The following is a 246,844-nucleotide window of genomic DNA, read 5'->3' on the forward strand; positions in this document are numbered from 1 at the left end:
TCCCCACAGCCCCTCCTTAGTGTTAGCAGAGGGCACTTCGTGGGAGCCAAGCATTAGCTTTAGTAAGAGGCTGGCTGGGACGTCCTCCCTTGTTAAAACCCCGCAGAAAGATTATAGTGTTTCGCGTAAGCTGCAATGCGGGGAGACTGCCGCTTCCCACCCCGAACCCCTCTTCTGCGCCTAGGCGAGCGCTAGAGGGCGCTGTTGTCGAGCCAGCCGTGTCTATGGCGGGCGGCCAACGTCGCGGATCCCGACGGCTAAAGGAGCATCTCTGAATTGGAAAAGAAACCGTGAGCTTCCGCCTGCTGCAAAGGAAGAATAATATCATGGGAACCTTGCAAAGGGGGTAGGAGACGCTCTCAGAAAAGCAGCCATCTGCCCCACACTCTGTGGCCAAAAGGGGCAGGCTCTCCAACATTTCTCCAATGAAAATAGGGACGTCCCATTCCATAATGATAATTTTGCTTAGAGAGAGAGGGGGGGAGGGAGGGAGAGTATGAGATTTCTTAATTTACAAAAATACATGCATTGTCTCTTTTTTCAAGTTGCGTTTTTTAAAGATCAGTTTCATTTGTTGTGAGTTACAATGTTAGGTTAGGAAGAAAAGAGGGGGAGGGGGTAATTTTACTATTTATACCCCAAACATCCTACTGGATTGCGCCAGCCACTCCGAGTGGCTTCCAACATATATATATATATATATATATATATATATATATATATATATGAAAACATTAAACATTTTTTTAAAAAACCTCCCCTATACAGGATTGCCTTCAGATGACTCTGGGGTTGGATAACTCCATACCCTCCAACATTTCTCCAATGAAAATAGGGACATCCTACCATACCCTCCAGCAATTCCCCAATGAGACGACTTAAAGAAAAGTGGGACATTCTGGGATCAAATATCATAAACCAGGATGGCTTCTGTAAATTTGGGACTGCCCCTGGAAAATAGGACACGTGGAGGGTCTGCTATTGTTGTGGTTTTCCAAACAGCTTATGGAGAATTCTAATGGTCTTGACTTTCCCATTCAGCTTCCTTTTTTGCTAAACCCCTCATTTTTGTCTAGCCAAATGTGACTGTTATACTTCCTTGGCAATTGTCCCCTTATGTATGCATTGAGTTGAACAACACGTGCATGTAACACCAGATCCTGGGCACCACTTATGGCCCAAAATTGCCTCCCCTCTGGTTGGATCCTAGGGCAGAGTCATTTAGGGTAGAAATTTTACTTCTGTGCATGCCTGGAACACACATCTTCCCAGTCTCATTCCCTCCCAACATTTCTCCAACAAAAATAGGGATGTCCTATTAGATGATGATGATGGGCAGGCTGGGTCAATCTCTTATATACCTTGAGTCTGTACTCTGAACAGTGACACCAGGGACCCAGAAGGTGCAGGGCTTGTCAGTCCAGCACAGCACAGTCTCATCAGGGCTGACCTTAAGGCAATTGGAGCAATTTGGCCAATTTGGGCCCCGCAGGCTGCTCCTAAGGGGGCCCCCTGCACCAGGGCAATCTAGATGAATTTTATTTATATCTGTAAGATTTTGCAGACTTTGGCTCTGAACTGGGGTCCAACCAAAAAATAATTCAAGTAGCGCCCCACTGCTTCAAATTGGGCCCAACTGGCTAGCTCTGAGTCTAATAGTTGCTGGGCCTGAGTTGCCCTGCCCTCGCATGAAGTCTTGGGTTTACAATTTTGGGAGAGGGGAGACTGCAGCACCGGGGAGAGGGCAGGCTGGTGAGGCCCCCTAGACTTAGAGGCCCAAGTTCCCCTGCCCTCGCATGAAGTCTTGGGTTTGCAGTCTTGGGAGAGGGGAGACTGCCCGTTGGGGAGCGGGAGGGCTGGCGAGGCCCCCTAGATTTACAGGCCCTAGGCTTTAGAGATGGTTGGATAGTGTTCTCGAAGCTACCAGCATGAGTTTGACCAAACTGCGGGAGGCAGTGGAAGACAGAAGTGCCTGGCGTGCTCTGGTCCAGGGGGTCACGAAAAGTCGGACACAACTGAACGACTAAACAACAACAACAAGGCTTTAGCCTACTTAGCTATACATAAATCTGGCACTGGTCGTGGGGGCACTATGGAGGGTCCCTTGCCTGGAGCCAACACCGTGCTGTATAAATTGTGGGATGTAACATAAGCAGGTCAAGTACAACACTTCCTGTTTGCCCTGTTAACGGAGAAATCTTTTTTTAAAAAAATAATATTTATTAAAGTTTCAACAATTACAGAAAGAAAAAATAAACATACCACACTAAACAAAAACAAAACAACACACCACAATATAAAAAAGAGGAAGGAAAAAAACCAAAAAAACAGAGAAATAAAGCCCATTAAACGAAAACAAAAACGCAAAAAAGAAAATGCATCAGATCTCCTCATTACCATTCTTTCATTAGCTTATTTCCTTGACCTCCTCACACCTCACTTTTTTGTATTCTAGGTCTATTATCTATTTCAGCAAATCCTTTCCCTCTTTTAAAATTTTTGTCCTGTAAATTGTCTTGATATAATGTAGCTTTACTTTTCCTCCTTTCACCAATTAACAGTCAGTTATTCCCAAATCCTTTATATCCTTCCTGCTAAAACCATATAATATTGTTCCAACATCCTTCTAACAGATATTAATTTTACAGTGTTTCTGTAAATAGTATTTAAATTTCCTCCAATCTTCCTCCACCGACTCTTCTCCCTGGTCTCGGATTCTGCCAGTCATTTCCACCAGTTCCTGTTAACGGAGAAATCTGAGGGCTCCCTTGGACAAAAAAAAAACAAGGACACTAGCCAGAAATACCAGAGCAAAACAGCAGCCAGTAGGCTTGGTCTTTATTGAAGACTGTCGCGACAGGACTTCCACCTGCCACCAGGTGAAACAAAATGGTAGCCCAGAACAAAAGAAGACCCCAACTTTTATTAGTTACTAATCCCCCAAGCTACACCCCTAGAACTACATCACAACTACATCATGACTACATCATTGACACATCACAAAAAGGAGGGGTTGAGGGAGGAGTTGTGGCAGTAACCTGAGTATCTTGGCACCTGGCTGGTTCCTCCTTTCCCCCTCCCCATGAGTACATTCCAGAGGACAAAGGGGAGTTGGCAGTTTCCTGCCCCCCAGAGGGAAGATCTGATCATTGTCCTTTGTTCCGGTCTGTGTTGAATCCACTCCCATATGCAAGTCCTTTGTGACTTTGATGGTCTTCTGTTTGGGACCATCAAGGTTGTCATGCCAACTGGGTAGGGCTCCTGAGTACGTGTTGGTACGCTTAAGGGATTATGGCCATCCTGTATCAAACCATCCCTCTTTGTTAGTTCATGGAGCAAAATAAAAGTGGATCGGTGTAAATCCGATGTACGGTTGATTTACTATGAATTTATAACAGAAACGTCACGTATGTCATGTGTGAGTGTGTGTGTCGTGTTTGTACAAACTGAATGATTTGGGGGGCGGGGTTCCTGCAACAGCCCAGAGTGGACACGTGGGGGTGGGAGTGTTACTCTAGCCAGGATCTTCCTGCCCCTGCGTGTGACCAGGTAGGTGGGCGTGACACTGGGAGACCCCATAAGAGGGGCTGGTCATGCAGCAATCTCTCTCCTTTGACTCTTCTTTTCTTGAGGCCATTCTCGCTTTATACTGATGTATTTTGCTGTCTGCTGACTCTCAGCCACCAGGACATGGCCTCATTTCCATATGGGATGAATTCAAACCCTCTTCTGTGAAATAAATAAATTAAGGTCTTATAATAAAGGTTCATAAATGTACCAAGCAAACACGTACATAGGTATATAGGCCACATGTCTGAAGCTGCACAGGAGAGCAGCTATGGAGCCATTTTGACTCCCAAACTGACCAGGTGTTTTCTCTGCAAGATCAAATGGAGGAGCCTCCCCATTGCCTTTTCCTTCACAAATCCTGTCTTAAGGGTATGTCTGTGTAGGAATAGGCTGAGCCTGTGATCTGGCTCAGGAACTAAGTACTTATCATTACAAAAGACTGGCCAGGCTCCCTAGGGTATCAATCCAGTAAGCATTAACAGGTAACTTGCCAGACAGGAGGTAAACAACCCACTCTGATTTCTGCCTTAGCCTACCCTTCCTGTGATGTAGGTATGATGTACCTGGGGGTGGTGGTCTTGAGCTACACCCCTTCTGTGATGTAGGTATGATGTTTCTGGGGGTGGTCTTTGACTCCAAGGTGGGCAATTGAAAATGTTTATATAAGGGCGGACACACACAGAGCCTAGGACTTGCCGATCAGAAGGTTGGCGGTTCGAATCCCCATGACGGGGTAGGCTCCCGTTGCTCAGTCCCAGGTCCTGCCAACCTAGCAGTTCGAAAGCACCTCAAAGTGCAAGTAGATAAATAGGTATCGCTCCGGCGGGAAGGTAAACGGCGTTTCCGTGCGCTGCTCTGGTTCACCAGAAGCGGCTTAGTCATGCTGGCCACATGACCCAGAAGCTGTACGCCGGCTCCCTCGGCCAATAAAGCGAGATGAGCACCGCAGCCCCAGAGTCGGCCACGACTGGACCTAATGGTCAGGGGTCCCTTTACCTTTATATAAGGGCGGACACATCTTGGTTCTGGGTCCTCCTCCTCCTCCTGTGTGTGAAGGGGGCACCCTGTTGCAACAGTTGAATAAAGATCAGGCTTACGAGCTGCTTTGCTTCTCAATATTCTCTGGTTGGCCTTTTTTTTCCTTCTTCCGACCGATGGAGAACCTACAAAGGACTCTATTAGGGCTCTTGTGTCCCCCATAAGGGAATAAGGGCAGATTTTCGTTTATTACATCTGTAACTCTAAGCCAGGCATGGCCAAACCTGGCCCTCCAGCTGTTTGGGGACTACAACTCCCATCATCCCTAGCTAACAGGAGCGGTGGTCAGGGTTGATGGGAATTGTAGTCCCAAAACAGCTGGAGGGCCAAGTTTGGCCATACCTGCTGTAAGCTAAAGCCTGCCTTCAGGGATCCGAATGTGAACTGAATGTGAATAAACTTCTTATTACTTTTAAAAGAAGCTTCTTGTGTCTTTATTCTTTTTTTTTTTAGGAGGGATAAAAGGGGACTTACCAGGAACACAAAGCCAGTTTGAATTCTTAAGTAAAGAGATTCAAATGAATCTACCAACTAGCTTCCTATTTATTGGGGAATGCACTCTGCTGCTGACTCACAAGCACAAGTTAGGATGGATATTATTAAATCAATATATCCTCTCCTAGTATCTGCAACATTCCCACATAGAGAGAACTCTGCTTTTATGTAAGCTACTTTATAAAGGATGACTGTTGGAAAAGGCTTTGTGATGGATGAAATGGCCTTGACTGCCACCTCCTGGGCATAGGTTTTTAAAAAAGGTAAAGGACCCCTGGACGGTTAAGTCCAGTCAAAGGCTGGGGTGCAGTGCTCATTTCGCTTCTCAGGCTGAGGGAGCCGGCGTTTGTCCGCAGACAGCTTTCCGGGTCATGTGGCCAGCATGACTAAACTGCTTCTGGAGCAACAGGACACCATAACAGAAACCAGAGCGCACAGAAACGCCATTTACCTTCCCACCGCAGCTGTACTTATTTATCTACTTGCACTGGCATGCTTCCAAACTGCTAGGTTGGCAAGAGCTGGGACAGAGCAACAAGGATTAGAACTGCTAAACTTCTGATTGGCAAGCCCGAGAGGCTCAGTGGTTTAGACTGCAGCGCCACCCACATCCTGGACCTAGTGCTGCATAACACTGCAGCTAGTCGTGTAAGTGGAGAATCAGTATTCTAGGTGGGCCTTGGGTTCTCCAGGTCATACCCCTATGGGGGGGGGCGGTAAAAATGCCAGGGATGATTCAAACCTTTATACATGCAAGAATTCCTAAGCTAGTCTTTGTTGAAGCTACAGCGTTGATCAAGACATAATAATAATAATAATAATAATAATAATAATAATAATAATATATTTATATCCTGCCGATCTGACTGGGTTTCCCCAGCCATACTGGGCGGCTTCCAACAGAATATTAAAATACAGTAGTCTATTAAACATTAAAAGTTTCCCTAAACAGGGCTGCCTTCAGATGTCTTCTAAAAGTCTGGTAGTTGTTTTTCTCTTTGACATCTGGTGGGCGGGCGTTCCACAGGGTGGGTGCTACTACCGAGAAGGCCCTCTGCCTGGTTCCCTGTAACTTGGCTTCTCACAGCGAGGGAACCACCAGAAGGCCCTTGGTGCTGGACCTCAGTGTCCAGGCAGAACGATGGAGGTGGAGACACTCCTTCAGGTATACTGGACCAAGGCCGTTTAGGGCTTTAAATGTCAGTACCAACACTTTGATTTGTGCTTGGAAATGTACTGGGAGCCAGTGTAGGTCGTTCAAGACCAGTGTTATGTGGTCTCGGTGGCTATTCCCAGTCACCAGTCTAGCTGCCGCATTCTGGATTAGTTGTAGTTTCTGGGTCACCTTCAAAGGTAGCCTCACATAGAGCGCATTGCAGTAGTCCAAGTGAGAGATAACTGTGTGAAGACCCGGTGTGTCACCTTGGAAGGCTTCTTTTCTGGAGCATGGGTTCAAGATGCACAATAGAGACTGGCACAATTCATCACACCCATGGGCTGCTATCTAGTCCTACAAATGTATGTGAGAGTGAACAATGCAACCTGAAGAGGCCTTCAGTGGCTCTCAAAGGACTAGGAGGCACTAAGGTAGGAAATTTAAGGACTCTGGGGCCACAAATCATGTTTTCCTTGCTCTTTCCCATGCTGTTTTGCCAAAGGCAAATTGATAATAATAATAATAATAATTTTTTTAGACCCTGCCCATCTGGCTGAGTTTCCCCAGCCACTCTGGGCGGCTCCCAATCAAGTGTTAAAAACAGTACAGCGTTAAATATTAAAAACTTCCCTGGACAGGGGTGCCTTCAGATATCTTTTAAAGATAGGATAGCTGCTTATTTCCTTCACATCTGAAGGGAGGGTGTTCCACAGGGTGGGCGCCACTACTGAGAAGGCCCTCTGCCTGGTTCCCTGTAACCTCACTTCTTGCAATGAGGGAACTGCCAGAAGGCCCTCGGCGCTGGATCTCAGTGTCCGGGCTGAACAATGGGGGTGGAGACGCTCCTTCAGGTATACAGGACCGAGGCCGTTTAGGGCTTTAAAGGTCAGCACCAACACTTTGAATTGTGCTCGGAAACGTACTGGGAGCCAATGTAGGCCTTTCAAGACTGGTGTTATGTGGTCTCGGCGGCCGCCCCCAGTCACCAGTCTAGCTGCCGCATTCTGGATTAATTGCAGTTTCCGGGTCACCTTCAAAGGTAGCCCCACGTAGAGCACATTGCAGTAGTGGATTCAGTAACTCTGATGCAAAGGTAGACCACCAGTGGAGGAGGAAGGCTGAATTTTATTGGGCAAAATGACTTCACACACACAAGTGTACAGAACACTTCCAAGGATCAAACAACAATTCTTCCTTTGCACAAGGACTCAACACAATAATGCCCAGCCCTCCGCTGCAAGAGAATAGACAGGCAAACAACAAACAAACCTTAACACAGAATACTAACCAACCAACCAACAACCCCTCAGTGCCGGATTACCAAATGGGCAGAGTAAGAACCCACACCTCTTAGGGTTCCCGCGACAATGGGTCAAAATAAATATTGATTTGTTTTGTGTAATAACATTGGTTTATTAAAATTGTTGGCTGGTAAAATCCAAAACGTATTAGGAGATAATTTGCGAGGGGGGTCCTGAGATTTTGATTGCCTATGGGCCTCCACGGGGTTTACGACTGGTGACTGGAAGTGGCCGCCGGGATCATATAACACCGGTCCTGAAAGAACTACATTGGCTCCCAGTATGTTTCCAAGCACAAGTTGAAGTGTTGCTGCTGAACTTTAACGCCCTAAATGGCCTTGGCCCAGTGTACCTGAAGGAGTGTCTCCATCGTTCAGCCTGGACACTGAGATCCAACTCCGAGGGTCTTCTGCTGGTTCCCTCGCTGTGAGAAGTGAAATTTCAGGGAACCAGACAGAGGGCCTTCTCGGTAGTGGCGCCCCCCCTGTGGAACGCCCTCCCTTCAGATGTCAAGGAAATAAATAATTACACAACTTTTAGAAGGCATCTGAAGGCAGCCCTGTTTACGGAAGTTTTTAATGCCTGATGTTTTTACAGTGGTACCTCAGGTTACAAACGCTTCGGGTTACAGACTCCGCTAACCCAGAAGTAATACCTCAGGTTAAGAACTTTACCTCAGGATGAGAACAGAAATTGTGCAGCGCCAGCAGGAGACCCCATTAGCTAAGTGGTACCTCAGGTTAAGAACACTTTCAGGTTAAGAATGGACCTCTGGAACGAATTAAGTTCTTAAACTGAGGTACCACTGTATTATGTTTTTAGATATTCTGCAAGCCACCCAGAGCGGCTGGGGAAACCAGGGTTGCGGCTAAATGACTCTGCTACTTCCAACCAGGCTTGATGGCTTGGGCGTCCCATGATCCAAGGCAGCAAAGCCGTCAACCCACAGTTGGGCCATCTCCAAGAATAGGAGTGCTCCTGCAAGCACTTAAGTCAGACTTAAATGAAGGGTTAATTGTGCAAGCCCACCTACACCTCCTCGAATGGTCACGCTGGAGATCTCGGGGGGGGGGGCTGGTTCCTGTGCCCCCCCATTGTGCGCCTAGGCCACACACACCCCTCCATTCTACTTCACTGGTGGCAGGAGAGGATGGCAAGTGTGGCAGGAAGATGCAAGGGCAAAGAAACATTTAAAACACTTCTTTTGTGGTTTTATATTTTGATTTTGTTCTGTGAACCACCCTGAGACCTCCAGGTATGGGGCAGTATATAAATTCAATTAACAATAATAACAACAACAATAATAATAATAATAAACATTTCGGTGTAGTATAGGATAGGATAGTATTTTTAAAAAAGTTGTGTTATAAATCAAACACGGCTAGTTTTTTCCTTCAAGGGAGCAGAAAATACTTTTTATGTATGCAACAACTGTGCAGATGCTTTCCGCCCAGAGGTAGAACTGAAGGAAGATGAAAGTTCCAACCAGAGAAGAATGAATGTACAAGGTGATGGACTATGCTGAAATGGCAAAACTGACTGGGAGATTTAGAAACCAGGAAGACAAGGAATTTAATAAAGAATTGGGGGGGATTATAGATTACCTAGCAGAACACTGTAAACATTTCAAAATGTTAGCAGGATCGATAGAACACTTGCAATGTAATAATTATAAGGTTAAAATAAGATAGAAACAAAATTTGGATAAATGTCATAAGATGCAGTAGGGAAAAAATTGCAATGGAAACCATGAGGGGACGGAAGGAGGTCCAAGGATTTCAGGAATCCTATATATATATATCTATGGATGCGGGTGGCGCTGTGGGTTAAACCACAGAGCCTAGGACTTGCCGATCAGAAGGTTGGCGGTTCAAATCCCTGCGACGGGGTGAGCTCAAAGCACGTCAAAGTGCAAGTAGATAAATAGGTACTGCTCCGGCGGGAAGGTAAACGGCGTTTCCGTGCGCTGCTCTGGTTCGCCAAAAGTGGCTTAGTCATGCTGGCCACATGACCTGGAAGCTGTACGCCGGCTCCCTCGGCCAATAAAGCAAGATGAGCGGCACAACCCCAGAGTCGGCCATGACTGGACCTAATGGTCAGGGGTCCCTTTACCTTATATATATATATATGTTTGTGTGTGTGTGTGTGTATAAAATTGATTACATTTGAATGGAAATGGCATTTGTAAAAACGGGTGGGTTAAAAAAATGAGTTGTTTCCTTTCCCCCACCCCCATGTTATTTCTTTAGCAATAAATTAATAAATAATATTTATAATATTTATAATATTATAAATAATATTTATAATATTTATAATATTATAAAAAATATTTATAATAAATAAATAATAATAAATAAAGAAAAAAAATCTATTTTTTTATTCTGAAAGTGCGGCGCACAGGGGAAAAAAGTTTGAGAAGCGCTGCTCCGATACCTCACTAGCCTCTTCCCACCCATCTTTGTGTGTGTGTCTTTCGTTGGAGCGCACCAGCAGGGCTTTCCCTCTGGAATGTGCAGCGCCGGCATTTCCGAAGCAGGAATCGCGGAAAACTGTCGCTCGCCAGCTGCTCCCAACCCGGCTGATTCCTCCTTCGTTGTTCTTCTTGGGCTCCTCCCTCAATTACCTCATTCATCACCCCTTCCGGATCTCCATCCCCCGTAGCTGCCCTATGGGCGTAGCCAGGATTTTTGTCGGGGGGAGGGCAGGTCCTTTGTTGGGGGGGAGAAAGCTTTTTGCTAGGAGAAGGCAGAACTTCAGCTGTGTGGTTTTACTGATTTTTATTGATTATTTGGGGGGGGGCAGATGCACCTCCCGACCCCCCCCCTTGGTTACGCCCATGCGCTGCCCCCCACCCCACATCCCGCACGCATCACTACCAATGGGGCGCAGCAGGAAATAGATACCGGCGGGAAGAGCGAGGGCGCAACGCGCATTTTGCGCAACTTGCGCAGGGGCGGGTCGCTTTTTGTCCAACACATTTAATTGCCTGCCGGAAGAATAACGGTCTGTTAAGCCCCACGAATATCCCTCTTGTTAGGTTGGAATTGAGTTTCAAAATAAACAGGCTTCCACTTTTTGAACAACTATATGGTGGGGGGGGGGGTTGCCTACTTAAAGTAAGGCTGTCACACGTCCGGATCGCCCCGGACATTACGGGGGGGGGGATTGACCGGGGGGGTGGGGATCTCTAAAAAGCGCATCTTTGTCCTGGATCTTTGACAAATCGCGGGGTTTTTAAAGTGCTTTGGTAAGAAAAAGCTCGACGGTTTTGGGGGCGTCCTGGTTTTTACTTTTTTGAAATATGGCAAACCTACTTGAATGAAACATTTGGAGTGGGGGGGGGACCAGGTAAGCCCCGCCTCACATCCTCGATCACGTGGCACGGTGCACGCACACTATTTGAATGGCAATGTCCATCAACTCTTAGGGGCCGAGGGGATTTCGGACCCACTTCAATAAAATATTTAAGGGGCTTAGGCCCCCCACCCCAGTTTATAGGCATTGCCATTCAAATGGTGTGCATGCACCATGCCACGTGATCGATGTCTTATTTTATTCAAGTTGGCACCCCTGCCATCAATTGGGGGGGGGCTCAGATATTTTGTTGGAGGGCCAAATTTTTGGTGGGGGGCACAGAACCTTAGTTAAGTATTTTTATTGATCTATAAAGGGGGCAGCTGCTCTCCCCTTGGCTACGCCCTTAGCTCCTATGAATTCCTCTGTGAAAAACGGGGTCCTTGTCCTCCCCCCCCCCCGCTCCATTCATGGCGGTAGCCGCTTCTCCCCTCCTCATTCGCTGACCCGCCCGCCTTCCCCTTTCGGAAAATTCGAACCCACCAATCAGGGGCCGGTGAAGGGGCGGGGCAGGGCGCCTCCTTCTCCCTCCGCCAAGCCCCGCCCCTGCCCTATAAAAGGCCCCGCCCCAACCCGTCCCGCAGTTCGGACGAAGTTTTGGCTCACCGGCGGCTCCCTCAACGGGTCGACTAGTGAGGAAGACTCGGTTCCTCCTTCTCCCGCTTCGTTGCTTTTTTGCTTCCTTGCAGTCGAGGAAACATGGTAAGTAGCGAGGAGGAGGAGGAGGAGGCGGCTTGGAGACAAAGGTTTCCCCGGGGTTCGTGCCTGGGGACCAGGAAAGCGAGGCTGGGTGGGGGGCAGCGGTGCCAACTTGGCCCCACAAGCGTGGGTGCCCATGCGACGTGCATGGCCCTGGCACCCAGAGGAGTGGGTGCTCTCCACGGGGAATTTTGTGGGTGCTCGGGCATCCAGGGCCATGGGGTGTGGGGCGAGGGAGCTGCGCCCTGTGGGTGTCGGTAGCCAGCTCGGGGCTCCCGGGACGCGGGTGTCGAGGAGCGGATGGGGGCCAAAAGGCGCTGGCGAGGCAGCGATGCCTTCTTCTCCCTCGTTGTCCCTGGAGGAGCTCCATCCCGGTGGGGAGCGCCACCCCCCGGCTGCCGGGAAGAGCGTTTCCGCGTGTAGGAAATCGCGCCGCGGAGACACGTGTCCGCTTGGCTGCGTGTGCGCACATCCGGAGGAGCGTTGCCCGAGTCGTTTCCGCGCAATGGGTTGGGGGAGCGAAGGGAGCGATTGGCCTGAAGCTTGCGCGCACGCGGTGGGACGCCCAGCTTCCTTGGTGTAGGAAAATCCCCTAAATGGCCTTACTCGTCTCTTTAACCTTTAACGCGCCATTTAGAAGCATAAGTTGCCTCATTTGCCCGGGTTCTGATAATTTTTTTTGCGGGGGGGGGTGCGGTTGGGATTCAATTGCATCTCTACGGGGCTTGTTAAGATCAGTGCAGGAAGCGGGTTCTGGGGTGCGTTGCTTAGTCCAGTCGCTACCAAACTAGGCGATGAGAATATCTGAATAGTCTGTGCGCCTCGATTTACCCTTTCTGGGAAATGGGCCTATGGAACACAAGGTCATTTGCCAAAAATCCTCCGGAAGCGTGCTTCCGGAACCTTAAGCAGCAGGATGTGGCCGCTTAAGCCCCGCATGGCAGCCTCTTCCACACCCATGTGCGTAGCGGGGGGGGGGGTAGGTGAGGGCAGCTGCCCGCCCCCCAGATCAAGTAAAACAATAGAAATACTTAAGTGACGAATCACGTAGGTTTTGTCCCCCTGACAAAAGGCCTGCTTCCCCCGCCCCACAAAATTCCTGGTTACGCCCATGTCCAGAACTTTTTTTCTTGCTTCCTTAACTACGTGTTGAGTCACTTCTTCCAAGCAGAGTTGGAAAGCCGAGAGTCCAAGGCGAGCAGCCCGCCAGAGAGAACGCGCGGGAAGAGCCTTGTTGAATAACCAGCTTGTTGCGTCATTTCCCCGGGCGGTTGAACGCAGAACCTTGTGCGCTTCATTTGCCTGTTGGCAAAACAAGGAAACGCTGCAAACCAATCCTGCCCCCCACCCCTCATGCAAGAAAAAATAAACACACACTCTTGTCCCCAAATGCCCATTGCAAATCAGCCAGGCTAAGCGGCTTAGGTTGCGCTTAAGAGGCATCCTTAGGCAAGGTAATCCTTTTTGGGGTTGGGTCCCATCTTGAAAGCAAAAGTGACCAAGTTTGAACTTGCCAGCTGCAAAGCTTGGCTCTGGCAAATAGCTACTGCATAGACGGGGCATTATGTGGCATTGCATAATGTCCAGCTACCAGCAGGCAGGGCAAAATGGCTTAAAAGTTGCTGGAAAGCAAGGCTTGTTCAGCCAAAGTGAGTTAGGAGGGACAGATCTTCAAAAGGCATAACAGCTTCATTTTGTGGCTCAGTTGAAATACAAAGATGCAGTTCCAGCATCAGTTGTTTTTATATTAAGAGCTTACTCAAAACCGAGCTGTTGAGTAGACTCTTAATTTTTTGTGTTAAATCTGAGTAACTGGAGCCTGGAAACAAAACTGGATTTTTTTCAAATCTGAATAACTGGAGGAAATTAAGGGTGTATCCTTACACCAGATATCATGAAAAAGATACCTCCGCCTGTTGGCAGTGGAGTCTGATCCCCAGGGCAAATGGTGCATTGCCCCCCCAGCCCCAAGTCTCCCACCTTGCAGTTGATCCAAGGAGTGGCACTGCCTCTCACCTGCCTACTATCCATGTTGCCTTTGTAGAACACTTATGGGGAACAGAAACAAAACTAGAATCATCTTGCTCTGGTTTGCTTTTGTTTGCCTCCCTGTCTTGCACGCTGCCTGTTGGTAAACCTGGAGCCCTGTGCAAAATCATTCTCTGTGCCCCACAACTTGTCGGAGAGACACGTTAACCCCCTTTGGAACCCTGATCCTAGTGTTGTGGGTTCCAGAAACTGAGGCTGGCTAATAATGCAAACCAAATCGGCTCCTTGCTCTCCCCCTTGTGGGAAGGATAATGGGGCTCAGTTGCCTAGCACTCAATTGCCTGTGTTGGCGAGGCCTTGGGCCTCTTCTGCCTAGCTCTTCGCTGGCAGCAACTAGCTAAAACAAGCCAAATCCTGTTGGGAGTTCAAAAGAGCTGGCTCTGAAACATCAACTCATTAGCATCTGGATGAGCTATCCGAAGAAGCAAGCATGAGCAGGCTAGGAACCTTGTCTCTCTTAAACTCCAGCACTCCTATAATCTCCAGGCCTTAGTTCTTTTGACCAATGGAACAACTTTGAGCACAGTGCCTGTAGTCATGGGTGTTTGGGGTGGGGGCAGTTGCTCCCCCCCATTAGGACCCATAATCCCCTGATTCTCCTATCAAAAAGCAAGTTATATTTGCTAGGGCTGCTTTGTCCTGGATAGTTCAGAAATTTCAGTCGTTTTCAAAAAAAACAACACTCAACAACTTTCAGGGTGTGCTGGTTTTTACTCTTGAAATATGGCAACTCTGTATTTGCTGCGTTTGTGTAACCTAAAGCATGAGGCAAAATGTGATACTATACAGATTTTATAGTCCTGGGGGATACATTGTGCTGCTGCAGCAGACACAATGACTCAACAGGCACCGGGTTGTTTGAGTCACACCCAAAGCCTGCAGTGCCGATTAGGAATGAGTAACAGTGTCTTGCATACAATTGGTGCTTCAGGGTTGAGTTAGTGTTGTCGTGTAGGGAATCGGTTGGTCCTATTGCACACCCTTGGCCAAGCTCATCTGGCTAGTCCGAGGTAGGACCTCTTTCCTACCCAGGGGACAAGACTACTACCTCACACTTCAGTCTGTCTCTCCTGCTCGTTTATCTCACTGTCTGCATGTTCAAGTAGGTTTATGAAGCTTAAGAAGGGACAATATTGTTGCGGTTCTATATAACGCTTCAGGCTTCCAAATACTGGGAGTTCACTTGTGGAAAATACAGTGGTACCTTGGGTTAAATACGATTCAGGTTACAGACTCCACTAACCCAGAAATAGTGCCTCGGGTTAAGAACTTTGCTTCAGGATGAGAACACAAATCGTGCTCCGGCGGCACGGCAACAGCGGGAGGCCCCATTAGCTAAAGTGGTGCTTCAGGTTAAGAACAGTTTCAGGTTTCAAGAATGGACCTCCAGAACGAATTAAGTACTTAACCCGATGTACCACTGTACAAATAAACTGCAATGACTACTGTCCCTGTTGTTGTTGTTGTTGTTGTTGTTGTTTTGTTATTCCCCACCCATCTGCTAGGTTTTCCCAGCCACTGTGGGCAGCTTCCAGCACATATGAAAACATAATGAAATGTCAACCATTAAAAACTTCCCTAAACAGGACTGCCTTCAGATGTCTTCTAAAAGTCAGATAGTTGTTTGTTTGACATTTGATGGGAGGGTGTTCCACAGGGCGGGCACCACCACCAAGAAGGCCCTCTGCCTGGTTCCCTGTAACCTCACTTCTCGCATGGAGGGAACTGCCAGAAGGCCCTTGGTGCTGGACCTCATTGTCCGGGCTGAACGATGGGGGTGCAGACGCTGTTTCAGGTATACTGGGCCAAAGCCTTTAGGGCTTTAAAAGTCACCAACACTTTGAACTGGGAGCCAGTGAAGATCCTTCAGGGCCTGTGTTTTTAGGGGTGAGAGACTCAGGGCACTCAGGAACCCCCAAAAAAGCTCAACAACTGTGGGCAATGGGAGTAGATCGCAGTCTCTAGAGAATTGGATATGCCTGTACTAGGTGCCATCTATATAACATTTTCATAGAATTTTCTCTTAAACCATAACATACTGTAAATTTTATATCCGTATTCCATAATTATTCCCGTGCTTCCATTTCTACATTATGACAAATACCTATTGCCCAGTTTATGTTTTGTCTCTCATTCCAACATCTTGTACATTTTAGACATCACAAAGGCCTGCCCTTTCTAAAGGAAAAATGAGGTATCCCATTCTGTAGGTGCTGACGTCTCGTTTAAGAGTTCCCTTCTCTTCAGATAGGATGATGGGGGAGAATTAGTTTTCACCAACAGTTTCTGGGTAAAAGCTGTTGGCTTCCAAAGCTGTCACAAGCCACTTTCTCCTTATCAATCATCAAAAAATGGATTAAAGTCACAACAGACTGGCATGTGGACAACTTTAAATGACTCCCCAGTATTATCAGCTTAGCTTTAAGAAAGTGAGTGAATTTTCCACATGTCTTATTTCCTAGGCAATGGATTTTGTTTGCATTCCGGTTTCTGGGTCTTTGGCATACGGTGTTCTAAAAATCTGTGGTTAAAGCACAATTTCTAGAAACACACTTTGAATTCTGCAAGTTTGAGGCCACAGAAGTGGGGCAGGATGGGGGATGGCTTATTCTGAGCGGTCCCATGGCAGCTCTGCCTTGGAGATGATGATATTGCATTGTGGGCAATTCATTAGCTGCTTACTTCCTAGTAGATTAGGAAAAGTTAAAGGACCCCTGGATGGTTAAGTCCAGTCAAAGGTGACTATGGGGTTCCAGAGCTCATCTCGCTTTCAGGCCGGGAGAGCCAGCTATTGTCCACAGACAGCTTTCTGCGTCATGTGGCAGCATGACCAAACCACTTCTGGAGCAACAGGACACCAGAGCGCATGGAAATGCTGTTTACCTCCCCGCTACAGCGGTACCTATTTATCTACTTGCACTGGTGTTCTTTCAAACTGCTAGGTTGGCAGGAGGTGGGACCGAGTAACAAGAGATCGCCCCGTCACCGGGATTTGAACCCCTAACTTCTGATCGGCAAGCCCAAGCGGCTCAGTGGTTTAGACTGCGGCACCACTACCGACTAGTACGTCTTAGTCAGTGTGTGCATGCACAAACTGCTCTAGATATATCACTTCATTCCTTTCTGCAGTTCTGAAGGCAGGCTCTAAACTCACACTTAAGACGCAGCGGTAAGAATGGGGGATTTAAAAATAACATTGGACAGGGGAGTTCCAGGTCTCTGGGGTGTGTGTCTGCATTGAAGAAGGATGTATGCATTCATTTTAACTGCTTCTCTTTGCAGCGTGAGTGCATCTCCATCCATGTTGGCCAAGCCGGAGTCCAGATTGGCAATGCCTGCTGGGAGCTCTACTGTCTGGAGCATGGCATCCAGCCTGATGGGCAGATGCCCAGTGACAAGACCATTGGGGGAGGAGACGACTCCTTCAACACTTTCTTCAGTGAGACGGGAGCTGGAAAGCATGTGCCCAGGGCTGTCTTTGTGGACTTGGAACCAACTGTGATTGGTGAGCAAACAAGGCACTTCTAATAGCTTTCTAGCTATGTTTTGTGTCTACAGGAGGGATGCCAGAGGTCTTGATGCTTCCACTTGCTTCTCTCCACAGATGAGGTGCGCACTGGCACCTACCGCCAGCTCTTCCACCCCGAGCAGCTCATCACTGGCAAGGAGGATGCTGCCAACAATTACGCCAGGGGCCACTACACCATTGGCAAGGAGATCATTGACCTGGTCCTTGACAGGATACGGAAGCTGGTGAGTTGACGTCTGCAGTCTGCGAGACTGGGGGAAGGGGCTTCTAAACACAACAGGAAAGATGTTTCACAAAAACACCCGTTATAAATGGGGGAAGGACATTTCTTTAATATGTTCCTTCTTGTTTCCTCTGTTCCGGCTGTGAGCATGGTTGTAGCAAGAAAAAGCACTGCCCGTGTTAACAGGGAAAGGCCAGCTTTTCATAAATAGACAAAACCCTTTAAAAAAAGGATAAATGTGGACCCTCCAAAATTGAGAATTGAACACTGAGTGTGCTTGGAGTCCATAGAATTCTATGTGCTAGGAGGAGAAAATATAAAACCAAAGGGGAGAGGGGAATGGAATGGCAAAGGGGGGGGGATCCTGACACCCCTCCCACTCCTCCCACTGCAACATTTTGTTGCAGGTTTTGCTTTATGTCCAAGCTGTGTTAAACTTTTGAGCAGGTCCTCCCTGCCTGTACTGTTTGTGCAAGTCTGCCGTTTTCCTTCACCCTCTTAAAGGCAAGAATAAATTGCATACTCAGTTGTACACTGCTGCTAATTAATACTTCACATGCACTGTATCCTGCTTTCCCCCAAAGAGCTTAGGATAGCAGAGGTAGTAGTGTGATCATGCAATAATTTGTGCAGTCATTTTGATCTGTCTTCCATAGCCAAAGGCTGGGGCAGGAGTAGCATAGGCATAAATTTAGCAGGACCAGTTGGTCTAAGAAGGGGCATTTAATGGTTGAGTTGTCCTCCATATAAGGTCTAGCCCTTGAATTTAACAGGCCATAGTTGTCTGGAAGCTACAGGGACATAGTATTAAGCGAGGCTCAGTGTTTCTTCCCCCCTCTCCTTCATCCCATGCTGCACTGCCTAGGAGCCTTCTGCGGAAAGGTGGTCTTCACAGGATCTTCTAAAGACAAAGGAAAGGATGCTTGAGATAGACTTAAAAAACCCCAACTCCAAATCTGAATGTGCAGTGCTTCTCCTCCCCTGCCTGCCCTCATACAGCCTCAGAAGGCAAATTCTTTGATCTTGGCAGGCAAGAGAGGAATGTCACTCTACAGCTGCCAAAATTGGGCTTGCAGGAAAAACCTGGAGTGGATTTTTGTGAGAGGAAGCCCTTGGTCTCTAGTCCTAGACTGCATTTGGGAATGCTTTTCCCCATCGCTACATGCACAATATTCCAAGCAAAGGTGCGCATCTTATTTTGGGGGGTGGGGTGGGGGTGGCCACACAAATTGGAGTCTTTTCTTTTTTGCGGCTTAATCTCAAGTTTTTGGTTCTTTTTGCCTGTATGAAGCTGTGCTTCTGTTTTCTCTGCTTCTCCTGGAGCTTGGTGGCAGCTCTTCAATGAGCCTTTGTTCCGTTTCACTTGCAGGTGGGATCTCCCACACACCGACTCCATGAATAGCAAAGGAATAATATCCAAAATAGTACTAAGTAACCCCTAGCTCAAGCAGAACACTTTCACAATGAGACTTCCCTCCCCTTTTCACCCCAGAAACTGTTCCGGGGGTTCCTCAAGCCACCTGGATCGTATTTTGGGGTGCGCGTGGGGGGAAGGGGCGAGTTCCATTGTGCAAGCCAAAGTTTTTCAGCTCGCATAATTATTTACTTGGATGCCACCCAAAGAAAGGATTGCTTGGTTAGAAAAGCAGAAATAGAGCTTTGTGTAAAGTGGAAGAGTTCTCTCTATAGCTCTAGTCATGGGAAAATAAAATTCCTAGGCTGAGAATGTGCTCACAGGAACCTTGTTATTTAAATTCTAATCTTTCAGCCTATGGAAATAAAACAAGCACAGAGAGTTGTGGGGGTGGGGAATTGTACAGTTTAAGGAAGCCAGGAGTGGCATTGTTGAGTTTCTGAAGATAAAAGCTCTTGGGCTTATCTGTATGGGAGACTGTTAGCTCTGCTCTTTATCTTTAGCAAGAGTTGAAGAGGTAGGATTGTACAGGCTGTAGTTTCTCATAAATATTTGGAGGGGAAACTGCTCTGCGTATGCTGATAGGCACCCTGTTCCTTTAAGGCTAAAGAACAATAACTGAGTAAAAATGCATGCAGTCAAGCTGTTAATCTGCTTGTCGTATTGAGGTGAGGGGCTGGTAACATGCTTTTATAGGCAATCATAAGCATAGTTGCCCTTTCCCAGGAAGTTGGAGATTGCTGAGACTCATTGATCTCTAGCTCTAAAATGGGGCTTCATGATTTAATAATAATAATAATTTTTATTTATACCCTGCCCTCTCCAGCCATTGCCGGGCTCAGGGGGGCTAACAAGCTATAATAAAAACAAGTTGAACAAATACAACTTAAAAACAAAATTAAAATACAACATTAAAATATTAAAATGCAGCCTCACCACAGGAGGAAAGGAAAAGAAAAAAAGGGGGGGGGAGGGAATCAAATTGGCTCCAAGCCAAAGGCCAGGAAGAACAACTCTGTCTTACAGGCCCTGCAGAAAGAAATCAGATCCTGCAGGGCCCTGGTCTCATGAGGCAGAGCGTTCCACCAGGCCGGAGCCAGTGTTGAAAAGGCCCTGGCTCTGGTTGAAGCTAATTTAACTTCCTTAGGGCCCAGGACTTCTAGGGTGTTGCTATTTATGGACCTTGAGGCTCTCCGTGGGGCGGTCCCATAGGTACGAGGGTCCTGGTGCCTTATATAAACCGCAGCTTGAAGAATTATTATCATTCACATGCTTCATGGCTTACCTCGTGGCTTCAGTGGTCTTCTCCTGTAAAATGAGCATTGTTCAGAGGGAGACTTTGATTAATACCATTCCTTACTTCAGTGTTTCCCAACCTTGTGCCTCCAGCTGTTTTTGAACTACAACTCCCATCATCCCTGACTAGCAAGACCACTGGCAAGGGATGATGGGAATTGTAGTCTGAAAACAGCTGGAGGCACAAGGTTGGGAAACACTGCCTTACTTCATGGGTAAGGAAGCTTTGGCCTTCTGGAAATGGTTAAGCAAAAATGTCCCTGTCATCCCAGACCATGAGCTATTTTAATTTGAGTCCAGCAATGTATGTAAGCCATGGGTTCCCATCCATGCCTTATGCAGATGGACCCAATGGGGTGCAAAAGATAATTTGTTTCAGCCCCTGTGTCCCAATTTTGGATGTTGCTCAGGTTGGTAACTCCCAAGTTGAACAAAAGAGAGGAAGGAGATTGATCATACAAGGTCTGTCTGTCCTTGATGTGTGGCCGTGGTGCAGTGCTCAGGCAACAACTCACGGGCAGTTATGTTGAAGGGTAAGCCTTGTGGGTGGGAAGGAGATAATCTTAAAGAATAGTCTCCTTGTGTTGTGATCCTAAATTATTGAATTAGTGTTAGGATCAAATAAGCAAAGGTCCATGGGGCACTACACTGAGATTATCTTCTGCTACAACAGAGTTACCGTAGCTAGCATTGTGACCTCCGGACGTTGTTAGACTACAATCCCCATCATTGCTTACCACCTCACAAGGCGGTGAGTGCCAAGACTGCTTGGGTTGATGGGAGATAGACCCCACAGCCTTTGGAGGACACTAGGTTGGCTACCGGGGGAATATGCCATCTTCAAGGAAATTGGATTTTGCTCTCTCCACACCCCCAGTAGCAGAGGAGGCGGTGTGATCATGCAATGATTTCTGCGGTCAGATTGATCTGTCCTCCAAAGCTAAGAGCTGGGGCAGGAGTAGCATAGGCATTAATTTACCAGGACCAGTTGGTCTAAGAAGGGGAGCTTAATGGTTGAGATGTTCTCAGTATAAGATCTAGCCCTTGAATTACAGACCATAGTTGTCTGGAAGCTACAGGGACATAGTATTAACTGAGGCTCAGTGTCTCTGTCCCCCTCTCCTTTATCCCATTCAGAAGTCTCTGCTGCACTGCCTAGGAGCCTTCTGCAGAGACTGCCTTCTGCTGTATGATCTTGTGAAAAGCAGACTCTTACTCTCTCCAACCCGCCAGTAGCCTCCATATTAAGTGACTAAGCAGGCTTTTCAGCAAGACCTTGTCAGGACTTGTGAGAATCTTTTAAAACCTCTCTCTTTCCAACAGGCCGACCAATGCACAGGTCTCCAGGGCTTCCTGGTCTTCCACAGCTTTGGTGGGGGCACCGGCTCTGGGTTCACCTCCTTGCTGATGGAGCGCCTGTCCGTTGACTACGGCAAGAAGTCCAAGCTAGAGTTCTCCATCTACCCAGCTCCCCAAGTCTCCACAGCTGTCGTCGAGCCCTACAACTCCATCCTGACCACCCACACCACCCTGGAGCACTCCGACTGCGCCTTCATGGTAGACAATGAGGCCATCTATGACATTTGCCGCAGGAACCTGGACATTGAGCGTCCCACTTACACCAATCTCAACCGCCTTATCAGCCAGATTGTGTCCTCCATCACGGCCTCCCTGCGATTTGACGGTGCCCTGAATGTAGACCTGACAGAATTCCAGACCAATCTGGTGCCCTATCCCCGAATCCACTTCCCCCTGGCCACCTACGCCCCGGTCATCTCAGCTGAGAAAGCTTACCATGAACAGCTGACGGTAGCAGAGATCACCAATGCTTGCTTTGAGCCGGCCAACCAATTGGTGAAATGTGACCCTCGTCATGGTAAATACATGGCCTGCTGCCTGTTGTACCGTGGGGACGTCGTCCCCAAAGACGTCAATGCTGCTATTGCCACCATCAAGACCAAACGTAGCATCCAGTTTGTGGACTGGTGCCCCACCGGTTTCAAGGTTGGTATCAACTACCAGCCCCCCACGGTGGTCCCCGGGGGCGACCTGGCCAAAGTGCAGCGTGCCGTCTGCATGCTGAGCAACACCACAGCCATTGCTGAGGCCTGGGCTCGCCTGGACCACAAGTTTGACCTGATGTATGCCAAGCGTGCCTTTGTCCACTGGTACGTTGGGGAAGGGATGGAGGAAGGCGAGTTCTCGGAGGCCCGGGAGGACATGGCTGCCCTAGAGAAGGATTACGAGGAGGTTGGGGCAGACAGTGCCGATGGGGATGACGAGGGCGAAGAATACTGATTTCTGTTTGTATCCATTTGTTTTCTACTTCTCGCTCCTGTCTCCTTCTGGATGCCTTCTGCTGCCCATTGTGTTAGACTCATTAAACAAAATGTTTAGCTGAAAGCAGTCTTGTTCCTTTCTTTATAGAACAAACCCTGCCCTGTCCTTCTGAGTTGTTCAGCACTGGAAGCCATGTGCCTGCAACCCTGTTGCTGAGGAACATGAGCAAGAAAGGGCTATTATGCCCCTGTCCCTGTTTGTGGGCTTCCCGTCAGTGTCTGGCTGGCTACAATGGGAACAGGCAGGCACATTTGGAATTCAAAGTCCCATGGGTGTCGGTCAACAACTGGGTGTGCTGGTGGTGGAGAGGGCGTAACACAAGATGGCTGCCTTGGCAGTATGGCTTAACAAAATAGCTGCCACATCTAGAAGAGCAGAAAATGGGGTGCATGCCTGCACCACTTTATATGCCCCTGTCACCCAGAGAACAAGGATGGCATCCTATATCAGTCCCTGCCAGACTCCGTCCCAGAGACAAGTTACTTGCACTTCTCTTGTTGTTATTTGTTGAATTTATATAACACCCTATACCTGGAAGTCTCAGGGCAGTTCACATAAAAAGATCACAGTATATAAAATAAAAATAAAAGCAATAGCCCAATAATAAAGGTAAAGGGACCCCTGACCATTAGGTCCAGTTGCGGACGACTCTGGGGTTGCAGCGCTCATCTCGCTTTACTGGCCGAGGGAGCCGGCATACAGCTTCTGGGTCATGTGGCCAGAATGACTAAGCCGCTTCTGGCAAACCAGAGCAGTGTGCGGAAACACTGTTTACCTTCCCACCAGAGCGGTACCTATTTATACACTTGCACTTTGACGTGCTTTCGAACTGCTAGGTTGGCAGCAGCAGGGACCAAGCAACGGGAGCTCACCCCATTGCCCTTTTGATCAGCAAGCCCTAGGCTCTGTGGTTTAACCCACAGTGCCACTTGCGTCCCATTTGTTCCTTAGTGCCATACAATTGCACTAATCAGATTCATTCTGTTTGTTAGGTTACTTTATACCTAGCCCAGTCAATAATCAAGTTGCATTTTATGCTAGCTCCAGCTTCTAGGGGGCAGCCCCACATAGGGTGTATTGCAGAAATCCAATATACAGTGGTGCCCCGCAAGACGAATGCCTCGCAAGACGAAAAACCCGCTAGACGAAAGGGTTTTCTGTTTTTCGAGGCGCTTCGCAAGACGAATTTCCCTATGGGCTTGCTTCGCAAGACGAAAACGTCTTGCGAGTTTTTCCCCTCCCCCCCCCCTTTTTCTAAGCTGCTAATAGCCGCTAAGCCGCTAATAGGGATGCTTCACAAGATGAAAAAACTGCAAGATGAAGAGACTCGCGGAACGAATTATTTTCGTCTTGCAAGGCACCACTGTAGAGGCTACAATAGTCGACAATCTATCTCAGTCCATGAATGGCTGTATTGCTGTCTTGCCAGTCAGACCTGGGAACACGACTTCCTCTTATATAAAGGTTTTATGAACCATATTCTACAGAATTTGTATAGAGTTTGGGAGAAAACAAAAAATCTGGAAAGGAAAACACCATTATGGCTATCTGCTATTAAGGCTATTACAATTAAGAGAGTTAATATGGATAGTGGGCAACTTACAGGGAATTGCTATATTTTACAGAGGGGGAACCTAAACTGAAATCAATGGAAAGTGTAAGAAGCCATTTCATAGACTGGCTACAATATCATCAGTTACATGAAATGTTTAAAATATTTTTTATTTTATTTTTTTTGGACCAAAGCTCACAATTTGAAAAAGAACTTCTGCAAAAGAAACTTTTATCTAAAATGTACAATCTGTTCTTAGATTGGGAAACAAGAAACAAGCTTGTCAAAGCCTCTATGAAACATTGGGCAATAGATACAGGACATAATATAGATTTTAATCTCTGGGGGAAACTTTGGAAAATCCGCCTGAAGTTTACAGTATGTTATTCCTTGGAAGGAGAACTACCTGAAAATGATATACAGATGGTATCTAACTCCCGAGTAGACTTGCTAAGATCTATAAAACTGACTGATGCGTGCTGGAGATGCAATGAGACTGAGGGTACATTCTATCATACGTGGTAGACCTGTAAAAGAGAACAGTGGTACCTCCAGTTGCGAACTTAATCTGTTCCGGAGGTCCGTTCGTACAGTGGTGCCCCGCAAGACGAATGCCTCGCTAAACGAAAAACCCGCAAGACGAAAGGGTTTTCCGATTTTTTAGCGGCTTCGCAAGACGAATTTCCCTATGGGCTTGCTTCACAAGACGAAAGCCCATAGGGAAATCTCCGGGGACAGCGGAGAAGCGCAGCGCGTCTTCTCCTCTGTTCCCGGACCTGTCCTGAAGGCTTGCGGTGAGAGGTCCGGGAACAGAGGAGAAGGCGCGCAGCGCCTCTCCTCTGTTCCCGGGGCTTGCAGTGGGAGGAGGGTTTTTCTTCCCCACCGCCAACATTCAGAAGGCTGTACTGAAGGCTGGTGGTGGGAGGAAAAGCCCTTCTCCCCCGCCAGCCTTCAGAAGAGTTCCCCGCAGGGCTCTCCAAGCTGCGGATAGCAGCCTGCTGCCCCTATCCGCAGCTTGGAGAGCCCTGCGGGGAAGTCCTGCAGGGCTCCCCAAGCTGCAGATGTCTGCCCCGCGCAAGGGGCGCTCTGCTTCAGAGCGCGGGGCAGCAGGCTGCTATCCGCAGCTTGGAGAGCCCTGCGGGGAAGTCCTGCAGGGCTCCCCAAGCTGCGAATGTCTGCCCCGCGCGAGGGGCGCTCGCGCGGGGCAGCAGGCTGCTATCCGCAGCTTGGAGAGCCCTGCGGGGAAGTCCTGCAGGGCTCCCCAAGCTGCAGATGTCTGCCCCGCGCAAGGGGCGCTCTGCTTAAGAGCGCCCCTCACGCGGGGCAGCAGGCTGCTATCCGCAGCTTGGAGAGCCCTGCGGGGAAGTCCTGCAGGGCTCCCCAAGCTGCAAATGTCTGCCCCGCACGAGGGGCGCTCTGCTTCAGAGCGTCCCTCGCACCGGGCAGCAGGCTGCTATCCGCAGCCTAGGCAGCCCTGCAGGAACTCTTCTGAAGGCTGGCGGCGGGAGAAGGGCTTCCCCCCCCCCAGCCTTCAGTCCTTCTCCCCCCCCCCCCAGCCTTCAGAAGAGGTCCGGGGACAGACTGTCCCCGGACCTGGTCTGAAGGCGGTCTCCCTAGGAACGCATTAATTGATTTTCAATGCATTCCTATGGGAAACCGTGCTTCGCAAGACGAAAAACTCGCAAGAAGAAAAAACTTGTGGAACGAATTAATTTCGTCTTGCGAGGCACCACTGTAACTGGAAACCGCTCATAACATGAGGTGCGCTTTTCCTAATGGCGCCTCCCGCTGCTGTTGCGCCGCCGGAGTGCAATTTCCGCTCACATCCCGGGGCAAAGTTCGCAAGAAGGGGCATCTACTTCCGGGTTAGTGGAGTACGTAACCCAAAGAATTCATAAGGGGGACAGTTCGCAACATGAGGTATCACTGTATTGGGAAATAATTCATAGCTAACTGAAAAAAAATGTTTAAAAGTACCTTTCCAAAAAAAACCAAACAACACCAGAGTGCTTTTCGTTGGGGATAATTCAGATGGAAATTCCCATGTGTCAAAAAAGGTTATTTATGTATGCCACTACTGCGGCCCGTGGTTTGTTATCCCTAAAAATGAAAAACGAGCAAAGTCCCAACTAAAGACTTTAAGCTGATAGGTCTGCAAGCTGCACCTATTCCAACATATAGAATAAGAGAACCAGAAGAACATATGTTTAAAGAAAATTGGAAAATATTTATTGAATATATGGGGGGAAATTGTGTACATATGAAAACTCTGGCAGCAATAAGATAAATTCAACAGTGTAAATAAGTTTTGATGGATGCAATAATGGAATACTGAATGGTTTAGTTTATATAAAATATGCAGGGATTTATGTTACGTAAAATGAACCACAGAAAGAGAAGAAGGGAAGTCACTGTTGTTTAAATGAATACAGTGGTATTTCTGGTTATGAACTTAATTCGTTCCGGAGGTCTGTTCTTAACCTGAAACTGTTCTTAACATGAGGTACCACTTTAGCTAATGGGGCCTCCTGCTGCCGCTGCGCGATTTCTGTTCTCATCCTGAGGTAAAGTTCTTAACCCAAGGTACTACTTCCGGGTTAGCAGAGTTTGTAACCCGAAGTGTTTGTAACCTGAGGCGCCACTGTATTCTAAAATGTAAAACAGAAAATTTAATAAACAATTATGGGGGTGGGGAAGGAAAAGGCCTTCCTCGCCCCTGAGGTCATCTAGGAGCACCCTCAGCCTGTGAACCTGTTCGGTCAGAGGGAGTAGCATGTCGCTCAAAGCAGCCCGTGGACCAAATGATCCAAACTGGCTAACTGCCCACCCACAGCGCTTCCACCTTGGCAGGATTCAGACCCTGTTGCTGGCGATCACGCAGCCCACCTCTGAGTCTAGGCACTGGTCCAGACCTCGCATGACCTCTCTTGATTCGGATGTGGCAAAGAAATTTATTCCTACTCCTTATTTACTTGCCCCTGTGATTGAGTTTGTTGGATCGTTAAACCTCCTATTTGTGGCCAAACGTTTTCAAATTGATTTACTAAAAAAAAAAAAAAAAAAAAAAAAAGTCAATTAAGATTACAGGAATTCATTCATTTCCTGCCCAACCCCTACATCCCCCACCCCAAATCTCCCACCCTTCCTTCCTTAACTTCCCCCCTTCTCCAGTGACACAATGCTTTTGCACTGGTAGTTATGCCCTCCCCTTGTTTGCCTCAAGTTTCTCCTGATTCAGCCTTGTGTCAATGTTCTGCTCTCACTACTTCTTCTCCAGTGTTTTCCAATAACTCGTCATCCTCGCCTTCTCCATCTAACTCAGGCTTCCTCAACCTCGGCCCTCCAGATGTTTTGAGACTACAATTCCCATCCTCCCTGACCACTGGTCCTGTTAGCTAGGGATCATGGGAGTTGTAGGCCAAAAACATATGGAGGGCCAAGGTTGAGGAAGTCTGCATTAGGCATTTGTAGTTTGCTTAGCATTTCCACACTCAAACCCTGAAATAATTGGATCTGATCTCTGCCATAGTGTACACATCCCATCTGACACACATTGTTTAAAATGGTATCTTTTGTCCAGCTACAGATGAACGGTTCATTTGCATTTATTGGACAAACCTGGAATACTTTAGTCGAAAGCAGTGTCCTGGTGGAAATCTGCTAAATGTCAAGGAAAATCGACCTATGGCAACTGATATCAGCAGTGTTATTTTTGCCAATTTTCCTTAAAAAATAGCTTTTAAATTTTTAAAACATTTTTAAAACAATAAATTTTATTTTTGAATTTTCTATTTTACATTATCAAACAAATTAAATACATAGACATATAATCCCTTTTGACTTCCTCCCCCCCAATGTGGACTTTAATATAATGATTTCCCCCTCTGCACCTCTTTTATAATTCCATTCTCATAAATCCTTTGTCAATCCATAGTTCAAATTTTTACTACAAGTTTTATGTCAATCCTACCAATGTACGTAATTGTACAAATGTGATCAGTGGTTGGCCTCCACCTTTCGTCCATGCCTTCATTCCTCAAATTCCCTCCATGAGAAAGTTAGGCTAAGGATCAGCCCTACATCTCCCAGTGAAGACAGAGGCAAGTTATCCGTTCAGCCCAGGGCTGGTCCAATACTTTTTGGCACCTGAGCCCCACCCCAGCCAGGGAAGAAAGAGCGTGTGAAGTGCTACATCAGGAACATGGAAGGAATAAATATATCCACCAGAAAGAGGAGGAGACTAGCAGCATCAATGTTTTAAGCATAATCTTCAAATTCTTCAGGAAAAACCTGTATTGCATCCCTTCCAACATTTATCTGATTAAAATAAAATGTCCTATTCCTCCATAATAATCATTTTATTACTTGCACCCCTCCCATCTGACTGTGCTGCCCCAACATATGTTATATATATATATATATATATATATATAAAGTTAAATATATATTATATATATTTAACATATATAAAGCATAATTAAACATTAAACATTAAAAAACTTCCCTATACAGGGCTGCTTTCAGATGTTTTCTAAAGGTTGTATAGTTATTTATCTCCTTGGCTCAGGGGTCGCATAACTCCATACCCTCTAATCTTTATCTGATGCAAATAGGGATGTCCTAAAACCACAGAGCCTAGGGCTTGCCAATCAGGAGGTCAGTGGTTCAAATCCCCGCGATGGGGTGAGCTCCCGTTGTTCGGTCCCTGCTCCTGCCAACCTAGCAGTTCGAAAGCACGTCAAAGTGCAAGTAGATAAATAGGTACCGCTCCAGCGGGAAGGTAAACGGCGTTTCCGTGCGCTGCTCTGGTTCACCAGAAGTGGCTTAGTCATGCTGGCCACATGACCCAGAAGATGTATGCTGGCTCCCTTGGCCAGTAAAGCGAGATGAGCACCGCAACCCCAGAGTCGGCCACGACTGGACTTAACGGTCAGGGGTCCTTTACCTTTAAGGAAAAGTGAGACATTCCAGGATCAAATCAGAAACCACTTCTGTAAATTCACAACTATCCCTGGAAAATAGAGACACATGGAGGGTCTGCTAATGTTATGGTTTTCCAAACAGCTTATGGAGAAATCTAATGCTCTTGATTTCCCCATTCAGCTTCCTTTTTACTAAACCCCTCATTTTTGTCTAGTCAAATGTGATTTTTATACTTCCTGGGCAATTATCCCCTCATGTATACATTGAGTTGAACAACACTTGCATCCCACTGACTGCATCCTAGGGTAGAGTCATTTAGGGTAGAAATTTTACTTCTTTGTCATGCCTGGAACACACATCTACCCAATCTCATAGCCTCCAACATTTCTCTCATGAAAATCAGGACGTCCTCTTCAATAATAATAATAATAATAATAATAATAATACCTAACCCATTTGACTGGGTTGCCCCAGCCACTCTGGGCGCCTTCTAACATATATATATAAACTTTAAACAATAAAGTATAGTTACTGATCTCCTTGGCTTGGGGGTCGCATAACTCCATACACTCCAACATTTCTCTAATGAAAATAGGGACGTCTTAAGGAAAAGCGGGACATTCCAGGACCAAATCAGAAACCAGGACGGCTTCTGTAAATCCAGGATTGTCCCTGGAAAATAGGCTCTGCAGTCTATGTAAAGGAAGGGAAGATGGATGTAAGAAGGAGCAAGCAAAGAGGCAGCTGTTAAAAATATAATCTAACCAGACATAGCCAACCCCACATATGGCTAACTGGAGTCCGTCCAATGATGCTTTTGTATTTATGCAGATACAGCTGCAGCAGAAGCTGAAGGAGGCAGCAGTCATTAATGTAATCCATTCAGATTCACCCTTGCTGGAGTATCCTGCTGTCTGGAAGAAACCATTTGGCAGGAGCTTGCTTTCTCATGCAGAGGCGGCTAAATTCCGAGTTGCAGACTTAGCAACCTGCACCCATCCATTTATTCCACTGCTTGTTGGGGCTAGAACAAGCGCTGCAAAGGACAGACTGGAAGCTTACTGGCAAAGGACAAAAATAAAGCAGAACTGTTTTGACACTCAGGAGTCCTGCAGGCCTCATTCCTAACCTACAAACTCATTGATGTACTTTTGTAGCAATACAGAAAAGACTGCTGTACAATCTACAGAGCAGCAGTGTACAGCTCCAAAAGCATATTTTGGAAATGCAGGTTTTAATTCCAGCTCGATCACGGCATGTAATAAACACTTGTACTTTCTCATTCTAATATGCAACTTCTGTATGTAGTTAGTCATCAGCTTCTGAGACAGCCTTCAGAACCGATCTCAGCACATCTTCTTTGCTCCATTTCCCCACTTTTTCTAGAGTCACCTTTTACCCATTTTTATTTGATTCGTTTTTCTATTTTTTTAATTTTTTTTTATAAACTTTTTATTGCATTTTCAATTTACAAGATCAGAAATATAGAGACTTAGAAAAGAAAAAAAGAAAGAACAAACAAAAAAAAAACAGAAAAAGAAATAATCCAACTTTCAAATACATTTTTACATTACTAACTGGACTTCCCCACATCTCCCTCACCCTGCGTTCTTTACAATAAAACATATCAGCAAATTATTACCTTATTTCGTACCTTATTTATATCTTTCAAAATATTATACTTCTAAATCTAAAGTTCCTTTTATCAACCATTTATACCTTAAAATGATACATAAAAAGAAAAAAAAACTTTAAATTTCAGCTTTTTCTTACTTATAACTTAGTCTTTTGTTTTCTCAGTCTAGTTGCAGGAGCTAGAGTTTCCAAATCATGCAGGTTCTTAACATTCATACAACTTATAATGTTTTTGTAAATAGTCCTTAAATTTTTTCCAGTCCTCTTCCATTGTTTCTTCTCCCAAATCTCGGATTCTGCCCGTCATTTCAGCCAGTTCCATATAGTCCATCAATTGCGTCTGCCACTCTTCCAGCGTGGGGAGATCTTGTATCTTCCAATATTTTGCTATGAGTATTCTTGCTGCTGTAGTTGCATACATAAAAAAAGTTCTATCCTTCTTTAACACCTTTTGGTCCACAATGCCCAGGAGGAAGGCCTCTGGTTTCTTAGGAAAGGTGTACCTAAACACCTTTTTTAACTCATTATAGATCATTTCCCAGTAGGCCTTCACTTTTGGACAAGTCCACCAAAGGTGAAAGAATGTCCCTTCAGCCCCCTTACATTTCCAACATTTATTATCAGACCGATGATATATTTTGGCAAGTTTAACTGGGGTCATGTACCACCTATATATCATTTTCATAATATTTTCCTTCAGGGCATTACATGCCGTGAATTTCATTCCAGTGGTCCATAACCTTTCCCAGTCTTCAAACATAATGTTGTATCCAATATCTTGAGCCCATTTTATCATGGCTGATTTGACTGTCTCATCCTGAGTGTTCCATTTAAGCAGCAAGTTATACATTCTCGAGAGTACCTTGGTCTTAGGTTCTAACAGTTCTGTCTCTAATTTCGATTTTTCCACCTGGAATCCAATTTTTTTATCCAACTTAAAAACCTCTTGAATTTGGGCATAATGAAACCAGTCTTGCACCCTATTCTTTAATTTTTCAAAGCTCTGCAGCCTCTAGTTGTCTCCATTTTTTTCTATTATTTCCCAGTATTTCGGCCATCCGGCCTCCATATTGGGTCTTTTTCGAACCTTGGCCTCCACTGGTGATAACCATCTCGGGGTCTTACCTTCTAATAAGTCTTTATTTTTTGTCCAGACCATAAATATAGCTTTCCTGACAATATGGCTTTTAAACATTTTATGAACCTTTACCTTGTCGTACCATAAATATGCATGCCATCCAAAAGCGTTATTATACCCTTCCAGATCTAGGACATCAGTGTTCTCAAGAAGTAACCAATCTTTCATCCAGCAGAAAGCCGCAGCTTCATAATATAACCTTAAATCTGGCAGGGCAAACCCCCCCCTCTCTTTTGCATCAGTTAGTATTTTAAATTTTATTCGGGGCTTTCTGCCCTGCCAGACAAACCTAGAAATATCCTTCTGCCACTTCCCAAAACATTCCACTCTGTCCACGATCTGTAGGGTCTGAAACAAAAATAACATCTTCGGCCAAAAATAACATCTTTCTAGGGTGGCTGGTGTCTTTATAGCAACAGGGCATAGCCCGGGAGTTAAATGCTAGCGACTGAGATTTATCTCCCATCTACTCACCAAGATTAAGTTCTGTATCTTGTAGCCCTGGCAGGGCTTACTTTGCCAACAGAAAGAGCTTGTGTACAGCTTTATTACCTCCACTGAACGAAACAGGCATGCAAAATAAAACCCATGTGCTACTGTAGTGGGAGGGGAGATGGCATGTTGCCCATGCACCTCCTTATGAAACAGCCAGGGCCGTCTTACCCATAGGCGCTAGGGGTGCATGACACCCAGGTGCCAGGCTCCCAGGGGAGTAACCAAACAAACCCCTGTGTTGCAAAGAGAACGTCAGCAATGTCTAGGGAACACGATGACCATATAGATATGTAATAGACAATCTTTACAGAATTGCTTCAAACCGTAACAAGTACAAAATGAAATCTTTAGTCTCAAAGTCTCTGAAAATCTTTAAATGAAGCGAGGTGCCAAACTTTGTATGATGAAAGACAAGCTGTGAAGTTTTGTGTATTCAGCAATTATGATGTCCAACACTGAACAGTGATTCCGGATATTGACTACTGTTTCGTAGAATTCTTCATCAGCATGGTTGGAGGATATAGAATTCCTTTATAAACTGAAAATAAAATTTTACAGATGACCATATTTGCTCCAGTGTGCTCCAGTGGTGAAATGTTAGAACCATCAAAAAGGTGGTCAAAATATCACAAACCTTACCACCACCCAAATGCTGCAAAACCGGTGTATCTAGATATAATGAGATTCAAATTTGCCCTTTCACAGAGAGTTGTAGCGCCTCCCTCCAATTTAATAAAGATTGCAGTGAAGGCCAAGCAATCTGTTTGCAGACCTTCTGGTGCATTTCGTTACAAAGGCAACGCTTACAAATCCATAAAGCCACATAATGTAAAGAAAGGTCAAGAATATCTATGGGGCTTGTTGCATTGGGGGTGGTCAATCTTAGTAACCAGTCAAAAGTTAAGGAGAACATGGACTAAGGTCAAAGGTCCATCCTATTTCTCTTTGCTAGTCAATATACAGTGGGACGCGGGTGGCGCTATGGGTTAAACCACAGAGCCTAGGACTTGCCAATCATAAGGTCGGCAGTTCAAATCCCCGCGACGGGGTGAGCTCCCGTTGCTTGGTCCCTGCTTCTGCCAACATAGCAGTTCGAAAGCATGTCAAAGTGCAAGTAGATGAATAGGTACAGCTCCAGCGGGAAAGTAAACGGCGTTTCCGTGCGCTGTTCTGGTTTGCCAGAAGCGGCTTAGTCATGCTGGCCACATGACCCGGAAGCTGTACACCGGCTCCCTTGGCCAATAAAGCGAGATGAGCACTGCAACCCCAGAGTCGGTCATGACTGGACCTAATGGTCAGAGGTCCCTTTACGTTTACCTTTATACAGTGGTACCTCGAGTTAAGAATGTAATTTGTTCCGGAGGTCCGTTCTTAACCTGAAACTGTTCTTAACTTGAAGCACCACTTTAGCTAATGGGGCCTCCTGCTGCCGCCGCCTGATTTCTGTTCTCATCCTGAAGCAAAGTTCTTAATCTGAGGTAATATTTCTGGGTTAGCAGAGTCTGTAACCTGGGGCGTCTGTAACCTGAGGTACCACTGTAATTTCTTTGATACCATTTTAAAGATGTTACTTTGGAGCAGGCCAGAGGAATCTTGTTGATGGAATGGCCAAGTTTCTCAGTATCAAATCCATAAGCAGGAAAGTGGAGTCATATGCCCCAGCAGGAGAAAAGATTTTACAACAGAATTGCTAAAGTGCTGCAAATATATAGGTCAGTGCCCTTGCATGCTTCAGTGCACAGCAAATGCCTGTGTTGTCCTGGTGCAAAGACATTCAAGCTTTGCCAACCCTAAGAGCCTGGCCAGTCCAGCTCCACTCATTCACAAAGCATGTTCTCAGCTGAAATCATCTATAGCAGGACCGAGTCCTACAAACCCTTTATGCAACTCTAAAGGACAGGGCACAGACACATGGTCTCCAATGCTGAATCTTGGACCCAGGTCTACAACTCAGAAGGACAGGGCACGGTTTGTTCTATAAAGAAAGAAACAAGACTGCTTTCAACCAAATGTTTCTTTTTAATGAGTCTAACACAATGGGCAGCAGAAGGCATCCAGAAGGAGACAGGAGCGAGAAGTAGAAAACAAACGGATACAAACAGAAATCAGTATTCTTCGCCCTCGTCATCCCCATCGGCACTGTCTGCCCCAACCTCCTCGTAATCCTTCTCTAGGGCAGCCATGTCCTCCCGGGCCTCCGAGAACTCGCCTTCCTCCATCCCTTCCCCAACGTACCAGTGGACAAAGGCACGCTTGGCATACATCAGGTCAAACTTGTGGTCCAGGCGAGCCCAGGCCTCAGCAATGGCTGTGGTGTTGCTCAGCATGCAGACGGCACGCTGCACTTTGGCCAGGTCGCCCCCGGGGACCACCGTGGGGGGCTGGTAGTTGATACCAACCTTGAAACCAGTGGGGCACCAGTCCACAAACTGGATGCTACGTTTGGTCTTGATGGTGGCAATAGCAGCATTGACGTCTTTGGGGACGACGTCCCCACGGTACAACAGGCAGCAGGCCATGTATTTACCATGACGTGGGTCACATTTCACCATCTGGTTGGCCGGCTCAAAGCAAGCGTTGGTGATCTCTGCTACTGTCAGCTGTTCATGGTAAGCTTTCTCAGCTGAGATGACTGGGGCGTAGGTGGCCAGGGGGAAGTGGATTCGGGGATAGGGCACCAGATTGGTCTGGAATTCTGTGAGGTCTACATTCAGGGCCCCGTCAAATCGCAGGGAGGCCGTGATGGAGGACACAATCTGGCTGATAAGGCGGTTGAGGTTGGTGTAAGTGGGACGCTCAATGTCCAGGTTCCTGCGGCAAATGTCATAGATGGCCTCATTGTCTACCATGAAGGCGCAGTCGGAGTGCTCCAGGGTGGTGTGGGTGGTCAGGATGGAGTTGTAGGGCTCGACGACAGCTGTGGAGACTTGGGGAGCTGGGTAGATGGAGAACTCTAGCTTGGACTTCTTGCCATAGTCAACAGACAGGCGCTCCATCAGCAAGGAGGTGAACCCAGAGCCAGTGCCCCCACCAAAGCTGTGGAAGACCAGGAAGCCCTGGAGACCTGTGCACTGGTCGGCCTGTTGGAACGAGAGAGGTTTAAAAGACCCCAGCTCAAAAGTTTAATTCAGCTTTAACATAAAGTGAAACCTGCAACAAAACATTGCAGTGGGAGGAGTGGGGGGGGGTGTTTCAGGATCCCCCTTTGCTATTCCATTCCTCTCTCCCCTCTGATTTTGCATTTTCTCCTCATTCTAGCATCTAGAATTCTATGGACTCTCAGTCCTCACTTATTGTGCTGTTTTTATGACATTAACTGCTCTGAGCCCGGCCTCAGCCAGGGAGGGTGGGATACAAATAAATTATTATTATTATTATTATTATTATTATTATTATTATTATTAGTTTTGGAGGGTCCCCATTTGTTCTTCTTTTAAAGGATTTTGTCTATTCCCGCAAAGCTGGCTCTTGACACGGGCAGTGCTTTTTCTTGCTACAACCATGCTCACAGAGGAAACGAGAAGGAACATATTAAAGAAATGTCCTTTCTCCATTTATAATGGGTGTTTTTGTGAAATGTCTTTCCTGTTGTGTTTAGTAGCCCCTGAATACTTCCTTCCCCCAGTCCCACGGGCAGCAGACATCTACTCACCAGCTTCCGTATTCTGTCAAGGACCAGGTCAATGATCTCCTTGCCGATGGTGTAGTGGCCCCTGGCATAATTGTTGGCAGCATCCTCCTTGCCAGTGATGAGTTGCTCAGGGTGGAAGAGCTGGCGGTAGGTGCCAGTGCGCACCTCATCTGTGGAGAGAAGTGATCCCGAGTGAAATGGTATTTAAGACCATCTGCCCTTGGGGAATCATATTTGTTGTACACCAGGACAAATACATGCCTAAGGCTTCTGAGGAGATTTGGGCGGCATGCCCACCATATAGGTAAAGCACATGACTTCTCCCAAGGAATCCTGGGAACTGTAGTTTGTCAAGGGTGCTGGGGATGTTGGCTCAGTGAGGGGGAAACTACAGCTGCTATGATTCTTGTGGGTGGGGAAGAGAATGGGCTTTAAATACATGGTAATTTAAATGTCTCCACCCCTATCGTTCAGCCCAGACACTGAGGTCCAGCTCCGAGGGCCTTCTGGCAGTTCCCTGCCTGCGAGATGTGAGGTTACAGGGAACCAGGCAGAGGGCCTTCTCAGTAGTGGCACCCGCCCTGTGGAATGTCCTCCCATCAGATGCCAAGGAAATAAACAACTATCTGACTTTTAGAAGAAGACATCTGAAGGCAGCCCTGTTTAGGGAAGTTTAGGGAAGTTTTTAATGTTTGATCTTTCATTGTGTTTTCAATATCAGAGTGGCTGGGGAGGCCCGACTAGATGGGCGGGGTATAAGTAATATTATATTATATTATATTATATTATATTATATTATATTATATTATATTATATTATATTATATTATATTATAATTATTATTATTATTATTATTATTAGACATCCCTATTTTCGAATCCTCGCGACGGGGTGAGCTCCCATTGCTTGGTCCCTGCTCCTGCCAACCTAGCAGTTCGAAGTGTCAAACTGCAAGTAGATAAATAGGTACCACTCTGGCAAGAAGGTAAATGGCATTTCCCGGCGCTGCTCTGGTTCACCAGAAGCGGCTTAGTCATGCTGGCCACATGACCCAGAAGCTGTCTGCGGACAAACACTGGCTCCCTCGGCCAATAAAGCGAGATGAGCACTGCAACCCCAGAGTCAGTTGCGACCGGACCTAATGGTCAGGGGTCCCTTTACCTTTTTACCTTTATTTTCACTGGAGAAATGTTGGAGGGTATGTAAGCTACAGCCCCACCTGTAGCCTGTCTTGTTTGTATGCTCACCAATCACAGTTGGCTCCAAGTCTATGAAAACGGCCCTGGGCACATGCTTTCCAGCTCCCGTCTCACTGAAGAAAGTGTTGAAGGAGTCGTCTCCTCCCCCAATGGTCTTGTCACTGGGCATCTGCCCATCAGGCTGGATGCCATGCTCAAGACAGTAGAGCTCCCAGCAGGCATTGCCAATCTGGACTCCGGCTTGGCCAACGTGGACAGAGATGCACTCGCGCTGTGAAAAGAAGCAGCTATAGTAGTAGCTCCAGCAGAAATACAGCTCTCAGGGAGGTTTCGGCTGAAGGACCGGTCACCACTTGACAATTTCCCCACGTGTCAATCAATTACCACCTGTTCCCATGCAAATTCAAGTTTGTGAAATTAAGCGTGACCTGTTCTTAGAAAACATTAACCATTCCCCCCTCCCCTCCGTGGGCAAGGTACGCTTCAGCAGCTTAAACTCATGTGCAAGTCAACCTGTAACTACTTATCCACTAATTCACAGGGTGACTTTGGGCCGCTAATTGCAGCAGCCTCGTTTATCTTCTACTTCAGAAGTGGAGGCGTTTGACTTGCCTCCAGAACTGCAGAGATGAAAGAGCAGTTCTCACAAAGGCACTAGCCACTGTTTCTGAGCAAATCTTTGCCAGTTAGCTGCTTAGTTGGGCTGCCATCTTTCTAAAAGTAAAAACCAGGACATCCCAAAGGTTGTTGAGTTTTGAGTTTTTTTTACAAAAACACCAACAGTCTTGCCTAAGATCCAGGACAAAGCGCCGACCGACATCAATTCCCCCGCCCCCAACATCAATTCCATCTTTGAAATCCCAATAATGTTACAAGTGTAAAATACATTGCAAGTGTCAGGTCTTTTGCTACTTGTAATGTGGCAGATATTACGGACAAAATGGAGAGATAGAAAATATGGATTATGAAATAATATGCAGTTGAAAAGGTTAACAATTGGACCCATGGAGGGGAAGGTGGAAAATTCTAAATATGGATATGTATTTTATATTGTTATAATTCTATATTTGTAAAACCAAATAAACTTTATTTCAATAAAAGAAGTCCTGATAATGTCCTGGTTACTAACAGGCTGTTGTGTAATTTCCATGCAACAGAACAGTCCATTCATAAACCCCTATCATTAAGGAAGTCTTCTTGCCCCTTTAGAATTGAAATGCATGTTATTAGAAACTGTATGCTTACTGATGACTTGTAGAATATTCTGAAGACTCGACAGCACGAAAGCAAAGGCAGCCACAATTCATTGACTTAGAAACAGGATATGTGAAAAATACACTCCTCTTTTAATAAGTGAGATGTTGATATTTGGAGTTCTTTTCAGTAGGGTTGCCATATTTCAAAAAAGAGCTTTTTCTTTCTTTCTTTTTTGGAAACCCCCAAAGCTGTTGAGCTTTCCCCCCCAAGATCCAGGACAAAGCACCACATCTCGGAAATTCTCCCTAGAAATATGGCAGCCCTATTTTCAGAAGAGTTAAGTTCTCACTTTATGCTTCTGTTTGACCATTGGTAACAGATACATGTCTTGTAACAGCTTTTTCAGCTAACGGCATCTGCCCATCTGAAGAGAACTCAAAATGGAATTCCTGCAGCTTCAGCTGATATGCCTTGCCTTTCACCTTTGAAACAGGAAGACTTTCCCATCTCCACAAACATTCCAGATTAGAATGTTGCCCCTTTCTTGGTGCCTGAATAGCAGTCTACTGGATGAGCAATATTAGCAGTGCTCATTCCAAGTACAGTGGTACCTCGGGTTACATATGCTTCAGGTTACATACGCTTCAGGTTACAGACTCCGCTAACCCAGAAATAGTACCTCAGGTTAAGAACTTTGCTTCAGGATGAGAACAGAAATTGTGTTACGGTGGCATGGCGGCAGCAGGAGGCCCCATTAGCTAAAGTAGTGCTTCAGGTTAAGAACAGTTTCAGGTTAAGAACGGACCTCTGGAATGAATTAAGTACTTAACCCAAGGTAACACTGTATTCTTTAATCCTCAAATCTGGAGTTCTTCACCATACAGACTCGTGGTATAACTAGTCAGAGGAATTGGTTAGGGTGAATTTCATTTCTGAAGGCCATTTTGAAGACATTAATCCTACTTAGAGGTTTAAATGGGCAGCAGAACTTCAATGAGCTCAGCAGTTTGTAAAAAAATTTTTTAGCAAAATGTATCTACTACTTGACTTTTAAAAGAAACACATCAAATTGGTTCATAGAACCTCAAAGCAGTTTACACAGCTGGCCTTTGTGTTTAGGGGTAAGTATGCCCCAATTAATCCTTTGGACCCCATATGACTAGCATCCACAGTCTATATTTGGTCTTTCAAGGGAAAGGTACAAACCTCAAGACAACCAGCAGTAAAGTTTTTGCAACAGATTGTTTAAAAGAAAAAGAACTTATCAGAGGCATTCTGTGCTTTTGCTGAAGACAAGAATTTCAAGGCTATACTAACCCTTATCCTGGAATCCTTCTCGCTTAATAATCCCATGTAAATATGCACAAGATGGCAGTTTTAACTCCAGAGGAATGCAGTGGACGTCACTCAAGGAGACATTAAGTAGGATTGTGTAGCCAGTGTGAGAAACAAAATGGATAGGTCAAAGGAAATTCAACTATGGTAGCAATTTGTGAATTGTTCATGCAAAGCAGAACATGCTTTGCATTCTGTCCTTGTTTGAAGACAATGTGCCTCTATTTCCCGGCCTTAAAAGCTTAGAAGGTTCATAAGTAACGTTCTAGCCCATGGGTAGGCAAACTAAGGCCCGGGGGCCGGATCCAGCCCAATCACCTTCTAAATCTGGCCTGCGGATGGTCCGGGAATCAGCGTGTTTTTACATGAGTAGAATGTGTGCTTTTATTTAAAATGCATCTCTGGGTTATTTGTGGGGCATAGGAATTTGTTCTTTTCTCCCCAAAAATATAGTCCAGCCCCCCCCCCACAAGGTCTGAGGGACAGTGGACTGGCCCCCTGCTGAAGAAGTTTGCTAGCCCCTGTTCTAGCCAGTACAGTGGTACCTCAGGTTAGGTACTTAATTCGTTCCAGAGGTCCATTCTTAACCTGAAACTGTTCTTAACCTGAAGCACCACTTTAGCTAATGGGGCCTCCCGCTGTTGCCGCACCGCCGGAGCATGATTTCTGTTCTCATCCTGAAGCAAAGTTCTTAACCTGAGGTACTATTTCTGGGTTAGCGGAGTCTGTAACCTGAAGCGTATGTAACCTGAGGTACCACTGTAATGCATATGGAGAGTCTGTACTTATTGAAGGTACTCTGTCCATTATAATCTGTCTCCCTGCCTGATATTCTTCAACTAGGCTGGTGCTGCTTAAGGAGGAACAAGATGTTTGCATTTATATATCAAACTTCCATGTAGTAGGCATTTCCTTGTAGAAAAGACTGGTCAAGTGAACAAGCAGTGCCTGGAAGCATGAAACCTAATACAGTGGTACCTCAGTTGATGAACTTAATCTGTTCTGGAAGTCCATTCATAAACCAAAGTGTTCTTAAACCGAGGTGAGCTTTCCCTACTGAGGCATCCCGCCACCGGTGCCCTTCCACCGTTTGGCTTCCATGGCAAAGTTTGCTAACCAGAACACCTACAGTGGTACCTTGGGTTACAGACACCTCAGGTTACAAACACTTCCGGTTGCAGATTCTGCTAACCCGGAAGTAGTACCTCAGGTTAAGAATTTTGCTTCAGGATAAGAACAGAAATCGAGCAGCGGCGGCAGGCCCCATTAGCTAAAGTGGTAGCTCAGGTTAAGAACGGTTTTAGGTTAAGAACAGACCTCCAGAACGAATTAAGTTCATAACCAGAGGTACCACTGTACTTCCGGTTTTGCAGAGATCGTTTACCCAATAGTTCGTGAACAGGGCTGTTCGTAGACCGAGGTACCGCTGTATACAGTTGCAACAGTCTTGCCCCTTCTTAGACACCACTACTCGAATATGCAGACACAGAGATGAATGAACAAGTGACTGTCCTGATCAAAGAGTACACTGGAGTGTCTCCAGATAGAATTATGTTTACAAGACTCCTATGGTCCCTTTAAGTGTATTGTCAGGGGTAGGCCTAAGTTCCAGCCCTTCTGCACTGCCCCCCCCATCTTCTGCCCCTTCCCCAACCTGTCTAAAATCTTAATTTTAAACTGTTTGGACTTTGAGACTGCTGGGCATGCTTCACAGCACCATGCAGTAACCTGTGATCTTAATTTGCCCCCAAACAAAAACTTGCATCTATTTATGAATAACAATTGGCATGTGCAATTGCAAGCAAATTTATGCCTTGGGATTTGCCCTGAATCTCTCAGGGCAATGCCCTAGTCCTTCATATATCTCAGCTGCTAGTTGTTGGAAGTCCATTGTTCACATATTTTACATGGGCAGCTTTGAAATCTCATTACTTGTTCGGATCATTCATGTACATCCCTAGAGTAGCGAAGTGTTTGCAGCTCAACAAAAGGCCAGGCTAAGTTGTTGCTATGTCACTGAACATCCCAGGCATTTGGAAACTATGGCTGGGTAGGTCTCAGCAATGGTTAAAAGTGCAGACCCCTTAATACAGAGGAGTCCCTAGCAGAAACAGCCGTGGAGATAGTTGTTTAACTAGTCCTATAATAAGATAAGAGGGACGCAGGTGGAGCTGTGGGTTAAACCACAGAGCCTGGGACTTGCCGATCAGAAGGTCAGCGGTTTGAATCCCCGCAACGGGGTGAGCTCCCGTTGCTCGGTCCCTGCTCCTGCCAACCTAGCAGTTCGAAAGCACGTCAAAGTGCAAGTAGATAAATAGGTACCACTCCAGCGGGAAGGTAAACGGCATTTCCGTGCGCTGCTCTGGTTCGCCAGAAGCGGCTTAGTCATGCTGGCCACATGACCCGGAAGCTGTACGCCGGCTCCCTCGGCCAGTAAAGCCAGATGAGCACCGCAACCTCAGGGTCGTCCATGACTGGACCTAATGGTCAGGGGTCCCTTTACCTTTACAATAAGATAAGAAGCCAAAGATAAAATGGCTTCTAGCATAGTAATGGGGGCACACACAAAAAAACACTAACAAGGGGATGTGGCTGCAGGTCATTAGTCGGCAATGGAGATTTGGAATCTGGTGATTTTTGGAAACCAGCGTGGACCGCGGAGAGGAAGATGAGGAGCAAATTGTACTCTGTTTTGGACTAGCTCACCAGACCTTAAGAGCTCCAATTTCCAAGACTCATTTCCTCAAGTGCAGCACCAGGAAGTCTCTTTAGACATTCCTACAGTGCTTGAAGGGACGCAGGTGGCGCTGTGCTCTAAACCACAGAGCCTAGGACTTGCCGATCAGAAGGTCAGCGGTTCGAATCCCTGCGACGGGGTGAGCTCCCATTGCTCGGTCCCTGCTCCTGCCAACCTAGCAGTTCGAAAGCATGTCAAAGTGCAAGTAGATAAATAGGTACCACTCCGGCGGGAAGGTAAACGGCGTTTCCATGCGCTGCTCTGGTTCGCCAGAAGCAGCTTAGTCATGCTGGCCACATGACTTGGAAGCTGTCTGCGGACAAACACCGGATCCCTCGGCCAGTAAAGCAAGATGAGTGCCGCAACCTCAGAGTCGTCTGCAACTGGACTTAACGGTCAGGGGCCCTTTACCTATACCTTTACCTTTACCTTTACAGTGCTTGAATAGTCTAGTCCTGTGGTAGCATATTACACTGATCCTGGTCCGACTGCACTGGCTACCAATGAGATTCTGGGCCCAATTCAAAGTGCTGGTTTCGACCTATAAAGCCTTAAATGGCTCAGGACCACAATACCTCAAGGCCCGCCTCTTTCCATATGAACCTACCTGGACCTGAGATCATCTTCTGAGGCCCTTCTTTGTATGCCTCCTCGAGAGATCTAGAGCAGGGGTCAGCAAACTTTTTCAGCAGGGGGCCGGTCCACTGTCCCTCAGACCTTGTGGGGGACCAGACTATATTTTGAGGGGGGGGGGAGAACAAATTCCTATTCCCCCACAAATAACCCAGAGATGCATTTTAAATAAAAGGACACATTCTACTAATGTAAAAACACACTGATTTCCAGACCATCCGCAGGCCGGATTGAGAAGGTGACTGGGCCGGATCCAGCCCCTGGGCCTTAGTTTGCCTACCCATGATCTAGAGCAGCAATTCTCAACCTGCAGGTCCCCAGATGTTGTTGGACTACAACTCCCATCATCCCTGAACTCTGGCCTTGTTAGCTAGGCGTGATGGGAGTTGTAGTTCAAAAACATCTGGGCACCCACAGGTTGAGAACTGCTGATCTAGAGGGTGGCAACACAAGAACAGACCTTCTCCGCAGTGGCTCCCCATTTGTGGAATGCTCTCCCCAGGGAAGTTCACCTGGCACCTTCATAAAACGTTCCTTTTTAACCAGGCCTTTGATTTATTTGATTGACATCCTTTGCCCTTTTAAAATGTGGGTTTTTGGGTGGGAGGGGGTTATTGGGTTGTTATTTTTATTTTGATTATATATTCTGTGGTTTTACATTTTTTATTTTGTTCTGTGAACTGCCCTGAGACCTCCGTGTATACGGCGGTATATAAATTCAATAAATAAATAAATACCTAACATATCCCAATATCACTGGAGTGCAACTCCCATCCATGATGAATGGCCTTGCTGGCTGGAGCTGATGGAAACAGGTGAGTCACCCAGTAACCCATCTGGACTCCAAAATACACTTTATTGGATATTTGTATATTTCTTTTTCTTTATTAAATTCATATACTGCCCTTCATCTGAAGATCACAGGGCAGTTTACAGCAGAAAGATACAAAAGGAAAACACAAAATACATATAAATGACAAAAAAAACCTCCTAAAACGACACTTGGTTGTGTTTAGTCTAATTTCACAGAAAGAGAAATTTTCCCATCATATCTGGACAAACAATTAATTACAGACTATTTAAATGTAATAACTGAGTTGAAACAGCAAAGAGATAGTGGGAAATCAATAAAACTAATAAGGGACTCAAACTAATATGAAGGTAATTTCTTCTTTTAATTTTGTGTATGGATTATTCAAGTTATGGTTTGTACTCCTTAAATAATGTTGTTGACAAAGATTTTTCTGTCTTGTTTTCCCCCGTTTTTTCTGTTCGCAAGCTGAGTTTTTTAAATCTTTTTTCAATGTTTCGCATTATATCCTTTTGTGTTGCTATCTTACGTATCTTTTATTTACTGTTTTTTGTAAACTTTGGAAATGTATTGAAATAAAAAATTAAAAATAAACAAATGACCAAAAAAAACCAATAACACCCACTCACAAACAAATGCTATAATTTATTTATTACATTAATGGCTATCCCTGCCATCAACTATATTCTAAGATTAACTGTGTTACATTTATGGCACCTTCAATTTGAGCCTGTTCTGCTTCCATTCTTTTAATAATATGCACAGGGAGATGCCCGACTGTAACAGCCACAATGCAGGCCCTCTGCTCAGAGCTCTTCCCTTGATAAAAAAAGAAAAAAGGCAAGGCCTGAATATTATAGGGGAGCTCGAGTTCAAGGGAGTCGTGGTTCCTAGTCTGTAATGCTTGCTTCCTCAGGAGTGCCCATCTTCTAATCTAGATGCTAATGGGTAGATGTTTCGAAACCAACTATTTTGAATTCCTGACTAGATTAGGCTTGCTGTAGCTGGTTGTTTGCAGTGGAGGCAGTATTCAGCAACAGCTGAAAACAGAAGAGAAGGCTACCCACACGACAGATCCAAAGCAGGGTGGGGCTTACCTGCCCCCACCCCGAATATTTTATTGAAGTTGGCATCCCTGCTTCAGACGTATATAAACTTTATGAAGTAAATAAATAACTACTTGCTGAGCAGCCTCATACATTTTTTATTGACGCTGCAACTGCATCTTGAGTGCTTTTCGATTATAAAAATTCTACCTTCCATTGTCCTTACTTGACTCTGGCTGTACGTGCCACATCTTCCAGCACATGTTAAAAGAAGTTTCGTCCTTTTCACCAGCAGCTGGGCATCATGCAATGCCGCAGAAAGCCCCTTAGAATAATAATTTATTATTTGTACCCCACCCATCTGGCTGGGTTTCCCCAGCCACTCTGGGCGGCTTCCAACAAAGATTAAAAATACATCAAAATGTCACACATTAAAAACTTCCCTGAAGTTTTCTAAATGCCAGGTAGTTGTTTATCTCTTTGACATATGATAGGAGGGCGTTCCACAGGGTGGGCGCCACTACCGAGAAGGCCCTCTGCCTGGTTTCCTGTAGCTTTGCTTCTCACAGTGAGGGAACCGCCAGAAGGCCCTCAGTGCTGGACCTCAGTGTCCGGGCTGTACGAAGGGGGTGGAGACGCTCCTTCAGGTATACTGGGCTGAGGCCGTTTAGGGCATCTCTTTGCAAGAGCAGCTGGCAAGTCCAAACTTGGCCACTTTCGCTTTCAAGATGCTACCCAAGCTCAAAGGAGCTTGCCTTTTAAGTCTTACCCAAACAGCTTAGGCTGGCACTTTTGCAATGGGCATTTGGAAACAGAGCGGTTTTTAGAGAGCTGTGATTTGGAGAAGCTCTCTGGTTAACAGCACTTCCTTCTTTTAACCAATAGCCAAAATAAGCAAGCACAAGTTTGGTTCTTCGACAGGCCTCTTCCACCACATTCTCGGCACCCTGCTTGTGTAGATCTTTTGAACCCTGATGCGTTAAGCGTCTTAGCATGCCGTGTCCAAAGTCAAGAAGGGAGATGGTGCCAGGAAGCTGTCATTCTGAGCTTAAGAGGGTCACGTCCTGCCGCTGAGCATTGCAAATGCAAGATAACCGCACAGTCTGGAGGATTTGGGAAAGAGCTTATTTGCAGATCCACGGAGACCCATTTCTCAGAATGAGTAAAGGAAGGCTTCTAGCAACCCCTCCCTGTTTCTCGCACATACTATTATCCTCCTGGGCCTGTCTTGTTGCTCCTTGACTACCCATGAATCCTGCTTCTGGCTTATCTCCTACCAGGCTCTACAGAGCTGCAAGAGAGCAACAAATACACTCCAAGCCCTCTCCCCCAGGATTATCAGTATCCAGCGCCTGACTCAGGCAGAGAAGGCACCTCATGTCAGCTAAATCGAGATTCAGAAAAGTTCCCCAGAGCCGGGTTCGCCCATTGGGTGGGAGTGGATGTCTATTATTATTATTATTATTATTATTATTATTATTATTATTATAATACATGAGGAAGCTGGGAACAGAGCTGCGCATCCTGCCCACATACCTAAACCTCAGAGCATTATTTTGCTCACCCCACCCCTGGCCTGCGGGAAAGAGCCTGGATGCGGCTCCTCAAGACATCAGCCCAGCAGACACGTGTCTGCGCGTTACGAGTAGCACGTCCTGCACGCAAGTGCTCTTCCCTCGATTTTTTTTTTTTTGCTTCCCTAAGCGCTGCGCCCCATCGCAGGAGTCAGAGAAACGCTCCAGCGCAGCCGATGCCCAGGAAAGACTAGCCAGGGGCCATCTCCCGAGTGGAAGGGAAGGGCGACTCGACGCCACCCCACCCCATGCACACGAGATCTCAACCTGGCGCCCTTCAGCCGCACCCATGACCGGCTTACCTGCTACACACGTGTTCCGGGAGACCCAGCTGGCTGCCAACACGCGCAGGACACGGTGCCAACGCCCTGGAGTGCCCGAGCACCCACAAAATTCCCCACGAAGGGGCCAGGCACCCACAAACTTCGGGGCCAGGGCTGTGCACGCTGCATGGCACCCACGGGCCCAGCTGACACTCCCGGGACACAGTCCTGCGCGCCTTCCCAAGACCCACGAGGAAACACGCATGGCGCTTTAACCAGCCTTGTTTTCCCTTTCCCAAGGCACCAAAATCCCCAGAACCGAAGCCGAGGTGAGGCTACAGGAGCATCCGACCCACGACTTACCATGTTTCCCGGCAGGCAGGATAGAGACCAAACAGATAAAGGAGAAAGAGAAGGCTGAGAAACGGGATGAGCTCCGCCTTTCTCACGAATCGACCCGTTCAGGGAGTCGCCAGTGAGCAAAAACTTCTTCCCAACTTTAGCACTTGGGCGGGGGCGGGGGCTTTTACTTTTATAAGGCGTGAGTGACGTAGGCAACGGGGGCGGGGCTTCGTGGCTGGAACAGAAGGGGAGAGAGGGAGGCGCACCGCCCCCGCTCTGACCCCTGATTGGCACAACGAGCGAGCGCAGAAGTCGAACCCAGAGCTTGACCCGAGCTAAAGGCTTTCCACCTCCACGAAACAGAGTTGGGGTGCCAACATGAATAAAATATGCGGGGGGGGGCAAGCAGGTAAGCCCCGCCCCGCGCAATCGATCACAAGACACAAACACACACCCAATGGCAATGCTCACCAACTATTTTTTTGGGGGGGGGTGTCAGCCCCCTCAAATATTTTATATGGGGTGGGCGGGGGAGGACCACAGCCCCACGCTTCCCATGCCTGCAAATGAAAGCATGTCTTACTTGAAAGTTAATTCCATCTTAAATAACAGGACTTATTCTTATCTGAGCCAGCTCTTCCTGCCTGTGGTTCTGGAGGGATGCGTTGGGCCATGACTGAAGTATTGGACTGAGCACAAAGACTTGATTGTCGTCCTGTACTTCCCACAGATCTTCCTACTATTATCATAAAGGTAAAGGGACCCCTGACCATTAGGTCCAGTCGTGGCCGACTCTGGGGTTGCGGCGCTCATCTCGCTTTATTGGCCGAGGGAGCCGGCGTACAGCTTCTGGGTCATGTGGCCAACATGACTAAGCCACTTCTGGCGAGCCAGAGCAGCACACGGAAACGCCGTTTACCTTCCCGCCGGAGTGGTACCTATTTATCTACTTTCACTTTGACGTGCTTTCGAACTGCTAGGTTGGCAGGAGCAGGGACCAAGCAATGGGAGCTCACCCCGTTGCGAGGATTTGAACCGCCGACCTTCTGATTGGCAAGCCCACAGCATGTCTTACTTGAAAGTTAATTCCATCTTAAATAACAGGACTTATTCTTATCTAAGAAAGCTCTTCCTGCCTGTGATTCTTGAGGGATGTGTTGGGCCATGGCTGAAGTATTGGGCTGAGCACAAAGACTTGATTGTTTTTATGTCCTTCCCCCAGATCTTCCTACTGTTATATCCAATTCTGCAGTCTTGTGAGAAATCTTGCAAGCTGATTCTCTCCATGCAAGGGCTCCCAGCCCTGCTTTAGGCTGATTTAATGTTGATAGCTGTTACCTGACCTAGGGGGGTCTCACTGCAATTAAAGCAACCTGCCATCTTCATTCCCCCACAGCACTCCTGGATGGTTATGCCCTGAGGCTATGTGCCAGTTGTCATTCATGTTCATAAATAAATAACCATTGTTCCCTGGGCAACAGGGATTTTTTTTCCCCTGTGGCTTTTTCCAGATCAACATTTGCGCCTTTGGGCAAGTCTTCTTGAGTGACACACACATACAATCAAATCAGTTGATAGCTGAAAGCAAGGCAGCAATCTGTGCTGCAGATCTGGAAGCTATTTCAGGGACTCTCTGAAATTGCAGGTTGTTAAACTAAACTCTGAGTGCAAAAGGAGCAGGGTGGAGGAGGAGGAGGAATCGCTCCTAAAAAAACGGTCCAGATTTGATCAGTGTCTGGATGAGACGCTGCCTGGAAGCGCCTTTTATGATGCATTGACCTTCCTAAACATAAGTGTTTCAGGCAGAGTAATAAATCTCTGTGCAAGTAACCAGGAAGTAAGGACTACTGAAATCACTGGAAACGTGTGTAAGAAAAAAGTGTTCCCTGCATGTAGATTATCACATGCGTATACATGCTGCAGGCGGGAAGTGTGGAGGAAACCCATGTCCTGGCATGTCCTATGAACATGGATCTGGCTTTGAATCAGACTTTACCACATCTAGCAAGACTTAATGGTTGACTTGTGACACTATTGTTGTGATGGGGAATTGGCATAGGGGAATCTGTAGATGGAGTGGATGGTTACTCAGCCACCCTCCCATTCTCCCTTACAATTTATCCCAGTTGCCCCCTCCCTTCCTTTCAACTAGTTCAGAGATTGGAAATAATCCACTGCTGGAAGGAGACGTCAACCAGAGAGTATCCAATCCCCCCACGCCTATTTATTCTCTGCTGCATCTCCATATAACACCAGTCCTGAAAGTTCTTCATTGGCTCCCAGTACGTTTCCTAGCACAATTCAAAGTGATGGTGCTGACCTTTAAAGCCCTAAACGGCCTCGACCCAGTATACCTGAAGGAGCGTCTCCACCCCCATCATCCTGCCTGGGCACTGAGGTCCAGCGCTGAGGGCTTTCTGGTGGTTCCCTCGCTGCGAGAAGTGAGGTTGCAGGGAACCAGGCAGAGGGCCTTTTTGGTAGTGGTGTCTGCCCTGTGGATGTCAGAACCGGCCCCTGGGCCTTAGTTTGCCTACCCATGCTCTAGCCACAAATTTTGTATCCCATGGGCCTAGCTCTGTTTCTGGGTGGAAGCTTTCTTTTTGTTTTTAAAAAACAATTGGTTGGCTGTCCTCTTTGTAAGACCTTGGGAATTCCTGGGACTGGATGCTAACTGAAGTTTGTTGCATTAATAAGTCTGTTGCCTTATGTTGCGGTTTACAACATAATCTAGTGTGGTGCAATGTGGTCTAGATGCAGCTATGCTATAAAAATCTAATATACCTTCTCACGAAACAATTAAAATCTAACCTAGGGCAGGGGGAGGTAGTGTGCCTGAAAGGTGCTGCTTGCTCTGATGCTTATTTAGTACTCGGAGCAGAAATAGCAGAGAAAATAGATGTACAGGGATTTGATACGTTTGATTCTGGAGCAGGCATTAGATGTCTTTCAAAACATATTAGCTGTGGCATCTGCAAGAAAATGTTGCAGTATTCCAGCCAGCCATGCCTCTTTCAGAACACTCCATTCCATTCTCATCCCTTCCAAGTCAACCAGGGCTCAGTTTACACAACATATTCTTTGAGCTGTATTGGAATTTCCCACCCCTGTTAGAATTACCGGTATTTTTGGACAGGTTCCCCTGCTTCAAACCTTGGGATTCCCCCAACCAGGGATCTTTCTCTTGTGCACGAATGGTGCCTTATAGCTACATCATGAATTCACTTATAAATGGCAGATACTTTTGAATACCAAATGCTGGGGGCAAGAAACAGGCTGGGGGGTGTGTGCTGTTACATTCATATATTATATTATATTAAATTATTTATATATATTGTGGATTTTATGTTGATCTTGTTCTGTGAATAGCCCTGAGACCTCTGGGTATAGGGCGGTATATAAATTCAGTAAATAATAATAATACCCAGTTCATCAACTTCTTCCAAGCATCAGGCTGAGCACTGTTGGAAAGTCAATAATACAGCAAGTGGACTTCTGGTCTGATCTATCAAGGCTTTCTTTCTGTAAAAATTCAAGGAGCAATTACCCAAAGTGGTTGCTTTACGAGAAGGAAGCCAATTCTTACATTGCACTCATATTCAATATGAATTATGTCCAGAAGTAGACACACTGAAATTAATAGACATGACAAAGTTAATTTCAGTGGGTCTCTGCCCTAGTAAAACTTAGTTTTATACAACCCTCGGAAAGAGCTAGAACATGGGTAGGCAAACTAAGGCCCGGGGGCCGGATCCGGCCCAATCGCCAGTGTGGTGTAGTGGTTAAGAGCGGTAGTCTCATAATCTGGTGAACCGGGTTCGCGTCTCCGCTCCTCCACATGCAGCTGCTGGGTGACCTTGGGCCAGTCACACTTCTTTGAAGTCTCTCAGCCCCACTCACCTCACAGAGTGTTTGTTGTGGGGGAGGAAGGGAAAGGAGAATGTTAGCCGCTTTGAGACTCCTTAAAGGTAGTGAAAGGCGGGATATCAAATCCAAACTCCTCCTCTTCTTCTTCTAAATCCGGCCCGCTGATGGTCTGGAAATCAGCGTGTTTTTACACGAGTAGAACGTGTCCTTTTACAGTGGTACCTTGGGTTACATACGCTTCAGGTTACATATGCTTCAGGTTACAGACTCTGTTAATCCAGAAATACCGCATTTTTCGCTCTATAAGACGCACCAGACCACAAGACTCACCTAGTTTTTGGAGGAGGAAAACAAGAAAAAAAATATTCTGAATCTCAGAAGCCAGAACAGCAAGAGGGATTGCTGCGCAGTGAAAGCAGCGATCCCTCTTGCTGTTCTGGCTTCTGTGATAGCTGCGCAGCCTGCATTCACTCCATAAGATGCACACACATTTCCCCTTACTTTTTAGGAGGGAAAAAGTGAGTCTTATAGAACTTTGCTTCAGGATGAGAACAGAAATCATGCTCTGGCGGGGCAGCGGCAGCAGGAGGCCTCATTAGCTAAAGTGGTGCTTCAGGTTAAGAGCAGTTTCAGGTTAAAAACGGACCTCTGGAACAAATTAAGTACTTAATCCGAGGTACCACGGTATATAAAATGCATCTCTGGGTTATTTGTGGGGCATAAGAATTTATTCCCCCCCCCCAACAAAAAATATAGTCTGGCCCCTCACAAGGTCTGAGGGACAGTGGACCGGCCCCCTGCTGAAAAAGTTTGCTGACCCCAAGCTAGAATCTCAGCATAGCTTTTCCCTTCATAGACTTCTCTGGGCATGCAAAGCCTTCTCTCTCTCTCTGAACTGCTCTAACTAGTTATCTCCAGTCACATTTCATTGACTGCATTCCTTCCCTGTCCTCAGCCACCCACACCGTGCTCAGGCATAGGGCCAGGGATGGTGATTTCTTGTGCCAGCTCTATTCTACCCAGCAGGAGAGGCCTGGGGTGAACTGTACAAGGCAGCTGAGAAACCCATTCAGGGGAAAAGCTTTTTCTCTCATCCATCTAAGCCAAATATGTATTTTCCCTGCAGTTCATAACAGAACACACACAGAGCAGCTTTGGAAAAACCAAAGGATTGCAGCGTGTCCCCACCCACCCAACATCCTTTTTAAATGACTCGTTAAACAGAAGGGGCCAAACCACATCTTTGCATGTCCCATATGCTTTGTTACTGGTCCCATTATTCCCACCCAGCCCCCCTTACCCATTTGCCCTTGTATACACACTGCTAGCAACTAGGCTTAATGATCTTTGGCCAGCGTTTCAAGCCAACCGTGAGAAAGGACTGCCACATAACCACTGAGGGTTTTATGCACTCCCAGGGGTTTGCTCTATCGTGGGAAGAGCGAGGACAAAGGTTTGCCCCGGAGCTGGCAGCAAAACAAGCCAAGCAACCAGGAAAGAGATGTTCTGTTCGTTCACCATGGCCCCATGCCTTTGGTTGGGGGAGATAAAACTCATTGGCAGAGGCCTCATACCTGATCAGACTAGTGGCCCATCTAGCACAATAATTGGCAGTGGACCTATGGGCTTTCAAGCCAACGTATTTCCCATCAGTGTTAGAAACTCAGATATATAAGCTTGGCGCCAAATGGCTGCTTAAACCAGGGTTAAAGGTAAAGGTAAAGGGACCCCTGACCGTTAGGTCCAGTCGTGACCGACTCTGGGGTTGCGGTGCTCATCTCGCTTTATTGGCCGAGGGAGCTTCCAGGTCATGTGGGCAGCATGACTAAGCTGCTTCTGGCGAACCAGAGCAGCGCACGGAAACGCCGTTTACCTTCCCGCCAGAGTGGTACCTATTTATCTACTTGCACTTTGACGTGCTTTCGAATTGCTAGGTGCGCAGGAGCTGGGACCAAGCAACGGGAGCTCACCCTGTCGCGGGGATTCGAACCACTGACCTTCTGATTGGCAAGCCCTAGGCTCTGTGGTTTAACCCACAGTGCCACCCACGTCCCCAAACCAGGGTTACAGTAACCAAAACTATGGTTACCAGATTTTTTTCAATGAATCCGGGGACACTGTTTTTTGTTGTTGTTGTTTGTTTGTTTTGGAAGCTGAGTACCAACAGGGAGTCTGTAGTGGGGCTGTTGAGGCAAAAGACCCTAAATGTGCAGAGTTTTTTAAAAAACTGGGCAACAGCGTGCCACCTGGCCGTGCCTCCCGAGCCTTCCCTGATCTTCTTCCCCCTTCCCCCTTTGTTTTGACAGATCAGGGGAGGCTCAGGAGTCACAGGTGGGCGGCCGTTGCCCAGGAGGGGCCAGTCCAGTTGGCTCTGGCTGGCTTCAGGAGCTGCTCGCTGCCGCAGTGCAGGAAAAATGGCGGGCGCCACAGCAGCGAGCAGCTCCTGAAGCCAGCCAGAGCCAACTGCACTACCAGGCTGGCTCCGGGCTGCTGCTGCTGCTGCTGCCACATTTCCTGGGGACAGATTTACAAATCGGGGGACATTCCAGGGACAGAATTTGTCTGGGGGCTGTCCCCAGGAACCGGGGACGTCTGGTAACCCTAACCAAAACTGAATGTCTGGTGGCCATTTTGGGGTAAGACCAGTGGCGTAGCGTGGGGGGTGTAGGGGGGGCCGGCCGAACCGGGCGCAACATCGGGGGGGGGGCGCTAATCTAGTGGAAGAGACTCAAGTGCTAAAATCCACGGGTTAGGGGGCGCAAATTACTTGCCTTGCCCCGGGTGCTGACAACCCACGCTACGCCACAGGGTAAGACAGCTCTAAAGGCTTATTTTTTCAAATGATGGACTGTCTCTGATTATCAGTTAAACATCTGGCTAGTTCAAATGACAACCTTGAGCTAGGTGAAGAGCTTTGAGAACTTGAAGAAGAGAAGTCACTTGATCCAGGGAGAGTCCTACCTCTTTTTTTTAATGGTGACATGGACCATTCATAACGTAAGAGTACTCTTCACCACTGTTAGCAGGGCAGCAGGGTGGAATAAGTGAAGACAAGCCACAACAATTAACTATAATGCTGTTCACAGCTCCTGCTTCGACTGCACAAAAAAAGCATTTTGGTTCCTGAAATTCATTTCTGTTGTGCAGATACAATATAGCTGGTAGAATTCTACAGGATGGGGTATTAGTGTGTGAAAACAGTCGAGATCCAAGGATCCCTAGGAATTTACCTCCAGATGGTGGAGACATCAGGTGCCATCCTGGTGCCTGGGCATCTTGACTTGGTAATCAGTGGCCAATAGTCAGGTGCCTGGCTGTTTTTGAACACTGTTTCCTATCATCTGTTGCTTGATATTATATAAACTAGAAATGCCATGGCTTCAATCTGGGACATACTACTTACAAAGCATATGCCGTAGCAGTGAGCTATCACTTTTAATCAATACCAGTACAGTGGTACCTCAGGTTATATACGCTTCAGGTTACAGACTCCGCTAACCCAGAAATATTACCTCAGGTTAAGAACTTTGCTTCAGGATGAGAACAGAAATCGTGCTCCTGCGCGGCGGCAGCGGGAGGCCCCATTAGCTAAAGTGGTGCTTCAGGTTAAGAACAGTTTCAGGTTAAGAATGGACCTCCGGAATGAATTAAGTACTTAACCCGAGGTACCACTGTAGCTCCTATTCATGATTGTTAAAAGAGACCAGTCATGCAGTTGAATGCAGCACTGGAGACCGACCTTCTTCTCTTGTTCCGGGGCTCAGTTTGGGGACCCTTGAGGAACATCCACTTTTTCTCTCCTATTCCCATGATTTAGTCCTGAGGACTAATATTACTGGTCAGCTCATGAGTCCTACTCACCATAAAGGTAAAGGAACCTCTGACCATTAGGTCCAGCCGTGACCGAGTCTGGGGTTGCGGCGCTCATCTCGCTCTGTAGGCTGAGGGAGCCGGTGTACAGCTTCTGGGTCACGTGGCCAGCAAGACTAAGCCGCTTCTGGCTAACCAGAGCAGCGCACGGAAACGCCATTTACCTTCCTGCTGTAGCGGTACCTATTTATCTACTTGCACTTTGACGTGCTTTCAAACTGCTAGATTGGCAGGAGCAGGGACCAAACAACAGGAGCTCAGCCCGTCACAGGGATTCGAACCGCCGACCTTCTGATGGGCAAGTCCTAGGCTCTGTGGTTTAACCCACAGCACCACATGCGTCCCTTCCTACTCACCATAGTTATAAACAATTAGATGGTCCTTTGTATAAGGGTGTGCATGCTAATGACCCAAATCCTGACAGACCTACTTTGGCTCCCAGTACATTTCCAAGCACAATTCAAAGTGTTGGTGTTCACCTTTAAAGCCCTAAATGGCCTCGTGGCCCAGTATACCTGAAGGTGCATCTCCACCCCCATCGTTCAGCCTGGACACTAAGGCAGGAGCAGTCCGAGGCGGGGTGGGAGGCGGTCCGTCCCGGGTGCCATTCCAAAGGGAGGGTGACAAGATGCCGACCCCTGATAGGCAGCACCCCCCCCCCCCGGGACCAGTGCCAAGGGAAAATAACTGAAGGAAGGGGCTGTCATTGATTCAAGGTGGGTGAATTCTTTCACACACACCCCAAGAAGACATTTCCTGAATTTAATAATAATAACATTTAACAGGAAATCTGCCATGAAATGCAACAATATGCATGGTTTGATTCAGGTCCTATGACTTTCATCAGCGTAAACTGGTGTTGCCCTTTTCTTTGGCAGAGAGATAAATCACACACTGTGGTGGATTTGCAAATGAGGAAGTCCACCCTGCACAGCAGGGACTTCGGAATAAAAATAAATGTTGAAGCAAAACAGGAATCAAGCCTCACAAACATGGGCAGGGAGCAAATGAGAAAGTCCCTCAGTGAGGGAGGTGAATGCCAATGATTTACTAGGGATTTCTCCCCAAAAAGACTACAGTGAGAATCTGATGTTCCATTCTAACTAGGGTTGTCCATCGTGCTGGGAATGTCTAAAAATAGGCAAGGTCTGTTAACATTCTCTGCATGGGTATGTGAGTCTGCATATTTTATTCCCTTGATTTAATGGCATTTTTCCGACCAGCTAAAGAAAAGATAACTCTGAATAGATATGTGTGAATTTCCCAGTGCTGTTTTTCCAAATTCCAAGGCAAGCTGAATTGAGATAGGGGGGTGAAACCTCATGCTGTCTGTGCCCACGATGTGGAGCTTGGGCAATGATCCAATAGTGTCCTCCGAGGTCCTGTTGATTTATGATGAATGTTTGGGCCCAGAATGCCAACAGACAAGCTATGTTGCTTTGCTTTCTCGTGGCAAGCCTATGATTCTTCCCCAGCTTGACTCTCTCTCGGTTTCCCTGGGACGCAGAAGGAATTTATGGATGTTGAAAATCATCTCCCATGACTCTGGGTGCCAGAGGGCAATGCTTTGCTCTGAGAAAGACTGGAAGGGCGTTTTTTTCTGCCCATACCATACAGGAGCAGCGGGTTGGATTTCCATTGGGTTTTAGAAATTACAAATTATGCTCTAAGCCAGGGATGGGAAACTGTGACCCTCCAATACAGTGGTACCTCACGTTACATATGCGTCAGGTTACAGACGCTTCAAGTTACAGACTCCACTATCCCAGAAATAATAATAAGAACTTTGCTTCAGGATGAGAACAGAAATCACACATTGGTGGTGCAGCAGCAACGGGAGGCCCCTAAAGTGGTCATAGGCGCCGACTCCATGGGGCCTGAGGGGGCCCGAGCCCCCTCAAGAATTCGTTTGGGGGGGCTCTGCCCCCCCAATAATTTAAGAAAATTATTAGTTATATTATGCTTTGTAAAATCACAAAATTATGTTGGTATTTTTTATTTTCCTTGTTTGACGATAGTTACCTTTTAAAATACATTCAGTAATGAGTTAAAACAAAGCCACTCCCGATCTAGAGAGGGGGTGGGGTTGCGGGCTCTCGACCCATCAACAATCTCGCGGGGCTGGCGTCAGCCCCGCGAGAAGCGGGGATTCCCCCTAGCTCATTAATATTCACCGCCCACGGCGGCAGCCAATCGGCTGCCGCAAAGGGCGGGCCCTCACAGGTTCACTTAAGGTCGGGGCAGCCCGGGGTTCGCCCCTTTCGTTCCCCCAGCAGCAGCGGTTTGGAGGTCTTGGGCCCCCCCAATATTTTTTATAAGTCGGTATGGGCCCCCGCCCCCCCAATATTTTTTATAAGTCAGCGCCCCTGAAAGTGGTACCTCAGGTTAAGGACAGTTTCAGGTTAAGAACAGACCTCCAGAATGAATTAAGTACATAACCAGAGGTACCACTGTACAGTGCTGGACTCCAACTCCCATCAGCCCCAGGCAGCAGGGTCAACAATGAGGAATGATAGGGATGACCAACCTTTTTTGGTGCACATTTTGAATTTTGAAACAGTACGGTGGATGCCAAGTCCCAAATAGCTGCCATAGGGGCATGGCACAACACAAAATTAGAGAGGGTGAAGTCATTGTTCCCCACCTCCGCCTGCCTGCCAATAGCCTCATACTTATGGGGGGAAGTCATCAATACCCTGCTGGTCCTGATTGTGAAGACTATACAATATTAATTTTGCCACCACCCCAGTCCACACACAATGATGCTGTCTAAGGACAACAGGGAATATTCTCTAGGACCAGCAAAAATATACAAGGTCAACACACCTCTCTCTCTCTCTCTCTCTCTCTCTCTCACACACACACACACACACACACACACACTTCACATATAAGGTAAAGGTGAAGGACCCCTGAATGGCTAAGTCCAGTCAAAGGCCACTATAGGGTTGCAGGGCTCGTCTCGCTTTCAGGCCGAGGGAGCTGGCATTTGCCCACAGACAGCTTTCCGGGTCATATGGCCAGCATGACTAACCCGCTTCTGGCACAATGGAACACCATGACGGAAACCAGAGCTGATGGAAACACCACAGGGGGACGTATTTATCTACTCACAGTGGTGTGTTTTCAAACTGCTAGGTTGGCAGGAGCTGGGTCAGAGCCAAGGGAGAACACTCCATCACAGGGATTCGAACCACCAACCTTCCCACCGGCAAGCCCAAGAGGTTCAGTGATTTAGACCACAGCGCCACCTGGATCTCTCACATATGACACACAAACATCCCTGTCTCTCTGCCCAAGGGCATTTCTCTCAGTCTCCCACAGAGCATGCTTCAGCACCTACACATTCAGAAAGAACCTCCATTGATGAAGGAAGTGCATGCCATTTCCCCTCAATTGAAAAAAACCAACGAATCCAATTTCCCTCCTCATTAAAAAACCAACAACAACCTGAGGGCCACCCATTGGGTGCCCCTGGGCACCAAGTTGATGAACCCTGCATCAAAAGAACACCCCCCCCCATGTCCATCCTGGAATGTTTCCAAGGGCTATTCCCTCCGCAAAGTATAATTTGGAGGGCAGAATCTGTTGTATGTGAGAGAGAGAGAGAGAGAGAGAGAGATGAAAAGCCTCATCGCTGCAACAAATTTATTATTGGCAAAGCCAAAGGATGACACCCTAAGCTAACTTTTCAGAGGAATCAGTGGCACTTCCAAGTAAGCACAGTTAGGATCAGATTGTTTTGTGCTAAGGCCTCACACTGAAAAAATAATTTGCTTTATCAGTGATAACAGTGATATCAGTTATCTTTGTGGCTGTTGCTTCCAGTTGCTTCCAGAAGGTGGTGCCACAACAAAAAAATTATCCTACTCGCAGGCCTCCGGAAGCACAGTGGTGCACAAACTGCAAAGACAAGGCATTCTATTTTCATCCCTTTTTGCAACGTGGCAACGTTAAAAAACAAAAACACAACCTTCCGCTTTCCCCTAAGATGAAACAGGCTCGGAAAGGCAGAAGGCCAGATTAGTGGACAACTAGCTTTTATGCTTAGCTGCTGCTGTGCATGTCTCTTTCCTTTGAGTAGACACAAATTCCCTCCTGCTCATAGCTGTACCTGGGCAAGCTGCTGGAATTTTTTCATTCCTATACTCCTCAGCGCAAGGCAGGGAAATTTATCCCCATCGTGCAATAAGCCGGCCGCCGGTTTCAGGGACAGAAAGTGGCTCAGCCCCTCTGCCATCGCATGAAACATCCAGCAACCGCCGTGGTCCCTCAATTTCCTCTGCTGCCCATAATCCCAATCCCCGACACACAGCAGCCACTATGCTGCAGTACAGACCCCCTGGCACCCCATAGACACCCACCCGGTGGCTCCCTATCCTACTGCTCACTGGGAATCTCACCAGAGTTGTCTAAGGTTCTGGACTGCAGCATCCCTGGCCTGAGGGTTAACCTGGATCTACAGTTCTAAAGTTTTAATGTTTTTATGTTGTATTTTAATCTTGTTTTTTAAGCTGTATTTTATATTTGGTGTTAGCCACCCTGAGCCCAGTCTTAGCTGGGGGGGGGGGTATAAATAATAATAATAATTATTACTACTACTACTACTACTACTACAGTGGTACCTCGGGTTTCATACGCTTCAGGTTACATACGCTTCAGGTTACAGACTAACCCAGAAATAGTGCTTCAGGTTAAGAACTTTGCTTCAGGATGAGAACAGAAATTGGGCTCCGACGGCGCAGCAGCAGCAGGAGGCTCCATTAGCTAAAGTGGTGCTTCAGGTTAAGAACAGTTTCAGGTTAAGAACAAACCTCCAGAACGAATTAAGTACTTAACCCGAGGTACCACTGTACTACTACTGGGACATAGGGGCCCTTGAAACAAAATCTAAAGAGGAGTTATTATTCCTGTGCGTATAATCTAGGGGTGTGTGCAAATCCTAACTGGTGGGTCAGAAAGCTTGCGACAGGGTGGAAAGAGGCAAGACAAGATGATGGGCAGCAGATTGGGGGCTGGCTTCCGGTCCTGTTTAGGGTTGACATTTCAAAATCACTTGCATGACACAGGGAGCTCTTTTAGCATGTAGAAGCTGGACAGACAGGATTTTGATCCATTATTGCATTTCATTAGCAGCTTCTCCTATGATTATGTCAGTTTTTTAAAAAAACATGTGATGTGGGTATGCCTATAAATCCTAGGGTGTGTTAGCTTGAGCTATTTTGCCACAGTGGGACATTTTTACACATCTTGTAGTGATGGAGGGCTTACATTTCCCCCTAAAGGGTTATTCTGATTCTGTTGGGTTTTCTTTTTTCAATACAAGTGAAGGGAGTAGAAATTCACTTCCACGGAATGGGGTGGGGCGGAGTCTGTAATTCAGTTTCCCAAGAGTCTGGAGTGGAAAGTGGGTGGCTGTGATTCTACTACAGTGATACCTATGGTTACATACTTAATTCGTTCCGGAGGTCCGTTCTTAACCTGAAACTGTTCTTAACCTGAAGCACCACTTTAGCTGATGGGGCCTCCTGCTGCTGCCGCACTGCCAGAGCACGATTTCTGTTCTCATCCTGAAGCAAAGTTCTTAACCTGAAGCACTATTTCTGGGTTAGCGGAGTCTGTAACCTGAAGCATATGTAACCTGAAGTGTATGCAACCCAAAGTACCACTGTAGGTCGTAGGGCTTTTCTCCTAGCCTGGAATCCCTGGATTTCTGTAGCCCAAGCACTGACAGAGGAAGGGGATGTGGTGGGTGTTGTGCGCCCTGGGTGTCATCCCTGGGGGGGGGTGACATTGCCCCCCCAGCCCCCCCCGGGATGCTCGCCCTGCCCTGCTCCAAGTGCCAGAGCAGCTAGCTCCGCCTCTGAGCCCAAGGCAATTTGGAATTGGCTGGCCCTGGTTTGGTACAGTAGAAAAGTAACTGTGGACCTGTCCACATTTGAGCATTATTTAACTGTTAGTCCATTTTTCTCTCATTTGTAGTCCACACCTGCACTTACCGGTACTTGAACTGAGGTACAGTGGTACCTCGGGTTAAGTACTTAATTCATTCCAGAGGTCCGTACTTAACCTGAAACTGTTCTTAACCTGAAGCACCACTTTAGCTAATGGGGCCTCCTGCTGCTGCTGTGCCACCACTGCACAATTTCTGTTCTCATCCTGAAGCAAAGTTCTTAACCTGAAGCACTATTTCTGGGTTAGCGGACTCTGTAACCTGAAGCGTGTGTAACCTGAAGCGTATGTAACCTGAAGCGTATGTAACCTGAGGTACCACTGTATGAGGAGCAACTTTTGTCTTTCCCATTCATACCAGTAAATGTCCCCTTTTTATTTGTTCCTGCCTCATGATTTGTTGATTCTATTAGGAAAATTAAGTACTGTGCACTTTGACTGTTGAGTGTGTATTTTTTAAATGCCCACCCAGTGTGTGCAAAAGCACCTAGTTAGGCAATTGTAAATTTGCTTGTGTGTTTTTCTGATTTTGTAAAACCCAGTACGTTTGCTCAAGATTTGGACCGTAAGCCACCCCAGCCCTAAACACATCTATGTGTATAGCTCTCCCCTTGGAGGTCATGGATCATAAGCACGTAATCATTTTCAGGATTCAGATTAATGCTATTTTTAAAAGAAGTATCAATAGCAGCAATGTGGGAAAACAATGTTCTGAGGGTCAGACTACAATGGAACATTGGAAATCCTGTGGTTGGAAAGTCAATGCAATATTCTTCAAAAATAGCAGCCACGGAGTGGGGTCTTGATTTGGATGTGGGGGGGCCAACTCGCACTGTTCCCCCACAATGCTGTCGTTGTGACCCAAATTGTTCATTCATTCATTCAGCCTTTATTGGCATAGTGCAAATTGTACCTGCCTCTCGAAGCTGCTATTAATTTTAAAAAAGAAAACAGGAAAGCAACATGGGCAAAAAAAAAATCGTGCTGATATGTTTGCTCCTTCAGGGATAGTGGCAACTAAAGGGGGTCGTGAATTAAAGTGGAAAGCAGAGGTTAAGCCTTCTGCAAACACACACAAAGAGAGAGGGAGGGAGACTCCATTTAAATTGTCCCTCCAGTAGATGCTTTTTCCCAAAAGGAGCTTCACACTGGGTGTTTTGATCCTGGAACTCCCAACCTAATGTGCATCTTTGCCCTGAAAAACTAACCAAGACCTATTGTACACTACTACATTTTTAAAATGTTATTTTATTTGCTCTTTTTCTGTCCCAGCCCCCCGGCTGCCAACATCTCCCCCTCCTTATGCCACTGCAGCGCGGCCTATCCATCGTCTTTATAAGGAAGAATTTGAGCTGCTGCTGCCGCCGCCGCCACCAGAGATCTGTGAGGAATGGATACTGTAAGGGAGTGGACTCAGTTAGTGTATAAGGATGTGTGCAATGATGATGCGTTATCTGTGGAATGGAATTAGAACTATCTGGCTGTGGCGCTGGAGGACAGGAGGAAAGCCAGATCAAGCAAACAGCCCATGTCAGTGGCTCACGATATTTGGAGCCGGGTTTTCGACAGAAGATTTGGAACAGGTGGTAACATTCTAAAGGCAGAGGGCAGTTCATGTTGCGAAGTTTGTGTCACGTTAACTCTGTGTAATTAAATGATTAGTGAGCAAAAGGGTTGTGGGGTTTGTTTGTTTGTTTGTTTGTTTGTTTGTTTGTTTGTTTTGCAATCTTTTGAAGCTTGTGTTGTTGTTTAGTCGTTTAGTCGTGTCCGACTCTTCGTGACCCCATGGACCAGAGCACGCCAGGCACTCCTGTCTTCCACTGCCTCCCGCAGTTTGGTCAGACTCATGTTTGTAGCTTCAAGAACACTGTCCAACCATCTCGTCCTCTGTCGTCCCCTTCTCCTTGTGCCCTCCATCTTTCCCAACATCAGGGTCTTTTCCAGGGAGTCGTCTCTTCTCATGAGGTGGCCAAAGTATTGGAGTCTCAGCTTCACGATCTGTCCTTCCAGTGAGCACTCAGGGCTGATTTCCTTAAGAATGGATGCGTTTGATCTTCTTGCAGTCCATGGGACTCGCAAGAGTCTCCTCCAGCACCATAATTCAAAAGCATCCATTCTTCGGCGATCAGCCTTCTTGATGGTCCAGCTCTCACTTCCATACATCACTACTGGGAAAACCATGGCTTTAACTATACGGACCTTTGTTGGCAAGGTGATGTCTCTGCTTTTTAAGATGCTGTCTAGGTTTGCCATCGCCTTTCTCCCAAGGAGCAGGCGTCTTTTAATTTTGTGACTGCTGTCACCATCTGCAGTGATCATGGAGCCCAAGAAAGTAAAATCTCTCACTGCCTCCATTTTTTCCCCTTCTATTTGCCAGGAGGTGATGGGCCCAGTAGCCATGATCTTCGTTTTTTTGATGTTGAGCTTCAGACCATATTTTGCGCTCTCCTCTTTCACCCTCATTAAAAGGTTCTTTAATTCCTCTTCACTTTCTGCCATCAAGGTTGTGTCATCTGCATATCTGAGGTTGTTGATATTTCTTCCGGCGATCTTAATTCCGGCTTGGGATTCATCCAGCCCAGCCCTTCACATGATGAATTCTGCATATAAGTTAAATAAGCAGGGAGACAATATACAGCCTTGCCGTACTCCTTTCCCAATTTTGAACCAATCAGTTGTTCCATATCCAGTTCTAACTGTAGCTTCTTGTCCCACATAGAGATTTCTCAGGAGACAGATGAGGTGATCAGGCACTCCCATTTCTTTAAGAACTTGCCATAGTTTGCTGTGGTCGACACAGTCAAAGGCTTTTGCATAGTCAATGAAGCAGAAGTAGATGTCTTCCTGGAACTCTCCAGCTTTCTCCATAATCCAGCGCATGTTTGCAATTTGGTCTCTGGTTCCTCTGCCCCTTCGAAATCCAGCTTGCACTTCTGGGAGTTCTCGGTCCACATACTGCTTAAGCCTGCCTTGTAGAATTTTAAGCATAACCTTGCTAGCGTGTGAAATGAGTGCAATTGTGCGGTAGTTGGAGCATTCTTTGGCACTGCCCTTCTTTGGGATTGGGATGTAGACTGATCTTCTCCAATCCTCTGGCCACTGCTGAGTTTTCCAAATTTGCTGGCATATTGAGTGTAGCACCTTAACAGCATCATCTTTTAAAATTTTAAATAGTTCAGCTGGAATATCGTCACTTCCACTGGCCTTGTTATTAGCAGTGCTTTCTAAGGCCCATTTGACTTCACTTTCCAGGATGTCTGGCTCAAGGTCAGCAACCACACTACCTGGGGTGTACGAGACATCCATTTCTTTCTGGTATAGTTCCTCTGTGTATTCTTGCCACCTCTTCTTGATGTCTTCTGCTTCTGTTAGGTCCTTTCCACTTTTGTCTTTTATTATGGTAATCTTTGTACGAAATGTTCCTTTCATATCTTCAATTTTCTTGAACAGATCTCTGGTTTTTCCCATTCTATTGTTTTCCTCTGTTTCTTTGCATTGCTCATTTAAGAAGGCCTTCTTGTCTCTCCTTGCTATTTTTTGGAAATCTGCATTCAATTTCCTGTATCTTTCATTATCTCCCTCGCATTTTGCTTGCCTTCTCTCTCCAGCTATTTGTAAGGCCTCGTTGGACAGCCACTTTGCTTTCTTGCATTTCCTTTTCATTGGGATGGTTTTAGTTGCTGCCTCCTGTATAATGTTACGAGCCTCCATCCATAGTTCTTCAGGCACTCTGTCCACCAAATCTAAATCCTTAAACCTGTTCCTCACTTCCACTGTGTATTCATAAGGGATTTGACTTAGATTGTATCTTACCGGCCCAGTGGTTTTTCCTACTTTCTTCAGTTTAAGCTTGAATTTTGCTATAAGAAGCTGATGATCTGAGCCACAGTCAGCTCCAGGTCTTGTTTTTGCTGACTGTATAGAGCTTTTCCATCTTTGGCTGCAGAGAATATAGTCAATCTGATTTCGATGCTGCCCATGTGGTGATGTCCATGTGTAGAGTCGTCTCTTGTGTTGTTGGAAAAGAGTGTTTGTGATGACCAGCTTGTTCTCTTGGCATAACTCTATTAGCCTTTGCCCTGCTTCGTTTTGAACCCCAAGGCCAAACTTGCCAGTTGTTCCTTTTATCTCTTGACTCCCTACTTTAGCATTCCAATCCCCTATAATGAGAAGAACATCCTTCTTTGGTGTCATTTCTATAAGGTGTTGTAAGTCTTCATAGAATTGGTCAATTTCAGTTTCTTCAGCACCGGTGGTTGGTGCATAAACTTGGATTACTGTTATGTTAAAAGGTCTGACTTGGATTCGTATCGAGATCATTCTATCATTTTTGTGATTGCATCCCAGTACAGCTTTTGCCACTCTTTTGTTGACTATGAGGGCCACTCCATTTCTTTTATGGGATTCTTGCCCACAGTAGTAGATATGATGGTCATCCGAACTGAATTCGCCCATTCCCATCCATTTTAGTTCACTGATGCCCAGGATGTCAATATTTATTCTTGCCATCTCATTTTTGACCACATCCAACTTACCAAGGTTCATGGTTCTTACATTCCAGGTTTCTATGCAATACTTTTCTTTACAGCATTGGACTTTCCTTTCGCTTCCAGGAATATCTGCAACTGAGCGTCCTTTCGGCTTTGGCCCAGCCGCTTCATCAGCTCTGAATCTACTTGTACTTGTCCTTCGCTCTTCCCCAGTAGCATGTTGGACGCCTTCCGACCTGAGGGGCTCATCTTCCAGCGTCATAACTTTTATATGCCTGTTGTCTTTGTCCATGGAGTTTTCTTGGCAGGGATACTGGAGTGGCTTGCCGGTTCCTGCTCCAGGTGGATCACGTTTGGTCAAAACTCTCCGCTATGACCTGTCCATCTTGGGTGGCCCTGCACGGCATAGCTCATAGCTTCTCTGAGTTATTCAAGCCCCTTCGCCACGGCAAGGCAGTAATCCATGAAGGAGCTTAAACATGGACATATGCCCTGTGCTGAGTGACCTGTCTGCCTACCAGGCTATTGGTGCCTGTGTAGGTTATACAGACTCCTGGGGGTCCACAGACCCCCAATTGTGAACCACTGGTTTAATAGATTTAAAGCGGGGCGCGGGTGGAGCTGTGGTCTAAACCACTGAGCCTCTTGGGCTTGCCGATCGGAAGGTTGGCAGTTTGAATCCCTGCAATGGAGTGAGCTCCTATTGCTCTGTCCCAGCAAGTGCAAGTAGATAAATAGGTACCACTGCGGTACCAGTGCAAGTAGATAAATAGGTACCACTGCGGCGGGAAGGTAAATGGCATTTCCGCGCGCTTTGGCTTCTGCCACAGTGTCCCATTGTGCCAGAAGCAGTTTAGTCATGCTGGCCGCAGGACCTGGAAAGCTGTCTGCAGACAAACGCCGGCTCCCTCGGCCTGAAAGCGAGATGAGCGCCGCAACCCCATAGTCGCCTTTGACTGGACTTAACCATCCAGGGGTCCTTTACCTACCTAATAGATTTAAGGTCACAAAGCATGTGGATCAGCTTTGGGGTAAGTATAAAGCAACTGCTCAGTTTGTCTAGAGCAGTGCTTAAATGAACAGCTATAGCCCAGCCCAAAACACTTTGGTGCCTGAGGTCAAGGATTGTAGCCTCCCCAACCTCCCCAGTTCCATCTGGCAGGGACACTTGCATCTTACATCAACCCTGGGGATGGGGCAACTGCATCCTTTGCAGTGCCTTGGGCCAAGAAAGAATGGTTGGCAAGGAGCTGCCCACCCAGAGACCTTAGCATAGGACTCTTTCAGCAGCTGTTGAATTTCGCCTCATAGCAGGACCTGGCCAGAGAGGGGAGAGGAACTGGAGGGACCAAATGCAGAATAATAAATAATAATAAAATTTTTTATTTATATCCAGCCCTCCCCAGCCGAAGCCGGGCTCAGAGCGGCTAACAACAGTAAAATGATAAAACATTCTAAAATCATTTCATTATAAAATTAATTCCAGTCAGATTAATGGCAACCATTGGGCTAGAGTTCTGTGACGATTGCCAAAGGAGGGAGCCAGGCTGTGCCCTGGCCAGCTCTGTCTTGTAGACCCTGCGGAAAGATGTCAAGTCCCGCAGGGCCCTAGTCTCTTGTGACAGAGCGTTCCACCAGATCGGAGCCACAGCTGAAAAAGCCCAGTAGAATATTGGTTAAACCACAGAGCCTAGGACTTGCCGATCAGAAGGTCAGCGGTGCAAATCCCTGCGACGGGGTGAGCTCCCGTTGCTCGGTCCCTGCTCCTTCCAACCTAGCAGTTCAAAAGCACATCAAAGTGCTAGTAGATAAATAGGTACTGCTCCAGCGGGAAGGTAAACGGCATTTCAGTGCACTGCTCTGGTTCTCCAGAAGCAGCTTAGTCATGCTGGCCACATGACCTGGAAGCTGTACGCCGGCTCCCTCGGCCAATAGAGCAAGATGAGCGCCGCAACCCCAGAGTCGGTCACGACTGGACCTAATGGTCAGGGGTCCCTTTACCTTTACCTTAGAATATTGGTGGTGGTGTAGAGCAGTAGCAAAGTGGGAGCCACGTGTTGGAAAGCCCTGCGTTCTAATCTGTCCTTGGATGTCAAACCTATGGGGCAATTTTTAAACAAGCCGCTGAGATTCTCAGCCTCAGCTCCTTTCCCAGTTGCAATCTGGTGGCAAATAATGCCAATCAAATTTCACAGGGCTGTTCTAAGAATTGCTGAGGTTTTGCTCTAAATGGGCATTATATATAAAGGCTAAGCATCACCATCCTTAGCAGACGTGGTCTCTTCTATAGGGGTGCAGTTACCAAAATCTGTGCGCTAGCTAAAGCAATCTCAGGAATGTAGGCCAGCATTAGGGTGAAGCCTGTTTACATTAAATGCAGTATCTGGACATCTACTGAGCAGAGAGTCTCCTTAACCCCATGTCATGTCAGTCAACAAATTCTGCTTGCCACTTTTGGGCTTTCTGCAAGAAAAGAAAATCCAAATTAGGAGCAGAGCACGAACACTTCCATCACATTTATTGATCACCAGTTGCCAAAGATCATCCAGAAAACGGACAGTCCACAGTAGGGATGAACAAATGGGAAATCCCACCATGTTCCTAAAGTATCTTCTTGTCTCTTGGAACAAATGGTCACCTCCCTCTCCCCCCCTTTCCCTTCTGGTTGCTGTCTGCAGAGGGACAAATGTTGCCTCTCCACCAAAGCCACCGACCAGATGCGTCTCCTGGGCATGACAGCTGCAGCTTGCATGGGAAAACTAAAATGGAGGAACAGGCAAACCATAGTCGGGCTGTGAGCGGCTTTTGTTTAGGGGTTGGGGTGGGTTGTACGATGGAGGTGTCTCCCACAGTTGACATGGGCGTAGCTAGAATTTATGTTGGGGAGGGCAGGCTTTATGTTTGGGGGGGGGAGGACACATAACATCTGTTAAAAAATATTTATTTACTTGATGCGTTTTTTTTCATTTTACTTTATTGATTTGCTTTATACATTTTTACTTGATGTATTTTTTGACTATCGATTTACTCGATGCCTTTTTATTTGATATATTTTATTGATTCACTGCCACTGCCACCCCTTGCCTACGCCCATCATGAAGGCTGGGGACGTGCTTTCATTTTTCCGCATTTATATGTCACCCTTCAGACTCAGTCACGAAGGAGCAAGCAAGCAATACATGCCGAGAATCCGGCTGCTCAAAGGTGCCAAGTCCCTGGGACCCTGGCATAGCTGTCAACTTTCCCCTTTTTTTAATGGAAATTCCCTTATTCCGAATAGGATTCCTCGCAAGAAAAGGGAAAAGTTGACAGCTATGGGCCCTGGGTGCCCGAGCACCCATAAAATTCCCCAGGGGCCAGGCACCCACAAATTTCGGTGCCAGGGGCGTGCACGCCGCGTGGCACCCACGGTCGCCATGCCCAGCCGGCACCCCTGCGGCTGATATTTCTCCTTCCGATCGCAGATATTTAGGGGCGTGGAAAGGATGCGCGCTAGCCAGCCTCGGCTCCCAGCGAGCTTGCTGGGCTTTGCCGCATTGCAGTCCCCGCCTCCCCTCCCCGCCACGCGTGTCCGCGCAGCCACCGCGGCACAAAGAGCGCGCCTCGCCCGCGCTGGGCGGCAGGAGGAGGCGGGTGCTGCCGCTGCCGCCGCCGCCGCCGCTCCTCCTCCGCAGCCAAGCAGGCGCAAAGCTTCCCAGCCAACGCCCTGCCTCTCGCACTGCGGACGGAAAGGGGCGCTAGCGAGCAGCCGCCGGGGAGAGACAAAGAGCCGCCAGGGAGTGGGCGGGGTCAGAGATGGGGAGAAAGTGCGGGGGGGGGGAGGCGCGTCCTCCGACGCGCCGTCGAGGTTACTGGGCTTCCAAAGCAGGGGCGTCACCGCTTTCTGCAGCAGCATGGACATAGCCATTTTTATATATATTTTTGCAGGGCCACCACCAAAGGAGTTCGTCTCTTTGGAGGGCGGACGAGGGTGTGGGCCAGCCCCCTTGTGCTAAAGTTGTGGTTTTAACTTGGGTGGGTGTTGTTTATTTGGGGTGGGTTTGTTCTTAATGAGTTATATGTCAGTTTGCATTTTGCATTTGCTTTTTTTTTCTTTTTAAAGGAATATTTATTAGCATTTCAAAAGTAGTACAAAAACAGAAAAGAACAAAAAATACAAAAATACAGAACTAAAAACAATTAAAAACACATAAAATTTCAATTGCTTATTTTCTTTTGACTTATTTCCCAGACCTCCTCACACCAATTCCAATTCAAGTTATTAGCTCAGCAAATCCTCACCATTAATTATAACTTATTTCTCAACCTCTTTTCCCCCCCATATTCTCTTAAACATTTGCTTTTTTATATATAACGCTGATTAATACTCTACAGCCCTTTAAAAATACAGTGGAACCTCAGGTTGCGAACATGAGCCGTGCAGGAGGCACGTTCGCAACCCGCACTGTTCAGAACCTGCAGCGCCACATCTGCGCATGCGCAGGTCGCAATTCAGCGCTTCTGCGCATGCGCAAAACGTGATTTAGTGCTTCTGCGCATGTGCAAAACGTGATTTGATGCTTCTGCGCATGCACAAGCGCCGAAACCCAGAAGTAACCAGTTCCGGTACTTCCGGGTTCAACCCAAAATTCCGTAACCTGAAGCATCTGTAACCCGAGGTATCATTGTACATAGCAAACTGAGGTTCTTCCCTGTCCCCTCAAATCCTGGCTATGCCCATGGCTTGCTTCTGAGTAAGCATGCTACAGATTCTGCTGTTACAGAACCCCATCTGTGCTCATCTGTAGCTCTACTTTACTGCCAGTCTTCTGCTCTCTGAGGTTTGGATGGTATTTTATTTGTTTTTATTGGCAGGGCCTCTGACGTCATCTGGGAAGTCACGTCCGAACCCAGCGTTGTGGGTGCTTAAGCACCCAGAAAAAATTCTGGGGATAATTCAGAGGGAAATTCCCAGGTGTCAAAAGACTATATATGCTGCTACTACTGCAGCCTGTGTTTTGTTAGCCCAAAAATGGAAAACGAGTGAGGCCCCAACCAAAGAAGAATGGCAACTTAAACTGATGGAGTACGTGCAGTGGTACCTTGGTTTTCAAATGCCTTGGTACTCAAACAACTTGGAACGCAAACACTGCAAACCCAGAAGTAAGTGTTCCGGTTTGCGAATGTTTTTCGGTAGCTGAATGTGCTCCGTTTTGAGTGTTACGCTTCTGATTTGAGTGCCACACTTCTGTTTTGAGTGTTACGCTGAGGTCTGTCTGTCTTTGCAATTTATTTTGCGTTTTTGTTTTTGTGGCTCTGTGTGGAATCCAGTTCAGGTGCTGATCAATTATGTGACTGCAATACATTGTTTATTGCTTTCATTTTATGGATCAATGCCCTTGTTTGATTGCAAAATTCATGTTAAATTGCTGTTTTAGGGGTTGTTTTTAAAAGTCTGGAACAGACTAATCCATTTTGCATCACCTTCTATGGGAAAGCACACGTTGTTTTTGAATGCTTTGGTTTTCGAACGGACTTGCGGAACGGATTCAGTTTGAGAACCAAGGTGCCACTGTATAGAATAAGAGAACAAGAAGAATATACATTTAAAGAAGATGGGGAAATGTTTACTGAGATGGAGGTCATTTTCCAAGGCTGCATGAAGCCACCTTGCTTGCCTCTCTTGTGGCTAGCCATTGTGGTACCTTGCAAATGTTTGGTGGGCTCCAGTCTCCTCAATGCTTAGGGATGGTGGGAGTTGTAGCACAGAAACATCTGGAGGACTTCAGGTTGCCCACCCCCTACCCTTAGATCTTCCAGGGTGTTGAATCCAAACGGAATGGGTGTGTCCATAAATCCACTGCAGGATGTAGTGTTTTTTCTTTTTTTTCACATACCCAGTCTGATTTTGAGCCAAATCAAGAAACTTCCAGGAATTCCCAGGCCTGAGTGACTCCCAGCACGATTCTTCCCACGATCTTCCTCTTTATAATCAAGTAAGCCACCCTGGGCTCCTTGGGAGGGTATGTGGAATAAACATGTAATTAAGAAATAGAACGGGACACCACAGCACACCTCTGTATGGTGTTTAAACTGCAGTCATCAGAACCCCACGTACTTCGGAGTAAGCCCCACCAAATTCAGTCGTAGTCATGCTTAAGATTGTGTTGTAAGGCTGCAGTCCTGTTCATGATTTCTTGGGTGAAAGGCAGTGGAACCCAGTAGGGCTTACTACTGAGTGTACTTGCATGGACCACTTATAAATGCTACCTCCAACTCCTCTAAAGATTCTATCAATGGCGTCTCCGAATAATTTTGCACATCACTTGGCAAGACAGACGAATTAATGCCAGGGTACTGGAAGCAAAGATCACCAGTGTCGAAGCAATGATTCTTCGACATCAACTTTGTTGGACTGGTCATGTTGTGCAGGTGCCTGATTATTGTCTTCAAAAGCAAAAGAGGTTTAAAGACTCTCTCAAGGCAAATCTTTTAAAATGTAGTACAGTGGTACCTGTCCGGTTGTAAACCAAAACAGGTTGTAACCCAAGGCACGCTTTTGCCAATTTTTGGTTGTAATAAAAAAATGGGTTGTAATAAAAAAAATGGTTTGTAATCCAAAAAAAGGGACATGCACTTCCGGGTTTGACGTGGTTGTAATCCAAAATGGTTGTAATCCAAAGCGGTTGCAAACCAAGGTACCACTGTATAAACACTGACAACTGGGAACACTGGCCTGTGAGTGCTCCAATTGGAGAACAGCCTCTACCAAAGGTGTTACGGGGTTTGAAGACTCTCAAACTCAGGACAAAAGGGAGAAATGCGCTAAGAGGAAGGCACGTTTGGCAAACCCTCACCGTAATCATCTCCTGCCCGGAAACCTATATCCCCACTGTGAAAGGATGTGTGGATCCAGAATTGGCCTCCACAGTCACTTACAGACTCACTGTTGAGACCGTGTTTATGGAAGACAATCTGACTCGGCTACGAGTGATTGCCAAAGACAAGCTGTAAGACCTTTGCTATGTATGGAATCCCGGTGAAACTATGGGACACACATTCATAGGATCGGAGTTGGAAGGGACCCTGAGGATCATCTAGTCCAACCCCCTGCAATGCAGGAATATGCAGCTGTCCCTTACAAGGATCGAACCTGCAACCTTGGCCCCTGAGCACCCTTGGTTCTGATAGTCAGAGGCTTTGAAAGTGGCTTTTCCTGTGCTAACAGTGTTCTTCTGCCTGTGAGTGAGAAAGATTCATAAAGGATGCTGAGTCCATGATCAAAATACGATAGCTACTGGGGGGACAAGAAGCACAGGAGTGCAAATGTTTACAAGTGGTGATGATTTTTCAGGTTTCGTTTCCATCCAGAGCCCTCTTAATTGTACTTCCCCACAAACCTTGAAGTGGCAACAGGGCCTTGGTGTGGAAAGGAATACAGTGGTACCTCAGGTTACATACGCTTCAGGTTACATATGCTTCAGGTTACAGACTCCGCTAACCCAGAAATAGTGCTTCAGGTTAAGAACTTTGCTTCAGGATGAGAACAGAAATTGGGCTCCGGCGGCGCGGCAGCAACAGGAGGCCCCCATTAGCTAAAGTGGTGCTTCAGGTTAAGAACAGTTTCAGGTTAAGTATGGACCTCCGGAACGAATTAAGTACTTAACCTGAGGTACCACTGTACAGTCGTACCTCAGAAGTCAAACAGAATCCGTTCCGGAATTCCTTTCGACTTTCAAAATGTTCAACTTCCAAAGTGCAGCTTCTGGTTAGCTGCAGGAATCTCCTGCAGCCAATCGGAAGCAGCGGAAGCCCCTTTGGACGTTTGGCTTCCAAAAGAATGTTTGAAAACCAGAACGCTCACTTCCAGTTTTTGATCATCCAGGAGCCAGAATGTTCAACTCCCAAGGCGTTCGGGAGCCGAGGTATGACTGTACTGACTTTCCATAGACAAGGTGCTGACTATGCACATGCCTGCTCTTTTCAAATTAACTAAAATCTCTAGGAAAGGTGCTGAATTCAACAGCGCAGCAGGGGAAGGAAGTAACAGAGAGAGAGAGAGAGAGAGAGAGAATGGCAGGAAGGGCAGAGGGGTCTTTGTTTCTTTGTTCTACAGCTGCCTTGCCTGATGTGATTCCTGTGCAAAGCACATGTTGGATGATGCACTCAGTGGCGTAGCGTGGGGGGTGCAAGGGGTGCCAGCCGCACCGGGCGCAACATTTTTGGGGGCGCACTCGGAGCTCTCTGCCCCTACCTGGTCCTGGCTCACTCTCTCTCTCACAGTGCTGGCTGTGCGAATCTGATCCGAGCTGCCGGGTCGCCGCCCACTGTGGAGGGGGAGGGTGCCAGGCGTGCATTGCGGAGCGGAGAGAGAGCGAGGGAGGGACTATCTGGGGGAGGGAAAATGCAGCGGCCGCCCAGCGCAGAGCTGAGCGCAGGAGAGAACTACATCCGACCAGCCCAGTTTTGGAGGGAAGGTGTTAGTTGCGGCGGAGCCCTGGCGCCCCGGGAGGCTGGCCGGGCCGGTAATGGGGCTGGCCGGTGGCGCCGCTGCCATCCTGCGGACAAAAGGGCTGCCGCCCCCGGCCGAGCCCCCCCCCCCCGCGAAACCAGGAGCAGCTCTCTGGTGCTCGAGGGCTTCGCAGGCCCTTCATCTCCCCTCCATTGGCGCCTCAGCCCCCAGCCCTGCCTGCGCGGCTCCTGCGTCTGGGGGCGCGCTCGCGCGGATGGGGTGCCGCTCCCCGCTTGCAAATGGTGCCCGTAAAGTCACATCAGAGACGCCCCCGGGACCCAGTTGCTGCCTTCTTCCCCGCCATGTGATTAAGCCTCGCACTACTTTGTGGCAGTGGTGTAGCGTGGGGGGTGCAGGGGGGGCCGGCCGCACCGGCCGCAACATCTGGGGGTTAGGGTTAGGGGGCGCAAATCCACGGGTTAGGGGGCGCAAATTACTTGCCTTGCCCCGGGTGCTGACAACCCACGCTACGCCACTGGATGCACTGCTTGCTTCATAAAAGCTTTTTTTTTAAAAAAAAGTACTTTAGGAGAAAAAAGCTGACCCTTTAAACCTGTGTTTGCACAGGCTCAAAAAATCACGGATTCCTATTCTACCTGCTTGCAAAACACTCTTGAATAATCTGCCTGATAGAGCTCACACAGGCCTCTGCTGTTCGTGCAAAACAATAACCTATACAGTTACAGATAGGTAGCCGTGTTGGTCTGCCATGGTCAAAAGTCGTCAACAGGCTCATCGCAGCTATCTGCCAATCACCCATTCCCACCACCCTTCTGAGTAATACCCCTCCCCACCTTCTCACTATATAGAAAGGTCCGGTGACTTCTGTTTCAGTGTATCTGAAGAAGTGTGCATGCACACGAAAGCTCATACCTAGAACTAACTCAGTTGGTCTTTAAGGTGCTACTGGAAGGAATTTTTTTATTTTGTAATAACCTATACAGTAACTGGCATAGGTAAAAGGTTAAAGGACCCCTGGACTGTTAAGTCCAGTCAAAGGCGACTATGGGGTTGCGGCGCTCAACTCGCTTTCAGGCCGAGGGAGCCGGCGTTTGTCCGCAGACAGTTTTCCGGGTCATGTGGCCAGCAGTGCCGTAGGAAGGGGGGTGCGGTGGGTGTGGTCCGCCTAGGGTGTCATCACTGAGGAGGGTGACCACGGGGCCTGGCCTGCAGCGTACCCGAGGCACACGTGTCTCTTGGGGAGTGACAAAGTGACTGGGGCACCTGCAGGCACTGTGCTGCCCGAAACAGCAACATGGGGTTGCAGACTCTCTGGAGGTTCTGTACAGCATGCGCTGCCCCGGTTTGCCCCGCCCTGTGGGCACCTTGTCCTGCCCCCAGGTGCAGGGCATTTGCGCTGCCCCGGGCACCTGAGCAGCTAGCTACGCCACTGGTGGCCAGCATGACTAAACTGCTTCTGGTGCAAAGGGACACCGTGACGGAAACCAGAGTGCACGGAAATGCTATTTACCTTCCTGCCACAGCCCTACCTATTTATCTACTTGCACTGGTGTGCTTTTGAACTGCTAGGTTGGCAGAAACAGGGACAGAGCAACGGGAGCTCACCCAGTCGCAGGGATTCGAACCACCGACCTTAGTAACTGGCATATATGCTACCTAGAGGTAGAGTTCAATTTCCACTTGGTTGATGCCTGCCTCAAGGTCATTGGTTAGGGTACAGTGTACCCCTGTTATAGGGTGGAGAGCGTCTGCTTCTCAGGTTCTGACTGATCACAATAACTGGAATCTAGAAAGAATTCCCTCTGACCCTGAATAGATTGACTGGTGACCTCCCCACCCTGCCTCCCCCAAACACTCAGTGCTTGGAATTGTCTTCCCTTGCAGTGTTTGACTTGTCTCAGCTTGCATGGGTTGTCTGGAAGCAATTTGCTTTGCAAACACCTACTAATCAAGCCTTCAGACTGGTTTATTTCCATGTGCTTTGGTGCACGGTTACAGTGTGCTGAATGGATTGGGTTTATTGTATGTGTATCTCTGCCTTTCTCCAAAGAACTGATGTATAAATGGGGGTTTGGCTTTTGCTGCCCTACCCCCCATGGGACTCTGAGTCCCCTAAGTCCATGATCGGTCAGAGAAGAATGGATGGAGGCAGGATCCAATGGAAAGCAACACAGATATTTATTTTTCATTTGCAACAGAGTTCCCTCCCCTTCTTCCAAGAAGGGAGAGACCCAGAACAAAAGTGTGTAGGAAACTTTAAAGACTTTTGACCCCCTTAGCCAAAGACTGCCCCAGAATGATCATAGGAGGTGGTCTACAGCAGAAATCCTGTCTGCCAGGATAACTGATAATGGTTGCTGATATCATTAGCTGGGCAGCCTGGCCATTCTTTTGTGGTGGTTAATACTTTTGTTCCTGAATCCATGTCACAGGCTCACACTGTTCCAGGGGTCAGCAAACTTTTTCAGTCGTGGGCCTGTCCACCGTCCCTCAGACCATGTGGTGGGCCGGATTATATTTTGATGAAAAAAATTAATGCATTCCTATGCTCCACAAATAACCCAGAGATGCATTTTAAATAAAAGGACACATTCTACTCATGTAAAAACATGCTGATTCCCAGGCCGTCTGTGGGACGGATTGAGAAGGTGATTAGGCCGGATCCGGCCCCCGGGACTTAGGTTGCCTACCCCTGCCCCATTCATACACAAATATACCCTTAAGGCAAGATTTGTAAGTGAAAAGACAATTGGAAGGCTTTCCCCATTTGTCTCCCTTAGCACAGAGGAATATTTTGAGCTCGTTGGGAGAGTCAAAATGGCTTCAGGATTGCTCTCCTGTACTATTTCAAACTGTGGAGACACGGGTGGCACTGTGCTCTAAACCACAGAGCCTAGGGCCTGCCGATCAGAAGGTTGGCGGTTCGAATCCCCGCGACGAGGTGAGCTCCCGTTGCTTGGTCCCTGCTCCTGCCAACCTAGCAGTTCAAAAGCACATCAAAGTGCAAGTAGATAAATAGGTACCGCTCCGGCAGGAAGGCAAATGGCATTTCCGTGCACTGCTCTGGTTACGCCAGAAGCAGCTTAGTCATGCTGGCCACATGATCCGGAAAAAATGTCTGCGGACAAACGCCGGCTCCCTCGGCCTATAGGGCAAGATGAGCGCTGCAACCCCAGAGTCGTCCGCGACTGGACTTAACGGTCAGGGGTCCCTTTACCTTTACCTTTACAGTGCTTGAATAGTCTAGTCCTGTGGTAACATATTACACCGATCCTGGTCGGACTGCACAGTCAGGGGTACCTTTACCTTTACTATTTCAGACACGTGGTTTATATATTTAGATATGTGAGCATTTATGAATACAGTGGTGCCCCGCTAGACGAATGCCTCGCAAGACGGAAAACCCGCTAGACGAAAGGGTTTTCCGTTTTGGAGGCACTTCGCAAAACAAATTTCCCTATGGGCTTGCTTCGCAAGACGAAAATGTCTTGCGAGTTCCTGCGTGTTTTTTTTCCTCCCCCCCCCTTTTTCTAAGCTGCTAAGCCGCTTATCAGCTGATCCGTTAAGCCGCTAAGCCACTAAAAGCCGCTAAGCCGCTAATAGCGCTAATCCACTAAGCCGTCAATGGGCTTGCTTGACAAGACGAAAAAACCGCTAGACGAAGAGACTCGCGGAACGGATTAATTTCGTCTTGCAAGGCACCACTGTATTCTACATTTGAGACCTTAAAATTCTTATAACAGTTGTAAGCAGAAGGTGTGGGTTGGTTGAGGGCAGAGATCTGGGAGTAGGTGGGGCAGGGCCTCAAATGGACCAGCCACCACAAACTAGGAGAGAGACCAGCTCAGGATTCATTGCTGTTAAAGCCACCTCCTGCTTTACCTCTCGGTCCATATGCTTGTGTCTCCTCCTCTGCTTTTAGGCTCCTCCTCTTCACATCCTCCTCACCCTCTGGTTGGGAGCATGCATAAGGCACAACTAGGCTTGGTCCGTCTGTCTCACCTTCCAAGCAGAGCAGCGGAGTGTGGCGGCCCATCTGCCGCGGCTGTCACTCAACTCGCATGCATATTTCATGGGATCTAAAAGGCTCGATTCTTTCCGCCGAGATCAATCAGTGCACATCGCAAACCCCCCAACCGCAGCAAAAGCAAGCAGCTGCAGCGGCACAAAGGCATCTCTTTCCCCGTCTATGAAGGCTTTCCCGCTGAAGACGTGCTTCCTCTCATGGCAGTGCCTGAGCTGCATCCTCTTTGTTTTATCCTGTGGCCCTGCATAATTGACTGGGCTTGAAAGACAGGCAGGCTTCATAAAAAAACAAAAACAAAAGCACCAGCAGATTATCTAAACAGGGCAGGATGGAGCCCACCAGCCATAGCCCTTGAAGACATTCGCAGATTCTGTTTTTGAATTTTACTTTCTTTCCTCTGGTGTTCTTTTAAGGGACTCATCACCCTGGGAATGAAATGCACTTTAAGAACTATTTTCTCCCATTTCTATCCCTATCTTGTGTTCCCCATTATTAAAATCATCCAAGGAGACCCTTCTTTGGGTTCCCCTGAATAGGGTTTTTGTTAAGGGGTGGTCCGGAGCCTCAGAGAGCCAGTGTGGTGTAGTGGTTAAGAGAGGTAGTCTCGTAATCTGGGGAACCGGGTTTGTGTCTCCGCTCCTCCACATGCAGCTGCTGGGTGACCTTGGGCCAGTCACACTTCTTTGAAGTCTCTCAGCCCCACTCACCTCACAGAGTGTTTGTTGTGGGGGAGGAAGGGAAAGGAGAATGTTAGCCACTTTGACACTCCTTAAAGGGAGTGAAAAGCGGGATATCAAATCCAAACTCCTCCTCCTCTTCTTCTTCTTCTTCTTCTTCTTCTTCTTGTTCTTCAGATCTTTTGCATCAGACCCAGTGCTTCCCAAACTTGAGTCTCCATCTGCTTTGGGACTCATCTTCCCTGACCACTGGTCTTGCTAGCCAGGGATGATGGGAGTTGTAGTCCAAAAACGGTAGGATGTAAAATGCGTACAGTGCTACCTCTGGATATGAACGGGATCCATTCTGGAGCCCTGTTCGCATCCTGAAGAGAACGCAATCCGCGTCTGCGCATGTGTGATTTGCCGCTTTCACACATGCGCGTAACATCATTTTGACTGTCTGCGCATGTGCGAGTGGCGAAACCCAGAAGTAACGCATTCTGTTACTTCCGGGTCGCCATGGAGCGCAATCCGAAAGCACTCAACCTGAAGCAACTTCAACCTGAGGTATGACTGTATTTTAAATTGTAAAACAGAAAATTTAATAAGAATTACACACAGAGAGAAAGCATATTTGGCAAGCCTTTACTTGCCAAATCAGTGTTTTCCAAATGTGGGTCTCCAGCTGTTTTTTGGGGACTACAATTCCCATCATCCCTCATCACTGGTCCTGCTAGCTAGGGATGATGGGAGCTGTAGTCCAAAAACAGCTGGAGACCCAACACTGATCTAAATGCACTGGTAGGCTTTAATGCAGGAGTGGGGGCCCTGTGGCCCTGTAGGTGTTAAAAGGTAAAGGTACCCCTGCCCGTACGGGCCAGTCTTGACAGACTCTAGGGTTGTGCGCTCATCTCACTCTAGAGGCCGGGAGCCAGCCCTGTCCGCAGACACTTCCGTCACGTGGCCAGCGTGTCGAAGCTGCTCCGGCGAACCGGCACCAGAACAGCACACAGAACGCCATTTACCTTCCCGCTAGAAAGCGGTACCTATTTATCTACTTGCACTTAAGGGTGCTTTCGAACTGCTAGGTGGGCAGGAGCTGGGACCGAACGACGGGAGCTCACCCCACTGCGGGGATTCGAACCGCCGACCATGCAATCGGCAAGTCCTAGGCACTGAGGTTTTACCCACAGCACCACCCACAACAACTCCCATTATCCTTGAGCTATTGGCCATGCTGCCTGAGGCTGATGGGAGTTGCAGTCCAGCAGCATCTGGAGGGCCATTGGTTCCTCACCTGTGTTATCAATAAATACTTACTGGGATAAGGATTAGAATGGCTTTTTCGGCTGAGATTTGCGCATCGCCTTGCAGGTGCTTGGAATCTTTGCATGGGAGGGAGCCTGGAAGTGCAACAACCCAGAGCTAACAGCTGAGAAATCTGGTTGCTCTGTGTTCATCTGGTTCTGGGAATACAAAGCCTGAGGAAATGCTGCTGTCAAGGCAGCTGTTGCTGAATGATGTTTCACTGTTGAGGGAGATGGGCAGATGACACACAGTCTCAAAAGAAGAAGGTACAGTGGTGCCTCGCAAGACGAAAATAATTCGTTCCGCGAGTTGCTTCGTCTTGCGATTTTTTCGTCGATTTCCCCCCCGGGTATTAACAGTTTTACGAAAAAGGAAGCAAACTCGCAAGACGTTTTTGTCTTGCGAAGCAAGCCCATAGGGAAATTCATCTTGCGAAGCACCTCGAAAAACAGAAAACCCTTTCATCTAGCGAGTTTTTCATCTTGCGAGGCATTCGTCTTGCGGGGCACCACTGTACAGGTAGTTTTAATATACCCTTTTCCTCTCCTAAGTTCATTCACCCTAAAAACTGCTGCTGGCAAGTGGGCTTCAGGGATCCTTACACTGCAGAATACAGTGGTACCTTGTTTCTCAAACTTAGCACATAAAATGAAAGCAATAATCAATGTACTGTACATAAATAGAACAGTATTGTAGATGATCAAAATTAAAAAACAAAAAATTTCTTACCTGCACTGATGATAGCCATTGTTTGGATGGGGGGCTTTTATCCATTTCCGCAGTCAATCAATCAATCAATCAGTCAGTAGCTGAACTGGGTTCCACACACTCACAAAAACAAATGAACCGAAAAAGCCTCAAAAACAAAAGCACCAAACTTAATCCATCCTGGAAGTCCATTTGACTTCCGAAATGTTCAAAAACCAAGGCACAGCTTCTGATTAGTGCAGGCGCCCCAGAAACAATAACCGACAGCCGCATCGGGTGTTTGGCTTCCAAAAAACATTCAAAAACCAGAACGCTTACTTCCAGGTTTTCAGCGTTTGGGAACCAAGGCGTTTGAGTACCTAGGTACCACCGTACATGGCAGAATATATTTTTTTCATACTGTGGGAGTGCTCAGAGAGGAAAGGTAACCTATAGGGATATTAATGCATGGGCAGTGAAAGCTGGTCAAACTTAAAAAGCGACAGCTTACTGGCACTACCCATGTCCTTAGTTTTGCCTTTTATTTGCGGCTCCCTTAACTTCACTGCTAACCGCTCAGACACCATTTACATCTAGGGGGCAAGTCCAGCAGCACAGACCTATTCCTCCGTCCGTGTTTGGACTGCTGTACTTCAGGAGGGCTACTTCAGGAGGGCTACTGAATCTCTTCACTAACTGATGTAGTGTCAGGTCATATTATCGGTTAATGCTCATGACCCCCGTTGATAAGGTAAAGGTAAAAGGACCCCTGACCATTAGGTCCAGTTGTGACCGACTCTGGGGTTGTGGCGCTCATCTCGCTTTATTGGCTGAGGGAGCCGGTGTACAGCTTCCGGGTCGTGGCCAGCATGACTAAGCCACTTCTGGCGAACCAGAGCAGCGCACGGAAACGCCGTTTACCTTCACGCCAGAGTGGTACCTATTTATCTACTTGCACTTTGACGTGCTTTCGAACTGCTAGGTTGGCAGGAGGAGGGACCGAGCAACGGGAACTCACCCCGTGGCGGGGATTCGAACTGCGGACCTTCTGATCGGCAAGCCCTAGGCTCTGTGTTTTAACCCACAGCGCCACCCGCGTCCCATAGATGAGTTGATGAGGACAAAACTGGTGTCCTGCTCTGCAATTTCGTGTCCTTGCTGTTAACACTGAGCCATAGCTGCTAGGAGCCATACAGCCATTGATTATTTGTCTGGGGGGGGGGGAGAACAGTGGAGTCAAGTCAGGGGCAGCACATCCCGTTTCTCTGCTTGAGGAGAAATGGGTCATGCCGCCTTGCCCTGTCTCTGCCATCACCACTGCCATCACACACCCTGCCATGTCTGCCGCTGCCTTCAGTGCAAGATCATGCCGATTTTGGGCAAGATCTCGCCCCTAATGGATGTGATCTTGCCCCAAATCGGCACCAATGGCAGCAGTGCTTCTCTGCCACTGGCAGAGATGGTGGAACAAGCTGGGAATCTAGGGAATGCCGCCTGGAGGGGCTTGTGCCGCTTGAGGCAGCAGCCTCACCTTGCCTAATGACTGGGCCGGCTCTGAGTCAAGTCTGACTGGAGACATCGCCTCCAGATCTCTAATGGGTAGCTCACCTGCCCTTTCCATCATGGTCTATTGCCCTAACACAGATGGGGAGCTACAGGGTTCCTATGCTAAGGTTACCAGATTTTTTTCAATGAATCCGGGCACACTTTAAAGACATACAGACATGCAGACATACTACACGTTCAGGATGTTGATGCTGCAGCAATGGATGGTGGTGGGAGAGGGGCAGCCACCGCCTTGACCTCAACTGCCACTTTCCCCCTTCCTCCGAGACTTCATCTCCTTTCTCCATGAGCCTGGGCAGCCCCTGAATTGTTGGTTCTTCAGTGGTCGTGGTGGTGGGGAAGTGGTGTGCGGTGGGTCAGGCATGGAAGAAGAAGAAGAAGGAGGAGAAGGAGAAGGAGAAGGAGGAGGAGGAGGAGGAGGAGAAGGAGGAGGAGGAGGAGGAGGAGAAGGAGGAGGAGGAGGAGGAGGAGGAGGAGGAGGAGGAGGAGGAGGAGAAGAAGAAGAAGAAGAAGAAGAAGAAGAAGAAGAAGAAGAAGAAGAAGAAGAAGCATATTATTTATACTCCGCCCATCTGACTGAGTTTCCCCAGCCACTCTGGGTGGCTCCCAATCAAGTGTTAAAAACAATACAGCAATAAATATTAAAAACTTCCCTAAACAGGGCTGCCTTCAGATGTCTTTTAAGGATAAGATAGCTGCTTATTTCCTTCACATCTGAAGGGAGGGCGTTCCACAGGGTGGGCGCCATTACTGAGAAGGCCCTCTGTCTGGGGAAGGTGGAGAAGGAGAGCCGAGAGCGGCGGTGGCAGCGGCGAGGCTCAGGCAGTGTGATGCCTCCCTTTCCATCGGAGCAGCCCTAATCCCATTCCTACTTGCGTGGGAAGGGGGGCTTCCCGTTGCCTAACAGAGATCCCTGCCCCTTCCTGCTTGCACGCAAGCTCTGATAGGCAGCGTGAAGCCTCCCTTCACAGCTTAGTTGCTGGGGTCAGGGAAGGTGGAGGCAGCCCAAAAGCTGCATCTTAGAGCCCCTGCTCCACCATCACTTGGGGACTTCTGAGCAGCTCCTGAAGCCAGCCAGAGCCAACTGCTCTGGGCTGCTGAGACTGCCGCTGCTGCGTTTCCCGCAGACATTAGATGAAATCCGGGGACATTCCAGGAATGGAATTTGCCCGGGGACTTATTCGCAAATCCGGTGACTCCAAAGGGAGCTTTGGACAGAATGCCTTGTGAAATATACTCAGAGTCGCAAAGTGATTTCATGCTCTTTATTCAGCTCATAGCGGTGAGGAGGAATGAATGAATGTCCCCTCAAAGTATCTGCTTTATATACATTATTTACACAATGGGCTGCACATGATTGGCTAATTCTGGAATTCTACTGTAAGCCAATCAGGTTGTGGATTCACTTATATCTGGAGCATGATTGGGTGGTTCCTGCCAACCAATCATACTGCTGCATTGTTCTAGGACCAATCAGACTGCTGCATTCTGAATCCTATTGTTCTAGGACCAATCAGACTGCTGCAATTTGGATCCTATTGTTCTAAGACCAATCAGACTGCTGCAGTTTGGATCCTATTCAACTCAGTACATAACACCTTGTTTGTTTTCTTAATGACTGTTGGGGGGATAAGTGGCTCCCAACAGTCCTGCATGCTTTCTTTTGAGTGATTCTTTATCTCTTTCTGGCTTTAGCCCTCTCCCTCTCTGATGTCTGAAACAGCATGGAGGGACGGCCATGACAACAGTTGCTTGGGAGAGTTGCTATCAACAGTAAACAAAAAGGCAGAAAGGAAGCTGCTTATCCTAAGAGATTTGGGGGGGATCTGAGGTCAGGGGGCCATGGCATTCCCCCCCTTTAAGAGGCCATGCTGCAGACACAATGTACATTTAAAGCACATGGTTTCCCCCCCAAAAATCCAGGGAGCTGCGGATTCCTCCTCATGGAGCTACAATTCACCCTTAGCAAACTACAGTTCCCAGGATTACAGTCGTACCTTGGAAGTCAAACAGAATCCGTTCCAGAAGTCCATTCGACTTTCAAAACATTCGGAAACCAAAGCGTGCTTCCTGCAGCCAATCATGAAGCTGCAGAAGCCCCGTTGGACGTTCAGCTTCCAAAAATATTTCGCAAACTGGAACAGTCACTTCCGTGTTTGCGGCAATTGGGAGCCAAAATGTTTGAGAACTAAGCTTTTTTGAAAACCAAGCTACAACTGTATTTGGGGGAAGCCATGAGCTTTAAATGTCTGGTGTGCTCACAGGCCCTGTGTACCTTCAGTTTCCTGTCTGGGTCACTGGGTAAGCTGTGTATCTTCTTTTTAGGGATACCTTTGTTATATATGGACTAAATGACCCTTGGGGTTCCTTTCAGCTCTGCAATTCTGTGATTTTATGATTCTAATCAGCAGCCTATACATAACTTAGTCATTATCAGAAGTGTGTCACTCCCTTTCCCTTTCCCTTTCCTAGGTTACTCTATAGTCATCTGGTGAGGATGGTTAAGACTCAGTTGGTTAGAGTGTGGCGCTAATAACACCCAGGATGCAGGTTTAATCCCCGTACGGGACAGCTGCATATTCCTGCATTGCAGGGGGTTGAGCTTGATGATCCTGAGGGTCCCTTCCAACTCTGCAATTCTATTTTTTATTTTTTATTTTTTATGATATTTTATTAAGTTTTATCAAAGAAAAAAATTACATAAAGAAAAACGCAGAACATATAAACATTCAAAAGACATCAGAATACAAAAAAACAAGCAATTAACATATAAGGGGGGGGAAAAACAAGAGAAAAAGGAAAAGATAAGACACTAAAAAAAGATTCAAAAAGTTAAAAATAAAAATCCCTCTCTTTAATTTCTTACAATTCATGAACTTATTTTCTTGACTTCCTCACACCCCCCTTTCTTGTATTCCAATTTGAAATTAATTAGCAAATTCCTTCTTGTTAATTTTATCCTTGATTATCTTTCTTCACATATTGTTTGTTCCTAATTTTCCTCTAATATCTATCCCTTCTTTCATATTCTTATTTTACCTTTTTTACTAGAACCCATTCATTTCATTTCAATGTCATCAACATTCAAAAATTTTACAATGTTTTTGTAAGTAGATTTTAAATTTCTTCCAATCTTCTTCCAACAACTCTTCTCCCTGATCTCGGATTCTGCCCGTCATTTCTGCCATTTCCATATAGTCCATTACTTGCATCTGCCATTCTTCCAAGGTGGGTAAGTCCTGTGTCTTCCAATGCTTTGCGATGAGTATTCTTGCTGCTGCTCCAACTCTGCAATTCTACAATTCCATGATTCAAATGACCACGTGGGGCTTGCAAAGATCTCCGTGCTGTGCTTGATCAGCAGGCTTGAAGACACACCCCAACAGCCACAGTCACTTAGGACGTCATAAATAGTCGTTTCTGTATGATGGGCAATAAACCTATCTCAAGATTTCGCCCTCTACAGCTGGCGTTGTCTACTCAATTGTCTTCACAATGGCAAACAAGATCTGGATTATACTAGAGATAAGAGGCATCTGCCCAGGATTCAGTTGGTCCCTGGCTACTTTCATACATTCCATTGCTCGAAAAATCATGGAGACAAGGACTTTATGATGGTAGAAGACCAAGTTCAGTTAGAGGACAAATAACAGTCTGGTTCTGCACCGCATGAAAATGCCAACCATATCATCTGATTTCAAAATGGAACGCATTGCATTTTCAACAATTTGCATGGGTTTGGGGTAATGGCATTCCATTTAAACAGGCTTGAACGTTGGGTCTCCCCGCCTCCCTTTTGCCATGTGCCTTCAGTGACTAATGGTAACCTGAGCCATGGAAATAGTATTATGGTCTGGTTTTTATACATTCAAGTTTTGCTGAGTTACTTGCTATTTTCATGCTGATGTTTTGGGTGGAATTGTGAAATCAATGTTTTAAATAGTTTGGATTTATTTTTTTTTTATTTGCTGTGTTTGGCTGTGTCTTCTGTGAACCACGTTGTGATGACTCTTTTATGTAAAAGAGGTTTATAAATCTGTTAGACTTTTTTTTAAGGGCTGCCACGTGGATATCGAGGATGGGTTCACAGACACTATACAATTTAATCAAGTGGTATACTACCTTAATAAAAACCTATGCATCAACTGAATGACTGTTTGAGAAAAAGGACGCCATTGTCAAACAAGGCCAGATGGTGAGGGTCTTCTGATAAGAACTAGATTCGACCCAAAATTCATGTTTCTGCTCCAAAGTGAGTATTTCCCCGTTTATAACCGTTTGGCTGTTCGTGCCAAGTAACTAGGTGAGCTTAAATTGCATTTAAAGGCTGGTGTCGTTGCTATTGAAACATGAGCCTTGGTGCCAGCATTGCTTTTGCAATCCATTGTTTGGATTCAAAAGCTGAGCAAAATTGAATGGCGTAAGATGCAACTGCTTTCTGTATTTACACTGCAATCATGCACAACACATATATTTGTATAGCACTCCACTTTAATACCCAATATAATTATTTTTGTGTGTGTTGGACCACAAACTACACGTTAGCTAAATGTATATTCTTGTGACATGATGTTCCTCAGCGCAGAGAATCCAGCATCCACAAACAGCTCTACAAGACTTGTTTCTGGTTCACAGAAGCTGCTGCGCATTCTTTCTGACTGCATTGATCATCCTGACAAATAGATTAATGCCTATGTCAAGATTAGTGCCACTGGTCTGATTGAAAATCAACATATTCTCCAGCACTGGTTGGCTTGGGGGTTTGAAATAGCAAAGATTCTCTATGACTTTCAATATCTGGATACATCTAGCGCAGAGGACACAAAGCACAATGAGCACAGTGTGTTTCCAAAACTGAATATCCGCTATAGCATTTTGGTAGTGGGGGCTTCATCTGAAAAGCTGAAAAGCTATTTTCTATATAATTGATCATTCTTGGAAAATGTAACTACTGTTGTCTATGCTCTGGTAACCTCAAGGCTAGATTACTGCAATGCGTTATACGTAGGGCCGCCTCTGAAGATGGTTCGGAAACTTCAGCTGATGCAGAATTCAATGGCCAGGTTGCTCACCAGAGCAAGACAGTTTGAGCATATTACACCCATCCTGGTCCAACTGCACTGGCTGCCAGGTCCAATTCAAAGTGATGGTTTTGACCTATAAAGCCTTAAATGGCTCAGGACCACAATACCTCAAGGACCGCCTCTTTCCATATGAACCTACCCGGACCCTGAGATCCCCTTCTGAGGCCCTTCTTCATGTGCCTCCTCCTTGAGAGGTCCGGAGGGTGGCAACACGAGAACGGGCCTTCTCTGTAGTGGCCCCCTGTCTGTGGAATGCTCTCCTCAGGGAAGTTTGCCTGGTGCCTTTGTAGCACCCTGCTTGTGGTTAACGCTTAGCTGGAATGAAATATTCAACGCAGCAATAGAGAAATTAAAATAATAATTTATTTGTCAGACAAATAAATGAGAGGCTCAGTGGTACGTGGTTACCAAGCTCTGGCCTGGCCTCCTGCCATTCTGGCCAGCACTTATATTCCCTTAATCCAGCCCCCTTTGCTCCTCCTGTGGCTGCCTCTGTCCAATCAGCCTGGTTGAAATTCCTATTGGCTGTTTGGTAGAACCAATCACAAAAGATACACCCACAAAAGATACACCCACTTCCTTGCCCTTATAAGGGAGACAAAGAGCTATATATATGACATATAAGTAATAATATATCTTACATGGAATCTTAATTACCAGCTCACCTCTTGCCCTCCTTGCCCTATTGCCTTCTAAAACAAATGGTTAATCTTACATTTTTATGTTCAACAGATGTCAAGGATCTTGAGTTTCACATCAACATTGAAAGATTTCCTTCATTTAAGGTTTCTAAACAAATGCCTGACAACTATATATCAAGACTGCTTGGATGGCGTCTTCTGTCTGGCAGGGGGGCTAGGCTCATTTGCCCCTCTGGTCTCCTATTGCAATATGACTCTATGAAATAAGAATCTAGCATTTCTTAAATCCTTTGCATAATTACATTTAAGCCAATATATTTAAGCTAATATATTTCATACATTTATCATAGGTAGCCTCTTAAAAGAATAAAGCTTTTCAAAGTAAAAAGGAAGAAACTCAGTAAAACACAGCTTTTAAAAGAAGCCTCTTCAGTTTACACTTCCCCCTTTCACTCTCCTTTCCAGCCAGCTGCTTTCCCAACATTTATTGCCTTTTAACTCCCTCAGTTTAAGAAAGAATGGCTTTAGAAAAAGACTTCCCCAAAAATGCTCTCTTTCTTTCTGCCAGCTAAATGTTTTTCCCCATTTGCCTCTGGCCTTTGAAAATACAACTCAAGGTTTAAGAGAGGCCCCATGGTATCATGTTACTATTTGCCCATTCCTAATGGTGTTTTCTCAGCCTGCAAGGGCAGTGTATGTAATTTCCCCTTTTTATGACTTTGAGAATTGTTTTTCTACTATAAATCAATGGGGCCCCCTTGTCTTAGGAGAATGGCCAAGGTTTTCTCTGCCTGGCATGAAACATTTGAAAATCTAAGCCCATTTAATTTAGGAACCTGATCAAGATATAAGCCAATATAAGTCTTGATTAAAAATGCAGTCTATATTCAGATGCCACACCTTCATAATACACCTTTAGGTCCCAGGCAAAAATGTTCCTTTTTAACCAGGCCTTTGGTTGAACTGTAAAAATGTAGCGCTCTTTTCAGGGGGGGGGGTGTTATTGGGTTGTTGTTTTTATTCTGATTATATATGTTGTGATCTTTTCTGTGAACTGCCCTGAGACCTCCAGGTATAGGGCAGTATATTATTATTATTATTATTATTATTAATAATAATAATAATAATAATAATAATAATAATAATAATAATTTCATTTTATCGTCACAACGACCCTGCGAGGTATGTTAGTCTGAGAGAAAGGACTGGCCCAAGGTTAGCCAGTAAGCTTCATGACTGCTTGGGGACTTGAACCCTAGTCTCCTAGTCCAGCACTCAAACCATTACAGGAAACTCTGGTATTCCATTTATTTATTTATTTATTAAATAAATATTTTTATTAGCAACTTCAACATAACAAATTATCAAACCATATAATCATATACATTATTTTTTCCCCCTCAGAGAGAAGAGCTGAGGGAAGTCTCTGGTTGGGGGGGGGGAGGGAGGGAATGAAGGGTGTGGGGGGAAAGGGGGGGAAAATAATGTGATATTCTATTTCTTACTACAAGTATTAAGAGTATTACATTAGGATTACACACTTGATATCTCAAAAAATGATTAGAGCCTCCATTTTGCAAAACGCCAAATGAAGCCCGATTGCATTTGGCCCTGCTGAAAAATTAGAGCCACATTTGACGTTTCTGATTCTATGTCAGCCATCCTTGTCAAATCGTACGCTTACAGGCCAGTTATTGCATAATGTGGATCTTGCAAATTGCGGCCTAGAGTTTCCCTTTGACAGTAGGCTTCATCTCCTTCATTTTATCCCAACCCTCTTTTTTTCTTTGCAGTCAAAATGCCAAACCAAACGATGAAGCGCAGCGTGTCACAAATTCTGGCAACTATACAGTCATACCTCATGTTACGTTTGCTTTAGGTTGAGCGTTTTCAGGTTGCGTCCCGCGGCGACCCGGAAGTACCAGAAAAGGTTACTTCCGGGTTTTGTCGCTCGCGCATGCGCAGACACGCAAAATGACGTCACGCACATGCGCAGAAGCGGCGAATCGCGATCCGCACACGCGCAGACGTGGGTTGTGTTCTTTTCAGGTTGCAAACAGGCCTCCGGAACGGATCCCGTTCGCAACCAGAGGTACCACTGTAGTTTGTTAAGGGTGCTGGGTTTTGTAGCTCTTTGGTGGGTGAACTACATTTCCCAGGATTCTTGCGGGAGGGGTGATTTAAAATGTGCTTTAGGTATACAGTGGTACCTCGGGTTACAAAAACACTTCAGGTTACAGACTCTGCTAACCCGGAAGTAGTACCTCGGATTCAGGATGAGAACAGAAATCGTGCGGCGGCAGCCGGAGGCCCCATTAGCTAAAGTGGTACCTCAGGTTAAGAATGGTTTCAGGTTAAGAATGGACCTCCTCAACGAATTAAGTTCCTAACCAGAGGTATCACTGTACGGTGTCTGTACGCAATGTCTGGTGTCAGAGAGAGTGGGTGGCCAAGACACAGGAGATTCCTAGCAACCAAAAAGTAGACAAGGCAACTGTCCGTTGTGTGGTTCCTGCTCCCCGTCTCCCGGCCACTGCTGTCGCGCACATTCAAGGCACAGCACGGCGACTCCCAAAGGCACAGCTCAGATGACTTGCAAGGTGAAAAAGGGGATACCAAATGCCACCAGGGTTCCTGTTCCATCTCCTAGCAACCGAACAGCTCGTTGCCTAGCAGCGCAAGGGGCCATCTTACATACATAATTAGGCTGCAAGCATCTCCCAGCATCTTGCTTGCCCTGGGGATGTGAAGGCATTGATTTTTATTCTCAAGCAAGCGAGGCCTGCTCCTCCCGAGAGCAGCCTATTGATCATCCCTGCTGCATTTGGAAGAGACCTTTTTTTAGTTTTGCTGTTACCAGCAACCATACTCAGCATCCTGTGTAGTACGAATTGCTAGCTAAAAGCTTGCTAAGTTTGCTAGGGGAAAGGAAGAAAAGCTTCCAAACCTCCCCTCAGCTCTTTGTCTGCTCATTGCCCAGAAAGCTGTTACGGAGCAAGGGTTCAGAGCTAACCTATTATTATTATTATTATTATTATTATTATTATTATTATTAAAGGTAAAGGGACCCCTGACCATTAGGTCCAGTCGTGACCGACTCTGGGGTTGTGGCGCTCATCTCGCTTTATTGGCCGAGGGAGCCGATGTACAGCTTCCAGGTCATGTGGCCAGCATGACTAAGCCGCTTCTGGCGAGCCAGAGCAGCGCATGGAAACGCCGTTTACCTTCCCGCTGGAGCAGTACCTATTTATCTACTTGCACTTTGACGTGCTTTCGAACTGCTTGGTTGGCAGGAGCAGGGACCAAGCAATGGGAGCTCACCCCATCGTGGGGATTCGAACTGCTGACCTTCTGATCGACACGTCCTAGGCTCTGTGGTTTAATCCACAGTGCCACCCGTGTCCCAGTATGTTTGTTTGTTTGTTTGTTTGTTTGTTTGTTTGTTTGTTTGTTTGTTTATACATACCCCACCCACTATGGGCAGCTCCCAACACAATCAAAAGCACAATAAAAATCAAACATTAAAAACTTCCCTAAACAGAAAATAAAACAATACCCCTCCTCCCACAACGCATTTAAAAGAGTATCGGATGTTAATCAGCTTTAAAAAAAGGTAAAAAGGTAAAGGACCCCTGGACAGTTAAGTCCAGTCAAAGGCAACTATGGGGTTGCGGCGCTCATCTCGCTTTGAGGCTGAGGGAACTGGTGTTTGTCCACAGACAGCTTTCTGGGTCATGTGGACAGCATGACTAAACCGCTTCTGGTGCAATGGGACACCATGATGGAAACCAGAGTGCATGGAAACACTGTTTACCTTCCCGTCGCAGTGGTACCTATTTATCTACTTGCACTGGTGTGCTTTTGAACTGCTAGGTTGGCAGGCGCTGGGACCCAGCAACGGGAGCTCACCCCGTCGCGGGTATTCGAACTGCCGACCTTCCGATGGGCAAGCCCTAGCCTCAGTGGTTTAGAGCACAGCGCCACCCGCGTCCCTAGGGTACTGCTTATTTTGTCTAAATACTTTAATAAGTCTGTTGTGACTTTCCTCAACATCACTACTCTTGTAAAATATGATGTGTTGATCATTTCAAATCATAATATGCATTACTTTGCTAGTATGTACACCACATTTTTTACTCACCTGATTCCCCCCCCCCCCCCGACCAAACTGCAGCCTTTTCAGTCAGTTCTGTAGGATTTTCAAATCCTTGCACTTTGTGCGTCTGTTTGTGGTAAAATCTGTGTGTTTCACAAATCTGAAGGAAAAATGAGCATGAAGTCACCGAATATCAGCACAGTGAGTGGCACAACTATGCTAGCAAATTCACAGCACACATGGCAAATTATAAGCTACCAATTGGTCAATTGGATTTTAAGTGGAACTGAAGGCAGCCACAGACCCCTGCACAGTTGGGGGGCAGCTGTAGTTTGGGAATTGGCACCAAAGCCTAGTAGGACCTGGGATTGACCTCCTTTTGGCTTCTATTTCCGGGAGTACCGCTGTGACCTATGTTGATCCTAAGTAGGGATGAGCTTCTCAAGCTCATATTTGACCATATGGTTGAGAGATATTTGGCCCTCCGGGTGGGGGCAGCAACAAGAGAAGAACTGAGAGGGCTGGGCGCACCTGGCTTGGGGTCCCAGCTGGAACGGAGTCCCGGAATCAATCCACAAATGAAACGGGCAGGATCTATTCTGCAGAAGGGTATTTTTTTGCTTCCAAGCAGCAAAGGACGAAAAAGCGCAGTCCGAATGAACCAAGCAGGAAAACTCCTGGAAACAAAGAGAGGTGAGTTCTTAGGAAGCAGCTGTCTGCTTTGTTCTGCCTCTCACTGGAGCCGCTGGGATCTCAGCTGCGCTAGAAAGATGGGCTGGCATTGGTGACTGTCTCTCAAAAGCAAACAATGACACAAGGGCTTCCTCCATGGTTACCTGCTAATTTGATGTGAGTGTACTCTGGCCGTCACCTCCTGGGAAATGCGATTGTCCACAAGGACACCCCATTAGCCTCCAAATCTGATGAACTAGATGGAGAGCTTTTTGTTGTTGTTTAGTCATTTAGTCGTATCCGACTCTTCGTGACCCCATGGACCAGAGCACGCCAGGCACTCCTGTCTTCCACTGCCTCCCACAGTTTGGTCAAACTCATGTTTGTATCTTTGCTAACACCGTCCAACCATCTCGTCCTCTGTCGTCCCCTTCTCCTTGTGCCCTCCATCTTTCCCAGCATCAGGGTCTTTTCCAGGGAGTCTTTTCTTCTCATGAGGTGGCCAAAGTATTGGAGCCTCAGCTTCAGGATCTGTCCTTCCAGTGAGCACTCAGGGCTGATTTCCTTAAGAATGGAGAGGTTTGATCTTCTTGCAGTCCATGGGACTCTCTAGAGTCTCCTCCAGCACCGTAATTCAAAAGCATAAATTCTTCAGCGATCAGTCTTCTTTATGGTCCACCTCTCACTTCCATACATCACTACTGGAGAGCTTATGCTACAATAAATGTGGTAGGCTATCAAGTGCTATAAGACTCTCCTTTGTTGCCTCTCCTTGCTGATAAGCTTCATGCGCAGAGTTTGAGTGGCTGGCTGAAACAAACAGGCCAACAGAGGGTTGAGGCATGCAGGCTGCACATGGGAGGAATAATATAAATAATAAATAATAATAATTTTCTATTTATACCCCGCCCTTCCCAGTTCAGAAAACCAGGCTCAGGGTGGCTAACAACAAATTTAAAACACTTAATTGATGCAACAAAAAACAGCATAAAATACAGTATAAAATGGGAATAACAATAAATTCAAAATTCAAAAATCAATTTAGGGGGAAAATCCACCCAATAAACTTTAGATGATCACCAGGGCTAGCTGGCTAAATTAGTCCTATTTGGGCCAGCGGGGAGACCAGGGGAGAATTAGCTGTGGGATCTTCATAAAAAGGGAAGAGGGAGGGAAGGAAGGGGAATAAAAGATCAGGCTAAGTTCAAATTGAAAGCCAGGTGGAATAGCTCTGTCTTACAGGCCCTGCAGATGGAAGTTAAAACCTGCAGGGCCCTGGTCTCATGGGACAGAGCATTCCACCAGGTCGAAGCCATCACTGAGAAGGCCCTGGCCCTGGTGGAGGATAATCTGACTTCCTTAGGGCCCGGGATCTCTAAACTATGATTATTCATGGACCTTAAGGTCCTTTGCAGGGCATACCAGGAGTGGTGGTCTGGTAAAACAGCATTTGACATTGTCCTCTGACCAGGGTTTTCTGCTGCTCCATTGGGACTTGCTCCAATGATGTGAGGGAAAGGAAGGAACATGGCACATCAGGTATGGCTCGGCTGTCACTTCCTAAGCCCAATTACAGGCTTCCTTTGTTTATTAAAATCTTGAGAAGTGCCCATTGTGGAGAGATCGTACAGAGCATGCCAAAGCAGATCATAGGAGCATCTTGCTCAGTATTGTGTACACTGACTTGGAGGATATTTCTAGAGTTCATTGGTGGTGTTCAACACCAATCCTGCTCAGAGTAGACCCCTTGAAATTAATGGCAAAGGGAAAGGACCCCTGGATGGTTAAGTCCAGTCAAAGGCGACCATGGGGTTGCGGCACTCATCTCGCTTTTCAGGCCGAGGGAGACGGCATTTGTCCACAGACAGCTTTCTGGGTCATGTGGCCAGCATGACTAAACCACTTCCGGCGCAACGGGACACCGTGACGAAATCCAGAGTGCAAGGAAACACCGTTTACCTTCCCGCCGCAGTGGTACCTATTCATCTATTTGCACTGGCGTGCTTTTGAACTGCTAGGTTGGCAGAAGCTGGGACAGAGCAACGGGAGCTCACTCCGTCGCACGGATTCGAACCGCTGACCTTCCGGTCGGCAAGCCCAAGAAGCTCAGTGGTTTAGACCACAGCACCACCTGCTTTACCTTTCCCTGAAATTAATGACCCTGACTTTGAGTTGTACTTATTTGAATACCACCATAAATTTTCCCCCATTCCTACCTGGAGGGGCCAGGGATTGAACCTGGGTCATTCTGAAAGCAAAGCAGATTCTCTTGTCACTGATCTACAGCAGCACTTTGGTGCCCCATCTCTATTTTCTATTCCATTGACCTGCTCTTTATTTCCAAGGAAGTGCCAGGGGTTGGTTTTAGAGAGCTCTATTTTTCAGGCTCTGAAGCACACTGCCAGGGGGAACTCATCTGAGCTGTTGAGTAAGAAACTTGCCTCAGTCAGCTGAGTCAGAAAGCTGAGATCAAAAGAAGTGTTGTAAGAAGACAAGCATATAAAGGCTATGAAGTAATGGGAAATGTTTTCCTTGCTAAATTTTTGTCTCCCAGAAAGCTTTTTTTAGAGAAATCCAGGAGCCTTGTTTTCTTCAGTTGCAACTCTACTGGTGTCATGTAACCGCTAGGCCAGCCCATAATATTTAAGCGGGTTGGACTAGATAAGTGGTTCCCAACCTTTTTTTGGCCATGCTCCACCTAAGCATCTTTAAAATCCTGATGTAACAAACCCCCCCCCCATGACATATAGTAATTTTTATTATTCAAAAAGTGAACTCCTATTCACCTGGTGGAAGCCTAAAAGGCCATTCATTTTTTTTTTTTATAAATATTTATTAAGGTTTTTAAATATAAATGCACACATAATAAACAATCTTATGTCTTTCACAACAATTTCATCACTTCTTTGGGCTCCCTCACGTCTCCCGCTCCCATTTACATCGTTAAAAAAATTTTTCCAAACAAATTATCAACTTGTTTACAATCTCATGTCCACTCATTCACATATAATCTAGCGCTTCTTCCAAAAAATTTTATATTTTCTTTAGTCTCACTTATCATCAAATTTAAATCTAGTTTAGTGGTACTCTGGTTTCACCTCAGATTGTATAAATCTTTCGCCTTTTACTAAAAGGCCATTCAGGGTTAATAACTTATTCTCAAATTGCCCCCCTTAAAAATCAAATCACCCCCTTTAAAAATCAAATTGCCCCCCTGTGGGGAACCACAAGCCTAGATAGTCGGCCAGTGTGGTGTAGTGGTTAAGAGCAGTGGACTCATAATCTGGTGAACTGGGTTTGATTCCCCGCTCCTCCACATGCAGCTGCTGGGTGACCTTGGGCTAGTCACTCTTCTCTGAAGTCTCTCAGCCTCACTCACCTCACAGAGTGTTTGTTGTGGGGGAGGAAGGGAAAGGAGAATGTTAGCCGCTTTGAGACTCCTTCAGGTAGTGATAAAGCGGGATATCAAATCCAAACTCTTCTTGTTGTTGTTCTTTGGGTCTCTTCCAGCTCTACAATTTTTGTTGTTTTTTTTAGTGTCCAAAGTGGAACAGCAAATGTGCTCCTCCCCTCCCCCTGTTGAGGTACATGAGACCCAAGTCTGGCCAAGTTATTTTGACACTTGAGGCAGACACCCAAAATCAGCTGCTGCCTCACTCTGTCTAATGGCTGGGCCGGGGCTTCTCCTCCAACATCTGTGGCCGCAGGATGGGACTCCTAAACTTGAGATTCATCTGCCACTGTGATTGGTGCAAGTACAGTGGTACCTTGGTTCTCAAACTTAATCCGTTCGGGAGTCTGTTCGACTCCCAAAACTGTTCAAAATCCAAGGTGCGGCTTCTGATTGGCTGCAGGAGCTTCCTGCACCCAAGCGGAAGCCACGTCAGATATTCGGCTTCCAAAAAACGTTCGCAAACCGGAACACTTACTTCTGGGTTTGAGGCATCTGGGAGCCAATTTGTTCAGAAGCCAAGCCATTCGAGAACGAAGATACCACTGTACGTTCATCATTTGTGAGCGTTTGGATCGTCTCCTTAGTAAAGCCACAGCAGTTAGTGTCATCAGGCAAATGATAATAACAATTAAAGCCACTAATGAGATTAAAAAAAAAAAAAAACAGTTTGTAAGTAGACCAGGGAAATAAAACCCCAATTGAACAAGAATCATTTCCTGTGTAGTAGCATTTTTGGCTAGCGTTCAACTGGATCCCATTTCAAGCCTGGTTCCTATTGTCACAAATGCACTGAAAAGCCATTGCACAAACCAAAGTAAAATGACCCTGAGAACTAGACCATACAGAGAATTGAGTTTCTTGGCATCACCTTCCCCCCATGAGGCAAGGAATAGGCACAAAATAGCCCTGCTCAGAAAGCACTGATCATCATCCAGGAAGAGAGATACAGTATTGCAAGTGAGCAATATGTGTCTCAATGAACCGCAGGGGAAGGCAAACGTAGCACTTTGCTGTGCCTGGCTAAAGCTGAGCTCAGAATCTTCTTATATACTGCATGGAAAGCATTCTACTTGTTCGCCAGTGAAGCTGAAATGTGCCTATCTCAATTATTCCCAGATGCAAACCCCCTAGATTTACTAATGTAAATAAATCATACAGAACCCCACAATCATGCCCCCCCTCCCATCCTTTTCCATTTAGCCTGTTTCATTTATTAGTTAGTTGGAAGTTCTTAGCAGGGGGCAGCTTGGCTGGAGTAAAATATTGATGCTCACTTGGCACCAGCCAACAGCCCACTATTGCTAATGAAGTCTCTGTAGGTAGACTTGCTTTGTTACTAAACCTCATCAACGTCTTTAAAAAATAAATACAGTCATACCTCGGGATGAATACGCTTCAGGTTAAGCATTTTCAGGTTGCGGTCCGCAGCGACCCGGAAGTAACGGAATGTGTTACTTCTGGGTTTCGCCGTTCACACATGCGCAGATGCTCAAAATGACATAATGCGCATGCGCGAAGCGGCGAAACGCAAACCGTGCATGCACAGTCTCAGTCACGTGTTACGTTCACTTCAGGATGCGAACGGGGCTCCGGAACAGATCCGATCGCATCCAGAGGTACCACTGTAAATAAATTGCATTATTATTTGCTCGTGAACTTCTTAAAACATGTTAGGAAATAGTTGGGCTTTTCTTATTCTTATTATTATTATTATTATTAAGAAACCCCAGCAAACTGATAATATTTCTTTTTCTTTTTTATGACTGCTATGTTTTAGCATCTCTGGAACACTTGTCTGCGCTGCAAGTTAGCTCACACCTTTTTCATTTGAGATAGGCTTCTTTCACTTATCATCATCATTTTTTATTTGTATACCGTCTTTCTATCTTACAATACCCAAGGCAGTTTACAAGCTGAAGAATCAAAGAATGTACACTTTATAACAATCTAATCCAATACAAAAATGTGACAATAAAACGTAACTTTAAAATAAGCAATTTATAGCAAATAAAGTAATATTCATAGAATATTAAATATCAACATATAAAAATTAAACAGAAATCCACTCTTAACAACAATAATACAGTCATACCTCAGGTTAAAGTCGCTTCAGGTTGAGCGTTTTCAGGTTACGCTCCGCGGAGACCCAGAAGTAACAGAACGCGTTACTTCCGGGTTCGCCACTTGCGCATGCACAGATGCTCAAAATGACTCATGCGCATGTGCAGAAGCAGCGAATTGCGGCCCACACAAGTGCAGACACGGGTTGCGTTCTGCTCAGGATGTGAACAGGGCTCCGGAATGGATCCCGTTCGCATCCAGAGGTACCACTGTAAATAAATTCTAAGCTATAATCAAGAAAAGGGCAAGTCACAGTGCATAAAATAATAGAATATAAACTGAGAAGCAGAGACTGGAGAGGGGGGCAAGGCAGATGGAAGAAGGCCTTGCCTGATGAAATCTCTCCCCTCCCCTTTCACTTACTAAACATTAGCACAATCTCCATTTCTTTTTTAAAAAAGAGAGCTTTCCTAGTCCTCATGGAACAAGAAAAACTCCAAAAGGAGGAAATGCAATAATGATGTTCCTGTGCTCTGTATTAGGGCTTTACCATATTCTAGTGACAAAGCTAAAACTACCCTTTCCTTGTTTGTTTGCTATAATATACTTTGCTATTTCAGTGTCCCATTAATCCCAGATTTATGCCTGCAGTCTAGATTTTTTAAATAAATAAAGCAAAAGGAGTCAGCTCCATCATTTGGAGCAATTACAGAAGGTGGTTATAGAACTATTTATGACGTCTGTGCCTTTCTTAAAGTGACATTAGGTTCCAGCTTTTGTTGGGGGCAGGGCTCCCCTGTGCCTTTAAAAACAACGCGGCAGCTAGAAATCCAGTCTGCTTCCCTATCACAGCATCTTCATGATTACAATAAATGAATGAATAATTCTCCCTAAGCGCACTCCTGCAGGCTGTGCCACTGCTAAAAGCACAGGACCACTCCCAGGAGAAACGGTGGCAACCTAATGGAAATGAATTAGCTACCGGCTTTCAAGAACCGCTAAAAGAAAATGATCTGCTTATAGATCCGAAACCGCGGAATACCAAGCTGTAGGGCTGAAGTTTGGGGCAGCGTAAAACGCATCGTCCACGCTCAGGAAACCCAGCCATTGATCTGAGGGCCAGCTAGCAAGTGTGCATTAAAATTTGTCTCCACAGGAGCTACTGCTTATTCCATCAAAATATTTATTGTCAGAAGGAAGCTATATCTGGGGAGGCGGGGTGGGGAGATGGTTGCTGGTCAGTGTCCGGGAATCAGGGCTGCCAGTCAAAGGTTTCAATCAAACGGGCATGGTTCTGAAATAAAGGAAGATCTGGGCATCCGCTGGGGAGGTCGAGGGGGCGCAATCCAACCAGCTTTTTTTTGGTGGGGGAAGCACATTTATATAACATAGAAAATGCGTAAAAGATGCGGGATCTTGGCGTGAAGAGGGCGAGGAGATACAACGTGGGTTTTCATCTGACTCCACCTGCAAGCAGCTGTCTCTCTCTCTCTCTCATATCCGCGCGCCCTTCCCCGCCACCCGCCGTCTATCTTGCCAGACGAGCAAGGGAGGAGGGAGGGGATGGACGACAAGCGGCTGAAGAGCCGGGAAAGATCGTTAACTGCGAGCCCTTGTCAGGCATGGTCCAGATCGACGGAGAATGCGACGGTTCCTCCTCCCTCCCCCCCTCCCCGTCGCTTCTTCCCCAGACAAAAAGCCGCACCCAGCCTTGGGGCGTTGGAACAAATGCTCCGAGGGCCTTCCCTACAGGAGGGCGCGCACACCCACCCGCCTTCCTTCGCCCTTCTTGGCTGCAGAAAGGAAGCTGGGAGCGGTTTGCTGGGAGCAGGAGTTGGAGAGAAGGAAGGCGGCACTTTTATTGCGCTTAAGGCTTTGCCGCCTGACCTAGGCGCCCCTGCTTAAGCTCTGGGTTTCTCTCTCCTTCCTTTCCCATTTACAAAAAAAATCCCAGTTTATCATTTTTTTGTCCCCACCGGGCCCAACCTCAGCCCCTTTCTTTTCAAGCTCTGGGTTCAGATTTTCCCCTCCACCGCATCCCCTTGCTAAGAAAAAAACCTCCATCCCGGAAGCCGCCTGCGGCGCTTTCTCCTTGGCGAGGGCTCCCCCACCACCCACGCGCGTCTCGCTCTTGCGTAGACTGGGAGGAACAGGGACCCGATCCCAGACTTATTTCCACGTCAGCCGCAGATTCCCATTGGGCGCTGCGTCCCTCTCGCCAGCTCGCTGCGTAATTTGCCCAGGGCATCTGTGTGACAGGGCAGGTTTGCAACCAAAGACGCTTTTACAGCAGGTCTGCCGCGTAAGGCAACAGCCGAATGCACAATTGGGCGTAGAGAGCCCTCTTCTGCAGCTTTTTCCTTGAATGCATAATTCTGCTGACCCCTAACTTTTTTTGCCTGCTCGTCAGCACCGCTGTGGCCCCACTAAGTCCCAAGTTTCCTCCATCTTAATTACATCTAATAAAAGATTTTTAAAAATATATTAAATCTTCTGTGCTCATGAAATGAAAGCAATCGCTAGTTGCCCAGACCTCTATTTCCCAAAAAATAAAATAAAAAATACAGTACTTTTTTTTCTTTTCAAATTATGGGAATCTCAGCCCAGCGACCTGGTGCTGTTGCCCTTGATTTTGCAGAAATGCGCATCCCGTGGCAACATTATTTCTTTGCATGTGAATGCACGATTGACATTTTGGGCTGCACCGTCCTGAGCGGGGAGAGGGCAGTACTTTAATGTTTAAAATCATGCAAAATTCAGATGCTCCTCTGGTACTGCCCCGCCCCGCCTCGCGCGCTATGGCGCATGGAAGAGAGTAACTGTTCTTCTGTTTGGTCTCTTTGTCTGGAGGATGCGAGGCGACTTTGGATGCTGAGGAGAGGCGGGGTGTGGGGAGAGATTACCTCATCCTATGCGCCCTGAGCCAATGGCTTTTCTCCTCCCCTGGTTTCTCCAGGCAGATTGGGGGGGTCTCGACCAACCGCAAAAAGCCTTCGCCCGTCCCCATGGTGACGAGGTTGTATATAGGGAGCCGCGTTGCCCTGTGTGCTACAGGTTCTCTTACATCGACCTCCTAAGAGTCGCGCTGTAAGAAAGCAAAAACCCTCCTCGGCTCCCGTTTGATTTCTCGAAGCTCGGCAACCAAGAGGCAGATATGGTAAGCGCCAGCGCCTCTCGGCTGGGGGGGGGGGTTCAGAGGAGGAGGGGGGTGAGACAAAGCACAAGCAATCCTGGCAGCATTTCTCCTGGCCCGCCCCAAGCCAATTCTGCTTTCTTCCCCATCTTTCTCTTGGCTCTTCTGGGCATGCTTTGTCTCTGCGCCTCTGCGGGGGCTCTTTTTCTTCCATCGGCTCGCTGCTGCTTCTGCTGCCGAGCTGTGGAAATGCAGAGAGGCTGCTGGTTCCTCCTTCTCCCTTCCTCTCTGCAAAAAAAGGGGGAAAATGGACGAGCTGTTGTTCTCCAAGGCGGCAGCAGTACATCTGCGAAGCCTGATGCAATGGCTTCCCCTTAGCTGGGAAAGGCGAGGCAAGGGTGGCTTCCTGCCTGCGTAGCGCTGGCTGCGGCTTGCGTCTCCATCTCCAGCCCTTCCCAGCTGCGGGTGCGCATAGGAGGGAGGAGGAGGAGGAGGAGGAGGCAGTGTCAGCGGGGAAGCAGCGGTACCAGCCCCAAGCAAGCCTGTGCTTTAACCCGAATGCAGGGGCGCAAATAGAGCCATTTGCAATTCAAAGCTGCTCTCCTGACTCGGAAGGAAGTGGGGTGGAAGTCGAGGGGGGGTGTTATTTCACAGGATGTAAACCTGATTAGACTTGGGGTTATCAGTGATTATAAAATTAAAACCCCTTTAAAAAAAAGAATCCAAACATACTAAATGCAGCGGCGTAGCACGGGTTGCAGGCGCTTAGGGGTAGGGCACGTGTTGCGCCCCCTGATGGACTGGGCTGCTGGGGTGGGTGGGAGGGCGCGCCTGCCCACTAGACCAACCCGCCTGCCGCCACGCCTCAGCTGCGTTGCGGGGGCACCTGATTGCGCCCCTTCAAAAATGTGGGGCCACGGACCACCCCCCCCCTCGCCCGCCCACGCTACGCCTCTGCAAATGTTATGGGGTTGAAGCTTCAGGATTCCACACCCCCCCTTGGAAGTAAACGTGTTTCAGCAGTAGCAAACAAAAGCAATAGGTTTCCGTCTGAAACAAAATACTCAGTATGATTGATTTCTGCGCCACTAGCGATTCCGCAAAGGGACAAAAGGTAGCACCAGTGCAGCAGTGGTGGGGGCGGGGGGGGGCGGCTTATACCGAAGCTTTTTTGTCTTCTGCAGCAATCCTGCGCTCTAGGAGGCAATGCTTTTAGAGGCAGGGGAGCTTGCTTCTGAGCAGGAAGGCATGCGTAGGCTGGAAGAAAAAAATCGCCACCAGTTCAGGAGTTGTCAGCTCTGCCGATTTCTTGTGCGCAGAGGGGATCATCTTGGCAGAAGCCACGCCTTTGCATCGCTCCAAGAGATTCCGCATAAAGAGCAGCATTGTTAAGCGAGGAATCTGTGTTAAGGATGGGGAGCAGCCGGGAAGAGGGGGTGGGGGAGGGCAGGGCTGGGGACCCACCGAGAATCACGTCGGTTTAAGTGGCAGCTCCTTCCCTCTCCCCCCTCCCCCTCCCCCTCCCAGCCCACAGATTGGTCTGAAGGCAGAAGGCGATGGCTGAGACAGCAGACAAAGAGCGTGGCTCCTCTGGCAGATGTGACCAGAATAATTATTGAGAGACAATAATGTTGCAAGGCGGCTTAACTGCACTGGTTGCCGTTTTCGAAAAGCACCCTCGCCGTTGTGGTGTTGCAGATAGCTTCCGTCTACACATTTCCTGCTCTGGAACGATTCTTTAGCTGCCCCTGAAACTTTCCCAATATAATAAAAAGATACTGTACTGGGACTTTAAAAAACAACAACACACGCATCCTCAATTTTCATGGGAAGAACAGACAGCAACATGCCCTCCTTGGCAAGAGATAGGAGGTTTGTCTTCTGGTCCAGACACCCCCATTGATTTATTTCATTCCCAAGCATGTTCTCAGCCGGGGTCAGAGAAGGGAAAATTGGCAAAACGGTATAATGAGATCATGCTGGAAATAGACTCGGCTGTGTTAATCCATCACAGAACGCAGGCTCCAGCAGTCAGCGTGGGTGTAGTCAGCAAAAATAATTGACTAGAATGGGTGTACCTAATGCAGAAGAATACCCAGTATTCCTGGACAGGGTGTGGCATTTCTTGGTGTTCCCTATGGACTGAGGAATAAATCACCTCAAATGACTAAATGTCCCTGACAGCAGTGGAGACAATACGTGGGATTGGGCACATTGTGCTTGCAAAGTGGAGGGAGGAAAAGACTGACGATAAACCCAAGGATTCAAAGGACTTGGGTCTTCTGAAAATTCAGGCATTCGCTATGTGCCATGTAAGGTTGAGCATTCTTGGATAATACGTCTCCAAATCTCCATGAGCAACAAAGTTGGATAGTGAATTCACTGGGATTCATAGCATCCAAGGAACAATAGGCTGGGTGTGGCACCCTTGCCTCATTAACAGGTGTGCTACTAGAGCATTTAAATTTCACTGGATTCTCTTCAAGGGGGTTAAGGTGGCTCTCTCACACTGTTTTTTAGTTCCCATTTGAACAAGGGTTTTTGAACAACGGGCTAGCATCTGCTGCACAATTTTTGGCTTTTGTATATATAAATAACTTTTATTAAATTTTCTATTGTACACTTTAAAATACTCATTTAAACATCCTTAAAATATCAGTGACTTCCCTTCTTCTCTTCCCATGGTTCATTTTGCATATCAAAAACCCCTGCATATTTTACAAAAACTAAACCATTCAGTATTCCATTATTGCATCCATCAAAACTTATTTACACTGTTGAATTTATCTTAATGCTTCCAACGTTTTCAAATGCACACAATTTCCCCCCCATGTTTTCAATAAACATTTTCCAATCTTCTCTAAACGTATGTTCTTCTTGTTCTCTTTATCTGTGTGTTAAGACTGCAAGCTGCCCATACTCAGCTCAAGCTGCCATTCTTCTTTATCACAATTATTGGCTCTGTCATTCGCTGACCTTTGCTTTTCACCTTGTACGCATCTCCCACAAAACTGGTTGCCTGTGTTTCTTCTATCGATGCCCAGTTGACAGGACTGAGGTAGCAATTACAGGTGTAGCTTATGAGCAGAATCCTAAATAGCAGGATTCTTACAAGAGCACCCAAAAGCAAATCCCAATTAATACATATATGTGCTTCTTCTTCACCTTCAGCGTGAGTGCATCTCCATCCACGTTGGCCAAGCCGGAGTCCAGATTGGCAATGCCTGCTGGGAGCTCTACTGTCTTGAGCATGGCATCCAGCCTGATGGGCAGATGCCCAGTGACAAGACCATTGGGGGAGGAGACGACTCCTTCAACACTTTCTTCAGTGAGACGGGAGCTGGAAAGCATGTGCCCAGGGCCGTCTTTGTGGACTTGGAACCAACTGTGATTGGTGAGCAAACAAGGCACTTCTAATAGCTTTCTAGCTATGTTTGTGTCTACAGGAGGGATGCCAGAGGTCTTGATGCTTCCACTTGCTTCTCTCCGCAGATGAGGTGCGCACTGGCACCTACCGCCAGCTCTTCCACCCTGAGCAGCTCATCACTGGCAAGGAGGATGCTGCCAACAATTATGCCAGGGGCCACTACACCATTGGCAAGGAGATCATTGACCTGGTCCTCGACAGGATACGGAAGCTGGTAAACATGTTTTGTCTGATGGAAGATTTGTGAAGGATAGAAAACGGTGCAACATGATCGTATGTTGCTGTTTTGTTTACGGCCATATAACAAATATCAATAGTTAAAGGAAGATCATTGTTGATATTAGCTACTAGGTTAGTATTGAAATTGCAGATATACATTAATTATAGACCTTATTCTAATGTTAGGGATTGCAAAGTTAGCTTGACATTGGAGTTACATTGAAGATCAAGCTAACCTACTTGAAGAGAATATGTATACCACAAATCATCCTAATAAGTTTATGGGGAAATGGATGTTTCTTGTAATGCTTTTGAACAGGAACTAAACTATTATTATTTTTAAATTCCATTTTGCAAAATTCTAAATATGCTCACTGGCCCAAAAAGCTTGGTGACACAGAATGTCATGAACTTGATTAATACACGTTCACTTTAAGAAGCTACATAAGTAGACAGTCCTTTCTCATCTAAACAGAATGGAGAGAGAAAATATTTTTTTTATTTACATTAGCATCAATTTATCCCAACAGGCCGATCAATGCACAGGTCTCCAGGGCTTCCTGGTCTTCCACAGCTTTGGTGGGGGCACCGGCTCTGGGTTCACCTCCTTGCTGATGGAGCGCCTGTCTGTTGACTACGGCAAGAAGTCCAAGCTAGAGTTCTCCATCTACCCAGCTCCCCAAGTCTCCACAGCTGTCGTCGAGCCCTACAACTCCATCCTGACCACCCACACCACCCTGGAGCACTCCGACTGCGCCTTCATGGTAGACAACGAGGCCATCTATGACATTTGCCGCAGGAATCTTGACATTGAGCGCCCCACTTACACCAACCTGAACAGGTTGATAGGTCAGATTGTGTCCTCCATCACAGCCTCCCTGCGATTTGATGGTGCCCTGAATGTAGATCTGACAGAATTCCAAACCAATCTGGTGCCCTATCCCCGAATCCACTTCCCCCTGGCCACCTACGCCCCAGTCATCTCAGCTGAGAAAGCTTACCATGAACAGCTTTCTGTAGCAGAGATCACCAACGCTTGCTTTGAGCCAGCCAACCAGATGGTGAAATGTGACCCTCGTCACGGTAAATACATGGCCTGCTGCCTGTTGTACCGTGGGGACGTTGTTCCCAAAGATGTCAACGCTGCTATTGCCACCATCAAGACCAAACGTACCATCCAGTTTGTGGACTGGTGCCCCACCGGTTTCAAAGTTGGCATCAACTACCAGCCCCCCACGGTGGTCCCCGGGGGCGACCTGGCCAAAGTGCAGCGTGCCGTCTGCATGCTGAGCAACACCACAGCCATTGCTGAGGCCTGGGCTCGCCTGGACCACAAGTTTGACCTGATGTATGCCAAGCGTGCCTTTGTCCACTGGTACGTTGGGGAAGGGATGGAGGAAGGCGAGTTCTCAGAGGCCCGGGAGGACATGGCTGCCCTAGAGAAGGATTACGAAGAAGTGGGTGTGGATTCTGTCGAAGGGGAGGGTGAAGAGGAAGGAGAGGAATACTAAAGCAAAATGTCACAATGGTGCTGCTCTTACAGGGAAATTAAAGCTATTTAACAACATTCAAGTTTTGGTCTGATCAGTTAATTTATGTAGCCGTGTTCAGAAACCTTTGTTTGCCCTACAATAACTGATCTGTGCTCTAAAACATGAAGGTTTTTATTACAAGCCCAAGCCATTTAATGTTGTGGGTTTGAGAATAAAAGGCATTCCCTGTCCTAGAAGATTTGTGTCTTTGTCTTTATTCTTAACACATGCAATATTTATTTATTGAAAAATATATTATATTGGGCATTGATTGGGGGCACATTCCTATCCAGTGGTACCTCGGTTTTCAAATGTAATCTGTTCTGGAAGACCATTCGACTTCCGAAATGTTCAAAAACCAAAGCATTTACTTATGGAAAACTCAATACGGAATCCGGGTGGCACGTTCGACTTCCGAAAAGTGTTCGAAAACTGAAGCAGTTACTTCTGGGTTTTCAGCATTCTAAAACAGAAATGTTCAACTTCCGAGACTTTTGAAAACCGAGGTGCCACTGTATTTGCAATATACTAGCCCTGGGTGTACTCTACAATTTCGCTGGCCTAAAGGCTGCTTTGTCCAATGAATGATGAGCCCGGGAGCAGAGAGGGAGAGACCCATGGTTTGAAACCACCAGAATTGCACACAGGAAAAGCAAACTTGCCTTAGTCCTTGTCACTTCAAACAACACAGCTTTCTAGCTTTGCTTCTTCACTGCCTCACCCCCTGCCTGTTTCTGCCACACGTGTATCAAAGGTATCCAACATGGTGCTCACTGCATATATTACCGATTACAATTCCCATAAGCCAGGGTCTCCAGCTGTTTTTGGACTACACATCCCATCATCCCTGACCACAGGCCCTGCTAGCTAGAGATATAATGGGAGTTGCAGTCCAACAACAGCTGGAGACCCAAGTTTGCGAAGCCCTGCTGTAAGCCTTGATCATTGGTTATTCTGGCTGGGACTGATGGGAGACAAACAATAGCTGGCAAGTACTATGTTTGCTGGGACATGGGTGGCGCTGTGGGTTAAACCACAGAACCTAGGACTTGCTGATCAGAAGGTCGGCAGTTCGAATCCCTGCGATGGGGTGAGCTCCCGTTGTTCGGTCCCTGCTCCTGCCAACCTAGCAGTTCGAAAGTACGTCAAAGTGCAAGTAGATAAATAGGTACCACTCCAGCAGGAAGGTAAATAGCGGTTCCGTGCGCTGCTCTGGTTTGCCAGAAGCGGCTTAGTCATGCTGGCCACATGACCCAGAAGCTGTACGCCAGCTCCCTCGGCCAATAAAGCAACCCCAGAGTCGGTCACAACTGGACCCAATGGTCAGGGGTCCCTTTACCCTTTACCTTACTATGTTCGCTACCCCTGAATAGCAGCTTCTGCAACTTGGACATACTACAGCGGTATGTAAAGTCAGGGGACCAGAAAAACCCCCATATTCTACCACCAGCCCATAATTTGAGCACTGCTAGTGCAGGGGAATGATCCAAAGTTTTTCTTACAGCCAAAAGGTAAAGGTAAAGGGACCCCTGACCATTAGGTCCAGTCGTGACCGACTCAGCCAAAGCTTAGCTTAATTTATTTTATTAAGATGTGTTTAGGATGGCTTTCATCCTACTATCATTCAGGGTGCTCAACCTCAGAAGGCTACCGCAAAGCACTTGCAGTTTATCTCCCATGTAGTCACAGATGCAAACACAGACGATTCCTATCTGGGGGTGTTTTTACTTTTAAAGGTTATTTGCCTAGCTACAATTCTGGAAAATGCTCACCCTGGTGTGTAATTCCCATTGAATTCAGTGGGCCTTCCTTCCCACTGGACATGTATGGGATTGTAATGTATTCTGCATTTTAAAACAAACAAACAAACAAACAAACAAACAAACCCTACCATTTCTGATCCTCTGACACAGAAGGGAACAAATGTTTTAAATAAATAATGAAAAGGAAGTAAGAAGCAGAGTGAAATTGGAGATGGGGAAAGCTGAGAAGCGTGAGCATGCCATGAGAGAATAAACTCACACGTGCTGTGAAAATGTCCAGCCCAAAGATCTACACCAAGTCAACATGCCTCAAATAAAAAGAAGAGATGTCAAAAAGAGGAAAAGTGTTTTCAGTATAATACTACTACTACTACTACTACTAATAATAATAATAATTTGTTATTGTTATTATTTATACCCCACCCATTGCACTCTGGGCAGCTCCCAACAGAATATTTAAAACATGATAAAACATCAAACATTAAAAACTTCCCTAAACAGGGCTGCCTTTTATTTCTTTTTCAAAAACAATAATTACAAGAGAGTGTTTTTTTTTTAAGCATGCTATAAGTTAAAGTTAGGGATATTATATGATACTTCCAAATAGCAAACTTACCCCCATTAGCTTTGGTGAGATGGTTTTATTTGTGGCAGATAAATACTTCATTATTTGCTCTCAGGCGTGTGTAGATTCCTAGCATGTTTTCCAAAAAGTATTGTAAAATGATGCTAGCGTAGACTGCTATTGCTACACATTTCAACACATTTATTCACGTAGAGATGGCTTTAAATGCAATGCCATGCTTAGGGACATATGAAGCTGCCTAACACCAAGTCATATAACCTACACTGGCTGGCAGCAACTTCTCCAGGGTTTCAGACAGGAGGTTTTCCAGCCTTACCTGCAGATTGTGGGACGCGGGTGGTGCTGTGGGTTAAACCACAGAGCCTAGGACTTGCCGATCAGAAGGTCAGCGGTTCGAATCCCCGCAACGGGGTGAGCTCCCGTTGCTCGGTCCCTGCTCCTGCCAACCTAGCAGTTCCAAAGCACATCAAAATGCAAGTAGATAAATAGGAAGGTACACGGCGTTTCCGTGCGCTGCTCTGGTTCGCCAGAAGCGGCTTAGTCATGCAGGCCACATGACCCAAAAGCTGTACGCCAACTCCCTCGGCCAATAAAGCAAGATGATCGCCACAACCCCAGGGTCGGCCACGACTGGACCTAATGGTCAGGGGTCCCTTTACCTTTACCTACAGGTGGTGGGATTTGAACCTGGGACCTTTAGCATGTAAGGCATGTGTTCTGCTACTAAGCTATGGCCCTTCCCAACCCCACATGTCACAAGCAGACTGGGATAATGGGGCTGTGCTAAAAATCCTTGAGCTTATGTGGAACGTTTTTAAACAATGATGTGACCATGCTCATTATTGCTATTAACTTTGGTTGATGAAGTGACGTCACTCACTGGAGATGACCATATGACAGTTCTGCCTTTTGCATGGGTAAATACAAATATTACCCCCAAACTAGTATCAAATCACACCATTTTTATTTATTTATTTTTTGAGACGGAGGATTGCTAATTCTTTGTGAACAGATGGGCACAATGTAAATAAATATAATAATACTGGCCTGTCCTTACAGTGATGTTGCAATGATATATATGAAGTGCTTTGAGCATTCAAGAGAAAAGACAATATAAATGAGTATATTGGGGGATGCCGCCCAATTCTCAGAAGACTTGTGTTTAGCAGTATATGGAAACACGGCTGCTGGGACTGCGGTGCTGAATCGGTGGAGACAGTGAACAGGGAAGAAGCTCAGCATGTTGGCGAGAAAGGCTTTTATGTATCTAGCAAGCCATGCTGTAGCATCCATTCAGGAGCAGAGGACTACAAGTGTTTAATAAAGGGACTATTGTTACGTTATATATACAGTATATGCTCATTTTACAGGACCACATTCTTTCTTTGTTTATAAGCATGTATATATCCAAAGCAGCATAGACTTGGTCTCTCAAGTGCCCAAGTCTGTCCTCTTTGGTGCATATCAGTTTACCATACACAGTATTTTATTTGGACCCTGATTCAGTGATGTGGAAAGCAACCAAATTAGGCTTGGACCATTGTGGAGGCTGCTTGCTTCACCGCAGATCTAAATCAGAACCTCACTTGGGGGGAAGAACCTGAATTTTCTTGTCTTGCCGTTCACTGTTATAGGGAAATTTAAAACTGGCTGCAACTCCTTTACCTTTTGATAGGACTGGATGAAATTTGCAAACTCTTTTGCAGATAAAGCCCACTCAGTTTAAAACAAATAGGTTCGAGTGTTGGGGTGTTTTGGGTGTCTTTAACATTTTTATTTACCATATTGGCCTGAATATAAGCCGCACCCGAATATAAGTTGCACCTTTAAAATTGGGGGGGGGGGAGAGAGAGAAATACTTGAATATAAGCTGCTCCATTCCTCTTGCCATGCTCCTGGTGCTGTTTGCCCCACGCTCCTGGCTGCATATCATAAGGTCGTGAATATAAGTCGCACTTTAACTTTTCATGGTCAGAATTTGGAGGGAAAGTGAGGCTTATATTCAGGCCAATACGGTATTTATTTTAAAGGCAATGTCTATAACAGAAGCCGGTAATATTTGCAAGCATGAATGAATACTGGAGTGAGTAGTGATGTCAGCAAGTCTTGGTAAGCAAATCTTGGTAAGGATCTAGATAAGATTTTAGTCTGATCTGGAAGGGTTCTTCTTATGCCTTTGTATTTTCCAGTTACCAAGGAACTATCACAAAGGGCAAATAAACAAAGCAAAGGTACTATTTTCCTGCAGCATGTCTTGCTACTAGATTCTGAAATGGACACAAACTCCAGACTCTTAACAGTGAGTCATACAGCCTTAACTGAGTCTTCCTAGTCCCTCTCAAGAACCAGAGAAACTTATGTTTGAGGTGATAGTATTACCAACAACATGTGATGATGCTAATATTTCTTTGACATTTCATTAGACTGGGAACATCTGGAGAGGAGAAAGGAACCGTCTTCAAATCCAAAGCACTCCAGTTCTTTTCCTTCATTAGACATTTGGCATCACATGTCAGGATGAGTAATCCTAGTTTCTTCCTTCTCTTTAGGAAGATTTCTTTCCTACCTAAAGGCAGTGGTAGCATACACAGTAGGCACCCGAAACATGCAGAATTTGTGAGAAGTGTGCAGGCTGCAGGCAGGAAGTAGAAAAAAAATGAGAATTACTTCCTGCCTTCTTTGTGCCTGTAGTTTGCACCAATTCCAACTACTCCCATTTCTAGTGGAGGTTCAGCACAAAGGAATAGCCGAATGCAAAATCCAGTTGGGTTGGAGGACAGAATTCCTCTCCTATTGTAGATATTAATATTGCACAGCATGAAGCAATTGGATGCATAAAAACCATCTCCTTTGGAAATAAAAATTGTCCAGACCCATAAATATTATTCAAAGCTTTTCTAACCAGAACGTCTTCAAAACAGGTACAAAACAATCAATGATACATCCAGAAAGTTGTATAAAGCATATGCATATAGGTGATTCCTATAACATAATTACAATTAGAGTAAAAATTCAAAGGTCTGTCTCTTCCATAGCTTGCATTAGCCTGCCTTCAGCCTAAGGCTATGCAGCTCCTGGAGAGACTAATTTATCACATCTTTCTCTCACTGTGCCTGGGAAGAAATGGCCAAGAGGCAACACCCTTCAAGATGGAGATTTGCAGTCGAATCCCTTTCAAATGATCTAAGGTTAAACATCCATGTGAAAGCTAGCAGAGAACATCAACAGTTAACTATCAGCTCAATTAGAAGCTTAGAGAGCTTCAGTACGCTGCAATGGAATTTTCCAATGTTAAACCCTGTCAGCAATACACATGCAGACATTCTCCATTTCAGGTGCAATTAAACAATTATACATAACATGCCCTCCCCACTCCACCATAGGAGCCAACTTCTAGGGGCAAAGGTCCCTTCGCCTCCCCCAATAAATTGAGCCCCCCCCCCCGTTAATGAGCACTGCTGTTCAAATGATGTGTGTGTGTCGCATCATGTGATCAATCATGTGGGGTAGGGCTTACCTGGGCCCCCTCAACATTTTATTAAAGTTGTCATCCCTGCACCCCAGCAAAGGGGGACTGGGGGAAGCTATAAAACATTTAGTATGTGAGAATTGTCCCAGGCGAGCAAAGAGAGAGCAGGGATGGAGAAAATGAGATTAAAAAGGACACCCTCATTAAAGACCGCAATTGTACTTAATGAGGTTGCAATAGTAGGTTGTACAGTGGTACCTCTGGTTGCGAACGGGATCCGTTTCGGAGGCCCGTTCGCAACATGAAAAGAGTGCAACCTGCAGTGGCACGTCTGCATATGCGCAGGTTGCGATTCACCACTTCTGAGCATGACGTCATTTTGTGCGCATGCCGAGCAGCGAAACCTGGAAGTAACCCTTTCCGGTACTTCCGGGTCGCCACAGGACATAACTTGAAATAACGTAACATGAAGCGGACGTAACATGAGGTATGACTGTATGGGCAATGTATCCGGAAGATAAATTGTATATCGAGGAGTTTATGATCTAACACGGTTGCCCTTCCTGCCTCTGTTCCTTCCTCTTCTTATCTCTTGTTAAGATCTTTGATGGAATGAGAACAGCCTTTAATGTCCTAAGAAACTGGGAGGAAGTGATAGTGCTAGGCAGTAGAGGAGAAAGGTGGGGGTGGTCCGCCCCTTGTGTCATCCCCGATGGGGGTGACATCGCCCTGGGAAGCTCCCTGCCACTGGCACACACCCCTGGTACACGTGTCCCCCCCTGCCCCCGTAGGCTGCTTCGGGTGCTGTGGCAGCTAACTCCGCCTCTGGTGCTAGGTCTTTGATGATGGACACTGTTTTGATAAAGTGAAGCATTGGGAGGGGGTAGCTAATGAATAATCTGCACATAGCCAGCTGGGCAAGCCACACAGGCTAGTTATCTATACAGTGGCGTAGCGTGGGGGTGCAGGGGGGGCCGGCCGCACCGGGCGCAACATCTGGGGTTAGGGCAAATCCACGGGTTAGGGGGCACAAATCCACGGGTTAGGGGGCGCAAATTACTTGCCTTGCCCCGGGTGCTGACAACCCACGCTACGCCACTGTATCTATAAATCGGACATTTTTGGGCAGAGTTTTTAGGACAGGCTCGGGCACAGACTGACAGCCATGGGGCCATGAACACTGAGGCTACCTGGGGGAGTCACTTCGCCGCTTCTTGAGGGTTTCCAAGTGGTAGATCGAAGTGCTTGCTTGGTGTGTATATAGTGCTTGCTGCTTAGAATAAAATCCTTATTAATATAAATCTTGTGAGGCGGATAGAGAGTAAATAAGAATCTGTAAGAAAGGATGTTAATCGTGAAAGCCGATGTAGGGAAAGGAAGGAAGTCCGGGCGCGATAATGTGCATGGTAAATAAGTAGACACAAAAATGTTGAATGTAAGAGTATATTCTTTATTTGTTTTTGTTTTGGAAAATTAAAATCTTTAATCTTCTCACTCACTTGCATCTTGTATTACTTGTGAATCTCATTTCAAAAGAACCACCTTGCATTTGGCCAGACAGAGGTGGGGATGTTTCACAGAGCAGAAAGGCGTCGGATCTGCATTGCGCAGGGGAGTGCAGTGAACAGGGGCAGAGATGCCACATGGTTGCTGGGTAAGAAGACAGGTCTCTTCCATTCTGCCTGCACACACAGACCGTGGAGCCGGCACACAAGGCAAAATATGGTGTTGCAAGGAGGTTCGCCTTGTTTCCCTCCCATCCTTCCTTCCCTGCCCTCCCCGATTTTACAAAAATGTAAATCCAGCTTCATACAATTGACATCCAGTACCCACAGCCGGGAGACCAATCTCTGAAACTTCCCTTCATTCAGTCCCTTCTCCAGCCTTATACAGGGCAGCAGAGGAGCCTTTGCTTGCGTATTTGCATCTTCGCAGCCTTTGCTGCTTCTGCCCAAGGGCAGGAGAGCAGAGCCAGTCCCAGTGTCTCGCAGTCTGCAGCAAACCCCAGAGATATTAATATCGTCGTGGCTGCCGCAGTTTTCCTCTGCAGGATGAAGCTGCAGCCACGCAGCGCACCGCTCAGCGTCAGCTCACCCCCACTCTGCAGTTCTGTCATTATTTATGGCATCCGGGACATTCCTCACTCATGCTCTGCATTTGGCTCCCCATCCTCTTGTTGTTCCAGAGCCCTTTTAATCCCCTTGCACATGGCCGTGTTGTTTTTGCTTTTCCGAACGATCATCTCTATCTAGGACAAAGACTGGGGCTGAGTCTTTCTGATTCTTTTTTCATTAAGGAAGGCTTATCAACCTATGATGACGCTACGACAGGTTGGGCTAAGGTCAAAATAAAATCAAAATGCAACTGCGCTGGCCTTCCTTGAATTCCAGGCCTGTCTTATAAATCACTCAGCAGATCCAGCTACAAGGGGAATGGGGGAAGATACACATATTGTATCTCAGCCAGAAAGCATGCGAGTTGTTTGACCACCAAATATGCTGAGAAGCTCCTGCAGCTGCCGGCCATTTGTCTTGCAGACCCACCCACCCAATTCCAGCAGGATAGAGATCATTCTGAAGTCGGTTTTTCATTTTAACGCCACAAGCGATATTTTGCACCGTGCATTTCAATGCTATTTTAAACAATGCGACGATGGAATTGCCCCAAAGAATATAAGCCCTGTGTTAAAAACAGAGACCTGCTGGAGAAAGTGTGGTTTGGGGAAGATTTGCTGAAGATATGGCAAAATGCAGCCCCATTTCTCTGCTTCGATTTTCGAGGGGGGAGGGAGCTGTGTACAGCTTTTAAGAACGCATGTATCTGCGCACACGATTCTACTGGAGGCCTGCAACTGTTGTGTCCCAGACAGACGGCTTAGATAACACATTATAATCCAAAAGCGCCACTGTATCCCTATGGGGGACAATAGGATGTGAATAAAAGGGACAGTGGCGCCATTCGAATGGCCTCATGTCCCCCCCCCCCTGCATTTCCTCCTACAGAATGACTCTTTGATCCTCTACCCAAAGCAAAGATTGTTGAAGGATCAGGGCTCTCTTATCTCCCTAGAGGAGGAGGGGGGGGGAGGAGGACTGTTTTGTTACATCACTCTATGAACAGTTGTTGTTTTTAAATAAATAAATAAAATACCCTGTGATCGGGAAGTCTAGCCTCATGGCATCAAGAGTTTTCGATGCAAGGAATTCAGCTGGGTGCTATCCAAGAAGCTTCAAGCCTGTCCCCCCAAAAATGAAGGATTCGCCCTCGTCGGAGAACAGGAAGACTGGATCCCGGGAGCCCACACACCTCGCCGCCTCCCTCTCTTCCCCCAAAACCCATCTTCCCAGCGAAAAGGGGGACATTGGTTTCAGCCAATCACGGATTGTGAGCTCACAGACGGACGTGCCCGGCTGCCCAATGACAACCGCGCAAGCAGAAGGATTATCCTAAATGCATGGCCAGCCCTGGGAGGGAGATGTGCGATAAAAGCAGCCGGGCGGCCCCTCCTTCTCCCATTCGGTTACTTACATCGACTCTTAGCTTGTCGGGAGAAGTAACATCCCTGCTTTCTGTCCCTTCTTTCCTTCTCCTGCTTCCTGAAGCCCTTCCTCGTCGATATCATGGTGAGTGAGGCGAGGCAGGAGGAGGAGAAGGAAGCCGGAGTGGGGTTTTTTTTGGGGGGGGGGAGAGAAGGGGGTGCTTATTATTTTTGCAAAGGAGTAGATCCCAGGGTGGGGCGCCCCTCCGATGTCCAGGGAAGCGTGGGGCGAAGGGATCGGGGCGGGAGAGGGAGAATCCGGGGACCGGATTGGATTCCCCACTAGGAAAGCCACCGGCGATGATGGCTGGCTTAAGGCTGGAGCGCGCGCGCGCGCAAGGATTACGGGATCCACCGCTTGGAGGGTCGGGGGGGGGCTGGGGAGGAGGTTTTACCTTAAGGAACATAAGCATCGAGAAACTGGGGGGGGGGGGGCCAAGGGACAGGCAGCTGGCCCATAGTGGCTCGGGAGAGGATGTGATGTGTCTCCTGGCGGAGAAATCCGATTTGGATCCTGGAAAGGGCACATCTGAAATAATAACAAAAGCGCGAGGCGCTCGGTAAAGAGGGGGCTGGAAAAGGATCGTGGCAGGAGCCGGGCCCGCCTTGGATCTCGGGAGGGAAGGTGGTGAGGTTTTCTTGGGGGGGGGCGCTGGAGAGCCGGGGGGGGGCGCAGAGAAGGTTCTAGACTGGGTGGCCAGGAGCTGGTGGTGGGCCTGGAGGAGGGCGATGATGGAGAAGGGGGGGGTGGGATCTCAAAAGACGGAGGTGCTATGGGGGGGGGGCTTTATTTCTTGCCCTGCACGGTTCCCCCCCCTCCCTCAATTTCACCCTCCAGCCAGGTGGGTTCGGCTGAGTTGACGGAGACACACGATGCGAAGCCGGGTCAATCCTCGGCTCTGATCCGAGCCGTTCACTACCGCCTCCGGATTAATGGCAGGATTGGAAGTGTGTGTGTGTGTGTGTGATCGTGATCGTAGCATTTAGGTCGGAGGCAGCCCTGCTGCTGAATTGCAATTGCGGGAGCCTAGAATGCATCAGGTCGGCACCGACTAGATGGGCCATGGGGCGAATCCAGGAAGGGCTTTTTTTCCCATCTGGAGGTGGGAATGCAAGAAGGTTCCCCCCCCCCCGCCACCACTGCAAGATAGATGCCAACTTCTTAATAGGATCTGAAGGCTCTGCATATCCTAAAAGCCCTTAACATATAGTCCCCGTTATCTATTGGAATAGACATTTTTGCTGATGCCACTGGGGGGAAAACTACTGGGGCCAAGGCTTGCCTCCCAATTATTATTATTATTATTATTATTATGAATTGCAAGCCTTGTCACCCGAGATGCGTGGGAGGGATTTTGCTAATTTCAGTGGGTTATTCGGATTTTTATTATTTTATTTCCACGGTGACGGTGATGGGGAGAGGTTGAAAAGGGGCATGGAGCCCCCCCCTTGGCTCCTCCCCCTGCGCGCCTGCCGTTAACATTTTCCCGCGCTGCGAGGCTGGAGGAGGGGGCGGCTGTTTGCCTTGGGCGGGCGGAAGGGGCGCTGAGCCCGCGCCACGAGGTCTGCTTCCGCTCCAGCAACAGCAAAGATGCAGCAGCTGCTTATACTTCCCTTCCCCCATCGGCGAAGCAGTGCGCACATAACATATTCTGTTTCGGCACAAGGGGAGGTTGTTGCTCAGTCGAGGGTGGGGAAAAAGCTCACCAGGTTTTCCTGAAAGTAGCCCAAGAATTTTGGGGTCAACCACTTTTGGAGTGTCCTGGTTTTTACTTTTTTTGTGAAATATGGCAACCTTATCCCCTGCTTGCTTCTGCAAATCTCCCTCTCCCCCACCTCAACCTTTTGGAAACGTTGCAGAACATTAGGATTCAGAGCTGTATCTTTGCTATGTGACACCCTCCCCCTTTTTATTATTATTTCTCAGGATGGGCATAACAAAATCCCTAGTAATAAGGTGCAGTGTGAATTGGAAAGGAGACCTATAGAAAGGTCAATTTAATATTCCTCCTTACAAAACTTCTTGTAGTCCTACTAGCATAATTTGTTGGTTACAATTGCTTGTAGTTCATATGCTTCTTCCAATCTTCTGTAAAACTCTGGTCCCGCAGGTTACGAAGTGCTACAAAGTAGATAAAGAATAGAGATATTGGTTATGTGTTTTAAATGTAACAGGGAAAATAAGAAACATATACCAAGAGATTAGATTGGAAAATTTTCAGACAGGACTGATGGAAGTCCAAAAAGTTGAATAAGATGTAAAAATATGTTTAATTACTGTTGAAAATGGTATGCTAAAAAACTAATAAAATTATATATATATGAAAGGTCAATTAAATAGGTAACTGGGTGGCTGGAGTTCTGCTTTTACTCAGTAACGCGTATCCAGGCTGGTAGGTCATTGAGTTGGAAGGGGACCACAAGGGTCATCTATCCCAACGCCCTGCGATGCAGGAATCTCAGCTAAAGCATCCATGGCAGGTGCCCGTCCAACCTCTGCTTTAAGACTTCCAAGGAAAGGGAATCTTGCTGAGCCCTGGGATGCTTGAGGAAAGCCGTGGCCAAAGCAGGCCGCTGAAACCAAGGGTTAGCATGACATAAGGGGCTGTCCTGAATAATGGGGTTTAAATTTGGGGTTCCTGGGGCACACTCTGCTACTGCCTAATTTGTCCTGCTTAGAATGTAAAGGTAAAAGGACCCCTGACCATTACGTCCAGTCGTGGCCGACTTTGGGGTTGTGGTGCTCATCTTGCTTTACTGGCCAAGGGAGCCGGCGTACAGCTTCCGGGTCATGTGGCCAGCATGACTAAGCCGCTTCTGGCGAACCAGAGCAGCGCACGGAAATGCCATTTACCTTCCCGCCGGAGTGGTACCTATTTATCTACTTGCACTGGTGTGCTTTTGAACTGCTAGGTTGGCAGGAGCAGGGACCGAGCAACGGGAGCTCACCCCATTGCGGGGATTCGAACCGCCGACCTTCTGATCAGCAAGCCCAAGAGGCTCAGTGGTTTAACCCACAGCGCCACCTGCATCCCTGCTTAGAGGAAGATTCGAAAGGCATGCTTCAAAGCAAGTGGCACCCTGGGGTGTGTGGTCTGTGCCTGATGAGCACAAGTGGATTGCAGAAGGCATCTGACAAGAATCTACATCTAGGCTTGAGATAATCCTCGCAGCAGGCCGCCAGCAGGTGCTGCACAGAGTAAATTGATTCTCGAAGGGTGGGGCTAGCGGTTTCCAGTCTCTGCTTTACACATGGGGAAGAAGCCGATTCCATCAGCTTTTTGCCTTCCGAGTCAGCTGACGGCAAGTGGCGTGACCTGCTGGTTGCTGACTGCAGAGAGTACAGTCACAGCTTTGTGCTGAACAGCTTATTCATGCTGGTTTTTTTTATAGACGGCAGAATTCCCCTCTGTGATTAAGTCTGTCTCAGTGCGGGAACTTCATTAGGCCTGTAGATGAAAGCTAATGTTTGTTAAAAAATGCCTCTTTCAATATGGTGAGCTAGGCCTCGCCAGCTGAACTGTAGCAATCTTAACTGGGGCACGACATTGCTCCTGTTACCACTAAATTCGTGCAATTCTTTTCTTTTTGATCCATTATACAGTGGTACCTCGGGTTACAAACGCTTCAGGTTACAGACTCCGTTAACCCAGAAATATTGCTTCAGGTTAAGAACTTTGCTTCAGGATGAGAACAGAAATCGTGCGGCGGCAGGAGGCCCCATTAGCTAAAGTGGTGCTTCGGGTTAAGTACGGACCTCCAGAACGAATTAAGTACTTAACCCAAGGTACCACTGTATAAAGCACAAGGTTTCCTTCGCAAAAGTCTGAGGGAGGGGCCGCACATTGTTTGAAATTCCCATTGATTTGGGTGTGTTTTTCCTGGGCATGGTCGGCCAATTGGTGTTAAAGAAGGATAGAACTTTCTTTATGTACGCCACAACAGCAGCAAGAATACTTATTGCAAAGTACTGGAAGACACAAGATCTACCCACCCGGGAAGAATGGCAGATGAAGGTGATGGACTATATGGAACTGGCAGAAATGACTGGCAGAATCCGAGACCAAGGAGAAGAGTTGGTGGAAGAAGATTGGAAGAAATTTAAAGTTTATTTACAGAAACATTGTAAAATTAAGGAATGTTAGAAGGATGTTGGAATGAAGTTATGTGGTTTTAGCAGAAATAATATAAAGGATTAAGTAAAAATGGATAGTTAATTGGTGAAAGAAGAGAGTGTAAAATTACAGTATGTTAAGATAAATTATTAGGATAAAAACAAAGATGGAAAGGATTTGCTGAAATACCTTATTGAACTAGAATATAAAAAAGGGAGGTGTGAGGAGGTCAAGGAAACAAGCAAATGAAAAATAAGTTATGGGAAGGTTTGACTTGTTTTTTTCTTTTTCTTTTTTCTTAATTGTTTGTATTTTTCTGGGTGTGTTTTTTTCTGCTTGTCTGTATTCATGTGATGTATTGTTTTGTTTTTTCTTGCTTAATTTAGTGTTTTCTTTTTGTAATATTTAAAATTGGAATAAATATATATATATTTTTAAAAAAAGATTTGGGTGTGTTTTGCGACAGGGAATTTCGTTAGCGTGAGCGGCTTCTGAGCTCTGGGCGCAGTACTGCGCCTGAGATTTCAGATTAAAACTGCAGAGCATAAGGAAAGGAGGACCTTTTTCTGCCTCTCTGCTTCCAGCTGCTCTCTGAAGACTGGAGAAGAGAGAGGGGAACGACTAGACCAGGCATGTCCTACAGGTAGATAGTGATCTACTGGTAGATCACTGGCTCCCCCCAAAAAGCTCAACAAGTTTGGCTCCCCCCCCCCAAAAAGTTGTTTTTTAATGTAACATTTAAAACATTTAAATTGCCCTGCACCCCCAAAAACTGGGGCTTTCATCATCTCTAAAAGGCTCAACAACTTTGACCTGAACCCCCCAAAAGAGGGTACCGTATTTTTCGCTCTATAAGACGCACCAGACCACAAGACGCACCTAGTTTTGGAGGAGGAAAACAAGAAAAAAAAAATTCTGAATCTCAGAAGCCAGAACAGCAAGAGGGATCGATCCGCTGCACAGTGAAAGCAGCGATCCCTCTTGCTGTTCTGGCTTCTGGGTTAGCTGTGCAGCCTTCATTCGCTCCATAAGACGCACACACGTTTCCCCTTACTTTTTAGGAGGGAAAAAGTGAGTCTTATAGAGCAAAAAATATGGTATATCACTGCCAGTCTAACTGTGAGTAGATCAGTCTCTTTGGGGCTTGGCCACCCATGGACTAGACCACGTGAAAAATAAACTTAAGATTTTAGCTGCATTTTCAGCTTTGTATTCTTGTTATATAAAAAAGCACGCCTAGACATTCCGTTGTTGCGCTAATAATAATAATAAAATACTTTATTATTTATATCCTACCCATCTGGCTGGGTTTCCCCAACTACTCTGGGCAGCTTACAGTCTAGGTTTAAGATGCCATTTAGCTTCTAACTTTCCTATCTCAGTTTCTAATACTGGGACCACATAATCTTTAATGCAAAGAGCCATAGAAAAATACAAAAGCAATAAGGACACCTGCTCAGCGCGTAACAGTCCCCAGTGTGGTTCAATAAACTGTGAAGCGAAATGCAAAATGGGTCATGTTTTAGGACTGCTTGGAACATTTCTTCTAATATGAATCATCAAAACTTTATTACATTTCTCACATGTTACTCTCAAAACTAGTTGGGAACTGTATCTATCGTACAGCTGATCCTGATACATTGTGTTAATACAATCAAAGAACTGCACCCAGCAAGGGCCTTTTCAATGGAAAAGGACATTTAGGGTGGGGCCTCCTTGTAAGGGGAACTCCCAACACAGGTGTGTCTGGCCTCTAGTTTGAGGTGGTTTGTTCAGACGCCATCTTTTTTTGGCAGGTATTTGTGGGAAGGAGAGACCTGATCGCTGCTGCTATTAGCAACGTTGTCTTTAAATAATTGAGTTGTTTGAATGTGTTTCTGTTTTATAATGTATCTCACCTAGTGAACTGCTCTGAGACCTTTGGGTGAAGGGTGGTATAGAAACTCAGTCAGTGATCTGCTTAGCTTGTGCAAAGGGTTGTATATAAATCTGTGCAAATGGTTGTATATAAATAACAAACAAAACAAACCTGCTAAATTTGTTCATCAGCTATCCCTCTCTCTCTCTCTCTCTCTCCTTGTTGCAGCGTGAGTGCATCTCTATCCACGTTGGCCAAGCCGGAGTCCAGATTGGCAATGCCTGCTGGGAGCTCTACTGTCTTGAGCATGGCATCCAGCCTGATGGGCAGATGCCCAGTGACAAGACCATTGGGGGAGGAGACGACTCCTTCAACACTTTCTTCAGTGAGACGGGAGCTGGAAAGCATGTGCCCAGGGCCGTCTTTGTGGACTTGGAACCAACTGTGATTGGTGAGCAAACAAGGCACTTCTAATAGCTTTCTAGCTATGTTTTGTATCTACAGGAGGGATGCCAGAGGTCTTGATGCTTCCACTTGCTTCTCTCCGCAGATGAGGTGCGCACTGGCACCTACCGCCAGCTCTTCCACCCCGAGCAGCTCATCACTGGCAAGGAGGATGCTGCCAACAATTATGCCAGGGGCCACTACACCATTGGCAAGGAGATCATTGACCTGGTCCTTGACAGGATACGCAAGCTGGTAAATAACTTGCAGACAGGTTTTAATGAGGACCTGGGTGAGCTTAGTAGGATAAAGCATTTGAGGGCACCATTGGAATGATCTCAGGCAGGCAAGCAAGCCCCGATAAGAATTAAGGAGTCTCTGGCAGTTTTGCGGTATGTTTATTTACAATTAACTTTCGCAGGAAGGAGGATGCCAAAGTCCAGCCCATCCTCTCTTTTACTTCCGTTGCTTTATAACCCTTTCAGCTCTTCTGGGTTGAGGAGAAGGTGGGTGAACTCCCCCCCTCATCAAACGAAAATCATTCTAAGCGCTGCCTACCTCCTGGTTGCATTGCAACTCTCTCAATGTCATCTATCTCCTCCCCTCCCTCTGCCTGCGAGCTCTCTGAGACTGCTGCTCTATCTGAGTCTGGGAACTCTTGATGAAGGGGGCTGAATTAACCCACTCTTGCTCTGTCTGTGGCTGGCTGCAATCCCTCGTCTCCAGAGTCAGACTCTGGCTCCCTGTGTACTGACATTCCTCCATCTCCAGTGTCAGACTTCCCAGGCGTTCGATTCAGCCACATCCCTGACAACCAGCATGGTGAGAAGAACCCTTTCTGGGTGAGGTTTTAGAAGCTGATTATCTCCAGACTGGAGGATATGCAAGGGGAAGGGAATTGTGTGGCCTGAAAGCAGTGATGAAAGGCCATGGATGAGTGGACAGTTCAGCACTAAAGGGTCGGTTTCCCCTAACAAACCCCATTGGTGGAAGTCCTCTGCAAGGTTTCCCACTTGTGGAAAGGGGATTCCCGGCTCTCCTCAATCCTTGCAACCACCAAAATTAACTCGTGTGAGGTTAGGAGAACTCCCAGAACAGTGCATGGTTAAAGGTAAAGGACCCCTGGATGGTTAGGTCCAGTCAAAGGTGACTATGGGGATGTGGTGCTCATCTTGCTTTTCAGGCTGAGGGAGCTGGTGTTTGTCCACGGACAGCTTTCCAGGTCATGTGGCCAGCGTATGGAAATGCCGTTTACCTTCCCGTCACAGCAGTACCTATTTATCTACTTGCACTGGTGTGCTTTTGAACTACTGGGTAGCAAGAAGCTGGAACAGAGCAACAGGAGCTCGGCCCGTTGTGCAGATTCGAACCACTGAGCTTTCTGATCGGCAAGCCCAAGAGGCTCAGTGGTTTCGAACCGCTGACCTTTCTGATCAGCAAGCCCAAGAGGCTCAGTGGGTCCTTTACCTTTTACCTTTACCTCCTTCCCTTGCTTACCTGGCTTTGCAAAGGTAGTGCAAGGGCTGGGGGGGGGGTAATGTTGCCAAGGGCTGCCAAAAAAGGCATTGAAGCAATGTGTTGGACCCCCCTTCAGAGAACAAGGAGTGAGCCTTTTCTCATACCCAAATTCAGCTACAGATTGGGATTTGTTTTGGATTTTCATAGCCACAGTGCTTTTTTCTGGGGGGATGCAGGGTATACATACCCCTAAGCATTTTGTGAATCTCAGTACTTTTGTTGATTTACTGTATTTGGTATGACTTGGATTTGTGACACTTCAGGTTACAGACTCCGCTAACACAGAAATAGTACCTCGGGTTAAGAACTTTGCTTCAGGATGAGAACAGAAATCGCACCGCAGCCGCGGTGGGAGGCCCCATTAGCTAAAGTGGTGCTTCAGGTTAAGAACAGTTTCAGGTTAAGAACAGACCTCCAGAACAAATTAAATATGTAACCAGAGGTACCACTGTATTTAAAACCAGCATCCTTTCAAAACTGCTGCTTCTGCTGTGGCATAACATGCCTAGAGAAGCACAACTGGAGTTTGGTGTTAGTATTGGGATCCAAAACAGTCTTGAAGAGATCAGTGTACGAGGCTGTTAATTTGTTAAGTAGGGCCAGGAGTCAATTTAGTTGCTGAATGTTTATCCTGTCTGTTAAATTATGTGATAGGGCTTTTCAGCAAAGGTGTGGAAAGCCTTGCAATAGACAAGAGTGTTCAGAATTTTTTAAAAATCGGCACTAAATATTGTGTGGTTACTTCTAACAGGCCGACCAGTGCACAGGTCTCCAGGGCTTCCTGGTCTTCCACAGCTTTGGTGGGGGCACCGGTTCTGGGTTCACCTCCTTGCTGATGGAGCGCCTGTCTGTTGACTACGGCAAAAAGTCCAAGCTAGAGTTCTCCATCTACCCAGCTCCCCAAGTCTCCACAGCTGTCGTCGAGCCCTACAACTCCATCCTGACCACCCACACCACCCTGGAGCACTCCGACTGCGCCTTCATGGTAGACAACGAGGCCATCTATGACATTTGCCGCAGGAACCTGGACATCGAGCGCCCCACTTACACCAACCTCAACCGCCTTATCAGCCAGATTGTGTCCTCCATCACGGCCTCCCTGCGATTTGACGGTGCCCTGAATGTAGACCTGACAGAATTCCAGACCAATCTGGTGCCCTATCCCCGAATCCACTTCCCCCTGGCCACCTACGCCCCAGTCATCTCAGCTGAGAAAGCTTACCATGAACAGCTTTCTGTAGCCGAGATCACCAACGCTTGCTTTGAGCCAGCCAACCAGATGGTGAAATGTGACCCTCGTCACGGTAAATACATGGCCTGCTGCCTGTTGTACCGTGGGGACGTCGTCCCCAAAGACGTCAACGCTGCTATTGCCACCATCAAGACCAAACGTAGCATCCAGTTTGTGGACTGGTGCCCCACCGGTTTCAAGGTTGGTATCAACTACCAGCCCCCCACGGTGGTCCCTGGGGGCGACCTGGCCAAAGTGCAGCGTGCCGTCTGCATGCTGAGCAACACCACAGCCATTGCTGAGGCCTGGGCTCGCCTGGACCACAAGTTTGACCTGATGTATGCCAAGCGTGCCTTTGTCCACTGGTACGTTGGGGAAGGGATGGAGGAAGGCGAGTTCTCGGAGGCCCGGGAGGACATGGCTGCCCTAGAGAAGGATTACGAAGAAGTGGGTGTGGATTCCATTGAAGGAGAAGGGGAGGAGGAAGGAGAGGAATATTAAGCCTGTTCTCCATCACTTCTGCTGCATGGCTCATCTCCACAGTTTTTTCAGCTTACCACACTTAGCATACCTGTTAACTGGGGGAGTGTTGTCTATGAAAAAGTGCAGCAGTCTTCACTAGGTTATCTCTCCATTCCACTATGTGATTATGTCAATTTTCCATGTCTTTTAAAGTATCATCATGTCTGTGAAATAAATGCTTTAAAAGGATCTGGGTATGCATCATTGAATTATTAGTATTCTCTTAACACCAAGGGTTAAGAGACCGAATGGACCGAAAGTGATGGAAATGCTACTGGCATTAGTTCTTGCCTGCTACACCATTCAGCACTTTCACTCTCTTTAGAAACTGGTAGGACAGAAAACAATCTCTTTAACTGATGTCAATAGCCATTAATATATAAGCTAATATGCAAACTTGTACAGTATATAGCTTATTTACTGTTCCTTTGATGTCTGGACTTTTAAGTACAAGTACACGATATATTCATTTATTAGACTCCTTAGTTTTTACAAACAGATCATTAAGTAACTTGCACCATATTTACAAACAAAAGAACATAGCGACACATTAACAGAAAAATACTGTACGTGCAATTCATGAAAAACGTTGGAAGGAAAAAGCAGCTGCACAAAGCTTTGGCAGCACACGAACTGCAAAACCATCATAGTCTATCAAAAACCTGCAGATGTTTGCCCATAACTTTGCAGCTATGTGGTTTTTTTTTAAAAAAATCTGTCCCAATTTGATTTACTGAAACTGGCTTGAGAAAAGGGAGAGAAAGAGAAAGTAAATGTCTGCTCATAAATAAGTCCCATTGAGTTAAATGAGGGTAACTCCGAGGTAAATGGGTATAAAGCAGGGGTCAGCAACCTTTTTCAGCCGCCAGTCCACCATCCCTCAGACCATGTGGTGGGCTGGACTATATTTTTTGGGGGGAAAGCAATGAATTTCTATGCCCCACAAGTAACCCAGAAATGCATTTTAAATAAAAGCACACATTCTACTCGTGTAAAAGCACCAAGCAGGCCCCACAAATAAAACGGAGATGCATTTTAAATGAAAGAACACATTCTACTCATGTAAAAACGCTTATTCGCAGGCCGGATTTAGAAGGCAATTGGGCCAGATCCGGCCCCCGGGCCTTAGGTTGCCTACCCCTGGTATAAGGATTGCAGCCATAGGATGAGTAAGTGCAAATGTGCCGTCACAACCTCCCACTGAAAGCAGTAGGAGGAATGTGGCCCCCTTTTCCGTTGTAGCTAAGCGATAACTAGCAGTCTTGTACCTGGAAACACTTGGGAATTCTAAGCATCCAAAAAAACTTGCACTTTTTAAATCAGTGGTTAAAATTGGTGAAGGATGTAGTCTGCCATCTTGATTAAAATGGTGTCCAATTGTATCCAAACACTGACAAAAAACCTACCGTATTTTTCGCTCTATAAGACTCACCAGACCACAAGACGCACCTAGTTTTTGGAGGAGGAAAACAAGAAAAAAAAAATTCTGAATCTCAGAAGCCAGAACAGCAAGAGGGATCGCTGCGCAGTGAAAGCAGCAATCCCTCTTGCTGTTCTGGCTTCTGGGATAGCTGTGCAGCCTGCATTCACTCCATAAGACGCACACACATTTCCCCTTACTTTTTAGGAGGGAAAAAGTCTTATAGAGCAAAAAATACGGTACTCCTTGATCATGCAAAATTTGTTATGATATCCGAATGCATAGCAAACAGATAATACACCCCCCCCCCGCTAAAAAAAAATATAGTAGACACATAACACCAGTCTTGAAAGACCTACATTGGCTCCCAGCAGAAGAAGAAGGAGAAGAGTTTGGATTTGATATCCCACCTTTCACTCCCTTTAAGGAGTCTCAAAGCGGCTAACGTTCTCCTTTCCCTTCCTCCCCCACAACAAACACCCTGTGAGGTGAGTGGGGCTGAGAGACTTCAAAGAAGTGTGACTGGCCCAAGGTCACCCAGCAGCTGCATGTGGAGGAGCAGAGACACGAACCCAGTTCCCCAGATTACGAGTCTACCTCTTTCAACCACTACACCAGTGTTTTTCAACCACTGTTCCGCGGCACACTAGTGTGCCGCGAGATGTTGCCTGGTGTGCCGTGGGAAAAATTGAAAAATTCAAAAGATTTAAAAATAAAGTATTTTATAATTTTTCATATTTCTGTTTACTTACTATTTCATAATCAAGTAATTATAAAATACTTTCTTTGTGTTTATTTGATTCCTATTCAAGAGAATTACTTTATATATGGTCAATATAGACACAGAATTAAATTTTTTAACATTTTCTAATGGTGGTATGCCTCGTGATTTTTTTCATGAAACAAGTGTGCCTTTGCCCAAAAAAGGTTGAAAAACACTGCACTACACCACACTGGCTCCCAGTATGTGTCCGAGCACAATTTAAAGTGTTGGTGCTGACCTTTAAAACCTAAACTGCCTTGGCCCAATATACCTGAAGGAGCATCTCCACCCTCATCGTTCAGCCCAGACACTGAGGTCTAGCTCCTAGGGCCTTCTGGTGGTTCCCTCACTGTGAGAAGCGAAGTTACAGGGAACCAGGAAGAGGGCCTTCTCGGTAGTGGCGCCCACCCTGTGGAACGCCCTCCCAACAGATGCCAAGGAAATAAACAACTCTCTGACTTTTTGAAGGCAACGTCTGATGATTTATTGTATTTTTTATATTTTGTTGGAAGCTACGCAGAGTGGCTGGGGAAACCCAGCCAGATGGGTGGGGTATAAATTATAATTATAATTATAATATTGACCAATAATGTCCTGGTGACGGATAATGCCACTTTAAAAAAATGATAATCTTGGTTGTATTGTTGGAGATTTATTAAAAGCATGTCAGCCCACACAGCCTGATTCTTCTTTGTCCACTGATACTCTCAACCTGTGCTACTTTTACATCAGCTAGAGGTGCAGTGTGGTGTAGTGGTTAAGAGCGGTAGTCTCGTAATCTGGTGAACCGGGTTCGAGTCTCCGCTCCTCCACACGCAACTGCTGGGTGACCTTGGGCCAGTCACACTTCTCTGAAGTCTCTCAGCCCCACTCACCTCACAGAGTGTCTGTTGTGGGGGAGGAAGGGAAAGGAGAATGTTAGCCGCTTTGAGACTCCTAAAGGGGAGTGAAAGGCGGGATATCAAATCCAAACTCTTCCTCTTCTTCTTCTTCAGTGTAAATACTAGATGGGGATGATTATGGTGATGCATTGGGCTGATAGATGGGGGCTTGCATGCTGCTCTTTTGGAGCTGGCGCAAAGGGGCCCTGGCGACACAGTACAGTCAGCGTACATTACAGTTGATGCAACAAAGCTCCTTTGTGCATTGAGGGGATAAAAAATTAATCTGGCCACCTGACAGAGCAATCAGATTACTATTTTATTGAATGCCCAGCTGTAATGTGCATGAAACTTGCCCCATGGCAAGGCTCAGTTTTCACTTGCATACTCTTCCCTTGTGATAAATGACTGAGAACTATTGTGGGAGACTTTTGATCATTAGCTGTCTTAAACGCAGCCTGTCTCTCATCTGATTGTATTGCCCTCCATTTCCAGTTGCATTAGGATGGGTTTTTGCAAGTTCGCCTACTACTCTGAGCACCATAGTTTTGGCTATGCCTCTCAGATTGCCTTCCATTTTGTGCTGCGCGTAGTGGTGCCTAGGCAGATGTACTAAAACCTACAGTAAAGGTAAAGGGACCCCTGACCATTAGGTTCAGTTGCGGACGACTCTGGGGTTGCAGCGCTCATCTCGCTTTACTGGCCGAGGGAGCCGGCATACAGCTTCCAGGTCATGTGGCCCGCATGACTAAGCCACTTCTGGTAAACCAGAGCAGTGCATGGAAACGGCACACACATAATATTTTACTACTAATACATTCTGCGACAGTGAGCACATAAACATTTTACTGCCGAACTGCATAATCTCAGCGAAGTGTTAATTGCATACATGCAATTGGAGATTGCACGTCTTCCTCTGTATTGTGGGAGCGGATATGGCTCAGACACACTGTCGGCACCTGGTGCCCTCCAACAGTGGGTGGTGCTGTGGTCTAAACCACTGAGCCTCTTGGGGCTTGCTGATCAGGTCAGTGGTTCAAATCCCCGTGATGGGGTGAGCTCCTGTTGCTCTGTCCCAGCTTCTGTCAACCTAGCAGTTCGAAAGCACACCAGCGCAAGTAGATAAATAGGTACCGCTGTAGCGGGAAGGTAAATAGCATTTCCATGTGCTCTGGTTTCTGTCACGGTGTTCCGTTGTACCAGAAGCGGTTTAGTCCTGCTGGCCACATGACCCAGAAAGCTGTCTGTGGACAAACGCCGGCTCCCTCAGCCTGAAAGCAAGATGAGCGCTGCAACCCCATAGTCGCCTTTGACTGGACTTAACTGTCCAGGGGTTCTTTACCTTTTACCTTACACACCGACAGTTGCCAGGGCTCAGCAGTCCTGCTGGAACCCATTGGGCACTAACACCTATCCTCATCCCCAGCTGTGGACTTAATGTGCCCCAGAGTTATGCTGGTGTGGGGCACCTCAGGTCACTGTGGGCAATGGAAGTCCACCGGAGGACACTTGGCTGAGGAGCTACTTAAACCTGCAGCTGGCCCAAATGCGTCTCTCATGTATAACAGGGAAACTTATGGATGCCCTGTCTGCCCCTGTATCTCTGCCACTGCCTCAAGTGGCAAAATGGGACTTGCTAGCCCAGGCATTGAGGGGAAGACTGGCAGCCTGCTGGACACACAAAGATGTTGAAAGAGATTGAGGAAGATGTGTGTTTGCCTATGCAGGAGAGCTGGCACTGGAAGGGATAAATAATAATGATATAATAATAATTTATTATATCTACCCAGCACATCTGGCCACTCTGGCAGCTCCCAACAGAATATTAAAAACACAATATAATATCAAAAATTAAAACTTCCCTAAACAGGGCTGCCTTCAGACATATTCTAGAAGTCAGATAGTTGTTTATTTCCTTGACATCTGGTGGGAGGGCGTTCCACAGGGTGGGTGCCACTACCAAGAAGGCCCTCTGCCTGGTTCCCTGTAGCTTAGCTTCTCGCAGTGAGGGAACCGCCAGAAGGCCCTCAGAGCTGGACCTCAGTGAGCAATGGGGGTGGAGACGCTCCTTCAGGTATACTGGACTGAGGCCATTTAGGGATTTAAAGGTCAGCACCAACACTTCGAATTGTGCTCGGAAACGTACTGGGAGCCGGTGTAGGTCTTTCAGGGCCAGTGTACTATGGTCTCGGGGGCCACTCCCAGTCACCAGTCTAGCTGCCACATTCTGGATTAATTGGCAGTAAAGGACCTACAAGCCAGCTCTGGGAGAGGTATGGAACTTAATGAACAGAAGAAGAAAAACTTGTTGAAAGCAGGACATGAGCACATAAGCACTCGATTCCTATCTTTCCCCGTGATGAGGTATTATAGCATAGCATAGCACTGTAGAGTTGGAAGGGACGCTGAGGATCATCTAGTCCAACCCCCTGCAATGCAGGAATATGCAGCTGGTCCATACAGGGATCGAACCTGCAACCTTGAGTGTTATCAGCACCATGGTCTAACCAACTGAGCTATCCAGGCTCATTAAGCCGCTCTGAGAATTGTAGCTTTGTGAGGTCAATAGGGGCCTCCCTAACAATGCTCAGCACTCTTAACAAACCACAGCTCTCATAATTATTGGGCATTTGTGTGCCATGACTGTTTAGAGTGGTACCGTTTTGCTTCAAATAGATGGTGCCAATGTGGCATAGATGTCTTTTGAGAGGGATACCATGTCGTGCACCTTCTCAGAAGATAACCTCCCTGGTTGTTTTTCTAATTCTTGCAAGGCCTCTAGATGGTGCTATATGCATATGGTTATTTCCGGGGTGCGCATGAGAGCAGGCCTGAACTTAATGCATAGTAAAATTTAGAAATTGGTCACAATGAGTAGCTGTAATGAGAACAATAAACCGGGATGCTGCATGTTTTTATAGGTCACGCTGGGCAGTGAACTCTCGACAGTGTAATAAAGCACAGAATCTTAATTGTGATGCAAACCCTTATTTAGTGGTTTTGATTATATGGTGTGGCGTCTCAGGCTAAGCGCATGGCAGTGAGTCAGGTGCCTCAATTACTCTGTGCAGAGAGACATAAGGCTTGTCTCATCCACTGCTGCGTCTAGATTTTGTGGGGGGCCTGAGCAAGAACCCCTTAGTAGGCTCTTCTCTTCCTCATTGCCTATTGTGAACGGAGAAATCTGAGAGCTCCCTTGGACAAAAAACAAGGACACCCGCCAGGAATACCAAAACAGCAGCCAGTAGGCTTGGTCTTTATTGAAGACTCTCGCGACAGGACTCCCACCTGCCACAAGGTGGAACAAGATGGAAGCCCCGAACTAAAGAGCCCCCAAACTTTTATTAGCTGCTAACCCCCATGTTACACCCCCCCAAACTACATCACTCATACATCACGGTTACATCATGAAAGGGGAGGTTTGGTGGCAGTAATATGAGCATCCTGGACCCTGCCCCATGGTTCTCCTTGCCCTCCACCAAACACCCATCAAGTGTAACAAAAGAGATATTTACATTTCCCTATTTCCCAGGCAAGTTAATCACACCCTTTTGTCTTCAGCTGGGTTTGTTATTTCTGGAATGGCTACCTGTCTGGCACTCAGGTATCAGGATGCCAGGGATTATCACTCAGGCAGAGGGGCTGCTCAGTAGCTGAGCTCACATGTCGTTATGAATTTCTGAAGTTTTCCCTGTGAGCCAGTAAACATTTATCAGTGAAATGTCACATTTGGTATCGTGCAGCAAAGGCCCTTTGGACAGACAGGAAGAAACTGTGATGAAGTGTTTTGTGGGGACAAATCACCAAAGTCACAAAAGCGATTTGTGCTGATTTTGGTAGTGGGCTGCATGTGCATGACATCTGCTGGAGGGGCAACCCACCCCCCAACCTATACATAAATTCCTGCAACACTATCAACCCAATGTTTACATCTGACTGGTGGGAGAACGCAAGGCAAGTGAAAGAGGCCCCTGTGACGACTCCTCACTCTTGTTACTGCTTGCCTTTTCAGAGGACATCGAGGGAAGCCCATGGCTCTGGAGTTGGCAGCCCCATGGATCCACATGAGCCCAAAATGCCTACCTTGGATGCTGGTCCTGACTCTGCCACATGGCAAGATGCTACAACCAGCTGTCCACACTGTGAAACGCACCACAGGCAGGTGTTGAGAGTTTAATGGCACTTCCAGGTGTCTTTTATTGCATAATCACAATTGTGCACAATCCCACTTCAAATATTTCAATATTTATATGTGGTTTTGAGATTTTCAGATTTAAAAAAAAAATGCTTGACATTTTCAGTGGGAGGGCTGCTGTGCCCCAAGTAGGACATTGTCCCAGCATCTGCACCAACCAGCAAGAAAACAAACATGTCTCTCTGGAATCAGTCTCTATAGCCACAACAGGCGCTGTAACTCTCCAATAGTTTGACTTCCCTCCCAATGGCGCACTCTTCCATTGTCAACGAAGGGGTTGGACTGGGTGACTCTCAGGGTCCCTTCCAACTCTACAATTCTGTGAGTCTAAGTTATGTTGGACATTTTATGCCCTTTAAGAACAAACGTATGGAGGGGTGTGGGTGTTAATGCTGTGTGTTTGTGCATGTGTATGTGCAAACATGTGTGGGGTGCGTGCATCTCCACCCCCATCGTTCAGCCCGGACACTGAGGTCCAGCTCCGAGGGCCTTCTGGTGGTTCCCTCACTGCGAGAAGTGAGGTTACAGGGAACCAGGCAAAGGGCCTTCTCGGTAGTAGCGCCTGCCCTGTGGAACACCCTCCGATGTCAAGGAAATTAACAACTGTCTGACTTTTAAAAGACATCTGAAGGCAGCCCAGTTTAGGGAAGTTTTTAATGTTTTATGTTTTATCGTGTTTTCAATACTGTATTCTGTTGAGAGCCACTCAGAGGCTGGGGAAACCCTGCCAGATGTTGTTGTTGTTGTTGTTGTTGTTGTTGTGTGTGTGCACCAAACTGTGTCTTGTTACTCTAGTTCTCAGACAGGGAGAGTCACACTGAGAACAGAACTGTGCGAACTGCATGGGATAACATTTAGTGCTTTTCCAACCAGCAGTTCAACAGCTCCAGAGAGCACAAATAAACTTTATCGAGTGAACTGACCCAGATCTTTAGCAGATGGACTAAATGCTCCAGATTAAATCTAACAGCTGCAGCATCTGAGCTCCCAGCAGATTTTGGGTACAGCACGGTACTGATAACACCAAAGGTTGCAGGTTCAATCCCCATATGGGACAGCTACATATTCCTGCATCTAGTTTGGACTAGATGATCCTTTATATATATATAATTTTTATTAATTTTTCTATTTTAAAATACTCATTTTACATCCTTAAGATATCAATGACTTCCCTTCTTCTCCTTACATGGTTCATTTCACGTATCATAAATCCCAGCACATTTTACAAAAACTATACCATTATTGCATCCATCAAAAGTTGTTTACACTGTTGAATCTATCTTAATGCTGCCAGCGTTTTCAGCTGTATGCAATTATTTCCCACAGATGATCCTCAGGGTCCATGATCTTCTAGAAACTTTCCCTCGAACTTCAAAAGAGCCCCCCTGTCTCAACGAGGGTGCCGCACCGGCGCAGAGAAAGGAATAAATAAATGTAAAGGCAAAGGGACCCCTGACCTTTAGGTCCAGTCGCGGACGCCTTTGGGGTTGCGGCGCTCACAGGCGGGGGTGGGCGTGGCTACCTGCGCAATAATGGACGTTCCGCTCGGCCTACCAGGTTGAGCCGCTGCCTGCGGAGTCAGCCAATGAAAACGAGCCCTTCTCCAGCCAATCGGCGCGTTTCCGTCGAAGGGGAGCTGGCGTCGTCAGACTGCCTCTTTCCTTTGGTGCGAGAGTGGCGTCGTTGGCTGGCGGGTGGGGGGGCCGTGTCTCTTTAAGAATGGAACGCGGAGCTCCGCGGGCTGCGGCCGAGGGAACATTGTGACGTCGCCGCGCCATTGTGACGTCGAAAGGGACCCCCCACCCCCCAAATAAGAGCCGCCTGCGAAGTCGGAGGAGGAGGAGGAGGAGGAAAGCGGACGGAGCTCTCTCCCTTCTCCATTGTGGCTCCCGCCCTGGGGCGCCTCTGGGATTCCCGCGCGCTGCTTCCCCCGGCTCCCGCGACAGCCCTTCTCGCCTTCAGCCATGCTGACCAGAGCATGGACTCCGCGGAAGGCGATGTGCTGTCGACGCGGGAGCAGCTCTTCCACGAGCGGGTCCGGGAGTGCCTCGTGAGTAGACGGCCGGCGGTGCGGGGATGTTCCCGGGACGGCAAATGGGGGGTGGGGTGGGGGTGGGGGGAGTTGGCTTTGGGTCACAGAAGAGGAAGCGACTTGCCCCCCCCCCTCCAGCCTGCACCCCCGACCCCCCGTTCTCGGGTGGCCGCGCGTCCGGAATTTCCCGGACACACAAACGGCACGGGTTGGGTGTCCGGGGAAATCCGGGCGCGTGGCCACCCACGTCGGCAGTGCCGATTTCCGCTTAACATGGCTAGAACTTGGTCGTAAATAAATAGCTCAGCAACTTTTCTGTCCGCCGATTTTCAGCCTTTGAAATATGGGAAGCCTAGACCTGGGATGGGGGGGGGGGTCCAGCAGCGCTTACTTCCCGTGTAGGGCCGGTTGGGATGGTACCGATCCGGTTGGGATGGTACCGTAGGCTGCCTGACACAGAAGCTGTGAAGGGGGCATTTGCTGGCAAGGCGGAAAAGCCCACGATTTTCAGGTAGGAGAGAGCAACAAGTTCCGTCAGGCCTCCTCTGCGGTGAAACGTCTCTCCAACACAGAGGATTGTGTTGTCATAACCTGGTAGTTGAGAAGGCAGGTTGAGAAATTGAGGTCGGGCATGTCACTTGCAGAGTTTTGCTCACTTAGTGAGAGAATAAGCAGTGAGTCAACTTATTTACGGCGGCTGAGACAACCGGAATCTTCTCCCCCCCCCTCCCCCGGTTTGTTTTTATCTATGTTTCTCGTGGAGTTCTTAACTTCGCAACGACATAATCTGTACTTATGCAGTAATTAAAAGACTAAATGAATGTCGTTGCACAAAGTTGTTCCTTTTATTTGAGTGACTTATTTGTGTGTGCCCCCTCCCATTTATAGTTGTTGTTGTTTCGTCGTTTAGTCGTGTCTGACTCTTCGTGACCCCATGGACTAGAGCAGTGTTTTTCAACCTTTTTTGGGCAAAGGCACACTTGTTTCATGAAAAAAATCACGAGGCACACCACCATTAGAAAATGTTAAAAAATTTAATTCTGTGTCTATATTGACCATATATAAAGTAATTCTCTTGAATAGGAATCAAATAAACACAAAGAAAGTATTTTATAATTACTTGATTATGAAATAGTAAGTAAACAGAAATATGAAAAATTATAAAATACTTTATTTTTAAATCTTTTGAATTTTTCAATTTTTCCCACGGCACACCAGGCAACATCTCGCGGCACACTAGTGTGCCGCGGAACAGTGGTTGAAAAACACTGGACTAGAGCACGCCAGGCACCCCTGTCTTCCACTGCCTCCCGCAGTTTGGTCAAACTCATGCTGGTAGCTTCAAGAACACTGTCCAACCGTCTTGTCCTGTTGTCCCCTTCTCCTTGTGCCCTCCATCTTTCCCAACATCAGGGTCTTTTCCAGGGAGTCTTCTCTTCTCATAAGGTGGCCAAAGTATTGGAGCCTCAGCTTCACGATCTGTCCTTCCAGTGAGCACTCAGGGCTGATTTCCTTCAGAATGGAGAGGTTTGATCTTCTTGCAGTCCATGGGACTCTCAAGAGTCTCTTCCAGCACCATAATTCAAAAGCATCAATTCTTCAGCGATCAGCCTTCTTTATGGTCCAGCTCTCACTTCCATACATCACTACTGGGAAAACCATAGCTTTAACTATATGGACCCATTTATAGAGCTGCCCTCATTACAGGAGTTCTTGGGACAACTGCTATATATAGAATAACAGAATTGTGGAGTTGAAAGGGACCACAAAGGTGATCTAGGTCATCCCCCAGCAATGCAAAAACATTTTGCCCATCCTCTACTGATTGAGTCTGCTGAAGCCCACTGAGTGACCTTGGCCCAGTCACTTTCTCTCAGCCTAACCTACCTCACAGGGTTGTTGTGAGGATAAAAAGGAGAGGGGGAGATGCGTTGTATACCACCTTTTGCTGCTCGGAGGAAAGATGGGATATAAATATAACAATGGCTAATCATTAAATACTGACCTGACCAAGGCAGCCCAGCGAGTTTCACAACCCAGTGGATATTGGAGCCCTAGTCTTCTTGCCCATATAGTATTTCCCATATAGTATTTCTCTAGAACCATTGGTGTACACTGTGCTTTTCTGGTGAGCAAAAGCAGGCTGGACTCTGCTTTGAGAAGCCTAGAGTCTAGCTCATGGGTAGGCAAACTACGGCCCAGGGGCCGAATCCGGCCCAATCACCTTTTAAATCCTGCCCACAGACAGTCCAGGAATCAGCGTGTTTTTAAATGAGTAGAATGTGTCCTTTTATTTAAAATGCATCTCTGGGTTATTTGTGGGGCATAGGAATTAGTTCATTATTTTTTTCAAAATATAGTCCGGCCCCCCACAAGGTCTGAGGGACAGTGGACCGGCCCCCTGCTGTAAACGTTTGCTGACCCCTGGTCTAAGCTGCTGAATGCTTTTGTTTTGCATTCTCGAACAGCATGTTTGGCACGGGTGAGTTGTGGGGTGTATGTGTGTGCCTAGATAGCTGAAATAAGAAGCATTCATGGCTGTGGGTCTTCCTCATCAAGAGAAGTCTGGTGTCATGGGCTGGCTGAGTCAGGGCTGGGCAGGCCAGACCATCTGTAATGTTCAAATACTTATTCCAAGCTGGTTCATGAAAGCAGAAGGTTGCATGTTTGTGTTCATTTCTGGAGGATTAATGTTTGTGAGCATTTGATTTGCCCTTGATGATGCAGCAGGTGGTCTAGTGCAGGAATAAGGAAACTATTCCCATTCCAATCAGCCCTAGCCAGCGATGATGGGAGCTGTAGTTCCATAAAATGAAAGGCTGCTGTTTCCCCATCTCTGGGCTTGAGGCTTCAAAATTATATTAACTGCTTGTGCCTCCCTGTTCAAACAGCATCTTCTCTGACTGGGTAACCTTGAGGCATCTTAGTCCCACCTTCAAGCTTTTCTGGAAATTGGAATAATCGTGGCTTGCTTCACAATAGAGTATGTGACAGCAAACATCTTGCCTGTGTTGTCCTTTGGTGAACTGGTGGCTTGGCCTTTGTGCAAATAAAATTGGCATTTCCAGATCGCAGGCTGAGTACAGTACTTCTCACTGTACCTTTTCAAAACAGAATTGGGAGTCATGTTTTTGTGTCTCCCTGCTTCGCCTCCTGATGCCTGTCTTCTTCTTCCACATACTGTGTGACCTCCTTAAGAGTGTTTCCTAACAGGGGAGGAAGGAGGAAGAGAGAGGAGAAACTGTCCTTAACATAATGTCCCAATTCTGATGCCATTTTAAAGGTGTGTGGGAGAAACTCAAGGGTGTGACCTGGCCAGGATGCCAACCTCTAAGAAATGCATGCAGATGGCTATCTGTGCCTGTGAAGGACTGGCATATGTGTCCCTGTTTTGCTGTTAAGTTGTATGTTTGGGAGGCAAAGGTTGCTTAGCCAAACAAGCCTCAAAGGTGTTCAGAACTGTTCTCAGCCATACTGACACTTGCTTTCAGGAGCTTTCTCTTTTCTGTGAGCTGTACATTCGAATGAGCGTTTGTTGTCTTGGTGTATTTCTGAAGTTCAGAAGATCAGGATATGAATGAAAGACCATTTGGGAACGCCATGCACACTGCTCTCAGTGTCCATAAAGAAGGGCAAGATACAGCTGTAAAAAATCTGCCAATGGATTAGTAATTTGACAGTGTTCTTTTACATAAACTCTGTATATGTCCCATTCTCTGATAAATTTTTCATCTGCAGCGTCTCTTAACCTGATAGTCTCACCAGTTCAGCGTATTCCCTTAATTGGTTTTGCCAATCTAGTTTAGATGGTATATCCTATCCTTCCCCGTCTTTTGCAATTAAAATTCTGGCTGCTACAGTGGCTTACATAAAGATTCTCCTGAACTTTTTTTTGAATTTCATGACCCATAATTCCTAGCAGGAAGGCTTCAGGGATTTTTCGGGAAAGAGCATGTAAAAATTTTCTTAAGCTTGTTGCAAATCATTTGCCCAAACTGTCTAATCTTTTTACAGTTCCACCACATGTGAATCCATGTGCCTTCAGCCTCCCTGCATTTCTAACATACGCTTGTCCTGGATGTAAATATTTTAGCTAACTTAACCGGTGTCAAATGCCACCTGTAAAGCATTTTTATGCAATTCTCTTTTAAATTGTAGCAAACTTGATGTCTTCCCTCCAGAGTCATGAAACACACCTCTTATCATGCCTTTCCCGCCTTACTTAGAAGCTGCCAGTCTTGCAAGCCTTCCTCATGGGAGACTTGCACCAACCCCTTCAACTTGTGGATTCCCCTTTCCTGAATCTTTTCTAGCTCTATAATGAGCAGAACTTTCCCTAAAGCTATGCTGCTTTCACCATGGGGGGAGTAGCCTGTGCTAGACCTCCATTAGAAACTCTCCTGGACTTTCTTTCTCTCCCTCTCTCTCTCTCTCTCTCTTTCTCTCTCTCTCTTATTTATTTGGTTTTCAAATTAAAATTTTTACAATCACAAACATACAACATAAAGACAAGATTCCAAAGAATCCCTTCTCCCCTTTTGGGTCCTATTATTACCGTATTTTTCGCCCTATAGGACGCACTTTTTCCCCTCCAAAAATGAAGGGGAAATGTATGTGCGTCCTATGGGGCGAATGCAGGCTTTCGCTGAAGCCTGGAGAGCGAGAGGGGTTGGTGCGCACCGACCCCTCTCGCTCTCCAGGCTTCAGAAAGCTATCCTCAAGCTTTGGGAGCCCGGCAGGATTTCCTGCTGGGCTCCCAAGGCTTGCGGACAGCAGCCTGTTCTGGGGGCTGGGGTCAGGGGAAGCTCGGGCTTCCCCCGCCCCAGCCCCGTGGCTACGGGGGGGGGGGAATAATTTTTCCCCCTTTATTCCCCCCCCAAAAAAACTAGGTGTGCCCTATGGGCCGGTGCGCCCTATAGGGCGAAAAATACGGTAATTCTTTCCTCTTGCATCTTTTATAATACAGTGGAACCTTGGTTCCAGAGCGCCGAAAACCTGGAAGTGAATCCTTCCTGTTTCAAACGTTTTTTCGAACCCGAATGTGCGACGTGGCTTCTGCTGAGTGCAAGAAGCTCTTGCAGCCAACGGGAAGCTGCGCCTCAGTTTCTGAATGTTTCAGAAGCCAAACAGGCTTACGGAACGGATTTTGTTTGAGGACCGAGGTTCCACTATAATCCAAATTGTATACATCTCCATTATATCCAAAATTCACCGTTCAACTGCAAGTGTTATTCAAATCCTACTGACGATTTTCACTGTTTACAATGGTTTTTTAAGGTAATGGCCTTTCTCTCTCTTTGTCCCCCGCTCTTCCCCAGATTCAAGACTCTGCTGTGTCACACAGGGAAGCTTCTGGAATGCTTGCTAAGAGTTCCATTTTGGCACCTGATGCACAAGCAGCTCAGTTTCCGAGTGCTGGGTGGGATGTTTGTTATTTTTTTTGAACGGCAGCATTTGCAAGAGTTGCATCTCTATTTGTGGCCCTGTCTCTGCCCAGAGACAGCTCCGCATGCAGCTTATGCATGATATGAGGAGGTTGGCAAGCCGAGAGATTCCTGGCATCCCTCCCTCTCTGGTGCAGCGAGTTCAGCTTCCCAACGTGGCTTTGTGTGCTAAAGGTTAGTCCGAAGTCCCATCTGCGGACTCTGGAGCGTTAGCAGGGATTTGGAGTTCTGTAACAGCTTCAGTAATCTGCTTAGCCAGGATAATACTGGGGAGTTGCGTAATACGAGTGTATAGCTCTAGAGCATGGGTCGGCAAACTAAGGCCTGGGGGCCAGATCTGGCCTAATCGCCTTCTCAATCCAGCCCACAGACGGTCCAGGAATCAGCATGATTTTACTTGAGTAGAATGTGTCCTTTTATTTAAAATGCATCTCTGGGTTATTTGTGGGGCCTGCCTGGTGTTTTGACATGAGTAGAATGTGTGCTTTTATTTAAAATGCATCTCTGGGTTATTTGTGGGGCATAGGAATTTGTTCATTTTTATTTTTTCCCAAAATATAGTCCGCGTCCGCCCCCCACAAGGTCTGAGGGACGGTGGACCGGTCCCCTGCTGAAAAGGTTTGCTGACCCCTGCTCTAGAGGGCCGTGTTGGCAGAAGACGCGACCTTTAAACGTGTGTGTTTTCACTTGGGAGGAGCCGGTGTTGAGCCACGGGGATGTGTTGACAAGCATGCCCAAGGAATTTAGTCCAGGGTTAGGCAACATAATTCCCTTTCCTTTCTTGCTGGACTACAACTCCCATAATTCCTGACCAGTGACTTATGCCAGCTGGATCTGATGGGAATTGTAGTTGAGCAACATCAGTGCTTTTAAATTTGCCAGGCGACAGGCAGATTTTGTATCTGGCTATTGGCCGCTTGCGACCAAGTGAAGATGCCCAGGGGCCAGGATGACGCCCGACATCTCCACCAGCTAGAGCTGCAGGCCTGGAGAACTGGTTTTCAAATGTTCTTTTGGAAGCCGAACGTCCGACCGGGCTTTTGCGGCTTCCTATTGGCTGCAGGAGCTTCCTGCAGCCAATCAGAAGCCATGCTTTGGAAGTCAAACATTTCGGAAGTCAAACAGACTTCCCCAGTGGATTTTGTTTGACTTCCAAGGTACGACTGTACTACCGAAAGAATACTTTATGTACTATTGGTGGGAATTTCCTCTAGGTTCTACTCATAGAGTAGACCCGTTTAAATTGATGTATATCACGATGTTAGGCACATTAATTGTCATGGGTCTACTCTAAGTAAAAGTTAGTTGAATGCTATCTTTTCTCTGCTCCGCTCCCCCTGGGTTAACAAAAAAAAAGGGGAGACATAACACTGTGAAACCTTCCCTCCAACCTTTTGATGAGCAAGAATTCTGTGCCTTTTCTCCTACAGCCCTGATTAATCCTTTCAACAGCAGCTTCCAGATTCAGCAGCAGATGGAACCTTTTGTAAGAACAGCAAAGAGTAATTTTTTTAATGGACCGTGGAATTTGGTGTTTGTGCAAGACAGCCTCCAACATTGATTTTAAATGATGGATTTTGACAGCAGATTCCAGTAAGCCTTTTAACAAGCAAAAACCAGAAACCTCTGCGTTAGGACAGTCAGTTCAAGGGTGTCCCAAGCATTTTATAGTTGATATAATCCTGTTTCATAGGCCTCCATTCTTCCAGTTGTCAATCTATTGCTCACCCAGCAGAGCCCTAAAAAATTTTCTAGAGGGCTCAAGCTAATGTACCTCTGGGGTGTCTTTCAGTAGTTACTGTATACCAAAGCCATGCCCATTTATGCCATTCACATACCCTCCAACATTTCTCCGGTGAAAATAGGGACACCCCATTCCATAATGATAATTTTACTATTTATACCCCACCCATCTGACAGGGTTGCCCCAGCCACTCAGGGCAGCTTCCAACATATATAAAAATATAATAAAACATTACACATTAAAAATCTTCCCTCCACCGGCTGCCTTCAGATGTCTTCTAAAGGTTATATACTCATCTCCTTGACATCTGATGGGAGGGTCTTCCACAGGGTGGAACAATGGGGCGCAGTTACTCCATTCAGGACCAGGGAGTCCCCCACACCTGCCCACCCTCTGTCCCCCAGAAACAATATTTCTACCTTGTTAGAATTCAAATCTCAATCCATTAGCTGCCACCCATCCTCCAACTGCCTCCAGACAGGGTTCGAAATTAGCAGGGCGCCAGGCACCTGAAAATTCTCCATTTGCGAGCACCTCAAATGCCATTTTTTTGCACCTGGCTGACACTCATAGATTACTGAAATGTATTTGCTTTGAAGCCTCAAAAGTATATGTTGAGGATAGACAATACATCTAGGAGTTTAACAATAAAGTGTAGAGTGTTTTGAAAACTGAAGTAGATACAGTGGTACCTCAGGTTACATACACTTCAGGTTACATACGCTTCAGGTTTCATACTCCGCTAACCCAGAAATATTACCTTGGGTTAAGAACTTTGCTTCAGGATGAGAACAGAAATCGTGCGGCGGCGGCAGCGGGAGGCCCCATTAGCTAAAGTGGTGCTTCAGGTTAAGAACAGTTTCAGGTTAAGAACAGACTTCCAGAACGAATTAAGTTCTTAACCCGAGGTACCCCTGTACCAATATTTTTATTGTAAACACAAAATTAAACATGTATTAACATTTTCTGCTAAACCTGTGGTATTAACGTGTCATTTATGTGAATTGCGTATTAGTTCAAAATAATAAAAAGTGTTGCTGACCCGCCACCGTGGCAACTAGACATTCTGTTTTGGTGCCCATAACCCAAGTCCCAGAAGCCATTTGGCTCCTAGCTTTTCTATCCCAGTTTCTAACACTGCCTCCAGACCCAGGGGGTCAGCAAACTTTTTCAGCAGGGGGCCGGTCCACTGTCCCTCAGACCTTGTGGGGGGCTGGACTATATTTTGAAAGGAAAAAAAAAAGAACGAATTCCTATGCCCCACAAAAAACCCAGAGATGCATTTTAAATAAAAGCACACATTCTACTCATGTAAACACACCAAGCACGTCCCACAAATAAGCCAGAGATGCATTTTAAATAAAAGCACACATTCTACTCATGTAAAAACACGCTGATTCCCGGACTGTCTGTGGACCGGATTGAGAAGGCGATTAGGCCGGATCCGGCCCCTGGGCCTTAGTTTTTTTTTTTTTTAAATAATTTTTATTAATTTTACAACATAAACAAAAAACAAACAAACATAACGCGACTTCCCCAAACCTCCCCTTCACTCAAAACAAAATAAAAAAATTCCTTCCAGTAGCACCTTAAAGACCAACTGAGTTAGTTCTAGGTATGAGCTTTCGTGTGCATGCACACTTCTTCAGATACACTGTATCTTTTCAGTGTATCTGAAGAAGTGTGCATGCACACGAAAGCTCATACCTAGAACTAACTCAGTTGGTCTTTAAGGTGCTACTGGAAGGAATTTTTTTATTTTGTTTTGACCATGGCAGACCAACACGGCTACCTATCTGTAACTCCCCTTCACTGCATCCTTATTTTAAAATTTTTTAGCAATCCTTCATCCGTTTTTATATTTAATTCTCTTTAGAGCTTTTTTCTAAATTTCAATTTTTACAGCTGTAATTCTTTATATCTAATCCCTTGACATCTTAACATTCCGAAATTTTGCAACAATTTTTAAGATAGATTTTGAATTTTTTCCAGTCTTCTTCCACTGTCTCTCTCTTCTGGTCACGGATTCTGCCGGTCATCTCTGCCAGTCCCATAAATTCAGTCACCTTGGTCTGCCATTCTTCCAGAGTAGGTACTTCTTTAGTCTTCCAATACTTCGCCAAAAGAATTCTTGCTGCTGTTGTTGCGTACATAAAAAATGTTCTATCTTTCTTTGGAACCGTTTGGCCCACCATGCCCAAGAGAAAAGCCTCTGGTTTCTTTATAAATGTCCACTTAAGGATTTTCTTAATTTCATTATAGATCATTTCCCAGCCCCTGGGCCTTAGTTTGCCTACCCATCCTCCAGACGCTCACACAGCATTGGTCCCTGAAACAAAGAATTGTGTTATTCTTTTTGCCATCTGTAACTGAACTCCAGGCCTTGTTGCGCTCTGAGGTAAACCTTTGTGGGCTTGCTGCTGCATAGCACATTTCTCCCCCAGCCAAAATAGATCAGCATTTGCAGTCATCAATGCCAGGCACCTGGGCTCATTGATATTATGAAAATGGTCTGTGGTGAGATCTGTGTGATAGGCATAGCCTGTGTTGAGATTCCCAGCATAGTTGGTTTTGCACTTTGGAACGGGCCTTTTGAGAGTACAAGCAGTTTGTGGCTCGCAGAAAAGCTGACTTGGTAGATGCTCTGGCTGCCACTGCCACTCCCAAATAAATGCTGCACATGGAGTCCTTCTGCCGGAATAGTTGGATGTGGCAGCCAGCTTAAAGGATGGGCAAATGGGCAGGCTATGCACTTTATCCCCTAACTTGGCAGTCTTTGTGGGGGAATGGAACTGATAACAGGAAAACTCACTTCCTGTTAAATACCATATTCATCCAGAGCTTCAAAAGCCAAAGTGTTATTCCTTTGTTATTCCTGTCAAGGACAGCCTTGATAGCTTTTCTTCCTAGTGTCGAATTCTTCACGATGCCTCTTTGCACTTATATGCTCTACCCTCATAGCACCTTGCTTGAGTCACCGGTGTGTGTTCTGCTCTACTTATTGAGAGAAGCCGGTAACCTGCTGCTTTCTTGGTTTGAAATGTAATGTCATTGGGTGCCTCAGTCTCAAACAGGGCTGTGTACAATCTACAGTTCCACAATGGCACCAAGTTTGTTAATCGTGACAATTTGTTTTCTGGTTTGCAGAGATCGGCATCTTAAACCATCTCTGCTCTTAATTTTAATCTCTCTCTCTTGTTAAAAGCAAGCTTCTACCTAGCCTCTATTGCTGTACAAGCTGGTTTAGAAAATGCCTGATAGTCTTGGAACGCAAGTGGGGTGCTGAGCTGGAGTCATGCACATGCATTTTGCTTTTTAGTGCTTCTGTGAAGACAATAAACCTTTTTCCTGATGATCAAGGTGCATTTTGCAGAGACAAAAGAACTATTGAGACCAGCATGGTCTTCCCAAATATCTCCGATTATAATGCGTTCACATTTCCCCCTTCCAGCTTTCAGGCATCTGAAAGATTAATTCTGTATTTAAAAAAGGTAAAGGTAAAGGACCCCTGACAGTTAAGTCCAGTCGCAAATGACTCTGGGGTTGCAGCACTCATCTCGCTTTACAGGCCAAGGGAGCTGACGTTTGACCGCAGACAGTTTTTCTGGGTCATGTGGCCACCATGACTAAGCTGCTTCTGGTGAAACCAGAGCAGTGCATGGAAACGCCATTTACCTTCCCGCCACAGCAATACCTATTTATCTACTTGCACTTTGACGTACTTTCGAACTGCTAGGTTGGCAGGAGCTGGGACCGAGCAACGGGCGCTCACCCCATTGCGGGGATTCGAACAGCCGACTTTCCAATCGGCAAGCCCTAGGCTCAGTGGTTTAGACCACAGCGCCACCCGCGTCTCAATTCTGCATTTAGTTTTGTGCAAATACCATCTGAAGCAATAGTCTCCATTTGAGGGAGAGCACAGGTATTTGGGTATCACCTGAGAAACCGGGAGAGGCAGTTGGTTGCTAAGACCTGTTTTTCCCTCCCACACTCAGATTCTGAACAGTTGTCCTGGTTTTTTTTTTTTATCTTCCCTCCCTCCACCTATCCACATCAACAGGCCATATCTCCTGAGCCAAACTCCTTGCTTCAGCAGAGACAGCGTGGAACTCCAAACCTGAACTTTCAGCTTCTGATTACTTGCGTGTTCTTGCGTCAGCGAACATCTTACTGCATACAAATATGCAGAGCAATAAAAAAAAAATTGCATGCCAAGATAATCTCCAGTGGTTCTGAAAGAAGTTCAGAAATCTCATGCCAGAAGTCAATGCTGATAGGCATGTTTATTGGAAGGTTTAGTGTTCCAGGTCATAGCTGGTTCCTGGCTGGCTTGGACTCTTGTCTGTGTGTATGTGTGTAAGCAATGCTGGCTGGCCAACTGACCTTTTGTTGCCCTACCAAATCAAGTCTTCCAGGTCTTCTGTGCTTCTTTGTCTTCCTTCCGAGTCAGCTCCACCTCAGCAATTCAGTGGGGAAATCAACCCTCTAATAGGTTAATGTAACTAGGACTGCCCTACGTCCAGAATTTTCTGGATGCACCTGGGATTCCTCCTTCGGAAACAGCATCTAGGTGAAATTTCCAAAAAATCAGAAAAAATGTCTGGGATAACCCAGGTGTATGGCAACCCGTGTAGTTTTCTTGGCAAATTTCCTTAAAAATAGCTCAAAAACAGTTCAACAACTGTATCCGGATTTCCATTTTTTGAAATATGGCAGCCCTAATAATGTAGAGATCCTCTTATTATCTAGACACTGGTCTGTGTCTTGTTCCTAACCTCTCCCTCAAATACAGGAGTAGAAATCTGGGGCTCTCCAGATTTTTCTTTTTCTCAACTACAGTTCCCATCATCCTTTACCGTTGGCCGTGACAACTGGAGCTGATGGGAATTGGAGTCTGAGAAGCTTTGGGGAGCCACAAAGTTTCCCTACCCCTGGAGGCAGGCTCTTCAGCAGTCTTCCGATAGTTATTGGCTAGCACCTTGCATACATTATTTTTAAAAGGAGGGTAGTGTTGCATTAAAACATTAGAAACTGTGCGTCTCAGAAAGTTTTTGCAACAATTTTTTTCCGTAGGAGTGAAATTGTGTAGAGGTGAACGTTTTATCACAGCTTCATCTTGGCTTCAGTTGGGGTAGGGCTGTGGGGTAGGCCATACAATGTTTTCCTTATGCGTTCCCAGTAGAAGTCAGTACGTTTCTGAGCACAATTCAAAGTGTTGGTGCCGACATTTAAAGCCCAGTATACCTGAAGGAGTGTCTCCACCCCCATCATTCAGCCCAGACACTGAGATCCAGCGCCGAGGGCCTTCTGGCAGTTCCCTCACTGCAAGAAGCAAAGCTACAGGGAAACCAGGCAGAGTGCCTTCTAGGTAGTGGCACCCACCCTGTGGAACTCCCTCCCATCCAATATCAAAGAGATAAACTACCTGACATTTAGAAGGTATCTGAAGGCAGCCCTGTTTAGGGAAGTTTTTAATGTGTGACATTTTAATGTATTTTTAATCTTTGTTGGAAACCTCCCAGAGTGGCTGGGGAAACGCAGCCAGATGGGTAAGGTACAAATAATAAATTATTTTTGCATTCGGAAACGTTAACTTCAGGGCATCTTTTAGAAGTTTCTAAACAAAACCACTCCAACCTGTCCTGCTGCATAGCTCTCAGGTGTGCCACTTCCCAGGCAGGAGAGTCTACCCTTAGAATATAATAATAATTATCAAAGCTCAAGGATGCCCTTTTGGTGTGAGTTGACTGTTTGGCACTTCCTTTTAAAAGCATAAGCCCCGGGAGAGACCAAACTCTTAAACACAACATTCTGGTCTCTGCAAACACCACCCCACCCAAGCTTTCATTGTCCAAATGTTTCCAAGCTCCTGAAACACTGAGGGCTGGAAACATGGCTTTTATGTTTTCTTTTTTATAACCCTACAAAGCAAGCTGAGCTGCCACACTTGAGTTCTTTGAAGCTGCTCCCTCTGTGGTTTATTATTTTGGTCCTCCGGGGGTCTGATGCAAGTCTAGAGAATTTATTTTGTTTTGTTTTGCTGCGAGGGTTACAGCGTTTAGTTGACAGGCTTATTGGTATGGGACGTTGGGTTTCCCAAAGGCATTTGGAGAGGTGCTGTGTGTGTGTGTGTGTGTGTGTGTGTGTGTGTGTTGGTGAGTGGGGTCTGCAACAAAAAGTTGCAGTGTGGAATTGCTCCTGTTCAGGTTTCCAGCCATGCCGTTCCATTTTCCTACTCCCACCCCAACAACAATTAGTATCCCATGTCTATTCAGCACACACAGTGGGATGCTTTCTGTCACACACCCCTGCCGGCTTTTTCACAAGACTTTTTAAATACAGTGGAACCTTGGTTCTCAAACTTAATCTGTTCCGGAAGTCCCTTCCAAAACCAAGGCGCGCTTTCCCATAGAAAGTAATGCAAAACGGATTAATCTGTTCCAGACTTTGAAAAACAACACCTTAAACAGCAATTTAACATAAATTTTACTATCTAACAAGACCATTGAACCATAAAATGAAAACAATAATCAGTGTACTGTACTATAAAATAAAGAAGACAGTATTGTAGATGATGAAAATTAAAATTATTATTTTTTCTTACCTGCACTGATGATAGTCGTTTGGATGAGGGAGCTTTTATCTATTTCCGCAGTCACACAATCAATCAATCAATCAATCAATCAATCAATCAGTAGCTGAACTGGGTTCCCCACAGTCACAAAAACAAATTAACCAAAAAAGCCTCAAAAAAAAAAAAAAACCAACCGCAAAATAAATAGCAAAAACAAAAGAGGCAAACTTAATCCATTCTGGATGTCTGTTTGACTTCCGAAATGTTCGAAAACCAAGGCACAGCTTCTGATTGGTGCAGATGCCCTGGAAACAATAGCCGACAGCCGCATCGGATGTTCAGCTTCCAAAAAACGTTTGAAAACCAGAACACTTCCAGGTTTTTAGTGTTTGGGAACCATGTTGTTTGAGAACCAAGGTACCACTGTACTTCTGTAAACCTTGAAGTGCCCCCCCCCCCCCCGCATTTTGGCTACATAAGAAGTGGCACTCAAAGAATTGTTTCTGTTTTAGTATATATGTTGCTCCACAATTGGTAGGGGTACAAGGGGCTCTGTCTGGGAACCTGGTTTGAGGTAGTGGGTTTATTGCCAGCCAGATGGGCGGGGTATATCTGTTTCTAGTAATCTTCCCTCCAGAAGAGGCCAAACCCAGCCCTGCCCTTGAAATTTCTTGCTGCTGTGAAGAGTGACGCAAATTCAGTATTGTGTATTTTTGTGGGTCATAATTTGGGGAGCCAATTTGGGATTAAAAAGCAGGGTGTGAACATGCACTCTTTTGCAGCTCAAGCTCTCTTATTGGGGTAAGGTTCTGGAACTATCAGCCTTGGGTTGAAATGGTTCTTCCTGACCAAAGCCCCAAAGCAGAATCTAAAATGTGGAACTGCAAGCCTCATTCTCAGAAAACCGTGTCTTTCCCTGGGGCAGAAGTAACCAATACGTTGCTCGCCTTTCCAGCTGTTTTGTACTACAACTCCCATCAGCCGGCATGGTCAAGGGTTGGGGGTGATGGGAGTTGTAGTCCAATATCACCTGCAGTTTGGCTACTTCTACTCAAGGGCCTTGTTTGAGTGGTGTTGTACGCCCTCTTTGAACACTGAGGAAAACATCCTTGACTTTTGCTCGTTGAGAGAAGTACCACATAAGAAGGTTTGCTTAGCATTTCGTCCCAGTGATTTTGCTGCCTGCTTTTCTCTGCGGCTTCCCCCTTCCTCTTTGGAATAAAGAGAAAGGAATGCTCCCTTTTCCAGGAGATGAGGACATCCTGTCTTTGTTCTGGTAACATACTGTTGTAAATAAAAATATGCCCCTTTCCCTTATGGGGTATCCAAGAGCCCATATAGAGTCCTTACATAGGTTCCTTATTGGTAGGAGAAAATAACAGAGGCCAACCAGAGAATATTGAGAAGCAAAGCAGCTAGTAAGCTTGTTCTTTATTGATCTGTTGCAACAGGGTGCTCCCCTCACATGCAGGAGAGGAAGAGGACCCCCAAAATTGCTGTGCAAGGGCTTATAAGACTTTTGAAATTCCCATCCTGTAGATCAAGACCACCCCCAGAAACATTATGCATTCATCACAGAAGGGGTGTAACCTAAGACCACCCCTCAGATAAGGTGATCTAAAACAGGATATTTGCATGTTGTTTTCTCCTGTCGCTTTGTTTATTTCCTGTCTGGCAGGTTACTTGATTGGATTTCTTGGGGAGCCTGGGCAGTCTTTTGTAATGATAAGGCTCACACCCTTATTCAAACACAGATTAAGACAGGATTTGTGAAGGAAGAGACAATGGGGAGGTTTTTCCATTTTGACCATGCAGAGAAACATTTGCTCAGTTTAGGAATCAAAATGGTTCCAGGTTGGCTTTCCTGTGCTGATCTATGTACGTGTGGTTATGAACGTTGCCATATATCTAAGACCATAAAATTCCTATCACAATACATTACATGACCAAATGGTCCAGGACTAGGGATCTGTATTAGCCTTAAAGCAGCCCTGCTCTGGGTTTTGGTGAACTGATACAGGCCAAAGTGGGATGAAGCTGAAGAGTCATGGGCACAGTCCCATGTGTGAACAGGGGCTCCTCACCTTTCTTCGACGCCCTCCACTCCTCCTCAAAAGCTTCTCCTAAACGTCAGGAGGGACATTCTGGTGTAGCACCCGAAGGACTGCCCCCCATAAGGAAAAACTAGCTGCCGCCATGCTAGTACAAGAACAGTAACACTCCCAGTATGTTTGAGCACAATTCAAAGTGTTGGTACTGATCTTTAAAGCTCTAAACAGCTTCGGCCCAGTATACCTGAAGGAGCGTCTCCACCCCCTTCATTCTACCGCCTCCTGGCGGTTCCCTCCCTGCGAGGAGTGAGGTTGCAGGGAACCAGGCAGAGGGCCTTCTCGGTAGTGGCACCCGCCCTGTGGAATGCCCTCCCAGCAGATGTCAAGGAAATAAACAACTATTTGACTTTTAAAAGACGTCTGAACGCAGCCCTGTTTAGGATAGTTTTTAAAGTTTGATGTTTTATCGTGTTTTTAATATTCTGTTGGGAGCTGCCCCGAGTGGCTGGGGAAACCCAGCCAGATGGGCGGGGTGTAAATAATAAAACTATTATTATTATTAATTATTTGCGTGCACACATGTGCTTCTTTGGATCATGGTCTGCACTCTTAATGCGCACTGTTTCCTAGTGCTTGCCCCCTCCTCATGGATTGGGAACCTGTAGCTCTTGGTTGCCACATCATGGAGTGTTTAGTGTTTATAGAAATGGGATTTTGAGATGTATGCCTCAGAGAAAATGACGCTTGAAACACACCCGGCATGCATTTGAACAGCATAGCCGGAATGTCCTCTTCCGGCCCTTCATCATGTGCCAGATGAAACATGAATGTTTCCTTTGCATGTGACCTCTATGTGTTAGACTTGTGAGAACATAGCTCTGTATTAGTGATTTATTGCTCATTCCCAAACCTGGCAGGAAGAGGTTAATGTGGGGTGTTTTCCAGGGTTTGTGGAACGTACAGAACGGTAATCTCTTCAGAGCCAGCCCTAGCTTGTTTACATAGCCACATTAGTGCATGGAATGTGGACTCTTCCCAAGGTTCAGTGATAGAAACTCAGATACAGTGGTACCTTGGTTCTCAAACTTAATCCGTTCCAGAAGTCTGTTCCAAAACCAAAACGTTCCAAAACCAAGGCACGCTTTCCCATAGAAAGTAATGCAAAATGGATTAATCCACTCTAGACTTTTAAAAACAACCTCTAAAACAGCAGTTTAACACGAATTTTACTATCTAACGAGACCATTGATCCATAAAATGAAAACAATAATAAAATAAATAAATAGGACAGTATTGTAGATGATAAAAATGAAAATTACTATTTTTTCTTACCTGCACTGTTGATAGTCATTGTTTGGATGGCGGGCTTTTATTCATTTCTGCAGTCACACAATCAATCGGTCAGTAGCTGAACTGGGTTCCCCACAGTCACAAAACCAAATGAACTGAAAAAGCCTCAAAAACAAAACCACAAAATAAATAGCAAAAACGAAAGCTGCACACTTAATCCATTTCAGAAGTCCGTTTGACTTCCAAAATGTTCAAAAATGCAGCTTCTGTTTCGTGCAGGTGCCCCAGAAACAATAGCCGACAGTTGCATCAGACATTCGGCTTCCAAAAAATGTTCAAAAACCAGAACACACTTCTGGGTTTTTGGCGTTTGAGAACCAAAATACCTCTGTATACTGTATTAGCTAGGCACTAAATGCCTCCTTCAACCAAGATTACAGTTGCCATTTTGGAGCCAGACAGCTCGAAAGTCTTTTTTTCCAATACCACCCCTTGGTTCCTGAAATTGGTTCTGATTGTGCAGATGAAATATCGCAGATAGAATTCTGAAGGACATGTTGCTAGTTTGTGAAAGCGGGCGAGATCCAAGGATCCCGAGGCATGATCCTCCCGATGGTGGAGACATCGAGCACCAACCTGACACACGGGCATATTCACTTGGTCGCAAGTGTCCGATAGCTAGGTGCAAACGCCTGGTGAATTTCGAATGCTGTTCGCCTCAGATGTCAAAATGCCTTGGACCAGTCCTGGTGGTGTTTAATAGTGCATGAAGCATTGGTTATGAACCTTTATAATTTTCTCTTTCACCATTTCCAATTGCTTGTGTATTTTCTTGTGCACTCATTTTGAAAGGTGCTATTTTTGTGCATGCCTTGATCTTTGCCTTTTTGCTGTGGTTGTCTCGATAACCCTTCACAGCTGTGCAAATAGAAGTGATGTCAGTGTCGGACCTCCAGCCACTCACAGTTAACTTATGGAGAAGCTTGGTGAGACATTCAGTGAGTCATTTATTAGACAGTGTGTCCCTGCTCAAATTTCTAGTATGTGACTGCTGTAGGCAAGTAGTACTGCAGGTTTTCTGGAAGCCGATCAATGCCATCTTGCTATAAAACCAATAAAATATTCTAAGGAAGGATTTAAAAGCCCTGCAAAGTATTTGATCTTTATGGTCTGCTGACCAAATAAAAGGAGCTGGTTATGAACCAAGGGTGGCTGAATTCACACAGCAAGCTATATATGTTTTCTAAAATAGATAAAAATAGCTGTTAGCAAGAGCTTAGCTCCTCTAGAAACAGCAACTGTGACCTAAATCGAAAAGAATGTTCTGATAGGGTTAGGTTGTCCAAAACATCTGGAGGGCACCAGGTTGGGGAAAGATGCTTTGACATCTGGCCTGTACCCTACAGCTCCCTTTCCCTTATGGGGTATTCCGGAGCCCGTATAGAGTCCTTAAGTGGGTTCCCTATTGGTAGGAGAAAAATAACAGGCCAACCAGAGTATATTGAGAAGCAAAGCGGCTAGTAAGCCTGATCTTTATTAAAGGAACTGGTGCAACAGGGTCCCAACTCACCACACACAGGAGGGAGGAGAACCCTGAACAATGGTGCGCAAGCCCCTAGATAGACTTTTGAAATTGACCACCGGGTAGCCCAAGTCCACCCCCGTGAAACATCATACATACATCACAGAAGGAGGCGGTTCACGGCAGAAATCCTGCCTGCTAGGATACCTGATAATGGTCACTGATTGCTTTACCTGGGCAGCCTGGCCATTTTTTTGTGATGGTTAATACTTTAGTTCCTGAGTCCAGGTCACAGGCTCACCCTATTCATACACGAATACCCGTTACCTATTCTATATTTGAGACCTCAAAATTCTTATAACAAATCCTTGCTCTCAAGACTCTTTTCCCCTTTGCCTCACTCCCATTTACCGTGGCAACCTTCCAAACCCCCAGTCTCTGTTCACACCTCGGGGTGTGTGACAAGGGCGAAGGACTGTTCTCTTGCATTGCCAATAGCCCTCAATGGCCCTGTATTTGGAGAAAAAAGCTTGAAAACCACTGGTTTAGATGGGTTGCAGGTATCCTATCGCAGAAATCCACCAGTCCCTTGAAATCCATTCATGTGATGCTGTTGCTTTGGGGGAGATGGGCTGTGCGTCTTTCGACGACAGTGGAGGAAGGTGTTTTGGGGTGATGGAGAGACACTGCCTTCTAACTAGCATCTCACCAGCGTTTCCTTGTCCTCCTGCAGATCTGTGCCCTTCTCTTTGCCAGCCTCTACATCCTGTGCTACTTCATCCTAACTCGCTTCAAAAGGCACACAGACTTCACAACAGGTAAGGTGGGGGCAGGAACTTGGGTGAACAGAATCTAACCCCCTGTGTTCATGTCTTGCTCAAAGTTTAGGTTTTTAATAAAGGGTGGCTTGGATTCCTTAGGAAGGCATGGGAAGCAACGTTTGTTCTCTGCCAGGAGATGCCAGCCCAGCTAAGTGTGACTGTGGTCCTACGTGCATCCAATGTTTGCACATGTTTGGGAGGACATCTCTGCTACAGCAGTGCTCTAAGCTTTTGTGTGTCTAGGGTTTTTATGCTTGATAGGGCCTGGTGATATCTGGTTTTATTTACTTTTAAAAATATTTTTTATTAGATTTTCTACAAACAACAAAGAATAAAAATAAACAACAACAACAACATACCGTATTTTTCGCTCTATAGGGCGCACCGGACCATAGGGCACACCTCGTTTTTTGGGAGGGGAAATAAAGGGGGGGGAATTATTCCCCCCCGCAGCCCCAAAGAGCAAAGAAGCCAAGACAGCCAGCGGGATCCATCCCGCTGGCTGTCTTGGCTTCCTCTTTAGCCACACACAACCTCTCCAGCTGGGAGAGGCTGCGCGCGGCTTTGGCAGAAGCCAAGACAGCTAGCGGGATGAGCGCAACCTCGCTTTCGCTCCCGGAGCTTGCCGGGCTGAGGGCGGGGGAAGCCCAAGCTTTCCCCAACCCCAGCCACCAGAATGGGTCTGGGAGCAAAGGCGAGGTTGCGCAGAACCTCGCCTTCGCTCCCGGAGCTTGCCAGAAGCTCTGCCTGAAGAGGAAGCCAGAGCTCTAAACTTTGAGCAAGCCAGAGCTCTGCCTGAAGCCCGGGGGTGCACAGTGCAGCGCTCCCCGGGCTTCGGGCTGCAGGCTGCTATCCGCAAGCCTTGGGAGCCCGGCGGGAGTTCCCGCCGGGCTCCGAAGGCTTGCGGATAGCTTCCTGAAGCCTGGAGAGCGAGAGGGGTCAGTGCACACTGACCCCTCCTGCTCTCCAGGCTTCAGTGAAAGCCTGCATTTGCTCCATAGGACGCACACACATTTCCCCTTCATTTTTGGAGGGAAAAAAGTGCGTCGTATAGAGCGAAAAATACGGTATACAAAAGCAGCATCAAATCCATGAAATAGGATTCTTTGAATCCTTTGACTTCCTTCTACTCCCTTAGATTTTCTTTTTCAGCTGCATATCATTATTGCTCCAAGCCTCTTTTCCTCCAAATTTTCCTACACTATCTCTACAATTACAAGTGATCTTAAAAACCCTGCCAATGTATTAACCTGCTTACAATACTTTTGCAAAATACATAATAAACATTTCCCAATGTATATTCGGGGATATCTGGTTTTCAGCATTGTGCTATATCACCAGTTTTAAAGTTGTCCAAATATAAACAAGTTAACTTACTAAACCTCACCGTAATTTAATAATTATCGGTCTCTGTATTTCTAATAGTGTAACCAAATCAGTAATTTTTGATGTAACTGTAAAAACTACTCTGAAAATTTATTATTCCAACCTTCAACTGGTTGTAAATGTGAAGATTATACCAGCAAGAATGGGTCTTTCTGTAAAAAGAGAGAGATTTAAATCAAGTCTTACTGACTAGTGATTTAAATCGTTATTTAAATCGATTTGATTTAAATCAAATCCACCCTGTGTGAAACTATGGAAGACATTGTGCCCCTTCTTCCCTAGCTAGGTCACTCTAGGGAGGGGCTATTCCCCGGTGTCTGACATCTTTGCAGCAGCTTTCATATATATATATATTTGCAGCTAAACCCTGTGGAAAAGGCCTTTTCCTTCACGCTTTGGTTGTTTACACTGTGGTTAGCCTAGTTGTCCCGGGAGTGTTTGGCCTAGGCAACATGGGAACATGGGGAGTACAGTTATTCAAGAACCATTTCCCATCGCTTCAAATGAGCACTGGAACTGAATTTTGTGCGATCTGATGCTGGAGTTGACTTGCTAGGCACAGGGTCCATTACGAGACCAGGAAGAAGCCATGCGCAGCCCCAGGTTGCGGAGGTTTTGCGCTTGGTTTCCGTGCCAACCCAAGGGTTATTTCCCAGAATGCTCAGTTCCAGCAAAGGAGTAGTTAAGAGGAATCCTGCTGGCCCATAGAACTAAAGGTGGTGGAGTATTGTATTTTTCGCTCTATAAGACACACTTTCCCCTCCTAAAAAGTAAGGGGAAATGTGTGTGCGTCTTATGGAGCGAATGCAGGCGGGAGGCTCTGCTCAGCTCTCCCTTTAAAGAGCCACATGGAGCGTGTGGCTTTTCCCCGAGGAGGGAGAAGGGCTGCTTGGGGGAAAGCCCCGAAGAGCCGCACACACACTCCGCACGCTCTTTAAAGGGAGCGCAGCTCTTGGGGGAGCCTTAGCCATACACAGCCTCTCCCGGGCAGGGGCATGAAGGCTCCCCCTGCCTGGGAGAGGCTGTATGTGGCTGTCCCATAAGCCAGGACAGCAAGCGGGATCGCTGCGCACACATATCAAAGAGCCGGCAAGGGAGCAGTTAACAAAGGAGGAATTCAAGACGGGGCCTTCTCTGTGGTGGCACCTCAGTTCTGGAATCCCTAGCCCTGGTTATCTTTGGAGGGGCAGGGAGTAAACCCTTTTTATTTTGTTGAGCCTCCAGTAGTGTTGAATTAGAATATGGAAGCTTTACTTTTTTTCAACCCTGTTTTTAGTCTTAGTTCTTAAATCTTTCTTTTGCATGATTCCATAACTTTATAAATTTGTTTAATTTGATTTTGGTGTAGCAGCAAGAGTGTCATCCCAGCAGCTGGGAGGCCAGGGTTCAACAAAATAAGAACATTTTACTGCCTTGGGTCAGTCACAGCCTCATAGCCTAACCTACGTCGGAGGGTTGGTGCTGGGACAAAATGGGGGGGGGGGACACGAAATGTGTGTGCCACTTTGAGCTCCTTGGAGAGAAGGTGGGATATAAATTTAATAAATAAATAAATTTGTTGTTCGTTACTGTAAAACATCTTGGGGGTGGGGCAGAACGTGATCTAGAAGTGCTCAAATAAAACAGTAATTGGTGTTTATAGAACAGTGTCTGAGGAGGGGAGAGAAATAGCTTGGCAGAGGATGGAGATAATTCCTGCCTTCAGAATTGCCTGTCCCCTCTCCCCCTTCCCTTAACTCCCCCCCCCCCTTTACCCTCTCTCCCCCCCCCCCCCGTTCCCACAGAATATAGTCTGCTACTTGCCGGGCGTTTTGCCAGTCCCAAAATGGCAATTAAGCAAAACTTCATCACAATGCATCTGGGTTACAGGCTGCCGGACCCAGGAAAGAATGGATTAGTTCCGTTTCTCTATAGGGAACTAAGTCTTTTCAGACAATGTGTGCCTTGTATTCCGAATACCAAGGAGACCAGCTGCGCTCCGAAGGGCTTAACATGGCCGCAGAATGGGGAGAGAAGGGGGTTGCCGTTCCATTAAAGCAGCTAGAATGTTTGGAGCATCTATGTAGGGTTTTGTTTTTGGTTTTTTTAAAGCTGCATTATTAATGGTAATTCATTCCTGCCAAGCAAGCAGGGCAAATATTCATCTTCTTTTTGAAATCATTTTTATTTGATTTTACAAATATAAATTAATTACAATAACAGTTACATACCCATAAAGTGAGATTGAATCTCGAGACTGCCCCCCCATACCTTCCATGGGTCCTGTTGTCAACATTTCCAACTGCATCTTGTTTCGTAGCCTATGTTTTGTATCTATCCATATCGTCCGCGCCATTTGTTACATTACAAGTGAGATTAAAATCCTGCTAATGTTTCCATCTGCTTACAGTGGTCTCCTAAATAAATTAGTCATACTTCAGGTTGAGCATTTTCGTGTTGCGCTCTGCGGTGACCTGGAAGTAAAGGAACGCGTTACTTTCTGGTTTTGCCGCTCGCGCATGTGCAGATGCTCAAAATGACACGCATGCACGGAAGCAGAAAATCACGACCCGCAGATGCGTTGCGTTCGCTTCAGGATGCAAATGGGGCCCCGGAACAGATCCCATTCACATCCAGAGGTACCACTGTATAAAATTTTCCCATCCTTTCTCTAATTTCTTGTATTCTTGGTCTCTGAGTTTCCCGGTCAGTTTTGCCATTTCGGCGTAGTCTAATAGCTTAATTTGCCATTCCTCTCTGGTAGGGACTCTTTCTTCTTTCCATCTCTGGGCTAGTAGCATCCGTGCTGCTGTTGTCCCATAAACAGTTCAAATATTCTACAGTGGTGCCTCGCAAGACGAAATTAATCCGTTCCGCGAGTCTCTTCGTCTTGTGTTTTTTTCGTCTTGCGAAGCACGGCTATTAGCGGCTTAGCGGCTATTAACGGCTTAGCAGCTTAGCGGCTATTAACGGCTTAGCGGCTTTAAGAAAAAGGAAAAAAACTCGCAAGAACTCACAAGACGTTTCGTCTTGCGAAGCAAGCCCATAGGGAAACTCGTCTAGCGAAGCGACGCAAAAACCAAAAAACCCTTTCGTCTAGCGAGTTTTTCGTTTTGCGAGGCATTCGTCTTGCGGGGCACCACTGTAAACCAGACTCTCTCTTTTTGGGTAACTCCTCCTCTCTAGCCTGATTTCACAGAATCATAGAATTGTAGAGTTAGAAGGGACCACAAATCCAACCCATTGCAATGCAGGAATCCTTTTGCCCAATGTGGGCTTGAATCCACAACCCTGAGATGTAAGAATCTCATGCTCTACCGACTGAGCCATCCCAGGGTTCTGTTGCTAATACACTGGACGCTTGGGTTGCAAACGTGATCCGTGCGGGAGGCAGGTTTGCAAGCGACAGCGTCACAACCTGCGGCGGCGCATCTGCGCGGGTTGTGATCCAGCACTTCTGCGCATGCGCAAAGCACGATTTAGTGCTTCTGCACATGTGAAACCCAGAAGTAACCCGTTCCAGTACTTTCTAGTTTCAGCGCATCCATAACCCGAAAACGCAGAACCTGAAGTGTCTGTAACCCGAGGTATGACTATACTGGGGATTCTACACACACAAACAGACACACTTTTGTTTCAGTCTGCTTTTGCTATTGCTTTTAAAAGTTATTACGACCTGCCCTGGGACTTTGCAGTGAAGGGCAGGTACTAAATCAAACTACCGTATTTTTTGCCCCATAGGACGCACCGGCCCATAGGACGCACCAGGTTCTTTTGGGGGGAAATAAAGAAAAAAAAAATTATTTCCCCCCCCCAGGCGCTTGTGGGGCAGGCAGCGGGGAGAAGTGCTCTTCTCCCCGCCGCCCACCTGCAGATATGGTCCGGGGACAGCGGGAGGACGCGCTGCGCCTCCCAGCTGTCCCCGGAGCTTGCGGAGCAGGCGGCTGGGAGAAGCACGCGTCTCCCCGCCGTCAGCCTCCAAACCACATCGGGAGACAGCAGGATGGCGGCGTTCCACCTCCCCGCTGTCCCCCGACCTTGTGGGACTGGCGCTGCGGCTCTCCTGAAGCCTGGAGAGCAAGAGGGGTCGGTGCGCACCCACCGCTCTTGCTCTCCAGGCTTCAGCGAAAGCCTGCATTCGCCCCAAATGCACACGCATTTCCCCTTCATTTTTGGAGGGGAAAAAGTGCGTCCTATAGGGCGAAAAATACGGTAATCACCCTCATCTTCCATAGGATTGATGTCTTTAATGTTAGCGTCGTTGTGAACCCATCTACGTTGCTGAATTTAGCAGACAGTAAAAGGCAACTCTTTGTCCCTAGGTGGCACGCAGGAGGCTTGAAATTCACCCTTGGCGCACAGAAATCCAGAGAGACCTTTGTCCCAGCTGCCCTGTGACAGGTCCTTGTTTGGAACTGGATGTACAGTGTTTGCTTTTGTCACTTCCCAGTCCAGCTCTGAAGCTGCTAAAACACCCTTTCCTCTGCCTCTCCCTAACATGGTGAGCCTCCTCCAGGTGTTTTAGCCTCTCAGCTCCCCAACAGCCTCAGCTAACATGACTGATGGTCAGATGATGGGAACTGGAGTCTGACAACATCTGCAGGGCAGCAGGTTGGGAAAGGCTATAGCCCATGTATTTTAATTTTAATTTTATAAATGTTATACTGCCCTATACCTGTAGATCTCAGGGTGGTTTACGACACAGAACCACCATATAAAAAAGACAAAACACATCATCAAAACAAAAACAAAGGCAACCACATAATCTCTCCTTCCTTCCACATTTTAATACAGTGGTACCTCGGGTTAAGTACTTAATTCGTTCTGGAGATCCATTCTTAACCTGAAACTGTTCTTAACCTGAAGCACCACTTTAGACTGTTCTCATACTAAAGAAAAGTTCTTAACCCGAGGTAATATTTCTGGGTTAGTGGAGTCTGTAACCTGAAGCGTATGTAACCTGAAGCGTATGTAATCCGAGGTACCACAGTACTACAGTCATACCTTGGTTGTCGAATGGAATCTGTACCGGAAGTCTGTTTGATTTCTGAAAACATTTGACAACCAAGGCGCGGCTTCCGATTGGCTTCAGGAGCTTCCTGCATGCAATCGGAAGCCGTGTTAGATGTTCGGGTTCCAAACAACGTTTGCAAACTCACTTCTGGGTTTGCGGCATTCGGGAGCCAAAACATTTGAGTCGAGTTGCAAGGCATTCAACTTCCAAGGTAAGACTGTACATTAGATGTCAGTCCGTCAAAGGCCTAGTTAAAGATGTTTTTGAAATAGAAGACCTGATCTAGCAGGAAGATTAATAAGACCAGGGCTGGGCTGGAGCTCACATCCCCACTCCGCTGTGCAACAAACTGGGCCTGTCAGCGTTTTGGGGCGCGATCAACTTTGCAGAATAAAAAGGGGCAGGGAAGAGAGTGGTGTCTGCCGCCCTGAGCTCCTTAGGAGGAAAATTGGACATGAATGTAATAAGTAACGATGTTCCTTCTTTCTTAGTTGATGAAGATGCTGCTGTCAACAGAATTGCGTAAGTTCTTTTCCTCATTATTCCTGGTACTTAAAACTTCTGGCATCCTTTTTTTCCGTCCCTCCCACCCTCCTGCTTTACCTCCCCTGCCCCTCGTATATACGTTTAAAAAATGTTTTAAGCATAATCTGTAAATAGCTGAACAAGAAATGACAATTAACGCTGCAATCCACACTTGCCTGGAAATACCGTATTTTTCGCTCTATAAGACGCACTTTTCCCCCTCCAAAAATTAAGGGGAAATGTGTGTGCGTCCTATGGAGTGAATGCAGGCTCCTTGGCTTCAGCGATAGCAACGCAAAGCCTCCGAAGCACAGAGGGGAGCGCTCCCTCCGCGCTCTGGAGGCTTCGCGTTGCTTTCGCTGAAGCCTGGAAAACGAGAGGGGTCAGTGCGCACCAACTCCTCTCCCTCTCCAGGCTGCGCTCCAGAGGCTTCGGGTTCCTTTTGCTGAAGTCAAGAGAGCAAGACTCTCCTGGCTTCAGCAGAGAGGGAGAGCTGCGCAGCGCCCCTTCAGCGAAGTGGGAGGAGAAATGGAAGGGGCTCCGTTTCTCCTGCCGCTTCACTGAAGGGGCGCTGAGCAGAGAAGGGGAGAATTTTTTTTTCTTGTTCTCCCCCTCTAAAACAAGGTGTGTCCTATAGTCAGGTGCGTCCTATACAGTGAAAAATACGGTAAGTCCCGTTGAATTCAGCCGTGCTTACTTCGGAGGAAACATGCAAAGGACTGCACTGCTCATTACTTGTGGAATTTGTCGGCTGAAAAACGGAACAGCATCCTTCAATTTCATGCATTTTGGGGGGATACTTTTAAAAAAGGGTGTACTGGAGGCATTATCAGCCAGATAAGACAATTACGCATTTTCTGTGACCATTGTTAAAATGCAGGTTCTTTTTAGTTCTCTCGTATCTGTATGTGTATTATGGTCACCAGTTGAACTTTAATGTCTGAGATGGGCAGTATCCACTTGATGTGTCGTGTCAGCACCAGGATTCCTGCTTGCACAACAGAACGTCTCTTCCCAAACAGCCACTAAATCTCTTCCAGGGGTTCCCCCAACCCTCCAGATCAGATTTGGGGAGGGTCCAGGGAGTTGGAAAGGGGAAGCTTTACTGTACAAGTGGAAATTCTTCTGCTTACAGGATGCGTTAGATTCTGCCTTATGTCTCACCTACATTTAAGGAGATGATTCACAAGATACATTTCTATATGGGTAAAAAGGCACTTAACATAGCTCTCCTCTCTCTAATTTTTATTAAATTTTCTGTTTAACAATTTAGAATACTCATTTAAACAACCTTAAAATAACAATGACTTCCCTTTGTCTCTGTGTTTTATTATTTGTTATTCCAAATCCGAAAAAGAATTACAAACTTCAAATTCAAAATCCATATTTGTTTTGTAACATAAGCCTATTACATAGTTGACTAAATTAAAATATACCTAATTGCTGTAGACTTCCCTTTGCTGTATATAAATACAACACAATTAGAGATATTATATTAGAAATTTTTATAAATTCTCCTATATCCCCCACTCCCCTTCACCCATGTGTGATCTCAATTTATTTATTTTTACTTCTTCCATTTTGTTGTGTTGTTGTAATTTAATAATTATTCAATTGATTCTTTTATTATTCCCTTGCTTACCCCTGCATGTTTTACACATTATCTATTAATATTCCAGTTCCGGAACCGTATTTTTCATGTATTCCTTCACTCCATCCCACTCTTTAATTATTCTCTTATTTGACTTCCCTTCTTCTCTTTCCATGGTTCATTTTGCATAACATAAATCCCTGCATGTTTTACATCAACTAAACCATCCAGTGTTCCATTATTACATCCATCAAAACTTCTTTATGCTGTTGAATTAAGTTAACATGTCTCCTTAAACTCATATACAGTTGTCAACAGACTCCCAAAAGTAGTCAAGGAAAGCTGTAGCCATTCTGCGGTCATTAGACACCTTGGGCTGTATTTTATTTTGTTTTATGCATACATACATACATAGACACTTTTGCAATAGCTGTTCCACAGTATGTATTTTTTAAATATTGGGGCTTCTCTATCTGTGGCGCATCTTTCGCCTCCTGCTGCTCACCTTCATTCCTGGTGCGGAAGAAATGTTATCGGCTTGAAAGGGAGCAGTGGGTGGGTGTCAGTCGTGAGACAGGGGTTTTAATCCCCTTTCCTTTGCTCCCCAGACTCTGGCTGTGTACCTTCACCTTGGCAGTATCACTAGGAGCTGTGCTCCTGCTTCCCTTCTCCATCATCAGCAACGAAGTTCTGCTTACCTTCCCGCAAAACTACTACATCCAGTGGCTCAATGGGTCCCTCATCCACGGTGAGCTCTATGCTGTGGCTTGTACATTCGACCGCCTGGGTCTTCAGTGCGCTGCTCTATGGGAAGAGAGAGCAACTAGGGGAGTCAGAGAGAGCAGTTGTGTGGCATTGCCTCTTCAGCAATAGCCAGGGATATTATTTGCTGAATACTTCCCATTACACTGAAAACTACTATGGCTTCCAGGGCATTAATTGGGTTTCTGAGTACCCCAGCCGTGAGACTCCTCGGTGGGGAGGCTTTAGTTCAGCTCAAACAAGTTTTAAGAAGCAAGTTACCTTTTCTTTATTTCTGGCAGGGTTTCCCAAATTTCGGTCTCCAGCTGTTGTTGCTGCTTTGGACTACAATTCCCATCATCCCTGACCAGTGGTCTTGCTAGCTATGCTAGCTAGCCTGTCCCTAAAAAAAACACAGCTGGAGACCCAATCTTGGGAAATGCCGATAATATAATAATATTATTAATAATATAATAATGGCTTAATAATATATTATTATTAACAATTAATATAATTATATTAATAATATAATTATATTAATAATTAATAATATAATAATGGCTTAATAAATAATAATGGCTCGGTTTCCCCAGCAACTCTGGGCGGCTTTCAACAGAATATTAAAATACAATAATCTATTAAACATTAAAAGCTTCCCTAAATAGGGCTGCCTTCGGATGTCTTCTAAAAGTCTGGTAGTTGTTGTTCTCTTTGACATCTGGTGGGAAGGGCGTTCCACAGGGTGGGTGCCACTACCGAGAAGGCCCTCTGCCTGGTTCCCTGTAACTTGGCTTCTCGTAGTGAGGGAACCGCCAGAAGGCCCTCGGCACTGGACCTCAGTGTCCGGACAAAACGATGGGGGTGGAGACGCTTCTTCAGTTATACAGTTGTATCCCACCATTCCAGCAAGGAAGTTCCCCCCCTCCCCATTTATATTCTCACAACAACCTTGTGAGGTAGGTTAGGCTGAGGATTGGGAGCGGGGCATCCAACGCTGGTCAGATAAGAAGGAAGGAAAGCTTGAACTGCATATCCATAGAGATTTGCCGTTGCTTAAACCAGGCCTTCTCTCTCGTTCCCACCAGGGCTCTGGAACCTCGTCTTCCTCTTCTCCAACCTCTCCCTCGTCTTCCTCATGCCCTTTGCCTACTTCTTCACCGAATCCGAAGGTTTTGCAGGATCAAAGAAGGTACCAGCTGCCCCTCTGCTCTCCACCCTTCCTCCTCCCCCAGATTCAAAGCCAGCAATTGATCCTTTTTTCCCTGTCGCCTCCCCTTTTATCCAGGGGATCATGGCTCGGGTCTATGAGACATTTGTGGTCCTCCTGCTGCTGACCCTGTTGGTGCTGGGAATGGTCTGGGTCGCATCTGCCATTCTGGACAACAACGCAGCCAGCAGGGAGAGTCTCTATGGTGAGTTTGTGTCCCTCAGTTCCCTTTCCGCTTTTCCCAAGGTTTGTGTCCGAAAGCAAGGAAGGGAGACTGGAACCCATCTGTGTGCAAGGCTCAGTCAATATTGCCGGCTAGACTTGCATCAGATTGAACTCTCGGCGACCTGGTCTGCATAATGCCAGCAGTAACTGGAAGTAGTATGGTCAGATATATATTTTTTTGGGGGGTGGGAGCCTTTTTGACCAGATGGGCCAGATCTTTCTCTTCCACCCCAGTGAATTTATTTATTTTTACTTTGTTTTCGTACTTCACCCTCTTAATCTATTACAATATTTGTTAAGAATTGATTCCAAATATCATTGAACTTGTCCATGGCAAGTCTTCATTTATATGCAAGTTGTTCGTATGTTGCAAGTTTGTGTAAGTTCAATCATAGAAGGGAGCCACATTTTTATTTTTCCAATTCACCAGGATCAGTCTTTTTGCTGTGGTAAGGGCACGGAGATTCCACTCATCTTGTCCTTTTGTAAGGTTCCATGTGATGGGTATATAATTAAAGAGGATATTTTGCTCTGTCAATGTAAGGTTGTTCTGTACAGTTCTGGTGATGGTTTCAGTTACCTTCTGCCAAAAATCTTTCAATATTTGACAATGAAAAAAACATATGTTTTAGAGAAACATTGTCTTTATTGCAACTCTGATGGTTAGATATGGGGCGCGGGTGGCGCTGTGGGTTAAACCACAGAGCCTAGGACTTGCCGATCAGAAGGTCAGCGGTTTGAATCCCTGCGACAGGGTGAGCTCCCGTTGCTCGGTCCCTGCTCCTGCCAAGCTAGCAGTTCGAAAACACATCAAAGTGCAAGTAGATAAATAGATACCACTCCGGTGGGAAGGTAAACGGTGTTTCCGTGCACTGCTCTGGTTCGCCAGAAGCGGCTTAGTCATGCTGGCCACATGACCCGGAAGCTGTACGCCGGCTCCCTCGGCCAATAAAGCCAGGAGCGCCGCTATTATTATTGTTATTGTTATTGTTATTGTTATTGTTATTGTTATTGTTATTATTTATTACTGCTCCGGTGAGCATCCTGGCCACTGAATTCTGCACCGGCTGAAGTTTCACCAGCTGTTAGGTGTTGGGCAGGTGGGGCAAATGGCCTTGTCTGCGAGCTGGAGGCTCCCCATTCCAGCACTGCCCTAGGTGGCCTGTTTTATTTGCCCGAACCGCACACTGACTGCCTTTCTTTCTGCAGACCTATGGGAATACTACCTCCCCTACCTCTACTCGTGCATCTCCCTGTTTGGTGTGCTGCTGCTCTTGTGTAAGTCGTTTGGTTTTTTAAAAATGCATCATTATTATTGCTACTATTGGGATGCTGCTGGGAGGAAGGAGAACTCAGTGCCTGGAGCGCAGATCTGATCCGGACATTAGAGAGGGGTCCTAAATGCCTGGGGTTGAATTGCCAGCTCCACAGGGTCTGCTGGATAAACAATGTATTCTGAGCTTTGTTTGCATTTTTTAGAAAGGGGGGGGTGTAGGTGATGTTTTGTAAGGAGAGGGAAGATAGCTGCTTTACCACTGAGCTATCTTTGCTGCATGCAGAAGATCCCAGGTTTAATACCCAAAATCTCCAGGTAGGACTGGGTGAGCACCTGTCTGAAACCCTAGAGCCATCCCCCTATACCTGTCCTGTATAATACAGGATTGTCCCGTATTTCAGTGTAAAATGGCACAGCTTGTATTGATACAGTTTTGTCCTGTATTTCAGTACTTTAATTCTTTTTATACTTTTCAAATTTATATGTTTCATTAGTTCTACAATCAATTTAACATTTCAAAATTTGACTTCCTTCCCCTGCGGTTCCTTGAATTTATTTTTTAATACCTTCTGCATATCCAAGTTAATTTAACCTCATTTAATTATCTACTGTAAATATATACTGCAGGTTATTATAATAACCCTGCTAATGTTTTTATCTGTTTACAATTTATTTGTAAATAGTCAATAAACCATTTCCATTCTTTTATTTGTAAAAAGTTTGTTATCTTGATTTCGTATTCTTCCGGTAAGTTTCGCCATTTCTGCATATTCCATAAGTTTTTGTATCCATTCTTCCTTTACTTGGACTTCTGCTTCTTTCCGCTTTTGGGATCTTGCTGATGTTGTAGCATACATAAATAAATTTCTATACAATTTAGGTAGTTCTGTCCTTATAATTCCCAATAGAAAAGCTCCTGGGGTTTTTTAAATAAAAGTTATTTTGAACATCCTTTTCAATTCATTATATATCATCTCTCTCTCTCTCTCTCTCTCTCTCTCTCTCTCTCTCTCTCTTTCTCTCTCTGCCAAGTTAGGCCCCCCCCCCCCCCCCGCAAATGTATATGTTTGAAAAAGGGTGTGTAAAAGGTCATATAGTTAAGCTCTGGGTAGTCAAGCACAGACACGTCTACAAATTCATGCGTATGTGTGTGTGCACATGTGTGTGTGACAAATTCCAGAGGGGGAATCTTGTTAGGCTGCAGTAGATTGTAATGGATTGCTTTGAAGTCATTTCAGCACCAGATTTTTTTTGGGGGGGGGGAATCACCCCCTAACTGCCCCGGCCCACCCTGTCCTGTATTTTGTCAGAACATAGGTGGCAATTCTTGACCCAGGCTACCTTTTTTTTAATTTTTTTGCATGTGTATCTCTCTGCATATGAAACAGAGGGATAGAAATGCTTGCCGAATAGCTTTGTGGCGGAAGTAGGAAGTGACTATTTTCCCCTGAGCAAAATTCTTGCTCTCTGGCTTTGGGTGTTGTCCTGATTGGGGAAAAACAGTGCTTCTTCTTCTTCTTTTTTTTTTTTTTAAGAAGAAAAAAATGTTGATTACTCACCATGAAGTTGTTACGGTCAGTGCCACACTTTTAACATTCGGGGCACTGAGTACCCTTGAGTACCTGCAGCAACAACAACAACAACAACAACAAAGCACTGGGAGAATCTATATTCCAAAGAGGGTCTTATAATCTCCCTTGGCTTTCTGCTGGAGGGTGTGCCTCGCAGCTCATAGAGTGTTTCTGAAGCTTCCTGGAGTTTGTTCTTCGTTGGTTCCAAACAAAACAAAACAAAGAACCTAATAAATGTTAGACAGGGATGACGGCATCTCTGCAAAGAGCCCCAAACCAGAGATTTTGTTGCACTGCGGGATGAGGCAACTTTTAAATACAGGTTTTTTGAGGCCAGCTAGATCCCCAGAGTTGCAACAGTTTCCAAGAGATGTTCTGTGTGTGTCTGACCCTGTGGAGGCCTGTTTCCCCCCTCTTTGAGCCTTGCCAGTCCTTGAGCTTGGAGAATGGTGCCACCTCCTGGTTTACAACTCTTTTTCTTCTTCTTTCTCTCCCTCCACAGTGTGCACCCCCTTTGGCCTGTCACGGATGTTCACCGTCACAGGGACACTGCTGGTGAAGCCCAGGGTAAGAGCAGGAGAGGCTTTTTGGACTTGCCAAGCCTAATAGAAGGGATGTGGGTGGCGCTGTGGTCTAAACCACTGAGCCTCTTAGGCTTGCCGATCAGAAGCTCGGCGGTTCGAATCCCCTCGAGGGGTGAGCTCCCATTGCTCTGTCCCAGTTTCTGCCAACCTAGCAGTTTGAAAGCACGCCAGTGCAAGTAGATAAATAGGTACCACTGCGGTGGGAAGGTAAATGGCGTTTCTGTGCGCTCTGGTTTCCATCACTGTGTTCTGTTGCACCAGAAGCGGTTTAGTCATGCTGGCTACATGACCCAGAAAGCTGTCTGTGGACAAACACCGGTTCCCTCAGCCTGAAAGCGAGATGAACGCTGCAACCCCATAGTCGCCTTTGACTGGACTTAACCATCCAGGGTTCCTTTACCTTTTACCTTTACCTTTTAGTACTACAGAGAAGAGGGGAATGATCAACAAAGCAACCTGGTTGCTTGTCAGCAAATGTATTTAGTTGGGAGTGGGAAACAGAATGAGCAGCAGCAGCAGCATAGACGACACTGTTTAGATCAGGGATTGGGGAGTCTTGGGTCCAGAGTCTGAAAGCTGCTCTCCAGGCCCTCCTTCTGAGCCTTAGGGAGCTCTGTGCAGGCCATGCCCCTCACAGACCCTGCTCTGCCCCCTCCTCAGGTGCTTTTACCTGCCTAGAATGTGTCCTTAACACCTCTGCCTAGCCTGGGTGGCACGTGTGTGTGTGTGTTTGTGTGTGTGTCTCGGCCCAGTATACCTGAAGGAGTGTCTCCACCCCCATCGCTCACTGAGGTCCAGCTCTGAGGGCCTTCTGGTGGTTCTCTCACTGTGAGAAGTGAGGTTACAGGGAACCAGGCAGAGGGCCTTCTTGGTAGTGGCAGTTGCCCTGTGGAACGCCCTCCCATCAGATGTTAAGGAAATAAACAACTACCTGACTTTTAGAAGACACCTGAAGGCAGCCCTGTTTAGGGAAGTTTTTAATGTTTTATCGTGTTTTTAGTATTCTGTTGGGAGCCACCCAGAGTGGCTGGAGAAACCCAGCCAGATGGGCGGGGTATAAATTAAAACTATTAAATTGTTATTATGTGTGTGTGTAAATCAGATTTTTTTGCATGGCTAGAACCATGCAAAACCAGCTCTGTAAAGAGTAAGGCCCATGTCTTTCATCCAGCGGGTGGGGTTGTTAATGGTCTTGATTGCCTCGTTTCTCTCACGTACGTTTTCCTCTTTCTCTGTAGCTGCTGGAGGATTTAGACGAGCAACTGAACTGTACAGGATTTGAGGAAGCTGCCATTTCGCGTAAGATCCACTCTGGTAAGTGTCCAGCCAAGATGGTACAAAGCTGGCCGGAAATGGCTGATTTGGCACCTGATTTGGTTAATGCCCTGAAAGTAAGGCTGCTAGATGTGGGTATGGTGGCTGATAGAGGTGGTTCTTTCTCTGAGTATTGGTGTAGATATTATCTAAATATATATACATATTTAATTGTCTTTGCATTGCACAGGGAAAACCTCCTGCTGGCTCAACTTTGATATGGAAGTGCTGAGGCAACAATACCTAGCAATTCACGCGCACAGGATAACGCTGGGTAAGAGCAAAGCAGGGCAAAGGCAGGAGCTCTGTATCTTAACTATGCCCCATGTATCTAATTTATCACTGGACAGTTGTGGGATATGGGCTCAAGCATCCTTAGATTGTTGTCCGCATTATTAAACTTACCACCATGATTCCTATCACCCAGTCTCTGTATGTAGTTTGCAGTTTAAAAAAACAAATCCAGTTTTGCACCAAGGAAGAATGGAGTGGTGGCTGGATTGATTATGCAGATCAAGCAAATCCACGTTAGCATACCTTTAAAGCTACCCATCCCAGCCCGAATAGGGACACGGTGGCGCTGTGGGTTAAACCACAGAGCCTAGTGCTTGCCGATCAGAAGGTTGGTGGTTCGAATCCCCGCGACGGGGTGAGCTCCCGTTGCTCGGTCCCTGCTCCTGCAAACCTAGCAGTTCGAAAGCATGTCAAAGTGCAAGTAGATAAATAGGTACCGCTCCGGCGGGAAGGTACACAGCATTTCTGTGTGCTGCTCTGGTTCGCCAGAAGCGGCTTAGTCCTGCTGGCCACATGACCGGAAGCTGTACGCCGGCTCCCTCGGCCAATAAAGTGAGATGAGCACCGCAACCCCAGAGTCAGTCACGACTGGACCTAATGGTCAGGGGTCCCTTTACCTTTACCTTTATCCCAGCCCTAGGATGTTCTGCATTTAATTACCCGTATGAAGTGGGTCAGAGAATTTGGCTGGGGCAATGTCTAGCCATTCAACTCCCCATTTTGTGTTTTGTTTTCACAGAAACACGCCGCAAAGCCTCTGCTTGGCAAAGGAACTTGGGATACCCACTGGCCATGCTTTCTTTGCTATCTCTAACGGTAAATGTCGCGTCTGAAATTGGGGTTGGCAAGCCTGGGTTTTTGTTTTTGTTTTTAAAAAAGCCTTTAAATGCCAGCATCATAGCCGATCGCTATCTCTTGAGGCAGAAAAAATGAATGTCAGAAAGCAGCAGCCTTCGCTTTGCGATCTCTGTTTGCTGCCAAGCAGCCCCTTGCGCGTTGCAGAGGATTCTGGGAACGCATTCAACAACAGTCTGCCATTTTGGACTGGCCTGAAGGGCCAAGCCAACAAAATGGCGATTGCCTGACACAGCGTGATTGGTGCTGCAGCCCAAGTGGCGGCTGGGCAAAGGCCCCCACCTGCTTTGCACCTCTCCAGGGAAGGAAATGGTGTCCCACTGGGCGGTCCTGTGCCACCAAGGTGCTCTGGTTGCCCCAGGTCCATGGTAGCCAGGCCCATGCAGAGGTTACATTTGCCCTGGGCCTCAGAGGGCTAAGCTTGCCAGGGGGCGCTACTATGGGCCTGTCGGACTTACACTGTTTCAGTTTATAACTTTATTCTAACAAGACTCCCAGCCCCAGGCCTCAGTCAAGCTCCACACAGGCCTGGCCAGGCCTACTCCCAGTCTTCTCCCCTCTCTTCTTGGAGAGTTTATCTGGGGTGGGAATTTCTGTGCCATCCCACTTGGTCTCTGAGGCTGGGAAGAAGGCCCGTAGCTTGACAGGCAGCGGTGGTTCCCTCACGTCTGTGAGCGAAAGCGCCAAACCCGTTTCCTAGAGGCTTGGCAATGGGTGGAATGGAGTCTGTGTCTCTCTTGCTATAGGAAGCCAAGCTTTTTGTTTACTGATTCTGCAGGCAAATACGTGTATGTCCCAGAAAGGATACTGTCCTTTCTCTGTACTTTTGGTGGCTTCCTCGTATTTATGGGAAGCTCCTTGCTTAGACAATATGTGTTAAAAGATGCCTGGAAGGGAGCACTAGGGCATTTCTGTATGTTGTGCTGTCCTTTTTCAAAGGCCCAAACCAGGGCTGCCTACCAGTTCTGAAGGCTAGGCTCTGGCCTCCCTGTTGGAGGCAGTCTGCCTCTGAATACCTACTGCTGGAAGCTGCAGGAGGGAAGAGTGCTGCTGCACTCAGGTCCTACTTGCAGGCTCCCTGTATGTATTTGGTTGGTCACTTTGAGAGCAGAATGCTGGACTCGTTGGGCCACTGCTCCATTAGGCTCTTCTTAGGTTCTTATGCTGGTGCTATATTGATAGAGACACAGGGGGCGCTGTGGTCTAAACCACTGAGCCTCTTGGGCTTGCTGATCGGAAGGTCGGCGGTTCAAATCCCCATGACGGGGTGAGCTCTGTCCCAGCTCCTGCCAACATAGCAGTTCAAAAGCACACCAGTGCAAGTAGATAAATAGGTACCGCTCCTGTGGGAAGGTAAATGGTGTTTCTGTGTGCTCTGGTTTCCATCATGGTGTTCCGTTGCACCAGAAATGGTTTAGTCATGCTGGCCACATGACCCAGAAAGCTGTCTGTGGACAAACGCCGGCTCCCTCGGCCTGAAAGCGAGATGAGCGCTGCAACCCCATAGTTGCCTTTGGCTGGACTTAACCATTCAAGGGTCCTTTACCTTTACCTTATATTGATATCTTCCCCCTTCCTGCTATCTTTTCCAGGGCATCTCTGTTCTGGTTGTCTGTTTTCATGTCTTGGAGCTGCTGTTGGATGATGCGGCCATGCCTCGAGGGATCCAGGTGAGAGAAATGACCCTTTTCCCAGAGTCTCCTAAGCCATCATTTGTACTGGAGCTTTCTCCAGCTGCTTCATGGCTCAGGCTTCTTGTCTCACCCTGCTGAGTTGCTTAATTTCTCTGAGCTACTATTTCGCTTGCAAGACATAGATTAAATTCAAATGTTCAAGAGGCTTAACCATTGAAATGCCTACCTTTCATGCGTCTAGACCAGTGTTCAAAACTCCCATTGTTCCAGGCGCATTTTGCCACAGGGAATTTCATTAGCACAAGCAGTTTCTGAGCTCTGGGCACAGTACTGCGCCTGAGATTTCAGATTAAAACTGCAGAGTGGAAGGAAAGGAGGACCTTTTTCTGCCTCCCCACTTCCAGCTACTCTCCAAAGACTGGAGAAGGGACCCTCTTAAGGATATTAGGGGGGTGGGCAGGGGAAGGACTGGACCATGTGAAAAATGAACATAAGATTTTAGCTGCAGTTCATTCATTTTCAGCTTCGTATTCTTGTTATAAAAAAACACACCCAGACATTCCTTTGTTGCACCCATAACCTCGGTTTAAGGTGCCATTTAGCTCCTAGCTTTCGTATCTCACTTTCTAACACTGGTCTAGACTGATGGGTACACTGCACCAAGATGAGTCTAACTTGCAGAAAGCATATTGCTTTCTTCAGCTCCTCCCTCCCCGAAGGAACCTAATCGCACATTTCTCATTTTGTCTCTCCCTTCCCAGGATGCACCATTGGGAAAAGTTTCTTTTTCTGTCTTTGGCTCTTTTGGGGCAGCCATGCAAGTGATCCTCATATTGTATCCTTTGCAGTTTGTCCGTTTTGGAACTTCCCTCCTGCACCGTTACTTTGCGATACGAAGATTGCCAGGCAGGTTTCACTGTCAAAAAAGTTGCTTCTCCATTGCAGGTTTCTCTTAACCTTCTCCTTGTCAGCCAAAACGTGTGACTCTTTCCTAAGGTTCATCTGCCCTGGCTTGTCCTACTTCTTCATCATCAAGCAGCACTACTTTAGCTACCTGCCGTGATCGTCAGACTCTGGCAGGGCAAGATCCTCCTTGCTCTGAAGACTCATTGCTTGAACATCATAGTAGCATTTCTGTTCTGAGCCTTACTTCTGTGGAAAGGGGGGAAGCGAAAGGTTTCTTTTAAAGAAGTTTCTCTGTGAAGTGAGGGACATGAGGCAGGAGTTGATAATGCAGGTGAGCTGTGCACAGGTGAGCTGAAAGCGAGCTGCTGGCCAGCCCTGTGGAGACTCCTTTTATTGACACAAATATGCAAACCAGGCAGATACATTTTGGGCTGTGACCTTTACACATCTTCTGGTCCCGAGATTGTGGGGTGGTATAAAGTTATTTTGGCACCTGTTTCCACCGCGTCATTTCCCCCTTGCACAGTGTATGATGAAGGAGACAGAAGGTCTCAGAGACAAAGGTCACAGACAGGACACCGCAGACTATTGAGACCGCAAAAGGTTAGACAAAGGGAACGATTTTCAGACAGCTGTGGCTTGTCTTGGGGGGGGGGGTGCCCCACACCTCAAGGTCACGCGTGCAGGCAGACTGTGGCAGCCTGCGGGTGGGGAGTGTGCTCCCTCCGGACCCCACTCCGCAATCATCCCTACACTCTGTGCATGATTTGTGTGTGCGCACACATGCTTCTCTTCGGAAGCTTCCCAGCCTGTCCTTGGTGATGACAATTTCTCCATCAGTCTTCCTTAACCCTCTGCTGTATTAGCTACCTAATGATTTCCTCCGTGGTGGGATTCTACAGCTCCCCACTGTTTACCAAACTGCTGCCTGAGCAACATGACACAGCCATGACCAAGGTACTGTATATATCTGGCTGTTTTGTTTTGTTTTGTTTTGTTTTGTTTAAATCGACACCACTGTCGCTGGTGAAATCCCTGAGCCGCTTGGCTGGAAAAAGACAGAAAGACAAAAACCGTTATATTTCATCTGCTGAGAAAGGGAGGATCATTTACAGCATGGGTAGGCAAATTAAGGCCCAGTCGCCTTCTAAATCTGGCCCGCGGACAGTCCAGGAATCAGCGTGTTTTTACATGAGTAGAATGTGTGCTTTTATTTAAAATGCATCTTTGGGTTATTTGTGGGGCATAGGAATTCGTTCATTATTTTTTTTCAAAATATAGTCCAGCCCCCCACAAGGTCTGAGGGACAGTGGACTGGCCCCCTGCTGAAAAAGTTTGCTGACCCCTGATTTATAGCATGTTAATGGGAGCTCCTGATCTGAAAGCAGGAGTGGGGCCGGGAAATCTCAAAGAAATTGGGAGTCAGAGAGGCTGCTAGCGAGTAGGACTTGGTGGGTTTTTTTAATGGTTCGTTCTCTGCCTTTATTTTGTTAAAAAAATATTTTCACAAAGTAATAATTATAAATAAATAAGAATAAAACTGTGCACCCCACCACCAAGACCATTCCATTGTAACTACCCAACCTCCCAAAATTTCAACACCTACCTCTTGTAATGGTTTGACCCTTTCCATTTTAACAGTACTAATTCTACAAACACCCTCAAAATCATATTCCCTGCATATTCCCAGTCTTACCTTAATGGCACATGTTAATTTATCATTAATAGCTATATCCCACACCTCTTTATACCATTCTTCTATTTTATATTCTGCTTGCCCCTTCCACTTCCTAGCTATCGTAATTCGTGCAGCTGTCAATAAATTTGTGAGCAAGTCCTTCATAGCCTGTGAAACTCCCACCCCTTATAAATTGATAATAATGCTACCTCTGGACTTTTGGTCAGCTTTCACCCAGTGATTTCTGCTGTCTCCTTAAACACCCTTTGCCAGGAAAATGGTACATATTTACACCCCCACCACATGTGAACATAATTCCCTGTTTCCTGGCATCCCCTCCAGCATAACACTGAATATTCCTTGTTTATTTGATTTAATCTGACTACGAGTAGGACTTGCGAACTGCAGAGAGGCAGTGGGGGGCTGAGTGAGTTATAGCTTGCACCCGTAAGAGCTAAGGCACAGAGCCTCCTCTTTGAGGGGTGGGGAATAATTGTGGCTATGATGCTACCGCCTTGCTAGTCTGCAGTCAAAAGTCATGTGGGTTTCTATGTCATTGGAATGGATGCTGGGAGCTCAGGATTGTTTACTCTGATTGGCAGACGGCTCTCCAGAATTCCAGGAGATGCCATGATTTGAACCTGGGAACTTCTCTCTGCGTGTTCTGTCTCTGAGCTATGTTTATTTCAAGATGCTTTTCCTTGCAGATAATCGGGAACTGTGTCTCGTTGTTGGTGTTGAGCTCTGCCCTCCCAGTTTTGTCTCGGACTTTGGGTGAGTTTTGCCTACTTCACTCTGTCCTCCTCATCTTTTTCAGAGTGCATCAGTAAAATTCAGACTTACTGTTGAAAAACTCCCGTGTAGGCAGGGCTGTGTGTTTTCAAAACAAAAACACCCAGCTCAAGCAAACCCCCCTCTTCTTTGAGTTTGATAGCAATACGGGCTACACATACAGTGGTACCTTGGTTCTCAAACTTAATCCATTCTGGAAATCCGTTCCAAAACCAAAGCGTTCCAAAACCAAGGCGCACTTTCCCATACAAAGTAATGCAAAATGAATTAATCCGTTCCAGACTTTTAAAAACAACCCCTAAAACAGCAATCTAACGTGAATTTTACTATTTAACGAGACCATTGTTCCATAAAATGAAAGCGATAAACCATGTACTACAGTCACAGTCAATCAACCAATCAGTAGCTGAAATGAGTTCCACACAGTCACAAAAAGGAAACGGAAAAGCCGGGGAAAAAACAAAGAACGCAAAATAAATAGCAAAAACAGACCTCAGCGTAACACTCAAAATGGAAGTGTGGCACTCAAATCGGAAGCGGAACACTTACTTCTGGGTTTGCAGTGTTTGGGTTCCAAGGTGTTTGAGAACCAGGGTACCACTGTATTTGTGTATTCATTTCCTTTATTTGCACTATTTTGCTTCCACTGATCCTCTGGGTGGAGGCAAAAAGTTATTAGAGTGTCTAAGGCCTGTCCCCTGCAAAGGTTATGTAGCTTCAAAAGAGGGTAGTGTACTGCCCCTCATGTTTATTTGCAGAATCATTATTGACTAGAACAGTGTTTCCTTCTTGGACCCAGAAGAGGGCAGAATAGGGCACGCTTATACTCAATCTACTGACGTGTGCAAGGGCCAGGAACGGAAACCCCGTGCAAAATGGTCGCCCTCTGTATAATGTTCAGAAAACTCTTGCAAGGAGCATAAATCGGTAGATAGCACAATGAATCACAGATCTTTAAAATATTGCAGATGACCTTGAAGATTCAAATGTGTGCTGCATGGCCAGCATTATTATTATTATTATTATTATTATTATTATTATTTCTTTCTCTCCATCTCAGGAATCACGAGGTTTGACCTGCTTGGCGACTTTGGGAGGTTTAACTGGCTAGGAAACTTCTACATTGTCTTTCTCTACAACATGCTCTTTGCTGGCCTCACGACTCTTTGCCTGGTGAAAAAATTCACCTGGGCTGTGCAAGCTGAACTCATCAGGGCATTTGGTAAGTGCTGGTGTTTTCCCCCCCTTCAAGCTCTCCTCTGTCTATTTGTTACAGCGATATTGGGAAAGAGAACTGTTAAGTAGTCTGATCAGCAACAAAGGGACCACCTTGTCCTGGGTAGAAGGGGAAAGAGCATAAGATGTGGTCCCATTAGGGCTGCGGCTTCCTTCTGTGGAGGTTGACTATGACCTAGTTTACATGTCATGCTAAGCTAAACCATGGCTTGGTGCAAACGCATGGGCTTGAGAAGAGCCACTTGCTCTTCTCCAGTCATACTGCTTTGCTGTGCTATGGCTTGGCTTAGCACATCATCTGAACCCGGCTTGGTAAGTTCAGCTCTCTCCAAGCTAACCATGAGCTGGAACCAAGGTTTTCCCCTGTGGTTTATCTGGGGCAGCTAAACTACCAGCCTTGGTTTGGCCAAGATGCTAGGCCGTAATTTGGCTTACCTGATTCACGAACCAGGCCAAAGTGTGGTGGGCCCTGGGGGTTTCTTAGAGCATTCTGAATCTACCTAGGGTTGTCGGTTCACAGCCCGGAAAACTTTTCTGTGTATGGAACAACCGTTCTGCATGTGAGGACCCCGCCCCACCCCACCCCAGTTCATTTCCTGTCTGGGCTGGCTCGCTGTGCGTGTTCATTTTATTTACTATTCTTATCAGCCCCTTTCCAGCCACACGCTCAGAAAGGCTTGCAACAAATACAGTGGTACCTTAGAGAGCCAGTGTGGTGTAGTGGTTAAGAGCAGTAGTCACGTAATCTGGGGAACCGGGTTCGTGTCTCCGCTCCTCCACATGCAGCTGCTGGGTGACCTTGGGCTAGTCACACTTCTCTGAAGTCTCTCAGCCCCACTCACCTCACAGAGTGTTTGTTGTGGGGGAGGAAGGGAAAGGAGAATGTTAGCCGCTTTGAGACTCCTGAAGGGGGAGTGAAAGGCGGGATATCAAATCCAAACTCTTCTTGGTTCTCCAACTTAATCCGTTCCGGAAGTCCGTTTCAAAACCAAGGCGTGCTTTCCCATGGAAAGTAATGCAAAACATTATTTTTGTTTTCTGTTATGTGAATGACGTCATGATGATAAAAATATGTAAAATTCCATAGAAATTGTTTTTTTTTAAAGGAAAGTAATGCAAAACAGATTAGTCCATTCCAGACTTTTAAAAACAACCCCTAAAACAGCAATTTAACATGAATTTTGCTATCTAACGATACCATGGATCCATAAAATGAAAGCAATAATCAATGTACTGTAGTATAAAATAAAGAAGACAGTATTGTAGATGATAAAAAAATAAATTCTTACCTGCACTGATGATAGCCATTGTTTGGATGGGGGGCTTTTATCCATTTCTGCAGTCACACAATCAATCAAACATTAGCTGAAATGGGTTCCACACAGTACAAAAACAAATGAACTGAAAAAGCCTCCAAAACAAAAATGCAAAATAAATAGCAAAAACAAAAGCGGCAAAATTAATCCGTTCTGGAAGTCCGTTTGACTTCCACAATGTTAAAAAACCAAGGCGCAGCTTCTGATTGGTGCAGGCTCACCAGAAACAATAACCGACAGCTGCATCGGATGTTCAGCTTCCGAAAAACGTTTGAAAACTGGAACACTTACTTCTGGGTTTTTGGTGTTTGGGAACCAAGGCGTTTGAAAACCAAAGTATCACTGTAATGAAATTCCAACGATGGAACAACTTGTTCAGTTGGTCTTCCTGCCTGGGTATTGGGATGAGAGACTGCAGGTTTTGGCCTTTAATCTCCTCCTTCTCCTCTCTTTCTCTCCAGGCCTCCACAAACTGCCTCTACCTGTGACTCGATCCCAGCAGCCATGCAAGCTCAGCTAGGATCAGTGTTGGTGCCTGAGCCAAGCCTGGCAAGGCCGCCCACCTTGCCCGTGAGCCACAGCCGGGACATCCTTACCTTGACATCGTGATTGTTGCTTGTCTTCTGAGCCATCGGACTGCAGCAGACGAGGGTGGGGCAGACAGCTTCCTTTGCCCTGCCTTCATTTTGACCAATGACTTGTTGGAAAGGAGGGAAGGTGGCGTTTTCAGCCTCCCCTCCCCATTTCCCAGAAGCCCGAGGAGGGCAATAGACTCGAACCACTCTTGCGACCTCGCTGTCTGCTCTGAGGTCCCCGTTCCTATCAGCCGAGGGAACATCTCAGTAGTTCACACTGTGACTTCGGAACTGGGGCGGTGTGAATAGGTTGTGGAGAAAGAGGCCTTGGACTGTCTTAGAGAGAGATTGATGTAGAATTGGCCCCGGGGCATTGTTAGGGAGCAACATGGGAGAGACAGGCTGCGGGGGGGGGGAGTCTCTTGCCCCCGCAGGGGTGCTGCAGATTCCTGCTCTAGCTCCCTCTCTTCCTTGTTTACATTTGACATCGTCTTAAACCTCATGCCTATGTTGGCCTCTCACTAGACCGTAGGGCCGAAAACCTTTCCAGTTAGGAATTCTGAGCCAGTTCTGTGTAGTAGATCGAACTCCGTTCCATTGTTTACATACCTCACTCAAGTGCAATATAAGCTGGCGCTATTGAGCCATTTATCCATGGCTTTCTGTTCAGCAGCCATCTCTGTGAGAAACTATTTTGTGTGTGTGTGTGTGTGTGTGTGTGTGCTTTGTGTTCTTTAAAATTTGCCCCGCAACATGTAAGCTTCCCGTGTCCCTAACGCTGGGTGTCGTCTCAAAGTAATGGTGGACACATCTAATCAGTTTCCGCTCCGTTTCCCCCCAAAATAGAAACTGTGTATGGGGAAGCAGGCCACAGAGAGTGCCCTTGCCTAGCAAGAAGGGATAACTTGCCACAATGGCCACCCTTCCAACTCTTGGGCCGTTGAGAGGCGTTTGCAGAGTTTGACATTTTCTGAAATTAAGAACAGACCTCAAGAACACGGATGCAGCTCTTTTCTTGCCCTGTGGCCCCCATGCCTTGCTTCATGCAATCAAATCCCCTTCAAGGGCAAACTGCACAGCCTGTATAACTTGCTTTGCTCTCCACACTCTACCACTGTTTCCCAAACTTGGGTCTCCAGCTGTTTTTGGACTACACCTCCCATCATCCCTAGCTAGCAGGAACAGTTCAAGAACAGCTGGAGAACGGACACCACATTGACTACTTCTGCTCTAGATACTCCCAGCTTGTAGGAAGATCTGTTATTTGGGTGGGTGGCTTGGAAGGTGAATCTGTTCAATATGGAGGTGTATTTTTAAAAATCTGGGGAATGGCAGAAGCATGTTAGAACACGGTTAATGTGGAAGAATGGTGCAGTGGTAAACAGCCCCCTGACCCCTCTACTATGAGTGCATCATTTGGGCATCTCTTAGTGTTTGGATGCCAGATTGTGTTCTCCAGTTTGTCAGGACTCTGTACCCAGTGCTGGATAGGAATTATATGAGAAAGTTGAATCCTGTATTTTAATTCTCTATTAATGTGGAAGCTCTGTCTATAACCCAGTTTGAGCCTAAAGGGCAGAGAGGTATCAAATTTACCAGCCCAGATGTGAGCGGCCATTTTACAGTTGTGTCTTTTGAGTTTTATGGTAGGAGTTGCTGTGTGTGTGTGTGTGTGTGTGTGTGTGTCTTTTTCCTCCCTGTCTTTGTGGCACCGTTGTTTTGCAGTGTGTATCTATGTGTGCCAGGCAAGACCACAACTGCCTATGCCCCATGTTTGCAGAAAATGCAGAAGTTTGCTTTGAGGCACGTGAGTGCCCCTTGCGGGCAGTTTTGAAGAAGGACAGACTGCTGCGCTCTTGTTATTGTGGCAACCATAATCTCCATAAATTTCACAGCCGGAGCTGAACATAGGAGGCCGCACACAAAAGTCCTGCATTCTTACCACAGATCAGACTTTGATTGGGAGGGGAAGGTTGTGTGAGAATTAATTATTTTGTTGCAGGAACATATTGTGGCATTGCAGGCCCCGCTTCAGAGGGGCCCAACCGAAATGGAGACTTGTGACCCCTGCCTGCCTTTGTTGCTTCATGTAGTGACTGTCTGATCTCAGTACTATACTGTCCATGGGGCTCGTATCCATGTAAGCAATAAATTGCCTAGTCCTCTTTTATCTCCCCTCTTCTCTCTGGATCCTTATTTTGTGTTGTGGGAGGCTCTGAAAAAAAGGGTGGTTTCTGTCCTGACACGGTAGAGAGAAAACTTTCCAGCTAGCTGTGTCTCCTGAGCATTTATTTATGTTACTCAATGAATGTTTCATAGAGAGAGCCTCAGATTACCTTTCTGAGCCTCTGTAATCCTGTTCATTTGAATATTGGGTCATTATTTAATGGGGAAGTGAGGCATTTGCCATGCAAATGAGCACCCTGGATTTTGTGGTTTGTCATACCGCAAATGAGTTAAAGCAAGGACTGTTTTGAGTCACACACAACAGCCAATCCAGATTATATAAGGCAAGGTGATTTTTCTGCGTCTTTAGCTAGCTACTCCCATTGCAAATTAGTATTTAAAACAACAACAACAACAACAACACCTTAAAAGAGAGCAAACATCTTACCTATACCTATCACTATGGTTCTGTACTGGAGTTAAAAGTCTTGTCTTGTTGTAAACTGGCATGGAGAAATTGTTGGATGTCAGCTCCCATCATCCCTGACAATAGACTTGATTGACAATTGTCAATCAGCTTGGGGCTGATGGGAGTTGTTGTCCAACAACATCAGGAGGCCTCCACACTGACTACCCCTGCCTCAGTATTTCAGCTGGTGGGTTGAGACCAACACACTGCTCATGCCCCATTTTCTTTTTGTCTAGAGGGGCTGGGCTTCGACTGGGAGCACCCCAGTGCAAAAGAGGAGAATGGCTCTGTTATATCTCATAGGGTGGGGTCATCTTGCTTGTGACTGGCGTGGGAGCCCTGATCTTTTTGGTACTGGCTCATTTTGGACAGGTGAGAAACATGGCCTCGCCCCCTCATGTTACACAATTCCCATCATCCCTGACTGTCGGCCATCTTGACTTTGGCTGATGGGAGGTAGGAGTCCAACAGAGGACTTATGGGACTGCATTTTATGTCTCCCTGTTCTAAGAGAAAAGAAGAAAGAGAAATGCTTTCGCAAGTCCTCTCTTTAAACTGGGCCCCATGGTGCAGGTTGGGATTAAAGGTGGGTTTAAGCTTCCAGAAAACTGCTCCCTTTCTCTTATGGGTTATTCCAGAGTCCATACAGAGTCCTTAAGTGGGTTCCTTATTGGTAGGAGAAAAATAACAGGCCAACCAGAGTATATTGAGAAGCAAAGCGGCTAGTAAGCCTGATCTTTATTAAAGGAACTGCTGCAACAGGGTCCCCACTCACCACACGCAGGAGGGAGTAGAACCTACAACAATGGTGCGCAAGCCCCTATAAAGACATTTGAAATTGCCCACCCTGTAGCCCAAGACCATCACCCCTAAAACATCATAGATACATCACAGAAGGAGGTGGTCTCCAGCAGAAATTTGAGTGTTGCTTCTCTCCTGTCTGCTAGGATACCTAATAATGCCTCACTTGATTGCATTTTCTGGGTAGCTGGGCCATTCCTTGGAGATGGTAAATACTTTAGTTTCTGAATCTCTTACACATATTTATAGTTCGCTCAGCTTAACAGATAACTGGCCAGACTGTATTTGCAGGGATGTGTAAGCCACTACAGTCCAAAGACAATTGGAAAGGTTTTCCCATTTCCTTCCTCCTTGCAGAGAAATATTTGAGGTCAATTTGGGAAAGTCAAAATGGCTTCAGGATTGCTCTCCTGTACTATTTCAGACACGTGGTTTATATACTTATGTATGTGTTTGCCTTGTACGTTTATGAACATATATTTTATATTTGAGACCTTAGAATTCTTATAACAGGAGGTTGCACAATTGCTCATGTATCCTGAGCCTGAAATGAAGCTCATTAAATATGTTTGACCTCCATATTTTGCGGCAAGCCCCCTGCACCACAGCTACTTGGTTGGCATGACCTGTGCGCTGCACAGAGAGGGGTGTTCTTATAGAGACGCCTTGTCTGCTCTGAAGCCGTTGTCTTCCTGATCCCTCTCGCATGGCACTCTTGTACCTAAGGCTACGGTTTACCTGCACAGGCCATGAAGGTTTTTGTGAGAAGTTGAGGAGCTGACTTGGTAGAGGAAATAATTAAAGCAACCGACCACCGGCTACTCTTGATCATAGCTGTCAAGCTTCCCTTTTTTTGCGGGAAATTCCCTTATTCCAGCACCGTTTCTTGCTTCCCGCTGCTATATCCCAGATTGTTAGATATCCCGTAGACTGTCCCTGGGACAGGTGAGGCTGCTGATTCCTTATTTTCACGGCTGCTGATCCCTTATTTTCAAATCTGAAAGTTGACAGCTATGCTCTTGATTGGAACAGGTGATGATCGCTGCCCGACACATTGCTTTTCCACCACCCTCAATGTGGCACTGTCATGCATCACGTTAGTGATGAAAGGGAGCAGCAATTCTTCTGTGCATCCTTATGTGAATTCACTGCAAGAAGAGTGGTCTACATATAACACAAATTCACAATGCGCACTGAAAGAACTGGTAGCACAATGGATTATGTAAAAGGTAAAGGATCCCTGGACGATTAAGTCAAGTCAAAGGCGACTATGGAGTTGCGGCGCTCGTCTCGCTTTCAGGCTGAGGGAGCAGGCATTCACCCACAGACAGCATGTAGCCAGCATCACTAAACCACTTCTGGAGCAACGGGACACCATGACGGAAACCAGAGTGCACGGAAGCAGCATTTACCTTCCTGCCACAGTGGTACCTATTTATCTACTTGTGCTGGTGTGCTTTCGAACTGCTCGGTTGGCAGCAGCTAGTACAGAGCAGCAGGAGATCACCCCGTGGCGGGGATTTGAACCACCGACCTTCTGATCAGCAAGCCCAAGAGGCTCAGTGGTTTAGACCACAGCGCCACCTGTGTCCCTGTACCTCTCCTGCAATGCCACATTATTAACCTTAAAGGTGGGGCCTGGGTTATGCTTCACACACGCCTGGGTAAACTTGTGGTGTTTTGTGTTTGTTTTGGCTCTTAGCCATGCAGTACTGGAGAAGGTGTCCCCCCCCCCCTTTTAATGTTTTCTGGTTGCCTGCCCACTGTTGCAGGAGAAAATAATAATCACAATCCAACTCTTCATAAGAAGTGCAGTTTTTTCGAAGGGGGGAAGCTAGTTCTCGTCCTTTATGCTTAGCTGGAAGGTAAGTGGAAAGGCAGGCCTTGGTTGGATTCGGGCTGGGGTGTGTGTGTGAGAGAGCCTTTTGCTCTGCCATCACATCAGCTCCACCCGACGTGGTGAGCGCATGCAATAGAAGTGTGGGGCTGGCAATGGGAAAGGGGTCTCAGGAAGGCAGGAAGATGGGCATTTTGCCTGCAGAGAATGAACAGGTTTTGCATTTTGACCTTGTTTGGTTTGTTTCCATGTATCCGGGCATGCAGGAAACTGACTTGAGAGGGCAGGAAGTGAAGCCATGACTACCCCAGATTGCTCTTGGCTGCGTACACTGACCCAGTGACCTAGACCTGCTCTCCGCCAGCCTTCCTCTTGTGAGGGAGGAAATGTGGTTCTTGGAAAGTCGGCTGAAGACTTGGCGTGAGGGGGCAGGACAGAAAACTGGTTGAAAATAAGAGGAGGTGGATTGTCCAATATGGCCAAAGATAGGAATGGTAGTGGCTTCTTTCCTGGGCCTCTAGAAACACCCCCTGTCAGGGGTGCCAACTTGAATAAAATATTTGGGGGGGCAGGTAAGCCCTGCCCCACATAATCACAAGATGCAGTGAGCACAGACCATAGGGACTGAGGAGTCTTCGACCCCCCAATAAAATATTTGAGCCCCCCAAGTTAATGGCCATTGTCATTCAGAGAGAGAGAGAGAGAGAGAGAGCCATGTCATGTGATCAATTATGTGGGGTGGGGTTTCCCCCCAATATTTTATTCAAGTTGGCACCCCAGACACACACCATTTGAATGACAATGCCCATTAACTTTGGGGGGCCTGGTCCCTCAAATATTTTATTGGGGGGTACTGAAGAGACCACAGCCCCTAGGAGTTGGCTTCTCTGCCCAAACCTTCCAAGTGTCCCTGTTTTCCAGGGACATCCCCGATTTAGAGAAGCCGTCCCGGTTTCTGATTTTATCCCAGAATGTCCCGCTTTTAGGACATCCCTATTTTCATATATACATACACACATTTTAATTAATTTTTTAAACATATCTGTTCCAACAGCCATATAGCACAACTTCTCATATCATACAATATTTTTGACTTCCGTCAACTCCTCTGATGATTTTCCGTTTTTATCACTTATTCTGCATTTCTTACTTTCTGTATTACATATAATTAACTAATAGTTCTCTTCATAGTCTTTTTTGCAATATTTCAACCAATCCACCTTACAAAACTTCTTGCAGTCCTACTAGCCTAATCTGTTCATCACAGTTACTTTTCAAATAGTTCATATATTTACTCCAGTCTTCTAAGAATCTCTGATCCCGCCGGTTTCGAATCCTTCCTATTAACTTATCTCATTCTGCGTAGTCCGTCAACTTCAGCCTCCATTTCCCCCTATGTTCATGGTAGAAATGTCGGAGGGTATGGACTGGGACGTCCCCATTTCCATGGGGGAAATGCCGGAGGGTATGGACTGGGACGTCCCCATTTCCATGGGGGAAATGTCGGAAGATATGGAATGGGACGTCTCCATTTCCATGGGGGAAATGCCGGAAGATATGGAATGGGACGTCCCCATTTCCATGGGGGAAATGCCGGAGGATATGGAATGGGACGTCCCCATTTCCATGGGGGAAATGTCGGAAGATATGGAATGGGACGTCCCCATTTCCATAGGGGAAATGTCGGAGGATATGGAATGGGACGTCTCCATTTCCCCACCGCCCTCTGTTATTAGCAGGGAGCGCTGAGGGAGATGGGAGCCTCCCGCCTGCCCCGACGCCGTCTCGGCAGCAGAGGGCTCCCCCGAGCCGGCCTAGGAGGCCCTCGCTGCCCGAGCCGGGATGGCGCTGCGCCGTCGAGGGCACTCGATCGGAGGCGCTGCGAGCCCCTCGAGCGGGAGTCCGCCCTAGGCGGGCAGCGGGTGTCTGCAGGGCGCGCCTCCCTCGGGGCCCAGGGCGGCACCAGGAGGGATGGCGCTGGTACAGCTGCTGGCGGGGGCCGGGCTTCGAGGCGGAGCCGGGCGGAGGACGCAGGAGCCCGGCTGCGGTGCCCCGCCACGGCCACCTCGGCGGGAGGGCAGCGTCGCGCTGGCCGCCCGCCCGCCCCATCGCCCGGGAGTGGGAGCCGGGCTGCCCTCGGAAGGTGCTGCCCGGCTGGGATGGCCGGCTTGGCACGGGGAGGAGCCAGGCTTTCCTATGGGCACTGGTGGGTGGCACTGCATGAGTTAGAAGAGAAGATCCACGTGCTGGCGCAGGCTCTGGTTGGCACCAGCGGTGGGCAGCTGCATGTGTGGGCTGGTGCCAAGGCATCCCAAGGCAGCCTTGCCGTGGTGGTGATGATGCCCTCCTTGCTGGACATCGTGGACTGACGGGAGAGAGTGGAGAGCTTGGGGGAAAAGAGGGCCAGGCAGCCCTGCGGGCACCTGGCTTGCCATGGCCTGGCACCGCCTTGCCATCTTGCTTGGGCTTTGCTTGGCCAGCTGCCTTTGGCGCCCCGCTCGGGTCTGCGGCCCAGGCAGGGGCCCGGTGGGGCGCAAGCAGTCTAGCCGCAAGAACCTGACCCCGCTGCAGTACAAGCAGTTTGTCCCCAACGTGGCGGAGCAGACCCTGGGCGCCAGCGGGAAGGCAGAGGGCAAAATCGGACGCCGCTCGGAGCGCTTCAAGGACCTGGTGCCCAATTACAACCCGGACATCATCTTCAAGGACGAAGAGAACACAGGGGCAGACCGGCTGATGACTGAGGTGGGTGCTGCTGGTTGGTTGGGCAAAGGTGGAGCCCAGATCTCTGAGGGCCTTTGACACATCCAGGGCTTAATTTGACGCAGGTCTCGGCCTAATATATTTGAAGCAATAACAAAATAAAAGCACAGTGTCTGTAAGTATATGCTGACCACCTTTCCACTCTCTACTAACTAGAATAAGACATCACATCACATCACTAATAACACATCACTGCGATATCCACATTAGAGGATATGACTTCTCATCAGGTTTCATTATCTCTTTCTACGAGTGTTAACCACTGGTCTCCCCCATAATTCCCATGTAGGAATTGAAGCTGGGCTTAAGCTCAAATAATCAAACACCAGTAGCTACCTGTAGACTAGCCTTTTTCCTAGGTAACCTCTAGTTTTAAGATAAACTAGTTCTGCTGTTCTCTGTTTCATCCAGAGAGCGAGCGAGAGAGAGATTTTCCTGCTGGGCAGAGGCAGGTCTGAGTTGTAACCTGCTGTTTTCAGACTACACTACTTGGTTCAGAGGGGATCCTCAACAAACTTAATTCTTTTGTGCCACCTCTAGAAACTTGGGCTTTGGGACCTTGAAAGGAGAGTGACAGAGCCCATAGGAGCAGGTGGCATTTGCTAACTCACTGTGTCTGGGATCAATTGCTAGCTATGAACGTTCACTAGGGAGTTAGTTATTCTTCTTGGGCAATCCTATCTCTGGGAGATTCACCTGCCTCTACTTCCTCAGGCAGGTTTATAGCACTTGGCTAATCTGAAATCTCGCTTATCCACTAGTGAAGGAAGAAGAGGAGGACCTAATGCTATCTGTCTCCTCAGCTGTGAATGGTCTCCCCTTCATTCTTTTCGCCCTTTGGCAGTATCTGAGGAAATAACCTTTGAGGCATTCAGATATCAAGCCAGAGATACATTATCACCCTCTGGACTTAGTGCACACCCATAAAACCAACAGCAGCCAGACTGAACTCTTGGTTTTTAGATGGCTTTTTCCCCATTTTATACCCTGCTGTAAACAACATTCACATGTGTTGCAGAGTATGAGAGAGACTCAGGAGATAAGTCTCAGTGTTGTGTCTGAAAGCGCTCCGAGGGCTTTTCTTCACACAAGAGAGATGTTCCCTTAAATGCAGATAACTTTTGTGAACACCGTATTCCATGACATCTGAAATGCGTGGTCTTTAATCTGCAGTACGGAAAACCATCTTATCTCAAGACGTTTGCTACACTTTGCAAGGAATGACAGAATAGCCCAAGGTGGTGTTGTTGGTATTAATTATTACTAATAGCCGCAGCAACTTTTTCATTTCTTAACACACACAGGCTATCCTTTTCTCAGGGTACTTTATAGTTGAAGTTAAGTTTTTAATTCTGCATCTTAACTGCCATCATTTTAAAAAAAATTTGTGCTGGAAAAGTCTGTGATCTTGAGGCACCTTGAATGATTTTAAATTGAAAAGGGGGCAGGGGGTAAAATGTATAAATTAATTTCAGTGTAGGAAAGAAAATATGGGCTGCACATGTTTTCTCCATGGAGACTGAGGAATGCATGAAAGAGTCATTCAGTGGTAGATTGATCAAGCGGTGGGGAAGTTAAACTTGAGTGTGTTTAAATCAGGGCATAATACTGAGTGCCTTCTCTATTTCCAGGACCTCATACAGTCCCTGAAACTGGCACAGAGTAGGTACAAAACTGCTTCCAGCTCCTGCTTTAAGTTTCCTGGGATTCAGATGAATCAGTATTGGGTAGTGTGAGTGATAAACCACTGAGACAGGCTGAGAAAAGGAGAGCCTTTTCTTCTTTCTTTCTTTCTTTTTTGCAAACCTCCCATTTCAGGCAAAACGCAACTTTCAGAGAGTCTGGTCAATTTCTAACTAGGAAAAAAACAACAACCCTGGAGCCGTCTCTCCAATTTCCTAATTGTTTAATATGCCCTGACCTTTGCTTTTGTTTTCTCCCTTGGACATTTCCAACTCCCTCCTCATTGTTTTCCTCTTTGGTTTCCTGATGTCCTTGCAATAAAATAATCCAAACTCATCTCCGCATGTTAACCCGCAAAATCCAGATCAGATAGGTGACGCAACACACAAAGGACATAAGCAAACAGGAGCTGTAAAGTACATAACTAAAAAACTGGATTGTATCCAATGGATTGTACCCAGAGTTGACCCATAGATAGACCCATGAACCTAGTCATGTCCCATCAGTAGCCAATAGGTAGATTGGGCATTGGACAAATGCATGAAGAACAGGACTATCCGTTGAGAGCAATCTTAGAGAACCTCCATGTTAAGAGGCAGTCAAGAGTTAAGGGGCAGTTAAGTGGCCTTTGGATATCCACTGCCAGAGAGCCAGATCAGAAGAGCATTACAGTGGTACCTTAGTTCTCAAACTTCATCCGTTCTGGAAGTCCGTTCCAAAACCAAAGCGATCCAAAACCAAGGTGCGCTTTCCCATAGAAAGTAATGCAAAACAGGTTAATCCGTTTCAGACTTTTAAAAACAACCCCTAAAACAGAAATTTAACATGAATTTTACTATCTAACGAGACCGTTGTTTCATAAAATGAAAGCAATAATCAATGTACTATACTATAAAATAAACAAGACAGTATTGTAGATGATGAAAATTAAAATTAATATTTTTTCTTACCTCCACTGATGATAGTCATTGTATAGATGGGGGCTTTTATCGATTTCTGCAGTCACACAACCAGTCCGTAGCTGAACTGGGGTCCACACAGTCACAAAAACAAATTAACTGAAAAAGCCTCCAAAACAAAAATGCAAAATAAACAGCAAAAACAAAAGCACCAATTACAATGGTACCTTTTTGATGTTTGGGAACCAAAGCATTTGAGAACCAAGGTACCACTGTACTGTCTTTGTGCCTACCTTGTGTAATTTTCTTTGGCTATTTTGAAAAGCAAGCCAGAAGGCATTTTAGTCTAATCCACCAAGACTCTTTGTATATCCTTAGGGGGAAATACTTGTTAAGAGAAGCCACACTGGTAATCTGGTTCTAGTTAGTCTTCGAGCGTTAATGACAATGAAATCTATTGCTCCTGTCTACTCAGCTGTGCTCTGGAAAGTTCAGAAGTGTACACAATAATATTCTCTTTCACTCTGATCCTAGAGGACGTCTTAAATTGGAAAAGTAGAGGTCTGTCTCTTTGCATTTGTGTGAGGTCTCACCAACATCTGAAGTTTCCTTTGGGTCACAGTGAAAACCTTTCTCGTTCCCAGTTCTAACATATAATCCTGCAAATGTGAACAAGGAAGACCTCCTGAAGTTTTGCACCTTGTCTGATTTAGGCAGGACAGACCTGCAGAACCTGCTGCCTTTGAAGCCAAATGCAACATGCCAATTGGTGCCACAGTTTTTTGCTGCCTGCCTCGGACTCCAAAGTCTCTGAGTGATGTTTGTGCCTTGAGTATTTGACAGTCCACAGTATGCAGCTGGTGAGCTGCATTTGACTCGGTCCAAAGATGTGCAAATTTGTTGTTGTTGTTGCTTAGTCATTTAGTCGTGTCCGACTCTTCATGACCCTATGGACCAGAGCACGCCAGGCACTCCTGTCTTCCACTGCCTCCCGCAGTTTGGTCAAACTCATGCTGGTAGCTTCGAGAACACTGTCCAACCATCTCATCCTCTGCCGTCCCCTTCTCCTTGTGCCCTCCATCTTTCCCAACATCAGGGTCTTTTCCAGGGAGTCTTCTCTTCTCATGAGGTGGCCAATGTACTGGAGCCTCAGCTTCACGATCTGTCCTTCCAGTGAGCACTCAGGGCTGATTTCCTTAAGAATGGAGAGGTTTGATTTTCTTGCAGTCCATGGGACTCTCAAGAGTCTCCTCCTGCACCATAATTCAAAAGCATCAATTCTTCGGCGATCAGCCTTCTTTATGGTCCAGCTCTCACTTCCATACATCACTACTGGGAAAACCATAGCTTTAACTATACGGACCTTTGTTGGCAAGGTGATGTCTCTGCATTTTAAGATGCTCTCTAGGTTTGTCATTGCTTTTCTCCCAAGAAGCAGGCGTCTTTTAATTGGTATATAACTTGTTTGACCCAATAGCTTGGAGAGCTGTGAATGGAATTGCTTTTGTTTTCATGTTTTCAGAACTATATTCCTAGTTAAATGCCTCCACCTTAAATTGAGCATACAAAGAAAAGACAGAGCTTCAAATGGAAGATTGGGGCAGAGGGATAGAAATGGTGGGGATTGAAATATATATATATACGTTTTCAAGTTAGGATGGGTGTTTTCTACATCAGTGTAGCCTAAGAAATAGGGAACTTGGGAACAGGGCAGTTGTGTGCTGCAAATTCCTGGGCTAAAGGGTGCTACTGTTAAGGCACAATTGCGCAGTACCATTTCACCAGCAGACATAACCTGGCAGAAACATCGTGTCTGCATCCTGCAGCTGTAAAATGCATACCGTTCCCCGTACTATTTCCCTGCAAAGGTCCTATTTATTGTCTATCAATTTTGTCAGGGCATTGGCGGAGGGAGGGGAGAATGGGACAATGACATTTCGCCTTTTTGTGAACAGAAAGCTGACTTCATTCCAGTTTCCTGCTGCTGAGTCACAACATGCCATCCGAAGGCAGGGTGGGTGAGGGTTGGCAGCCGGCATTTAGCGTTTAATAGCTATGGGGGTGTTGAGAGAACAAAGGGAAGAATTGCAGGAAGGTTGGCCGGATCCTCTGGGGCACTGAGGACTGCCCTAAATGGAGACAGGAAGCTGGACAGCGTGGGCTTTGGCTCCATTGCAAATATTCCAGAGGGCGCTTCCATTATGGAGGTATTTTGTTCATGCTCAGGAGCTGACGGTCATATCTGGGGTTAACCAGGTCAGATCGGACAGAGATCCCGGTTTGTTTGGGCCTTCTGAAAATATTGCATTTCTTGTCTCACTGACCCAAGTTGTCAGTAGCTCTCAGCTCTTTGAGAGCTTCTGTCCCATGGTTGCCTGCTGCAATCTGGATGGGGGGAGGTCACTCAGGGGAATCCTGGCCATGCTGCCTGGGGTTGACATAGTTCAGTAACACCTAGAGCAGGGGTAGGCAACCGAAGGCCCAGGGGCCAGACGCGGCCCAATCGCCTTCTAAATCCGGCCCGTGGACAGTCCGGGAATCAGCATGTTTTTACATGAGTAGAATGTGTCCTTTTCTTTAAAATGCATCTCTGGGTTATTTGTGGGGCATAGGAATTCATTCATTATTTTTTTTTTTTTCAAAATATAGTCTGGCCCATTTCCCCCCCTCCAAAAAAAATATAGTCTGGCCCACCACATGGTCTGAGGGATAGTGGACCAGCCCATGGCTGAAAAAGGTTGCTAACCCCTGACTTAGAGGGTGTTCGGGCATTGAGGAGGGCTAGAGGGCATCACGATTCCTTTCTGATGTGATACATTGATGGTTTTACAGTCGGGACATAAAGCAAGGATCATTGATGATATATATATATATCAGACATGTCCAGTGCGTCGATTGTGATTGATGGCTAGATCCTGCGATGAATTCTGGTTGATCACTTCCCACCCTCCGCTGGAGACGTTGGGAGGGGTTGTTTTGTTTTTAATTTTTATTGGAATTTTATTTACAACATAACACAACCCCACCCCCACCCCCAGTACACAAATCTACCCTCATTAAACGTGAACATAACATACAACAATACAAACAACCAAATAAAATACTTCCTTTATCCTGCATCTGGCCACCTTATTTACTTCTTATAAACTGTTCCCTTTATGAATAATTATTAAGATTTTTCGAATTGTAACTTAAATATCCACAAAGTCTCCTGCAGACATTAATCAAAACAAGTCCAGGTATGTATACCTGGGAGGGGCTGTTTTGCCGCTGTGTATCACAGTCAACCTCAAGTTGGACATGCCTGAGATATATAAATCTATAGCAGGGGAGGGAAACTTCAGACCCAGGGACCAGATGCGTCTCCCCCCTGCCTTTGTTTCTGCTCCATGGGACTCTCCTCATACCCTATCCCCAGCCACGGACCCTCGCCTCAGGCTCCACCCACCCAGCTCAGTTTTGCACCCCTTCTTGAGTGTTTATGTCTGGCTGGAATGTGTCCCTGAAGTCTAATACAGTGGTGCCCCGCAAGACGAATGCCTCGCAAGACGTAAAACCCGCTAGACTAAAGGGTTTTCCGTTTTGGAGGTGCTTCGCAAAACGAATTTCCTATGGGCTTGCTTCGCAAGACGAAAATGTCTTGCGAGTTCCTGCGGGGTTTTTTCCCCTGCCCCCTTTTTTCTAAGCCGCTAAGCCGCTTAACAGCTGATCTGCTAAGCCGCTAAGCCGCTTATCAGCTGATCCGCTAAGCCGCTAATAGCGCTAATCCGCTAATGGGCTTGCTTCGCAAGACGAAAAAACCGCAAGACAAAGAGACTCGCGGAACGGATTCTTTTCGTCTTGCGAGGCACCACTGTAGTGCATTTTGTTTCCCGGGATAGAGGACAGCGAAGGGTGTTTGCATCACAGAATCTTTGAATTGTAGAGACCCCAGGGGTCACCTAAATCCAACGCAGAAATCTCAGCTAAAGCATCCGTGGCCGTCCAACCTCTGCTTAAAAACCCCCAAGGAAGGAGAGCCCACAACGTCCCAAGGGAGACCATTCCACTGCTGAACAGCTCTTCCTGTCAGAAACTTCTTCCTGGTGTTCAGCCGGAATCTCCTGTCTTGTGATTTGAAGCCATTGGTTTGAGTTCTACCCTCCAGAACAGGAGAAAATGAGCTTGTTCCATCTTGCACGAGAGCCAGTGTGGTGTAGTGGTTAAGAGTGGTAGATTTGTAATCTGGTGAACCGGGTTCGATTCCCCGCTCCTCCACAGGCAGCTGCTGGGTGACCTGGGGCCAGTCACACTTCTCTGAAGTCTCTCAGCCTCACTCACCTCACAGAGTGTTTGTTGTGGGGGAGGAAGGAAAAGGAGACTGTTAGCCGCTTTGAGACTCCTGAAGGGGAGGGATAAAGCGGGATATCAAATCCAAACTCTTCTTCTTCTTCTTGCATGTGACAGCCCTTGAGACATTTGAGACAGGCTGCACTCAGGCTCCTCTATTCCAGGCTAAACATACCCAGCTCCTTCAAGCGTTCCTCATAAGGCTTGGCTTCTAGAGCCTCGTGGAAAATGCTCTCCTGTACAAAAGGTACTTTTTACATTCCTTACTCTTTTTTCTCTGACCTCTGCTTCCTCCCCTCAACATATGGCCCCTGAGAGATTACCCAGCGAAGATTGTGGCCCTCAGGCTGAAAAAAAGACTCCCTGGCCCTGTGTTATAACCTTACCACCAGTGGTATGGAGACATGCTGTCACTTGCCAGAGCAAAGTTCCAATAAATGCATTATAATTTAAAAAAAAAAAAAAAATTGCTCCAATAAATAGGGACAGTGGCAAATTAAGGAAATGGTAGCAGAACCAATCTGGGGAAGAGGCAAAGCAGATTTGCAACTCTGAAACCCTCCTTCTTGATGACTTAAGAAGAGGATCAATTTTTAATCTGTTTGTACTATCCCTGGCTTCAATAATTTGATGCCAGTGAACAACCGCAAAGAAAACAACTCTACCAAACATGCAAGTGAGTCTGCAGCCTCATGTTGAGACTTCCAGCCTTGCCCTTGTGATAGGAAAATAATTTCAAGGCTACTTCAAACTGCTACTTACATGGGTATTTTTTTTTGTAAAAGGAGTTTCTCTTTTCACCTAGACTTGTGCTGGCTCTCATGCTTTCAAACCTGCTTCTTAAAACAAAACAAATTCCTTCCAGTGAGTGCTTGAGGGCCCTGCTCTTGCCACTTACCATCTGGCCTGGGGCGGGGCCTGACAGGCCTCATAAGGACTGCGTGCTGCTTGCTGCCTGCTGCCCAGGAGGACTCCCCTGAGTGAGTGCTTGAGGGCCCTGCTCTTGCCACTTACCATCTGGCCTGGGGCGGGGCCTGAAGCCTCACAAGGACTGCGTGCTGCTTGCTGCCTGCTGCCCAGGAGGACTCCCCTGAGTGAGTGCTTGAGGGCCCTGCTCTTGCCACCTACCATCTGGCCTGGGGCGGGGCCTGAAGCCTCACAGGGACTGCGTGCTGCTTGCTGCCTGCTGCCCAGGAGGACTCCCCTGAGTGAGTGCTTGAGGGCCCTGCTCTTGCCACCTACCATCTGGCCTGGGGCGGGGCCTGAAGCCTCACAGGGACTGCGTGCTGCTTGCTGCCTGCTGCCCAGGAGGACTCCCCTGAGTGAGTGCTTGAGGGCCCTGCTCTTGCCACTTACCATCTGGCCTGGGGCGGGGCCTGACAGGCCTCATAAGGACTGCGTGCTGCTTGCTGCCTGCTGCCCAGGAGGACTCCCCTGAGTGAGTGCTTGAGGGCCCTGCTCTTGCCACCTACCATCTGGCCTGGGGCGGGGCCTGAAGCCTCACAGGGACTGCGTGCTGCTTGCTGCCTGCTGCCCAGGAGGACTCCCCTGAGTGAGTGCTTGAGGGCCCTGCTCTTGCCACTTACCATCTGGCCTGGGGCGGGGCCTGACAGGCCTCATAAGGACTGCGTGCTGCTTGCTGCCTGCTGCCCAGGAGGACTCCCCTGAGTGAGTGCATGAGGGCCCTGCTCTTGCCACTTACCATCTGGCCTGGGGCGGGGCCTGACAGGCCTCATAAGGACTGCGTGCTGCTTGCTGCCTGCTGCCCAGGAGGACTCCCCTGAGTGAGTGCTTGAGGGCCCTGCTCTTGCCACTTACCATCTGGCCTGGGGCGGGGCCTGAAGCCTCACAAGGACTGCGTGCTGCTTGCTGCCTGCTGCCCAGGAGGACTCCCCTGAGTGAGTGCTTGAGGGCCCTGCTCTTGCCACTTACCATCTGGCCTGGGGCGGGGCCTGACAGGCCTCATAAGGACTGCGTGCTGCTTGCTGCCTGCTGCCCAGGAGGACTCCCCTGAGTGAGTGCCTGAGGGCCCTGCTCCTTCCTGCCACTTACCACCTGGCCCAGGGCGGGGCCTGACAGGCCTCACTAGGACAGTGTTACTGCAGGAGGGGCACAGAGTGTTTTTAAAATGTTTTTAAAAAAATTCTTTTGGATTTTTTGTATGTGGGGGGTGGGGGTGGGATGGAAGGTTGGTTGGGTTTGGGGAATTATTTTTTTATTTTGATGTTCTTGTAATTTTTACTTTTTTTGTTTGTATTGTTTTATTGGTTTTGTTTGTTTGTATAAGTTGTTATTTTGTTCTTAGGGGGAGGGGTCAGGGCTGCCGGGGAGTGGGCCCCAGCCCACAAAATGGCTGGGGCATGTTCCACAGGGGGGAATGCACTGGGACAACCGATCTCAGTGATCACGGGTAGGAGGAGGAGTTACGCTAAGACCAGACCATGTCATTACAGAGGAGGCAGGTTTAGTCGTTGTCTGAGGACTATTCCTGCCTCCGGGTCTGGTCCTGACCGGATGGATACTAGAATCAGCAAGGGATACCCACATGACCTGAAAGTGTTGCTGTGCAATGCCAGGTCAATGATTCATAAGACCACTGCCATCCACGACCTGATTGTGGATGGAGGATTTGACCTGGCATGTGTGACAGAGACCTGGTTGGATGAAGCAGATGGGCCTGTCCTTGCCGCTGCTTGCCCACCAGGTTTCTCTTACGCACAGCAACCCAGGTCATGTGGGCGGGGAGGGGGGGTTGCAGTGATTTTTAGGAAGTCATTAGTCTGCACCAGGCGTCCTATTGGGAAGACCCAGTTTTCTGAGTGCATGTTCTGGAAGTTGGGCAATAGGGGCAGTACAGGATTCCTATTGGTGTACCGACCTCCCCGCTGCACCAAGGATTCCCTGCCCGAGCTGCTTCAGGTCGTGGCGGATATGCTCCTGGAGACACCTAGCTTGGTTGTCCTGGGGGATTTTAACATCCATGCCGACACGACCTTACAAGGGGCCGCTCGGGACTTCGTGGAAAGCATGGCCTCCATGGGGCTGTCCCTGAATAAGTCTGGCCCAACTCATAGCCACGGACATGCCTTAGACTTGGTGTTTACCTCTACGGATGCTGGTGATCTGACATTAACTAAAAGCGAAACAAAAGAAGTGCCATGGTCAGATCACTTCCTGGTGCAACTGGACTTCTCCGCAACCCTTCCCCTCCGCAGGGAGGTGGGACCGATTCGGATGGTCCGCCCCCGCCACTTAATGGATCCAATTGGCTTCCAGAGAGTGGTAGGGGATGCTTTATCCCAAGCTGATGGCCTTTCAGCTGATTCCCTGGTGGCCCGCTGGAATGCGGAGTTAACCAGGGCTATGATCTCCTGCAATGCTTTTGCAAAGTTTTTTGCAGATAAAATCGCTCAGATTCAGAAGGAGGTAGACTCCACCGTGGGAGCAGGGCCAGGGCGGGAGAGTGCTAGAGTTCTGTCTGGTCCTGTTACATGGGATCAATTCCAATCTGTTACCTCCGAGGATGTGGACAGGCTGCTTGGACGAGTGAAACCGACCACCTGTCTCTTTGATCCTTGCCCATCCTGGCTGATAAAAGCGAGCCGGGAAGGGCTGGGCGATGGGATCTGCGGGGTGGTGAATGCTTCCCTCTGTGAGGGAGCCTTCCCAGACCCGCTGAAAGAGGCGGTCATTAAACCGCTTCTTAAAAAAACATCTTTAGACCCGGCCAATTTGGCCAACTATCGCCCAGTCTCAAATCTGCCATTCTTGGGCAAGGTGATTGAGCGGGTGGTTGCTGAACAACTCCAAGCACGCCTGGAGGAAACGGACCATTTGGATCCCTTCCAATCGGGATTCAGGCCTCACCATGGGACTGAAACTGCCTTGGTCGCGCTGGTTGATGATCTCCGGCGGGCTAGGGACAAAGGTGAGAGCTGTTTCCTAGTTCTGCTGGATCTCTCAGCGGCCTTTGACACCATCGACCATAACATCCTTCTGGACCGTCTAGAGGGGCTGGGAGCTGGGGGCACTGTTATACAGTGGTTCCGCTCCTTCCTCCTGGGCCGTGTCCAGAAGGTGGTGGTGGGGGGGTGAGTGTTCAGACCCCTGGGCTCTCACTTGTGGGGTGCCTCAGGGTTCTGTCCTCTCCCCCATGCTTTTTAATATCTATATAAAGCCGCTGGGAGAGATCATCAGGGGGTTTGGACTGGGTGTTCATCAGTATGCAGATGACACCCAGCTCTACCTCTCCTTTAAATCAGAACCAGTGAAGGCGGTGAAGGTCCTGTGTGAGTGCCTGGAGGCGGTTGGAGGTTGGATGGCGGCTAACAGATTGAGGTTGAATCCTGACAAGACAGAAGTACTGTTTTTGGGGGACAGGAGGCGGGCAGGTGTGGAGGATTCCCTGGTCCTGAATGGGGTAACTGTGCCCCTGAAGGACCAGGTGCGCAGCCTGGGAGTCATTTTGGACTCACAGCTGTCCATGGAGGCGCAGATTAACTCTGTGTCCAGGGCAGCTGTCTACCAGCTCCACCTGGTACGCAGGCTAAGACCCTACCTCCCCGCGGACTGTCTCGCCAGAGTGGTGCATGCTCTAGTTATCTCACGCTTGGACTACTGCAATGCGCTCTACGTGGGGCTACCTTTGAAGGTGACCCGGAAACTGCAATTAATCCAGAATGCGGCAGCTAGACTGGTGACTGGGAGTGGCCGCCGGGACCACATAACACCGGTTCTGAGAGATCTGCATTGGCTCCCAGTACGTTTCCGAGCACAATTCAAAGTGTTGGTGCTGACCTTTAAAGCCCTAAACGGCCTCGGTCCTGTATACCTGAAGGAGCGTCTCCACCCCCATCGTTCAGCCCGGACACTGAGATCTAGCGCCGAGGGCCTTCTGGCGGTTCCCTCATTGCGAGAAGTGAGGCTACAGGGAACCAGACAGAGGGCCTTCTCGGTAGTGGCGCCCGCCCTGTGGAACGCCCTCCCATCAGATGTCAAAGAGATAAAGAATTACCTGACGTTCAGAAGACATCTTAAGGCAGCCCTGTTCAGGGATGTTTTTAATATGTAATGCTGTATTGTCTTTAATACTGATTGGGAGCCGCCCAGAGTGGCTGGGGAAACTCAGCCAGATGGGCGGGGTATAAATAATAAATTATTATTATTATTATTATTATTCCAGTAGCACCTTAAAGACCAACTAAGTCAGTTCTTGGTATGAGCTTTCGTGTGCATGCACACTTCTTCAGATACACAGCATGCACACGAAAGCTCATACCAAGAACTGACTTAGTTGGTCTTTAAGGTGCTACTGGAAGGAATTTGTTTTGTTTTGACTATGGCAGACCAACACGGCTACCTATCTGTAACTGCTTCTTAAAAGTGAGAGATTAGATGTGTGGAACCATTTAAAATCCCCTCTCCAGGCCTACCTTTGATGCTTACTCAATTATGTCGTATTCAGGGGAGTCAGGTCATCCTAAAGCAATTGGGGGGGGGGATCTCAATGAAGAAAAGATCACCAAGACAAGTAAAAGTTACAGGAAGAGAGCTTTCTGTGCTGTCGATATTCCATTTTAGGACCCTGTCCTGAACCTTTAGCTTCTTCTCTGTGTATGTTGATCTCTAAGTCTGTGAACCACCCTGAGACCCCTGGGTATAGGGCGGTATATAAATTCTATCAATCAATCAATCAATCCATTTAAAAATTGCTTTTATTTTCAGGAATGTAGAACCATTTCCTGACATGTTTGCGGAAATTGTCTCTACTTTACACTATTTTGGGAAATGAATGCAAAAAGCACAGAGATGTCTTAACAAGCACTCCACAATTGTGTTTTTAATTATAGTGGTATCTCGGGTTAAGAACTTAATTCATTTTGGAGGTCCGTTCTTAACCCCGAAACTTTTCTTAACCTGGGGTACCACTTTAGCTAATGGCTCCTCCTGCTGCCGCTGCGCCGCCATTTCTGTTCTCATCCTGAAGCAAAGTTCTTAACCCGAGGTATTATTTCTGGGTTAGCGAAGTCTGTAACCTGAAGCGTCTGTAACCTGAAGCGTCTGTAACCTGAAGCGTCTGTAACCCGAGATACCACTGTATATTACAATCCTTAATTATTACATTCGGGTTTATTGAACTAAGTCAGGGGCAGACCCACTGAAATGGGTGAGTTATGCCCATTAATTTTAAGGGTCCTATTCTTATTGGGCGAAAGCCCCTTCTGCTCTGTACATTGAAAGCAGTCTCATACCACCTCAAACAGTCAACGTTCCTCCCGCAAAAATTCTGGGAACTGTAGTTTGTTAAAGGTGCCGAGAGTTGCTAGGAAACTCCTATTCATTTCCCAGAGTAGTTTTACACTCAATCCCTTTTCCTAGGGGACTCTGAGAAGCGTAGGTTTGTTCAGGCAATAGTGTTCTCGGCACTCTTAACAAACTTACAGTGCCCAGGACTCTTTGATGGAAGTCATTACTATTTAAAGTGGCATGTTGGTGCTTTAAATTTAGGTAAAAGGTAAAGGACCCCTGGATGGTTAAGTCCTGTCAAAGGTGACTATGGGGTGGCGGCGCTCATCTTGCTTTCAGGCCAAGGGAGCCGGCGTTTGTCCACAGACAACTTTCCGGGTTACGTGGCCAGCATGGCTGAACTGCTTCTGGCGCAATGGGACACTGTGACAGAAACCAAAACGCACGGAAATGCTGTTTACCTTCCCGCCAGAGTGGTACCTATTTATCTACTTGCACTGGCGTGCTTTCGAACTGCTGGGTTGGCAGGAGCTGAGACAGAGCAACAGGAGCTCACCCCATCACGAGGATTTGAACCATGGTCCTTCTGATCGGCAAGCCCAAGAGGCTCAGCGGTTTAGACCACAGTGCCACAGGGTGAAGCCTTAGTTGGATTCAGCTCATGATGCACATGGATTTAGTTTTTTGTAGTTCCCTCAGGCTTCCCACCACCAAGTGTCTGGCTTCCCAGAGCTGCGTGAATGGCTTGCATAAGGGAATCATAGAATTGTAAAGTTGGAAGAAATCCCTAGGGTCATTCAGTCCCAGTCCTCTGCAATGCAGGAATCTTTTACCCAACATGGGATTCGAACCCATGACCCAGAGTTTTAAGAGTCTCATGCTCTTCCAACTGAGCTGTTGTATATCCAGACCTTCATTGGCTCCCAGTATGTTTCCGAGCACAATTCAAAGTGTTGGTGCTGACCTTTAAAGCCCTAAACGGCCTCGGTCCTGTATACCTGAAGTAGCGTCTCCACCTCCATCGTTCTGCCCAGACACTGAGGTCCAGTGCCGAGGGCCATCTGGCGGTTCCCTCCCTGCGAGAAGTGAGGTTACAGAGAACCAGGCAAAGGGCCTCCTCGGTGGTGGCGCCCACCCTGTGGAACGCCCTCCCACCAGATGTCAAATAAACAACTATCTGACGACTTTTAGAAGACATCTGAAGGCAGCCCTGTTTAGGGAAGTTTTTAATTTTTGATGCATTATTGTATTTTAATATTGTGTTGGAAGCCGCCCAGAGTGGCTGGGGAAACCCAGCCAGATGGGCGGTGTATAAATAATAAATTATTAGTAGTAGTAGTATTATTTATCCCTTGTTACGTGGATTCTGTTTGGGTTGAGATCCTGAAAACAGATTTAAAAGCCGGCTAATAGATTTTGGGGCTGAACCTTCTGTGATTTGCCTTTGTCTGTAAAATGTACAAGAGGGCCGGTGTCTCCGATAGCCTCCAGCGATCAAGCCAGCTTGGAAAATTTTTGGCTGGGGAACGAGTCTGTTCCGTGATGAGGCCCATGAATGTGAGTGGGCAAGGAGACGATTTTTTTTTTTATCAAATGGCCTTCCAGCAAGTCTCCAAGCTTCGTAGTTCCTTGCAGCTCACAGTCAGCAGAGACAAACCAGCCGCTTGGTCTGGACGCCTTCTGCTCTGTTCGCTGGGTGCTGAAGGAACCCCAGTGGGAGTAGCAGGGGGAGGATTGGTCAACCCGGCAAGGTCCCATCTATGACACATCCTACGGTGCCCTTCCCCCCCCCCCCCCCCGCTGCACTGACACCAGCGCAGGGAGTGTGGAGCAGCTGAAAGAGTCCTTTGTGGCAAAGTTGATGATTTTGCTGTTATTACCCGAGGAGCTTGAATTCTCGCTGCGTTGAGTAATTCTGGGCCTGGAAAACAGCTATTGTCCTCCGGCCCAGGAGCCGATGGAAAGTGTCGCACATTCCTGTTTGGGCTTCGAGCGTGCTCCTTTCACTATAGATAAGGCTTATATTTCCCTTTCATTAAATGCCATCTCTCTCTTTTCTGCACCACCCTACTAGAACGGTGCTCACATCTCCATCGCCTGGCTCTTTCTAAGAAGAGATTGTGCCGTTTGGCCAGACGTTTACCTTGTCTGTGTGTGGAAGAAATCGGTTTGCCAGCCATGGGGGTGGGGGGGCAGAGAGCTTATGGGGCAGAGGCAGTGAGCTAGCTGCATACAATCTACCCGTCGGTTGCCTTGAAGAGGAGTTAAAATTTCTGGCTGGCACAGCTTTTATCATCTTCCCATAGAGCTTTATCTGGCTTTCAAACCTTTGTTTCAAATTGTTGTAATTTTGCATCATGAGAAAATCAGGGAGTTGCATTTTTAACACCTTCCTTCCTTCCTTCCTTCCTTCCTTCCTTCCTTCCTTCCTTCCTTCCTTCCTTCCTTCCTTCTTTTTTCATCTGAGCCTTATAGTCTAACAACAACAACAACAACAACAATAATTTTTATTATTTGCACCCAGCACATCTGACTGGGTTTCCCAGCCACTCTGCTCTGTTCGCTGGGTGCTGAAGGAACCCCAGTGGGAGTAGCAGGGGGAGGATTGGTCAACCCGGCAAGGTCCCATCTATGACACATTATAATAAAACATTACACTTTAAAAAGCTTCCCATTGCACATTAAAAAGCTTCTAGCCTGTTATAGGGCTATTCCTGCTGTAACTGCATCTTAATGCTGATCACAGAATCTCTATATGAACAAGTTATTTTATACGTCGCCAAACTGCACCGCAAAAATTATCCTCATATAAGCAGATTTGGCTATTGTTTTAAGTCACAGGAATTGTGTGTGCATACGCATGTGTGTAACTGCATCGCATGCAACCGATGAAACCGTTCATTCATTTAATTGTATGCTGCTTTTCTGTGCGCACAAAAAATCAGGTTCAAAGTGGCTTGCAACAAAGAAACAGGGACCTATTTCAAGGAAACGCTACGAAAGCAATCTCGTAATCATAGCAAAACAGTTGTGAATATAATAACATACCAAAAAACTATATTCTGATACCATAAATATAACAAGATTATTTAAACAACATAATGCAATAGGAAAAATAACAAAGGAGCTTCGCTGTTTCACCTGAGAAACTCCCCTCCCCGAAAGTTGCTCACAGTCCCTCTCCTGCGGCACTTTCTTATAAGGCTTCCAAGGGCAAAGGGTGGGTTAGCTGGCAACACTCCTCCCATGATTTTGGGGCTGAATTTATGGCAGTGTGATGACAAACCTAGACAGCATCTTAAAAAGCAGAGAAATCGCCAACAAAGGTCCGTATAGTCAAAGCTATGGTTTTCCCAGTAGTGATGTATGGAAGTGAGAGCTGGACCATAAAGAAGGCTGATCGCTGAAGAATTGATGCTTTTGAATTATGATGCTGGAGGAGACTCTTGAGAGTCCCATGGACTGCAAGAAGATCAAACCGATCCATTCTTAAGGAAATCAGTCCTGAGTGCTCACTGGAAGAACAGATCCTGAAGCTGAGGCTCCAATACTTTGGCCACCTCATGAGAAGAGAAGACTCCCTGGAAAAGACCCTGATGTTAGGAAAGATGGAGGGCACAAGGAGAAGGGAACAACAGAGGACAAGATGGTTGGACAGTGTTGTTGAAGCTACCAGCATGAGTTTGACCAAACTGCAGGAGGCAGTGGAAGACAGGGGTGCCTGGCATTCTCTGGTCCATGGGGTCACGAGGAGTGGGACACGACTAAACAACAACAACGACCAGTTCCACCCCACTGAGCTGCGAGCATAGGGCACTGCAAGAGTGTGACCTAGTGAATTGAACAGAACGGAAAGTGAGAGGCCCGGGGGGGGGGGGGAGGCAGCACAATTTTGGCCTTGCTTCTGAAATTTGAAAGACCAAAGTCTGCCCCTGGTTGCATGATGAGCTGTGAATGGCACATGGCCCTTCTGCGCATGATGCAGAGGGGAAACCCAGGAGTGCAAAACAAGTGTGCACAGAACAGGAAGCCACAGTCAGCCACAGCACCCTCACAAGTGCTTCTTGTGTGTATTCCCCCCCCCCCCCATGAAGATATGTACCTAAGATGTTTCTAGTATGCACACACTGGTCATTTTATAAACAATGTATGAAATTTGAGGTAGGAAAATAATTTGAAGTAGAAATGGTATGCAGTTGAAAAAGAAAATTAAGAAAGCAGGGGAGCGAGGGGGAGGGAAGTCGTGGGATTCAGAGAATCCCATTTTATGGAGTTGATATTGCTTTTATGTATATTTTTCTCTGTTTGTGGTTGTTGTGGTGGCGGTTGCTGTTTGTTTTCTATTTTTTTTTTTTGTTGAAAATTTAATAAAAGTATTGTGTGTGTGTGCGCACGCGCAAAATATAACTTGTAAAATAGCCCATAAGTGTTTTATACCTGTAAAATATTTAGGGCTGTATATTAGGGTTGCCATATTTCAAAGAATAAGAACTAGGACACCCCAAAAGCTATTGAGTTTTTGTTGTTGTTGTTTTTTTAGACAAACCCCCCCCCCAAGTTATTGAGCTGCTTCTTTTTTTCTTTTGGAAAAAATGTGAAATTTTGGTTGATCCAAAGCACCACCTTTCAGAAATCTCCGCCCCACTGGACGTCAATTCCACCTTTGAAATCCCAGTAATGTCCAGGAAAATCCAGATGTGTAGCAGCCCTACTGTATGTACTTGGCAATGGGAGGAGAGGGGAGAGACCTGGCAGAACAGTCACTTTAAAAATCTGAATTCTGTGTCCTACATTTTCAAAAGCGGCAAGGCCAACCATAAATTATGCAGATTTGCATCTGGTTACACATTTAGCTCCATTCCAGTTTTGCAGATCACGGGTTAGTGGTACTTCAGCATCGCCCTCCTGGAAACTGCGATCTTTTTATTTTATTTTTACAGTTCACCTTCTGCCTTTGTTTTGACGATTCACTGATTTTAGAGTTCTTGTTGTTGTTGTTCGTGTTGTCTTTTAAATGCAATTAATAGTTGGGGCTCTTGCAGCTCTACAAATTCTACGATCCTGTGACCTCCGCTTCCACTCTCCTGCTGTGCTGCCAACACAAAATCCATAAAATGGAAGGCTCAATCCATTTCCACTCAAAGGAAAAATGGACAAGTGCTTTTCCACTTCCACTTCCATCACCCTGACCCTCCCCTCCCTCCCAAACTGGGAATATTGGCACTGGTTGTTCCTGTTTCATCAAGGCTACACCCTGTCCGTGATACGATGATAGCACTCTGTTTGCACTGGTAGCACAAATGAAAGCGATAAAAAGGTTCTTGTTTTTGTTCCAATCCCTTGGAAAACTTAACTGTTATGGCTTCACCTTAGGAACTGAGATAGGCGCTCACGCATTGTCCTTGTGTGACACAACTTATCTCCACGCATTTCCATTTTTTCTAGTCCCAGCAGGGGGCGCTGTAATAACTGGACCAAGGATGTGGTTGGAACTACAGGGGATGCCTGTGGTTCTGTCATCGCAGGAGATAACTCTGCAAAGTGATGGCGAGAAAATGGATGCAATCTTCCAGATATCTTTTCTCTCCCAGTTCCCAGAAGCTGCCTCTTCTTCTTCTTCTTCTTCTTCTTCTTCTTCTTCTTCTTCTTCTTCTTCTTCTCTGGCGATCACTCGTAGCCGAGTAAGATTGTCTTCCATAAACACAGTTTTAGCAGTGAGTCCGTAAGTGACTGTGGAGGCCAATTCTGGATCCACACGTCCTTCCACAGTGGGGACATTGGTTTCCAGGCGGGAGTTGATCACAGTGAGGGTTTGCCAAGCGTGCCCTCCTCTTAGCACATTTCTCCCTTTCGTCCTGAGCTTGAGTGTCTTCAAAGCCCATGACACCCTTGGTCAAGGCTGTTCTCCAACTGGAGCGCTCGCAGGCCAGTGTTTCCAAGTTGTCGGTGTTTATCCTACATTATTTAGATTTGCCTTGAGAGCGTCTTTAAACCTCTTTTGTTGTCCACCAGCATTACGCTTTCCATTTTTAAGTTCGGAATAGAGTAGTTGCTTTGGAAGACGATAATCAGGCATCTGCACAACACAACCAGTCCAACGAAGTTGATGTTGAAGAATCATTTCTTCAACACTGGTGATCTTTGCTTCTTCCAGTACCCTGGCATTAGTTTGCCTGTCTTCCCAAGCGATGTGTAAAAAAATTTGGCGACACCATTGATGGAATCTTTCGAGGAGTTGGAGATGGCGTTTATCATCACCACGCTGGTCTCTTGCGGCAAAAGCAATAGTCTTTCGGCAGCTTTATTAAAGGCATTTAAAAAAAACACATGTTTATGGTATGAACTTCATGCATCCAACAAAGATGATTCTACTCCATGAAAGCCATGTTAGTTTTTAAGATGCCTCAAGCGTCTTAGGGATTTCATTTGAAACAGGCTGTTAAAGAGCAAGGTCCTGGTTCAATTTAGGCCTACAGGGGGAGCTGCTGGAAGTAGTGGCCGGAGGAACAAAGAAAAGCAAGCAGGATTTTGCTCAGGTCCCAAAATTTCTATATCTGCCCACTCTTCACCCTGCACAGACTAAAGCAGGTTAATTAAAAACCAGAGAGCAAATCAGAATGTGTTTTTCTCAGGGCAGCTAGTAACAAACAACTGCTTTTTCCACATGGCTGCTCCAGGAAGGAGGTAGGCTAATCTCAAAGAGTTAATGGTTAATTCTCAGTGGCCAGGATCCAGCCCACTGGCTCCCTCACCCCCTGCTTTAAAAAGCTTGCTTTCCTAGGTTGTTTTTATAAACTGACCTCGCAGCAATCGGAGGGTGGAGGGGAAAGTGTATTAAAGCTGCTTAGAAAATATTTCCGAGAAAATAAACAAATGCTTTCAGAGCAGAATTGTGTTTGTTCTAAAGCAAAACCTTATTGGGCTCCTGAAAACTTTCTGCAATTGCATTTTTGATTGCAAGGTGCTTTTCTGATTATTTTGCTCACCTTCTTGTCAGATACGGCATTAGATAATTAGATTTAGCAGAGAAAAGGCTTGAAAGGTGAGAAGGCAGCTATTCCGGAACTGGTACCTTCTTGCCTTCCTTAGTTATTTTGATTTCCAACTGCAAAAGCTTGTTGCAGCTAACAGCTTCCAGCTATCATGCGCTCCTCCTTCAGAGGGTGGATCTACACACAAGGAAAAACAACAGTGCTATAAATAAGTCATAAATTAAATGTTATAACCAAAGGAAAAAAACTCTATTTAAAATTGCATAGAAAAGTTTTTTGCTCCACAGCGCCACCTGGTGTTGCGTATTCATAACGCATATAAAATGCTGTTTTTGACTGATGTCCAGAGTCTCTCCCTTAGAGCATTTTCCCCGCCCATGTACAAAGCATGAATGTTCAGTGTTCCCTCCACCTCTACTTCCTGCAGCGTTGCAAGGACCGAGTGAACGCCTTGGCCATTGCGGTGATGAACATGTGGCCGGGAACGAGGCTGCGAGTGACGGAGGGCTGGGACGAAGACGGACACCACCTGCCCAACTCCTTGCACTACGAAGGCCGGGCGCTGGACATCACAACATCCGACCGCGACAGGGAGAAATATGGCATGCTGGCCCGCTTAGCAGTGGAGGCTGGTTTCGACTGGGTTTACTATGAGTCCAAGGCGCACATTCACGTGTCTGTGAGAGCAGGTAAACAGGAGGAAGGAGCTCAAGTTGGGGTTCCCAGTTCTGGAAAAAGGGTGGCGGAGGAGCAGTGGCGTAGTGGGGGGGGTGCAGGGGGGGCCGACCGCACCAGGCGCAACATCTGGGGGGGGCGCACTCGCACTCGCAGCTCTCTGCCCCTACTAAAATCCACGGGTTAGGGGGCGCAAATTACTTGCCTTGCCCTGGGTGCTGACAACCCACGCTACGCCACTGCGGAGGAGGGATCCTATTAGTGAGATTTGCACAAGAGGCCATGAATGTGAGGGTTATGGGATGCATCTCCCATTTTGGGAAAGGGCAGGTATCACATGCACTGTTTAAGGAACGGGAGCAAGACCAAACTTTAGGACATTTTTGCTACCTATAGTGTGTGTGTTTTTTTGTTTTAAAAATTTGTCGTATTTTTCGCTCCATAAGATGCACCAGACCATGAGGCGCATCTAGTTTTGGGAGGAGGAAAACAAGAAAAAAATTATTCTAAATCCCAGAAGCCAGAACAGCAAGAGGGATCTGGCTTCTGGGATACCGTGTGGCTGTTCTGGCTTCTGGGATAACTGCGCCAAGCCTCTTCAGGGCAGAGGGATGAAGGCTCCCCCTGCCCGAAGAGGCTGCGCACGGCTAAGGACAGGCGCGTCGCTAAAGGGGCGCTGCACAGTTCTCCCTCTCTGAGAGGGAGAACTGCGCAGCGCCCCTTCAGTGAAGCTGGAGAAGGAACAGAAGGAGACCCTTCTGTTCCTCCTCCGGCTTTGCTGGACAGGCGCCCCTTCAGCAAAGTCGGAGGAGGAACAGAAGGGGGCTCCGTTCCTCCTCCCGCTTTGCTGAACGAGTGCTACGCAGCTCTACCTTTCTTCGCAGCACCATTCGCTCCATAAGACGCACTCACATTTCCCCTTACTTTTCAGGAGGAAAAAGGTGCGTCTTATGGAGCAAAAAAAACGGTATTTACAGTGGTACCTCTGGTTGTGAATGGGATCCGTTCCAGAGGCCCGTTCACAACATGAAAAGAGCACAACCCGCAGCGGCGTGTCTGCGCATGCGCGGGTTGCGATTTGGTCTTCTGTGCATGCGCATAACATCATTTTGCGCTTGTGCGCATGCGCGAGCGGCGAAACCCCGAAGTAACCCTTTCTGGTACTTCCGGGTCGCCGCAGGACGTAACCTGAAAAAACATATCATGAAGCAAAACATGAGGTATGACTGCATTTGGTTTTTCAACTTAAAATATATAAAACATAATCATAAAGACAAGATTCCAAGGAATCTCCTGGACTTCCATCCTCCGCTTTGTGGGTCCTAATCAATTCCTCCCGCATCTTTTATGATAATCCAAACCGTTTACCTCTTCCATTATGTTCAGAATTCAGCCTTAAACTACAAGTGATATTCCAATCCTACTAACGATTTTAACTCTTTCCAATGGTCTTTAAAATGAGTTATAAATTTCCCCCATTCCTTGTAAAAAAAAAATGGTCTTCCTGATTTCTGACTCTTCCGGTCATTTTAGCCATTTCAGCATAGTCCATTAACTTTATCTGTCATTCTTCTCTGGTAGGAACTTTGTCTTCTTTCCATCTCTGGGCCAGTAACATCCGTGCGTGATTATGTACGTGGTTGCATACATAAATAGTCTTTTCTGCTCCTTTGGGTTTTCGGCACCTAGAACTCCAAAAGGAAGGCTTCAGGCTTTTTAACAAAGAAGGCTTCAGGCTTTTTAATTAAGTACTTAACCAGAGGTACCACTGTAATAATAATAATAATAATAATAATAATAATAATAATAATAATAATAATAAAATTTCCTGCAACGTCATTCATGCTGCCCACTTCACAAGCTTCCAAGCTGTCCGATGGTAGGGCTGGCCTTGAACCGGAGACAGAACTCCTTGCATTCCATGTATGGTCAATAAATGCCACAGGAGCATACCTTCCAACATTTCTCCGATGAAAACAGGGACTTTTTATTCAACAACAACCATAATTTTATTATTTATTCCCCGCCCATTTGAGTGGGTTGCCCCAGCCACTCTGGGTGGCTCCCAACATATATAAAATCACAATAAAACTATACAGGGCTGCCTTCAGATGTCTTCTAAAGGCTGTATAGTTGCTGATCTCCTTGGCTCGGGGGGTTGCATAATTCCATACCCTCCAACATTCCTCCAATGAAAATAGGGACGTCCTAAGGAAAAGCAGGATGGCTTCTGTACATGTGGGTCTGTCCCTGGAAAATAGGGACTCTTGAAGGGTCTGACGGAACCAGGGGGACACTTCCCTTCCCATCTGCAGCTAGAGAAGGGGCTGTGAGACAAAAGGCCGGGAACCCAATGCCACAGCACTTCTAATGACATCTCTACCCGCATCATTCAGCCCGGACACTGAGGTTCAGCTCCGAGGGCCTTCTGGCGGTTTCCTCACTGCAAGAAGTGAGGTTACAGGGAACCAGGCAGAGGGCCTTCTTGGTGGCGGTGCCCACCCTGTGGAACGCCTTCCCATCAGATGCCAAGGAAATAAACAACTATCTGACTTTTAGAAAACACCTGAAGGCAGGCCTGTTTAGGGAAGTTTTAAATGTTTGATGTTTTATCACATCATTATTATTATTATTATTATTATTATTAATTTTTATTTATACCCTCCCCTTCCCAGTTCAAAAACCGGGCTCAGGGCAGCTAGCAACAAATTTAAAACACTTTAAAACACTTAATTATAAAAGCAGCATAAAATACAGTATAAAAACATGAATAATAATAAAATTCAAAAATCAATTAGATAATTCCCAGGACTAGCTGGCTGAATTGGTCCTACTTGGGCCAGCGAGGAGGCCAGGGGAGAATTAGCTGTGGGGTCTCAGAGCAGGTGATCTTCATAAAAGGGGAGGGGGAGGGAAGAGAAGGGGAGGGAAATAAAAGATCAGGCTGAATTCAAATTGAAGGCCAGGCGGAATAGCTATTACTATTATTATTATTACTATTATTACTATTACTATTACTATTATTATTATTATTATTATTATTCTGTTGGGAGCCACCCAGAGTGGCTGGGGAAACCCAGCCAAATGGGTGGGGTATAAATAAGTTATTTATTATCTCCTTCTGCTCCCTTAGATAACTCCATGGCTATCCGTGCTGGGGGCTGTTTTCCTGGCGATGCAGCGGTGACCTTGTGGAACGGCGAGAAGAGAGGCCTCTCGGATCTCCGGCGGGGCGACTACGTGCTCAGCGTCGATCAGAGTGGGCAGGTGACCCCCAGCGAGGTTTTGCTGTTTCTCGACCGGGACCAGCACCGGCGGACCACCTTCGTGGCTATTGAGACAGACGGCCCCGTCCGCCGGCTCCTCCTCACGCCCTCGCACCTCGTGTTTGCCGCACGGGACCCGGCCAGCAACACGGCGGACTTCTCTCCGGTGTTTGCCAGCCGGGTTCGCGTGGGGGACTCTGTGCTGGTGCACCGGGTGGGCGGGCGCCAGCTGCACCCCGCTCGGGTGGTCCGTGTGTGGCGGCAAGAGGGCGTCGGGGTGTACGCCCCTTTGACTTCGCACGGCACCATTTTGGTGAACGGGGTGCTGGCTTCATGCTACGCCGTCCTCGAAAGCCACCATTGGGCCCATCGGGTATTCGCCCCGCTGAGGTTGGCTCACCGCCTCCTCTCGCTGCTGCCTCTCGCAGCCGAAGCCAGGAACTGCAGCGCCCAGGAGATGGGCATGCATTGGTATTCACAGCTCCTCTACCGGCTGGCATGGGGCGCGCTGGGCCAGGACACTCTTCACCCATAGAGAGAATCCAGCCTGCTGTGCAGATTTAAGCTCATCAAGCCATAAGACAAAGGATAAGGAGTTTGGACTCCAGCTTGGCCCCGTGCCTTATTGGCCATGATTCCTTAGATCAGTAGTTTTCAACTGGGGTGCCGTGGCACCCTGGGGTGCCTTGAACGATGGCCAGGGGTGCTGTGGGCAACACTGACCTCTGTCCCTCTTTCCTTCCCTCCCTCCTCTGATGTCCTCTTGTGTCTCTGCCTCCCAAAGGCCTGCACAGCTGTTTGTTGCTGCAGCAGCCCTGACTACAAGCACCTCAGGCGAGTGGTGTCTCTGGGGCTGGCCAGGGGGTACTTCCCAGGCCTCTGTGGGGCAGTGTGAGGAGGCACCTCTCTTTGGGGTGGGGAGGGGGGTAGCTCAGCGACCAAGGGCAGTGGCGGCAGCTGCCCAGAGGACGTTCCAGGAGACGGGAGAGGAGAGAAGGCTGAGGGAACACTCCACGAGGGGTGACTTAACTTGGGCTCCTGAGCCCCACAGAGGTGCCGCAAGAAGAATGTAGTCGCTCAGGGGAGCCGTGGACCCAAAAAGGTTGAAAACCTCTGCCTCAGATGATGCCTCCTGAAACCACTTGCAGCGAAAGAGAGGGAAAGGGTTTGTCGGCAGCGTAGGATTTGGAATGCCCGACTTGAATGCGCCTGTCGTGGGCTGCATTCAGAAGGCCCTGGGCTTTACCCAGACGCGTCTGTGGAACTTGCAAACATCGAAAGGCACTATCCGTCCCTCCTCCTAAATTTAGCACAAAGCCAGCAAGCCCCACTGTCTGGTTTTTAGTGGGTGGGGTTGATTTCCCTCGTACCAGATGGTTGTCCCGATCTCTGCTTGACATGAGCATAAAACGAGATGTTGCTCTTCAGCCGCTCCACAAAGATGAGTGGGGCCAGGGTGGGGGGAGGCACAAACGAGAGATCTCATGCCAAGGAGGTGTGGGAGAATGACTTGGGTCTGTGCCCTTGCCCCCTCTCTCCCCCCCCACCTCCAGAGGTGCACTGCAGTATTCAGAAGACATACAAAATAACTGAGGGGGTTCCATTGGCTGCCCCTAATTCTAGAGGTGCGTCCGCAATGATGTAGTCTTCAGACAGGGTGAGACAATTAGCCCGAGGGTTAATTTTGTGGGTGCTTTGAAACTTGGCGTGCACAGGGTCACTTTAACCTGGCATCCTTGACTTAACCTAAGTCACAACACTGGATTCAATGGGAAGAGAGGTGGAGGGGTTCAAGATGGAAGACTCCAGTTTCTCACAGAGAAAGGGCTGTCTTCTTATTCTGTAGGCTGGGGCTACTAGCTGGTTCTGTGACGATGGGGAGCCACGGCCCCCTCATTCCCTTCCTTTCTCTGCCTCCTGGACCTCATGCAAAGCTCACCCCCCCACCTCACCCCCTCTCTGTGCATTTGTGGTGTGAGGGCCAATCTTAACACTTAACGGCTGAAACTTTAAAGTCCATTCCTTCACACTTATGAAGCATGTTGTAACCCTTAGCTGCCACTTCAGAGTTTTTATTTTTATATTTATAAAGTAGTAATTTAAGTGTGGTCTGTTGCCACCTCTTGTCTCGTGATGCGTATTAATTTGACGTTTTGTCAGGAAGAGAATTGCAAACGGTGGGGTTATTTTTGTAAGCTGTGTTTTAACGTCTCCTTCCCCCACCCCCTTTTTTTACGGTAGTATTTTTATGTGTGTTTTACTAAAGATAATTCCTCTGACTCCTCTCACAATATAATTTTTTTTTTGGGGGGGGGGAGAGCTCCTGGCTTGGGTAGGAAGCCACTTCTGTTCCTCCATGGGTTAGGGGGTGCCCCGGGCCCTGGCAACCCATGCTACGCCCCTGGGATTCCATACATTGTTCCAAATCCAGTTGTTTCCTGTAGATGGGAGAGCTCAAAAGCGCATGTGCAGACAGAGCTTGCTCAGTGCAGCTGACAAGTGACTTGCACCTACACCATTTTCAGTTCATGAATCCATGGTCCTCACGGAGAAGAATGGGGCACCCTGTGTATGTAATAATAATAATAATAATAATAAATATATTTATACCCCCACCCATTTGGCTGGGTTTCCCTAGCCACTCTGGGCAGTTCCCAACAGAATATGTAAAGCATGATACAACATCAAACATTAAAAACTTCCCGATACAAGGCTGCCTATAAACACCAAGCAAGTCATGATGTGGCAACTAAGGGCTACAGTCTCCCAAGCCTGGAGGAGGGGACACGCTGAAGCAGCAACAGGGCATTGCACTGCAATGTGATGGATGGCACATGCATGCACACAAGGGAACAGTCTGCATTAAGACTGCAGACCAGGATCCAAAGAGAAGCACATTTGTGCATGCAAATAATAATAATAATAATAATAATAATAATAATAATAATAATAATACCCCCACCATCTGACTCAGTTGCTCCAACCACTCTGAGCAGCTTCCAACATATATAAAAACAAAACAATAATAATAATTTATTATTTCTACCCTGCCCTTCTGGCTGGATTTCCCCAGCTACTCTGGGCGGCTCCCAACAGAACACTAAAAACAGAAAAAAACTTCAAACATTAAAAACTTCCCTAAACAGGGTTGCTGTCGTCTAAAAGTCAGATAGTTGTTTATTTCCTTGACATCTGATGGGTGTTCCACAGGGCGGGCGCCACCACCAAGAAGGCCCTTTGCCTAGTTCCCTGTAGATGTACTTCTCGCAGGGAGGGAACCACCAGAAGGCCCTCGGAGCTGGACCTCAATGTCCGGGCTGAACGGTGGGGGTGGAGACGCTCTTTCAGGTATACTGGGCTGAGGCCGTTTAGCGCTTCAAAGGTCAGCACTCGCCCCATGCGGTCACTGGAGCTCATGTGGGACTGTGGATCAGGGTGCCTTTGAACTGTCTGCATTTGTGTGTGATAAAGTCCCCTGTCTCTCACCGGGCCTGTCTGAAGGGCCTTCGCTCCTTAGGGTGCATCCTCTGTCCTTAACCTGGCGGCAGTAAAAGGTAAAGGGACCCCTGACCATTAGGTCCAGTCGTGGCCGACTCTGGGGTTGCGGCGCTCATCTCGCTTTATTGGCCGAGGGAGCCAGCGTACAGCTTCCGGGTCATGTGGTCAGCATGGCTGAGCCGCTTCTGGCAAACCAGAGCAGCACACGGAAACGCCGTTTACCTTCCCGCCGGAGCGGTACCTATTTATCTACTTGCACTTTGACGTGCTTTTGAACTGCTAGGTTGGCAGGAGCAGGGACTGAGCAACAGGTCGTGGGGATTCGAACCGCCGACCTTCTGATAGGCAAGTTCTAGGCTCTGTGGTTTAACCCACAGCACCACCCGCATCCCATCTGGCGGCAGTAATGAGGCCATAACTCAGGTCCGCTCCTGAGGTCTCACATTCAGCCCCTGCTGCTGCCAGCGGGGAGAAGACCAAGGACTGAGAGCTCTGCCTGGCATTGCTGGAGAATCGCTAAGTCACTAAGTGGTCTCTGTATGTGGTGGGCACTCGCCCATCTTCCTGTGTTGTAGCCACGCCATCTTGCTGAAGAGCAGCAGCCTGCCTCGTTGGCACCGCTAGTCACGCCTGGGAGGGTGCCCCGTCACCTCCCGCCGGGAGGTTTGACTTTGTGCCACCATTTCGTACCCTCCTGATCCTGTTTCGCATTCCTGCCTCTGGCATTTGTATAATGAAGGTCAAGAGCGAGCCGGGAGCTGAGAGAGGCAACTGTTTATACTGGGCTGTGTGGGCGTGAAGTCTGGCTGCCTCAATGTCCTCTCTTGCTCTGTCTAGCTCCACTTTCCTCTCCTCCGCACAACCCCCCTCGCTGCTGTACGCCTGTGTGGGTTCAGTGTGGCTTCCTTAGCAGGTGTGTTTGACCCGGCAGTGGGAGATGCAGGGCTTTCGGACGACAGGAGAATCTGATTTTCACTGTCAAACTATGTTCATCTCCCGTATCTCAGTTGGGTAGAGCATGGTGCCCATCACGGCAAAGCTGCAAGTTCGATTCCCATATGGAGCAGCTGCATATTCCTACATTGGAGGCGGTTGGATGAAACTAAGGGTCCCTTCCAACTCTACAATTCTGTGGGGATTCGGTGCATTTTTATCCTAGGGAACAATTTCCCAACACATACTAGCATCATTGCTCATCTCATGCAGGCATATGTAGTACCGTAGTACCTTGGTTCTCAAACTTAATCTGCTCCGGAAGTCCGTTCCAAAACCAAAGCGTTCCAAAACCAAGGCACGCTTTCCCATAGAAAGTAATGCAAAACAGATTAATCCGTTCCAGACTTTTAAAAACAACCCCTAAAAGAGCAATTAAACATGAATTTTACTATCTAATGAGTCCATGGATCCATAAAGCAATAATCAATGTACTGTACTATAAAATAAAGAAGACAGTATTGTAGATGATGAAAATTAAAATTATTATTTTTTCCTTACCTGCACTGATGATAGTAATTGTTTGGATGGGGGGCTTTTATCCATTTCTGCAGTCACACAATCAGTCAATCAATCAATCAATCAATCAATCAATAACTGAACTGAGTTCCACACAGTCACAGAAACAAATTAACCGAAAAAGCCTCCGAAACAAAAACACAAAATAAATAGCAAAAACAAAAGCACCAAACTTAATCCGTTCCGGAAGTCTATTCGCCTTCTGAAATGTTCAAAAACCAAAGCGCAGCTTCTGATTGGTGCAGGTGCCCCAGAAACAATAGTCAGCAGCCATATCGGACCTTCGGCTTCCGAAAAACATTTGGAAACCGGAACACTTACTTCTGGGTTTTCGGCGTTTGAGAACCAAGGCATTTGAGAACCAAGGTACCACTGTTATCATTTTTTAAAAATTGGCTACAGGTTGATCACTACCAAAAATGCAGTTGGCCTATTCATTTTATGGTTGGAAGAAAAGAGCCCCCTCCATGACTTAGTCTTGCTCTTTTCCTCTCTGCCTGGAGACAGACGAGGTGCCTGAGGATGCCCAACTTGCCATTTCGTCAAAATCAGCACCATCTTCCATATGCCTCGAGTTGAAATGGGTTAAGGGTGAGTGGGCAGGATTCCCAGGGAAGGAAGTGGGTGATTCCCAGCAAACATTTCATTGTCATCATTTTTTTTTCTATAGGACTTTCCCACAGACAGGGCGCCAAAGAGTTAATTATCCTCATTATCAATAAACCGTTGAATGTTTGTGTCCCCAGCCATACCTGTGACAACTCCCAGAACAACTAGCATCCGGGAGGAAAACCCTCTTAGCAGAAATCTTTGAAATCTTTGAAAGCAATCTACGTGCAAAGCTTAGGCTAATATGCTATGTCTAGCTTCTGAGGCAGCAGCAGGCCTAGGAACAGCAGGTGCGGACATAATTCTGCAAAATTCTGTTCGGCATCACCCATTCATTGTGTGTTGGGTAACACACAGCCCAAGGGTGGGATGAAAGCGAAGTCTTGTGGCCCCTTGAAAGTTTAACAAATTGTAACACAACCTTTTGTGTTCGCTACATCAGATGCGCCCAGTGTAATCCTCAGTTATGTGCGCGCGCACACAAAGATGTAAAGGGAGGAGTTAAAATTGTGGGATGAGAGGGAAACGAAATGCAAACCGATAATTCCATTAGCCAGAAAGCATGCGTAATAAACACAGTGAGCCCTTGCATTATAATAATACATAATAAAGCTACCGTACGTTTCTGTGTGTAAGACTAGGTTTTTTTCTTTAAAAAATGTGCTTAAAAGTGGGGGGGGGTCGTCTTATACATGGATAGTGCATAGGGTGGATGTTTGATTGGTTGCTGCCCTGGCTGTCAGCGGCTATTGGGCATGTTATTGGTTGCTGCGTCAATGGCTGGTGTTGATTGGCTGATGCTGCGGCAATTGGGCGGGCGAGTGGACAGCCGAAAGACTATTTTGGGGTGCATTGTGGTGAGCCATTTTCTTAAATTTGATTCCCCCAAAATAGGGGGCGTCTTTTACATGGGGGCGTCTTATAGATGGAAAAGTACGGTACTTAGTTAACTTACGTAGTGAGAAAGTAAACCATTTTTTACTCAGGCCAGAGTACCAGAGCAGTCCACCGCTTATTTTAAAATGGTCATGCTTCAATAAAGGAATTTCAAAAGGAGGTTGCAACATGAAACCGACGAATTACAATTCATCAAGAAGTTCAACTCTATTCATTTGGGTCTGAATAGAGATGATAGTTTCCTTTCCTACTACAGAAGTTTATTGAGTCAATAAAACAACCACTGTATTGTATAGGACCGCTGCTTATTTTTCATTCATTCCAGTTCTAATTGAATTATCGCCATCTTTACTTGGTGCATTTCATTTCCCTCTGACCCCGCTGCTCAAAACTCCTTCTCTTACAACTGTGTATATGTATGCATAGATTGTGTGTGTGTGTGTGCATGCATATAGCTTACGTCGTGAGATTTGTTAGCCTTTCAAGGTGCCACAAAACTCTCTATTCTTGCAACAACAGATTTAACACAGCTGCTCCTCTGGAAATCACCACTAGTATGGATCAACATAGGGTAAGGTTACCAGATTTTTTTCAAAGAATCCGGGGACACTTTTTTTTAAAAAAAAAGAGGGGAAAAATTATTTTTTAAAACTATTTAAAAAATAAAGAAAGAAGTAGTATCTTCTCTTCTGTGGTCTCCTCTGTTGCGCGGCCTTCCTGTGGGCCTCAGCCTGCTCTCTTGGAGCGCTAGCCACCATGGAGTAGGCTCAGGCTGGGCCTGGGCTCAGCCACGTCTCCTTGCCCTCCCAGTGCTCTCTACCTCTCCTCAGCGGCAGCGGCGCAGCAAGGTCAGGCTCCCTTCTTTTTTCTCCTTTCTCTCTCTTCCTTCTCCTCCTCTCCTCCTCCTCACTGCGTCAGCTCCGGGGTTTTTACTGGCCCCGGAGTGCCTCTGGGCAGTTGGCCGGGTGGCTGGGTGCTCTCGCTCCCGGCTCAATTTGGGTTGCGGGAAGGGGGTCAGCAGTTCCCCCAGTTGACGCTGGGCGTCCCCGGTTCCCCTGCAGCAGCAGCGGCAGCAGCCTCAGCAGCCCGGAGCCAGCCTGGTAGCACAGTTGGCTCTGGCTGGCTTCAGGAGCTGCTCTCTGCTGTGGCGCCCGCCATTTTGCCTCGCCGGAACTCCCCATATGATGTATCTTGTGCCATTGAACCAATCACACAACATTCATTCCCTACTAATAAATCTACAACACTTAAAATATAAATGAAATGAAATCCAGGGACAGATTTGTAAATCCGTGGACTCTCCCTGGGAAACGGGGATGTCTGGTAACCATAGAATCATAGAATCATAGAGTTGGAAGAGACCACAAGGGCCATCGAGTCCAACCCCCTGCCAAGCAGGAAACACCATCAGAGCACTCCTGACATATGGTTGTCAAGCCTCTGCTTAAAGACCTCCAAAGAAGGAGACTCCACCACACTCCTTGGCAGCAAATTCCACGGTCGAACAGCTCTTACTGTCAGGAAGGTCTTCCTAATGTTTAGGTGGAATCTTCTTTCTTGTAGTTTGGATCCATTGCTCCGTGTCCGCTTCTCTGGAGCAGCAGAAAACAACCTTTCTCCCTCCTCTATGTGACATCCTTTTATATATTTGAACATGGCTATCATATCACCCCTTAACCTCCTCTTCTCCAGGCTAAACATGCCCAGCTCCCTTAGCCGTTCCTCATAAGGCATCGTTTCCAGGCCTTTGACCATTTTGGTTGCCCTCCTCTGGACACGTTCCAGTTTGTCAGTGTCCTTCTTGAACTGTGGTGCCCAGAACTGGACACAGTACTCCAGGTGAGGTCTGACCAGAGCAGAATACAGTGGCACTATTACTTCCCTTGATCTAGATGCTATACTCCTATTGATGCAGCCCAGAATTGCATTGGCTTTTTTAGCTGCTGCGTCACACTGTTGGCTCATGTCAAGTTTGTGGTCAACCAAGACTCCTAGATCCTTTTCACATGTACTGCTCTCAAGCCAGGTGTCACCCATCTTGTATTTGTGCCTCTCATTTTTTTTTGCCCAGGTGCAATACTTTACATTTCTCCCTGTTAAAATTCATCTTGTTTGTTTTGGCCCAGTTCTCTAATTTGTCAAGGTCGTTTTGAAGTGTGATCCTGTCCTCTGGGGTGTTAGCCACCCCTCCCAGTTTGATGTCATCTGCAAATTTGATCAGGATGCCCTTGAGTCCATCATCCAAGTCGTTGATAAAGATGTTGAATAAGACCGGGCCCAAGACAGAACCCTGTGGCACCCCACTAGTCACTCTTCTCCAGGATGAAGAGGAACCATTGATGAGCACCCTTTGGGTTCGGTCAGTCAGCCAGTTACAAATCCACTGAGTGGTAGCATAGTCAAGTCCGCATTTTACCAGCTTCTTTACAAGAATATCATGGGGCACCTTGCCAAATGCCTTGCTGAAATCATAACATAGGGTAACAGTGACAGCGTGAGATTGATGTTAAAAGTTCGATTTATTTGCACACCATTTCTGGCATGCGTTATAAGCTAAACGAAGCAAAACAAATGCTTCAACGCAGGGTTTGTTTTTTTTTTAAACTGTCATGCCATTGACTGCTTCATGGCTGCGTCTGATCCACATTATTATCCTAAGTAAGATGCACGTCGCCTTTGCTTCAAAGCAAGATGAATGGACTCGCAACAAAATGCCGTAGTTAGTGTGTGTGCATTATCTTGAAATATGGGTGGGCGCCAGTCCTTCGGCGACCCTCTCAGCCACATCAGAACACCAAACAAAGCCATAACCCTGAAAGGAGTTTATTTATTTGGAGAATGTTGCACCCACAGCCCTGTCTGCGGAGAGAGCAGTGGGAGGGAAATGGCTTTATCCACCCCTAAAGGCACAGTGTGGGGGGTGATATTGTGAAGCAGCTGGCATAGCTTCCTTTGTATTGCCTTGAAGGCTTTAGGAATTGCCAGTACACAGGATGTGAGATTAGAAAAGTGGTGATAACGTGGGGTACATACGAATGCCCTCACCTGTTCCCTTAATCTCCAATGACTCTCCTGCCTATACAACTTGCTTTTCCTCCTCCAAAATAATCACCAGATTGGATCGGAACTGCGAAACTTCCAGCCCCCATACCTTGTAGGAAAAGCCATTGGATTATTATAGATCAGGGGTCAGCAAACTTTTTCAGCTGTGGGTCAGTCCACCGTCCCTCAGACCTTGGGGGCGGACGGCGGACTATATTTTTTTTGGGGGGGGGGAATGAACAAATTTGTATGTCCCACAAATAACCCAGAGATGTGTTTTAAATAAAATCACACATTCTACTCATGTAAAAACACCAGGCAGGCCCCACAAATAACCCAGAGATGCGTTTTAAATAAAAGGACACATTCTACTCATGTAAAAACACACTGATTCCAGCACTGTCCATGGGCCGGATTGAGAAGGCGATTGGGCCGCATCCGGACCCCAGGCCTTAGGTTGTCTACCCCTGTTATAGATCGATCCCTCCTGCGGAAAAGTAATGGGAGGGGAATAAAGGCTTTTATCAAACACAAATAAAATTATGAACTGAATGCTTTTAGGCACTTTTTGAGCACAGTGGAACGGCGATTAGGTTTCAGCTTCAATGCCCCTACATTTTCTTTCCTCTGTACAATCCGATTCCAAACACACTTGCTTAGAAGTGTGATCTACTGGGTCCAGCAGAACACACTTCCTGGCTCATTGTGCTCAAGACTAGCTGGAACTCTTCAAAACATGCTCTTGGTTAGTTCTGAGGTTCTCCGTCTGCCATAATGAGCCTGCTAAGGCAGGAAAATATTTGGCATCTCTCAGACAGATATTTCTGCCCCCCTCCTCCTCGCAAACAATACAATCTGAAGACACTACTTGCAAAACAATCCAGGCTATTTAAGGCGATGGAAATTATTGGCCTTAAATGTGTCTGTTGTGGTCGGCGGCCCGCCCTGTAGCAACAACAAGAAAGCAAGGCCACTACACAGCTGGCTCAAAAATGGTGCATCTCATATTTTGTGGACCTGCTGCAAGACCATGCACTGAACCAATGGGTGCCCTACTGCTTCTGGTTCGGTTGGTATGCAGATAGATGCTCGCTTGGGGACAAGACCAAGGCTAAAATCCTAGATACGCGTCCTTCCTTGGCTATTCAGTTCCACTCCACACTGCAGGACCAATTGCTCAGCAATTATTCATAGGTTGGATTGCAAAATTTGAAGGGAGGGGCCAATCGCATAAAAAGGGAAGCTGGCTCTTAATTTTATGGAATTGATTTGCTTTTGCTTTGTCGTTTGAACTTGCCAATACATCTGCCAAGGGAAAGGAAGGACAGAGGAGCTCATAGTTTCTGCAGGCATCTCAAAGTCCTGACTGGACTACAGGAAAGAGCCAAAATGATACAAAGAGAGGAGGAGTGGATAACATATTCTGTCCGTCTCGTGCTGGGATAATCCTACAGCTTTTCTGTCCTGTTGTGACCTGAAAACCAATAAAGGTTTGATTTTTTTAAAAAAAAAGTTTTGACAAAGAAGAGGAGGGTGTGTGTGTGTCAAGATAAGTTTATAGTTTGAGAACTTTGGATAGACGAGGCAGAGGCTGTAATATTGATGTGGAACTTGACACACTGCAAAGTGTCACACTACTGCCACATCTTATGCACCACAATGAGCAACGGATCAAAAGAAATCGAATGTGGAAATCTGCTGGCCAAAACATAGGTAGGGCATGATATTGTACAGTTCTAAGCCCCATTGGCCTTAATGGAAGAATAAAGCACATACCTTCTTTTTCCACTGAAATCACTGCTTAACACTGATGTGATTGTGGCTACTAGATTTTGTTTGTTAGGAAAAACGGGATAAAACATGTAATTTTTAAGCTGCGTGGTTTCAGCCGCCCTCTAGTGCCCCAGCCCAAGAATGCATGGAAACAGCTTCTGGTCTTAGTTCTTCTTAACAAAAAAATCAGAATGATCAGAAATTAAACTTGCCATTACAACGTCACAGATTTTGATAAGGGCATCAATGAGTGTAACTACAGATCTGTGAAAGGCTAGGAGTGACCTAGCTTTAAAAACTTGAGCATCCCAAAAGCCATGATGAACATGTGTTGTTAATAATAATAATAATAATAATAATAATAATATCTTTATTGTCATTGCCCCCTCTCGGGGACAACGAAATTACTTGGCTGCTCCATCCACCCAGGTAGGGCACTCCACTCAAAATCAGAACAACTATAAAAACACTAATTAAAACAATACAGTATAATACAGCAAGGAAGATTAGATGACTTTCAAAGTCCAGGTTTCCCATTCAGGGCCGAGATCGCTCTGGAGAAGAAGCTGTTCTTGAGACGGCTCGTTCTTGTCTTCATCGTCCTGTATCTCCGTCCCGACGGCAGGAGCTCGAAGAGACAGTGACCAGGATGCGATGGATCTTTTACTATGTCCAGTGCCTTCCTATGGCACCTTGTGGCATAAATCTGCTCTAAGGTGGAGAGTGGGCAGCCAACAATGCTCTCTGCTGCCTTAACAACTCTGCACAACGCCATCCTGTTCTGGGTAGTACAGCTTCCGTACCACAAACATAAGCCATAAGTGAGCACACTCTCAATGGCACAGTGATAGAAGGCAAGCAGCAGTTTCTGCGGAATATGGTTTTTCCTTAGGATTCTTAAAAAGTACAGTCTCTGCTGCGCCTTCTTCAGAAGCCCCCTTGTGTTGACACTCCAGGACAGATCCTCTTGTAATTCAAAACCCAAAAATCTGAACGTTGTTACCCTCTCCACACAGACCCCATCAATCAAAAGTGGCTGGACATTGCTCTTCTGTCTCCTGAAGTCCACCACAAGCTCCTTTGTCTTCCTTGTATTTATGAGCAAGTTGTTAGCTCTGCACCACTCTGTCAGCCACTCCACCTCATCTCTATAGTCCGTTTCACCCTCCCTTTCAGAGATGAGCCCAATCACGGTTGTGTCATCTGCAAATTTGACAACCCTATTACTAGGGTGAGCAGCGACACAATCGTAGGTGTAGAGAATATAAAGGAGCGGACTAAGTACGCATCCCTGTGGTGCTCCTGTGTTAGTCTTAAGTGTATTAGAGGTATAAGGGCCCAACCGAACCCTCTGGGTGCGGTCTGACAGAAAGGCCGATATCCACCCACAAAGTGATAACAGAAGCCCCGGATCTTCCAGTTTAGACACCAGACGTTGTGGTAGAATGGTATTAAATGCCGAGCTGAAATCTAAAAAAAGCAGTCTGGCATAACCCCCCCGCTGCTCCAAATGTGCAAGAACGGCATGGAGGGCAATCGCCACAGCGTCCTCTGTCGATCTTTTCATTTTATAAGCAAATTGGAATGTGTCCAGTCCCTCTGGTAGGCAAGCAATGACATAATTTCGTACCAGCTTTTCAAAGCACTTCATGATTATAGGTGTGAGTGCTACTGGACGAAAGTCATTCAGATCTTCCGGGTTAGATTTTTTTGCTATTGGAACGATAGTAGAGGACTTTAGGCAGGATGGAACAATAGCCTGGGCTAGGGATTGATTTAAAATCCCAGTGAAAACTCCTGCTAGTTGATCTGCACAGTCTCTCAGTACCCTTCCAGCTACCCCATCTGGCCCTGTGGCCTTCCTTGGGTTGATTCCCTTCAGCACCTTCCTCATCTCTTCTTTTTCCGCAGAGACTACCACATTCCTTTGTACTGATGATGACGATGGTGGTGATGGTGGCAAAGCCTTCACAGGGAGTGGTGGCGTGGTGGTGGTAAAGCCTCAGCAGGTGTTGCTGCAGATGTTACTTCATACCCTTGTGATGAAGGGCTGTATAATTAATTAATTAATAATTAACAAACAAACAAATTCCCACCATCCCTGACCCACTGGCAAAGCTTAGGATGGGAGCAGGGAGCTCAACAAACCCAATCCTGTTTTATAGGCTCTCATTCTAGATACCCAAACAACTGGAACAAGGCATCCCTAGGAGAAACAAAAGGAACATGGGTGGCGCTGTGGTCTAAACCACTGAGCCTCTTGGGCTTGCCAATCAGAAGGTCGGCGGTTCGAATCCCCGTGATGGGGTGATCTCCCATTGCTCGGTCCCTGCTCCTGCCAACCTAGCAGTTCAAAAGCACACCAAAAAGTGCAAGTAGATAAATAGGTACCACTCCGGCGGGAAGGTAAACGGTGTTTCCGGGCACTGCTCTGGTTCACCAGAAGTGGCTTAGTCATGCTGGCCACATGACCCGGAAAAACTGTCTGAGGACAAATGCCAGCTCCCTAGGCCTGTAAAGCGAGATGAGCGCCGCAACCCCAGAGTCGTCTGCAACTGGACTTAACTGTCAGGGGTCCTTTACTTTTACTTTTACCGATAGCGCACCAGCGGCATGGCCCGGCACAGGGCGTGGGGAGGGGGGCGTGGGGTGCCGCAAGGCGGGCGGGCCGCGCGATGAAAGAGCCCGCCGGAGAGTAGAGCCGCAGGCGCCGCCGCCGCCGCAACTACAAACGCCCATGTGACCACAACACTGGCCTACAGCCGCCGCTCCTCATTGGCCCCGGGGAAGAGGGCGCGTGCGCGCTGCGGAGGTGTTTCCGTTCCATTCATGAAAAACGGCGAGGCGGGGGGGGGGAGGCGCGGGGGAGGATGCGGGGGGCGTTTCCCGACGCGCAAGTGAGGAGCTCCGCCGGGCGGGAAACCAGCCGGGCGCTTAGCGGACCCTTCCCTAATAATAATAATAATAATAATAATAATAATAATAATAATTTGTTATTTATACCCTGGCCATCTGGCTGGGCTTCCCCAGCCACTCTGGGCGGCTTCCCAGAAAATATTAAAATATGGAAGAAATTTAAAGACTATTTGAATCAATACTGTAACATTAAAAATTAGAAATTACTTGAAAGTACCAAATAGGCCTAGGACTAAATTAAGGGTTAGTTAAATAAATGAGATCTAGAACCTTAAGAAAAGTTAAGAAAAGTATTGTGGGCACTAATTTGCAGCGTTCCTCCCAGGACTCTGAACCTGGAGTCTTTGTTTACAAGCATAGGGTGTGTGATAGGATGCAGGTGGCGCTGTGGGTTAAACCACAGAGCCTAGGACTTGCCGATCAGAAGGTCAGCGGTTCGAATCCCCACAACAGGGTGAGCTCCCGTTGCTCGGTCCCAGCTCCTGCCAACCTAGCAGTTCGAAAGCACGTCAAAGTGCAAGTTAAATACTTAATTCGTCCGGAGGTCTGTTCTTAACCTGAAACTGTTCTTAACCTGAAGGACCACTTTAGCTAATGGCACCTCCTGCTGCGCCGCCGGCACTCGATTTCTGTTCTCATCCTGAAGCAAAGTTCTTAACCCGAGGTAATATTTCTGGGTTAGCGGAGTCTGTAACCTGAAGCGTATGTAACCTGAAGCGTATGTAACCTGAGGTACCACTGTATTTACAGATAAACTGTAAACAGATATAAACATTGGCATGGCTATTGTAATAACCTGCAGTTTCATAAGAGTATATATTTAAAGAAGACGAATTAATGAGAAAATTAGGTTCATTTGCAGAAGATACTAAAAGGAATTCAAGGAACCACAGAAAGAGGGGGGTAGGAAGCCAAGTTGTGAAATGTCAAAATGATGGTAAAATTTAATGGGTTGTATAAAATTAGTAAAATGTATAAACTTAAAAAATTAAAATTAAAATTAAAAAACAAAAAGAGAGGTGAATAAGCCATGGCTCGTCCATCACAACCATTCTCAAAGGAGGAATGAATGGATGAGGGGGAGGAAAGTTCTCTATTGCAATCCCCTCCCTCGTCCCTCCTTCTCTTCAGCCCCTCACTGCTCAGCGTTATTGAAATCCCACTGAGCTCGAGGCCATTTACTTCCAAGTAAACACGCGGAGGAACCGCGCAAAGTAAGAACATCTGAAGGCAGCCCTGTTTAAGGAAGCTTTTAATGTTTGATGTATTACGGTATTTATATATATATATATATATATATATATATATATTTGTTTAAATAGTTTTTATTAAGTTTCTTACAAATATAACACATACTACAACAAAAAACAAAAACAAAATCACAAATATAAACAAAAAAGAAAATAAAAAAACCCATAACAACAAACACAAATTAATTAGTTATTTAAACTTCTAACCTCAGAAACATGTTTTGGACTTCCTCTGAACCCTCCCATCTGAATTTCCTCGTATTTAAATGTAGCAGTTTTCTAATAGCATTATTAAAACACAATATTCCAATTAAAGTAAAATTTCTTAACTTTTCTTAAGGTTCTAGATCTCATTTATTTAACTAACCCTTAATTTAGTCCTAGGCCTATTTGGTACTTTCAAGTAATTTCTAATTTTTAATGTTACAGTATTGATTCAAATAGTCTTTAAATTTCTTCCATATTTTAATATTTTCTGGGAAGCCGCCCAGAGTGGCTGGGGAAGCCCAGCCAGATGGCCAGGGTATAAATAACAAATTATTATTATTATTATTATTATTATTATTATTATTATTATTAGGGAAGGGTCCGCTAAGCGCCCGGCTGGTTTCCCGCCCGGCGGAGCTCCTCACTTGCGCGTCGGGAAACGCCCCCGCATCCTCCCCCGCGCCTCGCCTCCCCCCCCTCGCCGTTTTTCATGAATGGAACGGGAACACCTCCGCAGCGCGCACGCGCCCTCTTCCCCGCGGCCAATGAGGAGCGGCGGCTGTAGGCCAGTGTTGTGGTCACGTGGGCGTTTGTAGTTGCGGCGGCGGCGGCGCCTGCGGCTCTACTCTCCGGCGGGCTCTTTCATCGCGCGGCCCGCCCGCCCGCCTTGCGGCACCCCACGCCCCCCCCTCCCCACGCCCTGCGCCGGGCCATGCCGCTGGTGCGCTATCGGAAGGTCGTGATCCTGGGATATCGCTCTGTGGGTGAGGAAGTGGTCCAGATCGAGGAAGAGATGGGTGCCACCCGGGGAGGAGAGGGGGGCACGTGGCCGGGGGGTGGGTGCTCGGGAGGTGGCAAGGATTGGGGGGGGGTCTCCTCGCGTAGCGGGGGGGGGGAGAGGTGCTTGCACGAGGGTCTGGCCGCGGAGGCTTGGAACAATCGAAGGGCGCGTGGGGAAGGGCGGGCAGGATCACGGGTGGGTGCTCAGAAGGGGTCGCGCGGAGTGGGGGTCCCGGGGGGGGCTGGTCTGGAAGCATGCTATGGGTGGGGTGTGGGGGTGGCCGGAAAGCGTGGAAGGAGGAGGAAGCGGGTCTGGTGCGTGTGGCGAGGACGCTGCACGTGGTGCGCCCGGAGCAGCCCTTGCCATCCGGAGCGCGGGTGGGGAAGGCGGCGAGGATTGGGAGCAGCTGGGATAAATGACTTTTTTTTATATCTGGCAAGGCTTTGGTTTTAGAGGGATGCGAGAGGACCGGGGAGGGGGGGGGTCGGGATCTCCAGGTGAGAAAGCGGAGAGGCGCTTCTGCGCCTTTCTAGCAGGAGGTGCGCGCGTGGAAGGGAGGATTTCGGCAGGTGTGTCCGCGCCAGGAACACCTGCCCGAGATTCCCTCCTTTCTCTACAGCTCTCTCTTAAAGGGGGAGGGAGGGGGAGAGCCTTCCCTGGTCTAGGACTAGTCAGGTAGGTCTGATTATATGGGCGACTTTGCTGGGGTCTTCGGAAATGTAGGTAGGGGGTGATTTGGGAAATAAGAATAGTAACACCACCTGCATCCTGATCTTCATGCTTACAATATTGGGAAGGGGCAGGCACCAAAATCGTAGAACTTGAATATTGACAGGATCAGGCCAAACGGAAAACGGGGCAGTGTGGGGATTGGTGCCCTTTGATTCTCTGAGCAGCCGGTGTTTGGGGATGGGCTGCCCTGCTCTCTATGTTGTGGGTTTCCTGTCTGAGAGCTTCCTGGGCTTGACGTTCGTACATCCTGAGATAGATACATTTCTCCCTTTGCTGGTTGCACAGAATAGTTGTTGCAAAGTGCCATAAATCTTTGCCAAGTGTGTGGGGGAGGGGGGAAATCGTGTGTGTGTGTTTTCGGGAGAAATCACAATGCAATTACAAGCCTCCTGCCCCAAACGTCAAATCTTAGCTTGTCCTATCAAATACTTGTTTAGGTATAAGTTGCTGGGGGAATTTGTGCAGATCTGCAGTGAGGGAGTTAAAATTCTGCATGCATTTGCATCCAAGAGTAACACCCCCATTTCCCCCCCCCCCCAGTCACCTATTTATAGTGAACTACAGCCCTCCTTGCCTGTCCAGAACAGCTTTAGCGGCTCCTGAGTCCAGAAAACTTGTAGCTTCTGGACAGCTTATTGCCTGACCTTTCCTAGTTTCTCCTTGGGGAGTTATTCGCACATGCACATTTCCCTGCTCATCTGACCTCTTCCCTGAACACAAATGCAAGAGGTCACTTGGGGTCTGTTTTCTATTAATCCACATGCAGTGGGAGGAAATGACCAGATGTCAGAGGTCATAATGGGAGGCTGGGTGGTGAAATGGCTTGTTTTCTTATATTAAGCCTTCGGCAGCCTTTTCTTCCTTGGAGTTGGGTGGGTAATATAATCTTGATGTGCCTGTGCGTGAGAATTTGCTTTTAAGGCTAGGGGTCCTTTCTGCGACAGAAGGGGTTAATACATTTCTAGTTGGCGTGGACCCTGTATGCGTAACGTTTGGGTTGTTGATCCTCCTCCTACAACCATCTGTGCCTTGTTTGAACAGGTCAAGCTGTAGCAAGAGTTCTGCTTTGCTGGTGTGGGGCTGTTGCAAAACAAAATGTTCCATGTTTGGTATGGGTAAATGCAGCCATATTTAATTGCACACCTCTGCTCTCTTGCAGCGTTGAACATCAGTGCCTTGGGACTGTCTTGTTGCTTGCGCATGCAAACAAATGGTGATTTAGGGGATTGTCCGGCCATGTCATTCCCCTGAATGAGGTTAAGATAATGACTTCACATTTCAATTTACTTTTGTTTCTTGGGTGTTGCCCCTTTTTTCTGTGATTAGAGCCCATATTAAAAAGAATAAAGAGCCTCTCTTTGCTTCACAGATAATTTAGAGATGTCAGAAGGCTCTCGTAAGTTGGATTGGAAGAACCCTGGGTGTCAGGTTGCCCAAGTTCCTAAACATTCAAGGAATTTGAAATATTTCTTTCAACACAGCAAGGAGAATTCTAAGAATCCGTACTGCCATCTTCCCAACTGAGTGCCCTCTAGATGTTTTGAACTACAACTCCCATTAGTGGGAACCAGTAGAGCCATGTGAGCTGGGGTTGATGTGAGTTGTAGTCTGAGGACACAAGGTTGGGGGGCGGCTGTTCTAGTGTATTAGACTCGGATCTAAGGCACCCGGCTAAGCTAGTCTGCAGTAGAGAATTGCAACAGAGCAGCATCTTAAACTAGCTTTGTTGTTGTTGTTTAGTCGTTTAGTCGTGTCCGACTCTTCGTGACCCCATGGACCAGAGCACGCCAGGCACTCCTGTCTTCCACTGCCTCCCACAGCTTGGTCAGACTCATGCTGGTAGCTTCGAGAACACTGTCCAACCATCTCCTCCTCTGTCGTCCCCTTCTCCTTGTGCCCTCCATCTTTCCCAAAATCAGGGTCTTTTCCAGGGAGTCTTCTCTTCTCACGAGGTGGGCAAAGTATTGGAGTCTCAGCTTCAGGATCTGTCCTTCCAGTGAGCACTCAGGGCTGATTTCCTTAAGAATGGATACGTTTGATCTTCTTGCAGTCCATGGGACTCTCAAGAGTCTCCTCCAGCACCATAATTCAAAAGCATCAATTCTTCAGCGATCAGCCTTCTTTATGGTCCAGCTCTCACTTCCATACATCACTACTGGGAAAACCATAGCTTTAACTATACGGACCTTTGTTAAACTAGCTACATACTGTATAAATCCCTTCCCTTGTGGCTGAACTAAAAAGGATGCTGACTCAGCTACAAGATCTTGGAGGAGTGTGGGAGGGCAAGAGTTAACAACAAGATGTACAGGCTAAACAGATTCATAAATTGTTCTGTGCACACTTATGTGCAAAGATGTGAACGGGAGCCCAGATCCTTTCATGTGGCAAGTGCGGGAGCAATATGCCAAATTTTCAGCTACAAGATCTTGGAGGAGTGTGGGAGGGCAAGAGTTAACAACAAGATGTACAGGCTAAACAGATTCATAAATTGTTCTGTGCACACTTATGTGCAAAGATGTGAACGGGAGCCCAGATCCTTTCATGTGGCAAGTGCGGGAGCAATATGCCAAATTTAACTGTTGTTAATACACCCCAGAGCTGCATCGTGGAGACAAATCTTTGCAGATCTTCTTGTTTTCTTCTGGCGCTTCCTCCATGGTCCAGCAGGTGGGATGCAACATGTTTGACTACTTCACTAAATCCTTACGTACCTGGGCACAGCCCTTTCTTTTGTCACCAAGTAGAAGAAAGAGCAAAGACCTCGTCCTCTTGCCCATCGTTCTGCCCAGACACTGAGGTCCAGCGCCGAGGGCCTTCTGGCGGTTCCCTCGCTGCGAGAAGCCAAGTTACAGGGAACCAGGCAGAGGGCCTTCTCGGTAGAGGCACCCACCCTGTGGAATGCCCTCCCACCAGTTGTCAAAGAGAACAACAACTACCAGACTTTTAGAAGACATCTGAAGGCAGCCCTGTTTAGGGAAGCTTTTAATGTTTAATAGGTTACTGTATTTTAATATTCTGTTGGAAGCTGCCCAGAGTGGCTGGGGAAACCCAGCCAGAAGGGCGGGGTATAAATAAATGATGATGATGATGATGTTTCCCCACTTCTGCTCATCCCATCCTCTGCTCCAGATGACCTCTTGGGCTTGTGAGCTTCCCCCAAGGCATGAGATGAGGCCCACTCTGCATGTGCCAGCAGATGTCTGGCTTTTCTGTTTTCCTCCAGACTACTTGGAAACACACATACAGCCTTGGGGAACCAGCGTTGTAGCCTAATTAGGCGCAACATTGCAGCCCATGAGCCAGTCTCTTTGCATTCAGAGACGTGTGTGTGTGTGTGTTGCCAAACTCAATTTATGGTGAGGAGGAGCCCATAGCTGATACTTATATCCAAATATTGATCCGCAATACTGAATGCTGTATTTGCTTGATGGCGTTAAATAAAACAACATTGCCTGAACTGACCCCAAAACAATGACTTACAAATTGGTACTGGCTAAAAGCTGCTGACATATTGATTGCTTTTCACTGTAAGGGGGGGGGGGGAGAACCCTTTCTCATCTCAGTTGGATTAATACTGTAGGATTTGAGACACGGTACATATATCTAAGACTGTAGTCCTGTGCTCATTTATCTGAAAGTAATGGGACTTCTGCAAAGGCTTATATACACTGAGCTGGAAATTTAGTAGATGAATTTGTTTAAGAGGGAATCAACAAGATAATTGATATTAAGCAATGAGTATATTTTAAATTTCTTGACTGAATAACCGGTTGATGTAATCAATTTGTTAAAATTAAAAATTAAAAGCACGAAATAGCACTACTGAGGATTAACCATCGAGAGTTTTATGGCGCTTTAAACACAAGGGGTTGTTGTATTCAACAGTGCACAAAGTTAAAGAGAATTAGCATTGATCTTCTGCTATCAGGTCATTTTGTGTAAGAAAGTCCACAAGTGGACTGGTTGTATCTGTATGTACAGTTTGTAAAGGATAAGAAAAAACAGGGAAGTTTCACAACACTTTTATTGAATGTGTGAAGTTTATAATTGCCTGGCAGGTATTAAGAATATACGCGGGCATGCCCATCTATACACAGGCTCCAGTATGAAGAAAATTGTAGACAGAGGGTCCCAGAAGGCATGAAATGTAAGAGCCACAATTTGTGACAAGTATATTCAAAGATGAAGTGTTTCCCCCTAAAAGCCCTCAACTCCGCAAATTCACATCAGATCTTCAAATCAACTGAATGTGCTAGTGTTTTCTGTATATCAAATAGTACCATGAAGACAACTTTCATTATTTACTTCCCCCCTTTGAAGATCTGTCACCAGGCTAAAAATTCACATTTGCATTTTCTTAGGTTTTCGTGAAACAATTCCCCCTGCCTCTTTTGAGTTTCTCCAGATTATTCTAGAGCTCTCAACCGTTTGTCCATTGCCCACCTTGAGTTATCACAGGGATGATAGTGGTTTAAAACTAAATTACTTTGCTCTGTCACTGTGTTTCGCCGCACCCCAGAACTTAAGCACGGGAATTTCCTTGACAGGTGGGGTGATCTTAAACTGGGAATCAGTGTAATTTGGGGGGGATCTGCTGGAGGTGTTTGTTTTCCTCTGAATGCTGAGTTTATTGGCTGCTGAGATCCAAAGAGCACACCTGAGGCAAGGCTTTCTTTTCTCATCTTTCCTCTTCAGGTAAAACATCCCTTGCACACCAGTTCATTGATGGGGAGTTTCTGGAGTGTTATGATCCTACAGTGGAAAGCAGTAAGTGTTGTGGTTAGGTCTTTTCTGGGTATATCTGGGCTCTTGTTTGTTATAGTCAAGCAGTGAGCAAGATAGAGGGAGGTCTTGATCATTGGTAGATTTATGTTTTCTTTGACCCATGGGCAGAGCAATAGAGCCCTATTTCTGTACCAAGCGAAGCAAAAACGGACCGTTTTGGGTTTTAGGTGATGCTAAAAGTCAAATAGCTCTTGTGCATAGCTGGGATGTTGTGTGGAAAGCTCAAGTGTTTTCTCCCCAGTGATAAACGGATTCAGTAGCACCTCTCCTCACTTCCTGCCAGGCCGCAAACCCTCCCTCATCGCAAGAGTCCTTTCCTGTTTTCGAAGGGGGCTGCCACTCACACCCACTTCATACAGCGGAACATTTTTTAGGTTATCTGAAGGCCAGTTTCCCCATAAATCTGCCTTGTCCACTTCCGGTTTGCCCTGTGTGGTGATCACTTCTGGGGAATTACTTTTTTTTTGGGGGGGGGGAGATTTATCTACCCAAAACATTTCCCTGAGTTGGGATGGCGCCAGATGTTTTTAGCGATAATTGTCTGTTGGGGTTTGTGCATGTATTTTAGCTTGCCACTTTTGTTCTTTTGTAACTGCCTGGGCTTGGTAGCTGACAATTATTATTTCTACGAGCTGGTGGGAGAAGAGTAAATGTGCCCCTGAGCACATGCAGAATGCCTTTCCATTCCTACTGAGCAAATGCACCTCCTGCAAATTCTGATGCTACCCTGCAAATAATCAGGTGAATCTAACTCTGCCTGGGATCTGGATATAAGCTGTCACGACACACACGAAGAACATCTTTGCCCGTAGGATGTGGACAGGCTGTTTTGTAGAACCGCTTTGCCTGCTTCTACTAAGCAGTGACTGGAGCCAAAAGTTTCAGGGGTCCTTTTGCAGCCAGCTTCTTCGGCAGCTGCTTTGGGGGAAGCTAATTTACTCCAGGCAGATGCTCCAAAAAACATAATGGCTGTGATCAAAACAATCCATATCTGCACCTGGGCTTTTGTGGCTGTACATTTCTGCTTTAGCTGTGCAACATACGCATACCCTCTCTCCTTGCCAATTTACTCTTTAAATCCAGAATGCAGCAGCTAGACTGGTGACTGGGAGCGGCCGCCAAGACCATATAACACCGGTCTTAAAAGACCTACACTGGCTCCCAGTACGTTTCCGAGCACAATTCAAAGTGTTGGTACTGACCTTTAAAGCCCTAAACGGCCTCGGTCCTGTATAGCTGAAGGAGCGTTTCCACCCCCATCGTTCTGCCCGGACACTGAGGTCCAGCTCCGAGGGCCTTCTGGCGGTTCCCTTCATGCGAGAAGCCAAGTTACAGGGAACCAGGCAGAGGGCCTTCTCGGTAGTGGCGCCCGCCCTGTGGAACGCCCGCCCACCAGATGTCAAAGAGAAAAATGACTACCAAACTTTTAGAAGACATCTGAAGGCAGCCCTGTTTAGGGAAGCTTTTAATGTTCAATATGTTATTGTATTTTAGTGTTTTGTTGGAAGCCTCCCAGAGTGGCTGGGGAAACCCAGCCAGATGGGTGGGGTATAAATAATAAATTATTATTATTATTATTATTATTATTATTATTATTATTATTATTATCTCCCTTGTGGGTCTCTCCTACACCCCAGGTTTTTTTAAAACACTTTTACGACGTGCAGAAAAGCCATAAAAGCCATAACAGCAATATTTTCAAGGCCTCTGTTTGTTGAGAGTTTTCCCAATATCTGTTTTGCGAGAAGACGCCGTGTTGCTTCTTCAGCTCAGGTGAAACAGCATTGGCTTGACAGCCAGGCAGTGATGGGGACACAAGGGACAGATAATAGTGGCTGGCTGAGGACTAAACTGGCAGGGGGAGAAAGGGGAGATAAAAATAGCTTGAGCACAGAACTTTGGGGTGGAGCCAAGGATGTGGATTAGTTTGGGGAGGGGTGCAGCAGGCACAACGTTGCTGTAAATTGCCTTCTTCCCTCGCTTCCCACTTTAGCTTACAACAAAATGTTGATGCTGGGAAAGGATGAATTCCATCTGCAACTAGTGGACACTGCCGGGCAGGTAAGAGAGGCTGTCTTTGTTTGTCTATTGATATTTCACTGCTCTCCCGCAGCACTGTGGCCTATGGGATTAATTGCTTGCTTTGACACACGGTCCCGAAAGGCCCATAGTGCAGGGAGGTATCTCGAGAAAATTCATCTGAACTTTGCCAGAGATCCATTATCTGGGCAGGAGTCACGTCCTGAAGCATGGTCCACACACATGTGCATTCATGGTCCACACACGTGTGCATTCATGGGCTTCAAAACGGGCCGATTGCTGAACTGGGTTGTCTTCAGATTCACAAAACGTATCGAAATCAAAGAGCCTCCTCCTCTCTGTTTTGTTTCTGTGCAGGATGAATACACGATCTTGCCTCACTCATTTACCATTGGCATCCATGGCTACGTGCTGGTGTATTCCGTTACATCTCTCAAGAGGTAAGAAGGCCAAGAGTTTGGTGTGTTGATGGAGGCTGCTCTGAGCCTTGTTGGTTGGTTGACCTTAGGGCTGGGCGATATCTGGTTTTCAGTACAGTGGTACCTCGGGTTACATATGCTTCAGGTTACATACGCTTCAGGTTACAGACTCCACTAACCTAGAAATAGTACCTCGGGTTAAGAACTTTGCTTCAGGATGAGAACAGAAATCGTGCTCTGGTGGCGCGGCGGCAGCAGGAGGCCCCATTAGCTAAAGTGGTGCTTCAGGTTAAGAACAGTTTCAGCTTAAGAACAGACCTCCGGAACGAATTAAGTACTTAACCCAAGGTACCACTGTATTGCAATACAGCTAAACATCACGATACAGTGGTACCTCGGGTTACAAACTTTGCCCCAGGATGAGAACGGCAATCACGCGCCAGCGGCAGGCCCCATTAGTGAAAGCACGCCTCAGGTTAAGAACGGTTTCTGGGTTAAGAATGGACCTCCGGAACGAATTAAGTTCGTAACTTGAGGTACCACTGTATACCCATATATCACAATATTGGCTGTTTTCACGGGTTTTTCCTGCATTGTGTTTTTTGCCGGCGCCTGCTCTTGTGATTCGCTGCCCCCTGCAGGAGGCAGGTGGAGAGCTGAGTCGGCAGAGTTAATGGGCTGCAGGAATTGTCTGGCTTCACGGTTTTTCCTACATTGTGTTTTTTGCATAACGCGCGCGCGCACACACACACACACCATGATTCACGATACAGTCATACCTTGGAAATCAAACAGAATCCATTCCAGAAGTCCGTTCGACTTCCAAAACGTTCAGAAGCCGAAGTGCGGCTTCTGATTGGCTGCAGAAAGCTCCTGCAGCCAATCGGAAGCCACAGAAGCCCCGTCAGACGTTCGGCTTTCAAAAAACGTTCACAAACCGCAACATTCGCTTCTGGGTTTGTGGCGTTCAGGAGCCAAAACGTTTGACTTGCAAGGCGTTCGGGATCCAAGGTACGACTATATTGCCTGGTCAAAAATTATGAAACCAGTTTCACGCTATGGACTTAAAACCAGTTATGGATGATATATCGATATATCACCCAGCCCTAGTTGATGGTACAGAGCCTTGCTGCCTTGCAAATCTACTCAAATGATTTGAGAGAAGGTCCTGTAATAGCCTTAATTTTTCTCTTCCCAATTCCAGTTTTCCACATTTCCATAACCCTTTCCAAATGCTCCACAACTGATGGCCTCTGTTCTTTTTCTGTTCTAAATGGAACCATTCAGATTAATGCTATTTTTTCACATATTCCAGTCAATTGTTGGAGCTAAGCACTTGAATGGGGGACAAGATCAGCCATGCTGAGCTTTCTACTTCCGTGCAAATCAGCAGGACCACATTCAGAACTACAGTTCCCAGAGTGGTTTCATCATAGTCAATCCTTCTTCACAGGCAACTCTGGGAATTGTAGCTCTGTGAAAGGAAAGCTTTAAATGCCTGTCGTGAATGTGGTCTGTGTAGCTTAACCTGAGTGACACTGTCTTGTGTTCGAGAAGTGACGTCCTATCATTCTTCCTCTTTTCTCTCTTCTCAGTTTTCAAGTGGTAAAGTCTTTACACAGCAAGTTATATGAAAGCAGAGGAAAGACAAGGTAAATATTAATTTGGTGGCGTGCGGGCAAGAAAGAGCACAATTGGAAATAATTCTAGAATGGAAGTAAAGGCTCTTGCGAGCCTTCTTGCGAGGAATCCTATTCGGAATAAGGAAATTTCCCTTAAAAAGGGAGATGTGTGTTTTTCTATGGAATGTTTGGGAGGAAATAAGACGGTAAATAACAAACTAAATATTGACGTATGTAATTTTTATTTCTTAATTATATTTAGTGGTAGTATGGTTGTATTGTTTTTTGTAACATAAAATCATTCAATAAAAATTATTATTTTTTTTTTTAAAAAAGGGAAACGTTGACAGCTATGAGGTGTGGGCATGTGCTTGGCATGTGCCTCCAAAAGTCAGTCACATATGTAGATCTGTGAGGGTTCTAATAACTTTCAGCACCCTTCACAAACTACAGCTCCCAGAAATCTTTGAGGGAAGACATGGCTGTTTAAAGTGGTATCATAGCTCTTTTACTGCATAGTGTGGGTGGTGTTACAATAATATGTGCTGTTTTTCTCGAAATTATTTCTATGGTTTAATAGAGTTTATACAGTCGTACCTTGGAAGTTGAACGGAATCCGTTCCAGAAGTCCGTTCGACTTCCAAAACGTTCGGAAACCAAAGCACAGCTTCTGATTGGCTGCAGGAAGCTCCTGCAGCCAATCGGAAGCCCCGTCAGACGTTCGGGTTCCAAAGAACGTTCGCAAACCAGAACACTCATTTCCGGGTTTGCGGCATTCAGGAGCCAAAACGTCCGAGTACCAAGGTGTTTGGGATCCAAGGTACGACTGTATATGTATATAGTTTTACTTCTAACCTTCTTTAATTGTTTTTTAATGCTTGCTTTTTCTTTTAGCCACCAGTCTGATCAAAGTTCAGGGACTATGAGAGTTGAGGTCCAATCATAACTGTCAACTTTTCCCTTTTCCTGTGAGGAATCCTATTCGGAATAAGGGAATTTCCCTTAAAAAAAAGGGAAACGTTGACAGCTATGGGTCCAATGGACGGTCTCAGCTTCTCCACCTCTCCTCTAAGCCCAGGCTTTCCCAAACTCGGGTCGCCAGCTGTTTTTGGACTGCAGGTCCCATCATCCCTGAACGCTCATCCTTGCTAGCTAGGGATGATGGGAGTTGTAGTCCCCAAAACAGCTGGAGACCCAAGTTTGGGAGACCCTGCTCTTAAACGACACACAGTGACGTGGTACAAATTGTTTCATGGAACCATAGAGTTGCAAGGGACCCCAAGGGGGTCATTGGGTGCGACCCCCTAAAATGCAGGAATAATTTCTGATTGAGTTCTGCAAGGAAAGGAGCAGCTCACCTCAGAAATGCATGTCCTTACAAGAGAAGTGCCACAGTTCTTGTCTTGGCAGCTCCTATGCAAGAGCAGCCTTTGAGGCAGCAGCTGGTAACATGCTGAACCCCTGGCTGCTGGAAGTGCTTTGGTGAGTGGCTTTGGGTTTGAGCCCTCTACTTTTCCTAAGAGTGTCCCCTTCTCCTTTGGCAGGATGCCGGTAGTGCTTGTTGGCAACAAAGCTGATCTGTCTCTAGAAAGGTAAGAGCTTTGCCGTCTCTTGCCTGAGAACCAAGGTGGATGAAAATCAATGATTTTTGAAAAATAAAAATAAAAAAGCAGGGTTTTGGGGGTTTTTTAATCGGATTTTTAAAAAATTTAAATCGAATTTTTTTTATTTAAATCAGATTTTTAAAATAAAATTCTTTTGGAGGAAAAATCTTTATAAAGACAGTTTTCTGTTTAAGTTACATTATAGTCCAAAGGCTATTCATCAGGAAATAAGGATTTGTTTTGAGTTGTTCACGTGTGCTAAAACTCACATCGGTTAACAAATATGCTATAATGTTATTGTCTTAGTTAAATAGATTGTTTAAATTGTTATTAAGGAAATGATTGTTTTTCTCCTTCCAGTAAAGTGCAGCAGAAACGTTGTCCAAATAGAAACAATAATTTCATAATTGCCTGTCTTTGTATTCCTAATAGTATAACCAAATCAGTGATTTTTGATAGAACTGTAAAAACCACTCTGAAAATTTGTTATTCCAAAAATAAAACCTTCCTCTGGTTGTAAATATTAAGGTTATACCAGCAAGAATGAGTCTTTCTGTAACAAAAATGATTTAAATCAACTCTTACTGACTATTGATTTAAATCATGATTTAAATTGATTTAATTTAAATCAAATCCACCCAGCCACAGAGCCTTAAGGATAGGATCAGTTTGCTTCAGTCTGTCTCTTTTCACACACCGGGCATAAAAGCAGCCATTTTGGGATTGGGGAGGCAATTTTTTTTGTGGTTAAGTTTTTGATCTCTTAGAACAAACGCTGTTTCATTATGTCTCTCACTAGGATCACATACAACTTCCATTAATTGAAGATTGTTTCTATTATCATTCCTTGATGATGATAATAATGGGAGGGGTTTTTTGGGGGGGGTTGTTTTCATGTATTCTCTCACACTAGGTATGCTTGCGCACGCCTTGCCACAGTATAAATGGTGCATTGTGCGAACCGACCCCTATCTTCTTGCTGGGCTCCAATCTTGCCATATTCCAAACATTCATAACATTCCAAAGTAGAATTCTGCCTTGAATAGGCCCCTGTTGTAAGCGCCAAAGGAATCTGTTGGTTCCTGATTCTAGGGATCAGGGTCACGCGTTTCTGAAATGTAAAAATTTCTGCATCAAAACAGGACTCTTATGATTGACAGGGGGAAATCCAGCATTTTGGTGGCTTTTTTCCCCCCCGGAGGCTTCTAGTACTCGTGGAGGCAATAAAAGTTTTCGAAACGCATCAGTGTTAGTCAAAAGGTTTGAATGTAGATGAGAACTTAGCAGGGATGGGAACAAGTTTATTCTTTCGCCCTCTAAAAACAAAATAAAGGTAAAGTGACCCCGGCCATTAGGTCCAGTCATGGTCGATTCTGGGGTTGTGGCGCTCATCTCGCTTTATTGGCCGAGGGAGCCGGCGTACAGCTTCCGGGTCATGTGGCCAGCATGACTAAGCCGCTTCTGGTGAACCAGAGCAGCACACGGAAAAGCCGTTTACCTTCCCGCCAGAGCGGTACCTATTTATCTACTTGCACTTTGACGTGCTTTCGAACTGCTAGGTTGGCAGGAGCTGGGACTGAGCAACGGGAGCTCACCCCGTCACGGGGATTCAAACCTTCTGATCGGCAAGTCCTAGGCTCTGTGGTTTAACCCACAGCGCCACCCATGTTCCTAAAACAAAATATTGCAACCTAAATAATGTCCTAAATAATTCTGTACTTGTCCAAATGTTTCCTATAACGCACCCATACCGTTTTTCAGGCATGCAAAGTAATAATAATAGGAATAATAATAATTTTATTATTTATACCTCACTCTTCTGGCTGTGTTTTCCCAGCCACTCTGGGCAGTATACAGCACTGTCTGATTTATTTTCATTCATTTTACCCAGCTGCTTCTCCGGTCCCAGATCTTCAGCATCAGGTGTCTCAAATGACAACCTGTAAAACATAGTGGTGAACTGATGTCTCCCCTGCTTTCATCTCCTCCCCTTTGTGTGTGTGTTTTAGCCGTCAGGTGAAGACTGATGAAGGCCGGAAGCTTGCCGATTCTTGGGGCGCCGTGTTCTTGGAATCCTCGGCAAAAGAAAACCAGGTACGATACCTGTTTGTTGTGCTCTTGCAAGGGCACTTCCCAAGGGCAGGAGGAACCGAATGTGACTTTCTGATGTCCACAGAAACCTCCCCTTCTTCCCGTGGTTTGAGCATTGCCATGACTTTGTTTTTGATGTGGAATTAGCAGGCGGCCTCTGTTATAGCTTCCAAAATTTCAGAGCCCCTGTATCTAGGAATGGGCAGTTTTCTCACTTATTCTTTACTACCTGTAAAGTGGGTGGCGCTGTGATCTAAACCACTGAGCCTCTTGGGCTTGCCGATCAGAAGGTTGGCGGTTCAAATCCCCGTGACAATGTGAGCTCCTGTTGCTCTGTCCCGGCTTCTGCCAACCTAGCAGCGAAAGCACGCCAGTGCAAGTAGATAAATAGGTACTACTGTGGCAGGAAGGTAAGCAGTGTTTCCGTGCGCTCTGGTTTGCGTCACAGTGTTCTGTTGCGCCAGAAGCAGTTTAGTCCTGCTGGCCACATGACCCAGAAAGCTGTCTGTGGACAAGTGCCGGTTCCCTTGGCCTGAAAATGAGATGAGCGCCGCAACCCCATTGTCACCTTTGACTGGACTTAACCTGGGGTCCTTTACGTTTACTCTTCCATAAGATAATTGCAAAGGTAGGTGCAGGTGTATTCACAAGTGCTTCCAGTTGCAGAAGGGAGACTTGCCCCGGCCCAGACACCTCACCAAAGAACACATAAAACAGGGATAGAGACCTTGTACAAACCCACACACACACCGTGTTGCTGGACTCCCATAACCACGTCTGTGCTGGCTGGGGCTCATTGGAGTGGAGCAACATCTGGCGGCCAACGGGTTTGCCATCCTTGCAAACCTCAGAAGGATCCTCACCATCCTCAAAATGTCAGGGACTGGACAGAGGAGGAATGGTGGGTTTTCTGAACCCTCCCAAAGGCAGGAGGACAGTATTGATTTAGAATAGCAGTTTGCAGAAGGGCATAGTCCAGAGGGGGAAAGCTGGGAAATACTGGGTGAGGAGCAGCTCGAAGAGCACTAGGATTCAGCTGGCAGATTCAGTGTCCTTGGACTGCATTCCTGAAGCCCCCTAATAATAATAATAATAATAATAATAATAATAATAATAATAATACCCTGCCTATCTGGCTGGGTTTCTCCAGCCACTGTTGGCAGCTCCCAACAGAATATTAAAAACACGATAAAACATCCCTAAACTCCCCTAAACAGGGCTGTCTTCATTTGTCTTCTGAAAGTTGGATAGTTGTTTATTTCCTTTACTTCTGAGGGATGGGCATTCCACAGGGCGGGCGCCACCACCGAGAAGGTCCTCTGCCTGGTTCCCTGTAACCTCACTTCTCACAGCAGGGAACTGCCAGAAGGCCCTCGGAGCTGGACCTCAGGCCGAACAATGGGGGTGGAGACGCTCCTTCAGGTATTCTGGGATTACCCATTGTAGGAGTGACATAAATTAATGGGGATGGTGGGGGCGAGCCTTTACTGGGAGCAACGCCATTTTATAGCGTGATTATTAAAGAACTTATCTGGTAAGAACGCTCCTTTTGTTTGGTCTGCTTAATTCCTGCCGCCGGGGGAGGCATCCGATTCCCCGAAGCCTGACAAACGCAGCAGCGTTCCCCTTCTCCTCTTGGGTAACCCGGGTGCATTTTGCCTTTCTGTGCCTCACAGATGACCCAAGGTGTCTTCACCAGGATCATTGAGGAAATCGATCGTGTGGACAACTCCTACGGCGAACAGCGCGGCTGCATCCTGATGTGACGATGCTCCTTTTCCCTGCCGGAAGCCGTTCTGCTGGTGGGAGGGGGGTGTCGCAAGAGTCAGGCCAACTCAGGACAGGCATCGCAGTTCCTGAGAGGCCTTGAAGAGCAGGTCTGGAATAGCTTACGGGTAATCCACACACACAAACACAGTATACCTCATTGCTCGTCCTCTATACAAGACGGCTACGTTTTGCACATTCGTTTGCTGGAAGCAATCTGTGTATGTATATGTGTATATGTATATGTGTATATATATATATATAGATATATAGATATGTATTGCCAAATGTTTACAGAACCGGGAGGGTCTGGGAGCACAACAGGATCTATTTATGTTTTTTGACGGAGGAGCTCTTCTGTATATTTATAACCGTTTAATTAATAGGCGCACAAGTTTACACACATAGGTGTCTGTTCACTATTCGGCGTAAAGGGGAGGCAGCGGAATGTAAGTTTTTTGGGTTTTTCAGCTGTGCCTCTTCCAAGTCGTTGCCTTATTTTTGGCGGGGTGAGATTTCGGGCTGCAGGCTGGATCCAAAAGTGGATTATTTTCCTCCGCTTCCGTTGGAGCGCTGGGAGGCGTGAAGTGGCCATTAAGTCAACAAGGCCCACGAAACTTTAATATAATAATAATAATAATAATAATATATCTCTATATATGCAACTAAAAGCAAAGTTCTTCTTTATGGGCCAGATGGAGGGGGGAAACCTCTGAGTTGGTCATACCTATTCAGATGCTATTGCATGTACTTTCAAGCAAGAGAAAGCCCCCAGCTTAGTATAATGAACAGAGGTAAAAACACGAGAGGTTGTTCTGAACCCTTAAAATGTCCCACGCCTTGCTTGCAACTGTGTATACCTTTCGGCGGTTCTCTAAAGCGACGCAAATGCTTTTCTTAGGAAGCTCTTCTGTTAACACTGATGAGTGAGATGCAATGATTTTGTGTCCTGTTACCGGACGGGAAAGCTCTCGGGCCTGACGTGTATTGTGATTCCCAAGGAGGAAATGCAAACTGAGAATGTCCCAGCTGGGGAGAAAGGATTAGGCTGGATGGACCTCCATAAAATACTGCAGGGCTTATAGGACCATGCGGACGTGTTTTCTCCAAAGTTGCCCGTGTCTGCTATCCCTGAGCAGCCTTTAGCCTGGGTTTAGGCATCACAGGGCAACTCTGAATGTAGTGAGATGTTAGTAGTTTTTTTTTTTTTTTTAAGGAGGCTCTTAAATGAGTTCTGTTCCATGGGATCTAAGAAATCGGCTGCCCTCCTCCTCCATCCTCTAGACCGAGCACAAACAGCGTAGCTGTGACTCTCCTCCGGTGCCTTTTGCTCTGCTTATTTGTCAACAGGACCAAGCAGGAAGCAGTTGGGCACAGAACTTGAAGTAGGCTAGGAACTGAAGGGGACGCAAACTGTAGTCTCTTGCCATAACCACCCAGAAACGCAAAGGCAATGCTGGGTCAGCACAGACTCTGGGAATGACCTTTTTCTCAGGGGTGGGAAGTCTGTGGAGCCCTCTAGAAGCTGGACTCTGATTCCCATTGGTCTCAGCCAGTATGGGCAGTGGTCAGGGGTGATGGAAGGGGTAAAAAGTTAGCCTAACCCTGTCTCTATAATTGAAGCACAATATGCTGTGGGTGAGGGAAAATGGAGGAAACTTTGCAGGTATCTCGGGCATAGTGGGGCCGGGCGCATATTCTTGGTTTATCGTAGTGTCTGCAGCAGAGAAGCTTAAACTTTTGAGGAGCTGTACCCTGCCAACGGCCACCTCCTGATGGGATTTGAATTCGGGACCCCGAGTGTGAAGTCCAGCATTTGCAGGGTTGTTGTTTTTTAAAATATTATTAAATGCTGGTGCATGTTCTTCTTCCTGAGATTCGTTATTTTCAGGAGAAAATCGGATAGGGGGTTATTTCTCCATTATGGTGCTTCAGTTACCAGAAATGCGAGGGTGTGGCCTCCGATTCTGACGAAGCCACTAGAATGTTCCTCGTAGGGCAGAGTCTATGCAGAGTCTGGCTTTATGGAAGGGGACTCGGAAGGCTACAGAGCATTGCTTGGCACGCTGTTAATATGATTAGCTCTCCTATAAAACAGCGTTGAATAGTTTGGTGAGTGTAACTGTTGCGTTTAGAGCCTCATTGTTGGGTACAGTGAGTTTGCATTTCATAAGTCTCCTCTTTCCACCCGGTGCTCTGATCTGGTTCCCTTGTTTCATTGCCCTCTTTGGGAAATAATTTGGGGACCTTGAATTCTTCAGCCTTTTTAGCGGGGTCTATCCAGTGGCTGCTCCCCTTCATTCGGCACACCATTGCTGCATACGATTCCGCGCTGCCAGTCCTTTCCTTCCTTCTGGATTTTGCTATATGGACCCGAAATTCCTTCATTTCAAATTCGTTCCTTGAGGTCATCTCCCTAGATGAAGAGTGCCTATCACTGCTAGCCAGGAGGGTGGGATGCGTACAACTAGGTCCTCATCTCTCTGATCTCGCCTCTCTACCTTTTCGTAAGAGCCGTAGATGGCGTGGGAATCTTGATGCATGCCATTATTCTAGGCAGAAAACTAGAAGTCTCCCAGATGCTGCTGGACTACAGTTCCCATCAGCCTTGGCTATGGACAGCAATGGCTGGGGCTGATGGGAGCTGGAGTTGCAACATCTGAAAGGCCCCTGGCTCCCCAGCTGAAGAAGCTATTGCTGAGTTTCACCCTGTGGACGAGGCTGTGCACTCTTATGTGGCTGAATGCAAAAAGCCCCAGCTGCCCACTTAGGACGAGGGTGATCTTTCGGCAGGGGAAGAGGACAGGAGATAGGAAGGGTTATTAAATGCCCTTTCTCCCCTTCGCACCCCTGATGGCCTGAGCCTCTCCTTAAAAGGAGGGGCACAGAATCCCTTGCCTGGGACTTAAAGATGCATTTAAAGCCATTTGTAACTACGCTCCTCTGTTGCCAGAATCCGCTCAGTGGCTTTCCTTCACCTCCATGAGGACTAGAGACGGAAACTGCGTATGCCTCTGTTTGAGGGCTGTATCCCAGCAAGCTGTTTCTGCATTTGAAGCAGCCATATTCTGCGCAAAGTGGCCATGTGGCTTTAACAGCTTGCTGGACTTTCTCTCTGAGTGTTTTGGGCTTTTTTAAAAAAAGCTATGGGGCCAAGTCATCATTGCCACCCCCACCGCTTTCTCAAGCGCTCTGGTTTGCTGTACATCGGGAACAGAGGTGCCTTTCTGAGCTTCATCCATCTCTCTGTCTCTCTCTCTCTTTCTTTCCCTCCTCTGTATTTGGCATGTTCTCTAATGCTGCCAAGCGTAGAGCTAATTTGCTTCTAATTGCATCAATTATGTTATTAGCAACACAGCAGTAATATTGAGATCCTGCCATCCTGAGTTTTGGCCTGGGTTGACGGAAAACATAAACAGCCTTAATTCCCCTTGAAACTATTCTGGGGCCCTGCCTTCCTTCCTTCCTGGGCCCCTTAAAGCCACCAGCAGAGAGCTTCACAGAAAGCAGAGTGAAATTTCTCCAGCTGGTAGTGCCTTTAAGCTGGCATCCTCGCTGAGCTCTGCCAACCCCACAAAGCCAGGAGGAATGGCAGGATTCCCCCTGGGTCCTATCTTCCCCTCTGCCTTCCAGGTCCTCCAGGGCGCTCTTTTGCCTGTGTACCCAGCTGCAATCTATGGAGCCATGGCAATGGCTATTTCCTGCCTTTGGGACTGGAGAGAGATGCCCCCAAGCCATATCGCTGCCAGTGGCTTTGAGTGTCTTCCCAACCACTGTTGCACCAAGGAATTGAACCCTGGGGGAAGGGAACACGCAGAAAGAAGGTGCTTTAGTCACTAAGTGACTCCTCTGGAGATTATCCAACTATCTTGGATGCAAAAGGGGTAGGGTGTACTGGAGGCTTAGCCCTGGCTTATTAGGGGTGTTTGGCTTCCTCCCGTATCAGTTGCGTCCTTGAATTCACCCAGAGAGAGAGAAGCGTTGGCGGCAAGGGAGCGAGGGGAACCAGCCCATAACCTCTTAAGTGCCCGTAGCCCAGCTCCCTCTCCTAGAAACCCCATGGTGTGGGACAGTTTTCCTCCGCAACATAGCCTGCCTGCCGTACAAAGAAAGTCTAATCCCATGGCTCTCAAGAAACGGAATTCGGAGAGTAGGGCTCGGTTCTAAGTAGCGAACTTGCGTCCCCATCAAAGCTGGGACAGAGATTCTGGACGAATCAGGGGGGAAGGCCCGGGTTTAAGAAAGGAAATAGCGTGTCTCCTGGGGAAACTTAAAATTATTTTGCAAGGGGCTGGCTTGGGAAAGGGGAGGTGTTTGTAATCTAGCGAGAGAACTTATTGTGCCTTTGTCTTACGCTAAAACATGGGGAGATAGAGGCTTAGTACCTCCACAAAGCTCTGCTGTCTGCTATAATCCCCTTGAACATCCACCAACCATGTTAGGAGGCAGAATGTTTCTATTGTGTATTCGAGGGATGCGGATGTTGTGGTGATGGGTACCAGCCCTTCATAGCAAGCATCCAAT

The 246,844-nt window shown here is 46.8% G+C and overlaps 7 protein-coding genes and 3 long non-coding RNA genes across 13 annotated transcripts; 6 read left to right on the forward strand and 4 right to left on the reverse strand.

Moving 5' to 3' along the window:
* The first annotated feature begins 11,482 nt into the window (after positions 1-11,482).
* LOC309334976 (tubulin alpha-1C chain-like) lies at positions 11,483-22,527 on the forward strand. 2 transcript variants are annotated; one of them, XM_081849814.1, is made up of 4 exons: positions 11,483-11,616; positions 16,945-17,167; positions 17,267-17,415; positions 21,448-22,527. In XM_081849814.1, the coding sequence occupies exons 1-4, from the start codon at positions 11,614-11,616 to the stop codon at positions 22,420-22,422; spliced, it is 1,350 nt and encodes a 449-aa protein (XP_081705940.1). In that variant the 5' UTR covers positions 11,483-11,613; the 3' UTR covers positions 22,423-22,527. The 2 variants fall into 2 exon arrangements, with proteins under 2 accessions (XP_081705940.1, XP_081705941.1); XM_081849815.1 differs by having other exon boundaries at positions 11,505-11,620.
* LOC309334973 (tubulin alpha-1A chain) lies at positions 11,494-106,366 on the forward strand. 2 transcript variants are annotated; one of them, XM_081849811.1, is made up of 4 exons: positions 11,494-11,616; positions 104,163-104,385; positions 104,484-104,632; positions 105,168-106,366. In XM_081849811.1, the coding sequence occupies exons 1-4, from the start codon at positions 11,614-11,616 to the stop codon at positions 106,146-106,148; spliced, it is 1,356 nt and encodes a 451-aa protein (XP_081705937.1). In that variant the 5' UTR covers positions 11,494-11,613; the 3' UTR covers positions 106,149-106,366. The 2 variants fall into 2 exon arrangements, with proteins under 2 accessions (XP_081705937.1, XP_081705936.1); XM_081849810.1 differs by lacking the exon at positions 11,494-11,616 and adding an exon at positions 100,854-101,015.
* LOC309335132 lies at positions 12,300-13,866 on the reverse strand. Its single transcript, XR_014153379.1, has 2 exons — positions 13,751-13,866; positions 12,300-13,718 (listed from the first exon to the last, which is right to left on the reverse strand). It is a non-coding gene; the product is annotated as an uncharacterized lncRNA (long non-coding RNA).
* LOC309335146 lies at positions 25,559-127,363 on the reverse strand. The gene is made up of 3 exons (XR_014153394.1): positions 127,249-127,363; positions 63,298-64,586; positions 25,559-25,754 (listed from the first exon to the last, which is right to left on the reverse strand). It is a non-coding gene; the product is annotated as an uncharacterized lncRNA (long non-coding RNA).
* Positions 34,207-47,150, reverse strand: LOC309334977 (tubulin alpha-1C chain). The gene is made up of 4 exons (XM_081849816.1): positions 46,997-47,150; positions 37,086-37,308; positions 35,860-36,008; positions 34,207-35,287 (listed from the first exon to the last, which is right to left on the reverse strand). Exons 1-4 carry the CDS (start codon positions 46,997-46,999, stop codon positions 34,313-34,315), a joined length of 1,350 nt encoding a protein of 449 aa, XP_081705942.1. The 5' UTR covers positions 47,000-47,150; the 3' UTR covers positions 34,207-34,312.
* On the forward strand, positions 115,452-125,402 carry LOC309334974 (tubulin alpha-1B chain). Its single transcript, XM_081849812.1, has 4 exons — positions 115,452-115,610; positions 121,727-121,949; positions 122,049-122,197; positions 124,212-125,402. Exons 1-4 carry the CDS (start codon positions 115,608-115,610, stop codon positions 125,190-125,192), a joined length of 1,356 nt encoding a protein of 451 aa, XP_081705938.1. The 5' UTR covers positions 115,452-115,607; the 3' UTR covers positions 125,193-125,402.
* A 6,759-nt stretch (positions 127,364-134,122) lies between the features above and the next one.
* Positions 134,123-180,819, forward strand: LMBR1L (limb development membrane protein 1 like). The gene is made up of 17 exons (XM_081849784.1): positions 134,123-134,522; positions 153,863-153,947; positions 160,821-160,851; positions 163,054-163,193; positions 164,272-164,375; positions 164,472-164,598; positions 165,828-165,896; positions 167,968-168,032; positions 169,288-169,363; positions 169,554-169,637; positions 170,397-170,473; positions 172,105-172,182; positions 172,908-172,981; positions 173,919-174,009; positions 175,438-175,504; positions 176,583-176,744; positions 178,536-180,819. Exons 1-17 carry the CDS (start codon positions 134,451-134,453, stop codon positions 178,592-178,594), a joined length of 1,461 nt encoding a protein of 486 aa, XP_081705910.1. The 5' UTR covers positions 134,123-134,450; the 3' UTR covers positions 178,595-180,819.
* LOC309335160 lies at positions 180,083-184,538 on the reverse strand. Its single transcript, XR_014153409.1, has 2 exons — positions 183,659-184,538; positions 180,083-182,220 (listed from the first exon to the last, which is right to left on the reverse strand). It is a non-coding gene; the product is annotated as an uncharacterized lncRNA (long non-coding RNA).
* Positions 184,539-186,352: 1,814 nt separating this feature from the next.
* On the forward strand, positions 186,353-212,880 carry DHH (desert hedgehog signaling molecule). Its single transcript, XM_081849850.1, has 3 exons — positions 186,353-186,664; positions 207,259-207,520; positions 210,640-212,880. The coding sequence occupies exons 1-3, from the start codon at positions 186,356-186,358 to the stop codon at positions 211,305-211,307; spliced, it is 1,239 nt and encodes a 412-aa protein (XP_081705976.1). The 5' UTR covers positions 186,353-186,355; the 3' UTR covers positions 211,308-212,880.
* A 14,277-nt stretch (positions 212,881-227,157) lies between these two features.
* On the forward strand, positions 227,158-242,448 carry RHEBL1 (RHEB like 1). 2 transcript variants are annotated; one of them, XM_081850005.1, is made up of 8 exons: positions 227,158-227,240; positions 232,688-232,759; positions 234,771-234,838; positions 235,175-235,257; positions 236,832-236,888; positions 238,403-238,450; positions 240,472-240,556; positions 242,230-242,448. In XM_081850005.1, the coding sequence occupies exons 1-8, from the start codon at positions 227,189-227,191 to the stop codon at positions 242,317-242,319; spliced, it is 555 nt and encodes a 184-aa protein (XP_081706131.1). In that variant the 5' UTR covers positions 227,158-227,188; the 3' UTR covers positions 242,320-242,448. The 2 variants fall into 2 exon arrangements, with proteins under 2 accessions (XP_081706131.1, XP_081706132.1); XM_081850006.1 differs by lacking the exon at positions 227,158-227,240 and adding an exon at positions 232,095-232,139.
* Positions 242,449-246,844: the final 4,396 nt, after the last annotated feature.

The sequence above is a fragment of the Podarcis erhardii genome, assembly GCF_964252035.2.
Source record: "Podarcis erhardii genome assembly, chromosome: 2".
In the NCBI taxonomy this organism is placed as follows: Eukaryota; Metazoa; Chordata; class Lepidosauria; order Squamata; family Lacertidae; genus Podarcis; species Podarcis erhardii.

What these genes read in the sequence shown, in the direction of transcription:
- LOC309334974 (XM_081849812.1), top strand. An exon ending in CTTGGAACCAACTGTGATTG is followed by an intron (nt 121,950 to 122,048) that starts GTGAGCAAACAA and finishes TTCTCTCCGCAG; the next exon opens with ATGAGGTGCGCACTGGCACC. An exon ending in TTGACAGGATACGCAAGCTG is followed by an intron (nt 122,198 to 124,211) that starts GTAAATAACTTG and finishes TACTTCTAACAG; the next exon opens with GCCGACCAGTGCACAGGTCT.
- LOC309334977 (XM_081849816.1), bottom strand. An exon ending in CTTGGAGCCAACTGTGATTG is followed by an intron (nt 36,009 to 37,085) that starts GTGAGCATACAA and finishes TTCTCTCCACAG; the next exon opens with ATGAGGTGCGCACTGGCACC. An exon ending in TTGACAGAATACGGAAGCTG is followed by an intron (nt 35,288 to 35,859) that starts GTGAGTAGATGT and finishes TCGTTCCAACAG; the next exon opens with GCCGACCAGTGCACAGGTCT.
- LOC309334973 (XM_081849811.1), top strand. An exon ending in CTTGGAACCAACTGTGATTG is followed by an intron (nt 104,386 to 104,483) that starts GTGAGCAAACAA and finishes TTCTCTCCGCAG; the next exon opens with ATGAGGTGCGCACTGGCACC. An exon ending in TCGACAGGATACGGAAGCTG is followed by an intron (nt 104,633 to 105,167) that starts GTAAACATGTTT and finishes TTATCCCAACAG; the next exon opens with GCCGATCAATGCACAGGTCT.
- LMBR1L (XM_081849784.1), top strand. Translation starts at nt 134,451, where the DNA reads ATGGACTCCGCGGAAGGCGATGTGCTGTCGACGCGGGAGCAGCTCTTC. An exon ending in CAGCAGGGAGAGTCTCTATG is followed by an intron (nt 164,599 to 165,827) that starts GTGAGTTTGTGT and finishes TTCTTTCTGCAG; the next exon opens with ACCTATGGGAATACTACCTC. An exon ending in TTCGCGTAAGATCCACTCTG is followed by an intron (nt 169,364 to 169,553) that starts GTAAGTGTCCAG and finishes TGCATTGCACAG; the next exon opens with GGAAAACCTCCTGCTGGCTC.
- RHEBL1 (XM_081850005.1), top strand. Translation starts at nt 227,189, where the DNA reads ATGCCGCTGGTGCGCTATCGGAAGGTCGTGATCCTGGGATATCGCTCT. An exon ending in TCCGTTACATCTCTCAAGAG is followed by an intron (nt 235,258 to 236,831) that starts GTAAGAAGGCCA and finishes CTCTCTTCTCAG; the next exon opens with TTTTCAAGTGGTAAAGTCTT. An exon ending in GAAAGCAGAGGAAAGACAAG is followed by an intron (nt 236,889 to 238,402) that starts GTAAATATTAAT and finishes CTCCTTTGGCAG; the next exon opens with GATGCCGGTAGTGCTTGTTG.
- LOC309334976 (XM_081849814.1), top strand. An exon ending in CTTGGAACCAACTGTGATTG is followed by an intron (nt 17,168 to 17,266) that starts GTGAGCAAACAA and finishes TTCTCTCCACAG; the next exon opens with ATGAGGTGCGCACTGGCACC. An exon ending in TTGACAGGATACGGAAGCTG is followed by an intron (nt 17,416 to 21,447) that starts GTGAGTTGACGT and finishes TCTTTCCAACAG; the next exon opens with GCCGACCAATGCACAGGTCT.
- DHH (XM_081849850.1), top strand. Translation starts at nt 186,356, where the DNA reads ATGGCCTGGCACCGCCTTGCCATCTTGCTTGGGCTTTGCTTGGCCAGC. An exon ending in CAGACCGGCTGATGACTGAG is followed by an intron (nt 186,665 to 207,258) that starts GTGGGTGCTGCT and finishes TACTTCCTGCAG; the next exon opens with CGTTGCAAGGACCGAGTGAA. An exon ending in TCACGTGTCTGTGAGAGCAG is followed by an intron (nt 207,521 to 210,639) that starts GTAAACAGGAGG and finishes CTGCTCCCTTAG; the next exon opens with ATAACTCCATGGCTATCCGT.